This window comes from Vanessa atalanta, chromosome 27, assembly GCF_905147765.1.
Source record: "Vanessa atalanta chromosome 27, ilVanAtal1.2, whole genome shotgun sequence".
Taxonomy (NCBI): Eukaryota; Metazoa; Arthropoda; class Insecta; order Lepidoptera; family Nymphalidae; genus Vanessa; species Vanessa atalanta.
The window spans coordinates 4984870-5273227 of record NC_061897.1 but is presented as its reverse complement, the minus strand read 5'-3'; the positions used below and the strand labels follow the sequence as shown (position 1 = coordinate 5273227).

At 34.5% G+C, this 288358-nt stretch overlaps 25 protein-coding genes and 1 long non-coding RNA gene across 29 annotated transcripts; 13 read left to right on the top strand and 13 right to left on the bottom strand.

Moving 5' to 3' along the window:
• Nucleotides 1-7036: 7036 nt before the first annotated feature.
• LOC125074146 (homeobox protein GBX-1-like) lies at nt 7037-23773 on the bottom strand. Its single transcript, XM_047685374.1, has 3 exons — nt 23289-23773; nt 9287-9471; nt 7037-7515 (listed from the first exon to the last, which is right to left on the bottom strand). The coding sequence occupies exons 1-3, from the start codon at nt 23656-23658 to the stop codon at nt 7126-7128; spliced, it is 945 nt and encodes a 314-aa protein (XP_047541330.1). The 5' UTR covers nt 23659-23773; the 3' UTR covers nt 7037-7125.
• A 24582-nt stretch (nt 23774-48355) lies between these two features.
• Nucleotides 48356-77765, top strand: LOC125074145. 2 transcript variants are annotated; one of them, XM_047685371.1, is made up of 6 exons: nt 48356-48500; nt 71660-71833; nt 74419-74550; nt 75044-75116; nt 75847-75920; nt 76818-77763. In XM_047685371.1, the coding sequence occupies exons 2-6, from the start codon at nt 71666-71668 to the stop codon at nt 77343-77345; spliced, it is 975 nt and encodes a 324-aa protein (XP_047541327.1). In that variant the 5' UTR covers nt 48356-48500; nt 71660-71665; the 3' UTR covers nt 77346-77763. The 2 variants fall into 2 exon arrangements, with proteins under 2 accessions (XP_047541327.1, XP_047541328.1); XM_047685372.1 differs by lacking the exon at nt 48356-48500 and having other exon boundaries at nt 76818-77765.
• A 3840-nt stretch (nt 77766-81605) lies between these two features.
• LOC125074235 (gastrula zinc finger protein XlCGF57.1-like) lies at nt 81606-84641 on the top strand. The gene is made up of 2 exons (XM_047685512.1): nt 81606-83126; nt 84216-84641. Exons 1-2 carry the CDS (start codon nt 81676-81678, stop codon nt 84616-84618), a joined length of 1854 nt encoding a protein of 617 aa, XP_047541468.1. The 5' UTR covers nt 81606-81675; the 3' UTR covers nt 84619-84641.
• A 1525-nt stretch (nt 84642-86166) lies between these two features.
• On the top strand, nt 86167-88135 carry LOC125074281 (chorion class CB protein PC404-like). Its single transcript, XM_047685572.1, has 3 exons — nt 86167-86299; nt 87057-87342; nt 87627-88135. Exons 1-3 carry the CDS (start codon nt 86249-86251, stop codon nt 88076-88078), a joined length of 789 nt encoding a protein of 262 aa, XP_047541528.1. The 5' UTR covers nt 86167-86248; the 3' UTR covers nt 88079-88135.
• A 3130-nt stretch (nt 88136-91265) lies between these two features.
• On the bottom strand, nt 91266-92723 carry LOC125074388 (chorion class CB protein PC404-like). The gene is made up of 3 exons (XM_047685708.1): nt 92658-92723; nt 92184-92469; nt 91266-91798 (listed from the first exon to the last, which is right to left on the bottom strand). The coding sequence occupies exons 1-3, from the start codon at nt 92706-92708 to the stop codon at nt 91323-91325; spliced, it is 813 nt and encodes a 270-aa protein (XP_047541664.1). The 5' UTR covers nt 92709-92723; the 3' UTR covers nt 91266-91322.
• A 4363-nt stretch (nt 92724-97086) lies between these two features.
• Nucleotides 97087-98495, bottom strand: LOC125074387 (chorion class CB protein PC404-like). The gene is made up of 3 exons (XM_047685706.1): nt 98340-98495; nt 97834-98119; nt 97087-97618 (listed from the first exon to the last, which is right to left on the bottom strand). The coding sequence occupies exons 1-3, from the start codon at nt 98388-98390 to the stop codon at nt 97146-97148; spliced, it is 810 nt and encodes a 269-aa protein (XP_047541662.1). The 5' UTR covers nt 98391-98495; the 3' UTR covers nt 97087-97145.
• A 3969-nt stretch (nt 98496-102464) lies between these two features.
• Nucleotides 102465-103358, bottom strand: LOC125074389 (chorion class A protein Ld2/Ld41-like). Its single transcript, XM_047685709.1, has 2 exons — nt 103201-103358; nt 102465-102852 (listed from the first exon to the last, which is right to left on the bottom strand). The coding sequence occupies exons 1-2, from the start codon at nt 103249-103251 to the stop codon at nt 102526-102528; spliced, it is 378 nt and encodes a 125-aa protein (XP_047541665.1). The 5' UTR covers nt 103252-103358; the 3' UTR covers nt 102465-102525.
• Nucleotides 103359-104113: 755 nt separating this feature from the next.
• Nucleotides 104114-105426, top strand: LOC125074276 (chorion class B protein PC10-like). The gene is made up of 2 exons (XM_047685566.1): nt 104114-104224; nt 104556-105426. Exons 1-2 carry the CDS (start codon nt 104180-104182, stop codon nt 105210-105212), a joined length of 702 nt encoding a protein of 233 aa, XP_047541522.1. The 5' UTR covers nt 104114-104179; the 3' UTR covers nt 105213-105426.
• A 3498-nt stretch (nt 105427-108924) lies between these two features.
• LOC125074403 (heavy metal-associated isoprenylated plant protein 34-like) lies at nt 108925-109563 on the bottom strand. Its single transcript, XM_047685731.1, has 2 exons — nt 109454-109563; nt 108925-109362 (listed from the first exon to the last, which is right to left on the bottom strand). The coding sequence occupies exons 1-2, from the start codon at nt 109499-109501 to the stop codon at nt 109090-109092; spliced, it is 321 nt and encodes a 106-aa protein (XP_047541687.1). The 5' UTR covers nt 109502-109563; the 3' UTR covers nt 108925-109089.
• A 1724-nt stretch (nt 109564-111287) lies between these two features.
• Nucleotides 111288-111908, top strand: LOC125074406 (glycine-rich protein-like). The gene is made up of 2 exons (XM_047685733.1): nt 111288-111412; nt 111499-111908. The coding sequence occupies exons 1-2, from the start codon at nt 111365-111367 to the stop codon at nt 111763-111765; spliced, it is 315 nt and encodes a 104-aa protein (XP_047541689.1). The 5' UTR covers nt 111288-111364; the 3' UTR covers nt 111766-111908.
• A 9556-nt stretch (nt 111909-121464) lies between these two features.
• Nucleotides 121465-121951, bottom strand: LOC125074405 (chorion class A protein L11-like). Its single transcript, XM_047685732.1, has 2 exons — nt 121832-121951; nt 121465-121753 (listed from the first exon to the last, which is right to left on the bottom strand). Exons 1-2 carry the CDS (start codon nt 121877-121879, stop codon nt 121481-121483), a joined length of 321 nt encoding a protein of 106 aa, XP_047541688.1. The 5' UTR covers nt 121880-121951; the 3' UTR covers nt 121465-121480.
• A 2084-nt stretch (nt 121952-124035) lies between these two features.
• Nucleotides 124036-124641, top strand: LOC125074407 (chorion class A protein L11-like). The gene is made up of 2 exons (XM_047685734.1): nt 124036-124162; nt 124248-124641. The coding sequence occupies exons 1-2, from the start codon at nt 124115-124117 to the stop codon at nt 124506-124508; spliced, it is 309 nt and encodes a 102-aa protein (XP_047541690.1). The 5' UTR covers nt 124036-124114; the 3' UTR covers nt 124509-124641.
• Nucleotides 124642-127050: 2409 nt separating this feature from the next.
• Nucleotides 127051-127666, bottom strand: LOC125074354 (glycine-rich protein-like). Its single transcript, XM_047685657.1, has 2 exons — nt 127571-127666; nt 127051-127458 (listed from the first exon to the last, which is right to left on the bottom strand). The coding sequence occupies exons 1-2, from the start codon at nt 127616-127618 to the stop codon at nt 127213-127215; spliced, it is 294 nt and encodes a 97-aa protein (XP_047541613.1). The 5' UTR covers nt 127619-127666; the 3' UTR covers nt 127051-127212.
• Nucleotides 127667-129740: 2074 nt separating this feature from the next.
• On the top strand, nt 129741-130389 carry LOC125074238 (glycine-rich protein-like). The gene is made up of 2 exons (XM_047685515.1): nt 129741-129833; nt 129923-130389. The coding sequence occupies exons 1-2, from the start codon at nt 129786-129788 to the stop codon at nt 130229-130231; spliced, it is 357 nt and encodes a 118-aa protein (XP_047541471.1). The 5' UTR covers nt 129741-129785; the 3' UTR covers nt 130232-130389.
• A 4486-nt stretch (nt 130390-134875) lies between these two features.
• On the top strand, nt 134876-140490 carry LOC125074236 (chorion class B protein PC10-like). 2 transcript variants are annotated; one of them, XM_047685514.1, is made up of 2 exons: nt 134876-134929; nt 139702-140490. In XM_047685514.1, the coding sequence occupies exons 1-2, from the start codon at nt 134882-134884 to the stop codon at nt 140287-140289; spliced, it is 636 nt and encodes a 211-aa protein (XP_047541470.1). In that variant the 5' UTR covers nt 134876-134881; the 3' UTR covers nt 140290-140490. The 2 variants fall into 2 exon arrangements, with proteins under 2 accessions (XP_047541470.1, XP_047541469.1); XM_047685513.1 differs by lacking the exon at nt 134876-134929 and adding an exon at nt 139447-139588.
• A 1599-nt stretch (nt 140491-142089) lies between these two features.
• On the bottom strand, nt 142090-142958 carry LOC125074380 (chorion class B protein PC10-like). The gene is made up of 2 exons (XM_047685690.1): nt 142851-142958; nt 142090-142638 (listed from the first exon to the last, which is right to left on the bottom strand). Exons 1-2 carry the CDS (start codon nt 142896-142898, stop codon nt 142162-142164), a joined length of 525 nt encoding a protein of 174 aa, XP_047541646.1. The 5' UTR covers nt 142899-142958; the 3' UTR covers nt 142090-142161.
• Nucleotides 142959-145513: 2555 nt separating this feature from the next.
• Nucleotides 145514-147552, bottom strand: LOC125074381 (chorion class CA protein ERA.1-like). The gene is made up of 3 exons (XM_047685691.1): nt 147484-147552; nt 146087-146443; nt 145514-145607 (listed from the first exon to the last, which is right to left on the bottom strand). Exons 1-2 carry the CDS (start codon nt 147532-147534, stop codon nt 146114-146116), a joined length of 381 nt encoding a protein of 126 aa, XP_047541647.1. The 5' UTR covers nt 147535-147552; the 3' UTR covers nt 145514-145607; nt 146087-146113.
• A 2314-nt stretch (nt 147553-149866) lies between these two features.
• LOC125074378 (chorion class B protein PC10-like) lies at nt 149867-151164 on the top strand. Its single transcript, XM_047685689.1, has 2 exons — nt 149867-149959; nt 150634-151164. Exons 1-2 carry the CDS (start codon nt 149912-149914, stop codon nt 151114-151116), a joined length of 531 nt encoding a protein of 176 aa, XP_047541645.1. The 5' UTR covers nt 149867-149911; the 3' UTR covers nt 151117-151164.
• Nucleotides 151165-154827: 3663 nt separating this feature from the next.
• Nucleotides 154828-156464, bottom strand: LOC125074376 (chorion class A proteins Ld9-like). The gene is made up of 2 exons (XM_047685687.1): nt 156326-156464; nt 154828-155449 (listed from the first exon to the last, which is right to left on the bottom strand). The coding sequence occupies exons 1-2, from the start codon at nt 156374-156376 to the stop codon at nt 154889-154891; spliced, it is 612 nt and encodes a 203-aa protein (XP_047541643.1). The 5' UTR covers nt 156377-156464; the 3' UTR covers nt 154828-154888.
• Nucleotides 156465-156560: 96 nt separating this feature from the next.
• On the top strand, nt 156561-157617 carry LOC125074377 (chorion class B protein PC10-like). The gene is made up of 2 exons (XM_047685688.1): nt 156561-156689; nt 157063-157617. The coding sequence occupies exons 1-2, from the start codon at nt 156645-156647 to the stop codon at nt 157573-157575; spliced, it is 558 nt and encodes a 185-aa protein (XP_047541644.1). The 5' UTR covers nt 156561-156644; the 3' UTR covers nt 157576-157617.
• A 5649-nt stretch (nt 157618-163266) lies between these two features.
• On the top strand, nt 163267-164236 carry LOC125074375 (chorion class B protein PC10-like). The gene is made up of 2 exons (XM_047685686.1): nt 163267-163373; nt 163601-164236. The coding sequence occupies exons 1-2, from the start codon at nt 163326-163328 to the stop codon at nt 164189-164191; spliced, it is 639 nt and encodes a 212-aa protein (XP_047541642.1). The 5' UTR covers nt 163267-163325; the 3' UTR covers nt 164192-164236.
• A 2997-nt stretch (nt 164237-167233) lies between these two features.
• Nucleotides 167234-169274, bottom strand: LOC125074374 (chorion class CB protein PC404-like). Its single transcript, XM_047685685.1, has 2 exons — nt 169196-169274; nt 167234-168226 (listed from the first exon to the last, which is right to left on the bottom strand). Exons 1-2 carry the CDS (start codon nt 169241-169243, stop codon nt 167618-167620), a joined length of 657 nt encoding a protein of 218 aa, XP_047541641.1. The 5' UTR covers nt 169244-169274; the 3' UTR covers nt 167234-167617.
• A 4122-nt stretch (nt 169275-173396) lies between these two features.
• On the top strand, nt 173397-174943 carry LOC125074316. 2 transcript variants are annotated; one of them, XM_047685612.1, is made up of 3 exons: nt 173425-173502; nt 174290-174347; nt 174477-174943. In XM_047685612.1, the coding sequence occupies exons 1-3, from the start codon at nt 173458-173460 to the stop codon at nt 174851-174853; spliced, it is 480 nt and encodes a 159-aa protein (XP_047541568.1). In that variant the 5' UTR covers nt 173425-173457; the 3' UTR covers nt 174854-174943. The 2 variants fall into 2 exon arrangements, with proteins under 2 accessions (XP_047541567.1, XP_047541568.1); XM_047685611.1 differs by having other exon boundaries at nt 173397-173502; nt 174290-174943.
• Nucleotides 174944-178750: 3807 nt separating this feature from the next.
• LOC125074410 lies at nt 178751-183593 on the bottom strand. Its single transcript, XR_007120103.1, has 2 exons — nt 183498-183593; nt 178751-180608 (listed from the first exon to the last, which is right to left on the bottom strand). It is a non-coding gene; the product is annotated as an uncharacterized LOC125074410 (long non-coding RNA).
• A 6384-nt stretch (nt 183594-189977) lies between these two features.
• Nucleotides 189978-211200, top strand: LOC125074148 (ornithine decarboxylase antizyme). Its single transcript, XM_047685376.1, is given in 8 exon segments — nt 189978-190227; nt 202491-202592; nt 203412-203418; nt 203420-203516; nt 205037-205155; nt 205591-205686; nt 208901-209013; nt 209645-211200. Coding segments are annotated over 8 exon segments (789 nt in total). The 5' UTR covers nt 189978-190126; the 3' UTR covers nt 209799-211200.
• A 3720-nt stretch (nt 211201-214920) lies between these two features.
• LOC125074202 (dihydrofolate reductase) lies at nt 214921-220480 on the bottom strand. The gene is made up of 4 exons (XM_047685452.1): nt 220286-220480; nt 218319-218490; nt 217461-217571; nt 214921-216865 (listed from the first exon to the last, which is right to left on the bottom strand). The coding sequence occupies exons 1-4, from the start codon at nt 220369-220371 to the stop codon at nt 216659-216661; spliced, it is 576 nt and encodes a 191-aa protein (XP_047541408.1). The 5' UTR covers nt 220372-220480; the 3' UTR covers nt 214921-216658.
• Between the last annotated feature and the right edge of the window lie 67878 nt (nt 220481-288358).

The following is a 288358-nucleotide window of genomic DNA, read 5'->3' as shown; positions in this document are numbered from 1 at the left end:
CTGCTGGGCTAAAGGCCTCCTCTCCCTTGAGGAAAAGGTTTTGGAGCATATTCCACCACGCTGCCCCAATGAGGGTTGGTGGAATACACATGTGGAAGAATTTCGTTGAAATTAGACACATGCAGGTTACCTCACGATGTTTTCTTTCACCGCCGAGCACGAGATGAATTATAAACACAAATTAAGCACATGAAAATTCAGTGGTGCTTGCCTGGGTTTGAACCCAAAATCATCGGTTAAGATGCACGCGTTCTAACCACTGGGCCATCTCGACTCATAACTATCGATACGAGTAATTCAGCACTGAAGTACATCCCTAAATTTGAGTGGCGTTGTGCTAGAGCGCATCGCGTACCAAAATTAGCATCGCAAATATGACACGAAAATAGATTTAACGGCACGCGCAAATATCACGACGGAGATTTAAAGTACTATTCTGTAACTCACTTCGTATCTAGTTCGTGATACAATAATAAGCATTACTGTTTGGCGGTATATGTGTGCTTTGATTATTTATGTCTAAACTAGCGATCCGCCCCGGCTTCGCACGGGTCCGATGCTGATACTAAATATACTACAGAATCTCTTACAACGTTCACAGTTTTTGAGTTTTTAATTTCTTCGATAATATTCATTTAAATTACATGCTGTAAAGTGCCATATTGATCTATATTAAATGCACAATGTATTTGAGGTACTTAATTAGATAAGGATTAATGCTGTATTGCTTAAAATCGCTTCGAAAATAAGCCATGATTTCTCGTAAAAAGTAAAGAATAAAAAATGGTTGTTTTTGAAGACCTTTTTAAGGTGTATAGTACTGTGGTACATTATTTTGTTCTATCTCGTAGGGTTCAGTCAGCGTTTGCAATGTAAGCGCAAAAAATATGTTTATTTACGACATCACTTCAGAAACGTAGATTCTACCGAGGAGGACTGGCAAGAAACTCAGTAGTTAATCTTTCCAATATTTAAAATACAAAGTTATGTTAGTTAAATACAATTATATATGTACATATAAATAATACATCCTGCCTGGAAGTCAACAAGCATTAGCTCCACGCTTTTTTATCATCAATATAATCTTGTATCGAATAATATGCCTAATTTATTAAAGTATTAAGTAATGATTCGAATTTAATCGGCAAAGTTAACAATTACAATGAATATATTCAATCTTGTATATTATAGCTGACATTTCACGGTCGTGATCCGTGGTGAGTATCGAGTTCGATGTTAAAGAATAGCATTTCTGTTGATTCAGAATAATTCACAATTTGAAAGAGTAATCAACGGAAATATCTAATTTAAAAAAAAGTTTTTCGTGGGTGTTGGTTTTTACCTTTGGGGATGTAAGGAATGGTCAATATTTATTCTTTTGGTGACCTCTTACTATAATATCTACAGAATTTTTCACGGGGAATGTTCCGAGGAATTGTTGGGATTAATCCCGGCTGTTGAATTTCACCTTCGGACATCTCGCCAAAATTCCAAACATCACCCACACCACCTAGATGTCCGAAAATCCACAACAGCACGATTTTTAAGACATTTTCTGCCTCGCACAACCACTCTGTGGAATCAGCTTTCGCCGGTGGTTTTTCCGAACCGATACGACTTGGGAACCTTCAAGAAAAGAGCGTACTTATTCCTTAAAGGCCGGCACCCTGCACCTGCAAGCCCCCCGGTGTTGCAGATGTCCATTGGCGGTGGTCGTCACTTTCCATCAGGTGAGCCTCCTGCTCGTTTGCCACATCTAACATTAAAAAAAAATCATGTGGCCTATGCCACTCCACCATTTCCTAATGTTCGCATTGATTATATGAGGAATGATGGATGTTGCCATAACTACCAATGTTATAGGGAGTGGTGACCATTAAGATTCGTGTGATCCATTTGCAAGTCCGTCTATTTACACGAAAAAAAAAGACCTATAACAAACATGTTTAACCTTCGAAGTGTTACATAAATTTTGGAACTCAAAAGTATATCCACACTATATGCATACATACCTACTATATGTAAACTATATCACACAGCTTTTAACTAACTCTATAACGCTTCTCCGGATTTGAACCAATTCAGGTCTTCCATATTACCCACTGAGCCGTCGCGGCTTTTTCAAAATCGGATCCATCTGCGTCATATCAGCCATAAGCGTTAATCGACGCACAATAGCTTATTGTCGTATGCGTATAACAATTAAAATTACTGTCGCGCCCTAAAAGTCGCATCGCCAAATGTGCAGCCACGCCTCGAGATATTTTTCCATTGTAATTTATGTCCATGATACCGGTAATCCTAAGGGTTGGATCACAGAATTCACCCCCGTGATTCTTATTAATATAAAATTTTGAATTAATCGTTTATGAATCTCTCGTTATAGTTCTCTCAGGCTTACTGGGATTTGTAAATGGGCTACCCGACGGTAAGTGGACACCATTTTCCATCGTTGGTATTGTTTTAAATATAAATCAATCCTCATATCACCAATGCACGGAAAACCTTGGGAACTAAGGTGTTATAATCTTGTGCATGTTGTTTTTTACAGTGCAAATTTATTGGCGGTGGCGACCACTTACCATTTGATGACCATTTATCACTCCGCCTCTAAAAAAAGCATCTATGTTGTCAAGTCTCATTTTTATTTTGCGATTAATGGCTATATAATTTTGAGCAAAGGGTGACCACTTATATGATATGATGAACCACTGTCCGTTTTGAAACAATTATTAAATATATTAATAATTAAAAATAAATTATTGAAATTAAGCACATGGAATTTCAGTGTCCGAGTTTGAATCCGCAATCATTACCTACCCAGTCTGAACTGTTTAAATACGTCTATTTCAATCATTATGTTATTTCCAAAGAAAATTACCAATATACGCATTATAAGAATTTTCGACATAGAATTAAAAAAAAGCAATTAATAAGCGTATATATTAAAATAGTATATTATTGCGCTGTTGATAATAACAAACGATTAATCAAAGGTTAAGTAAAGTCAGGGCGTAACGCGCGTCGCAAACGGCAGATGTGTGCGTTACAGTCAAGTTAATCTGTGGGCGTGACCAGACAAATAGCTTGTTATCCAATATGGAAGAATTGTTACCGAGCTTTACTTTTTGCATTATCATTATTAAAATATTACATATGTTCGATTCACTTCTTGTTTGAATTTATTGGAACTAGTATAAAGTATAATTTATGCGGTATTCGTTTCTATACTAAGATTCTACAGTTATTTTTAACTTGGCCTGTGCAAATATTTAAAGCTAATGTCAAAAAACATTGATAAATGAGGGATATTACTAAATAAAAGATTAAATTAATGATAAAAAAGCTCGGACTTAATGATATACTCTGTAATGTTTTCTTTGCCTATTTATTGGTGGTAGGGCTTTGTGCAAGCCCGTCTGGGTAGGTACCACCCACTCATCAGATATTCTACGGCCAAATAACAGTACTCTGTATTGTTGTGTTCCGGTTAGAAGGGTGAGTGAGCCAGTGTAATCACAGAACAAGAGACATAACATCTTAGTTCCCGAGGTTGATGGCGCATAGGTGATGTAAGGAATGGTTAATATTTCTTACAGCGCCTTTGTAACAACCAATTCCTTAAAAAAATTAAAGTGGTGGAAAAGAGAAACTACTGAGTTTATTGTGTGTATTATTAGGATGCAGTTGTGTGTACTTTAATATCTCCTCTCTCATATCTACACTAATGTTTACTTTTTAAATTTATATCAGCAAAGGTTGTCTATGAGAGATTACTATAAGCGATAGGACCGCCTTTGCGCATCATTTGTTAAATATTTTTATTTTTTGGTTTCTCTTATATTCATTCATCACTCAATATTATAAAACAAAGTCGCTTCCCGCTGTCTGTCTGTCCCTGTGTATACTTAGATCTTTGAAATTACGCAACGGATTTTGATGCGGTTTTTTTTTATAGATAGAGCGATTCAAAGGAAGGTTTTTATGTATTGCCTAATATGAGTAGATAAACACTGATAATTTTCTTTCTCTATTGAGATTTCTAATATAATACCGTAAATAAACACATTTTTGGCGCAACCGCTAGCTGGATAATGTACTTGTGGAATTATGCATTAAATAAATAAATTCAATTAGCTTATAATTCAGTAGTTACCCTTTTCATCAAATAATCATATACAATTATATATATGTATGTATATTGAACATAACGAAATAACGAATACTATATACGAGCTCCTTTGTCATTTATATAATTCTGTACAGACTAATAAGGATCGTGCATTAATATTTGACAACATTATTTTTAAATTTGTTCAATGTTAAAGATACCACAACGCTAGGCCTAATTATTTCACAGAATAAGAAAAAAACATTTAAGGATCTTCCATAAATAATGGGTATATAAATATATACGTAGAGCAAAAATGTATTAAAAAAATAAAATGTTATTTATAATTTTTATACAAATTATAATTTTCATATTCACCCTATATTTTAACTGCAAACAATAAATCGGCCATCTTTCATTTCCATTGATCCAAATGTCAAAGGGCAATCGCATAATCGTTTGTGCTTCTGACAGTGCATTGACAAGTTTTGTGAAAACGACACAGGTGAAATTCAACTCTATTATAATGCAGTAGGATTCAAAGTGACGTTTTATCAAATCTATTTATTACAAATTCTTGCTATATGTTATATAAGACTTTATAACCTTGCAATAAAGTTCAAATTTATTTGAAAGCGAGTTGCGGTCAATTGCGAAATCTATTTCGAATTTGGAATTCTAGCGAATTTTCGTAATGGATCTTCCTTGTACTCTATGCTGTTGGGATTAAAGGCTAAACTCGAATGATATTTTATGAAGATATGGCATTTTAGTTTGTTAGTTTTAAATAGATTTGGCTCGGTTACGCCCACTTGACGGTAGCTGTAGGGTGACTATAGACGTTTGGTTTATATTTAGGAGATTTATTTTTTTATTAATTGCCACAAGTTAGTAAACAGACTAATGTATTCTGCCTAAAACTATTTCACGTAATAAGACCTCATTTTATCATATCAAATAGTATACACGTTTTTTTTATTGTTTGATCTATTAATATGTGTTATGTTCTACTGAAGTAATCATTAGTAATGATGATAATTATTGTTATAAGTTATGTAAAGATTATAGTCATACATGTGATTGAATAACAAAACGAGAGGTGACGTGTCTGTGAAGTTGCTTCTTTTTTCAAAATATTTATTTAACAGAAATAAATTAAAAACTTTTCAGAACAAATGTCAAGAAAATAAAATTAATTTCAAATAATATTTTATTAAACCACAGAGTATAATAGAGAGATAAAGAGAGGTTAAGGTCGCCTGGGGGCCTAATGCTTTTTCATTACGTTAATATTTCTACCTGTTACCTCTACTGTAAGCCGCGTAAAAGCTCACACAGTCTTAATAGTTTAATCGTTGTATTTTAAAGCACATAGAGTTTGGTCGTGCGCCTCAATTCTTTTAGGTTGTTTTTAATTGTTGCCATCGGGTTATAAGAGTGTATCTGACTTTGCACACTTTATAGTATAATACATCCGTAGTTTGCTCTCCTGTGAATAGCTGTCTTTAGGTTTTATTTTTGGTGCTAATAACAATACAAATTATAACGCTTTCATTTTTATTCCCATTTGGAATTAGATATAAACATATTTTGAGGCTCTCGAGGTATTATATTAGGGTCGCCGGGGATAGGGGGTCTCTGTACCCCGAGAGCCCCCTAGGAATTGGAGGCCCACAGAGTTGGGCCTACCGTCAGGACGTCACGATAGTATGCGCAAGCGATCCCGTGACGTCTCCCAAAAGACGGAGTGGGTACCGCTGGTTTTTTAGTGGGTATAGTGGGTATATATAAAGGTATTATATTAGGGTGGGTAATACGGACTTATAAAAATGGCAAAAACGAAAATATAAAAGTCGTGTCTCTCCTTGGAGTTCAAGATTTATTCAAAATTTCATCAAATTCGGTTCAATTATTTAGCTGTACGAACATAACAGACAGACAAACAGTTAATTTTTCATTTATATTCGTTTAATGAGTATAGATTACACCGTCGGCACTGGCTCCCTTTATTATGTGAAACACATCCCGGTAGTAGTCCATCTGAGTAAGTACCATGTATACTTTGTTATACTAATTGTCAATATTTTACAGGTACAGGCAGGAATTTTAGGAACATGATACGTTTTACTAGATCCGTCACGGCGTCAATTCATGTTAACTAACCTCACTAACATATGCTTACTTATTTTGCCGGACACTTGACAAACAATGCCTAAAACGAGTGCGAGGCCGCGGCCGACTACTAGTATGATATATAAGTAAATTTTATACATTATAGGTATATACAATAATGACAAACTCCTTACATGCCTAAAGTAGAGATAAATAAAAAAAATACGATAAAATCATTTGAGAGATTCTAACTGATTTTTATAAAATAAAAACGAAACGGTCCCTTGTATTAATATAATGTTCTTGTTATAATAATATTAAAAACACACAAACACACACACACACACACACACGCAAATACAGTTTTATTTATTCGTAGATATACATTTATTGTAATATATAACCACTACTAAAGGTAGGCGACAGGTAAGGTATGTGTGTGTTCTGAGACCTTACTCTACAAGATGGTAAGACTGTGCAAAAACGGACATTACTTTAGTTTTGTATCGATTTAAGGGGTGAGTGAGCCCGTGTAATTACAAGAACAAGTGAGATAACAACGAATTTCGATTGTTCCAAACTGTAAAATTTAGATTAAAATAGTTGGTATTCAATATAAATTTGTGTTGAAAAAGCAACTTTTTTAAATTGTTCATACAAACATAGATTTTATTAGGCGTCGCTGATGGGCTGTAGCGGTGTAAACCTTTGCTGCTATGGTAAAGAAATAAAAAGAACGAAATAGTCATGGGTTCTATTATTTGTTATATATTAATATACTTACTAAGTATTCGAAAAAATAAAAATCCAATATAATCACACAATCTTTAATAATAATTTTATTATACAATAATTACTTTAGGCAATTGCTTATCACTTATTTATATAATACATTTAAAAAATTAACTGAGTCGGCCATTTTGATTCGTGAAATGTCTCAAATTGACAGCCGGCGTCATCAACCTGGAAGCGTCATAAATAGTGTTGCGATTAATGTTCAAATTAACCGATTCATGTCGATTATCGGTTATTTTTGTTGCTGATAGGAACGCGGATGTTTGTGAATGTAGTAAATTGCCCGGTAACGGTTGGTTTCTGTCCAATTTGTATTGCAGATTCTGTTTTTCCATTTGATGGTGTTGCGTTCGCACCGCGAAACGGTTGACGTGGACGGGTATAGGTACGACGATTTTCGTGCCGGAACCGTTTTTACCGCCGGCGTGACTGCCGGACGCTAAGCCGGCTTTCACGCGTTTCCATTTCGCTCGTCGATTTTGAAACCATATTTTAACCTGAAACAATGATTGATTTAATTTTATAATCTTTTATAATGGTTGATATATTTTTTCTTGGTGGTAGCACTACTGCTAAACATCAGTATTGTTGTGTTCTGGTTTGAAGGATGAGTGAGCCAGTGTAACTACCGGAACAAGGGACATAACATCTTAGTTCCCAAGGTTTGTATATATAAATATTTCTGATAGCGCCATCGTCATAGGGCGGTGGTGACCACTTACGATCAGGTGGCACACAAACCTTTGCCATAAAAAGTCATTATTATTAAAACCAATGAAGATCTTGGTTGGTAAAGTAGTTTTAACATAACATAGTAATTCTGCGGAGAAAATACACATAAATATTACAATTTATTCATCAGATACTCCTAAAAACTACATTAATTTAAAATCAACATCATCCATTCATTGGCGCTGCAAGACATCGCAAAAATACCACCAACTTGGGGAACTATAAATATATATATATCTATGGGATATTACAAAACTTCCTTCTTAGTTGATGGCACGACTTGGGAATGAGGTGATAGCATCCAGGCTCATCCAAATAACGAAAATGCATTTTTTGTTATTTGTACAAAAACAATAATTTATAAAAAAAACCGAGTTTTTTTTCGTTTGTTTTCGAATTGGTGGTACATTTTTGTTAGTGTTTAACGATTCTATATTGAATAAAGATTTTTGACTTTGGAGCTTACAATTATTTAAAAAATAGTATTTATATCTAACACAAGAGCGTTATATTATGATTTATACTACAGTTGATACTAATGTACTTTTTTTAAATTGTAACAACCACAAACTAAACTGTAATTAAAACAACAAAAAATTGTAACGGAAAATGAATAACAATCAAAAAACACGAAAGAAAGTCTAACGAAAATTTTAAATAAACGGAATTAATTATGCCTTATATATAGGATAATATGTTATCACATCATAATAACATCTTAGTGGTTAAAACGCGTGCATCTTAATCGATGATTTTGGGTTCAAACCCATGCAGGCACCACTGAATTTTCATGTGCTTAATTTATGTTTATAATTCATCTCGTGCTCAATTTTGACATGTTTATGTCAAATAGTTTTTGAGTTATGAGGAGGTCAAAAGTGGCTCCAAATGGTTCGTGTAATATTACAAATTTGCTTCCAACGGTTGCTATTACGGACTATTCTCTTTCGTCGTATCATCTGGTTTTCTGTTTTTATAATGACAACTAAAATAAAATTATGAATGTGATTTTCCAGTTTATTCTTACAGAATAGCTCTAAAGCTTTGATTATTTATATGTCTAGGTGGTCTGTCAATGATGAAAAAATAGTGACCAACAGTTAACCACTATATACACACACTAGTAAAATAGTATGACGTTTGAAGTGTAGCTGTCGCACACCAAGATAATAAATTTGGCTCGTTTGATTTAGTTATTTTATAGTACGACACTCTAACAAGATATTTGATTAGCCGAAGCTCTACGAATAGTTTTACAATTGAATTGGTAATTGTGGTCCAAGTCAAGATCAATATTACTAGCGTTCTCCGAGTTTTATTTTATTGAAAATTGGAAAATTGGTAGGCAGACCACAAATTCGCTACCTAGTAGTATCCATCAAATGCTCATAGAGTTGGACGCTTTAAGAAATATTAACCATGCCTTGTAACACCAATACGCTGACTGGAACTTCTTGGAACTTGGAACTGATATGTTATGTCCCGGAATACAACAGCACTGATTTATTTGACAAACATAGTTGGTTGTCAACATACCTGCACTTCACTCAATTTTAGTGCCGATGCTATCTGAGATCTCTCTGTGAGGCTTAGGTATTTCTTCGCGTGGAACTCCCTCTCCAGTTCGAGGAGTTGTTCCGACGTGAAAGCAGTTCGACGTCTTCTCGCCTTGTTTTCTCTGGGCGTGTCTGCGTCTTCTTGGTCAGGTTCTGATTCGTTACCTGTTTGTTAATTAGACTTATTAATATTGATTGTTTTTTTTTTACTAAAATAAATATATTAAATCGAAGAAGAGCTATTATTTTTAATATTTTTTTTTTCAAATAAAGATTACCTGTCGTTATAATGATTTCGTTTCATTGTCGAGTACCTATACCTACTTATATTAAAACAGGTTCGAAAATTTTAAAGAAGTTGGCATTATCAATCAAGAATTAATACATGTAACCTTTTGTAATTAAATATAATATATATATATATTATATTATATTGCATTACGATATATTTGCGATGAGATCTATCTATAGAATAACCAGAATATAGTATATTTTGAAGTTGAAATATAGTTGATCGGACAGTAACGTCCCCATGTAATCTAGCGCGTGATAAAAAAGCACGGACACGCTCAGTCAGCGCCCCGCCCTGTCAGTGTTCAGCGTAATGACGGACGTTGGACATTCCGTTTTATGTGAATTTTATGATGCCGACGTATGAAATATTCCCGTAGCATGGTGTGGATCAATCCTCGATCGGTTTCTAGGTCTAAATCAAAATTTTCTTCATCCAAGTTGGCTCATAAGCGTAGGTTACATTGTATTTGGAAAGTAGATTCTACTCAGAAGAACCGACAAGAAACTCAGTAGTTACTGTTCTCTACCATTTTAATTACACAGTTTGTCATTAAAGTAAAATTAAATGTTTATATATCCTGTCTAGAAATCAACGAATACTTAGTCCAAGATTATTTATCTTTAATATTATCTTTATCGAGTAATATGCCTTATTTATCAAGATTTTTTTTGATAAAGACACGTGCAAGTTTTCCTTGACCATCGAGATCGAAATGAATTATAAACACAAAGCTTTTGTGGTTTTTATTCCGTTGTATAAACTATATTATTGTAAAGTTTCAGAGTCAGTGGTCACCACTGCCCATAGACAATGGCGCTGTAAGAAATATTAACCATTCCTTACATCGCCAATGCGCCACCAACCTCGGGAACTAAGATGTTGTCCCTTGTGCCTGTAGTTACATTGACGCTCTCGTCCTTCAAATCAGAACATAACAATTACTAAGTATTACTGTTTGGCGGTAGATTTGCTAGTACCTTACAAATTGTACACGAGAACTGCACACACATGCACAGTAATACGTATAAAAAAAATTGAGACCGAACTTAGAAATTGGCTTCAGCGATATTTATTCTGCTCTATTGAAATATTTTTTGGAGTTTGTGAATTTAAATACTGAGCAGGATATTTTTTCAGTATTTAACTTTTTAATATTTTTTTATTGTTGATCTTGATTGCATTGGATCCATTTTGTAAAAAAAAAAAGTTAGATGGACGTGCAATGGGTTATCTGGTGTTAAATAGTGACCTTAGTGGTCGAGTAGTGCCGGGTTCGATTCCTGTCCGATTCGATGTAGAAAAAGTTCATTAATTTTCTATGTTGTCTTGGGTCTGTGTATTTATTGTACCGTCGTTACTTCTGATTTTCCATAACACAAGTGCTTTAGCTACTTACATTGGGATCAGAGTAATGTATGTGATGTTGTCCAATATTTATTTAAATAGTCACCACTGGCCATAGCATTTGGCACCTTATGAAATTTTAATAATTTCCTAAATCGCCAACCTTGTTCCCAACCTTGGGAACCAATATGTTATGTTCCTCGTATCTGTAGTTTTATTGAATCAAACAGCAATAATTTTAATACCGTTTAATAAGTTTAGCTTAGATATGTACAATAAAATATTATTCAATTATAAAATATTATTCAATTATGGAATTATATAACACTAAGTAATTAACAATGAGCGCCATTTTTATCTATAACCTTATAATTTCGAATCCTTACAATTTAGGCCTTCGCGGTGAAAAAAATGCATGTCTCAAAAATGATAAGCCCAAAAATAACAAAGGATTTAAATGTTTTTAATAAAATAAATCTGTTGTCTGGACATTCTAGAAATATACAAACGAAAATATAGCTATTAGAAATTTATATTGTAAATAAAATAAATTACGTAATGTAAAAGAAACTATTTAACAAGACCAGCACGCACGTGCCGACATATTATTCGCAATAAAATACTTTAAATTAAAATATATATAAAAGGTAAATAAATTTTGACTAAACAATGATACCAGACATGCCATAAAGAAATGAGACAAATTACTTAGAATTTTAATGTCAATGTGTCAATCGAGAATCGATAAAAAAAAACTGAGCATTCGTCTGCAATTTCCATGAAACACTCCGATAAAAAGATCCCTTTAACGAATAAATATGTTCATTTCATACGCGACAACCACCATTGACAGTTATCGAACGCGTCAAATGAATTGTAAAAACGTAACAATTTACTTTAAAACAATCACAGATAAAATTCGACTCTCGTACAACGTAATAAGAACTAAAAACTGTAACTGAAAAGAAAAAATAAATTTGTAAACGAATAAAGCAGAGTTCCCGCCGCCGTGGCGCGATCAGAATTTAAAATTCGAATTCGTAAATAGTGTGTTCGAAAGTCAGCGGCGAAGTTAAATCGTTCGTAAACTTTAATATGCAGTTTCGCTTGAATCGGATATTTATCGGTAAATTTCGATAAACGGACGTCACTAGTGATGTCAGTCACGTTCCGGATCGGTTTAAATTTTTCACACTGTCGAGTAAAATGCGGTCGAATGTTAAGTCGTTGGCAAGATATTTGTTTAAAATAAAATGTTTGAATTATTTGTTTTCGAATACTTAGAAATCCGGAACATTTGAAATTCGAAAAAGAGCAAGATGGAGTAGAAAAATAATTGAAAAAAAAAAAGATTTTTAAAATTCTTACTTTTTTAAGAACAGCTTTTTGAATGGTACAAATTTTAATAGGACAATGAGATATTTTTTTTAATATTTATAAGTGCTAGAAAGGCAAATGTATAGCATCGATTTGATTATATTTTGTTTTACATAATGGAAATGTCTGTTTTTAAGGGAATAGGTACTAATATTTCTGTTAACCATAACAATTGATCATTTTAGCTTTTGCTTCATGGAGAAAAATACTAGGTCTATCAAAAACGTGCCTACGGCTTTCCCATCGTAAGATGGTCTATAAACAGTTACGCTATTGATACTTAATAATTATTAATAAAAAAATCTTCTTATTCCATTGTTTAATATTTTTTCATTGTTAATGTTACATGAGAGTAATTCCCGCATGTATGAAACAATTTAAGCGGTTTGTTCTCACTAAGTAACCATACTTATGGGTACGAAACTTTTGAGTTTAAAAGACTAATAATTAATAAATACACCACTGCACAGAATATTTATTTTTTATTTGTTTTATTTAATAAATATTATAGTCCTGAAGTTAAAAATACAATTAACAAAAAATCTCCCATTGTCATTCCATGCGCGACTCTCTTTTTTTTTTTTTTTTTAAATAATTATTTTGCGCGGGAAAACATCTTGTATTATTTTTTAAAGCCATACGAATGACGTTCTGAAATCGATTAGACTTTTATGAAATCGGATACAGTAAGAAAATATGAGTTTATTAAATATATAATTATAATATAAATGTAACTACATAAATAAGTATTTCTAATATAATAATCAATACAAAAACATTTAAAAAAAGAAATCATAATTTAATTCGCAAATGAACAAAGATGCAAAGAATTAATTTCAAACTTTACTCTAAAAACACACGAATTTGACACTATGCGTAAATTTTATTTTGCCAGCTATAATTTTCAAAGACCTCATTTTAATTTTTTTTTTTTTTGTTATTGTTTATAATGAACAGCAACGACATATTAATTTAGTTTAATCTAAAAAGTTTGCATACTTATCAAAAATATTAATATTAATGCCGTCGATGGGTTCCGTCTGTGCATTATGTTGGACTAATGTGCAAATATAGGTACACTTATTCTTCAAGGCAATTCGATACGGCCTGAAGAAAATCTTCATTTTACCTTTTGGTAGGGATTTGTACTACCCGCCTGGGTGGTAACGTCCACTCATCAGCCATTCTACCGTTAAACAGCATTATTGTTGTGTTCCGGTTTGAAGGGTGAGCGAGGCAGTTACCACAGGCACAAGGGACATAACATTTTAATTTCCAAGGTTGATCTCATATTGGCAATGTAAGAAGTAGTTTTTATGTCTTACAACGCAAGTATTTATAAGTGATGGTGACCACTTACCATCAATTAGCGCACTTGTCTATTCACTTACCGTATTTGTATAAAGAATAAGTTTTAATCGCTTTTTGAGGGTGATGACTGTGCACAAATGTTGCGAATGGTGATAATTGATGTTCCCTTTTTAACCTCATACATAAGAAAGAGATGGGGAATATTTGTATCCCTATAGAATTAACACAGAGTATATAATAAAGATTCTTTCTTTTTGTTTTATTTGTATTAGACTTTAATGTAAATAATTCTTATGTGAATTATTGTTTTAAATATATTGTAAATAACGGAAATATCTTCATAAAAGTTGTCTAATGTCACCTGATTATTGTTAATATTTAATTTTTAATAAAATTGGGATATTTAGACTTACTATTTATGTCGTATGGAGGGTCTGCCGAGGGGAGAGGGTATTTGAAGCTCTTTGTATTATAATTTAATCGAATTGTGGACTTTAGAAATGACACTAGCTTATAAAATAATCTATTACATAAATAAATGTTACTTTCTATTACGAAGAAATGTATCTGTAAAGCCGAAATGGCCCAGTGGTTAGAACGCGTGCATCTTGACCATAGATTTCGGGTTCAAACCCAGGCAGGCACCACTGAATTTTCATGTTCTTAGTTTGTGTTTATAATTCATCTCATGCTCGGCGGTGTCTAATTTCAACGAAATTCTGCCACATGTATATCCACCAACCCGCATTGGAGCAGCGTGGTGGAATATGCTCCAAACCCTCTCCTCAAAGAGAGGAGGCCTTAGCCCAGCAGTGGGAAATTTACAGGCTGCTAATGTAAAAAATGTAAAAAAATATCTGTATTAATAAATTACTAAACGTGAGTCTCTTGCAAGAACTCACGCAAGAAGGGTTCTCACGTGTAATAATAGACAAAATATGTTATTACCTGCTATATATGTTACCTGTATTATATGTTACCTATATGTAGGTAAATCTTTGGATTTTAATTATTGTGTTTATATATTTATACTGGTTTCCAACGACAGCATCACCCGCGTGTGAAGGGATGTGCTATGTACGTTTTTCCGGTACAAAAAGTAACCTAAGTGCTACTCTAGACTGCAATCCGTGCTAACTTTCATGTAGATAAGTTCAGCCGTTTTGGCGTGATCTAGTTACGTACATCTATCTATCCATCATAATATTAGTAAGAAGAGATCATGTTTGCTTAAACTGGTAACGAATCCATGACTCACTGGACCAGACATAGTGGCGTCAATTAGGATATGACCAGCCGTGGATCTTGAGAGGCTGGTCAGACTAAACTTCCAATTTTTTTCAATTTTGGTCATCACCACCCATATATATTAGTGATAATGTCGTTAAATTAGGTAATTATTAAAAATAAAAACTTAACAAATATAATTTAATAAATAGTAATAAACTCTTAGTCGTCTCACGCACACTAAGACGTCTTGTAGGCACGAGCGTCACTCATACTAATGCACGCTTATAATAATTGAATGTAAAGGAGCACGACTTTGTGATTGAATATATCTATGTGTACTATGCCTAAACAGTTTTATTTATTTTTTTATATCACCGCCTTTAACTGTTGAAAATTTCAAATAGATTTCGAAACAAAAAAAAATTGAAATTATTCCAAATGTCAGCTGTCACCTTGTTATGGTATTTCGCGCCAAAACGATTGTAAGCTTACGTTCAGAAATCATAATTTCACGCTACAGATGCTTTCTAGTGGCGTGACAATTTTTTTTCATCTGTAGAACCGTCACGAATTTCTTTATATATCATTTGAAAACGTAATTAGCGTGAAATAGTGTGTATTGTGTACATGTTTGAGAGTGCCGGTACAAATTAGTGTCGATTTATTGACATTTGTCATATTGCTTTTGGTATTCGTTCAGAAAAGTTCTGTTTCTTCTGTGCTGTCATCAAAGATTTTGATAGTTACGTGTTTTTTTTAAAGATATTTTTTATGTTGCCGTGATCCATACGGCAATGTTTAAGGATACGAAAATATAATATTATAAGTAATATGAATTTCAAAAGTTTTTTTTTTATAATAAAAGCAATTCAAGACCTACCTACCTATACTTATCTGAAATAAAGTGTCTTATTATCTTTACATAGTATAAAACAAAGTCGCTTTTTCTGTCCCTATGTCCCTTTGTATGCTTAAATCTTTAAAACTACGCAACGGATTTTGATGCGGTTTTTTTAATAGATGGAATGATTCGAGAGAAAGGTTTTTATATATAATACATAGACAATATAGTTAAGTAACACTGATAATTTTAAAAGTTTCTAATGTGATGTCGTAAATTTATACATTTTTTGCGCTTAGATTGTAAACGCTGGCTGAACCCTACGAGATAGATCAAAATAATGTACCTCAGTACATTATTTACCACACCTTAAAACGGTCTTCAAAAAAGTCCGCGATGGTATATGTCTATCTCTTAGGGATTACCCACATTGCTCCCGTGCGAAGCCGGGGCGGGTCGCTAGTTATTAATAATAATAATGTAGAACTCTATAGATGACCAAAAGCGTGGACCTAATACTTGTTGACTTCCAGGCAGGATATATATATAGGATATGTACACATATTGACTATATATTAGTTTACTTTGTATTATAACTGTTGAAAAAGAGTAACTACTTAGTTACTTGTCGGTTCTTCATTTAATATGGTTTGTAAATTGACGATTCAAAAGCCTACTTGAATAAAGTTTATTTCGATTTTTTTATCTTTTAATACATACATCATACTTATTTATGTACTTTTATTTTATTATTTTATTTGATTTAACAAATATATACTCAATTTCAGAACGTTATATGTGTTGCGTTGTGATAAGGGGAAATTATTTTCCCGCCTTTTATTGGACAATAAGTGTCACCGAATCAGTGTTTTTTTAATGACACAAGTAACCGGACTGGAAAACATGCCATGATGCTAAGTGGACTGCCGACCATAATAGGAAAAAAGCCAAAATAAACACTTGACAGATTCATTAAAATCTAAAAGTAGATTTTCTGCACCGCTACTAGACATTTTAAGGTGTCCTTGGTTTTCTTTTCGTAAATTAAAGTGAGTGTGACAATGTATTCGACATTGTAGATATTGTCGTATTCCGACAATTGCAATACAGTTAGATTGGCAGTAGAATATTTAAGATGAGTGGGTGATACATACTCGAACGGGATTTCACATATCACCTCCATCAAGTTATTCCGATATTTTGTTAAATTTTCATTAGTATAGATTTACATACATATCGCCTATTCCAATGGAAGTGGGAAAAAAGATAAACAAACCTTAGATTTACGTATTTCATGCAATTTGCTAATAACTGAGGTAAGTATATTGTGCACTACTAAGAAGATTACAATAGATAGATAGTAGAAATATTTATATCCACTTTAATTTTTCTTCCAAAATTCCGATAACAGTTTCATCAATTTTCAAAAACGTATTTTTTCGCAGATATATTCCATAGTTATTATCATAGATAATCAAGCTCTCGACCAATGATATCAATTGGATTCGCTGTCAAATGTTGTTTATTTGGCTTTTTTCCTGCTATGGTTGGAATAGAGTAAATGTAATATATTCTCCTTAATTATATAAAATGTATTTTTTTTTCTAAAGTCATTCGAATAATTACATATTAATTAAAACACCAGTACAGGGTCTAGATTAATCTCACATTTGTTAAATAAGAATAATGATAAAACATAGATCTTAGTTAAAAATAACTGTAGAATCTCATTCTAGAAACGAATACCGTACCCCAGGGAGGCTAGGTGTTATTAGTTTACCTTTCCTACTCACGAGTACAATACATACAATTATTGTATCATAGTATCGTTGTAAACATATAAGTAGGCAACTGAAGTAAAATGACTTTATGAAACACGTCCCAAAGGGAGACTACCATGGGACGTGTTGTGTTGAGCTCCAAGATTATAAATAGACCTAACAGATCTTTATTGACTGAATAGACATTGAGCAGCATATCTGAATAACCAAACCTTCTCAGGGAGGAGAGAAGTCCAACTGTGGGTCATTTATAGATGGTTACTATACCATACTAAAGGCATATTCTTATCATGAATGTAAAACTGTTGATGAGGATGACGCTTCTGCTAATCAAAAAATCAAACGGATTTTATTTAAGCTATTTTCATGAAATCAAATCGATCAAGTAAACTTTACAATAAAAGCCATCAGTGAGAACAATCGGTATTTCTTACATAATTGTTCCTTTCAAATAACCAGGTCTACAATGATGTTAGTGTTTATAATTATTGCCTAATCAGTTCCGTGTTAGAACACGAGAAATCAAATCCAAATCTAGGTGTTCTTACCCAGAGAGCATTCTTGATATTCTATCATCATGTTCCAAGATTTTGAACGTTTATATCCTAGGCTACGATACCACTGGTTTGAAATGTATAGGCAAAAAACTTACTAACTACTTTTGTTATCAAATCAAATTAATAATCTATTGAAATCCATGAACTACGAATCCCGTATTGTAGCAGGCCTTATCAATAGCAAGGCAAAGATAAATAAAATAAATATTATAAATATTGGACAACATCACATACATTACTCTGATCCCAATGTAAGTAGCTAAAGCACTTGTGTTATGGAAATCAGAAGTAACGACGGTACCACAAACACCCAGACCCAAGACAACATAGAAAACTAATGATTTTTTTCTACATCGACTCGGCCGGGTATCGAACCCGGGACCTCGAAGTAGCGTACCCATGAAAACCGGTGTACACACTACTCGACCACGGAGGTCAAATCAAATCAAATCAATGAATATTACTGTAATTGATAAATGACTATAATTGTAAAGATTTTGATATTTTTTAATTATGATTCTATAAATAACTGGTATCTGATTTTATAATTAATATCAGGTAAAGTAAATTATATGACGAAATGAAGAGTGAATTATAATATATATGACGAAGGCGTTTGTCATATAACTCCCCCATCGAACTCATACTTGTAGTGTTATGTTTCATTGGCTCCTTTTTGGTTTCGTTCATTATAGAGGAATACTTGGATTTCGTGGATTAGCTATTTGGACGTTTTTCAACGTAGAATAGGTTCGGATTTTGCAAATGGCACCGAGAGCTCAAAAGGGCATTGAATTTCCATGCCATTTTTGAGACTGTGTATTGTTTAAACCTTACAGACAGTGGTTAGCTTAAAGGACTGCATAAGCTAAGTTCAGATAAGCACAGTAAAATATTGTTTGGTTTTTCAGCAGGAATTCATAATTTAATAAGCTTGTAGTCTTTAAACACTCATAAAGAAAGCACCAAAAAATTCTGACCCAGTACTTAAAATCATTCTTTTTTATTATTATATCGGTAGGCGGACGGAAATGGGCCACCTGATGGTAAAAGGTCACTATCGTCCATAGACAATGGGGCTGTAAGAAATATCAACCATTCTTTACATCACCAATGCGCCACCAACCTTGGGAACTAAGATCTACTGGCTCTTAGTTCCCAAGTATTATTAAAAAACGTTTTATTTTATTGCTACATTTACAGTTATAGTAACATAATGCTTATTTAATTTGAGTTTCGAAATAACTTATACTATTCAGCAAAATAAGAAGTTCTTTGACTCCTGATTATCAGAAATATATCATAATATCATAACCATCATCGAAATTAGTTCTTTGTTAAGTCATACAAAACACCATCCTATAAATATGACATTAAAATTCAGATTATACAAATGGCAAGTTAAAGTTTATCTTAATAAATAGTGACAGAAATAAGTACCCATATAAAAATAGTTGAATTATTTTAGACATTTTCAGCTTAAGCTGATATACTGATACTGCTGGTGAACAGAATCCAGCTGTCCTTTACAGACGTTCGTGAAGTTAATCAAATGTATTATTACTACTTACAATTATAATTAGTTACAATTATCTTGGTGGCAGGGCTTTGTGCAAGCCATCCGGTATCACCCACTCATAAGATATTTGAAAGAGAAGTGAGTCAGTGTAACTATAGCCACAGGGGACATAAGATCTTGTTTCCCAAGGTTGGTGACACATTGGTGATCTAAGATGTGGAGGATTCAACTCGGACTCCAAAAAATATTGCTGTTAACGAAGAAGCAATACTACACTAACACGTAAATTCAAATTGAATGGTAATCTGTTGTAAAATATCACCAAAACTCTATGAAATATGGACGAATCTCTTTGATTGAGAAATCCAGCACTAACTGGTTCGAATTAAAATTCTTATAACCTCCTTTTTTTTTAAGTCTGTTAAAAACTGAGAAGAAGATTTTAAAACTATATTTGTTTACGAATTCGTGTTTCTTCACACGAAATATCCTGAAGATGATTGATTATTACCAAGGGACATTTATAAAAAAAATAATGTCTCTTTCATGGTAATACATACATTTGGGTTGCCTGGAAGAAATGGCTACTTAGCCATAAGGCCGCCCGTTGTACTCTACAATAATATCTAAATTTTTCTTGTAACATATTTTAATCTGTATCTTGTGGTGTACAATAAAGTATAAATAAATAAAATAAATAATACATACTTATTTAGCGTCGTTGTTCTAGTGGCTTATATAGTCACAGGTTTAGGGTTCAAATCCAAGATCGCATCGATAAAAAGATATAACTTTCATGGAGTCCTTATTCCCTGACAAGAAGTCTCAGCTCCGCAGCATACGCAGTTAGGAAAGTTAGACAACTAGGTAACTGGTATTGATCGCCTAGTATCTCGTCTAGTATATTTTGGTTATTTTCACAGTATTATGTCATATGGCATATTACTTTGGGGTAACGATACAGATATTTAATCTGTCTTTATTTTACAAAAAAGAGTAATCCGGTCTATTTATAATATTGGAGCTACAGACTTCGGAATGTTTTTAACAAATTAGGAATACCTACTTTTTGCGTCACAATATATTTACAACAATATTATGTATATTCACAGTAACAATGATCACTTTGATAGAATCAGTGATAATCATTATATATGTACGAGACGTAAAGATTTGCTTATAACGCAAAGTTCCCGACTACGCAAACCCATTAAATCCGTCTTGGGGCAGGGTATCCGTTTCTATAATAAATTCCGCAGATATTTTTAACTTTGCCGATTCATAAATTCAAATAATTTGTGAAAAATACATTAATTAAAAAAGCATATTTGTCAATACATGATTATATAGATGTTGACTTGTTGAGTTCCAGTTAGGATATAATAAACATATATAATTATATTTAACTAACATAGCATTGTAAAAAGTTGAAACTGTATTTAAAGAGTAACTACTGAGTATCTTGCCAGTTCTTCTCGGTAGAATCTACATTCCGAACCGGTGGTAGCTTCACGTAATATAGTTTGGTAAAATGACGATTTAAAAGTGCTTGTAAAAGCCTACATGAATAAAGTATATGACGACAAATTCTCAGTGACAGCCCAGAGTCTGCAACTTGGAAGGATGAACACTTCCGTGCCTCGGAAACCACGTAAAGATATTTATCCTGCGCCTGGACTCTATCCGGCCGTGTCGGATTTGCCGTCACATCTCATTATGAGAGTGAGGGAATAAAGAAAGCACCTGTGTTTGCGCAACCCACACACACTACACTTTTTTTGTGGACTATAACATGTCCGGCATAGTTGACAAGTCTTCCTTGAGATTGGTCAGTGTGGCCGAAATCAGTCAGGACGACGTCATGATATACTTGGGTATACGAGCAAATGAACCACTTGACGGTAAATCGCCAATGCGCCCCCAACCTAGGGAACTAAGATGTTATGCCCCTTGTGCCTGTCACAACAATACTGAGTACTGCCGTTGTAGTAGAATACCTACCTGATGAGTGTATTGTACCTACCGAGACGGGCTGGCATAAAGCCCTATCACTGAAAAACGACATCATCTATTTTAAAAGCAGGATAATTAAATACATACAACCAACTTAGTTTAAATTGACATGACACCTTTGGTCGTGATCTAATATAATATCTGACGTATTTTATGGAATCGTGAAAAAAATTGAGTTATTAAATCAGCAAAGATTATATTGTTACTTGGGAAGTAACACTTTGAGTGTATTGACACTGTAACTAAGTGTAACATTGTAGTACAATATAGCAGAGCTATATACAAATCGCATGGAATGGTATATATAAATGTGACGATAAAGCGGACGTGACAAATGAGTCACTCAGTAATGGCATGTGTATGGATGGTAAGGCCACCACCCACCATGTAAGAAATTATACCAACCATGGGAATTAAGATATTATAGCCCTGGTACGCTACACTAGCTTACTATTTCAATCGGAATACAACTTGGATATTCTACCGCTGGAGAGTAGTACTTAGTGTACACAAGTGTACATAAGCTTACCACCAAATAAAAGCACCATCATGATAGTTCTTTGGTGGTACTGTTGTCCTTAACCATTGCACAATATAAATAATTAACAAATAATGAATTCGTATTATTCGAATAGCAAATAGGCAAAGTTATAATAAATTGATACAATAAAAAATGCTCTCGCTAAACTCGACGTTTCTGCTCTTATTGAGCATCGTGGAATTAGTCGTGATGATGGTATGAGAACTGATGGACTGACATTGGTTCGCTGGGAACGAGGACGGGCCCTAATGTGGGACGTTGAATGCGTTGATATACTGGCCCAGTCTCAAATCCGAGATACAATGTTAAGAGCGGGAGCCGCTGCGGAAAAAACTGATTGAACTGACTGATTGATTGATTTAAATTTTCGTATTGCAGATTTTTTTTTGTCCAAATTGCTGTTGAAATACTTGGACCTGGAGTGATACAAAAAGCTTCATTAAAAGTATAACGCCTCGCCTTATTGCCTCCACTGGTGACAGGAGGTTCATTTTTAGCACAGAGGATCGGAATTGCGATTCAACGGGGAAATGATGCAAGCATTCTTGCCACCATTGCACGCGGGGACGATTTATACAGAAACTATTTTGAATTCATATTTGTATATATTTCAGGACTTAATGTCAATAATTTTTATGTAAATAAAGGTTCCTACCTTGAGGTATTAAATTGATATTACTGTCAACCGTATTAACAACACAGTAATCAAATATAGTAAAACATAAAAAATAATGGTTTTCTTTATTGGTCAATTATACGTGCGTCGTTTAAACTTAGTAGGGTACGAACTCGTCAAACTTCCGGCTCACGACATATTTTTTTATAAAAACAAATAATTATACATTTAAACATCTATGGCTATAAATTAACAATCAAACTATACTTTATTCAAGAACGGTCTTACGAGAAATATTAATCGACATTAAAAAAAAAACAATTCGATATATTTGGAATGTTGATTCTACCGAGATTGACTGGATTATTCGTTTAAAGTTTTTTTTTTTTTTTGTTTACAATACAATAAGACATATGATACAAATTTTACAGGATATCTGTAAAGAATAATCTTAAATGTTCTTCGAGCTTCTATTTTAATAATTGCTTGTATATAATATAAGAAAAAACCGAATGACATATTATTTATTTGTATGTACGTAAATAGTTTCTATATACCTTGTATAGTATCTTCAGCTCCGTCACTATCGATCTCACTTCCAACACTTACTGGACTCTCCCTCTTCTCCTCTCTGCTTTCTTGCGCTTGTGGGGGAACAGAACTGAACATTCTCGAGAGCCATGGTTCAGGATAACCGAGAAGGAATGGAAAATTAACATTCTGTTGCAAAAATGGCGCGTTCAAATAATATCTCATCCTATCCAATCCTTCCGATCTCTCGACTTCTTCGTCTTCTGAATTTCTAGAACATTCCGATATATTATTCTCTATGTCTATTTCTGGTGATTTTCTGTCACCTATTAATGATTCTATTGAAAAAGGTTTTGGCGCCTTTTTCTTGGTCTGCGACTCTAATTCGGACTCCATTTCACATACAATAATTCTTATAACAAATCACTGTCCACAACACACACGATAAAAAAAATTAAAAATTCGAAAATGGAACGCGCGGAACGTGCGTCCTCCGCGGCATCGTAGTGATGTACTCGTGTTGTACGATGTTCGCTCCCGCCACGCCCACATACGGGGTGTATACTGAGTGTAATTTTATTTTATTAATGCCAACGTCGGCTGAGCGAACATAAGCTTTATTACTAACGTCGTAATACCACTGTTATTATGGTACAGTTCACAGCCACAATGTCTTAAGTGCAACCATTGATATTTTAATTTTAACTTTTAGTGCTGTGAAATAAAATTTATTTGAACATGAATATAAACTTGCCCCTTCGAAAATAAGTAACAACTATTATTGAAACTTAAATTGATAGAAATAAGGCGCAAATTCGTTCAATATTAACAATTTTTTAGGACGTTTCGAATGCGAATTCAGGATGATTAAGAACAGTTTACTGAGTTGTTAAAGTGGGACAGATATATATGTTTTGTGTATGTTAGAAAGAGATGTTGATATGGATATTTGTGACCGCTTAGTACACGGGTAATTGGTGGTGATCAGAGTGTTTTGCGAGTCAGCACTTTGTATAAGTTTGTTTGTGCTTCGTTTAGATTATTGCGTCTTCCTTTTTTACTGGAACGATAATATAGAAATAGATCTAGACGAGAAATTTCAATAGAATGATAAATGTCAATTGAGATTTATTTATAGAAAATGGAATTACTTTAAACGATATATGGAGTGAAATTAACAGTGTTAGATAATTATTTTATTAGTTCGTCAATCTAAAAATAAAGACAAGGCGTCTTATTTATTTTGTCAAGGCATTTGATAGTATATGTAGGTAACCTACCTACAAGTTTATATGGCACTAAAAATGTAGGCAAATTGTTTGTAAAGTTTAGGATTGCGTGAAGATATATACTGATCAAATTCGCTTAGCAAAATAATTAATTTGAAACTATTTATGTATACTTATACCTAATTTTAACTAAAACTATACCAAAAAATACCGATAAGCTAGTTAATTTTTGGATCATTTATTTAAACTGGTTTAAATCATTTATTTAAAGCTTAAAAAGTCACCCAAATTCTCAAAAGAATCATACCCCAAACAATCATATATATATATCTTTCAAATATTCCTTTTCCATCGTCTGAATGTCTTGGATTTTTTATTATTTATTGGCAAATAGACCCCATGATGGGATATGGATACCACCGCTCATAGACATTGGCGCTATAAGAAATATGAACTATAACTTTTGTCGTCAATGCACCACCAACTAAGGAGCTAAGATGTTAAGCCTCGTACCTATAGTTACACTGGCTAATTCAAACCGGAACACCACAATACCAATTGCTTTTTGGCAGTAGAATAAAGGATACGGTACATGTTGACGGTCTCGCATAAATCCACCACCGAGTATTAGATATTCTTAGTGTCTATAGTAAGTATTATACGAAATAAGAACCAATTTAAGTGTCAAAGCTTGGCTCCAAATAAAGCCTGTTATTTAAAGAAATCCTCATTTCATATCAATCCTAAATCTTCTTTCGACATTGAAGCATTACGCTTTCTCATTGGTTGACAAAAATCATCCACCAGCTTGGGTTTGCAAATAAACCCCTTATTCTTGAGAAGAAACGGCAAAAGAAATTCAGTGAGGTTTTTTTTTTATAAAAAAGTCTTCTTTACAATAAAACTATTCAAAAAAATATTAATTGTGCACCTACTTAGTATAAATTTCCAATATCTTGAGTTTGCTTTTTAGTAAGACAAGTTCCATCTAAACATAGCTTATGTCATTAGTGACCAATTCACCCTCGAAACACCCTCGCTGCAAATTGATTGTGGCCATCCCTCACCACTGATAAATTGTCGCTGATAATTATCATTGAGCAAACTTATGATAATAGGTATTTTTCATACTTATGTTATACTAGCTAACCGACCCGGCTACATACGGGTGTATAAGTATACCTACTTATAACTTTTATATTGAAGATCAAACATAATAAGAACAATTGAACTTCTTGACTTTTCTCTACTATAACATCCATATATGTACATATTCTTCCTCTTGAATCGCTCTGTTTATTTATGAAAACCCACATGAGGTTTTTATACTAGACCGTCTGGGTAGGTACCACCCACTCATCAGATATTCTACCGCCAAATAAAAGTAGGTACTCAGCATTGTTGTTTTCCGGTTTGAAGAGTGAGTGAGCCAATGTAACTACAGGCACAAGAGACATAACAAGTTCACAAGGTTGGTGGCGTATTGGCGATGTAAGAAATGGTTAATATTTCTTACAGCGCCATTGTCAATGGGCGGTGGTGACCACTTACCATCAGTTGGCACATACTAATGTCGTCCGCCAACCTAAATATATCATAAAAAAAAACTGTTTTTTTTTTCTTTCATATCCAAGTAGATATTTTATAATCCCCAACATGCAAAAAAATACCCTTTTAAATATTGGTGTATATTAGTCAGAGGAAAGTCAAACATCATTATCTATATTTCGTTTGATATCCTTATAAAAGTATTTGCAGATAAAACAGCATGAACTTGAGGAATTTTAACATGCACGTAACTTAATAAACTCGGTATGTCTGCGAAACTAGACAATACGCATTTACGTCAGTGTAATGTATTTATTAGCGAATAAATCTTTGCGAGGCGCACCGATGTGTCCCTTTTCCGTCTCAAGCCGTGAAGATTTAATAAAGGCATTTAACTTTGTTTTGGACAAATTTTCCAAAGTTGCAGCCAAACATTACTCACTAAAATACTATCTGTTAAACGCGACTGTGCGCGTCATATAAATTTAACCTAGAAGTGTCGTAATTTACATATAAGCTTATGCCCTTATCCAGGCCCTAGGGGGACTAGCAAAGAGCCTGGATAAAATGTTACTACTGCTCATAAACATTGGTACTACGACAACCTTGGAAACTAAGATCTTATGGCCCTTGTCTGCCACCTATTTGGTAGCACAATATCTGATAAAGCACCTACCCAGACGGGCTTACCCAAAGACTTACCACCAAGTATATATTAAAGCATTTATTGATTCACTCAATTTAAGTAAAAATAATAAAAGGTGTTTTAAGCTTAATCTGTAGGAAAAAATTTGAAGGTATCAGTGGAACATGATCGTGAAATGACAGAACATGTCATTTACTGTATATTATTTATCGTGTGACATAAAATGTAAGCACAGTCAACATTTACACCAAATTAATTTTATTGCATTGAACTATCGTTAGCTACACCCTAATTAGATGATCACAAAACCCACGAGGTATTCAGTAATACCGTTAGGTACCTCATGTCCATTAACATGATTTTATTAATTTAGTTTACGAACAAAACAAAATAAATAAAGCGTAATTCATTAAAAATGCTCATTTGCATATGTTTAATATGTAAAAACACTATGTAAGGTTAAAAAAAATGTAATTCCTGATCCCTGGTATTTATTATTGACACTTCCGTGCATCGGAAATCATGTAAAACCATTGGTCCTGAACTCTCTCCGGTTGTGAGGGATTTGCCGTCTCGTCGGATTATAAGAGTGACTGAATAATATACTCTGCTTAATTGGCAAGCCACCATCTTCAGTACTTATGACACGGGTCAAAATGATTGAACCAAAAACCTCAATTTACAGCACGCGACAAAGGAGTCAGTTACTGATGGATGTCGGTATTGTAAAAACAAAAAAACTTCCAAGTAATTATATATTATTCTAGACCATACACGATTAGCTTTTAATCAACATACAATTTCGAATTTAATTCATCATATAATAGTATTAACTTTGTAATGATCTATTGTTCGTATTTTATGACCAAATAACAATGCGGCGTGTGACTCAATTTGAGAGGCTAATTCGGTCTAGGCTAGTGTGAGAACAAGAAACGAGACCGGACTAGGCAAGGATGCCTGTCAATCGGCTTGTACTGAAATACTGTCGATTTATTTATTGTATATCAATAGGGAATTCTAAACGATACAGTGATTAAAATACTAATACTTTTTGGAAAATATCGCTGATGCTAATCTTGGATCGACTTACGTTTGCCGTTTAAGCTACCAGTCTGGATTTCCTGGGCTGGATTTAGGAGAGGACCTCCACTAAAGAGGGTAAGTATCTATGACTTGATGCTTGTAAAAAAAACCGGGATCTGAATTCAAAAATTCATGGTGTTTTCATTAAAAATGCTCTCATTTTTTTGGGTGACTTTCGTTATTGATTAGTGTAATTCCTGTATTTTATTATATTTAAAATACATATATTTGAAAAGACATGTCCAATTTATTTGGGAAATAATTATGACCACGCTCCACACTATTTTGACCCAGGCTTCCAGACCGTTAAATCTGACCGTACTGCTAGACAAAAGGCTGAAGAAGTTATAAACTTATTGCTCGAGGATGTTTTAACCCGGATTGGTGGTTCAAACATGGCTATTATCCTTCGCAAGCAGGTTTTCTCATGATGTTTTCCTTCAATAAAGACCAAATATAAACACAAATCAATGCTTGTCTGTATGTGACCTGGATAACTTCCATTATACAAAATATAATCTAAATTTTGGTATACCTACTCATGTATTTCAACGATTATGTCTAACAAAATGCCTGCAATATTAAAATTTTGCGGATATTTTAATATTTCAAGGTCAAATCTAGAAAAAATGTAGTGAATGTTGTATGATTGTAGGAAGTATTGACTAAACGGAAGTTGGAACACTCATTGAGCTCACTCAAGTTTTGGTTAACATACAGTCATATGTTTAAGCCAGTGGGTGAATATAAATAATATATTTTTTTTCCTTATAGTGAAGTTAGTTAGTAAGAAATCAGTTCGTTTAATTTAGTTTGTATTATTCCACCCTTTTGTGTTAAAAAGGTTCGATCCTGCTAATATCAAAAATGTGAAAGATTGCATGTTTGGTACACTGTAACGTAAAAACGACTGGACGGATTTATGTAAAATTTACTATAGAGGTAGCATATACAATGGCATACGCCTTAACCTATAAGCTACCTCATGTATACCTCCCTCCAGACACGTAGGTGCTGCCGCGAGCGGGATCTAATTCAAATAACTTAAACAAAAAAATGACACTAACCTAATGATATGTGAACTCGTTAAGCATAAAAATATACAAAACAAACCCTAACTATCAAAACGATTCACTTGATAAATCGCATTCACAGCCATTAATCCATATTCCGAACCATTACGGCGCCCCCACATAAATCCGCAATAATAGAATAAACTTATTCATAACAATGTTAATATCGCCATAAAATTAAATATTAAAACATCCTGTGAACACTCGACATGCCAACTCCAGTAATGAGTTTGCTACCTATCCTTGTCTAAAAGTATATTTAAAATGCGACGAAAAGAGACGTGTATATCAAAATCGTTGCGATGAAATCCGTTGCGCCGTAAGTAATGAGCGCGGTCACGCCCCGCAATCACTGTTCTGTAATATCATTGGTTGATTTTAATAGGGATGGCAGTTTTTTTTATCGAGTAATTTCCTTTCATTAGCGTGTCGTAGTGATGAGAATGCGGCTCGTTTGACGATAATTCTCTTGAGATTGGTCCCCTCGTGTATAAAGTTTGCTATGCATTAAATTCTAATGTAGTTAGGAATAATATGTTTTAATTTGTTGATCTATGCTTATATTCATTTCTGTGAATTTTATACTGTTAAAATAAATTTTATGTAGATGCTCGTTTATGATAAAGGTAATTGTACTACTTACATTATTCTTTATCATATCATGCTTCTTTTGTGATATAGTTAAGCGGACGGTCAAACAGGCCACCTGATGGTAAGTGATCACCAATGCCAATAGTGACACTGTGGGAAACATTAATTAGGTATTTGGGAACTAAGATGTTATGTCTGTACAAGCCGTGGTAGGGCAAGTAAAGGTACAAAAGTAAACATATATTTGATTTATGATGAACATCTTGTACAATAATAATTTTCGTACGGTAATTTATGAAAGAAGATTTATATTTATTTTGCATATCTTTTTATAACGGATTTATTTATATATTTTGTATTTATTTAATTAATTTTAAATTATCCTATAAGTCATAATTATCAATAGTTTAAAAATCGAAGGTCAAGTCTAGTCCACATAACACAATAGTTAGTGAAATATTACGACATTGACATTTCCCATTAGGCTCTTAATTTTATTGACATGAAATTATTTTTATTCATATAAAAAAATACCAATTTTTATTTTTACCTTCTTAAGCCAACCTAATTATAATCACAATGCTTTTAAAGCATTAGTACTTATTTTTTAATTTTCAAAAGGCAAAGAAAAAAAATTGTCGTTGTTATATAAGTTGACCGTTTTATTTTAAATTTATTATGATTAGACAGAGTATCAAATGGGCCACATAATGGTAAGTGGTCTGCCCATAGATATTGACACTATATGATATATTAAACATCTCTTATATCGCCAACTCTCTACCAACCGTAATAAGATGTTATGTCCCTTGGGCCTGTAGTAACACTAGCTCACTCGGCCTTCAAACGGGAACACAACAATACTAAATATTGCTGTTTGGCAGTAGAATATTTGATAAGTGCGTAGTACGTTGGTACCACGCACGGGCTTGCACAAAAACCTACAACCAAGTATGTTCGTCTAACTGTCAAAATATCACACAATACTAACTTATCACTTTCTTCTTACCAAATTATATGATATTAAATACAATATATATATCGATTAATTTTCCCTCTTTGTCCATTTGCATAAACAACATCAAAATCACATCACTAGATGACATTAGAAAGCGAAACCGAAATGCTTAATTCAAATTCACCCTAACGTATCGAATCGGCCGTCATGTCACATCACTACTCCAACGCACTTAACGCGTCGCTAATTCTCGAATAAAATAAAATAACATTTACAAAAACGGTTATTGAGCCTTAAAGTAACGCATTATGAATCAATTTACAATGAACGTGATTATATAAGTGTTTAAATAAATTTGTAAGAATTTTCGACAAATTTAGTTTTGCGGCTATTCAAAATGAATATAGTTTTTATTCTAAGGGAATAGAATTCAATTTTCATAGAATAAAGTTACGGCCGTGATGGCTTTATTTAATTTTATACGGACATCAAAATCGCGTGCAGTTTTTGAAAATGGAATGTCCTTTGACATTTTTGACATTGAGTCTTTAGGGACATTAACAAAGCGGAAAATAGAATATAATTTAAATTATTTTAGAATAAAATTAATAACACGGCTTAAATTTTCAACTATCTACTATAAAATCTTCAAGAATACTATTTTCAAAACATTGTTTGCATTGTAAGGGGAAGTCCCCTTGATGATGATAAGTGGTCACCACCGCCCAGAGAACCGTAAGTACAGGCACCGTCCTTTATGCCTGTATTTAAACTTGCTTACCCTTCACAGAAACACAACAATTCTAAGTTTTGAAGCTGGGCGTTATATATTATAATAAATGTGTGGTAACTATTACCACCTATATGTATACCCATTCGGGTTTGCACAATACGCTACTACCAAGTAAAATTATTTATTTATTTATTATTTGGGAAACAAACAGATATAAAATATAATCTAATTACATAATACAATTTTAATATCACATTATCCAGCGAAGTTTCCACCGATTGATAAAACATAAAATGCACTCAAATATTTTAACACAATAAGAGAAAAATTATTGGACAATATTAAAAGTATATAATTAAGTTAATTTAAGATTGTTACAAATATTATCTTTAAATTGAATCAAAGATAAATGAAATATATTATGATCTACTTATAAGTCTATATAAACTTACAAAGTCAATGTCAGGAGATGCTAAACAAACCTAAATTAAAATTTTCCATGCGATTTACTAAAAGCTCTACTACAAGTAACGCCACTACTTTTAATTATTATTATACAAATATTTATATAATATCTTTTTTGAAATAAAACTAGTTTTTAACGGACCACGAACACTGCAAAGTGCTCGAAACGTCGGGATGTTAAAATAATTAATATACGCGATTAAATCCGTTAAAAACTAGTTTTATTTCAATGTGTAATAATCGCGAAAATCTAAGACAACAATATCTTTTTTTATCGTAGTTTGGTAGTAGACAATACAAATGTTATCCAATCTAAATTTAAAATACTGCTGTTTTACATTAGGTACAGAAAAACACTACAAAATGTTGTCTTCACACACTACAAATTCTGTTTTGTTAACGCTTGCGACCAGATTATCTGCTGTACGCCAACTTTGAATCAGTAAGGCTTTGTTTACATCGACAAAACTATTACTTATTTCCGTCAACTTTCATAGTAAATATATGTGTCACAAGCCTTTTATTAAATCTTGAACATGAAAAGGTGGGTCATTTATATACACCAAAAATAAAATTAAGCCTAAATTTGATCCTTGAGGGACGCCATTGTTTGCTTTATTAAATGTTATTATAACTTTAATCCGTTTTCATTTCACTTATCCGTCAATAATTTCATTGATATATTATTAATTTTAATTGTTAGTTTACAAATTCAGATTTTTTTTTTTAATAAAATTAATTTCATAAACCTTAACATAACTATAAATAGACACGCGTAAGTCATTAGTTAGGCTAATGAAGTATCTCTATAATTGACTAACTAATTATATTGATATTCTTTCATCGCGCACAGATAATTAAAATCAAGTGTTGACGTTTGTATAATTTTCACAGATTAAAAATAAAAAGTCATTATGGTGTCTTTTATTAGGATAGTTTAAGCATGACAGTTTTACTCGTGCTTATGGACTGTGCATCCAAAAAGGTCCGCAATGTTTTCACGCAATTATACAAACACTGGCTGATATATAGTTTTGGTATATATGTAAGGATTTTTAAGCAAATTAACAGCCGATAAATGTCAAAACCACTGATCAAATATTCTACCGTCTAATATTTCTTACAGCGCCATTATCTATGACTTGGAAGTCCGTATGCCAATACCATAAAAAAAATTGTTGTTGGTCCAACATTCTTTGCTTCTCCTATTTCGGATAAAGTTTGCAGTATATTCTGAGTAGTTGGTTGATGAGAAGATAAACACAAAATACGCACATGATAATAATTTGTTCCTACAGGTTTTAACTCCATATTTACGATAAAGTAATAAGTGGCTCAGAGGTCAGGACACATTTTTCAAACATAACCTAACCTCTGATCCACTTTGAATCGTTGACCATATCAACAAGCTTGAAATTGCAATTACCCAATGGCATATGCTTAGTCTGAGGTTACTTTGTTCTGTAACCGAAATCGACGTACTTACATATGCTACATGCAGACAATCCCCAAGCTCATTGACAAAATTAAGTCAAAGCAGGTATTTTAAATTTAAATACCATGTTAAAAATAAGAATACTCCATTATTTTCTTTTAGAAATGGCATCGATAATATAAGAAAATAAAATCTGGAATTAATACAAATTTTTCATGAAAAGCATAAACCTAATTTGATAATCATTATAAAAATGAATGTGGATAAAGCTTTATACAAATTGTATTCATAATCTGTGGCGAGATAATTTGGCGCGCTGTCACCGCCGGAAGGGGCGTGGCTTCCGGCCGCGTTCCGTTTTAGCCGCGAAATGAGATCCATTACTTCGTCCAGTTTGCTTGAACTACCCTAAAATATTATTAACTTAAATACATTCTGCTTTTAATGGTGATTATTATATAAATATATATCATTTTCTGTCTAGATATGTATATATTTGTAACTATGTTATATTTAATTACATATTTATCAAATTCTAATAATAATCCATATAAAATATCAAAAGTCGATTAAATTATATTCAAAGGCAGGACAAGTTTCGCTAATCTGTAAAAACTCACTTTGTGTATCATTCGTGTGGTGACAACAGACTAACGCTGATACGCCATTTTGATACGCGTATCCTTTAAAAGTTATAACTCTCGTAGTTGTATCAATGTTGACTTATCGTTTTGCTTAACAACTATTTACACTATATACTGATTATTACCACAGACTCCACCGGCGTATCCCCTCCCCAGCATACTGTCAATAAAATATCCCGGGTTCACGCCGGTCCAATAAAGTCACATACAACTTAAAGAATAAAAAAAGAAAAAACTTATTTTGTTCGGTCAGTTAGAATCCGTTACGTAGTTTAATAGGCTTAAGTGTATAGTCAGCGGAGAGCGACTTCGTTTTATACGATGTAGATATCTAAGAGTCTAATCAAAGACAATAAGATTTGGACATAGACAACATACTACCTTTTAATTATTGTCACATTTTGACATTTCAGTAACCATCGAACCTCTTTTTATAGAACATCTCAGCTGACAATGTTATATTGTTAACTAACTAGCATTAGTAGTTAAGTTTATTCGTTGGTATACTTACTATATATATAATATTTACATTTCATTGTATATATAGTTAGTTCTCAGTAGAATCTACATTCCAAGAAGATATTTTAAACCGGACCGCTCGTGATATAGCTGAACTCTGAACTATATTATTCAATCAAAATATTCTCTAAGCAAGTTAGATCTTTAAAGATGCATTTAATTCTCATGTTAGAGAATGTATACTAATATTATAAATGTAATAATATCTCTGTCGGTTACGTTTTTACGGCTGAACGACTGAACTGATTCTGATAACATTTGGTATGAAGTAAGTTCCAAGGAAGCAAGGAAGGAAGCAGGGAAAACATAAAAAATTTTAAGCCTAACAATAGAAAAAGCATATATGACTAGACATTCTCTAGCAAATAATCCTTTATTAAACTAAATCTATTAAGAAAATACCTTAGACTTTTTAAAAATCGAACATACAAATAACTAACAAATAATTATGAAACGTCCCAACCGTCCCGATGTAAAAGTCCCGATTTTTTAAAACGGTCGTCCCGAAATTTGTCACCGGACCTGGCACAAGTCCACACTAAGTTGGTAATCTTAATGGCTACATTAATAAAGTTATTTATTGTGCGGAACGAAACGACGTGGTCGCGTGTGATCTCAGCTTAATGACATTTCGGGACAGACATTTTGTACAAGCTAATGGCACGTTCACACTAGACTTAAGTTTCTTTATGCATCGGTAGTTGGATCAGAAGCCTAGTTAAAAAAAAAGCTGCTGACATTCTTGTCAACATTCCACGCGTTCACAATCTGTATATTTATTTTTTTTAATTTATTTTTGTAACATTACAATAATAAACTAATTTTTTTTTTCTCTAATACTAACAAAACTATTTGACTTTGTAAATAAGCATTTTCTGTAGGAAATAAAAGGTTTTTTTTATTTTTATTTTATTTAATAAAGACATGCCCACTATTCAGACATGTATATGTACAAATGCTTCAAAATCGAAATCCACAAGAATTAATAATAATTAGTAATAATCAAAAGGCAGTACGAGACGTCCTAGGATAAGATATATATATCTCCGCGTTAACTCCAAAATGTTACCACAAGTCTAGCATGAACGCGTCCTAAATTTAACTCTATTCGATTAAGCTTAGGTTTATATGTTGCTGGCAAACCTATTTGACACAAACGCAAAAAAAAGTGGTAATTGTGTTATAAAAAGAGACATAGGACACGACTGAGATACATTCGAGACTAGTAGCACGCGGCTTCGCTCGCATTTTAGGGTTTGGTCGTCAAACGTTAGGTATAAAGAAGCCTTTGTCCTTTTTCGGGTTTAAATCTTGCGTCTTACTAAATTTCATCAAATTCGGTTCAGTCGTTTGTCCGAGATTCGCAACAGACAGAGTTACTTTCGATTTTTATAATATTGGTATATATTTAATTATTTTCTCTTTGTAAGAGTATCCTAGTCCTCGAGTAAGAAAGACTTATACGCATGATATTGTTTTAAAGAAAATTGTCTTTTGGAAATTCCAAATGAGGAAGATACTTGTGTTCCTACAGGACCGTTGTCTGTTAAACCTTAGAAATCCACCATTTTACTGAACTTTTACTTTTTTTGAGAAATATGTCAAACACCGTCGTATGTTTATTACATTTATAATGCTACATCAACGCAAGTGATAGAAGAAACCGTGCTCCGGAAATGTATATGTTGATATTAATATACATTATTGTACACCGACAATATACACAGAAATCTTAGGACTGAAAAATAAGAAATAATACTAAAAATAAAAATATTTGATGCGTTGTACAACGGGAGGGATTTTGGGTCATTGGCCATCTCTTCCAGACAACCCAATATGTATGAATATATTATATAGTTACGCAATAAATTGACTCAAATATGACCTTGAAATTTTACCAATCGATCCAAAAACAAACAGAATATGAAAACAGTTTTTTCCTAGACGTTAGACACACAATGTCATCGTACGTCACTATTTAAGCAAACATTGGGGCCGTAATTACAAATCCATATTTATTCGATAATGGATGGAAATTATTGTCCACTTAATTTGGACGTTGGGTTGCGTGTATCACAAATTACTAGTTTCAATTGCTTGTTATATTTGAAACCACAAATTTATGAACCACCAATTTTTACCCAGAGCTTTGCTATATGTTTTCATGACTAGTTACTGCTAACAGCTTCGCCTGTATTTGTGGTACCTGAATAACCAATAATGCAATTAATCTTGAAATACTATAAATCAGATTTCTCTCCGAGTTACTTGATTATGGGGGTGAAACAGTTTATTTGGGATTCCTACCCACTATACGATGACCGTCTTAGACACGGGTTGGAGAGGCTGTGTTGATATAAAGCACCTACAGTGCAATACACCGCTCGTGACTCGGCGGAACTCTCCTCAAAGTAACTGACATCTATGCCAACAAGATCACAAGTAAAATTTATTTTGGCAAACGTCTAAACTCTTCTCCTCTCCACTTCTCGCTTCATCTCACCTTTCCTCACCTCAGCGGTTTGGCAAATGTCTAAACTCTTCTCCTCTCCACTTCTCGCTTCATCTCACCTTTCCCCACCTCAGCGGAGCACTCCACTTCACTCTGCTAACAACTTATTTTCTGCTCAAATGCAAGACTTCAAATTGTAAAAACATAAGTCAAATTTCAATTCATTTTCACTTATTATACAATAACATTAGTGAGGATATAAAGCTTTAAGGTCATTAGTTGTTCCATTCTTGCCATTTTTGACAGGAAAGACGAACAAACACATTTTTTCATTTGTACAAAAGAATACTATATGGTATGAGATAGAGAAACTACACTTTTCCATGGGGTTTAGTGTGATGAAACGTCCTGTCTCACCGCAAGTCTTGAGATTTAGTTGTGCTTCCGCGAGAGGACAAGTACACTTCACTAAGATGTTAAATCTGAGATAAGCCTTCGAAGATCTCTTATAGACTTAAGGCTATGTGACAAATCACAAAAATAATTGATAAAAAGACAAAAAAACGCCGACATTGTTTCGCCGGTTCAGGTTTTTCGAAACGGTGGTTGTGTTTAATTTGACGGTCAATAAGTAATCGTAACGCTTATATTAAATTAAGGACTTTGATATCATTCACCAAAACTGGTCTCACCAATTCAGACAGATAGGCTAAGCGACCTCACAACGAAGTTAGAGGGAAAATGTTCAAATTGTTCGAACTTTAGAACACGCATCACTTTGTCGATACACTGTTGGTCATGGGATTTTATAGGCAATGTTATATTATATATAATATTTTGATACAATATGAAGGCTCCTTGTCACCGTTGATTCTTGACGACGTCGTCATGATGGCAAGACACCTGATAGACTGACATTGGTGGACTGGAGGGCAAAAATCATGTTTTTAGGTATATCTCTAAATATATTTTTATTTATTATACTTATTGATTATAAAATTAAAATATACCTTTTTTTATTGTTGTAATGGAATAGGCGTTTGTCTTCCATCTCACCTGATGGAAAGCGTAGATATAAACGATGGTGGTACACGCCCATCCAAAAGAAACCTGTTCACTCTACTCTTAAAGGCTCCAGAGTTCAATTTATCAGGAAAAATAGCTCCAGGCAGGTCGTTCCAAATCTTGACGACTCTCACCAAAAACGAGCTGACAAACCGTAGTTCGACTTTTGGGTATGTCAACAACGTATAGATGAAACTTTTGCCTGCGTCTAGTAATCAGATAAAGGAATGGAGATGGCTGAACCAGTTCGAAAAGAGTCTTTGAGCACTGTCCGAAGTGTATCCTATAAAAAACCGATAAGCTGGCAACTCGACGACGATGCTCAAGGGTGTGTAGTCTACTATTTGAGAGCTTTTCGTTGTTAATTAACCTTCTGGCTCCTTGGGTCAACTGAGTACAAAGCTTCCAGATGACATTCCCTTCCAACTATATCTCTACATAGGACAAAGTATTTTGTACCCTTAGCTATTTTATACTACGCAACGGATGTAAGGCGGTTTTGCATCAATAAACAGAGTTATTCAAGTTGAAGGTATATATGTATTACAAGTACTCGTATACATTAGTAGTGAAGAGTCGAGTATTTAAATTTTCCCAGTCGGAAAAATAAAAGTTTTTCTTTATAATGTTCTTGAATCAAAAAGTTGTATTTAAACCCTTGTATACGTGTGGAGACGGGACGCGTAACTAGTAATTACACTTACAGGCAGTTACGAAAATTGGATATGATTTTTGGTCGAAATTTAAACGATGGAGTATGATGGATACCTTTAGGCAAAGAGAAGTATATTTGTATATTAAAAGTGTCTCTTAAAACGTATGAATTTGCTACTGCTGACACTAATGTGTGTGCAATGTTTAGTAACGCGTTAATACACGGTCTATTAAAAAGGAATTAGACGTTAGACATCAGTTTGCAAAAGACGATATTAAAATTTTAAATTATTCGGTTAATATTAATATCCCAAATGATAGACAAATAAATTAAAAGTTAATTTCAGGACACAACCGGAAAGAGCATTACTCTTTCCGGTTGTGTCAAATTTTCAGTCTTATCAGGTTATGGGAGTGTTTGAATAGAGAGTGCACCTGTGTTTGGGCACAAGCTTGTGCACTATAAAATACCTTATTGGCCGTTGTAACCGAAATCGATCAGCTTGGAAAATTGGAACCTTGAATCTTAGTTCCTAGTCTCCCTCTGCTCCACTTTTAATATAAATGGGTAAATATTTACTAACGTCATCGAAAATCTTATGACCTTTGCACATTTTTTTTTATTATCATACTTTATAGTATGATTGCGGAAGGACGAATGCTCACTGGATGTTAAGTGGTCACCACTGACCTTGGACCAACAGTGGGAATTGAGATTTTATATTCCCGATTCCAGCATTTCCACTGCCTACTCAACCTTCGACCCACATAAGTACTAGGTATTGCTGTATGGCGGTAGAATATGATGACTGGTTCCCAGATTGGCTTGTTCAAGGTCCAACCCTCAAATAAAACGTTACTGTATACGATATATCTTACAGCCAGCGCTCCCGATTTAATTTTTACCATCTACGGGTATATCTACGTACATATATTTGTAACTAATTTCGGAACGTACACATTACTCTCTTTACCATAAGGCACACGGGGCACGTGCCCTGGGCCCCCATCCTGAGAGGGCCCCGAAGAGCCAACAATTTGTTTCACACGTTTATGCTCACGTTGACTGCTATACGTTATATTTTCGAAATTGTCATATTTGTAAGAAATAACTAACGCATTTATCAAAAGGCTAGTGACGATAGTCGGTATTAAAAGTAGAAAGCTATAGACGCACTCTTCATGAAAGAAATATATATCCTATAGCCATAAGATTGTACAACCAATCAGATACCTACGAATTTACGAAAATTACCGCACCCTTTATTTGAAACTATACTTAAGGCCTGGCGATAAGCAAATTGATTGTACATGGTAGTAAATATCTACCAATAAGGCCCCAAATTCGTGGGTGCCCCAGGGCCTCAGCATAGCTTAAGACGGCTCTGAACGCACACCAACACTGATATATGGAAACTCAAAAACCGTTGAAACTGACAAATCCTTTCTATCTTCTAATAGTATAAATACTAAAGTAGGTAGGTCTGCCTGTCTGTTGATCTTCACGGCGAAGCCACACAACCAATTTGGATGAAATTTGTATGATAGCTTATATACCTAACGCCTAACGACTAACCCCCAAAACGCGAGCGAAGCCGCCGGCGACAACTGGTTCATTATAAATCGCTGTAAATTAAAGTTAAATTGTACGTCTATATGAGCCGCGATGGCCCAGTGGTTAGAACGCGTGCATCTTAACCGATGATTTCGGGTTCAAACCCAGGCAAGCACCACTGAATTTTCATGTGCTTAATTTGTGTTTATAATCAATCTCGTGCTCGGCGGTAAAGGAAAACATCGTGAGGAAACCTGCATGTGTCTAATTTCAACGAAATTCTGCCACATGTGTATTCCACCAACCCGCATTGGAGCAGTGTGGTGAAATATATATTTCCTCAAAGGATTTAGCCCAGCAGTGGGAAATTTACAGGCTGCTAATGTATGTATGTAATGTCTATGCTAATTGAATAATAAAATCTATATTTTTTTAATTTAATTATTTTGTAATTTAATTTGTTACTCCATGGTGTGTCCACAGACGTATAATTTTGTTAATGTGCGCCGTTGTATGCTTAAGCATTATATTTGGGGTGACATTCACCCCCGAATTAGTGTACCTTCGTGTACAGTAAACTTTTACTTAATTCGGATTTAAACTGAATCACACTGTAATTAAATTAACTGGCTTGTTAGTCTATTAGCACCTGCGGCTGTAAATCTTGAGATCTTAGGCTCGTATCTTGAGTAAGATCAATAAAATAAATTTTAATGTTTATTTTCTTATAGTATTCTCAGTAGGTTCAACGTTATTTTAAAAATATGCCCATAACAATGGCAATTGTCATTGGCCAAGTAAGAAATATTCACCATTCCTTACATCACCAATGCGCCACCAAACTTGAGAACTCATATATTATGTTTAATGCTGCAGTTACACTGGCTCCCTCGCCCTTTAAATAATATTGCTGTTTGACGGTGGAATTAAATATGACCAGTGGTCGGTACCTACCCATAGGAGCTTACACAAAGTCCTATCACAAAGTGTATTGTTGCTTCTAGTTATACTAAAAAATAAATAATGAATCTCCTTTAAAATATTCTACCTTCTCCTCAATGGGAGAGGAGGCCTTTAGCCCAGCAGTGGGAAAATTTACAGGCTGCTAATGCTAAATTAAAATATTAAAAAAATTGAGTTATTTTTTCGTTATATATTTTATTTTATGAATTCATAATACTTTAAAATTACTAAAATAATAAGATTTGAATTAAAGAAAAGCATATTTATGTCTTTTATTACTTTAAATATAGATAAAACAAAAACATTATTTAATTATAAACGTTCCAATGAACATACTTTGTTACAAAAGAATCCAAATTAAAATACCACTACAGATAACATTGGTTGTTTAAATTGAGACAAATAACAATTAACGAAGTCACTAATGCTTGACGTTTTGTTACGATGACTCGAGCTGTCAACTTGACAGATTGGAATAGGCGGGCTTTATGACGTTGTTTTGCGCGGGAACGCGTTAATGCGTTTGTTTTTTTTAAAGCGTAACTGAGCGACGAACACAAAGGATATTGAATGTTAATTTATTAAGACTGGTAAATATTTTTGTTATATCTTTTTAAAGATACCCACTTGATTGTATTGTATTATTTAGAAGTATAATTATGTCAATTTAAAGCCTTTATATCTTAGTTCTCCTCACTTCAATTACGATTTGGTAAATCGTATGAAGTTACGTGATCTTACTGGGTCATGATTTGTCCCGTTTGGGTAGATATCACTCACTCATCAACTATTATATCGCTTAGTAAATTTCGCATTTAAGTGTGTCGACTTAAAAGCTGAGTGAGCCAGTGTTGCAGGCACAAGGGACACAACATCTTATTTTTCAAGGTTGGTTGTGGTGATCGCTTACCATCAGGATTCAGGTGACCTATTTCCTAGTCTAGGTAGACTAGCAAATAACCAAACCTACCTATTTTAAATAAAATCAAAGTTCTGTATGAAGATCAATACGGACGTAAAAAAGATTAATTATATAAATATAATACTAGAACCTGCGGCTTTACCAGCCCCGATTTTAGTCTCTCGAGGGTAAATTAAAAAATAACCTAGGTCATTCCCCGGGACTCAAACTATCTGCTTACTAATTTTCATCTAAATCAATTCAGCGGTTTAAACCTGAAGAGGTAACAGAGTTACTTTCGTATTTATAATATTAGTAGAGATAAAAATAAAATAAATCATTAACGATATTACCTAAATAATATTATCGAATGTTGAACCGGATGTTATGAAATATCCGCCTAAGTGTGCATTAGCAGTTCATTGTGAGATGAATTATGATCGATCGATCGCAGCATCCCCTTTTAACAGTTGACTGCGTCTCGAACACTAAGTGTATATAAAAACGCTGGATGTTTCTTGAACGTTTCTACAATAAGCAAAGTTATTCCTTGTTTTATTTATAATTAATTTAAGAAATAGATAATTTCGAAAATAATAGAATTCGGTAATTATTATATTTTTCTTAAGACTTTCGCAATTGCATTATTAGTATTGATAAATAGCATTTCAAAAGTGCTTGTAAAAGCTACGCTAAGCTTGTACTTGAGTAAATTATATTCGTTTTAAGTATTAAATGTATAACTTATAGCTTGTATATAAGTATACCACCATATACCAACTTAACTACTAATACTAGTTAGTTCATTAAAAAACAAATAATATTGGAAACTGTATAAATTAATCTGTTAAAACAGATTAAAAATTATTTTTTAAAATAACGTAAATGTCAAAAAAATGTTCTTAGGAAAATAACGATTAGTAAAAAGTAGTAAAATTGTCTATGTCTTACATAATTCAATTGTCTATGATTAAATACGAAGTCGCTTCCCGCCGTCTATACATTTAGACCTATTAAACTGCGGCTTACATCAATAAACAGGGAAAAGATGAGAATTTCAACTTTCCTATTCGTAAAAATCCAGAATTTTTCTCCTTATGTTTATTCTTTATTAAAATTTGTAAATAGATACTTATTGGACCCGCGTGAAGCCGGATGTACTTTGCTAGTATGTAATACCATGTACGCCAGAAGGTTATGTTAGAGTAGATTCTATATTTAGATATGACTCTGTAGTAGCAATCAGTATTAACTAAACAAGAAAAAAAAATAAAAAGTGATAATTACACATAAAAAACTAGCAACACCGATTTAGATTCTAGTAATAGAAATTATGATAGCGTTGTGATATTTTAGGGAAATAAAAAAATATGTTAGTTAAACTAGCAGGTGAGGTATTCCATGAATGCAATAGTTAAAATATATTATAATATATGTCGAAGCATCAAAAAGTTTAATTAAGATTTATTTATTTTTATCGTACATGCTGCCAACGTCAGTATGAATTTAAAAAGAAAAGAATCGACAAGTGTCAGGATTGATTGAACATAACGAAAAAAGATACGAACAAAAACGACGAGACTCACATTTTTGGAAATAAATATGTCTGATAACGAATTAATATCCAACCCTTCGTTATATATGTATATATGTATAATTATATGATGTAATAAGCAGTCGTTTTTGTAACAGCGGTCGGCCATATTTAGCCGCGAAGGCGCGAAACCGACTTAACATTTCGCGCCTCATTACTATTTCACGACGCAATATTCGATTCAATTTTCAAAGGAACACTAAAATGTTGCAAGAGCAATAAAATACGGCAAGTCGAGCGTAGTGTTGTCAGCCTTTAGTAACAAATTGGTTAATTGCTTTGTTATTTATAGTGTGAGGATGTGAGGGATATCGGTGATTTGTTGTCTGCGTGACACGTGGGGGATAATTTTTTGAGTTATTTTAATTGAGAAATATTTGAAATTAATATACATACATATAACTACACATTCGTCTTGAAAAGAGTAAAAATGTATTTTATATAACGGTTAAGAGACGCAATAAGCAAATTAATGTTTTTTTTTTTATGTTATAGGTTTAGTGGGTGGGCAAAGGGGCCGCCTGTTAGTCTGTGGTCACTACTGCCTATAGAGATTGTAAAAAATATTAACCATAGCTAATGTGCCATCAATTTTGAGAGCTAAGATGTTGTGTCCATTGAGTCTGTAGTTAAGCTGGCACACTCTACAACTATACTAAGTACATATTGCTAAACCTACATGCCAAATTTCAAGTTGGTAGGTGTTATAGTTTCGGAAAGGTACCCGCTTCTAAAATAAAATTCCGCAGATATTTTTAACTTTGCCGTTTCATAGATTCAAGTCGTTTGTAAAATATACATTGGTAAAGAAGGCATATTGATATTATTCGATGCAAGATTATATTGATGATAAAAAAGCGTGGAGTTAATGCTTGTTGACTTCCAGGCTGGAGACATAACATACATATATAATTGTATTTAACTAACATGACTGTATTTTAGATGTTGAAAAAGAGTAACTACTGCGTTTCTTGCTGGTTCTTCTCGGTAGAATCTACATCCGAATCCAATAACGATTCAAAAGTGCTCGTAAAAGCCTACTTGAATAAAGTATATTTTGATTTGATTTGATATTTCGTGATTAATCGTTGTGTGGTATTTTGCTTTTATATATATCAGGAGATCGTCACGTTTATAATTATCTTTCGCATCAGACATGGTAATACTGTTGACTTATGAGGGTAGGAAGTAACACACACACAGTAACTGTTTATAATTTGGTTCACAATAATATTCGCAATAATTTAATCATAAGTCTTTAATTAAATAGTAAGGTGTTTAACAACAGCAAAGGAGGAATGCGAGTGCACCCAACGCTTGTCGAACGAGAACTGTCCCTGTCCACTCTGCGCTGGCCTCGACGTTCCGTTAGTGCGAACTGCCACGCCATCTGCCGAACAACTACGCACTTTGCCTCTTTAAAAGTCAAATCAGCGCCTTTTATTATTTGCGCCGACATATATATGGTCTAAATTAAATTCATGTAAAGGCGCCCTTAAATAGATCGCTTAGTGTTCTCTTCCAGGAATCCTCTATTAATAGATCGAGGAAAGGGCAAAATCGGAAATAGTGCGCACTTTAAATTAAATTTAATAATTTATGACTTGTATTATATTGTGACACAATATATTACAGTCTAATGCATATATTGTATATCCGCAATATATTGTAGCGTAATACATGAAAAAAAATGAGCGCACATCGTCAGAGTCGGATTTAAAGGCCGGAAGACAACTAAGGAAAGAAGGCCCTAATTATATATTTTACAAATTAAATTGAACATTTTCATTCCTGTTAGACACACATCAGCCCTATCGTCCACTGCTGGACATAGGCCTCTCCAAATGCACGCCACTGTGGTCTTTCTTCGGCAACTCGCATCCAGCTCCTGCCAGCCGTCTTGCGCAAATCGTCACTCCACCGTGCCTGAGGACGTCCTACACTACGTTTACTTACTTTGTCAATAATTTATTAATTCTTTGTATGAGTCACTTTTAACAACAATAATTAACAATAAATGTGTTATTATAATTTGACTATACCAAGATAATCTAAACATATATTAAATTAAAATTAGAGTCCGTCGGAATCTCTATTGGGGCCCCTGTTTTAAGGAGGGCCCAGGGCAGTTGCCCCGAATCCCCTAAATCCGGCCCCGCGCATCGTTTGACTTGGGTTACTTTTTGACGCACAGTTTGGCTGCTTCATATACAATTTCTGAGTTAGAAAATTTATCGGTTTAGTTGGCTTTTGTTGTTAATTCATTTAAATTAGTTAATATTATTGTTATAAATACCTTTGACAATAGTAATTTGTTTCGATTATTTTTAAAAAAGACATTTAAAATTAAAATCATATTTTATTTTTATGTTATCGGTAGGCGGACCAGCAAATGGGCTACCTGATGGTAAGTGGTCATCACCGCCCATAGACAATGGCGCTGTAAGAAATATTCACCATTCCTTACATCACCAATGCGCCATCAACCTTGGGAACTAAGATGTTATGTCCCTTGTGCCTGTAGTTACACTGGCTCACTCACCCTTCAAACCGGAACACAACAATACTGAGTACTGCTGTTTGACGGTAAAATATCTGATGAGTGGGTGGTACTAACCTACCCAGACGGGCTTGCACAAAGCCCGTAATATTTTTTATTCAAGTAAGCTCATAAAAGCACTTTTAAATCTTCATGTCTGTTGAATTAAATGTAAAACTACCACAGATCCGGGAAGTAGATTCTAACGAGAAGAACCGGTAGGAAACTGCTACTATTTTAATTACAGAGTATATCAGTAAAGTACGTTATTATTTTATATTTCCTGCCTAGAAAGTACGCTTTTTTATCTTTAATATAATCTTGTTTCGAGTAATATGCCTTATTTATCAATGTGTTTTTTGTGATAAGTTTTAAATTTTCTCGAATATTAAACGCAAGGAATTACCGTAAGAAGGACAGCGTAGATATAGATCTGAAACGGTTCGCAATCAAATAATTTGTATCGCTTCTTTCTCTGGCGCGTGCCCGGTAGTTTTAAAGTGGGTAGGTACCTTATTGCGTGGTAAATTCATAGATCGTACATCTACCTATTGATGAGTAGAAAAAGTAAATTGATTATTAAGCTGTAGAAGAATACGAAATTATTTATTTAATTTTTAGTGCATTTTAATTAATTAATTTGTTTTGAAATAATATTGTTTTTTTAGGTCGGTTTTGTTTTGTTAAAATTTTTGTTTATTGCCTAACAAGATGACAACCAACCCCTAAAGCGAACGAATACGCGGGCGACAACTAGTACATAATAAAAACCATATATGTAATAGATATATAATTTCCGATCTGGATATATGACTATATTTTACCGATTTCAGATACGGTTACGAATACGAAATTATTTCGGATTATCCTAATCGGATTTTTTCGTTTCGGATAGTTTCGATTGGTTTTCGGTTACGGATAAATTAGAATAAGTTCGATTATTTAGAGCAAAATTAAAAGAGAATGATTTGACTATATTTGTTAGGTTATTATTACGTATTATGTATAATCATAGAAAAAAAATTAGTCTAACCAATCAATTAGCTACTCTATTTAAGTATAACATGATGCACATATCAAAAAATATTTTATTCAAGTAGGCTTTTACGAGCACTTTTGAATCGTCATTTAACCAACTATATTAGGTAAAGCTACCACCGGTTCGTTATGTTGATTCTACCGAGAAGAACCGGCAAGAAACTTAGTAGTTTATTTTTTTAAACATCTAAAAATAAAGACAATTATACATGTATGTTATATATCCTGCCTGGAAGTCAACAAGCATTAATTCCACGCTTGTACTTTTATAAAATTATACTAAAATTTTTTTTTACTATTCGGTTAAGGGTCGGATAGATTTTTATTTTGGATATCTGATGATTTCGGTTACGATTACGGAGCTCCATAACATTCCTGTAAACGAACTTACAATCATATACATACTATTTTTTCATATATATACCAACAATACATGTTTACCTGTTGTGTATATAATTACATAATAAAGTTCATATTAAAAAAAAATACGCAATCGGCTTTAAAAAAAAAAAACATTTTTTGTATAAGTTAACGTGTCAGGGAAAACTTTTACCTTAACTTTAAACTAAAAATTCTAAATACATATATCACATTTAATATTAAGCCACTTCCGGTTCGGAATTCAGTCTACCCGGAAGAACCGGTCAGAAACTCATTATGACTCTTTATATATTCTGTTTGAATATCTATGCAACTCTATCTAACTGCAAGTTCTTCAATCATTTATATAATCTTTTACAGTATAGTGAGCCTAATTCTATAAAAAGTTTTTTTTTTTAATTTGTTTGAGATCAATGAAAAATGGTCTGAGGTATTTTATCAAACATTTTTATTCCTTGACCCAGTATAAGTTTATTTTCTCGTGTGTTTATACACTGTAGGCATTACAACAAAATCACATTTATAATAATTTCGAACAGCCGTTAATATTACCCTATTTAAGGTTAAATCTAATTATTTGTATTTAAAAAACGAACGGTGGTAACGAGAAATGTTCCAGAATGCCTATTATACGTTATTGGTCACTTACTCGTAATTAATCTCTGGGAGATTTTTTTTTTTAAATAAGTGATTAAAGAATTAATTGTCGTATTACTGAACGTGACAATAGTAATATCAATAAAAATTAAGAAAATGTTTTTTTGAAATGTTCAAAGTTATGGCTTAATCGAGGAAAGTGACTAAATAATAATCATTCAATATAAAAGTATCCATTATGTATTAATTAGTAATGTTTAAATTGGAGGAATTTTTATGTAAATTAAATTCCAAAAAATATTGACCCTTAAAACTAGTAGCGCCACCTAGTAACGAGTAGACATAATTATTTTCTAAAAATAAAACACAATCTTGTCTATGATACTTGGCACGGCCACTTGAGTGAAGTTCAACTTTGACAGTTCCAATGTAACAGTGGTCATCTTATTTTTTTATATCTCCTTGCATTTTGATACAAAATATTAGTAATTCGTAAAGTGGTATTACGTGAACAAGATGAAAATACGATCCCACGCACTTCGAGAACGGTGGAATGCGGCGCGCTAGCAACGGTGAGTTGTTCCACCATCGTATTAATCGTTGAATGTCCTTATTTTTAACTGATTAAAAAAAAATGTACTCAATTGGCTGTTAACCTTTTAACTAAAGGCGAGAGACGCGTAATTTGACGCTATGCCGTGTATAATTTTATTACGAATCGTCTTGTCGCCGATTACATTTGTCTAATACTAACCGGGTCTGAATATTTTCGGCTTTTCATAGATATAAACCAAACTTTAATCGTTTACTTATCGTTCGTAATTGTTTCGTTATCTCAATTAGTACAAAATTTATATTTAAACCTTTGATTGGCTCTAAACTGTATGATAAAATGCCTTAACTGACATTGCAGTTATCATATTAAAAAAAAAAAATAGATTACCGCGATTTTTATTTTTGTGCTAAGTTTTCTGGTTACGGTTCACGAAATAAGTTCCTTGGTGATAAATCGGATGGACTAAATAATCAGGTTAGTTTTATTTTTAATGTTGTCGTTTTTTTTTTCTTTTATCTATAAACAAAAGACATTCCATTTAATCAGAAACTTTTATCTGATAATGTTAGAAATTTCCTCACTTTCGCCAATGTTAATCTCATTTTGCATAACAAATAAATGTTCAATGTAAATAACATTAAATATTCTAAATATTTATTTTATTGGAATTTTATTGTTTTATCAATAAATATTTTTATATAATTTGTTAATCTTAATCTATTAACAAATGCTGTGGCATAATATTACGAAATTATATAATTTTGATAATAGTTGCCTCTTAATGTAATACTTATTTAACTAAAGATAAAAAAAATAATTATCTGTTAAAATAAAATTCTTAATTGATATAAAGTTATCTTTGTTACAATATTAGTTCAATTATAATTATTTTTTTTTTTGTTATTAAAAATAAAGCATTCGTTAAAAGTGTATTGGAAAGAGTAAAATTTTATGTATATAATTATATTATTATTTATAATTAAAATTATGTAAGCTTAGAAGTGATTACATATATACACAGGAACTTTTTATTTTTTTAAGTAATTCTACATTCAAGTATTTTTTTCTTTATTTATTATTATTCAGATAAGAAGCAAAGGATTCAGTTTTGTAATTGTCATTTGTATCGCAGTATACAGCCATTAATTTCAGAAATATATTTCATTAGCATCACCAATAATTATGTCTTAGTAAGTTTTATAATAAATGGTGTAAAAAAATACATTTAACCTCTTATATATTTACAGCTATAAATTATAAAACTAACATAGATTTTTTATAACGTTATACTATTACCCGTGACTAATGAGTTCCATTTCCTTTTTTAAATTTAGAATAAAATGTCAACAGATATAAAAAAAATAAATGTGAAAGTATCTATTAATCCGTTCACAGAAACGAGATTTTTTTTTATCTATCCAAATATTTAACAGATAATCAATGACATTCTCGTTAATGATGTATTTTTATCAATTAATGTTTGGTTAGAGTTGATTTAATATATCCTGAGTTTTATAGGACCCGTTTTATAATGGTTTTTCAAAGTTAATAAATATATATTAAACGAAATGTACCTGTGTGATAATGATTGTTTTTGCATATATATTTTTGTTTTGTGCAATTATGAATTAAATATTTGAATTTAGAATGTGTTCCTATGTGGAAAAACGGCTATTATTATTATTATACAATAGTTTGCAATATGGCGTCTAATGTTACGTCAGTCTAGTCTTGCACGCAATACCAATATACTTAAATAGAGAAATGTTTTAATTTTTTAAAAAGATGAATAGTTAAATTCAAGTTTTTAAAAAGATGAATAGTTAAGTCCCAGAAGTTTTGCTTCAATAACGCCACAAGAAGTATCGCTTCTTAAATAGTAATGAGTGAAGTAGAAATGTACACATAGATATGCTAAAATGATATTCGACCTTGAAATTTAACTTATTCGCGGCGCAAGAAGATTCGCTTCTAAAACAGATATGCTATAAATGTCGCATTATGAGCCTTATTGTAATTCATACAGAAAATATATGCGACCATTTGCCTGATAGAGATCTCTACAACCGATAAGGCTGTCTACACACGCTTTAACATATTTCTATAAGGCTGTGTACACACAGTTGTAACTTCTTTTGACGATGAAATTATTTGTATGCAATAAAAAAAAAAATCAGTTTAGAACGTTTTAGCTTTTGAATCTTTTATTAATAGCGTATCATTTTTATGATTTCTGGAAAAAATGTGGTCGTAACAAGACACTCGGGTACGAAACATCGTACTCAAATAAATTCTTATTGTAACATAAACGATTTTATAATTAAATTTCTTAGATGGTCGATGTTGATAATTACTCATAAAAGATATATTACATTTGACTTTAGCAATAATATAATTTAAACATTTTTATTTTTAACTTAATTTGTTTAATAATTAATTTAATAAGTGTCATGCACAATTTACGGTTTTAAATATTTTATTCTGTTCTATTAAAAGACAGGTGTTTCAAAGTTCAATTCCACTAACAAATCTAACTTCAATTTAAAAATAAAAAAAAATAAATTTATAAAATAAATTAATATTAATAAAAAAAAAAAAACAGAAGTCGGTACTATATTATAACAAAATAAAGCAATATTGTATATAGTATACGAGGTATGTAGAAGCGGGTAGAGAAGGGGAGAGGGGTTCGGTAAAAGAGCGTCATGCCGTGTGACGTCACGGCGTACGAGATTCGCCGATACGTTTAACAAGAATAATTCTATCATCCGAAATCTAAATTTTTGTTTTAAGTACAGGAACTTGTTAGAATTTTGTTTGTATAAAATATGATCCTGGTCTGGTTGTTTCCCCCTCCAGGATCCACGACCTGTGCCTGGGCAATACACAGGTGTTTTAATTTAATACAATTAAATTCATAAATAGACACTTTTGATAGAGATAGCAAAATATTTGTGAATTTAGTGTAATTTTGAGACTATCTAAACTAGAATCGGCATCATTAAAGTATCGCAATAAAATATATATTAATAGATACGGTTATAGTATAACGTATTAATTAAAATATATGTATATTTTGTTTTAATTACGTTCGCTTTGATGGTCCGAAGTGATCGAGTTCGAACGCGTTAATCTTGACTGAATATTCGGCTGATATTTGCTTATTTCGTATTGTTTAGGATTTACCCGCGCGAAATTTATAAGACAAAAACATCCAACCCCAGTTTTATCCCCTTTGGGTCTCGTAAAACTCTTTAAGGAGCCTGCTTGCCAAATCTCAATTTTGTATTGCGTCTTTTTTTTTATGTCACTGGTTGGCGGACGAGCACATGGGCCACCTGTTGGTAAGCGGTCACCACAGCCCATAGACAAAGGCGCTGTAAGAAATATTAACCATTCCTTACATCACCTATGCGCCATCAACCTTGGGAACTAAGATGTTATGTCCCTTGTGCCTTGATTACACTGGCTCACCAACCCTTCTAACCGGAACACAACAATACAGAGAACTGTTATTTGGCGGTAGAATATCTGATGAGTGCGTGGTACCTACCCAGGCGGGCTTGCACGAAGTCCTACCATCAAGTAAATGTATGTGTTATATTTGCTGAGACCTCGCGATTAATCACTGATTGATATTATATTGTGAACATTAATAAAAGTAGACGAAAAAACCCGCTGAGTTTCTTCCGCCGGTTCAGGTCAAGGTAATATCTTTTCCGATTTAGATGTAGTATGTACTTTGACTTCCAATAAGTAAGTGTACTGCATGTCTGTACATAGTATAAAACGAAGTCGCTTCCCGCCGTCTGTATGTTTAGATCTTTTCAAGTGCTCAACGGATTTTAATGCGGTTTTCGTCGATTAACCACAGTGATTCGAGGGGAAGGTTTACATGTATAGTAGACATAAGCCGCGAATTTCAAGTTTACTTGCCGGTAGAAAAATATATTTTTTTTTATGTATATTTTATATTTTTTGCATATAAGCCTGTGTGAAGCTGGATCGGGCAGCTATTATTGAATAAAGACTTTTGAATATATCGCAATCCCGGGCGAGACCGTCGCTTTTGCAATAATTTAAAAATGAGTTAAATGCGCAATAAGTGTCCTGAAGCAACCCTTAACCCTTACTTTCGTAGTACGCATAGTTTCCTTGAGATGGCGTGAGTGTCATTACGGTTTTGGCGCGAATCACGACGACGACGACGCTCGGAGAATGACAAAGTTTTAAATGCTTTAAATGCTTCCTGAAAAATGTTATGTGCGCAAAAGTGACGGCCTCGTACCGGAGGTGCAAATTATATATAACCTATTCCAATGGAAGTAGGAAAAAATATAATCAAACCTTAGTTTTACGTATTTCATCCCATTTGCTATTAACTCAGGTTTGTTGTGCACTACTAAGAGTTTATGATTATTATATATATATATATATGACGCTCAATACGCCATGCATTTCGTTGACGTTCAATACGCCATATTTTCGCAGATTCATAGTGAATATCATAGATTAATCAAGCTCTCGACCAATGACGTCGCGTCAATTTGCTGTCAAATGTTGTTTGTTTGGCTTTTTTCCAGTTATGGAATTTAGTTATTGCGTGAAATTATGTTTAAAGCTAAACGAAATTTTTAGGCGGTTAATTTTTAAAGTTATACTTATGTTGGTGCGTTATGAAAAAAAATATGAGAATGAATTTTTATAATGCGCTTGCGCAGGGTACCTGTAAGCCACACGATGAAGTTGCCCGCTAAGCAGCTAATTAAGTATCACGTCGCTCGAAATAAATATAAAATTTTACGATGTTTATTTTATTATAAATATTTAAATAACGATTTATATCTTGGCTTTTGTTTCATAGTGGATGTTTGTAAATAATTTACAAAAAAAAAGACCCTCTGAGTTACTTTCGCCAGTTCTTCTCAGGTCAGGTTATTTTACTTTTCCGAACAGGTGGTAGATTTTAATTTGACTGTCAAATAGTGTAATGGTATCTTTATTGAATAAAGAAATTTGAGTTTGAGTTTGTGAGTGACGAGTATTGGTGAAAAGAGGGGAAGGTTTACATTTATCATAATAATTAAGTACTAATTATTATTTTTTACTATAATTAATGCAGTATCATTTACCATGTACGTAATTGCGGTGGTACCTACCCAGACATGCTCACACCAAACCCTTTACCACCTATCAAAATCAAAATGTACTTTATTCAAGTAGGCTATTACAAGTAATTTTGAATTGTCATTTTACAGAACTATATCAAAAGTACCGGTTCGGAATGTAGATTCCACCGGAACCGCTAAGAAGATCAGTAGTTACTCTTATCCTGCATTTGAAATAAATTATCTTATTTAAGTACCTACTTATGTTAGTTATATATAATATATCCTGCCTGGACGTCAACAAGTATTAGCTCCAGGCTTTTCTTATCATCTATACAATCTTGTGTTGAATAATATGCCTTATTTGATAATGTTTTTTTTTAACAAATGATTTGTATATGTCGCAGGCAAGTAAGTAATTAGTCATCCAATGAAACGCCTAACCCCCCCCCCCCCATCTTCTGCACCCGATTACTAAACCGCGCAACCATATAAATATTTTTATTTACATGAGAGTCCCTATTCTAGGAGTGGAAAATGTATTAGCCGGTGTCATTCGGGAGGCTGGTTGAACGACGTCCTTTAGTAAAACGACTAGGCTGTCGAATGAATGGCTAATTTAACCAGTTGACTGCGACTTATATATGAATCAGCAAAGTCAGAACGAAGTTCTTATAACCTTCCTTAAAAATGGATTTAAATACAATTTTTTTTTTTTCAATCAATACTGTCAATCTCAGATATTGGTGCGGCGTTTAAACTAAGAAACGATAAATATTTTTCTCGCTTATTATATTTGAATATATGTATGTTGAAATTAACGTAGTCGTTCGAAATTTGATACGTAGATCGTCGATATAGTATCGAAATGTCATAGCCTTTTATATGCGAGATGTGAGCTTTGTTTAGGCATTTATTGCAATTCTTTTTTTTAAACATATATTCATATGTTTTGGTTTTCCAAATGGACGTTTGATTATTGTTATAAACTAGCTGTGCCCGCGACTTCGTGCGCGTTTGAATTTAATAAAAAAAGCGTGACTTAATTATTATTTTACATATAATTCTAGTTTAAGTTACTCCTTATTACATCAGATATCTGCCAGTGATTGCTATTAGCCGGAACAAACAGACAGGCAGACGGACAACAATTGTAAAAAAATGTTATTTGCGTATATGTACCGTGTATACATACATATGTTTTTAGTAAAACGTGGTTATTTTAATATTACAAACAGACACTCCAATTTTATTATATGTATAGATTTCTTGTATTACAAATGATGCAAGGAGCAACGGTAAAATAAAGATTATATTGTAGTACAATTCATTCTGTTGGTTAACGCGGTGTAAGGCAGGATACCTCCCAGTCGGCATTTTTCGACAGCTTCAATAATTATCGTTATAGTTACACATAACCATACTGAATTAAACGCCTAAACCGTTTTCATGTATTTGTGACCATTGGTGAAAATGGTTTGAAAATTCGGTCGTGAGTTTTTCGTTCAGACAGAAAGATGTGAGGGAAGCGATTTTTGTTCAGTATTGATGATGATAACATCCAGATTTTGAAATGTGATTTTTAAAGTACTGCGCCGAAAATTTTTATTGGGTTAAAGTGAGGATCTAAACGTGAACTCGCTACTTAGTACTGTATAGAATTCAGATGTAAATTTTATAGGTTGTAAACAATGTCAGCCTGCCAGCCTGAAAAAAATCTAGAACAGAACCGTTTTAAGCTAACTTTTCGTTTATGAACCAATTATGATGATTATTTTTGCGTTGGGTGAGGTGAGTTCTCATGTGATCTCATCTTAATTTTATTGCTATTATTAATCTTTTTTTTATTTAAAGCGTAAAGTCAAACAAGTTTTTTCTATGATCGCGGCGGACTACAAAATTGGCCATCTAATGGTAAGTGGTCACCATCGTACATAGACTATGTCGCTGTAAGAAATATTAACCATTCCAACCAATCTCGGGAAGCTGTTGTGCCTGTAGTTACACTGGGTCACTCACTCTTCAAACCGGAACAAAAATACCGAGTACTGCTGTTTGGCGGTAGTATATCTGATAAGAGGGAGATACTTACCAAGTTGGGCTTGCACAAAGCTCTACCACTAACGTTCTTGTAATTTTTAATTGGTATACTAGAGAAATAAATTTATTATCGGTTCTTCTCAGTAGAATCAGTCGTAGATTCATTTTAATATCTTGTATGTAAATTTACGATTCAAAAGTGCTCGTAAGACACTATTTAAATAATGTATTATTTTGGACTAAACAATACTTTTCTTTTAACTGTACTGTGCAAAAATATTAAAATTCAATAGACACTAATGAATCGTTACAAGACATCAAAATTTATTCTGTTGAAACTATAAATAATAATAATTATAATAATTTATTTATTAACACACCCAAGAAAACCAAAGTACACAATTTTTATGCTTATTAACTAAATCTAGGGCACTATAAAATTTATTTGTTACTAATGATTGAACGGAAAATAATTTAAATAAAAAGCATACTTGAATTAAGCATTTTTTTAAATACAAATTACATGAAAATATTATAACTTCACGCAGACTAAAAATTAATTTGTTTTTTTTTTTTTTTTTCGTAATGACTATATTATCATTCGGTCATCCATTCATTCATTAAAAATCTTTACAGAAAATACCATCCATAAATAATTACGTTCATCATAAAACTAATGAAGTTAAAACACGTGTAAACTTCAAATATTTAGCACTAAACTCGATCTGGCTTTAAACTTTAAATGGAGCGCTATATATATATTTTTTTTTATTAAAACAAGTTCAAATGCTAATTTTACGAATGCTGATCTAAACCTGATTTTTAAATGTTAAAACTAAGGCCATCCTGTTTTCGTGGCAGCAAAAAAATCTTATCTCCTTCATAAAATAGATGTTTGGTCCAAGTGCTGCTTTCTATGACCTTCAATGAAAAATTACCGGTGGTTTATTGATAAGGGGTAATGGAAGCTTATGAATAAAAGACTATCAAATCAAATCAAAATATATTGTATCAAGTAGGCTTTTACAAGCACTTTTGAAAGGACATTTTACATAATTAAATTTTTTATTTATTTTATGTTCATTTTACATTAGCGGCCCGTAAATTTCACACTGCTTTGCTAAGGCCTCCACGCTGCTCCAATGCGGGTTTGGTGGAATACACATGTGGCAGAATTTCGTTGAAATTAGACACATGCAGGTTTCCTCACGATGTTTTCCTTCACCGTCGAGCACGTGATGAATTATAAACACAAATTTAGCACATGAAAATTCAGTGGTGCTTGCCTGGGTTTGAACCTGAAATCGTCGGATAAAATGCACGCGTTCTAACCACTGGGCCATTTCGGCTCATTTTAATTTTTAATCACACAATAATTTTATTTAGAGTATAATACAATCATCCCTTACCAGCTAAATAATATTCGCGGCGTATATAATTAAAGTCTGAAAGTTAACAAGAAAATACACCCTTTTTATCATCTGTAATCTTTAGTTGAGTAATATGCCGTATTACTATATTATATAAGTATCTGAAACGGGATATTTACCATGTTTTTTTTTTAATTCAGTCTCGTGAACAAGACATTCGTAGATAATGTCGAAATATTGAGCTCCACCAAATAAAAATTAAAAACATGGTATCTGAATATCTCGTTTCAAATACTTATATATGTATAAATAATAATAAAAATAACTATGTTAATTTAATATCTAATATGTCGTAATGATTTTTATCGAACAATTTAATTGTTTAAATTGGGAAAATTAAAAAAGCCTTCTGTGGAGATTTAGAGCTTGATACGCTGCTTCAATGCAATGGTTTTGCTTAATAAGATTTTCATCCGATAAAGATTTCCTTACGATGTTTTCTTTCACCAGCCTAATATGATGAGTTTTAAAGACGAATTGAGCTCCAGAGAGATCAGTGACCAGCAAACATCGATTAACAGTTCTGACTACTAACCCATGAACTATCTCGGTGCTCACGAACCGGTAACTATGTGTGCGTTAAATTTCAGAGAAATGTTATCTGTAATAGATGACCAACGTCGTTTCATGTTTGGTAAAGCGAGCGCTTTCTAAGACTTTCATTGCAAAAATGTTTGTTGACATGATTTTTGTTCAACGTTTTAGTTTGGAATCTTCTTAAACGAAGATATTTGCTTCGAACCCGAGCATTAACTTGACGTAACATTGACTATTTTTCCACTGAATTTTCATGTAAATTTTGTAAGGAAATGTACATGTTTCGGATGATAATTTACAAATATGTTTCTACCTCTATGAAGGGGAATTAGAGCATCGTGGTTGAATCTGTTCCATATGGAAAATGGTCGTGTTATAGAATTTGAAACCAATGAAGGTTTCCTTATGACGTGGTCGTGTACATAATTTGATTCGACAAATGAAGGTTTCCTTATGACGTTATCCTTAACATCGAAAACGAGAAATCGAGAACGCCTAAATAATGTGTAATCAATACTCTATTTAACAAATTTAAAAAGTTTATATATAAATTAATCAATAAATGTTATTATTTATTAAAATAATACTTAAAAAACTTTGGATTTATGTTCGGATTCCTTCACAGGACTGGTTGGAAAATAATTGTGAGTAACGTCATTGGAAATCTGTTTTTTTTTTTTTAAAGCTACTTTACGAGTTTCTTGCTATTCTCGCTGGAAACTGTGGTAGAGGTGAAATATTGACAATTCAAAAATGCTTTATTGTAAAGTTTACTTGAAATACATTTGATCTTATTTGAGATGAATAAAATCATGAAATATCCGAGTTGTTTATCCCGGTTTGAACCCACGGTAGTTAGTTAAGATTTATGTGTCCTTGTCAATGGACCACCTCGGCTCATCGTGGCTTAATTAAATACCTAATTCAACATGCGAATTTCGAAAAATTATACATATTTACACGAAACAAAAAATATCACCGCCTATTACCATAGAAAAGACGCCGACTGCGCTTGGCCGCTTTTGATCAATTTTGATACTATGGACCAATATCTTCCAAACGAGAAACAAGAGACTTGAACACTTGGACTTTGTGCAAGCCCGTCTGATTAGGTACCACCCTTTCATCAGATAGTCCACCAGCCAGCAGTAATACGTTGTGTTACAGTGTGAGTTGAGTCAGCTGAACTACTCAGCTCCGAAGGCTGCAAGCGCATTGGCGATGTAAGGAATGGTTAATTTTTACGGTCCCAATGTCTTTGGGCATTGGTGAGAACTTACCATCACGTCCAAAAATTTCTTCGTGACCGTATATGTCGCGAAAGGTAAAAAGTAACAATGTAAAATTTCTAGTAGACAAGTGCATCTAAAAAAAAAAATAGTAAAAAAAAAATTTCGTAGTCAAAAATTCTAGTAACAAATTTTTGAATATTGCTCTATTTCTCCTCTAAAAAAACAAGATTAAACAACTTATTATTCCTTCCATATTTTTTTTTATTTGCATAGGCTTTAACACGTTATAAATTACACTTATTCTGCCAGTGGTTATTAGGAGACAAAATATTTAAAGCACGTTTTCTTGCAAATCGACAAAGTTGAATTAACCTTTATATGTCATAAGTTATATGCATATTCATGCTGGTCGGGTTAGTGTTATGCGAGAAAAGTTAAGGTTTTTTACATATAAAGCTTCCTATTCATTAATGTTTCTTAATAACTACTGGCTTGTGAAAGTGTACGCCGAAGCCTAAAGGGGAACAACACCCCCCCCCCCCCCAATTACTTTATCAAAAACAAGCGAAATTAGTCTTACGTAATAAATGAATAGACATGTTGTACATAAATGACAGTTCTTGATTCATCATCATCATGTCAGCCGAAGGACGTCCACTGCTGGACATAGGCCTCCCCCAAAGATCGCCGCAACGACCGGTCTTCTGCAGCCCGCAACCAGCGGCTTCCCGCGACCTTCACCAGGTCGTCGGACCACCTTGTGGGCCTACCCACGCTGCGTCTTCCGGTCCATGGTCGCCATTCGAGAACTCGTCGGCCCCATCGGCCATCGGTTCTTCGGGCAATGTGCCCCGCCCACTGCCACTTAAGTGTGGCAATTCTTCGGGCTATGTCGGTGACCTTAGTTCTTCTGCGGATCTCCTCATTTCTGATTCGATCTCGCAGAGAAACTCCGAGCATAGCCCTCTCCATTGCCCTTTGGGTTACTTTGAGCCTTCTTATGAAGCCCATTGTGAAGGACCACGTTTCAGAGCCGTAAGTCATCACTGGCAACACACACTGGTCAAAGACTTTTGTCTTGAGACACTGATTAATATATATTAATATATATAAATATATAATAATATATACAGTTCTTGATTAATATATCTTTATTTATAAAACAACACTATTCCACTTGACCACTGATATCCTCTTTAATTTCACTTCCAGAGTTCCGATATCAGTTTCGTTAACGTTAAAACGCAATCCTTTTTCAAATCCATGATTAACATCATAGATTATCCAAGCTCTTGACCAATGATGTTGCGTCAATTCGATGTCAAATGTTGTATATTTGAGTTTTGGTCTCTTGTGGTTGGAATAGAGGATACCAATAGTAGTTGATCGAGCAGATATTAGCTCAGTATCGTAGCTAGTCATATACACTATTTACATTCTTAAATATTATCGTTGTTTATGTAGTAATCTGTGAAAGATAAACATCTCCTGTCATTATTGATTTGACATTCGAAAAGAAGAGACAGCACATTTTCACTAAACACCCCCTTAAGTATTATAACTAAAACCATTGGCCATTCGTTACATTTCCAACGGGTTTAACGTAGTGGTGATAGTTTGGCGGACGGGCAAATGGGCCACCTGATGGTATGGTATGGTACTCACCACCGCCCATAAAAATTGACGTTGTAAGAAATATTAACCATTCCTTACATCGTCACCTAGCAACCGTGGGAATTTAGATGCTATATCCCATGTACCTGTTACACTGGCTTACTCTTCAAACCGGAACACAGCAGTACTAAGTATTGCTATTTGGCGGAAGAATGTCTGATGTGTGCGATATCTACCTAGACAGGCCTGAACAAAGTCCTACCACCATGGATATAATTTCGGCTGTTCTTTACAATTTAAACATTATGTTGAAAAGTTTGGACAAGATAATCTCAAGATCTATCAAAGTGATTTCATAAAAATATTTTCGCTTTAGATTATACATCCATTGAGAAAGGTTATGCGACATAATTCTACGAATCCACTGGAGTGGATCGGTTATGTTTAACGCGTTATAGGATGCACAGCTTATCTGCCTGAAAATAGTTGAGAATCGTTTGTAACTTTTGCAATGCTTCCAAAAAAGTCACCAATTACAAAACATTGTATTGTATTGTTGACTATTTTTATTGTCCTTTTTTACTTGTTCTCTTGGAGTCTCACTGTCATTGTAGTCCTCGATGAGGATCGGAGAGGCTGCGTGGTCGTGTCGATATAACGCATCTGCGGCCCCTGTGGTCGTCCACTCGTGGCTCGCCGATGCTTGCCTAAGAGGGCGAAGGTGATCCCGCCCCGACACTCCAAGCTAGCGCGAACAGCACGAGACTATCCCGGCTGACTGTTTTATAGCCTATCACAACTTACTAGATTTGGGGTAAAAAAAATACCAATTTTGACATTAAATCGAAGTGATCTTGAATAAAATTTATGTTATTAATTATGGATTCGTGAAATAATTGTGATTTGAATGTCAGTGAAGTTGCGATCGAAACTTTGGAAGTATAATTAGAGTGAACATAAATATTTGATCGGAATAGTGTCGTATTATAAATAAAGATACCTGTATATCACGAACTCTTTGATGATTATGTCGTCCGGCCGATTTCAGTCACGACGTCCAACGCAGGACATATTAAAGTATACAAATGTGTCGGCAAACACATGCACACTATTCCTTTACTCTAATATACGATGGGACGGCAAATCCGACCCGACCAGAAAGAGATCCGGCAGCAGGAGGCACGACCAGAATTTTCCGACAGTAAAACTCATCGGCCTGATTGGGGTTTGTAACCTAAACCTCGGAATCTGTGGCCTTATATCAAGCTAATGAACCAACGAGCCAGTGAGCTAGAACTTTTTATCGTTCATAATATGGCAGAGCTAGTAGAGTATCGTAGGCGTGTTGACAACATAAAAGTTTCCAAAATTTGATCACGACTTAAGATCGCTCAATTCATCAAGTATGAATTGCGTGATACGCCGTCATTTTTATCGACTTGCACGAACAGAAGGCTAGATTCTATGCGAGTTAATTGCACACTTGCGCTCCTTTGTCAATTGACATCCCGTATTAATGACCTTATATATATATATATATATATGTACATATTAGCAAAACTCAACAAACGTTGTCCTGCCTTAGTAGGTATATATTATACTAGGTACCCATCCAGGCTTAAAACGCGTACAATAATACGACCTTTCGATTGAAAAAGAAATTTAAAAAAAAATATTCTTGCTAGATAAATAGCAATTCTTGCTTTTTTCTTGAATTTATCTGTTTATTGATGAATTTCGCATTAAAATCCGTTGAGTACATCCACATCAATATTAATACACATCCTCTGAGGTAAGAACTTTAGCATCTGTTTTTAACTCATTAACACCAACTTATCTATTTCCCTATTCCTAACATCAGAAAATACGAATATCCAGCCAAACTTTCATCCCCTATTAAACCCCCTTTGTACATTAATTTTCCTCAGTGCTCACCTACTTCTTAGGCTTAGGATGCTGGTTTTACTTTTACAAATAAGTGTAATGCTTCTATATTGAATATAGAAGCACAAGGAATTTGGTAAAGAGTGAGAGTTTAATTTGAACTGGTTTTAAATAAGTCCTACCGGTTACCGTTAACTTAAATCTATTTTAACAGCGTTAGTGACGTAATGTCTGGCTCTTTTTTTCGCGGACTACATAATTAACTATACGTATTAATTATCTAACATAAATATTCTGAATTATTTATTTATATATGTATATGATTAAAGATGTAAAATTATATATGTTCTACTTTATGTTACACTCAGAACCAAATAACGTATCGTATTTGATGATAATTAATAAATATTTTTATTGATTACTATCATTGCTTTCTCTTTTTTTTCAAAACATTTTTTTTTGTTTTTTAAATATAAGAAACACTTAACTTTACTTGGTGGCAGGGCTTTGTGCAAGCCCGTCTGGGTAGTCACCACCCACTCAGATATTCTAACGCCAAACAGCAGTACTCAGTATTGTTGTGTTCCGGTTTGAAGGGTGAGTGAGCCAGTGTAACTACAGGCACAAGGGACGTAACATCTTAGTTCCCAAGGTTGGTGGCGCATTGGTGATGTAAGGAATGGTTAATATTTCTTACAACGCCATTGTCTATGGGCGGTCGTGACCACTTACTATCAGGTGGCCCATTTGCTCGTCCGTCTACCGATATCATAAAAATCCGATACGATGGTAGGTTCACTTAAAAGTGCTTGTAAAAGCCACTTTAAATAAAGTATATTTTGATTTGTATTGTAATAGGTTATACTAATATAATAAAAATTAAAAAAAAACAGAAAATCTCTAAGCACGATGTTAAGGATAACTGGTTGTTACACGTGGGATGGGTCAATGTTTTTTTTTAGATAGATATTAAAAAAATATGGCGACTTATTGTCTTCTAACAATTTAACTAGAATACATCCTGCTATTCATCTATACATATAGTAAATTGGAGTGTCTGTTTGTAATATTAAAGTAACCCATTTTTACTAAATGCATATGTATACACGGTACATATAACAAAATAACATTTTTTTAAATTTTTGTCTGTCTGTCTGTTTGTTCCGGCTAATCTCTGGAACGGCTGAATCGATTTCGACGGGACTTTCACTGGCAGATAGCGGATGTAATAAGGAGTAAATTAGGGTACTTTTATTTTAGAATTATATATGTAGAATAAAAATAAAATCTCGCTACAATATCCAAATAACTTAAATTCAAACAACGCGCACGAAGTCGCGGGCACAACTACTGTTACATAAAGACAAACGTACTCGTTATTAATATTAGTTGAATCAAAATGGAAATATTTTTTAATAAAATATGGCTATGAATCAGCTGCTGAGACCGGACTTGTGGTGTATTTGATGAAATGGCTTTGACCTTCTGAGTTACCACCAAATCTACAGCTATTCCACCGCCAAATAATGTGGTTGGTATTGTTATGTTCTGAAGGGCATCAGACAAAAAGGGGGGAAGATCTAAGGAATTCAATACATACAAATAGAACCTATATTAAGTGAAGGACCACCGGTTCAGAATGTAGATTCTACCAAAGAGAAATACTAAGAAAGTCGGTAGTTACTCTTTTTCAACATTTAAAATACAAAGTTATGTTAGTTAAATGTAATTATATATCATCATCATCATCCTCCTGCCCTTATCCCAATTTTACTTGGGGTCGACGCAGCATATCTTCTTGTAATGTAAATATATATGTATATAAAATATCCTGCTTGGAAGTCAACAAGTATTACAATGATAGTACCTTAAAAAAATCGTTCAAACATTTATGTCATCATCATCCTGCTGCTGCTGCCCTTATCCCAATTTTACTTGGTGTCGGTGCAGCATGTCTTCTTCTTCCATACTTCTCTGTCGGACGTCATCTCACAAGTAACATTCTTTCTAACCATATCGTCTTTCACACAATCCATCCATCGTTTCTTGGGTCGTCCCCTACCTCTATATTCATCCACATCCATACTCAAAATCTTTCTCACAACATGGTCCTCATTCCTCCGCATAACATGCCATACCAAGACAGCCGGTTTCCAGATAGCGTTCAAACGTTTATGTATTTACTAAAAAAAATTTAATTCATTGATCGTAATATTCATAATCCTAACGAATCCTTACTTAATACATACCTATTATAAAAGCGAAAGTGAAATTATTTGTTCCTGTTTCACGTCTTAACCTATCACGGCTTTGTCGGGAGTACCGGGAAATGCTCTAGAGTACCTAACGCCCCTGCCTCCTTTCCTCGCACGTGGAACCCTTGGCGGAAGCTATAAGTAAAATCACGTCCAAGTAAACAAGTTATTATTAAGTCAAATTACTTTTTTGTCCAATTTGCTCTCGAAACACTTGGTCCTTCGAGTAGTAGAGCAAAAGCCTGGCCCTACTGCCTCCACTGGTAACAGGAGGGCTGGTTTATGTTTTCAACGGGGAAAAGCTGCTAGCATTCTTGCAACCATTCTACGCGGTGATTTATCCAATAATTATTTTTAATTCATAATTGTTAATATTTAAGGACTTAAGACCAATAATTCTTATGTAAATGAAAATTTTCTAGTAAACAAGATTTCGATATTAGTCGTTACGAATTAAAAAAAACGTATTAATATAATGTAGAGCGAGCTTATTAAAATTCAGTTTATCTAAACTTTGTCAATTTGAATTCGTATAAAAAAAAACCCGTGGGAGTACGAAGTTTTTCAACGTCTCTTTAGTCATTTAGTATCGGAATGCTGTCTAAATGCCACGAGTCGAGTCGTGTTAGTGAAATGTACTTATAATGTCGAATGTGTTAATATATGTTTAATCCTTACGTAATATAATTTGATTTGGTTTTATATATATATTTTTTTTAATATGTCGTTGTTAAAGTACTGAATTCAACTTCTGAGGTGGCCGTTTCTGATGTAAGAAATATGGAAATCGATATTTTAGGACAATTTGTAAAGCTTTTTTGAGAAATCATTTAAGAGGATGAAACTCAGGATGAAAGGATTTTGAATACATTAACTGTATTTTCAAAATCGAGGCTAAAATCGTGTCTATTAACGATTGACGGGTCTTTTCGGATTTATATTATCACGTTGAATATATTATCACCTACTAAACTGTATTGAGGAATGATTGGCCCGATTCAGTAGATTTTCGTATGCTTAATGTTTTATTTCATCTCATACTGAATGCTGAATGAAAACATTATCTGATAATCTGTCACACGTGGATCCACTAAACCCCAATTGAGGAATAACGTTCTTATTTAGAGGGGAAGAGAACTTGTCCCTCCCAAAACTGCCACTAATACTTTATTTTATTAAACTCAAATGCGATTCGATATTAAAATGTTTAATTAATAAAATAAAAATCAGCAATTCACATCTCAATTATAAGTCAATTAATAACTTAGTTTAAAACCACAGGTACAGTTGTCAAAATATTTCAAAACTTGTGTTAAAATCACACAGAACTGCTAAATGAAATAAAACCCGTCGATTCACAAGAATGCTTAAATAAATTTTAAATTTATACTAAAACGGAAATATATTTAGCTAGATGTGTCATAAATAATTGATATAAAAACGTAATACGAATGTGTATTCGTTATATTTTAAATTACAATAGTTATAGAAAATTATACAAGTTCAAGATCTGTGTAGATAATATAGATGTGTGCGGGTTGTCAGAAATAGGCTCTAGATCTGTTCATTGACGACGGTACACCCCTCCGCGTTAAAATTTCGGCATTAGTACGATGTAATAAAAATATAATCTATTTTTTTTTGCTGTCTGTACTCTCAGTCTCACACACACGAAGACATATTGTAAACACGAACCACGACGATAATTTAACCGACACAATCTCTGTTTACATATTATACTCTTTTACCAGATTTCGGTGACTCTGTCCGTCTGTTACGTATGTTTAATTGAATACAAAGCTTCAGTCTTGCAATCAAAGAACTGGCCTCGCAAGGATAGAACAAGCGACTATACTAAACGTTAATGTCGTAAGTACATGCCTCTATTGGTTGACTGTTTATTTATTTTTTATTTAATAGGTAGGTTGGTCAAATGGGCTACGTGGTGTTAAGTGGTCACCACCGTCCATAGATATTAGCGCTGTTAGAAATATTAACCATTACATTGCCAATGCGACACCAACCTTGGGAACTAAGATGTTAACAATGCTTAGTATATCTGTTTGGCGGTAGAATACCTGATGAGTGGGTTTTACCTAGACTGGCTTGCACAAAGCCCTGCCATCAAGTAAACGCTACCATCGCTGGTCTAGCTCCTAGTCGACATATTATTTCAACAACTTCAACATTCCAGCCAACTTAATAAATAAGATACCCAAACCTACCTCATGAATAGAATAGCTTTGAAAATTATCGCGTTCAGACAGACGGATAAATGCAGCTTTTATATTACGTAGTGATTATGAACTAAATTATTAAAGGCCACGAAAACTTTGCATCGTTCTCAAATATCTTTACATAATCCTTGAAAAAAAAAAAAAAACCAGTTCCACATTTAATGCCTCAGTTTTCGATCTAGGAACGTAATGATGATATCAGATATTGATTTTATCTATATTAAGGTGGTCTTAATTCTATGCCTTAATTGATAGTATGAAAAAAAAAAAATATTGTCGCACTGAGCTCGTCGGTTAACGAGATCTTTAACGATGTGGCCGAGACAGGTTGAATAGTGAATATCAATTATTAACTTAGTTTTTCTTGTGTGTGTTTTTTGGCGTAACTCATGGTTGGGTCGTTTTTGATCGCTTGTCGCGTAATGTGCTGTGTTTTAATGTTGAATGCCATGTGAACTTGCTGTGTGTTTTATATATGTGTTGCATTTGACTATGTTTTCGTATGGATATAACCCATTTACGTGCAAGCGGTTCCGCAGTCTAATGGTAAGGATTGATATATTATTATTTGGAATATTTTTGGTACGCATCCTATAATAAGAGGAGGATTTAGAGGATTCCTTGTCTGGTGAACTTGATAGTAATTTAAAAGACGTTTTATCGGAAGCTATTCTGTAACTCACTTGGTATCCCACGAGTGAAATGTCGGAAATCGGCTTACGGTGTACGACGTACGATATATTGATTAATGTATCATTTAATTAATAAAAAATGACATAACTGATCGCTCAGGGGTTGAAATCCGACGATATTGAAATAGACTATTGAAATTTTGAGAAAAAATTATAATTTAAGTTTCGAACTTTTTTTTCTGCTCTATTTCCATTTCGTTCCATCAGATGACCCATTTGATCGTTCGCCTAGCTATTATAAAAAAAGGTTACGTTTCGATTCGGTTACAATGTAGAATTTCTTAGTAGAATTGGCCATGCACGTGGTATCGCCGTAAACGAAACGCACCTCACTTATCAGTGAATACGTCACGAGGAACTTTGCAGTCCGCGCTTTCGTACAGCTTCGAATAATACAGTAGTCAGTATGACCAGTGCGCATCATTTGTTATTAGTGATGTTAAACACATCACGTGACTCTAGAAAGCCGCCTCGGAAAGCATTTAAATCCTTTTATCCTGCGTCCGAAGTCTTCTGGACGTTTTCCGATTTGTAGGCCTATTTGGGAGTGTCATGTCAATGTCATATCATGGGAGTGAGGCAATTTATTATTACAAGCAGTAACCTGTTCGTGATATGGTTCCCACTGTCGATTAGTTGTTTTTAAGCATATCGTCTCGGACAAAATCTTCCAAAAGGAAGTCATCACATAAAAGCTTCGATCCTAGACAAAAATTATCTTTCGAGAACTTTCTCATAAGTAGTTTATATAACATAAACTGTTTATGAGAAAGTAAAGTAAGTTGATTTCTCACCGTTAATTAAGATTTTTTTTTGCATTTACCGCGGAAGCTCAAATCCACTAGTCTACTCCGGGCTTAGCGTCGTACATTTCTTTACTAGCTAAACCTACGGCTGTACCCGCTCGAAATTTATTAATCTTTACCTATAGAACACAGACGTTCACTTTCCATTTATCCCTTCGAGGGATGAATTAAAATAAATTACGATATCCTTTCCTGGGACTCGAGACTATCTCCAGAAAAAAATTGATCTAAATCGGTTGAGCTGTTTAAGCGTGAGGAGGTAACAGACAGAGTTACTTTCGCGTTTATAATATTATGTATAGATAAATGTAGATTATCAAGATCGAGTAGAATTTGACACTTGATGAATTATATGTTAAGTATATTCGGTCTCACGTCGATATTTCTTGGAAGTGTATATTTTTTTGTTGGTGCAACGTTTTGGACAATCTTTGAAGGTGTAATGAATCGATTCTGAGTGAAGAGGTTGTATCTGACGTGCGAACCCCTCGATGTATATATTCACATCGATTCGTTAAGCGATCGAACGACGGATGTTGTTATTTGGTACATATTTCTACTAAATATTCAATATTTGGCCTAGAAATTTCTCGAAAGCCGGATGGTTTTATCTCCAGGATCAGATAAGTCGTGTAAAAAACTACTGTCATACGGTGTTCTGTAACGGTTGTTTGTTGTGCGTGTTTAGTTAAGTTTTAATCCTTTTTGCTCGGTCGTCGAGGTGAGAAGTGTGTTTGTGCTAGTGTATTGTGTGAAGTGAAGTGATACATGCTGTCATGGTTGGAACTGGTTCGTACCGGTTTTTGATGTTCGATTGTTACGGGTGGCGTTTCGTACTTCAGCTCTGGAACAGAGTTTATTTTGGAGGAGTCACTAAGTGATCTAGAAGTGCATGGAACGTTATCGATTCAACGACCTAAAACAAGTCTGGGCAAGCACGTCTGTGATTCAATTAGAACAAGTTTTCATGCTTTAAAGAAACAGTGCAGTCGATGATATTTTTTATTAACATTTCGCTATAAAAATATTAAAATAATCTAATTATATTCAATTAAAGTAGGCTCTAACTATTTTGCATCGTCCTTTTACAATCGTATTAAAATTTTATCAAGTACCGAATGTATATTGTACTGTGAACTGTGCAATGAAAAAGTAAATACTCTTTTCCAGCAGTTATAATATAGATCTGTTAACAGAATCCAATTAAAGTATTGTGTACGAACATAATACTGATTTAATTGTTGGTAGGGCTTTGTGCAGGCTCGTCTGGGTAGGAATCACCCACTCATCAGTTATTCTATCGCTAAACAGCAGTGTTCAGTATTGTTGTGTTCCGGTTTGAAGGGTGAGTGACCCAGTAACTACAGGCACAAGGGACATAACATCTTAGTTCCCAAGTTTGGTTGAGCGTTGTCGATTTAAGGTATGGTTAATATTACTTACAGCGTCATTGTCTATGTGCGACGGTGACCACTTACCATTACATGACCAATTTTGAAGTCCGCCGCGATCAAAAAAAAACCTTTTTGACTTTACGCTTTAAATAAAAAAGATTAATAATAGCAATGAAATGAGGATGAGATCACATGATAACTCACCTCATCCAACGCAAAAATAATCATCACAATTGCTAAAAGCTTGCTGCCTTACACCGCATTAACCAGTGACCCAGTGTAACTACAGCCACAAGGGACATAGCATCTTTGTTCCCAAGTTTGGTTGAGCGTTGTCGATTTATGGTATGGTTAATATTACTTACAGCGCCATTGTCTATGGTGGTGATCAGGTGACCTATTTGCTCGTCCGCCTAACTAAATCATAAAAATTATTTTTGGTTTCGATTCGATTGCAATGAATTGAGAATTTATTTTCTAAAAATCAAAACTACTAAACTTGTCATAGCTATTACCGAAGCTGAAATACCGGTGTTATTTCAGCTTCGGAAAAGAGTGAGTACTAAGTGAGTTCCGTCTGTCTATACATTAGCAGCCCGTAAATGTCCCACTGCTGGGATAAAAGCCTCCTCTCCCTTTGAGGAGAAGGTTTGGAGCATATTCCACCACGCTGCTCCGATGCGGGTTAGCGGAATACACATGTGGCAGAATTTCGTTGAAATTAGACACATGCAGGTTTCTTCACGATGTTTTCCTTCACCGCCGAGCACGAGATGAATTATAAAGACAAATTAAGCACATGAAAATTCAGTGGTGCCTGCCTGGGTTTGAACCCGAAATCATCGGTTAAGATGCACGCGTTCTAACCACTGGGCCATCTCGGCTCTCCCGTCTGTCTATACAGTGTGGAATCTACGTTACGAAACTATCTTTAAATTCAATGTAATTCTCTAAGTTAAAAGTATAATTGTGCATGTAGTTCAAAATCAATCTCAAAATGACAATTGTTCAAGTTTGCTCCTAAGCACTTTTGAATCGCCATGTCACAGTTTTGAATTAAATGTAAGCCTAACACCGGCACGCAAAGTAGATTCTAGCGAGAAGAACCGGCAAGAAACTCGGTAGTTACTCTTTTCGACCATTTTGATTACAGAGTATGTAATCAGTATGTTATATAACCTACCAAGAAATAAATAAAACAATGAAATCTTATATTAAGTAATATGCCTTATTCATCAATGTTTTTTGACATAAAGTTTATTTTTTTAATATTAGATATATACATTAAACATTATAGTGAAGCAAGAAAAGCAAATACAAAGTGAAAAGCGAATTCCCGGTAACGAAACGGGTCTTTATGTTAAAACGTCAAAAGTTCTATTACTTTAATTGTTAACTAGTTGGTCGTCGAGTCGGGCGCGAAACTTTATGCGTTCATTCAAAAGATTTTTTAGGAATTTCGAAACCTCAACACACTGATAAACATTTGGCGCCAAAATGATGAAACCTCTTTTAAATAAAATTTTTAATATCATCAATGAAATAAAACAACGTATTCGCTTTAAAAGTTTTAACCGAACAGAATGACTATGAGTTTTATTTTAAAAAGGAACAGATACAAAATACACAGCAGCATGACACAGATACAAAACAATTATTTATGGAGTGTTCCCATAATACATAGTATAGTAATATTTTGATATTACTAACAATTAATTCGGTTAGATTTGGAATATGTCTAACAACGGAATTACAATTTACAATGGAATTATAACAAAACAAAACCTGTCATGGGTTCCGAAATTCCTAAAATCTTCTGAATAAATCTTTTGAATCTGTTAAGTTTCGCGGGAAACCCAAAAAATATAATTCTTCTGTGAATTGTCTACCAGTAGTACACATATATATAAAAAATAATCGTTTCAATGTCGTTGCGTTGTCTCCAGAGTGACATGACGACGCGCAGCAGCGCGACCGCGATTCGAGCGCGGCGCGGACACAAGGAGCGTTCCAAGAACTTCACGGAGCTGGAGAAGAGGACGGTACTCGAGCTGATAGCGCGCCATCGTGACGTGCTGCGGCAGGGGCGCTCCAACAACGCGACCAACCGCAGCAAGCAGGTGATACATACATAATCATAATGACGACGACGACCTCCGTGGTCGAGTGGCGTGTACACCGGTTTTCATGGGTACGCTAATCCGAGGTCCCGGGTTCGATTCCCGGTCGAGTCGATGTAGAAAAAGTTCATTAGTTTTCTATGATGTCTTGGGTATGGGTGTATGTGGTACTTCGTTACTTCTGATTTACTATAACACAAGTGCTTTACCTACTTACATTGGGATCAGAGTAATGTATGTGATGTTGTCCAATATTTATTTATTTATTTTTAATCATAATGTACTTAATTTAATTACACGATTATAATTTACATATTAGGAACTAATTGTCGCGTTTTAGGGGTTGGTTGTTGTTATTAGGCACAAAGTAGCCTTGAGTATGTCCTTCCTTGAGGCTGCTTTCCGAAACGGCGCTAGTGCTTAAATATTGACGATTCAATAACTCTTCACTGTGGAGTTTTCTCGAATAAAATACATTTTATTTGGAATTCGTTTGCTTCATACTGAATTTGATCAAAATCAGTTCAAGGGTTTGGTCCTGAAATCGTAACAAACAGACCTACTTTTGAATCAATAATATAATATAATCTCGCACGCTGTCAAATCGATTCGGTTTTATCTTCGTCGTTCGTGAAGTTGATCGTTTTTAAAAATATATGTAAATATAAGATTACATTATGTAATTAAATCGATTATGTTACGTATCGTTTTGATTATTAAATACATAATTTAATCTAGCCATATATTTACAATAGATTTGACAGTCGCGTTTAACAATATATGACAGCCTGAAAATCTTTCTTCAATTCCGTCCTTCTGTCAATCTTCTTTTCGCGAACGCGTGCATCTTAACCGATGATTACGGGTTCAAACCCAGGCGAGCACCACTGAATTTTCATGTGCTTAATTTGTGTTTATAATTCATCTCGTGCTCGGCGGTGAAGGAAAACATCGTGAGGAAACCTGCATGTGTCTAATTTCAACGAAATTCTGCCACACGTGTATTCCACCAACCCGCATGGGCTGCTCCGTGGTGGTGGTGATGGAATATGCTCCAAATCATCTCTTCAAAGGGAGAGGAGGCCTTAGCCCAGCAGTGGGAAATTTACAGGCTGCTAATGTAATGTAATATAATATAATCTGTGATGGATTTTTACAAATAAATTATGATATTCTCCTGACTGACTTTAGCGACGACAGCCAATATCAATTCCTTCACTCTAATAATCCGATGTAACGATTGGAATCGGAGTTCAGGCTTAGGACCTTTACTTGCTTCCCGAGGACTGGGACCTTAAACGCTCCCAAATCCCGGACTCCCGGGACTGGGAGTTTTTCGAAAGAAACCCCAAAGTCTTTTAGTCGGCCCGATCTGGGGTTGAACGCCTCGAGATCTCCCTTATAACAGCCGCTAGACCATCGAGGCAGTTGAATAAATATTAAAAAAATACACAAGTACCTAAACCGTAAAACATATCGAAATATCTAGCTCGTAACTATGTCGCGCGTGAAGTTTAATTGTCAATATGCAAGTTAAGTAATTTGATATCGCATCCGTTGCACTAACGCGCCACGTGTCCTGTGTCGAAATGCATTTTTTATAAACTAGTATTAGCTGGACGCTTTGCGCGTACTTAATTTTTTTTTTATTTAAAAGCAAATCTTGATTGGATTTTTGATAGTATTAACCGCTAGGCTTTAATATTTAAATCAAATTTAAACTATGTTATGTTAGCCTTGTCAAAAAATCAAATCAAAATATTTTTAACTCAAGTTGGCTCGTAAAAGTCTTGCTAGTGTTGAAATAAACTCGTAAAATAGATTCTATAAGAAGAACCGACAAGATACTCATCAGTTACTCTTTTTAATTACAGTTTATGTAAGAATCTCAGCTCTCAGAATCGTGGTATCTTCATAAAGACCTCAGTGGCTGGAAGTGGTACACTTAAACCGATTACCGCCGGTTTAAATCTCGGCTTTGCTGTTTTTCCATGTGATCCAATCATGTGTTTTATAACTTGGTGGTAGAGCTTTGTGCACGTCCGTCTGGGTGTCTACCATCAATCCTGTCGTGGTCTGTTGCTGGACTTAGACTTTTCCCAAAATCGCCTTCGCTACCCAATCGAGAGCTATCTACTTATTTTAAGAGAGTTATAGCCCCCCCCCCCCCCCTAATAATTACCTCCCGGCTTAAATTAAATAAATACACCTAAACACCAGATTCCGTGTAGTAGCTAATGATGCTGCATGTGTTGGGAAAGGGGGTAGGTGTTGAGTAGTCTATGCGTTAATACAGAGTACAACCTACCTCTATTCGAAATTTTTAACAAAATCCAAATTCTAGCAGTCTGCGATTGAGTAATAAAAATACGAACATAAAAACACATTTACAATGTGAGCAATGTAAATAAAATCTTATTCGGTAAGATCACGTGTCCTTCTCGGTAGGATCTACTTTCCGTACGATTGTAACATGACGATTCAAAAGTGCTTTTATGAACTTGAGAGCTTTTGAGAGCTTGAGCGTACTTGAATAAAGAAAGTTTTGATTTTGATTTGACGTTTCTTAAATTGTACAATTCCAGCTGGTGTGGTCTACAATCTGCGAGGAGGTGAACAAGCGCTGCGGCGGCGACAGGCCGCGCACTCCTGCGCAGGTCAAGATGTGGTACGAAAATTATAAGAAGAAGTGTAAAATGCGCGCACACGACACACAGGTAACCATTACGTAGAGCATGTTTTTATATCAAATATGGCTATATGGCGGACGAGTTCTGCCATATTCGTTTTTGATAGTTGAGTACGTACTGTCTCGTAATTCTTTAATATTGGGAAGTAGATATATAGTCATATTACCAAGATGGCTGATGATTGCGAGTTCAAACCCAGTTATCACTGTGAAGACTGTGTCGGTGAAGAAAAACATCGTGAGGAAACCTGCATGTGTCTTATTTCAACGAAATTCTGCCACATCTGTATTCCACCAACTTGTATTGGAGCAGCGTGGTGGAATACGCTCAAAACCTTCTCCTCAAAGGGAGAGGAGTCCTTAGCCCAGCAGTGGGAAATTTACAGGCTGTTAATATATGTATGTATGTATTTAAAATGTTATAACTTAATCAATTTAGTATTTTTATTTAAAAGAAATAAAAATAATGTCTCCAGTTTTAGTTTTTATCATTAATAAAAGTTTGCTCATAATTGTTTCAGCCACCACCAGCGGAAGCGCCCGGCCTACTCGATGGCATGCTCTGGCAAAGCATTCACCCTCTAGACGTCAAAGGTATGTGAATTCGAATCATATGTAAAAAATAATCATATGTAATAAATAAAAGGAAGGCATATTATTCGATACAAGATTATATTGATGATAAAAAAGCGTGGAGTTAATGCTTGTTGACTTCCAGGCAGGAGACATGACATACATATATAATTGTATTTAACTAACATGACTGTATTTTTAGATATTGAAAAAGAATAACTACTGAGTTTCTTGCCGGTTCTTCTCGGTAGAATCTACATTCCGAACCGGTTGTAGCTTCACTTAATATAGTCTGTTAAATGACGATTCAAAATTGCTTGTAAAAGCCTACTTGAATGAAGTACATTTTGATTTTGATTGATTTTGACTTAAAAAATCGACGGGTCGCCGTTAATTTAAAGTTCCGTTCGAATTGAATTCTATGGTATTAGCAATTGGCAGGCGTGCATCTTAACCGATGATGTCGGGTTCAAACCCAGGCAAGCACCACTGAATTTTCATGTGCTTAATTTGTGTTTATAATTCATCTCGTGCTCGGCGGTGAAGGAAAACATCGTGAGGAAACCTGCATGTGTCTAATTTCAACGAAATTCTGCCACATGTGTATTACACCAACCCACATTTTAAACCTTCAAACCTTCTCCTCAAAGGGAGAGGAGGCCTTAGCCCAGCAGTGGGAAATTTATAGCTGTTTATGTATGTATGTATGTATGTACCGATTGGCAACTGATACAAAGTTAAATGTTTTCAGACGAGGAAGGCGAAGCGACTACAAGTGCAGAGGGCGCTCACAGCGTGAAGGACGATGATTGTATACCTGTTAACGTGAGTAGCTCGGAAACTATTACAAATTATTTAATAAAGAATTATTATTTAATATTTTGGAACGAAGTTGTTTCCGCTTTATATGATGTACTTGATGTGCCCGCGACTTCATGCGCGTTTGAATTTAGCAAAGAGTTATATTTGTAACCTAAGTTAATGCTTATTACATCGGCTTTCTGCCAGTGAAAGTTCCGTCAAAATCGGTCCAGCCGTTCCAGAGGTCGGCCGGGATAAACAGACAGATAGATAGGCATAAAAAAATGTTATTTCGGTATATGTACCGTGTATACATACATACATACATATGTATTTAGTAAAAAGCGGTTATTTTAATATTACAAACAGACAATCCAATTTTATTATATGTACAGATTAAATAAAAGACAAAATGAAATAAATTAACCTTTGAGGATGACTCAATGACAAGACTTTTTTTCATTAAATTATAATCTTATAAGTAAATTTCAATAATATGATATAAAACAGTAAACAGCTAGAAAGAGACAGAGAAACAGTGAAAGAGAGATGACGATATCTGCTGTTTCACTCTACTGTAGGCCGGGTAAAAGAACTTCGTTCCAAAAAATTGTTTTGTATGTTGACGTGTTATTACTATTCTTGGCTATAGTTATTTTTTTTATTGAAGTAAGTTAAGGCGGTTTTCAAATTGGTCACCTGATGTTACGTGGTCACCATAGACAATGGCGCTCTAAGAAATATTTTAACCATCATTAATGCGCCACCAACCTTGGGAACTAAGATGTTATGTCCTTTGTGCCTATAGTTACGACTCGCTCAACCTTCAAACCGATATACAACGATACTAAGTACTGTTTGGCGGTATAATTTATTCAATTTGCTGTATCGTTATTGATAAAACAATTTCATTTAAAACAGATGTCAAATGGCCGCCTATCAACGAACGACAGCGACGATACGATGCCAAACGTACTCGAGCCCCAGGTCCAAATCATCCCGCAATCTTCCCCCACGCCTCCCCCCCTAAAGTCCCTCCCCAACCCGCAGATCAACCCGCTCACGCTAACCTCTCACCTCCCCATCATAACGAATCCCCTACAAGCGATCGAACAAGCAAGAATTCAGCAGAATTTTCTACAGAAATTGAACGAATTATCGAACACCCCCTTAAATCTGAGTCACCTGGACGACGATAAACGGAAAAACGGTCACGATAGACAGGATAAGTCCGAGGAGATGAAACACGACTACGCTTCAGCCACGGAGGAGGAAAGATTGTACTTCACGGCGAAACGGCAGCACGCGATATGGGAACACGAAGCTAAAATGAAAATCCTGAACATGGAGCTCAGACAGAAGGAGGAAATATTTTCATTGCAAAAGCAACTCTTTCTGATCGAGTTACGGTTGAAAATGGACTTCTTGGAAAAGGCGAGCGCGAAGTGAATCACTCGGTCCTGTACGTACTCTGTCTCTCTCGCGCTGGCAATGGAAGAGATGAATTTCCTATTGGGATCTTCTCTCGCGAAAGAGACGACTATTGATTAAGGTTAATTCAAATGCCATAGTCCATACAGTGCCATCGTAAGGTAATCTTAAAGCTACCATTTTTTTTTTTTTTTGAGCTAAGGTGTCGTCTATTCAGCCCAATTTTTTTTTTTTAATATTAAATATTATGAAAACGTCGAAATTGGGCAAATTATTGCTTGTAAAGGAAAGATTTAGAATTAAAGCAGGACATTTTTGGTGCGATTTTTTTTTTTTTTAAATGACTTGACAGATTTGTTATTTTTTAAAACGTTTCGTACCAAATTTGGGCTTCGATATGTGATGTTTAAAGTTAGGGATACATTATTTTTGTAATCTTTATTTCGTATAGTTTATTTTGTACATTATTTTTTAGTTTTTTTTTTTTTAGTGCATATAATGCGCTTAAAGTTTTTATTAGCCGCGTTTGTATGCGGATTTATTTTTTATAGTATTATATTTTCAAGATGGCAGCTAAAATATCATGCAACAAACGAAATAACTGCCAAATATATAGAATTTTGCATAATTGTTATATTTTTAACGTAATAGGTACTTAGTGCTCCGGACGGAGCGTATTTTTTTTTTTTTTCATCTTAGGCTAATGTCCCTGCTTTTGGGGACCAACTTTGACATTTAGTGTCGAGTCCTTTCGCAAAGTGGTATAAGTGAAAATCCTAGTCTAGTAATTTTCGTTTTAATTTTATGAAGTAGTTAATAAAATATCATTAAATAAAAAAAAAAACGCACATTATATAAATAAATATTATGAACGATACTAGATCTATAATTATGGCGTTTGATTTATATATCTATAGATATAAATATTCTTAACGCAAGCGTAGATCGATATTTCGATGTAACTCGGAATATTTTCACTGATAATTTATATGACAGTTTTTAACTACTTCATAGAATTTCTATTTCAAGTCAGCGACGTGCCAATAACAAGAACCATTGTTATGTAATTATTATATATAGTTATTACATTTATAAGACATAGACGAAATATTATATAAAAAAAAAATAATAAAAAAATACGTAAAGTAGACAAACACTAAGGAAAAATGAAATTCGATACAGCATGATATTAATAATATAAGTAATTTATATTGTAGGAATTGAAATAAAAAATCAGTACAAAAATGTTGTTAGAAAAAAGAATTAAATAATATATTACCTCATTCTGACAGTGTATTGTACATAAATAGGTATAGTTATAAAGATTTAGAAAACTTTTATACGGGACTTACACCCTTTTTTGTTCTTGACAGTATGAAATGTTGCCAGCGAAAAAAAATAATCTCTTTAATGGCAACACTGGCGTTTTTAACAACAATTTTACAATGTGATGTATTTAATAAGATCTCAACACAGATTAAAAATATTTTATCAGGGATTATAAAGCAACATTTAATAACAATCGTACGAAAATTGTACTGTTTCGTATTTACTATTATTTGAATCACTATTAAGTTAATCTGATTAAATTGGATATTATTGATATTGAATAAAGAATTTATTTTCTGTTCCGATGTTTTTTATTTTTTTTTCTATATTTGTATAGAATATTTGAGAGTGAGATGGCCCAGTGGTTAGAACGCGTGCATCTTAACCGATGATTTCGGGTTCAAACCCAGGCAAGCACCACTGAAATTTCATGTGCTTCATTTGTGTTTATAATTCATCTCGTGCTCGGCGGTGAAGGAAAACATCGTGAGGAAACCTTCTTGAGTCTAATTTCAACGAAATTCTGCCACATGTGTATTCCGCCAACCCGCATTGGAGCAGCGTGGTGGAATATGCTCCAAACCTTCTCCTCAAAGGAGAGGAGGCCTTTATCCCAGCAGTGGGACATTTACGGGCTGCTAATGCTTGTAACAGGAAGGCTCAACTCGCAGCATACGCCGCTAGAAAAGATAACGAAGTGATGTTGACGCTCTAGTTTAGTATATTTTGGTTACTTTCATAGTATTGTGTTCAGTGGCGTAGCTAGGTGGGTAAGGGCCCCGGTGCATAGAAAAAGAATCGGGCCCTCGCCCCCTCTTTAACGTATATTGGCATTCAAAATTATAGATAGTAATAAGAATAGGATACAAGATACATTGAGTTGAACATATCGTTAGTAAATTAAATCCATACTTCATCTCTATTCAAAGCTCTTTTCATAGCTTAGGTTAGAGGGCCCCCAGAGCTCAGGGGCCCTGGTGCACTGCACCACCTGGCCCTACGATAGCTACGCCACTGATTGTGTTTAAAAGCGTTTGGGGCAAGGCTTCGGGGTAACGCAATAGATACTGAAACTGTTTTCATCCTGCAAAAACAAATAGTCTTGGAGCTTCACTACCTTTGGGATGTTTTTAATAAAGTCGGTTTTATACAATTATGGTATAGGCGAGGAGTAAAGGTAAACTAATAAAAATGACAAAAAAAAAACATTGATAAATTAAGCATAAATTTTAATATAAGATTTTAATATTTTATTTTATTGATGAAAAAGCGTAGACTGTATAATTCTACCTTAATGATGGAAGTCTCTGGATCTGCTCGGTATAATCTACTTTCTGAACCTTGAATAGAGAAAATTCTGATATTTGGTATTAACAAGAACTCTAATCGAAAATGATGAAATTCACGCTTGGCACGTCAGTAGTTGGTTATCTTGCTCGAAACCTGCGTCTATTTAATTTTAATGAAATTTTGCCACATTTGTATCTACCAACTCGCATTCGAGCGGCGAGTTGGTTAAATTCTAAACCTCCTCGAAGGGAGGGGAGGCCTTAACACATTACCATAAATATCCTCCATATTTACAGACTTGTAGGTAACAAATGTCCTTTTTTTTACTTGTAATAAAGAGTTTTAAACATTGAATAGGTAACGATATAGAAATGATGATTTTTAGTTTCAGAATTACGCGTGTACTCTACTTCAACCATAACTGGAATAAAGCCAAATAAACAACACTTGACACCAAATTGACGCAATATCATTGGTCGAAAGCTTGATTAATCTATGATATTCACTATAGATTTGCGAAAAAATGTCGTTTTGAACGTCGACGAAACTATTTTCGGAATTTTGGAAGCAAAATTATAGTGGAACTAAGTGGTTTAGTGCAATGGTGTTGTGTATAAATAAAGATATATCAATCATAAACTCTTAGTAGCGCTGAATTATTAGCAAATCGCATGAAATATATAAATCTAAGGTTTGTTTATCTTTTTTCCTACTTCCATTGGAATGGGCTATATCATCATAATTTACAGATTTCGAGATAATATTATGCTTTATATCCCAATATTTATTTCTATTGCCAATCGAAGAAGGAATAAAGACTGACTAACCATAGATTTACAAAATATTTTAAAAAAATAACCTATAACTCTATATTATAATTAACTAATCTATTCCATTAATTTTAATTCCAAAGTAAACTATCGGATATCGCACTTTTTTTCATCCTTAATAATTGTTATAATGTAACATCTATGATCAAGTTGAACAATTTCAAAGTTGATTATTATTTGTCCCAATTTTTTTTTATGATTGGTATAGAGTGTAAAAGGATTTTATATCCTTGTAAATAAAAAACGAGGGACTTTACTTCGAAAGCGGAACAAAAAATAATCTGTAGTTTTTTATTATTTTATTTGAGCTTTAAATTAATTTCACAACTTTTATTTTATTAAAAAGAAAAATATTATAAATGATCGATGCATCGTCGAGTAATCGCCGAAAAGCGGGAATCAATCATGAATGCGTGCATGCGGGCATGGCTGGTTTCATTCCGCTTATCAGAGAGGTACAGGCGTCTCTGATATTTTTGAATAGTTAAATTTCAATGAGTAATCCTGTTAAAAATAACATGGAAAGTTTAACGTGTTGTACTTATATAATAAAAAATAACGATTTGCCGTTAAGGAGGTGTTGTTCTCTTTAGTAATAGAATGAATAGTTATTTTTTAATCAACAATGACAAATGGTAATTAAAGCTACTACTAGCGGAAATAAAGCTAGATTTGATCCTTAACTCTCCGCCGCTTAATATAACGACAAATAAAATCCATCCAAATATATATAATCGATTAAAAATATCGATGTTTAAAAACCATTGTCAACTGTCAAGAACTATGCATAATGCATCAATGCCATTATCATAGTGTCAATGGTTCTCAATCCGTTAAAACGTCAAAAGAAACATGTTTATGTTGCTCTTTAAATATTTTTAAATAATACCTTTAGCGTAATGGATAATACAGTATTAAAAAAGAATAACATTTGCAGAACATGTTTGAGCGAGGCGTCTAATTGTAAATCTTTATTAAGCAAAATGGAAGGGGAAGATCGGACGCTCTGTGAAGTACTCTCTTTTGTTACAAGCGTTGATATTTCTATCAGCGAAGAATATCCTAAACAAGTGTGTAACGATTGCCATATTATGATATGTAAAGCCGACGATTTCAAAAAGAGATGTATACAATCCGAAAGTATATTAAAAAGTGGAATTTTTATGTCACCATTCGACGAACTTATAAAGAATGAAATTATAAATAGCACGGATTTCGATATAACAAAATCTCAACTACCAATCGATGGTCAAATCCTCATCGATAATATTTACATGAAAAAAAACTCTCAAACATTAGAAGTAGAATTACCAATAATAGATAATTTTGATACTTTAAGTGATAATTATAAATACGAAAATGTTAAAGAGGAAAGAGATGATATACGCAACGATATGGATATATCAGATGATATCGGAAATAACATACTCGATTACACACAGACAGACAATCCGATCAATACAAATATATGTTTTTGTGGTTTTATTTGTACCGATACTGCTAAGTTCGAAAGCCATACTAAAGAATGTAAAACATTTGTAAATAAATACGACAGGGATGTTCATTCATGTCCGCTGTGCAATGATAATTTTCCTAATTTAAAACAACTGCAAGTCCATATTTATAGTCACAAGGAAACATCGAATGGTACGAGTAATCATGAATGCCCTAAATGTAAGAACAGTTTTATTTGCAAGTCGTTATTGATAGCTCATTTAAAAACACATAAAAACCGAATAAGGGTGAAACACAAGAAATCGAGAATGGAACCTAAAGATAATATCACAATACCCCTAAAGTGTGTTAAGTGTGAAGAGAAATTACCCAATTTGGACGAATTAGCATTTCACTTGAAAAAGCACATGCACAATGAAACTGAACAAGAGGAACAAAACTACCAATGTTCGATGTGTATGAGAAAGTTTGTGCGTAAGATGTCTTTGATCGCACACATCAAACGTCATGAAGATAAAGCACAAATGAAATTTACATGCAAGACTTGCAAGCGTGAATTCCAACACCAAGCTCATCTAGACAATCATATTGTTTTAGTACATTCAAAAGAAAAAGGCCTAACTTGCAACAAGTGCGGCAAAAGCTTCGTCACACAAGACTGCTTAGACCACCATATGGAAGGGCATAAGGTCGATAAGAAACATCACTGTACAGTGTGCGGTAAAACATTTACAATTATGTCGGCTTTAACTGATCATATCAGGACTCATACTGGGGAAAAGCCGTTCCTTTGTTCGATTTGTGGACGGGGATTCAGTCAGAAGAATAATTTAGTTCAGCATATGAGGCGCCATGAGGGATTGAAGCCATTCAAGTGTGAACACTGTGAGAGAAGGTAACTTACTGTTTTAAAGAAATATCATAAATGTTAAGATATTTGTTTAGGTATCTGACGTTCAGTAGCAGTTAACACAACTGCCCGTCATTGTTATAAGAAATATTAACCATTCATGGACCATTAATGGGTTTGGCATTTATGGCCCTTTTGAATTAAAATGTCAAGTCCCTTGTGCCTGTATTTGCATTGACTCGCTTACCGTTAAAACTAGAATACAGTAATACTAAGTGTTGCTGTTTGGTGGGGGAATATGTTATGAGTGATACTCAACCAGGTGGACTTTCAAATCCTACTAACAAGTTATGACATAGTACACATAATTGGGTTTATATATACATGATAATAAATATCATTGTAAAACACATTAAATTCTATAATAAACAATACAGTACTGTACAAATCTTGACTGTGGAATGGTGGCAAGAATGTTAACAGCATTTCACCGTTGAATCGCAATTCCCAATCCTCTGGGGAATTTTTTTTTTATTATTATTTTATTTATCTATAACACAAAACTATACACATCATTACAGTACATGGTTTTCCTAATTCGATAATACAGTATGTTTATTAAAAATATTTAAAATAGGTCTCTACAATATATATGATATAGTCCAAGTGGCTATAGTTGTGAGTTCACTCAGGCTGCAACAAAACAAATCTACCCTGTCGGCTATGATGTTGAGGGTACGTAATAAGTAATTAACCAGCTTCTATCACATGTAGGTAATAAGACGAAGTGTGTAACTTTTAATTAGGTTTTTGTACTAACACTCCAAAGTTCAAAGTTTAAACTAAAATGAGAAAATATTTGGATCCTTTTTTCTCTTGGCGACGACAGGTTCCCTGATATGAGTTTGGGCCAGTGTGTCAATACATGTAGCATCCCACGCTAGGGAAACTTAATTATTATTATTTTTAGCATTGAACTGAACAGCATAAAGATGTCTCACTTTGGTAATACACTATTAAATTAAAACAATTAAAATGTATATTAATATTTTTGTCTATTTATTTAATAAATTAATAGTTATTATTTAGAAGAAGTTTATTGATCTATATATTTTTTAAATTATACTTTTTCAGATTTGTCTCGAAAGGTGAACTGCACGCTCACAATCGCAAGCACAGCGGGGCTCACCCCTTCATCTGTGACGATTGCGGGAACAGTTTCACAACGTCCAGCTCCCTCACCAAACATCGGAGAATCCACAGCGGAGAAAGACCATACGCATGTGACCTCTGCTCAATGAGGTTCGCTGTGCTCGGAACGCTGAAGAATCACAGACGCACCCACACAGGAGAAAAGCCCTACCAGTGCTCCCACTGTGAGAAGGCGTTCATACAGAGAACTGACCTGGTCTCCCATATCCGGTGCCATACTGGGGAAAGGCCATATATTTGTACAAGCTGCGGCCAAGCGTTCAGAAAAGCGTCCGCGTTAAAAGTTCACATAAAAATTCATGGCAAGGAACCAATGCTGATATAAATAAAAGGTTTATTGAATCATTTGTAAAATATGTGTTTTATTTCATACCAGTTTTTGAACGCGGCTTCGCTCGCTTGTCGCTTTGTTTTAGGTTTGGTGAAGATATTTTTGGAACAATTTTTTTTTAGAGTAGAGTAAACAGGTAGTAATCGTTCTGTAAAAGGTTTAGACCCTCTCTATTTCTCTTTCTCAGGGATCTTTCCCTCTATCTCTCTCTTTCAAATCAAATAAAAATATTATTAATAAAGTAGACGCATAAAAGCACTTTTGAATCGTCACGATACAGTGTTCTTATAAATGTAAAGCTACCACCGATTCTGGAAGCAGATTCTACTGCGAAGAAGAAGTGTGCTGGACACTGGTTTTTTAATAATAATTTTATTTAATTGTGTCCAGAACATGATTTTCATGCTTGTCCCGTTTATGCTCTAAATTTAAAGCGGTTGAAACTGCGAAGGGCATATTCCTACACCCTATTCCAACCATAACAGGAATAAAGTCAAATAAACAACATTTGTCAGCATATTGACGCGATATCATTGGTCAAGAGCTTGCTTAATCTAAGATATTCACTATGGATGCTAGGGGGAGGTTTGGAGGTTATTCCTTCACATTGCTTCAATGGGGGTTGGTGCATACACACGTAGGAGTATTTTCAATCACGATGTTTTCCTTCACCGCCGAGTACGAGATTATTTGTAAACAGAAATAAAGCTCATGAAATCTGCAGTACTTGTCCTGGTTAGCAATTTTCGGTTAAGATATGACACCTTTCGGATGTTAAGTTTGTTGTTAGTTCAATTTATAAACAATCAGAACTGCATATTCAATCACGAACTATCAGAATGTTAGGAATATAAAATGTTAGAAAAAATGTCTGTCTTATTTAGACAAAAATACACAAATGTTTAATACCCTGATATTAAGTTCCAAAAACGCTAAAACGACTTTTTTTTATTTAAAGTCTAAAGATCCCCTATTCAACGCATTTTCAAAAATCATTTTCTTAATGCTACTCATAGTGTTCTGCACCGGACAAAAATATTTTCATTTAAGTTTCGAGACTCTCCTTTTTACTCCTGTTTCTTTCCTCAACCTTAAAGCCGCTTGTAAGAGATCGCTGTTTTAGCGAAAAGGTAGCCTCTAGTGCATCTTGAATGTGATTTATGTGTTTATTGGTAAACAATAAAGAGTACTTTGGATTAATTTGATTTTATTCCCATTTTAAGCTTTATTATTTTAGAATAAAGAAATATTCGTAAAATTTTATATTTAGTCTGTGCCTATTTTTTTAAATAACTGTAAATATGTTAAATATTAGAGATACCATTAGCCTAAAATAAATATGTTAGTAAGCACGTGATAATACATTAAAAATATTTCAATTAAGAATTTTATCTTAAAACTATTCAATAGAAAAATAATTCATTCTTGATAGTACTTATTGGGAATTAGAATTCCAGAGAAAAGTGATTAATTATATTGACTAAATATTCAATACATACAAACACGTATGCACGTATTTCGACACAGATCTAAGAACAGCGCACCAATTCTTGCTGCTCGTAATATAAAAGCGTACCGCACTTCCTATCGGCACTGTGTTTCCGTTGCGTACGAACCAACCAACATGTCCGCCCTCGCTTTCCTGTTCTTCTGCTTCCAAGCTTGCTTGCTTCAGGTAAATATAAATTAAATAATAAAACATCAACATCAACTTTAATATGCAATCTATACTGATATTATAGATATCAAAGTAACACTGTCTGTCTGTCTGCTTTTCACGGCCTAATCACTGAACCAAATTCGAGGATATTTGACATGAAGAAAACTTGGGGTTCATCTTAAGGAAGAAAATAAACTCCTTTTTTAATCTAACACCTGGCGACCATGTCCTTAAACGCGAAGACGCGAGTGAAATTGAGGTCGACAACTAGTTCATTCAACTTATTTCCGTGACTTTGTCCGCAAAGATTTTATATACTAAAAGAGTTCCCACATTGTGTCTATTATTGCATTTTTCATAGCGAGATAAGGATCAATTTTTTAAGCTTATAAACAGAAAAAGTTTCATCAATATCGGTCTAGTAGATTTTGCGTCATGTGATAATGATAACAGTTTTATAAAATTAAATTTAGTTACACAATTAAGAGATTTGTTATTGTAATTTTAAATACAAATTAATTTGTAAAATCTTCTAGGCTTGATAAATATTTAAACATCAATTTTAACTTGAGCCAAAAATAGTATTTTTAAATAACCTTGTCGATCGTAGTTTGAATTCCTTGTAAATATTTCATAAGATTTTTCTTTATATGTTTATATTAATGGCGGCGTAACGACGGCGCGTGCGCAGGTGCCTTGTTTTGTCTTTATTAGAACGTGAGATTTAAACAATTGGAGCCTTCGCTTCTTATAGCCAGTTTTGTGTTTTTAGAATGTCTGCAGCCAGTACATGCGTGGGGCATATGGCCCAGGGATCTATGGTACCACATGTGGCTGTGGAGCTGGTCTCGCCCCCGCTGCATTTTCTGCTTATCCTGAATTCGCTGCCTATGGCGGAGCAGGTGTTGGTGATGTAGTGGTAGCGGGTGAGATGGGCGTTGCTGGTACAACCGCAGTAGCTGGTCAAGTTCCTATCCTCGGTGCTGTTGAATTTGGTGGTATCGTGCCGGCTGGTGGTACCGTATCGATCGCTGGTAGCTGCGGCTGCGGTTGCAACGGTGAGTATGATGCATATTTCCTAAATAGTATATTTTTGTTCCTATTTTATTTTGCTGTTTCAGTTAAATGGTATTTAATTTATAAGTTAGACGACAGCTATTTTGAGAAAAGTAAGATCTTTACAAACAATTATTTCGAGCGAAGTGTTTTTATAAGGCACGTGCTTAGTTCACTTTGTTTATAAATTTAAATTTATGTTTAACTTTAGATGAGAATCTATTCTCATTCAAATATTATTATGTATTATCAAGTAATTCAATTTCATTTTAATCTCTATCCTCAGCCGCATACGGTCCATATTCCGCTGCACCATTCGCTGCTCCGTGTGCATCTCCCTTCGCTTACGAAGTTGCTGCCGTCTCAGCTTCAAATGGCGGCGGTCTGGAAATAGCTAGTGGTTCCGCTCTGCCCCCGCGTGGAGTGTCTGTTTTATCAGAAAACGCCATAGAAGGTCCTCTCGCAGTCGCCGGCGCTTTGCCGTTCTTAGGAACCGTGGGCCTTGAAGGTGTTCTGCCAACTGCTGGTTTTGGTGCCGTCAATTACGGTTGTGGCAACGGCGCAGTTGGCATTGTGGCTGAGGATATCGCCCCAGTTGGCATCGCAAGTCCATTCGGATACGGTGTTGGTCCTCTCGCTGCTGATAGATTCGGCTACGGTTCTATCGGCTATGGTCCCTTCGGTTACGGCACAGGAGTTTACGGCCGTGCTGGTTATGGATGCGGTGCGTTTATTTAAGGACTGATAATTTACCCTTAAAATGTAGTGTTAAGCGAATAAAAATATTGTACATAATGCTGTATTTTTGTTAACAACTTAACCTAAAAACATTTACAAAAATTTCTATTATAATTTCTACTTAAATTATACTCTATAGGTTAAGTATAATCACATAAAATGAAAGACAAGGCTCAGCAGTATGTGGGTCGTCTAGCTATGAGACAAATGAAGGTTAAATTATGACCCTTATGGCTACCATCGTTCCTGCTCGTTGACTCAACATGACTCTCAATTAAAGATTATTAAATAATAAGTATCTCACATCAGCTTCTATCCGGTGCAATTTAAAGTAAAAAATTGTGGAGTCGTTACTTTATTCTTAGTAATTTTATAAAGAGACGAAAGTTTGTATGTATGAATCCATGTGATACTCTTTCACTCAAAAACTATTGAATGGATTTTAATTAAACTTTACAATAATATAGCTTATATATTAGAATAACACATAGGCTATTATTAATAAAGTATTTGTGTGAATTGTCCAAAATATATTGATATATCGAGAATTTTAATATTTAAAAATTTGGTATGTAAACTTGAACTCCAAGGAAAGACATTGGTTACTTTTTACGCTAACTACCTGATAACCAACACCTAAAACCCAAGCGAAAGCGCGTGTGAAAACTATTTGTGTAATATAGATCAACATGATAGATATGATACACTAAGATGCAAATTTGAGCAATTTTAAACATTTCTCATTATTCGACCACCCGTTTCGAAGCGAAAGATCTTTTTGGTTACACTAAAATTGGAATCAGCGATATTTTCTAAAGTGTTCATTCGAATGACATAAGCCAGAGACAATTTTAATCTATATAAATACCCAACGTAACGAACATATTTTACCGAACAAAATTTAACAATGAATTGGAGAAAAGCTGGTAAGTAACGAATTAAAATAGTCATTATCAATATCCCTTAGAAGATATATGCTCTCGCAAACTTTACCGTGGGCCCTTTGATGACCCAAAAACTTAACACACTAGTCATTTAAATGTTCTAAAGCAGTTTTTGGACGAAGCATCGTCGTAGTGCAGTAATTTTTACAAGCTATTTAAAATTCAGCCTTCCAATTGGTCAAAATCCGTTGCTCGGCTTAAAATAAGTAGGCAGAGATTACAAATCAGAAAAAGCTATTACAGACTTTGTTTTGTAATATTTATATATAGCTAGTTCAGCACGCGCTGACCCGCTGAGTATCTTTCACCGGTTCTCCTCAAGAAAATACCCTGAATAAATTCTTTTCCGAACCGGTGGTAATGTTCAATTTGACAATCAATAAGTAAATGTAAGGCTTCTATATTGAATAAAGGAAGTTGATTTGATTTGATTTGCACGTGTCGGGGCGCGTTTTGCGCGTTTTGTAATCGCGTGTATATTACAGGTATAAAAAGTACCCTATATCCTGGGTGCTCCAGCTTGCTTTATAGTAAATTTTATCAATTTTGTTCAGCGTTTTAGTCGTGTAAGCGTTATAGACAGACGGACAGACTGACAGACTTAATTTTAATAATAACGTAGCGTCTACTTTTATTCATTGGATTATACTCAACCATAATGGAAGACAAGCCTCAACGGTATATGAGTATATCGGGGTGACAAATGCAGGTTCGTTTATGACCCATTGGAATATTATCTTGCCTACTTTGTATAAAATCTTTACTCAAATTGGAGTTTTGAATATTATTGCTGCAATTCTTTCGATTCAAAATAAATGGAAACTTCGAGAAACTTTAATTTCTTAAATGGTCATAAACAACTTTAACCGATCACAGGGCTATGTGTATTAAAAAGGGAACAATTTAATGTTTCGTTGTTCTACCGTCGAAACTATTAAGTATTTCTGTGTTTTGTTTCAAGTCTTGGTCCATTGTTAATTCCGACACAATTAAGATTATATCTTAGCTATAATTATTGGTAATTAAAGTAAGGTATAAAGATTGGCTTATAGGTCTTGTAGTATCTATGGACGAAGATGTACATCATCGCTCCACCGTGCCACAGGGCGTCCTGCACTATTTAGTTGGTTTTTACGTGTAGCAAAATTCATATTGAGAAATAATTTATTCTTATTTTACAAGAGTAAAATATAAAAATATTTGATTTCTCTCCAATGGAGGTTTTTTTAAATGTTAAATATAAGGAATGTCTTGATGATGCGGCGGATTAATACAATTCAGTAGCGATTGAAGGCAAAAACATAAACTTTACGATTTAAATACTTAAAAAATAATTTAAAAAAATATGATTAACTTTTTAATAAACAACATATGAGTGTTAAAGATATAATACACAGGGTTAGTAACTCTATTGTGGGTCAATGTACACGTTTCTACCACAGGATCCCAGAAAACGTTCGAAAATATTCGATTATAAAATTTAAAAGAATTCTTAAAGAGCGTTCGTATGCTAAAGTATATTACAAAACTAATTACTTCTTATATATATTCATTGTTATTGTATACTATTCACTTGGTGGTAGGGCTTTGTGCAAGCCCATCGCAAGGGTAGGTACCACCCACTCATCAGATATTCTACCGCCAAATAACAGTACACTGTATTGTCGTATTCCGGTTAGAAGGTTGAGTGAGCCAGTGTAATCACAGGCACAAGGGACATAACATCATAGTTCCCAAGGTTGGTGGCGCATAGGTGATGTAAGGAATGGTTAATATTTCTTACAGCGTCTTTGTCTATGGGCGGTGGTGACCACTTACCATCAGGTGGCCCATATGCTCGTCCGCCAAACAATGCCATAAAAAAAAATGAAAAAATATTTTTTTAAATATAATAAAAAAAAAAAAACAAATCTCGCTGAGTTTCTTTTCAGGTCCGAGGTATTAATTTCCGAACCGGTGGTAGATTTTTGACTATAAGCAAGTGTAATCACTTCTATATTGAATAAAGAATTTTGACTTTGACTTATAAAATGGCTTCCATGGTTGAGCAGTAATCCCATGATCGTACAAGTGGAGTATCGGAACTTAAAATGTATTGTGCACTAGATTGAGCGTGAAAAATTGTTCATATTGTAAAATAAATGGGTTAATTTTGACCACAGGCGATACTGGACTAAAAATTACTTCATTACCAGTAATTTTTATGGATGTTTTTAAATTAAGTTGTAAACGAAAAGGCAACATTATGTACAATATTTTTATTCGCTTAACACTACATTTTAAGGGTAAATTATCAGTCCTTAAATAAACGCACCGCATCCATAACCGGCACGGCCGTAAAGCCCTGTGCCGTAACCGAAGGGACCATAGCCGAATCTATCACCAGCGAAAGAACCAACACTGTATCCGAATGGACTTGCGATGCCAACTGGGGCGATATCCTCAGCCACTATGCCAACTGCGCCGTTGCCACAACCGTAGTTGACGGCACCAAAACCAGCAGTTGGCAGAACACCTTCAAGGCCCACGGTTCCTAAGAACGGCAAAGCGCCGGCGACTGCGAGAGGACCTTCTATGGCGTTTTCTGATAAAACAGACACTCCTCGTGGGGGCAGAGCGGAACCACTAGCTATTTCCAGACCGCCGCCGTTTGAAGCTGACACGGCAGCAACTTCGTAAGCGAAAGGAGATGTACACGGAGCAGCAGCAAATGGTGCAGCAGCAGCGAATGGAACAGCTGCAGCGAATGGTGCAGCGGAATATGGACCGTATGCAGCTGGGGATTGAGTTTAAAATGAAATTGAATTACTTGATATTATAAAGATATATAATTAAACATAAATTTATAAACAAAGTGAACTAAGCACGTGCCTTATAAAAACATTTCGCTCTAAATAATTGTTTGTAAAGATCTTACTTTTCTTAAAATCGCTGTCGTCTAACTTAAAAATCAAATACAATTTAACTGAAACAGCGAAATAAAATAGGAACATGAAAATGATGTCATGAAAAACTAAGAAGTGCTTGATCATATTTAAATTAAAAATAAAACTTTTAAACTAATTAAGAATAAACCTTTTCTATCTATTAGATCATCTTAGTATAATTATTAGGATTTAGGAACAAAAATATACTATTTAGGAAATATGCATCATACTCACCGTTGCAACCGCAGCCGCAGCTACCAGCGATAGATACGGTACCACCAGCCGGCACGATACCACCAAATTCAACAGCACCGAGGATTGGCACTTGACCAGCTACTGCGGTTGTACCAGCAACGCCCATCTCACCAGCTACCACTACATCACCAACACCTGCTCCGCCATAGGCAGCGAATTCCGGATAAGCAGAAAATGCAGCGGGGGCGAGACCAGCTCCACAGCCACATGTGGTACCAGCGAGTCCAGGGCCATACGCACCACGCAGGTACTGGCTGCAGACATTCTAAAAAACACAAAACTGGCTATAAGAAGCGAAGGCTTCAATTGTTTAAATCTCACGTACTTAATAACAAACTATAAAATTAAGCACACGGTACAATAAAAAGTAACAAATTGCTACAGAAAATAATTTGCATTATAACAAATGTTGATATTTAATAAATAGATTTTTATGAACTATTTTATATTTACCTGAAGCAAATAAGCTTGGAAGCAGAAGAACAGGAAAGCGAGGGCGGACATGTTGGTTGGTTCGTACGCAACGGAAACACAGTGCCGATAGGAAGTGCGGGGCGCTTTTATATTACGAGGAGCGAGAATCGGTGCGCTGTTCTTAGATCTGTGTCGAAATACGTGCATACGTGTTTGTATGTATTAAAGTTGTCATTAGTATTTGTATCTGTTTTCTGGAATTCAAATTTCTCAGTTTCATCAGATAAACAATAAAATCAAACTAAGGTATTTACAAAGGTTTGTAAAAGTACTATTGAATTACTTTTAAATAATAAAGCCTCAGTAGATGGTAACTACTATCAAGGATGTTTGTAACAGAGTTTTTTGCAAAATTTTTAAAATCTAGTAAATTTTAGAGGTTACTGCGACATATGCTTAGTAATATTTTTGGTGAAAAGAAAGATTTTTATATTAAGAACGAAAATCTTTTTTATGTTAGGTTGTAGGACTGGTAAAGGGCCGCACTGACGTTGAGCTCATATCATTAATTCCCCACTAATCTTGGAACCTAAGATGTTGTAACCAATAGTTACACTGGTCCCTTCAAAGACAACGTCAAAATCAAAGCCAAGAATCTTTAACCGATATAAAAAAGCATTAAATTTACTTATTATTTGTCAAAAATTGATCACAAGTAATTAATATTTAAAATTTAAAGGAAAACATCTTGAGATAACCTGATGTGTCGAATTCCTCCCATGTCCCAGTCTGGTGGAATAAGTGCCAATCCACCTCCTCACGAGAAGAGGAGGACTAGCAGTAGGTCATTTAATGCCAGTAACTGTTTACATTGGTTCATAATATCCATCATTGATACCATTAATATTTCGTATGGAAATACAAATTTCTGAATCACGCTATCGTTTGGCCGAATCATATATATAAGGTCCTGATTCATTTGACAAAAGCAGCTACGCAAGTTTCTTGCCGTTTCTTCTCGGTGGAGGCTGCTTTCTATTAAAATATTGTAGATTTAATATTTTTTTATTGTAAACCTTAATTTAATTGAATAAAATACATTTGTTTTGATTTGATATCAAATAAACACGTATTTATTGAATGTTTGTTTAAATACCGAGTGTCACCTGGAACTACAGATGTGTTTTTTTGGATTGTGAGTGTAGGGTGTACACTTCATATAATTTTTTTGTATGTATTTTTATGCGTAACTCTAAAGCGGACAAATTGAATTTATCGTCTTAATAACATTGAAATTCTATCAAATAACTTATCTCACACACATAAAAAAAGGTGTACATATGTACGCGCGTGAGAAATTTTACTGTTTTAATTATTATTAATAATAATAATAATAAATATTGGACAACATCCCATACATTACTCTGATCCCTATCTAATTAGCTAAAGCACTTGTGTTATGGAAAATCAGAAGTAACGACGGTACCACATACACCCAGACCCAAGACAACATAGAAAACATGAACTTTTTCTACATCGACTCGGCTGGGAATCGAACCCGGGACCTCGGAGCGGCGCACCCATGAAAATCAGTGTACACACTACTCGACCACGGAGGTCGTCAAATTATTAAGATGTTTTTTTTTTAATTGCATGCAAATAATTAATAACAAAAATCTACTATTATTATGATAAATGTAATTTTTTCTTTGTTCACCGTCACTGTACTAACTAATAAATTTAAACAATCACAATTCAAACTTGTAATAAATATTGTAAAATAAGTCGTGAAGATGTATATTTCGAGCGATTTGACATTTAATTGGTTATTCAAAATCAAAATAATATTGAAATAGGCTCATAAAGGCATTTTTGAACCGTCGTGTTACATTATTGAATTAAATGTAAAGCTACTTTCGGTTCGGAAAATAGATTCTAACGTAGATTTTAACGAGCAACTTCATCGTATAGTGTTCATCTCACCCTGGGCGCGCATCATAATTTTTTTGGAACGAAGTTCCTTATCGCGCGTTGTGAAAGGGGGCTAGACGGAAAAAAATCTCACGAAAAGTTATAACGACACTTTTTGTTATAGTAAGCGATTGTAAGCTGTGCGGCGTGCGCATGTTTCTCTGTCTGTCTCTCTCTCTCTCTCTCTTATAGAAAGCAAGCCAGATATTTCATTTCATTTCTATTTCGCATTGAACAGTGTGCTGACGCGACGATTATTTTTGTTGAGTGTATACAGGTTTCTTGTACATAATAAATAATAATAATTTCTTATAATAATAAGAACTTCCTTCCATCCGGGTGTCCCTTGACACTTCTCAACTTAGCGCCTTAAGTATAACATAAAAAATAAATAATAATTGATAGACATTGCGTTTATATTTTTAATTAAAAATGAATGGAGATAATGAGTCTGAGTTCGCCTTAATATTTGTTGGCACACAAATCGGTTCAAACGGAAACATGAATGCCGTTCTGTGCTCCCTCGTGTTGCGTGGCTCATATATTTCATTGCTATATATTATTACAATATAAAAATATATTTTATTTAAAATTCAAATAATCTTTATTACAATTTTTTTTGTGATATTCAAAAAACACCCTTTTTGGAACAACTAGAAACCAATTAACAACAGCCACGACGATATTGGCAACAAAGTCTTGACTTTATCTTATTCAGAAGCAAACCTCTAAGATCCTGGTCTAAGGAAGCCCTGACTTACTTACTTACAAAATGCCGAAGACATTTTATTTTTAGCTCGTAATTGTTATTCGCATTTTGGCGCTTTGTGTGGAAATTTATGCATCTAAATATTTTTTCCAAATTAGGAAGGCAAACGAGCAAATGAGACCCTTAACGATAAGGGGTCACCATCGCTCATATAATCTGGACTACAAGGATTATAAACCAATTATTACACTGTACTTCAACTGCTTATCATTTTTTAATCAATTGTGAAACTGGAAGAGTCAAAGATCACATCTCCGAATTTAATTTTACTATTGATAAGAAATGTTTTGATGATAAGAAATTGAAATCAAATGTTAATGCTGTTTCAAATAACTATGTAAAGGCTGTTTCAAATAACTAAAATATACTTATCATTGTACCTACATGGAAAATGTTTAAAAAAAATAAAAAAATATATCCCGCTGAGTTTCTTTCGCCGGTTCTTCTCAGGTCCGAGGTGCTAAATTCCGAACCGGTGGTAGATTTTTGACAATCAATAAGCAAGTGTAAACACTTCTATATTGAATAAAGATTTTTGACTTTGACTTTTGACTTTGACTTTGAATACATTTTGACTGCTGCAAAATAAACAATTTGTTTTTACAAGGGGTCGAAGTCGTCAAAAATATATTTGAGGTCTGGGAGAAGTCACATGACGTCGTGCCATATTTTTTGACTTATCTAATGCTTTCGTTTGCGTGCAGCATGAAACACTGGTCAGAAAACATGAGAGGCGCTTCTCATCTTTTGATTTCGTACCTGAGTAATCGATTTCAAAGGGTTGATAATAATGGCAAAAGACCAAGAGCTCTGATTAGTATGGAAGTCTCTCAGAGATCTCAACTTGGCCCATTTATCTTCATCATTTATATAAATGCTTTTTATCTTGGATAAGAAGCGCAGGATAGTATTGTTCGCTGATAACACTTCTTTGATTTTTAAAATAAAAAGACGCCAAGGAATATGTGACGACTTAGATATTGATCTATCAGAAACAGTACATTTGTCTAGGTACGGGGAAGCGTTATATCTTATTGACAACCCATATATTTTTTTTTAATACCACTATAGATTTTAAGCTGCATTGAGACCCTCATATTAATGAGTTGGTGTATAGTATACAATATTCGCATTTAAGAATATTAGATTGATAACTGATGTGGATGCGACTTAAGAATATCGTTAAGGAACGTTTGTTATTCTCAGGTTTGAGGTGTTGCTATCCGAACTGGTGATAGATTTTATTTCTTGACAAAAGAATTTTTATTTTTTGACCATCTACGATGTTATAATGTAGAGTTCTGCGTATAATTACAAGCACCCGTTGTGCCATTTTTTGTACAGACTTGTAATGTTTGGTTATAAGCTATCTAACAAGGGGATGGTACCACTGAGACAAATGTGCGCAGAGCACTTTGTTCAGTACAGTGGGTTTATTTAAAAAAAAAGACTTATGAGGCAACTTCTTACATATTCCATTTTTTTTTTTGGAATAGCAACCTTGCTTTTTTTATAGAATATGTTTGACGTAATTTAAGGGTAAAGTTTATATAATGAGTAGAAACTACGGTAACCCAACGGTTCATAATCGAACCTGTATTTGTTATATGCGATCTATTTGCTCCTGAGCCTTGACTTTCATTATAGTTGAATGTATTTAAACCAAAGAGTATAATTGAAGCAGAAATTATAATAAGATTTCTAAAGTTTTAAAACTAAAAGTCAACATTATGTGCAATATTTTTATTCGCTTAACACTACATTTTATGGGTAAATTTTATTAGTCCTTAAATAAACGCACCGCATCCATAACCGGCACGGCCGTAAAGCCCTGTGCCGTAACCGAAGGGACCATAGCCGAATCTATCAGCAGCGAGAGGACCAACACCGTATCCGAATGGACTTGCGATGCCAACTGGGGCGATATCCTCAGCCACAATGCCAACTGCGCCGTTGCCACAACCGTAGTTGACGGCACCAAAACCAGCAGTTGGCAGAACACCTTCAAGGCCCACGGTTCCTAAGAACGGCAAAGCGCCGGCAACTGCGAGAGGACCTTCTATGGCGTTTTCTGATAAAACAGACACTCCTCGTGGGGGCAGAGCGGAACCACTGGCTATTTCCAGACCGCCGCCATTTGAAGCTGAGACGGCAGCAACTTCGTAAGCGAAAGGAGATGCACATGGAGCAGCAAATGGTGCAGCAGCAGCGAACGGAGCAGCTGCAGCGAATGGTGCAGCGGAATATGCACCGTATGCAGCTGGGGATTGAGTTTAAAATGAAATTTAAATACTTGATAATATATGAATAAGAATAGATTTGCATCTTTTTACACATTAACAACATTAAACATTATTTTAAATTTATAAACAAATGAACTAAACACGTGCCTTATAATAATAACATTTATATTAAGTAAACACTTCGCTTCGCGCGTAAAAAATATACTATTTAGAAAATATGCATCATACTCACCATTGCAACCGCAGCCGCAGTTACCAGCGATGGATACGGTACCACCAGCCGGCACGATACCACCAAATTCAACAGCACCGAGGATTGGCACTTGACCAACTACTGCAGTTGTACCAGCAACGCCCATCTCACCAGCTACCACTACATCACCAACACCTGCTCCGCCATAGGCAGCGAATTCCGGATAAGCAGAAAATGCAGCGGGGGCGAGACCAGCTCCACAGCCACATGTGGTACCAGCGAGTCCAGGGCCATACGCACCACGAAGGTACTGACTGCAGACATTCTATAAACAAAATCAAAACATAGAGTTCAATTGCGTTAATGCACGTGTTTGTTTATAAGAAATTACAAAATTTATTTGCGCACGCGCCGTAATAAAAATTAACAAATTGCATTTTAAGAAATACTTTTTACAAACAATTTTATTTGCAAAATAATTTCTGAAGATTATCACAAATTTTGATATTTAATAAATAGATTTTTATGAATGATTTTATATTTACCTGAAGCAAACAAGCTTGGAAGCAGAAGAACAGGAAAGCGAGGGCGGACATGTTGGTTGGTTCGTACGCAACGGAAACACAGTGCCGATAGGAAGTGAGCGGCGCTTTTATATTACGAGGAGCGAGAATCGGTGCGCTGTTCTTAGATCTGTGTCGAAATACGTGCATACGTGTTTGTATGTATTGAATATTTAGTCAATTTAGTTAATCACTTTTCTCTGGAATTCAATTTTGCAATTAGTATTATAATGAATGAACTATAATATTTTAATGAAATAGTTTTAATAGATAACTAGATATTACTATAACTAAGAAAATCTGTCTCTCTGTCTATCTGGTACCCTTTGAAGACCAAAAGGTCGTCAAAGGGTAACACGGTAAGGTTTAAAGCAAGATTCAATCCCAAGAAAGGACATAGGCTTATTTTTTATATAATATATTTTATCACTTATCGTCAATATATATTATTGATGTGTTCCGGTTTTAAGGTTAGTGTAAATACAGGTTACCTTAGTGGTAGAGGTTAGTGGCTAGTGGTAGTTCTAATAAAGCCTATGTCTAAGGGCGGTGGTGACCACTTCACAACACCATTGGTGGACCATTTGCTAATCTAATAATAACACATGTCTAGTCATAGAAAACGTCATCCCAGGTCATGCATACAACGCTTAACACTACCTCGTCAGGATGGAGGACAGGGTTTAATTGATATAAAAAATCTACATAATACATTAACGAACAAACTGCGTAATTATTTCTATTCTAAGGCTGATCACTCACAACTCCACAAGCACGCAATCGAAATTGACAAAAAATTAACGCCTCTTAATCTAAGCAATAGAAGTATTCAAGCAAAATTAATTACTAGACAACAAAAAATAGATTTGTGGTCCCAAAAGTCTCTACACGGTAGGCATTTAGCCGATCTTGGCCAGTCACACGTCGACAAAGATGCGTCGAACGAATGGTTACGGAGAGGTGAGCTCTTTCCAGAAACAGAGGCTTTCATGATCGCCATTCAGGATCAAGTAATAGACACTCGCAATTACCAAAAGCACATCATCCGCTTACCTAACTTACCAACTGATTTATGTAGACGATGCCATAGTAGTTCTGAAACCATTCAACACATCACCGGGGCTTGCAAATTCATAGTCCAAACTGATTACAAACATAGACACGATCAAGTTGCAGCAATTATCCACCAGAACCTAGCTCATGCTTATTCATTACTAACCAAAAAGGTGGCCTATTACAAATATAAACCTGACACAGTATTAGAAAACAGCACATTTAAATTATATTGGGACCGAACTATAATAACAGATAAGACAATACATTATAATAGACCGGACATTACAGTAATAGATAAAAATAAAAATATAGTATTTATTATAGACATAGCAGTATGCAGCACACATAATCTTCTTAATACATACACTGAAAAGATTTCAAAATACGTAGAACTGGCAACCGAAATAAAAAGGCAATGGCAAGTAGATAATGTAAAAATCTTGCCCATTGTAATATCTACAACGGGTGTTATCCCAAAAACCCTTTCGACTAACCTAAACGCACTGCATCCACCATTACACTTATTCAGAAAGCAGTTATTCTCAACACTTGCCGTCTCACACGTAAATTCCTGTCATCATCATAGGCTTAACCCTACAAAGACTGATACACTTGGCTTAGGCTCGTGTATCTGTTTTATTACCTCTTCAAAAGGGAGAAAAAAAAGAGAAAGAAAAATAATAATAATCAATTTAAAAAGTCGATACTACTTCCACTTACCAATTTTGAAATTGACTAAACGCTTTTTTATGGTATATGTTGGCGGACGAGCATATGGATGGTAAGTGGTCATCACCATCCATAGACGAGGGCGCTGTAAGAAATATTAACCATTCCTTAAATTGCCAATACGCCACTAACCTTTGGGAACTATATGTTATGTCCCTTGTGGCTGTAGTTACACTGGCTCACTCACCCTTCAAACCGGAACATAGAGTGGGTGGTAACTACCCAGACGGGATACCGGGACGGGTAACCGTTATTCAATATAATATACATATATGTATAGTAACGATGTTTTCTTTCGCTGTTCAACTCAAGACGAATTATTCCTACAAATTCAGTCTACAGAGATTAAGGTTCTCGAGAACTAACCATTGGTTAATTGTGGCTCTCGAAACAGAACAAATAAAATTTCGTTATTTAATATAGAAGCATTATACTTACTTATTGATTGCCAAATTAAACACTATCATCAGTTCGGAAATGAGAATATCCTTTTATTTTTTTTCTTAGTGAAAAAAAGGACAGGAAAAGCAAGGAACGTAGCACACTCAGTAATTATGTCAGCCGTGTCCACTGGCACACCACACTCGTGGCCGGAGGGTTACACCTCCCACCGCACTATCCCGAGCAGGTACTTCGAAGCATTCGTGCCCAGTAAGTACCTGCGTCATCCTGAATGTAAGCGCACTGTGTTTTTCTTAACCCAACGACTCAAGTATGGACGTATCCTCCTCCCATCGGACGTTCAAGGCTAGAGATACCGACGAAAGAAATTAAGTGGATTTTCTTACTATATATAAAGGTATTGGAATAATACATGATTCATTAAATATATGAAACGATTTGATAATATAACGAAGAACCAAAAATTTCAACACGAAATATTATTAAAAGATGTATAACAGAGAACCCTGTAATTAAGGCTTCTCGAGTCACGTTTTTTTACATAATTCGTCAATATTTTAACTTCAAACGTGGGGCCGATAAACGTGAATTTATTGAGTACAATAATTGCCCTTTGAAAACAAATAACTTTATTAATATTGATTTCGGTTTTAGTGATTCAATTTGTCGAGTTCAGTCGATGTTTATTAGTTTTGAAGCCTTTCGAGATTTCTTTGATAACAAAAGAGTTAAAAATATACACTTAAATATACGAATACCTAGCTAAGATCTAAACGTAATGGCCCTTTCTGGAGCTGTTTGAAGACATTTGAACAATGAAGCTCTTCGAGTTATGGTGCAAGATAAATATAGGGCATTTAAAATTTAGAAAAATATAATCTATAATTATTTTAATATAGCGTTTGATAATTATACTCCAGTAATTATTATGATAACGCAAGTAGTATATTTGTACAATCAAGCTACAAATAGCTAGTTAAACTGATAAGGGAGGAAAGGAGAAAAGTGTGAGAAAAAACTCCAAGAATTTAAATCCTCAAGATTTCAGGTGCTTTTATATGAAAAATTTATCATAGAAGTATATTTATTTATTTAACGTTAAGTTAAATTAATTAAGTAATCACAATTACCTTTAACATTTCACAAGATGACATTTAATGCAAGCTGCCACTTGTATCGTAGTGATACTACAGGCACAAGGGACGTAACTCTTAGTTCCCAAGGTTGGTGGCGCATTGCCGATGTTAGGAATGGTTAAACTCACGGCGTCAGTGTCAATGGACAGTGGTGCCACTTACGAACTCTTGTTAAATAATGAAAAAAAATCACCAAAATATTTTTATAATATAATCTTGTATTGAGTAATATGACAATATTTATCAATATTTTATTGACATAAAGATTTAAATTAGTGTTGCATATCGATAGTCCACTATCGATAGACTATCGATAGTGTTGCCACGTGTCAATTCTATCGATAGTATTGCAAAAACCATTATTTCTATCCTAAACTATCGATAGTATCCATAGTATCGCTGCCAATAGCGATACTGTCGTTAGTATCGATAGTATTGCCGTAATCAATAGTGTTGCTCACGGAGAGCTATATATATCAATACTGTCGATAGTACTATCGATATCCTGAATAGTTTTCGAGTTCAACAATCGATAGTCAAACTATCGATAGTTATGCAGCGCTGATTTAAATATTAAAAAATATTGATCGGCAAAGTTAAAATTAATGCACAATGTCATTACAGAAACGAATACTTTGCCTTAAGAAGGTTTTGCCTTACGAAGAAGAAGTTTGAACTCTAGGAAAAGACACAGGCTTATACTTTTTTATGCCCAACTACCTGACGACCAACTCCTAAAACACTCACGGACCACGGGCGACTACTAGTAGTATATAAAAACAGATTTCTGTATAAAGTAAATTTATTTTTTCTTTTTTATAATATCTCAGATGTAATTTATTTTCTCAGTAAATATAAGCACCGTTGCAACCGCAACCGCAGCTGCCGGCGATTGATACAGCACCAGCGGCTGGCACGATGCCTCCGAATTCAACAGCACCGAGGATCGGCACTTGACCAGCGACCAGAGTGCTACCAGCAACAGCCATCTCACCAGCGACAGCGACATCACCAACACCTGCACCTCCATAAGCAGCGTATCCAGGATAACCAGCAGCGAGACCGGCACCGCAGCCATATGCGGCAGGACCAGCATAGCCGAGCCCCAAACCGTAACCGGGTTCCAAGCCAAGTCCTAGTCCATAGGCGCCACCGCACGTGCTGTATACATTCTAAATAAAAAAAACACAAGTTTTATTATTGAACATATATAATTAAAATGAAATAAATAAAAAAGACGAATTGGACCATTGGTTAAAACGCGTGCACTTAACCGGTGATTGCAGGTTCAAACCCTAACAAGCACCACTGTATGTTCAAGTGCTTAATTTGTGTTTATACAACATCTCGTGATTGGCTTTGAAGGAAAACTTCAATGAAATTCTGCCACATGTGAATCCAACCAAAGATTAGAGCAGCGTGTTGAAAGAGTATCCAAAACCTTCACCTTAAAGGAAGGGCTTAGCCCAGTAGTAGGACATTTACAGGATGTTCCTTTACTTTAAATAAAATTATCTTACCTGAATCAAACAAGCTTGGACGCAGAGCAGGAGGAAAGCGAAGGTAGACATGTTGACGTGTTTACCCGACGAGAGAAGTCAGAGAATGCTTATGTGAATAAAATTCGTCGTTTTTATATCACCAACAGCCTATTTAGGCCTATATGTTGCAACCGTGTACGTGTTTATTTTAATGTTACTTAAATCATACAAATATATTTTGAAGAATTTTTCGTTTTTATGTTTTCCCGTAAAACTTATTACGTTTAATATAATTGTATTTCTCTTTAAATTTGCACAGGTATAAGTTGTAATTGTTAAATCCTATGTTTTTTCTTCTAATAATACTTCAAAGTTCCTAGAAATGAATCAAACAATTTGACGACCTCCGTGGTCGAGTAGTGTGTACACCCGTTTTCATGGGTGCGCCACTCCGAGGTCCTGGGTTCGATTCCCGGCCGAGTCGATGTAGAAAAAGTTCATTAGTTTTCTATGTTGTCTTGGGTCTGAGTGTTTGTGGTACCGTCGTTACTTTTGATTTTCTATAACACAGTGCTTTAGCTATTTACATTGGGATCAGAGTAATGTATGTGATGTTGTCCAATAATTGTTTTTATTTATTTATTTAAACATTATGGTAATAAATTCTAAGTTTTGGGGTTATATCTGCATACTTAAAATATGAATATAGTATAATCCCGGAGCATCTACAAGAGACGGCCCCCCCCACAGGCCACGGGCCTTTGAGCTTCACGTTTGTTGCCCCAGGTACCCCAGACCATCCGCCCCTGGCGACAGTGACTATTGCACAAATTTGCATGTTCAATTGATAACCTACTAACTGACATTAGATTGTCACGTTTTCTTTCACAATAATTACCAATGAAAAAAAAATCACATAACAACAGCTGATAACGTTTCTCAGTATTCATAGTTTTCGTATAAATAACGCGTGTTCTTCCGTTACAAACATTGTCGAGTTTGTACACAAACAGTAAACATGTACAAGATTGTTTTTGTCTGCGCTCTGGCGCTTACGGTCCAGGTAAATATATTCACTTGTATTTACTCGATTGAAGGGCAAGCACATCTCTGTTCTCTACGTATTCTACCGCCATTTAGCAATAATTAGTATTATTGTGTTCTGGTTTTTAGTGACTGAGCTAGTGTAACTACAGGCACAAGGGACAAAACATCTTAGTTCTCAGGGTTGGTGGTCCATTTGCGACGTAAGGATGGTTAACATTTCTTACAGTGTCAATGTTTATGTACGACAGTGACCATTTACCACCAGTTGACTACCATTTTGTAAAAATAATATATCTACGAAGTTTATGTACTAAATTATAATTATATCAATTTGTTTTTTTTTTCAGTCCATTGCTGGAGCATGCCTTGGAGCTGGATTGGGTTATGGCCTCGCTGAGCCTTTCGGTTACGCCGGCACTCTCGGTGCTCCTTGCGGAGCGTACGGTGGTTACGGTGCCTACGGTGGCTATGGACTTGGTGCCGTCAGTGCTTCCTACGGAGGAGGTCTCGCAGTAACCAGTGCTTCTGATTATCCTACTGGAGTATCTGTTCTCTCTGAAAACTTCATCGAAGGACCTTTAGCTGTAGCCGGTGCTCTGCCATTCTTGGGCACTGTGGGTCTTGAAGGTATCCTGCCAACCGCTGGTGCTGGTGTTGTCTCATACGGCTGTGGCAACGGAGAGGTCGCCATCTTGGCTGAGGATGTTGCTCCTCTTGGTCTCGGTTACGGTGGACTCGGATACGCTGGACTTGGCTACGATGGAATTGGCTATGGTGGATTCGGCTACGGTGGTCTCGGCTGTGGTGGTCTCGGCTACGATGGACTCGGCTACGGTGGTCTCGGCTACGGTGGTCTCGGCTACGGTGGTCTCGGCTGTGGTGGTCTCGGCTACGATGGACTCGGCTACGGTGGTCTCGGCTACGGTGGTCTCGGCTACGGTGGTCTCGGCTACGGTGGTTACGGCTATGGCATCGGTGGTTGTGGATGCGGTGGCTGCCTCTAAATTGAATCCACTTGAGCAACTGATTATGGCATTTGAAAAAGTCAACAAGTAACCTTCCCCTGTTTTCCTCAACAAAATTTTATAATACAATACGATTTCGGTTTCATGCTTATAATAGCCAACATATACATTTCCAAAATGTGCGTTAAATTTTATCTAACTCGGGAGTTTATCAGAGATTATATTTCGATAAAAAAAAAAACTGTTCTTTTAATTCTGAATACAGAGTCCTTTACCAAATGGTTATTTAGAGTAAATACATAAATTGTAACAAGTTTTGTACGTCACGGCTACCCACACATGAACGGGCCGTGCCTTGACGTGACGCGGCCACGTGAGTGTGTCCTTATGTGAGCCATATTTTAAATACGATAGATGTGCAGCAGCCGAGAGGGTCCAGTGGTTAGAACGCGTGCATCTTAACCGATGATTTCGGGTTCATAGCCAGGCAGGCACCACTGAATTTTCATGTGCTCAATTTGTTTTACAATTCATCTCGTATTCGGCAGTGAAGGAAAACATCGTGAGGAAACGTGCATGTATCTAATTTCAACGAAATTCTGCCACATGTGTATTCCATCAACCCGCATCGGAGCAGCGTGGTAGAATATGCTCCAAACCTTCTCCTCAAAGGGAGAGGAGGCCTTAGCCCAGCAATGGGAAATGTACAGGTTGCTAATGTATGTGCAGCAAGCTTTTCCCTTAAAATCCTTACCTTAACCAATAATTTATTTTGGCTAGCCAATAGCCTTTTGCAATTTACATTAAAAATTAATGCTCTGAAGAGCAAAACAAGCATTATTAATTTTAAGAGTACATACTATAAGGTAAAATTAATTTAACGTATGCAAATGATTATCTTGCATACTTATAGCTAGAATTCTGAAAGCCACATGTGAATGCACAAGGTCGCATTGGAGCAGCGTGGGGTAACCAAAGATTCAAACCTTGTCTTCAAAGGAAGACGAGGGTCTAGCCCAGCTGTGGCATATTTGCTAGCTGTTCCTTTGTTACTTATTGCTAGAGAAATTAAATTAAAATTTGCAATAACAAGGAGACAATAATAAAAATATGGTTTAGGTGAAAAATTTATAATTTACTTCTCGAAATTTATGAGACAGATGTGAAAAATTATAAATGTCATAAAGTCTTAAGGGCATTGTATTTCCGTATGAGACGTCTTAATGGTCTCATGTTCCCTAAAGAATTACTTGAAAATTAAAGATCTCATGGATCTTATCTGGACTTAGGTATTGCAATAATCATTTCGCCAATCAGCACCAGCGCATAAAACATATCTTCCAATAGCGTTAACATACCACTTTATTTACCTTGCGCTGCTTTTGGAGGGCAAGTCGACTCGACTGTATAGAGGCAGCCATTTTGTGGGACTATTTATACGTTGTCATAACAGGTTCCCAAATATCGTACAAAATGCCTCTGTTGCTAAATAAAAAAAAAAAATATTTTGCATAAGTTTATACATTTAGTAAGTTCACAGTTTATGAATCTTCGGAATTAAACGATCACCTTCTGTAAATTTTTTTTGTTATATTGAATACTATTCAGTTAATCACAATCAACAAACTAGACCCGCTGAGTTTCTTTCGCCTGTTCTTCTCAAGTCTTCAGAAAAGTTACTTTCTTGTGGTAGGTTAAAATTTGACAATCAATAAGTGTTATGCTTTCGTTTAAAGAGTTCTGAATTGATTTGATTGGCTCGTTTTTTTTTTTTTTATTTAGAATATAAATTTCTATATGGTTAATAAATTACTTTATTATATGAAGCTCGTGAAACTGTCGGTCCGCAAACAAACCTTAAATTTACGTATTTCATTTTTTTTTTTATGGCAGAGGTGGCAAACGAGCAGGATGCTCACCTCATGGAAAGTGACTACCACCGCCCATGGACATCTGCAACACCGGGGGGCTTGCAGGTGCGTTGCCGGCCTTTCAGGAAAGAGTACGCTCTTTTCTTGAAGGTTCCCAAGTCGTATCGGTCCGGAAAAACCGCCGGCGAAAGCTGGTTCCACAGACAGGTTGTGCGAGGCAGAAAATGCCTTAAAAACCGCGCTGTTGTGGATTTACGGACATCTAAGTGGTGCGGGTGAAATTTTTCATGCGATTTGCTTGCATAACTCAGCTATGTTGTGCACTACTTAGAGTTTATGATCAATATATCTTTATTTATAATACAACAATATTGCACTTAACTACTTATTTCCACTTTAATTTTACTTACAAAATTTCGTTAACAGTTTCTTCGACGTTCAAAACGCCATTTTTTTCGTAAATCCATAGTGAAAATCATGGATGTGGCGTCAATTTGCTGTCAAATATTGTTTATTTGGCTTTTGTCCTGTTATGGTTGGAATACATATAGATACAATAATCGACAAATATACATGGTTCATAACATATCTTAGCTATTAGGAAATCGTATGAAATATATAAATCTTAGTTTTGTACTCCTTCGATTCGAATATCGTAATCAAGGACGCCCTAATACATTTACTTTACCTTTTTAATGATTTAAATTATTTTATCTTGGTTGATGAGCTGATTAACCGGAAATATAGACTCACTGGTGCGAAGACCATTTTTTTTCGCCCCTTTTCCCTTCGCCCCCTCGCCGGTGATCAATTGCGCCCTAGTCAAACAGAATCAAAATATACTTTATTCAAGTAGGCTTTTACAAACACTTTTGAATCGTTATTTAACAAACTACATTAAGTGAAGCTACCACCGGTTCGGAATGTAAATTCTACCGAGAAGAACCGGCAAGAAACTCATAAAATACTAATTGATCTCCTCCAATTCCTAGAGAGGATTCCCGGGGTACTGAGTCCCTCCTAGTCCCTGCGGCGCATTGAGGCGAGGGTGAATGTGCGTGTAGCATTGTTCCCAGTGCGAAGATCCTTGCTACAAGTCGAAAGAACATTTTTTCAAAAATTGTCTTAATCTATGCTAATATTATAAAAGTAGCTCTATCTGTTTGTCTGTTGCTATTCCACGGCCAAATTACTAAACCGAATTTGATGAAATTAGATATTAAGCAAGCTCGAACTCAAAGGCAGGATAGGCTATTTTTTAGTACCGAAGAACAGCCCCTAAAACACGAGCGAAGGAGTGGTCGATAACTTATTTTTCTATAAGGACACAAATGGCTTGTCATATGATAACACTGCCTTCCAGTAAATACATTTCAGATATATTTATTTACTACCTCATGGTATTTTATTAGTAACTGATATTATTAGTTAATTAGTAGTAGAAACTTTTATGTAAAATTAAAGGCATTTTAAAATATGCAGTAAGTTCAGAATATATACTTAGAATTAGTTGAGACACCCTTTCATTTAGAAACTTCATCGATACGCCAAATTCTAATCCAATCTAAGAAATTGTCGTTTTTTCAACTCCTGATATTTAATTAGAATAATTCATTTTTAAATTAATGATTTAAATTAATTAATTTTTAACGAAGGATGGATATGGTTGGAAAGAATGTTACTTGTGAGATGACGTCCGACAGAGAAGTATGGAAGAAGAAGACACGCTGCTCCGACCCCAAGTAAAATTGGGATAAGGGCAGGAGGATGATGATGATGAATTCATTTTTAAATTAGCACTCTAATCATACAATAACAAAGTGTAATGATTATATGTTAAAAATAATAGGGTTTGGTATTTAAGTCATCAAAGAAATGAATATCATAAATATTTTATTATGGAAGATAAATACATATATGTTCTTGTATTGTTTGATATTGTAATATTCATCGTAATTTTCTTTGAAAAGTATATTTAAAGTTGAAAGTATGAGCCGACAGTGATAATGAATGACGGTAATTTAAAATCAAGAAAAGCCTATAGATTAGATGAGAGTGTTGAATCCATAACCAGCACGGAAAGGTCCAGCGTAGTTGCCGATGCCGTAGCCGAGACCGTAAGCACCGTATGCTCCGTAAGGAGCACCTAATAGACCTGGACCACAGGGCTCAGCGAGACCAAAAGGTTCAGCGAGACCTAGGGGACCAGCAAGACCCAAAGGTCCGCCGAGACCAAAAGGTTCAGCTAGACCAAGAGGACCAGCAACACCGAAGGGTCCGACACCTAATCCAGCTCCAATGCAAGCTCCAGCAATGGACTGAAACGAAAACAATTGGTATTATTATCTTCATCTTACAAATAATATTACGATTTATTTAATAAGTTGATTTATTAAAATACATATTTACCTGGATCGTGAGCCCCAGAGCGCAGACCAAAAGCACAGCCTTGTACATGTTTGCTGTTTGTGTACAAACTCGATAATGTTTGTAACGGAAGAACTCGCGTTATTTATACGAAAACTATAAAGTCTGAGAAACGTTATCAGCGCCATGACGTGTTTTCCAAAGTTATCTATCTTTAAGGAACGTGACAGTTATAAGGTCAGTAACTAGGTCATCAAATAAACCTGCTAAATTCTTCTAACTATTTATGACTAATATTTTTCATTAATACTGATTGAAAGTACTTGTAGGGTAGTACTCGCTACACAAAAAGATTCTCCGAGTACTTCGACTCATATGTTATTTGATGTCGTATGATAGATATTTGGCAGGGGCTTGACAAATTTGGATGATTTAAACTACATATATTTATACCTAAATTTGGTCTGATCAGATGTCCAAGTTAATCCGTGGTTTTCTTTTTTCCTGCAATTGGTAGGTGGACGGCTAAATAGGCCTGATTTTAAACGATCACTCTCGCCCATAGACAAAAACGATTTATTACATCAGCAATGCACCACTGGCATTGAAAACTGTCCCTTATGCCAGTAGTTACACTGCCTCACTCGTCCTTTAAGCCGGAACACAGCATTGACAGCTTGACGGTACAATATATGATAAGCGAGTGGTACCTACCACACTTGCTTGCACTAAGCCTACCAACAAGAAAAAGTCTTAGAAAAAAAAACCCACACACATGAGAGACTCAGTGGAGTAGTTTTTTTATACCATTTTTTTTTACGTACAGTAATTATTTATTATTTGAATAAGTCTGGGGCAATCATTTCTATTGCAAAATTGAAATGTCACAGGGTGAGGTCGCAGAGCGTGAGGAGGATGGCTCTGGTTATCCATGAAGATGTCTGTGCTGTGCTCGGACGAACCGCTAGCGTTAATTCTCAAGATCCTTTACCGGAGGATATCTCTGCTTACCCATGAACCACTGGCGTTAATTCTCAATATCCTTTACCGGAGGATATCTCTGCTTACCCATGAACCACTGGCGTTAATTCTCAAGATCCTTTACCGGAGGATATCTCCGCTTACTCATAAACAGCTGGCGTTTATTCTCAAGATCCTTTACCGGAGGATATCTCCGCTTACTCATAAACAGCTGGCGTTTATTCTCAAGATCCTTTACCGGAGGATATCTCCGCTTACTCATAAACAGCTGGCGTTTATTCTCAAGATCCTTTACCGGAGGATATCTCTGCTTACCCATAAACAGCTGGCATTTATTCTTAAGATCCTTTACCGCCCCTAATAACGGAGAGGTTATCGTTGGTTTGGTTGGGTATTCTGGTACACTAGGTGCCAGTGAGTCCCTTATACTGCCTAAATCAACGTGGGGAGACAGAAAAGTGTCTTTACATTCCAATATGTGCTACGGCATGTCAAGTCTTTTTATTCCGGAAAAATGTCCCTGAACACAGCAAGCCAAGACGAAATATCTAGATATATTAAATGTTCTTCTTACACTATATTGAGATGCACTAAAATCAATTAAAATAAAGTTAACATAATCTAAATATGTCTGAATGTTTCTGAGCAACGGTAAAAATGGATATTTTTTATGATTAATGACCCCGAGGAGGATCGCCATCACACATGCGTAACCGCGGTATCGTATACAGCATGTTTCAATTGTGAATGAATAATATTAGTCATTGATTATTATTATTATTAAGAAGTTATTAGTAGGTTTATTAGATGACCGAGTTACTAAGCTTAAAAGTCACGTTTTATTCAAGATAGAAATATCTTTTCAGAACATAACGCCGATAACGTTTCTCAGTCTTTATACAATAGTTTTCGTATAAATAACGCGTGTTTTTCCGTTACAAACATTGTCGAGTTTGTACACAAACAGTAAACATGTACAAGGCTGTGTTTTTGGTCTGCGCTCTGGCGCTCACGATCCAGGTAAATATGTATTTTAATAAATCAACATATTAAATAAATAAATATTATTTGTATAAAGATAATAATATCAATTGTTTTCGTTTCAGTCCATTGCTGGAGCTTGCATTGGAGCTGGATTAGGTGTCGGACCCTTCGGTGTTGCTGGTCCTCTTGGTCTCGCTGAACCTTTTGGTCTCGGCGGACCTTTGGGTCTTGCTGGTCCCTTAGGTCTCGCTGAACCTTTTGGTCTCGCTGAGCCTTGTGGTCTAGGCCCACTAGGTGCTCCTTACGGAGCATACGGTGCCTACGGACTCGGCTACGGCATCGGTAACTACGCTGGACCTTTCCGTGCTGGTTATGGCGCTCTCATCTAATCTAACATCTTACAATTCTGACCTTCAATCATTTCAATTTAATAACATTTTTGGATTATATTTAAAAAATACAATTAGAGTTTATTTTGTCACAATATCAAACAGTAATGTCGTCACATCGATAAATATTCACATATATGTCTGAATGTTCACTAATAAAATATTTATAAAATAAATGTCATTGTTATGATTTTATTTTTTACATCTTTATGTACTTTTGTTAAGGTATGAAGTTTTATGGAAAAATAACGAGAAAAATATTTTATGAAGCGTCCCCACACGGTAACATAAAAAATGCTTGGGCTTAGACCTCCTCTCTTTTTAAGGAGAAGGCCTGGAGCTTACTCCGCCACACTGCTCCAATCCTCAAATGCACAGCACACTAAGATGAAATCTTCATTTTGAAGTTGTTCACTAGTAAATAGTAGTAAGCCTGGAAATATTCCAGTGTTGATCTAAGGTTTCCTCTCCACACTGCTACATTGCAATTTGGTCGATACTGCCAAGTGTTTGAGGCAGAATTTCTTTGAAATTAGACACATGTAGGTTTCCTCGCGATGTTTCCCTTCACCGAGAACGAAGTGAACTATAACACAAGTTAAACACTAAAATTCAGTGGCGCTTTCCTGGGTTTGAACTTGCGATCATCGGTAATAGACAATTTCACACCTTGTCTTATTTTTATTATTTTATTATTATAAAGTAGATTAATAAGATTTTATTAAAATTAATAATATTCACGCAATTAAATACTAATTTGAATTACGTCGAAGTAGAACGTCTGACGCACGTACATGACTTTTAAACTCGTATACTCATTTTTTAATGTATTTTTACTCACCAATAAAATATTATAAATCTACAATTAGAGATACAATTTACAAATGTGTTTTAATTGGATGCACTATGAAAACTAATCAAAAACACACACACACTCACACACACACACACACATAAAAATACGCCAAAAATGTAATTGGCGTTAAACTAAGCATTTTGCACAATATATCATTTACATTGCAGTGCAGTTCTGTAAATTCGCTTCGTACCTCACTCGTGAAATGTCACAAGCGTCTTACGGTGATACACCTTATTGATACGTGTATGTTATATATTTTGTAATTATTACACTGAATATCGCATAACACATTCTGGCTTTTCATGTTTGATTTCTGCGTTGAATTCGCTTTCTTCTAACAGACTCGCGTCTGTTCACGCAGAATACGTCTACTGGTAAGCAATTAAAAACTAATTATCGTTCGAGTATTATTATCATAGTTAAATTATTATTTCATCCACAGATTTCGAGAAAGCTTAGTATAAGCTCGTTCATTAGATAACGATACTCAAATCTCATTATATGATTTTAAATTTAAGTTACATTTTTTTGAGTTATGTCTCTTGTGCCTGTAATTACACTGGCTCACTTATTCTTTAAACTGGATTACAGCAAATATCAAGTATCGCTAATTGTCGGTAAAATATATGTTCAGGGGTCGGTACTTGCCCAGACGACTACGTACTAAGCCCAACACCAATTAAAGATTGAGAATAATATTCAGTTAGGAGGTTATTATTGTCACAAAATTTAAACTAGATTAGGACTAACTTATCTTTTAAATATCCAATCCAAAATTAGAATTTGTTTATTTACGCTATCGACACAAATATTTTACTTAGTCAATGAACTCTATATGAGTACCAAACGTCAACTATTTTCATCCAAAAGATTCAGGAAAAGGATGTTACACAGACAGGCAGATCCTGAGAGTTACAGATATTTTTCCATCGATGAACTAAACCTTAAAAGGTGTAGTATTTAAGTAGTACACCTTAAGTTTCTTCAGCATAAGTCTTTGAAAGAAGGTTTAAGCCAATGAGCCATTTCAGCAAAAAAGTGAAACATTGACCTTAATAATGAGTTAGTGAATACCTTAGTGATTTAAATATTCCAATAAATAAACATGGAATACAATTTATAAAAACGAAGGCATTTGTTGAATTAAATAAATAAATATATATATATATATATATATATATATATATATATATATATATATATATATATATATATAGTATTATAATGAAAAATAGTGACGGAATATAAAATCCAAAATCAAAATATTCTTTATGAAGAAGGCTCAAATAACACTTTTCAATCATCTTGTTACACTGTTGAATTAAATTTAAAGCTACCACTTGGTACGAATGTAGATTCTACCGAGAAAAACTGGCAACTAGGTAATTTGTATTGCAATAAATTTTAATTACAGAGAATGTCAGTAAGCAACAATAATTTTTTTATATAACCTGCCTGGAAGTCAATAAATACCAAGTTCACGCTTTTTTATCTTCTATACATATAATAAAATTGGAGTGTCTGTTTGTAATATTAAAATAATCCATTTTTACTAAATGCATATGTATGTGTACCTAAAAAACATTTTTTACAATTTTTGTCTGTCTGTCTGTTTGTTCCTCCGGCTCATCTCTGGAACGGCTGAACCGATTTCGACGGGACTTTCAATGGCAGATAGCGGATGTAATAAGGAGTAACTTAGGCTACTTTTATTTTAGAATTATATATAGAATAAAAATAAAATCACGCTACAATATCCAAATAACTTAAATTCAAACAACGCGCACGAAGTCGCGGGCACAGATAGTCTTTAATATAATCTTGTATTGTATGTTATATGTGTAATGTTTTTTTAACACGAGCTTTAAATTCTTTAATGGCCTATTAAAGAATTTAAAGCTCGTGTTAAAGTGGCCAAGTTAAAAGTAACCATGGAGTCTTATTATAGAAACGAATACCGCGCCCCAGGAAATATGTATTAACTTTGCGAAATCGGAAACTAGGTGTTACTAGTTTACCTTTCCTCGTTGAATCTTGAAACAATTGATATGATTATTTTCATGCATGTGGAAAATATCATACCGTTATGTATGTGTATGTATTACAACGGTAATATTCACATGTAAGGTCGATTTACCAATTAGATAAAATAAATATTATATTTATTTATCAGCTCGCTGTGCAGACATACCGTCTTCACCCTGCGCCCATTATATATCCTATTTTCCCGCGCTTTCGCGACGTGTGTCACTCGAGATGACAGGTGCATAACAAACACAGATAATATATATTTATATGACGGCGTTTCCGTCCTATATCAGGTTGACAAGCTGTCAACCTAGCGAAGCGTCATTGTCGATGTTGAGGCGAGCAGCCATCTTGAACGACACGATCGAACGAGACGGCGCCCGTTTAACACACTTATGACGAATCGCTGTGATTGCCGCCATATTGCCGTTTTGTTTAAAAAAATCTTATTTGATTTTTGTGTGAAAGTGTTGTGTATTCGAACTATTCCTGTGACTACAGTGATTATTAAATTGTAATTAACATCTTGGACTGGATCGTTTATTTTACCACGCCCATATACCCGCTCTAAATAAAAATGAGTTCTGGTGAAGGCCCTTCTGAGTTTTCATCAGAAGTGGGATACGATGGTGCCCAAGTTGAGGGTCAACGGACAAAATCGGATGCTGAAAAGTTACTAAGCAGTATGGAGGCGTTGTTATCTCGGGTTCTCGCAAGTCAGCAAACACCAACTGCCAACACTACTCATTCTACGCAATTGCTACCTTTTAACCCAGACGACGAAGAATCTGACGTTGAGGCTTGGTGCAATATAACCGAAGCTATCGTTCTTAAGAAAAATTTAAACGGAATAGACTTGCTCATGGCCCTTACCATCGCCTTGAAAGGACGAGCTGCAGCCTGCATTACTAAAGTGAATATAAACGAAATGACCTGGACTGTGGTCAAGCAATGTTTAATGGCGAAATTTTCAAAACCAAAGTTGCCGCAGGATTACTTCGACGACATATTACGATTTCAAATCGCTGCCAAAGAAACAGCTTCCGAATCTGCACTACGTCTGTGGAGCTTGATTGAACGGATTCCGAAGTGCACGATGCCTGAAGAAGTAGTTACTGGATTTGTGATATCAGTACTGTGTAAAAAGGATAGACTAATACATCGCGAATTAAATGCTCACAATATTACGACTCGCACTCAACTATTTCGAGTACTCGGAGGTGTGTCCTTAAAACGCCAATCGGATGGTGGTGGAGATACCAGTGAGCCTGAGATCAAGCGTTTCCGGTCAGTTGAAAGATTCTCAGGCAGATGCAGCTTTTGTGGAATAAGAGGACATCGCTTCGCTGACTGTCGAAAACGTCGTGACAACTTCGGATCTGCATCTCAAGAGGTACCGAGCTCGTCACGAACATTGGAGAACACAACATCCGTGTCTTGCTACACTTGTGGAAAAAGAGGACACGTGACAACTAACTGTCCTGACAAGAAGAATGGAAGCAAGGCTGCGGTCAAGGATGTCCAACATTGTGAGCACCGTCCGTCCAGGGGGACTTTGAAAACATCTTCCGGTGAGTCTGTCCCTTTTTTATTTGATAGTGGATCATCTTGTTCGCTTTTAAAAGAAAGTTATTGCGATAAAATTTTGGGTACTGCGCGTAAAGACGTTGTTTATCTTAGTGGTATCGGTGGCAATGATCTGCTATGTACTACACAAATTCTAAGTGAGGTTGAAATCGGTGATCGCCTTATTAGTTTGCTCTTTCACGTAGTTCCGGATTGCAACATATCAGATCCTATTATAATTGGCAGATATATTTTTGATTTAGGGTTATGTGTTAAAATTGACAATGATAATCTTGTTATATATGCCAAAGAACAATCAAATTTTTGTAATAAATCGGATTCTTTAGATTTATATCAAATTGATACAGATTTACAAGGGTGTGATATGGATATGTTGATTTCAATTTTAAGAAAATATTCTGATAGTTTTATCGAAGGTACACCGACTAAACGAGTTAAGACAGGAGTATTTGAGATAATTTTGGTAGACCCTCAAAAAGTAGTGTATAGACGTCCTAACAAACGCGCACCTATAGAGAAACAAATAATTAAGGAACAAGTCCAAAAATTGTTAGATGCTGGAGTTATCCAAGAGAGTTCCTCTCCTTTTGCAAGCCCGATTGTCCTCGTTAAAAAGAAGGACAATTCGTATAGGCTTTGTGTAGATTATGGGGAGTTAAACTCTAATACTGTACCGGAACGTTACCCTTTGCCCCGCATTGACGAACAAATCGACCAGCTTGGTGGGGCCAACTTTTTTTCTTCTTTGGACATGGCTGCTGGCTTTCACCAGATCCCTGTCCATCCCAACTCAATTCAGAAAACAGCCTTTGTCACAAATGAGGGCCAGTACGAATACCTCGCCATGCCATTTGGGTTGCGTAACGCGCCTTCAGTGTTTCAGAGATGTATCACAAAGGCATTCAGCCATCTTAAAGAAAAACCTTTGATATATATGGATGACGTGTTGGCCTATTCAGTGGACATTTCTGAAGGTTTGCAGCGCCTTGATGAACTATTGGCTGCACTATCAGAAGCTGGATTTTCAATTAACCTAAAGAAGTGTAAGTTTATGAAACAAAAAATAGACTACTTAGGATATTCTATTCAGTCTGGTAAAGTTAGGCCCAACTCACGAAAAATCCAAGCGTTGATAGATGCCCCAGAGCCCAAGTCAGCTACAAATGTTCGACAATTCCTCGGATTGGCATCTTATTTCCGAAAATTCATCCCCAATTTTACTCATATAGTTGGTCCCTTTTACCCACTTACGAAACTCAAAGGACGTATTACCTGGACTCCAGAACATGAAAGGATACGTAAACAGTTAATAGACATTCTTACATCCGAACCCGTACTTACCATATTTGACCCAGACCTCCCTGTAGAGCTGCATACTGATGCTAGCTCCGATGGGTATGGAGCGATCCTCTTGCAAAAGAAAAACAACCTTCCCCACGTAGTAGAATATTTTAGCCGTCGGACGTCGGATGCGGAGTCGCGCTATCACTCTTACGAGCTAGAAACTTTAGCAGTAGTAAGAGCAATAGAGCACTTCCGACATTACCTGTATGGCAGGAATTTTGTGGTTGTTACCGACTGCAATTCATTAAAAGCGTCAAAGTCTAAGAAGGACTTAACTCCTCGCGTATATCGATGGTGGGCATATTTGCAAGCCTACGATTTCGATATCGTGTATCGTGAAGGCAGTAGGATGGAACACGCTGACTTTCTGTCTCGAAACCCTTTACCGAATCCAGATTCAGACAATACCACAGAACCCGAAAAATCGCAAATTCAATCTGTTCATTTTATCGATCATCCACCACGGCTGGCTATCTGTTGAACAGAAACGAGATGCCGAAATCCAAGACCTTATTTCGAAATACCATAACAATGGTTTTCCTGAGACTGTAGCTCAAACTTACGATGTTAGAGAAGGCATCCTCTACCGGAAAATTGTTCGGAATAAAGTAGTGTCCTGGCTGCCAGTAGTTCCACGATCTCTTATCTGGACCCTTATAAATCATGTTCATACTGAATTACAACATCTAGGTAAAGACAAAACGCTTGACAAGCTTTATGAGAAATATTGGTTCCCGGACATGTCTAAATGTGTCCGAAAATACATAGACTCGTGCATCATTTGTAAGGCATCCAAGGGCCCATCCGGACCTCAAGCCGTTCAGCTTCACCCGATTCCAAAGGTACCTGTACCTTGGCATACGATTCATATTGACTTCACGGGAAAGCTGAGCGGAAAGAGTGATCGGAAGGAGTATTGCTCAGTAATCATAGACGCTTTCACAAAGTTCGTTTTACTAGAACATACCTTGTCTCTTGATGCGAAGAGTGCGATTAATGCACTACAAAAAGCAGTTAATCTTTTTGGAGCACCAAAAAGAATTATTGCAGACCAAGGTCGTTGCTACATCAGTTCTGACTTTAAGTCATTCTGCGATGAGTATAAAATAGAACTTCACTTTATAGCGACGGGTTCCAGTAGAGCAAATGGTCAAGTCGAGCGAGTAATGCGTACTCTCAAGAGCATTTTAACTATAGTAGAAAACGACCCTAACAAAACGTGGCGTGACGAACTAGGAAATATTCAACTTGCCCTAAATAGTACCAAGTCCGCTGTTACTAAATATTCACCATCAGAGCTTATGTTCGGGATTAATTCCGATTCTTTAGGTATGGCCAAAATAAACTGTATCGATAACAATAATGCGGTTCGCTTGGATGTCGATTCGATTAGGGAGGATGCTTCGATAAATATTCAGAAAGCTGCTGAATCTGGCACTGTTAGATTTAACCTCGGTCGCGCAAAAATTAAACCATTTTCTAAAGGTGATTACGTGTTCATTAAAAACAACGAACGCAATAAAACTAAATTGGATAGGAAATTCAGGGGCCCTTTCGTAATTACAGAAGTTTTAAATAATGATCGTTACGAACTTAAAAGCATAGCAGGTAGTTCCAATCGAGTTCTTAAATACTCTCACGAGAATTTGCGCGTAGTGCCCCAGGGACATATCGGATTACTAGAAATCGCGACTAGTCTTTTGAATGAGGATGAGGCCGAGACGGCGTCGGATAATGAAGACAATATATTGGGCTTTAACAATGAGAACGAGTCATTAGACCGTCTAGACACCTTGACCGTATGCTCTGATACCGCTTCCGCGGACTCACGTACTATGTCAGCCAACTCAGACACAATGAGTGCTCATTCAGACCCCGAAACGTGGGACGTTATTCACGAAGTTGAAATACATTGAAACAAGACAATTCACCATCATAGGTAGGTCTACTGACTATACTTACTGCCAGGTATTGAATGTGTAATGTACGTCGTGAATATTTTGAATGTTTAGAAATTTGTTTGATTAGATGATGCACTTCTTAGTCCCAGAGAGTAGACGAAATTTGTCGTCCGAGCCTCACCCATGCAGAGGGTCAGCTTGTCATGTGATGAACCTAGCATCATCTGACGAAAATTGTCGTCCGAGTCGGGTCCATTACGAGGGCTGACTTGTCCTGGATGATTGCTAGCTATAAGTGAGACGAAACGTGTCGTCCGGGCCAAATTCTGCCAAGGATCGGCTTGTCTGGCTATTCGTAAAGACGAAAGGTGTCGTCCGGGTCATATCCTGCCAAGGATTGGCTTGTCTGGCTATTCGTAAAGACGAAAGATGTCGTCCAGGTCATATCTTGGATGGAATAGACCTGTCAGGATGTTTAAATATGTGAAGTCTGGTGTCAGAGACAAATTTTAGATAGAACATTAAAATTTAGGTTCATATTTCTAGACGATTGGTCTATCTGTGGTGCTGAGTGGTTGATAAATAGCATTAAGTCAGGATGAACGAGCAGATTACGCAGTTAACTTAATTTGTTTCAGGTTAAACGCCCGTGGACGGTCGAATGTCAGTCTGGCCGTGACGGCGTTTCCGTCCTATATCAGGTTGACAAGCTGTCAACCTAGCGAAGCGTCATTGTCGATGTTGAGGCGAGCAGCCATCTTGAACGACACGATCGAACGAGACGGCGCCCGTTTAACACACTTATGACGAATCGCTGTGATTGCCGCCATATTGCCGTTTTGTTTAAAAAATCTTATTTGATTTTTGTGTGAAAGTGTTGTGTATTCGAACTATTCCTGTGACTACAGTGATTATTAAATTGTAATTAACATCTTGGACTGGATCGTTTATTTTACCACGCCCATATACCCGCTCTAAATAAAAATGAGTTCTGGTGAAGGCCCTTCTGAGTTTTCATATATAAAATATAAATCAAATACTAATGAATATGTTTTTATAGATATGTGTACACTACAACAACACAAACGCTTTGTGTAGACCCTCTGTACCCGAGCGAAGCTAATACGGATAGCGTTATTATAAAATGGGCATCCACTAATAAAATGATTCTTGACGACCTCCGTGGTCGAGTAGTGTGTACACCGGTTTTCATGAGTACACCACTCCGAGGTCCCGGGCTCGATTCCCGGCCGAGTCGATGTAGAAAAAGTTCATTAGTTTTCTATATTGTCTTGGGTCTGGGTGTATGTGGTACCTTCGTTACTTCTGATTTTCCGTAACACAAGTGCTTTAGCTATTTACATTGGGATCAGAGTAATGTATGTGATGTTGTCCAATATTTATTATAGTGTACAAAAAATAAGATGCTCAAAGTATATGTATGTCGCAGATTCTCATGGATAGCCATCCAAAGGATCACGATTGTCGTCCGACATGTTGGTATTATTAATTCAATAAGTACGCACGTCTGGCGCTGGCGCTGTCACAAGACCAAGAGATCAAGTGCCTCATTCAAAGGAAAATGCACTGTCAGATACACCATTAAATCTTTATATTTACATCTTTGGGCTGTGTGACGAAATACGTGCCGGTCTTATATTTTTTACAATTGATATCTCTCAACTGACAACCTTTAAGGCGTTAATCACGTCGTGTGTTATTGTCATTCTAATGAATAAGGTCGTATACCCGTGCGAATTGATTATTTCTAACATCTACAGCTAGGTAATTCGATAAAATATTTGTGCGGTAAAATTATAACAACGAAATGAAAATCATGAATATTTTTATTAATGAAGGAACATACATTTTTGTATGACGATTTTACTGTTCGGATTTGTGATACTGATTTTTAAATTTTGCTTCGAAAAGTTTATGTGTAGTTTGATATATAATCCAAAATATTGAACAAAAAGATTGAACTTCTATCTGTTGATTAGATGAAAGCGCCGAATCCATAACCAGCACGGAAAGGTCCAGCATAGTTGCCGATGCCGTAGCCGAGACCGTAAGCACCGTATGCTCCGTAAGGAGCACCCAGTGGACCTAGACCACAAGGCTCGGCGAGACCAAAAGGTTCGGCGAGACCAATAGGACCAGCAAGACCCAAAGGTCCGCCGAGACCAAAAGGTTCAGCTAGACCTAGAGGTCCAGCAACACCGAGGGGCCCGACACCCAATCCATTTCCAATGCATGCTCCAGCAATGGACTGAAACGAAAACATTTGATATTATTATGCAAAAATACTATCTTAATTAAAATTAGTTGATATAATAATTATATTTACCTGGATCGTGAGCGCCAGAGCACAGACCAAAAGCACAGCCTTGTACATGTTTACTGTTTGTGTACAAACTCGACAATGTTTGTAACGATAGGATACGCGTTATTTATACGAAAACTATAAAGACTGAGAAACGTTATCAGCGTCATGACGTGTTTTCTAAAGTTATCTATCTTAAAGGAACGTGACAGTTATAAGGTCAGTAATTAGGTCCTTAAAAAATCAATGGTGTTAGTGGCTATCAATGACTAATTATGTTCGTTAACACTTCAGATTATAAAACAAAAGCAAGATGGAGCGCTCGGAACTTTATAGTAAAGCAACAAAGTCGAATACAATATCAAAAGAGAATAATAATTAAAGTGACAGCTTGTATTCGCTTTTGATTTTGTAAGCGCTTATGTGCTTCAGTATAGATATAATAACAAAAAAAAAAGTTTTCTTAATGATGATGAATGTCCTGTCCCCTAGATGGGACAGATGTCCTCCACCGCGATCGGTCTTGGGCTTCAGCCTTCACCTCGCTCCACGTCATTCCGATGCTCGCCGCTTCCACCAACACGGAGCGTCGCCAGGTTTGACGGGGACGTCCACGCTTTCTTTTCCCTTGGGGATTCCAGTCCAAAGCTTGTTTGGAAATATGGTCGGGATCCCTTCGAAACGTGTGTCCAATCCATCTCCACTTGATCACACTTGACCACAAGCTTGATCTGAATGTCGATCGGGCTCTCATGGCATTTCTCCAACAGCTCTACGTTTGAGATGGTCTCAGGCCAGTAAATACCGAGAATGCGACGAAGATAGCGGTTGACGAAAACTTGGATTTGGCGTGAGATGTCCTTTGTAACCTTCCACGTTTCGCACCCGTAAAGCAACACGGATTTCACGTTGGACCCGAATATCTTAAGTTTAATCCTTCGGTCAGTTTCTGCGATTGCCAAACAGGTCTCAGCTGCGCGAAGGTAGCTCGGGCTTTGGCTATCCGTGAGAGGACATCGCTGTCCTCTTCACTTCCACCAGTCTCTGACACGACGCTCCCGAGGTATGTAAATTTGTGGACGCGTTCCACTGCCTCTGTGCCAATCAGCAACGGTGAGCGATTCTTCACACCAGTTCTCATCTCCTGGGTCTTCCGGATGTTGATTTTAAGCCCTGTTTTTGCCGCTTCCTGACTTAGATCGTTTAACTTAGCTTGCATATCGGCGTGGGTATGACTCAGCAGGCATAGGTCATCAGCGTAATCCAAGTCTTCCAAGACGTTGGATAATCCCCACTCTATGCCGCGGCGCCTGTGTTCTAAGATGCGAAGCATAATTAAGTCAAGAACTACTAAGAACAGTAGCGGCGATAGGGCGCAGCCATCGATGTTCGTTTGGGCAGCGTTTGCTCCGCACTCGATTAGAGAGAGTACAGCATCGGTGACTCTGATGTCGCGTTTGTGTTGAGGCTGGTCTAGGATGGTTCTTTCTGAGGCATCCGACGCTCGGCCGATGAATCTGCCGACAGCGTCGTCACCGTCTTCCGTGTAATAGACACAAGTGTTAGTGTGTCTAGTGATTGCCACACTTTCGTGAATACATTTTTCTACTGGACTATGAAAAAGTCGCCGTAGGTCTGTCCCTGAGCGTGTATTAGTACTGACTCAATCGCTCTTTTAAACGGAACAGTACTAAGTATTACGGCTTGGCGGTACAATAAATGATGGTATCTACCCAGTCGGGCTTGTATTGATTTAACTTTACGAATATTAGTTTTAGCAATATTATACTTTAACCGCTAATATATAACATTCATCTAATTTTCTTATACTTGTCTTGGAACTACTGAGTTTCTAGCCGGTTCTTCTCGGTAGAATCTAATTTCCGAACCGGTGGTAGCTTTGCATATCATTCAACACTGTCACATAAAGATTCAGAAATGTTTTTATGAGATCACTATATGGATAAAGAATATTTTTATGTGTTTGCAATCATTTCTGTGTTTACATAAAATTGCAAAATAGTAACATGAGTCAACTGATATATATATATATATATATGTAGATATATATATATATATATATATATATACATTTATATGTTTTTCATTTCAATCATTAACATGAATGGATGACCTAGTTACGAACCAAATAATTGTCACGTTCTTTTAAGATAGATATAACTTTAGAAAACACGTCATGACGCTGATAACTTTTCTCAGTAGTTTTACGTATTCTGATAGTTTTCGTATAAATAACGCGTATTCTTTCGTTACAAACATTGTCGAGTTTCTACACAAACAGTAAACATGTACAAAGCTGTGCTTTCGGTCTGCGTTCTGGCGCTCACAATCCAGGTAAATATAATGATTAAAACAACTTCTTTGAATTAAAATAGTATTTTTTGTATAATACTAATAATATCAATGGTTTTCGTTTCAGTCCATTGCTGGAGCATGCATTGGAAATGGATTGGGACCCTTTGGTGTTGCTGGTCCTCTTGGTCTAGCTGAACCTTTTGGTCTCGCTGGACCTTTTGGTCTCGGTGGACCTTTGGGTCTTGCTGAACCTTTCGGACTCGCTGAGCCTTGTGGTCTAGGCCCACTAGGTGCTCCTTACGGAGCATACGGTGCTTACGGTCTCGGCTACGGCATCGGCAACTACGCTGGACCTTTCCGTGCTGGTTACGGCGCTCTCATCTAATCTAACGTTTTACAATTCTGACTCTCAATCCTTTCAAATGTAATAACTATTTCGATTGGATGAGTTTAACATCATCAAATAGGAATGACATCATACCTACATATGCATCTTCAATAAAAAATATTTATGGCAATTTATTTTTTATTTGTCAACACAGACCTGGATATCACTTTTATTCTTCGTAAATATTTTTCGAGACCTTAGGTCTCGTTTAACCTTTAGATCCTCTTGGTATTCGGAGAATGTGGTTCTTATGATTGATTCCATTGATGGGACTTTTATTTAGATTCCATATATTTTTTTTTTTTTACTTTTTTATTTTTTTTAATTTAATTCAATTTCTAAACATGATATATCAAGACAAATTTAAGGGAGCACGAGTGGTTTTTTTTAAATAATAAAAAAATAAATTTAAGTTCATTTTAATTTAACTAATGAAATGACCGAGCAGAAGCTCATGGTACAGTCAATTGAAATTATTTCTTGTATTAGAAATAATACGTTCAAATCGAATATGTTTCCCACGATATGAGACGATTCATGTTATTTTCCAAAAATGCTGATCAAGCATTTACTTGTACTCTATCACACCTTGGACCAACATAACTATCTTCGAAATATTTATGAATTATTACTTTGATATGATCACTAAATAAGCTGGGTGTCGTTTTGATGCGGTAAATTTACGTTACTGTGGTTTTCAAATTTAAAATAATTCCGTTCATACCAATATAACAATTAACAAAGGATTAATTTTCAACAACCTTTGTGCTGAAAAAAAAATCTTCCTATAGACTTTATCATTATCGTCAGCATAATATAAACAGGGAGACGACCACAGCTGGACACAGTATTCATCTGCCCTGAGGATTTCCACGATCCCTGGATGGCGCTATCCGCATTCAACGGTTAATTCACCTTGTAAGCGTGAGCACGCTGCATCTTCAGATCACTCGAGAAAATTTCGATCCCAGCGACTATCAGTTTTGCGAGTACTGTGCTTCACCCAATGCCACTTCAATTGAGCAATATTCGCTAGTTTTTGACGACCTCCCCCCCCCCCCCCCCTAATATAAGAAAAAATAAGAACTGGCCGACCCCTACCCTCCCTGTTTAATATTTATTACGTAAGAATCTAAAGGAGAAAATGAATACACGTTTGATTTATTTTACTGTTTATTTTTCAAAGTAACAACATTTTAAAATGTGTTTATTTGTAATTTCAAAGGTTCTAAAGGTACGCATCCGAGCGAACCTCAGCAATCATGCGGTTTCATGCGTATTTTCAAATGTTTTTTTTTTTTTATTTTACGTAAGAACTATCGAAACTCCTTCCCACCCCCTTGTAAGAAAACAAGACATGGTCCACCCCCCCTCACCCCCAAATCGTCTTACGTAATAAATGAATGGCCCCTTACTTAGGTTAGCGTGCGGATTTTATCATTTACGATTCGATCTCGCAAGGAAACATCGAGCCCTCTCATTCATTGCTCTTCGAGTGAACCTTGAATCACATACGAGGGGTATCTGTCTTTTATTATCTTCAATACTGATTTTATCTACAATACTAAATCAATTGGTAAGATGAAATTGATCTTCAGCGAAATGTATTCCACGGAATCATGATATACAGTAGACTACCGCTAGAGCTGCCTTAGACCAACCCGTCCCGGCTTCGTAAGTGTAGTAAGGCTACATAAAGTATATATATCGTTATCGTTTACGCTGCAACATCTTGAATATCATGGTGATATTTCAGTTTCTTGGAGATCACTCCACCCATTCGTGAACCGTATGAAAATTCCATATAGTACTTTTTGAGTTTATCGGGTTCAAACAGAAACACGCGGCCGATAGACTTTGTCAAGATATTTTTTTTTTGTGCAAATACTTATATGAATTCTTTATAAACGTAACAAATAATCTAGTACGTCTACCGGTTTAAAACCGATACCCAGGTTTAATAGTGATCATATCAAAGCAATTGTTGTAATAAATGTTTTGTTATTGAAAATAGATCATATTATACCACTACTCCGTGTCTAGGGTTGGATCCACCTTTTATATGTAACAAAAAAATGAATGACATCCAAAAATATTATAAAATATTGCACGAGAATTGAATAAATGGTAGACGGAAGTTTCAAATCAAATCTAAACTAGAGAATAAAGTGTTTTTGAATCGTCAATATTTCAAACTCTACCATTTCGGAAACTAGTCTCCGGCGAGAATTAACTCGCATAGTTGCTTTTGGAGCCCTAGCCTAAATGCCGCCGGATTTATTCCATAAAGTGTTATTCCCGGTATCTTATTATATATGAGTATACCATTGCCTGAAATCGTTCTTTGTACCGTAAGCGAGCGGAAAGCAGGGATTACAAGTTTGTTTTTATTTCTTTTATTAATATATTTTGTATGTCCTTCCCTATAAACATTACATTATATTTTCCAAGCACTGTGAGAACCTAAAGTTTGAGTGAGATCTAAGCGGGACCCTAAGATATAAATCAGGTTCTTGTTAGACAAATAAAAAATAAAATAATATAAATATTTTTTTATTAAAGATACATACATATGTACAATATAAATGACATAATACCTACATAGGTATGATGTCATTTATATTTGATAATGTTAAACTCATCCAATCAAAATAGTTATCACATTGGAAAGGATTGGAAGTCAGAAATGTAAGACGTTAGTTTAGATGAGAACTCCGTATCCCAAACCAGCGCGGAAAGGTCCAGCATAGTTGTCGATGCCGTAGCCGAGACCGTAAGCACCGTATGCTCCATAAGGAGCACCAAGACCACAAGGTTCAGCGAGACCTAGGGGACCAGCAAAATCCAAAGGTCCGCCGAAACCAAAAGGTTCAGCAAGGCCGAGAGGTCCAGCAACACCCAAGGGTCCGACACCCAATCCGGCTCCAATGCATGCTCCAGCAATGGACTGAAACGATAACATTTGAAATAATTATTGTAATTGATGTAAAAAAATGTCTTAACTTAATCAAAACATTATTTTTATAAATCAAATATGTTGGGTTACTTATTCTATTTACCTCGATCGTGAGCCCCAGAGCGCAGAACAAAAGTACAGACTTGTACATGTTTACTGTTTGCGTACAAACTCGACAATGTTTGTAACGAGAGAACACATGTTTTTTAATATAAAAAACTATAAAGACTGAGAAACGTTATCAGCGTCATGACGTGTTTTCTAAAGTTATCTATCTCAAAGGAACGTGACAGTTATAAGATCAGTCTAGTCTAACTAGGTCATCAAATAAACCTGTTAAGCTCTTCCGTATTAACGAACTATCAATTACTAGAATGATTCATTTTAACTGATTGAAATGAAAAACACGTATACTATGCCTAAAAGAAAATTCTGCCACATGTGTATTCCGCCAACCCGCATTGGAGCAGCGTGGTGGAATATGCTCCAAACCTTCTCCTCAAAGGAGAGCCTTTATCCCAGCAGTGGAACATTTACGGGCTGCTAATGCTAAAAAAAAAATGCCTAAAAGAATACTGGTAACCCGCGTGTCTTTTTTGCTATTATGCCGGTACACAGATAAACACTTATACGCATACAAACATACAGTATCGCAAAAGTGTCGAAACGATCAAAGCCACACTCACATTTTGGCATAACTGTCTGTCTTTACGATTTTTTGGAGTATATCTGTGATAACTACCTTCGAACCAATAACTTCACCGTCAAAAATCTTGTCTTGACCACTCCCCACGTCACTCGAACGCGGAGTTTTAAGATCTATGGAATAGACCTCAACCTTTCAACCTTTTTTTCTACTAAGTTCACAACATGTTTCTTATTAACCCGTAACAGATATTAGACAAGTATAAAATAACTTGGAAATAATAATATGTCTATGTAGATAATATTTACTTTTTATCAAAGTTAAACGTAAGTCCCACTGGGTAGGTACCATCCAGTCATTATACGTTATTATATGCCAAGCAGTAATACTTAGTACTTTTGTGTTCTGGCTTAAAGTCAGTAAAACTACAGGCACCAAGGATATGATAACTCAGACCAAAAGGTCAGTGGCGCCTTTCATACGACGCCAATATCTTCAATGGGCAGTGGTAACCACTTACCATCAGGTGGTCCATTCGAAAGGCCTCCTACCGATACCATAAAAAGAGAAAGAAATGAATGATTAACTAAATATCCTTTAGACTCAACGGATAGTCCGAGGACTACGTTGACATCCATTGGAACGACAATTATGTCTCTACGAAATGTCGTTCCAGGCACTTTCGACGCGAACGCTTTCCAAACTAATATCAATACAATATTAAGAAAATATTTTTTGTATCTTGTTTTTGGGAGAGTGTATTATACTTAAGCACATAAACGCATACAAAATCAAAAGCGAATACATTTTCTTTTTATTTTGTATTCGACTTTGTTGCTTCATTATACTGCTTGCTCCAAGCGGTCAATGTTTTTTGTTTGTTGTAAGTAGGCGGACCGGCACATGGGGCACCTGATATAAAGTGGTCACCACCGCCCATGGATATTGGCGCTGTTAGAAATATTAATCATCCCTGACTTCAAGGGCCGGCCCGTAAATGTAGGGGACCCTGGGCTTACACTACTTAGGGGCCAACCTAAGGCATATCTAAACGTAGACTTGAATTAAATTAATTGAATGGGTTTGATTAATTGCAGGACTCGCAGCGCTGCAAACCATACGATCTGTTTAATTTAATAAAGTTATGGATTCTTTCGCATTATTGTCTATTTTTGACTTTGACTTGACTTAGCTGGGGGCCCCTAGAATCCACGGGGCCCTGAGCTGAAGCCCAAAAAGCCATATGATAGATCCGGCCCTGCTTACTTCGCCAATGCGTCACCAACCTTAGGAACTGAGATGTTAAGTGCCTTGTCAAAGTCAAAGTCAAAAATCTTTATTCAATATAGAAGTGTATACACTTGCTTATTGATTGTCAAAAATCTACCATCTTGCCTTGGTAATATATCTGAAGAGTGGGTGCTACCCATTTGCCTTTTGTTTCATAATCTGATACAGTGACAACGAACATAATATGTCACTGATAGTTCACTAAAACAGACGATTGATTTGAGGATCTAGTTACTGACCTTAAAACTGTCACGTTTTCCTTAAGATAGATATTTTTAAAAACACGTCATGACGCTGATAACTTTTCAATCTATAGTTTTCGTATAAATAACGCGAGTTCTTAAGTTACAAACATTGTCGAGTTTGTACACAAACAGTAAACATGTACAAGGTTGTGCTTTTGGTCTGCGCTCTGGCGCTCACGATCCAGGTAAATATTACTATTAAATCAACTTCTTTGAATTAAAATACTAATGTTTTTTTGTATAATGATAATAATATTAATTGTTTTCGTTTCAGTCCATTGCTGGAGCATGCATTGGAGCTGGATTGGGTGTCGGACCCTTCGGTGTTGCTGGACCTCTCGGCCTCGCTGAACCTTTTGGTTACGGCGGTCCTTTGGGTCTTGCTGGACCTCTTGGCCTCGCTGAACCTTTTGGTCTCGGCGGACCTTTGGGTCTTGTTGAACCTTTCGGACTCGCTGAGCCTTGTGGTCTAGGTCCACTAGGTGCTCCTTACGGAGCATACGGTGCCTACGGTCTCGGCTACGGCATCGGCAACTATGCTGGACCTTTCCGTGCTGGTTTGGGATTCGGAGCTTACATCTAAAAGGAGATACTTCGAGCTATTAATTATTTATTAGTCTTGGATTATTTTTCGACACCAAACATATATTTTGATTAAGTAATTAGCTTGACTATTACATCAAATATGAATGGCGTCATCACACGTATATATTCAATAATAAAATATTTATGTTATATTTATCTCGAATGTTATTTCACGAACCAAAAACCTATATGATAAAGTCTACTTCACTACAAAATGTGTTGTGAATGAAAGCAAATTAAGAAACAATAGTTTGAAGGTAAATTTGGTGAACCAGTGTTGCACACATATCTGCTTTAATTTTTCTTTGTGCGGATAATTAGCCTTTGAGGGCAGCCGAAACTTCCTCAGAAAAATAACAGACCAAAAGTAGGTAATTATTATTTTTATAAAAAATCTTTTAATAAGATGCCTACAAAACGGATATTTGATTACCAGTGTAATCACAGGCACAAGGGACATAACATCTTAGTTCCCAAGGTTGGTGGCGCATAGGTGATGTAAGGAATAATATTTCTTACAGCGCCTTTGTCTATGGGCGGTGGTGGCCACTTACCATCAGATGGCCCATATGCTCGCCCGCCAACGAATGCCATGAAAAAAAAATCCGTCATTAATACATTTCAATTCAATGTCAGTTATTTTTGTCAAAGTTTCATTTACATATTTACCATAAAAAAAGACTATAAAAAAGTTTAAGAATACGAGGATTATCGGGTGGCGATATTTCAATGAACTTATTAGTAACCATAGAATAGTCTTCAGCGATATTATGAACACTACCATCATGGATGACTTTGATTAATTTTGATAAAGCATCGTCCACCGAGCACGTGGCTGAGTGTGCATTTCCAAACTAATCAAACTTAACTGACCGTTTTACAAGATGGCCGCCTCACCAGTGATCGGTGTTTGTTAGGATATCGTCCTTGTCAAGTGACGTTTGACGTTTAAAAAGCGGATTCGGCAAATTTTGTTTATTATTGATAGACTTATAAGGATGGTTGTTATGACAACACCTTGTGTCATTGAGTTTATTTATAGTGAGATATTGATCAACGTACATATACGTAAACTAATCAAACTTAACTGACCGTTTTAGCAATTAAAGAAACAATTTTAGCAATTAAAGAACTTACGTTCGCATTTTCGCTCTCCTTTTTTAATTACAGATGATAAGCTCTTGATGGAAGCCACAACTCCGTCAGAAAAATATTAGTACGAAAGAAGATCATTAGTATTTTTTATTTTAACCACTAGTGATGTACAAAATTCTGGATGTTCAGACTATTTTTCTTCAAAATTGTATCACGTCTCTGCACAAGGTACTGCGCGACATGGTCCTGCACGATCGAGCAGGGTACGGCACTGATCAACCCGTTACGATGTTAGTATATGTCTAAATAAAAATCATTAGACTCGGCGCCATCTTTTGTGATTGTTAAGGACCATTTAATGGTAAGTGGCCACCGAGCCTAGACATTGACACTGTAGGAACTGTTAACTATATCATCGCCACTAACCTTGGGAATTAAGATGTTATATCCCTCAAGTCTTGAAAACTGGTGGTAAAATATGTGACGAGTGGGGTGCACCTATTCAAACAGCTTGGAGAAATTCCTACCACCAATTGAAGTAGAGAACATAATATATTGAGACCGCTGTTTAATTTTGCATGACATAGCTGAAATGAGCCTTTTATTCTCTTTTCTAGAAATACGCAATATGCGTTTCCCCACGCGAAGTGGGGGGTATGTGGGACTCGCCGGTTTCCAGGACAACCCAAGGACACCGGAATACTCACTAAAAAATCAGCGGTACCCTCGGTCGTTTCGGGGGGCGCCACAGGATCGTTTTCGCATGCTACCGTGACGCCCTGACGGTCGGCGAGGATTCCCGGGGTACTGAGAACCCTCCTAGTCTCTGTGGCACCTAATGAGGCGGGTAGCAGAAATGAGCACTACCCAGCTACTACGTTACTCTTATCATTAATTCTAACTCAGCCGGACTTTGGTTCATATTATCATAATACAAAGATTTTATATGCACTAATAGAATTTCAACTTACTCAAGTAGTCCCGTTAATATGTACTTCATGAAATAACCAAGCAGATGTCTTGTAACGAATTGATTGAAATTAATTCATAAATAATACATAACTAATTTCCCCTAGTGTGGTTATTGCAGATGTTTGTTATATTTTTCTGGGATGAAAAGTAACCTATGTGCTATTCCAGACAAGAATCTATCTCTGTCTCAAATTTCTGGATCCGATCAGCCGTTCTTATGTGATTGAGTAACTAACATCCACCCAATAAAACTTTCGCATTTAAAATATTACTAAGATAGTAAAATATTGTGTTGTTACTTGTAAAGATCACTGTCAATCTATTAGTTGATGGGTTCATTAAACCACAGGTTATATTAAATTACCTATAAATAATGACACTTCACTTCTTGTAAATAGCAACACTGATATATAAGAAGAATATACTTACTAGAGAGATATTACATTTCATAAACATGACTTAATCTGAAATTAATTATTTGTTTTTTTTTTAATGTAAAATAAATATTTTATTTTGTGTATTTTAATTTTTGTTTTTTTTTTTTTTTTATTTCGACTTTGAATTATTGATATTATTTTTAATTTGTTATGGGATTTTATAAATTTATTTATATTGTTAAATTTAAATGTAAACTGAGGAATAATTACAATAATGTTTTGGTAGTCAACTAAGCTAACGCATTGGTTTACTGTAATGTTAGATATAAGTTTATTGAAAAAAAAAAAAACGATTGTTTCAAAGTTGCTCTTTAGCCCAAAATTTTTTTGGTTTTAGGATTTATTTGGTTTTGATGATTTTTTTTGTTTTGAGGATTTTTATGTGTCCGTAAATGGGTAATGGTCATAATCAGTTCAGCCCAAAATTGCTGTCAGAATTATTATGCTAATTACATGCAAACTTGTGATTTATAAATAAATGTCTTAGGTTATTAAAATTTGCTTACGCGAGATTTTAGTATAGCGTTTGAGCGATCTCGTGAATCATCTATTCATAGACGTTTTTATTGCAAACATCGTCATTTTAATTATGCGTTCCAGTTTAGATAATTTACGTGTAAGTTTAATTGCAATTTATCGTCCGCTCGGGTTACGAATGTATTGGTAAATAGACTGCCATTGTTTACATTTACAATATCTCCTGCGCTGAAAATAGCTGCTGAGGCTGAAATCGGTCTGGACATCATTGTCATTCTAAGAATAAAAAACATAATAATACTATGTATTTTATATACTTTAAGATTTTTTCTAATAATATTTTATTTATCCCTCAAAATGCACCTATTGCGCCAGTTCTTCTCAGGTCAGAGTAATTTCATTTCCGAACCGGTGCTACTTTTTAATTTAACTATCAATAAGTATTAAATAAAGGAATTTGAGTTTGATTTTGAGTATATTCTATACAGTAAAACGGAACAGGAAGGGAGACAGGAGCAAAGTCTAAGTAAAATTTGTGTTATGGGTCTCTCGACCTACTTTTCCCGGAATACAAAAAAGGCAAAAAATAATTGGCTTACAGCGTATGTTAGGTGTAGTATGTATGTTGAGATAGGTTTATAATAATGATGAGAGTATTTGTGTTTTACGGGACTTTAGATGTGTTTGTATCCATTTAGTAACTTTTCTATGACCTCGTATGTAAGCATGAGAAGCGATTCCATGACTTTTCTCCTAAATACAATGGCCAATGCCAGCCTTGGCCGATATTGAGTGTAGTAAAGGTCATGTAATGTAGCTTTCAGGACGAGAATCAGGCTTACTGATCAATATTCCTCCCTGTAATAAATTGTACATAATATAAATTTCGATGAACTTCGCTTTCGAATTTCGGCGAAAATTTTGTAAGGAAACCTGCCGTCGGATAAATTGGCACAGCGTGCTGAACTAAGTTGTAACCTTCTCTTCAAAAAGGATGACTAAGCTCAGCAGCGGGACATTATCAGAGAATTGGTTTATTTTAAATTGATAGCGATTGCTAGATGATATAGATAGATGATGATGATAGAAGATGTGTTTTCAAATTTTTTGGTATATATACCGAACAAAGGCAGTTTTGAGTGTGTGTGTGTGTGTGTGTGTGAAAGCATGTGTGTCGAATGCCCTGTTTTTTACACATCATGTTTTATGGGGTTTTATGGGACCCCTCACCATATTACATGTGATATCATTCGTTAATTGTATAAAGGGTTACAATAAAATTTTGATCAATTTTGAGCTGCAGTCCTGGTTCAGCATATTTATCCATTATTTTAATTATTCTATTCCATTTTTAATTATTTTGTCTGCCTACTTGAGAATATATTAATTACTGTTTTTTTTCGGAAAAATATTCTCTAAGAAATAGTATTTTCAATCAGTTACAATGAACAATTCCAGTAACTGATAGTTCATTAACACTGAAGAGCTTAACAGGTTTATTTGATGACCTAGTTACTAAACTTATAAATGTCACGTTCCTTTGAGATGGATAGCTTTAGAAAACACGTCATGACGCTGATAACGTTTCTCAGTCTTTATAGTTTTCGTATAAATAACGCGAGTTCTTCCGTTACAAACATTGTCGAGTTTGTATACAAACAGTAAACATGTACAAGGCTGTGCTTTTGGTCTGCGCTCTGGGGCTCACGATCCAGGTAAATAGAATAAATAACCCAACATATTTGATTTATAAAAATAATGTTTTGATTAAGTTAAGACATTTTTTTACATCAATTACAATAATTATTTTAAATGTTTTCGTTTCAGTCCATTGCTGGAGCATGCATTGGAGCTGGATTGGGTGTTGGACCCTTCGGTGTTGCTGGACCTCTCGGCCTCGCTGAACCTTTTGGTTACGGCGGTCCCTTGGGTCTTGCTGGACCTCTTGGCCTCGCTGAACCTTTTGGTTTCGGCGGACCTTTGGGTCTTGCTGAACCTTTCGGACTCGCTGAACCTTGTGGTCTAGGTCCACTAGGTGCTCCTTACGGAGCATACGGTGCTTACGGTCTCGGCTACGGCATCGGCAACTATGCTGGACCTTTCCGTGCTGGTTTGGGATTCGGAGCTTACATCTAAAAGGAGATACTTCGAGCTATTAATTATTTAAATATATGTTATCTTCTATTATGTTTCGACACAAAATATATTTTGTGTGAATATTACATCATAATTATATTAATGGCGTCCAACACGTGTATATATCTTCAATAGTAAAATATTAATGAAATAATTGTCAAGAATGTTATTTCAATAAACGAAAACCTATAAAATAAGCTTATATATAATGTCCACTTTACTGCAAAATATGTTTTGAATGAACATTAAGAAACAATAGTTTGAAGGTAGATGTGGTGAACCAGTGTTTTCACACACATATCTGCTTTTATTTTATCTGTGTAATAAGCCTTAGAGCGCAGCCGAAACATTCTCAGAAAAATAACAGTCCAAAAGTAGGTAATTGTAATTTTTGTAAAAAACTTTACGTACATTTCAATTTAATGTCAGATATTTTCGTCAAAGTTTCATTTAAATATTTCAAATGAAAAAAAAGGAATAGAAAAGTCCACTAGGATAATAAAGTAAATTAAAAAAAAAAAAATAGTTATGATTCGTTTCTTTGATTTGATTTCACTAACCGTATTTTTATATTGAAAGAAAATTTTACGTATTAATATAACACTTTAATAAACATATGTAGTAAGTTCTTATCAAATAATTTTGATAATTGACAATCTTGTAATATAACTGTTTTAAGTCAAATATCAAATTTTTCGAGTTTCATCTGAATGTTTAAGAAGACGTGGATTATCGGGTGGCGATATTTCAATGAAATTATTAGTAACCATAGAATAGTCTTCAGCGATATTATTAATAATAATAATAACTAATCATGGATTACTTTGATTAATTTTGATAAGGCAACGTCCACCGAGCACGTGGCTGAGTGCGCATTTCAAAACTAATCAAACTTAACTCATAACTGATCGTTTTACAAGATGGCCGCCTCACTAGTGATAGTCTTTTTAGACGTCAACGTCACTTGATAATAACAATATCCTAACCAGTTCGTTTTTTTTTTTTTAGTTTTGTCTTTTATAACCAGTTCGTTAGGATATTGTCATTGTCAAGTGACGTTGACGTCTAAAAAGCGGATTCGCCAAATTTTGTTTGGTATTGATAGACTTATAATGATGGTTATTATGACAACACCTTGTGTCATTGAGTATATTTATAGTAAGATATTGATCAACGTACTTTTGCGTAAACTAATCAGCGAGGGACCAATTAATTAAGGATCTATCTATATTGTATATTCTATCTGTATTGTTTATAATTATATTTGCTGAAAATTAATTGGCGGTTAATTGTTCTATCAGCCACACCCACGAACGTTACTCAGAAGTTTGGGATAGGTCTATGATATCCTTCGTTAATGAAATAAAGGGGAAAAACAAATTGGTCCATTTTTGAACTGCAGGCCTGGCCATTTTTACCAATTTTTTTTGTCATTTTCTTCCTTTTTTAATTATTTTGTCTGCTTACTTATTATTATTTTTTCGCAGAAATATTTTCTATAAAATAGTATATTTCAATCAATTACAACGAACAGTTCTAGTATTTTACAAACATTATTAGGAATGGTTAATATTTCTTACAGCGGTAATATCTTCCTACCTCTAGAATAAAATGGTTTAAGAATCATTAATAAAGTATTCTGGAAACTAACTTTACTTTGGAATAAATCAAACTTTATTGATTTTTGTATTTTTAAAGTCAGAAATGTATGAATTGTTAAAGATAGTTATCATTTTTATAGAAATAGATTGTTTGCCATTTGTTATCGAATATAATTGCTTTAGATGACTAAACATAAACTTTTTAAATATGTTGTTATTTGGTGTGATTTTATTTTATTTATTGAAATTTTTACACCATTAACTTAACATTAAAAACCTTGAAATTACAAACTATTTTGGTAATATTCAAAGAAATACCTACATACGTCTTTAAATGTGTAAATTGAATGCATCACCAAATATAAACAAAAGAATATTCTGTTAAGCATTTAAAACAATAGTACTTTATTTTATTTAAATAATTACGAACTGAAATGTTTCTGACTAAAAATATAAATTGAAATTCGTCATATTGAGGACAAAAATATTAAGGAATTCTTTAAAAAAAATCATTCCCTGAGGAGTAATATAACATTTTTATATCTGCGATATTGGCTTATACAGTTGATGGTGGTTGTAGTGTACACAGATCTGTAATAACATAATTAGTCTTATATTTATATTTCATATGAATTTATATTATCTGTGTATTTATGTATCTGTCATCTCGAGTGACACACATTGCGGAAAGCGCGGGAAAAAGAAAATATATAAAATTTGGCGCGCGGGGAAGACGGTGTGTGTGCACAGCGAGCTGATATTAAAATATAATATATATTTAATGTTACTTGTAAATCGATCTTACATGTGAACATTACAGTGGTCATCTCTTATTGGGATAAGACTGACATATATATATATATATAAGGTCATGGGTTTTTCAAGCATTAAACAATTTGATTCATCTAAAAAATAGAGTTTAATTTTGTTAATAACAAATAAATTTTACAATACAAATGGCTAACTAATACAAACCTAAAAAATAGCAATGTTCATGCTTTATTTCTTTCCTTAAAGAGAACTGGAATTGTCCTTTCCACTCTTAACTGAACTAAAATACTAATTAATAAAAAAAAAAAACGTTTATCACTAAGTTTAAAATAAATATTTAAATTAATTGACACTTCTTATGTCATTAAAAAAATATGATATGGTTTTTTACTGAGACTCCTTCGACTCAACAAAGCTTACATATATTCTTTATTTTATTTCTCAACTTTACTTTTTGCTTTATCACGTGTGTGTAAAAAAACTGTTTTAAAACGATAAAATCATAGGAAAAGTAAGTATGTATCGGATGGAAATGACGTCGCTATCTCCAATATAATATAAACAAACCTTAGATTCACGTATTCTACTGATTTGTAGATAATTTGGTTGTAGTTTGCGTTACTAACATTTCTTAATTAATATATATTTATTTATAATGCAACACTATTCCATTTTTTCGCAAATCACACACACAATGAATACATAGACTAGCGCGAAATTTATAACACACAAACATCCAACGCTATTTTACCCCCTTAGGGGTGGAGTTTCGTTAATTCTTAGCGGATGTCGACGCCCTTTAACCTCTCGGCCAAGTTTCAAGTTTGTAAGTGTTATGGTTTCTGAGATTTCGTGATTAATCAGTGAAGATTATTTAAACTCTCGACCAATGACAAGGCGTCAATTCGATGTCAAATGTTGTTTGGTTGTCTTTTGTCCTCTTTTAGTTGGAATATTCTATAGAAATGTAGATGTTCCGTGGTCTTTTGTCAATGTTTGTCTTACCCGATGCTAATTCTTCATCTCGATCAAAGTAATCGATGGGGTAAAAATTAAAAAATAAATCAAATGGTACCTGAAATTTTCTCGATTGTAAATTCCATACGCTGTACATGTATATAAACCTTATTATAATCCATTATTTATATTAATTTACGGATTTACAATAACAAGGCGAGGATTGTTGGCTGTTTGGCAAAATCGTGCGTCAGAAAATAAGTAACATCATCAGGCCAGCGGTTAAACTCTTTCGAATCGATTCGGCTGTCTGAATAAAAAATGGCTGAACCCATAACGAAACAAAGGAAAGCATTTTTGACCTGTATCAACCAACTTATATGATAAATCCGCTAGGAAGATTTCTTTTTAAATGATAGGCGGCAAACGAGGAGGGGGCTCACCTGATGGAAAGTGACTACCACCGCCCATGGACATCTGCAACACCGGGGGGCTTGCAGATGCAGAATTTTCCTTATAACGCTGTTACGTCTCAAATCCTCAACCAATTGTTATAAATTTTGCATACACGTGCGTCTCAGGAGTGCGGAAAACAAAATCGAGTCTCAAGCAGAAACTTATAGAATAAAAACAGGTCACTAGTAAATTATTTATCAAATTCGACTAAAATTTAGCATAATTAATTGATAGCCTAGGTCCTAACCTTAAAACTGTCACGTTTTCTTTCACAATAATACCGGACGGAAACAACTTCATCACACAACAGAAGCTGATAACGTTTCTCAGTATTCATAGTTTTCGTATAAATAACGCGTGTTCTTCCGTTACAAACATTGTCGAGTTTGTACACATACAGTAAACATGTACAAGGCTGTGCTTTTTGTCTGCGCTCTGGGGCTCGCGATCCAGGTATATACTAACTATATAAATATATAAATATACTAACTTTTCCATTTGATCAAAAAGTACACTATATATTTCAAATTTTTATACCAAACTATAATAATTGTTTTTTTTTTCAGTCCATTGCTGGAGCATGTCTTGGGGCTGGATTAGGGTATGGCCTCGCTGAGCCTTTCGGTTACGCCGGCACTCTCGGTGCTCCTTGCGGAGCGTACGGTAGTTACGGTGCCTACGGTGGCTACGGACTTGGTGCCGTCGGTGCGTCCTACGGAGGAGGTCTTGTAGTAACCAGTGCTTCTGATTACCCTACTGGAGTAACTGTTCTCTCTGAAAACTTCATCGAAGGACCTTTAGCTGTAGCCGGTGCTCTGCCATTTTTGGGTACTGTGGGTCTTGAAGGTATCCTGCCAACCGCTGGTGCTGGTGTTGTCTCATACGGCTGTGGCAACGGAGAGGTCGCCATCTTGGCTGAGGATGTTGCTCCTCTTGGTCTCGGCTACGGTGGACTCGGATACGCTGGACTTGGCTACGATGGAATTGGCTATGGTGGATTCGGCTACGGCGGTCTCGGCTGTGGTGGTCTCGGCTACGATGGACTCGGCTTCGGTGGTCTCGGCTACGGTGGTCTCGGCTACGATGGACTCGGCTACGGCGGTCTCGGCTACGGAGGTTTCCGTGGAGGTTGTGGATGTGGTGCTCTCATCTAAAAACTGACTGACTGACTTGCGACTTCCAAATTATAAACATTCTCATTTCGTTTTGGATTCAATTTTTGAACTAAATGTATTGAAAGTAACATAAAAAAATTATGACATTCTTTCAAATGATCTTGAAAATGCTGTATTCGTGATGTGCTGAACATTTCGATATCACAATAATGTCTTCGATAATAAAATATTTATGATATTTTTCTTTGTTATTATTAATCTATAAAAAAAAACGCTTAAATAGAGACGGATACGCGTTTTTGGATTTAAATATAAACTATTAAACCTTTTGTCAATTAATGTTTTATTCAGTCTAAAATAGTTTACAAAACTATGCAACGAAGCTCATTTAAACCAGACAAAAACGAAGAATAAATAAACCTGGATAAGCGCCTAAGCGCAACCATAGGTTATAGTTTTTATCGTGATAATAATTTAATAACTAACTTAGAAAAATTTAAAACCAACCAATGTGTGCGTTTCGGTGAATTTAAGAAAACTAGCAGCATTTGTGTAAAGGAACGTGCCATTCGTCTGATTAGCTGGTTAGTGTAACGTTTAATCTTTAAGAAACATAAATTTTGTATTAATAACTGAAATAATAGAATATATTTAATATAATAATAGTAATAATAAATCTTTATTTTCTAATATGAGACTGAGTTTACTTAGTAATTCAATAAAAGCTATACTATATTCCAACCATAACTAGAAAAGAGCCAAATAAACATTTGAAACATTTTGCATTTGAGAGCGAATTAACGCGACATCATTGGTCGAGAGCTGGAATAATCTATGATATTCACTATGGATTTGCGAAAAAATGGCGTTTCGAACATCAACGAAACTGTTACCGGAATTTCGGAAGTAAAATTAAAGTGGAAATAAGTAGTTAAGTGCAATGGTGTTGTATTATAAATAATGATTTATTAATCATAAGCTCTTAGTAGCGCACAACATAGCTGAGTTATTAGCAAGTCGCATGAAATACGTAAATCTAAGGTTTGTTTATATTTTTTCCTACTTCCATTGGAACAGGCTATATAGTCGAATTTAGGGGACCTGTGAATCGCTTCGACGCCTCGGACAAGCCTTCCCATACCGGCGGACGCTCGACCTTTTATAACAAAATTGGGTGGTGGAACTATTCACTCAATATAACACCTATTTATGGACGCTAAACTATATCAGATTAATTTAAAATCTTAAAATTCACTAAATATTATTAATTTAATAATCAAACGGTTTTCATTTTCTTAAATACGTTATTTTCCGTCGACATATTATGTCTAATAAAGAACTACCTCTCAAAAATCTCGAAGTAAATAACCCAGAAACAAATTGTACGAATATTTTGGTGTCCCCAAGGTATCACATTTGGCCCTTTATTATTTGTTATGTTCATAAATAGCACAAAGTAATGATTTTTTAATTATCTTCTTTATATAGATGATAAATTCAATATTTATAAAATAGTAATCATCATCTATGATAGAAATTTGCCACAAGATAATTTAAATAGAATTAGTACCGACTGTTTCATCCTCACGGTGAAGAAAACATTGTGACACTACATGAAAATAAGCTGATATTCTTTGAAATCGCTAAGAACATTGACCGACTATGTCGTACTTTATTTTGTAACTTATTTTTGATCCGTCGAATCAAGTGACACCTCAATCGTAATACACGAAGTGGCATTAATATATTGTGCGTATCTTTTATGAAAATTATGTTAAATATAAGCCTAACTGTAGAGCCGAGATAGCATAAGGCTTTTTGTAGAGAATAAAAAAACCATTTAATTTTCAAATTTCTATATTGTGATATAAGTACGTTAAAAACATTACAGTTCTATTATTGTATTTTATTTTATATGACAGTACTACAACCGCAACCAGCGCGAGCGTATGGACCAGCTAAGGGTCCGATACCGTAGCCGAAGGGACCGTAGCCGACCGCATCAACAGCCAAAGGACCAACACCGTACCCAAGTGGACCAGCTATTCCAGCGGGTGCAATATCTTCAGCCAATATGGTCACGACTCCACTGCCACAGGCGTAATTAACAGCACCAGCACCAGCAGTCGGCAGAGCGCCTTCTAAAGCCACAGTTCCTAAGAACGGCAGAGCGCCGGTGACAGCAAGAGTTCCTTCGATGGCGTTTTCAGATAACACAGATACTCCGCTCGGTGGTACGGCTGATGCACTTGATACGCCGAGTCCACCTCCATTGGAAGCTGGAACGGCAGCAGCTTCGAATCCACAAGGAGCTGCTATGGGAGCAGCTGCCAAAGCAGCACCACAAGGAGCGGCCAGTCTAGATCCAATGTACTGTCCCGCGATACACTGTAACAATTATCACCAATAATATTACAGAATCATTTCAAAAGAGAGTCTAAAGATACATCTCATTATGATTAATAAGGAAACTGTTATAGATTCAAAGTAAGATACAAACCTAGCCTAGACTCTAATTAATAAAACAAATTTAAGTAAAATTCTTATAAAATCTTTATACAATATAGTTGAATATACTTCTAAAATCTAATCTAAATTACCTGGATCAAGAGCGCATGAGCGCAGACGAAGAGAACAGCTTTCATCATGTTTATAGTTAAATAATTAACTTTGGAATAATTAAAATATGGATAATTCTAGCCTTTTATGTAAATCAAATCAATGGAAACTAGTAGAAGTTGTGAAAAGAAACGTGACAATATTGTGATTAGTTAATAGGTCACTATGTAATTAATATAATTATGTAATATTTTAAGTAACATAGTTTATTATGTAAAAAAATCCCTGACGTCATTGAAGCGGTCTTTCTAGGGATTATCCTTGACTCTAAATTTCAGTGGGGCATCCATTTGTATGCCCTAGAAGGGAAACTAAGAAGGGCCATTTATGCAATCAAAGCAATCCGGACTAGTTTATTTTAATTTTCATAGTCTTATGTCATATGGAGCATCAAGAGCCGAGATGGCCCAGTGGTTAGAACGCGTGCATCTTAACTGATGATTTCGGGTTCAAAGCCAAGCAGGCACCACTGAATTTTCATGTGCTTAATTTGTGTTTATAATTCATCTCGTGCTCGGCGGTGAAGGAAAACATCGTGAGGAAACCTGCATGTGTCTAATTTCAACGAAATTCTACATGTGTATTCCGCCAACCCGCATTGGAGCAGCGCGGTGGAATATGCTCCAAACCTTCTCCTCAAAGGGAGAGGAGGCCTTTATCCCAGCAGTGGGACATTTACGGGCTGCTAATGCTAATGCTATGTCATATGGAATGTTGTTATGATGTAATGCCGTAGATACTGAAATTGTATTTATTGTGCCGAAATTTACTCTCTGAACTATTTATAATATTCGTTCTAGGATATTGCGCGAAAATTTAAAAGTATAGTATAAGTGTATTAACGACTACTTCACAACATATTAAATTAAATTAGATATTGGACAACATCACATACATTACACTGATCCCAATGTAAGGAACTAAAACACTGGTACCACACCCAGACCCAAGACAACATAGAAAACTAATATTTTCTACATCGACTCGGCCGGGAATCGAACCCGGGACCTCGGAGTGACAGACCCATGGAAACCGGTGTACACACTACTCGACACGGATGTAATGTTTATATGAACAAAATATATTATATACAATTATATACAAGAAACTTGTAACCCCTTTCCGCTTGCATACAGTACAGAGAACGTTTTTGGACAATGGTATACGCATGTATAATAAGATACCAGAAAATATAATCAATTTATCATTTTAATTAAGAAAACAATAATAAAAAGTTTATTAAGACTAAATTAATCAATTAACTTATTATTTATTAAAAAAATACTTTTTAGAAAAAAAGGCTTGGATTTAGGCTCGTCTTCCATCACAAGGTTGACTGAATAATAATTGTGAGTAACAAGCATTGTAAATTTGTTTATTTGAAATGAGCAACTATGCGAGTTTCTTGCCGTTGCTTCTTGCTAGGCTGCTTACAGAAATGGTGGTAGTGTTTAAATAACGATTCAAAAACGCTTTATTGTAAAGTTTAACTTGAATAAAATACATTTGATTTTGATTATTTTCTTATGAGTTGAGGCAATGTGAAAAATTTTTTTTAATTAAATTAAAGTACCATTTCTTTTTAGGTGGCAATTTGACCTCCTAAAAAGAAATGGTAACCATCACCCATAGACTTTAGTGCTGCAAGATATATCAACCATTCCTTACGTCGCAAATGTGCCAAATTTAGGAATTAGAGAGAGAGAGAAGATATACACCATCGCGAAATTTTTTGAAGACCTTTTTAAATACAATACTACAATACATTATTTTGATCTATCTCGTAGGTTTAAGCCAGCGTTTGCAATGCAAGCGCAAAAAATGTGTTTATTTACGACATCACTTTAAAAACCTCTAAAATTATCAGTGTTTCTCTACTATATTGTGCATGTATTATACATGTAAACCTTACTCTTGAATCAATCTACCTATTAAAAAAAACCGCATCAAAATCCGTTGTGTAATTTTAAAGATCTAAGCATACACAGGGACAGACAGCGGTAAGCGACTTTGTTTTATATAATGTAATGATGATTAATGATGTTTACAAATGAAACAAAGATATAATTTGAAATTTGAGTCGCATATCGAAGCTTGCACGAATACCTACTATTGGTAAGTCATTTATACGAGTCGGACGCAAAAGTTTGCCCCGGAACTATTTTTTTTTTTTAATTTCTAATATTTGTCATTTCAGCATCTAGATTGCTGTGGAGGTATTTACCTTTGCGAAGTATGGATGTTTGTTTCAGCATAGTAATGACTATTTTGCCAATGTCATTTTCAAAATGGACGTTTGTAATTGGGACATGTCTCTTTAATGCAAGACCTTAGACTATATTTGTGGAGATATGTTTTTAAAGTGCTATTTAATAATTACTATGACCTACTGTGTATATTGAATACAAAATAGGGCCAAATAGGGAGAGGGAGGATGAAATAAATAAAACTGAACAAATACAGTTTATCATTTACTTTTCATTTTTTTTTTTATATAAATATCACAACATTTATAAAAATTATCAAACATCTATATTTTCTTTGTAGGTAGTGAAAAATAATAATAAAATCATTCTTTACACACCTTTCTAAAGGCATCCATAAACGTCAAACATGGCCGCCCGTTGAACTGTCATTTCAACGGGCGGCCATGTTTAGGCAGCTTTTGTGATATTAAGTCGTTGGTGGCACCCGATGTGACGGCGGAGTGGTGGCATGCGCGAGGGCTGCGCGCGGTACTGAACAGGATTTAGACATTGCATCGTGACTTTATTAATTTTTCATAAATAATTCTAAAATAAAAGTAGCCTAAGTTACTCCTTATTACATCAGCTATCTTCCAGTAAAAGTCCCGTCAAAATCGGTTCAACCGTTCCAGAGATTAGCCGGAACAATCAGACAGACAGACAGACAAATTTTATTATATAGATATCAGAAACATGTAAAAGAACTTAGGATTTGACGTCACACTGGAGGAGGACTCCTTACTTTTAACAGTTTATTATTATTCTTTGTATTATTAACGATTTAAAAAATACTACGGGATAAAGTACGGTATGGTATAAAGATGTTTATGACACATTTTATATAAAATTTTTGGTTATGTAGAAATAGATAATTGCAAAAAGTTAATTATTTTATATAATTCGTATGATAAGGTTATAGATATCTTCCATTTCATCATAACAAAAAAGATAAAAAAAAAGTTTTAAATTACTTTTATTTTTGTTTAAAACGTTTCATCTCATAAGATATAAGGTCCGTTGCATCCGCAGCCACAGCTTCCAGTAATGGCGACAGTTCCAGCAGCTGGAACTACACCACCAAATTCAACGGCACCGAGTATCGGCACTTGACCGGCAACCGCAGTGGTACCAGCGACGCCCATCTCACCGGCTACACCGACGTCACCGACACCGGCACCACCGTATGCAGCGGGATATGCGGCGACAGCAGCGGGAGCAAGACCAACACCCAAGCCTAATGCAGTGCCAGCTAGAACAGCTTCCCTGGCTAGTGCAGGGCCGGCGATACCTGGTCCAATACCACCATATAGGCACTGGCTGAATGCATTCTGAAAAAAAAAAACAAAACAGTAACATTAATCATTATCTATACATATAATAAAATTGGAGTGTCTGTCTGTAATATGAAAAATAACTGCGTTTTACTAAATGCATATGTATGTACACGGTACATATAACAAAATAACATTTTTTACAATTGTTGTCTGTCTGTCTTTCTGTTTGTTCCGGCTAATCTCTGGAACGGCTGAACCGATTTCGACGGGACTTTTCACTCGACCGACCGGACCGATTCCACTGGCAGATAGCTGATGTAATAAGAAGTAACGTAGGCTACTTTTATTTTGGAATTATATATAGAATACAAATAAAATCACGCTACAATATCCAAATAACTTAAATTCAAACAACGCGCACGAAGTCGCGGGCACAGCTAGTATATCAAATAAAATAAACGTTGGGTCTAATGGACATGTATCAGTAGAACCGTTCGCATTAATTTTTGAATGTAGGTGGAGAGACAGTCAAATGGACCACTTGACGGTAATTGGTCCCCGCTGAGTTTCTTTCGCCGGTTCTTCTCAGGTCTGAGGTGCTAAATTCCGAACCAGTGGTAGATTTTGACAATCAATAAGCAAGTGTAAACACTTCTATATTGAATAAAGATTTTTGACTTTGACTTTGACTTTTGTCCATAGACATTGGAATTGTAGGAATAACATGCAACCCTTAGATCACCAATACACCTCAAACTTAGGACCTAAGATGTTAAGTTCTTGTACCTTTAATTTCACTGGCTCACTCATCCTTCAAACCAAAACACAACAGTCCTAAGCACTGCTTTTTGGTCGTAGAATATGTGCTGATTCCTTAGTGGTATCTATCCGATGGGCTTGCGCAACAGCAGGCTTGAATTCGTTGTTTTTGGTGCCAAATACTCAATAATACTCAACGACACAGTTAAAAAAAATGTTTTATTCTAATGGTATGGCTTGATAGGGCTAATAATTCAAGCAAGATCAAGCTAAATTTAGTTGATAACGATTTTCTTGCCTCCATAGTTAATAGTTATAAAGGCTTAATGTTTTACCTGAACCAAGCAAGCTTGGACGCAGAGGAGGAGGAAAGCAAAGGTAGACATGGTTATTAGTTTAGTTGAACAATTTTCAATTTTAATACAATAATCATCAAATACTCGCCGATGCTTTTTTTAGCATTAGCAGCCCGTAAATGTCCCACTGCTGGGATAAAGGCCTCCTCTCCCTTTGAGGAGAAGGTTTGGAGCATATTCCACCACGCTGCTCCAATGCGGGTTAGCGGAATACACATGTGGCAGAATTTCGTTGAAATTAGACACATGCAGGTTTCCTCACGATGTTTTCCTTCACCGCCGAGCACGAGATGAATTATAAACACAAATTAGGCACATGAAATTTCAGTGGTGCCTGTCTGGGTTTGAACCCGAAATCATCGGTTAAGATGCACGCGTCCTAACCACTGGGCCATCTCGCCGATGCTTTTATATGTGTTAAATTATTATTTCTAAATATTTCTAAACGTGTTTTTTATTAGTTAGTAAATTTATTGTGACTCCATCTTTATTAACCTAATACAGTTATGGATTTTAGAATTACGAGTGACGTAATCTTGAAAATAGAACACTATTTGAATACTGTTCGTTGATTGGTTGATTTAGTGTAAACCAGATGATTTGTTAAGATAATTCTGATCAATTATAATTTTATTTTTAATTTAGTTCTTTAACATTGTATACACTAAGTTTGGATCTTTAATTACGAATATTAAAATGTCAAATAAATAAACATTTGATATCGCCTCCGTTGCAGACGGGGCCTTCAAAAAACAGAATTGACATTCATCGTTTACATGTTGCTAATATTCTTGTCACCACTCCAGACAGTCAATATTACGTAATTTAAAAATATATTTATTTAGTTATATAGATGACAAACCAGCAGACTTTCTGAGTTTAAATCCCAAGTCAGGTCTAAAATAAGTATTGGCGTCTTATTTCAATATTTGGAAGTTTTCAGCTTACACCCTAAGTCCCCATGTGAATCCGATAGGACTGCTAGCGAAACTATTGCGACCAGCGAACGAACAGTAGTGTTATTGCATCCCTATGGTTTAAAGAACTAGGGAATAGATCGTGCACGTGTGTTTGCGTAAACGTTTGTGCACTAAAATATGTCTTGTATACTTGTCTTGTCGGTCTTGAGAATGACCAAAACTAGTCAGAAGGATATCATCGACATTATAAAAGTAAAGTTCTGAGTAACGCCCTCTAACCACTAAATTTATACTTTAAAAATCAAAATCAAAATATACTTTATTCAAGTAGGCTTTTACAAGCACTTTTGAATCGTCATATAACAAACTATTTTAGGTAAAGCTACCACCGGTTCGGAATGTAGATACTACCGAGAAGAACCAGTACTCAGTGGGAGCTCTTTTCTTTTCAACATCTAAAAATACAGTCATGTTAGTTAAATACAATTATATGTGTGTGTTATGTATAATAACCACTAAGAATATTTATAAGACTTTAGTAGTTGAATAAGAATTCATAAAACTTAACTACAAAAAAATCTACAACGTGGTTACGAAATATTGTGAGTGACTTGAGAATGGCATTGGTCGTATCGGTGAGGAAGACTATTTCATTATTAATAGTAGTATTTATTATTCGTCTCGTGCTCGGTGTTGAAAAAAAACATCGTAAGGAAACCTGCATGTGTCTAAGTTCGATGAGATTCTGTCTCATGTGTATCAACCAACCCGTTAAGTCAACTCGGCTCTCTTTATTGAAGCAGTTGTCATGAGTTTTTTAAATTTACTTATATAATTTTAATAATAATATTTAGTACTGCTTTGATTTTTAAATACGTTTTTTTTTTAAATTAAAATAACATGTATGAGGTATGATTTTTGATTCGGTTATCGACACCGTATTGTGGCACTCCCGCCACTTCCGTCTCGTGTCGCGGTGAGGGGAGCTGGTACTGCCTGGCACGGAGAAGCGCGGGATTTTGGAACCGGCGATAAAACGGAGGACGAAGGACGGATTGGCTGTTAAAGTTATAAGTAATAAATGTATCGAATGGTTTATTAATATAGTCGAAGTTAATGTGATGTGAGTTGTTTTATTTTACAGTGTGTTGGAATTAGCTCCAAACCTCTCCTCGAAAGGAAGAGGAGTTCTAAGCCCAGCAGTACGACATTTACAGGCTTCACATATTTGACTAATAGAACGATATCTCCTATTTTATAAAACCAATGATTAATATAGACATTTAATTAAATATTTTGTCACAATACATAACATCGTAGGTTACACAGAATAATACGAAATTATGTCAAACGTTTCCAACAGCGTTCTCTCACGTGTCACGTTCTTTTTTCATATCTTACGATTACATTATATTTACAAATATTTAGTATAAAAGGCTGATGTATGTTCAAAAATATATTGTCAACTTTAAATTGCAACGGTAAACATGTACAAGGCTGTGCTTTTGGTCTGCGTTCAGGCGCTCACGATCCAGGTAAATTATAAAAGTGGCATATTAATAACACCTCCTTGGTCTAGTAAATATAAGACCGCAGATTCTGGGCTTACATCCAAGGTCGGGTCGATAAAAAGTTGTTTGTAACAACCCGAAGTTTGGTAGTTGGAAGTGTTCGTGTGTCACGTAAAGACGTGTTGGTCCTGCCTGAAACTCTTTCCGATTGTATCGGATTTGCCGTCCGATCGGATTATGAGACTGATGGAACAGAGATTGCATCTGTGTTTGTGCACATGTGCACTATAATGTCCTGTGTAGTTGGTCTTCTTTGAGACTAACAGCCGCAGCCGAAATTGCTCAGGGCGGTATTATTATTATTATTCAAGTCAATTTGCTTCATAACCTACATCACAGAGCATTCAATTAATAAAAAATAAAAAAAAATCCTAGAATTTCCCATTTCAGTCATAAACTTTTTCACTGTTTTGAAGAAAGAATCAGAACATATTGATAGTATTCTGGTTGAGGAGTCGAGGAAAATTCAAGACGAATGGAATCTAGCATTTAAGACATAGATTCTGATCCGAATCCAATCCTGCGACATAATTAAATAGCCAGTTGATTACTAGATGTCATTTTTAAACTGGACATTATTAATTAACATGTTTCATTAATTTAGAATACAATTTAATTAAGAAAATATCTTCTTTCAGTCAATCGCTTGTCAGTGTATTGGCGCTGGATTTTCTGCAGCTCCCTGGGCATCAGTCGCACCCTGCGCTGCCGCTGCTCCTTTAGCAGTAGCTGCTGGTCCCTGTGGTGCCTACGGCCCAGCTGCTTTTGCCGCTTCCAATGGAGGCGGTTTTGGAGTATCAAGCGCTTCTCCTATCCCAGCAACTGGGGTATCCGTTATATCCGAAAACGCAATTGAAGGAGCCCTCACAGTTACTGGGGTACTGCCGTTCTTAGGAACAGTGGCTTTAGATGGTGTGCTACCAACCGCTGGTGCTGGTGTTGTCTCATACGGTTGCGGCAATGGAGAAGTGGCAATAGTAGCAGAAAACATTGCTCCTATTGGTATTGGAGCTCCACTTGGCTATGCTGATGCCTACGGCTACGGTCCCTATGGCTACGGAAGCGGTCCGCTACCTGGCCCTTACTCTCGCCCTGGTTGTGGTTGTGGTGGCCTCATATAGATAGATAAGGAAATTGTTATTTTTTTAATAAAGATTTGTTAAAAACTATCGCACTTAATTTATTAGATTCTCGTTCGAAATTATGCTGAAATTTATAAAAGGTTTATTTGATCAACGGTATTTTTTTTCTTCGAATTATCGAGAAACAAACAGATATAATATACAAACCAATCAAGTTCAAGGAAAACCAGAATTTTAAGCAATTAATTTTAAAATTCATAACAGTGAACATAAATTAAAAACAAGGGTAATCGGTGTTTGTTCACACGAAAAGAGATAATGCTACTAATTACATTATTGAGAGAAAATTCTCGCTACATTGAATAAGATCACTTGGTGGTAGGGCTTCGCGCAAACCCATCTGGGTAGCTACCACCCACTCATCAGATATTCTGCCGCCAAACAGCAATACTTGGTATTGTTGTGTTCCGGTTTGAAGGGTGACTGAGCCAGTGTACCTACAGGCACAAGGGATATAACATCTTAGTTCCCAAGGTTGGTGGCGCATTGGTGATGTAAGGAATGGTTTAATGTAAACGCCTGTTGTGGTGTATCACACCGTATATGAATTTATTTGCTACTTTTTCTTAAAAAATTGTGAATATGCCGATGGTATTTCGTAAATCTATAAATAAAATAAATAATTAGAGGGCCATTGTCTACGGGCGGTGGTGATCACTTACCATCAGGTGGTCCATTTGTTCGTCCGCCTACCGATATCATAAAAAAAATAGTTTGGAATGGCAATGTATGACCTATTTTGACCGTAAGTGATTGAACCGCTAGTATTTATATAACAATATATCCGATAATATTACAGGATGTACTGAAAGAATTAAATTAAAAAAATACCGGTGGCTAGGTTAACAAATGTATTTGATTTCTTTTTTGTGCTTGGTCTTAAAACGGCATATATTATTAGGGGTATCATTTAATGCGTTGACGTCACACAGGGCCGGACCGATACTTTAGGGGGCCCTGGGCTAACACTACTTAGGGGCCCACTTAAGACTTATCTGAACGTAGACTTGAATTAAATTAATTGAATGGGTTTGATTAATTGCAGGACTCGCTCTACTGCAAACCATAAGATCTGTTTAATTTAATAAAGTTATGGATTATTTCGCATTATCGTCTATTTTTGACTTTGACTTGATTTAGCTGGGGCCCCTTGAATCCACGGGGCCCAGGGCTGAAGCCCAAAAAGTCATATGGTAGATCCGGCCCTGATGTCACAGGCACATTGCATATTATTGATAATGGATGACCTTTTTTGGACGCACGATCCACCCGGTAACGACACCGTCAGCACATTACCGTAAATGCGAGACATTATATTTATTCGTTATGATATATAACGTCTCAATAAAAAAACGTGCCTAGTCTAGAGTTTCATAACAATAATAATGTAATTATTTTTCTTCACCGATTTATTTTCGTTGCCTCTGACTTTATCGGTTCGAACAGGGTCTTAAACACGTAAATCGTCTCGGGCGAGTCGTCATTGATTTTAATTAAAGAAATCTTATTTTGAATTTCGTACTGTAATTGTATGTATATATCACAATTCATTTTTAAAAAAATTAAGTTCCTGTGACAGACGCTTTCTTTTATAAGTCTGTACAGTCAGAGCAAGAAAACCTTCGTCAGTTCTCAAATTCATTCCTTTATCAAGTCGTAAACTCTTAGTGCATTTTGTAACTAAAGCATTAAACAGCACATAAAATTAAACTAACATAGTGTGATAACTAGGTTCAAAATACTCAATCGGTAAAGCAGATTATCGCGATACTGAGCACACGAAAATATACCTTAAGGTGACGAACCTTTTCTTAGCCCGACTGTACATAAGGTTTTATTTAATTATTATTATTATTATTGAAGCATAGAATTATTCTCAAACATTGTTCATTTATTTTCATTTGTTCGTTTCTATTATTAATAACTTTATGTATAGAGAAAGCAAACCTAGTGGTCAAGATGCACGCGTTCTAACCAGAACGTTAGACCATCTTAACCGATGATTGCGAACTGCCACTTGTGTATCCACCAACTCGTATTGGAGCAGCGTGGTGGAATTTGCTCAAAATCTTCTCCTCATAGAGAGAGGAGGCCTTAGCCCAGCAGTGGGAAATTTACAGGCTGTTAATGTAATGTATTTAATGTAAAAAATATCACACAAGTCGTAGCAGCATTTAAATCGTAACACGCAGACGTAAACTCGGTAACGAAAATAGCAAACCGTTTTAGAAGGATCACTTAACCAACAATATCCTTAAACCCGTTTTGTTGGACACAAGGGAAATCCCCGAAAGATACCCAAGTTCATTGTGACCTGGTTATACGGATTTTATCTTAAATAAATCTATCGATCTATCCAAATGAAAAGCATTTTTATGGTATAGGTAGGCGTAAAAGAATTTTGATGGTTAGTGGTCAGCACCGGTTATGGCGCTGTAAGAAATATTAACCATTCCTTACATCACAAATGCACCACCAACAATAGGAACTTAGATGTTATATCCCTTGTGCCTGTAATTACACAGACTAACTCATCCCTCGAACACAACAAAACTAAGTACTGCAGTTTGGCGGTAGAATATCTGATGAGTGAGTGGTACCTAACCAAACGGTCTTGCACAAAGCCCTACTACCAATTGTTTTCTTGGAAACTCCAAACTAATTGAATTCGAATTAAAAGGTGAATTAAAAATCCAACATTACACGAGCATGTCGCGCGTTTCCGTGACAAAAACTTATGCTTTTTTCCCTACCAAAAATCAAGTACTTAAAAAAACTAATATATTTATTTAATATATTTCGCAAATGAAAACCCATTTTCAATAATATAATAATGAAAAATAAACAATAACATTAAATTGATACGAATTAATAAACGAAAACTGACTATAAAGATTTACTATGACACAAAAATAGTATATTCGAAACGTCCAAACTTCGCGCCAAAAAGCATAAATCCAAGCCTCTGTGACAGGCGAACGCGCGATCTTTTTTTTTTTGTATTATACTACAAGGTATTAATGCATTAGGCGCTAAAGTATAACAATGCCTTATAAGATTAAAAACACTCGAATTCCTTAATCTTAAAATATAAAACATTTATTTATCTTCATATTCACTAAAAGTTTAGTTTGTAAATATTTAAATATTTACAAACCAACGATAGTTTTAATTATCTAAAGTTTTTATTGTATTTGTAAATATTTTTTTTTACTCTGTGTAAAAAATTATATGTTTGTATAAAAAAAATACATTAGAAAGAGACAGCGCTGTTTGAAAAAACAATATTCCTGATAGTTATAGACATAGCAAATTCTAACCACAAGATAAAAAAGCCAAATAAACAACATTTGACATTGAATTGACGTCAACGGGACGCGATTTGATTGGTCGAGAGTCCATCTCCGATGCTCGTTAAGGATTTGTTAAACGTCGAAGAAACTGTTTTTTACTAAAATTAAAGTGGATATAAGCAGTGACGCGGAATAGTGTTGTATTATGAATAAATATATATTTATGAATCAAGAACTGTTAGTAGTGTACAATATAGCTGAGTTATTAGCAAATTTCATGGAATATTTAAATCTTAAGTTTGTTTATCTTAGATATTTCTTTGAACTGAATAGGTAATAGATTATTTTTCGATCGTATAAATATAACTTGGACATTAAATTGAATTACAAACACATATTTAATAAATTAATTATTTATTATATTAAAATAGTTAAATATATATTTATTTATATAAATACTAAATTAGATTATAATTACCATTACCGAAACCGCATCCACACCCGCACGTGCCAAATACAGAGACTCTGCCAGCGGCTGGCACATCTCCTGCAAATCTTACTGAACCAATGATAGGTACTTGACCAGCGACGAGAGTGTTACCAATCACGGGCATTTCACCAACTACCGTTATTTCGCCATAGCCAGTCCCGCTGGCTCTGTTTATTTGTGTGGCTACGTCAAGCGCCAGGTCCACGCCTGCATTGTATGAATTCAAAGCCAGCCCAGGTGCTAAACCTGTTCCAAAACCGGATCCAAGATTAGGTCCTATGCCAAGACCTAAGTTAGGTCCTATACCAGGTCCAAGGCTAGGTCCTACGCCAAGTCCTAAGTTAGGTCCTAAGCCAGGGCCTACGCCAGGTCCTAAGCCAGATGCCAAACCATGCGCCAAGCCAAGTCCCAAGCCGTTCGCCAAGCCATGTTGATGGCCATAGTTATGACCGAAAGCTGCGTTTATATCACCATAAGCATTTGGATTTGCGAGACCAGCTCCATAACTTCCATATTGACAAAGCACTTTCTGTAATAAAACATATTTATATTAAAATGAATTCCAACTCTATACATTTTTTTATTCTTAATCACCAAATACCGAATTTCAAAATTAGAAGCATCGATGTGAAAGCAGAACAGATGAACTTTAAATAAGTGAACGAATGAACGATAGATTGATGAGTGAACTGAAAGGAAGACCGGCAATAAAGCAAATATCTGAAAATATATTCATTTTTAAGTCAAAGCGTAAACTTACTGTGAACTTGTTAAATTAAAGTATATAAAATTCAAATTTAGTTTAAATTACAATTTTTTTTTAAATCCTTATTAGCTATACCCTATACAAGATAGCTTGATCTTTTTGACAGATGTAAATTTTTCTGATCGACATAACTTTGCAATGACGAACATATTATTTTCTTAATATAATGATTTTAAAAATTGAAAAATATTAAAAAAAAATACATATAATACTAAAGATCCTAAAGATTCAAGCTTTACTCGAAAATTTTAAGACTTTTTCTATTATACATTATTGCTTCAAAGTAAAATTTAAATAGAAACACTGAAAATAATAGACGCTTGTACAATCTTACATCGGACGGACGGTAGAGACGCGAATAACAGGCAGTAACTGCTACAAATATCGATTACAAAAATCCTTATTAAAGATCATTGTTAAGTTATTGTTACGAATGGTGGTCCTTTGGTTGGGGTCTCTTTGGCTGGTATAACTCTTAGAAAAAAAGTTAAAAAAAAATTGAATTCTAATTTGAATTACGCATTCCATCGTTCCATCGACTGTTATATATGTTATATTTTCTGTTTCTCATCACTAGCCCGTCTGTCAAAAAGATCAAGCTAACTCGAACAGGGTATAATATTTTTGCCTTATACATACCTGAGTTACAAGTGTCTGAATAAAAATGAAAGTAAGAATTGTAAAGTACATAATACTTCGGTTCGATAATGTCCAATAATTCGATAATTGTCAAACTACAATATTTATCGTCAATTTTTATTACATTTCGTAATTTTTTTTATCTGTGCGAGATAAAATATTACATAAAAAATCAATTCTTAAAGTTACATTTGATGATAATTGTTACAAATGATTGATTAGCTTATCTGTGAATGTTTTGTAATCATCTTTATATAAAAGTGTTATTGTTTGAGAATTATTCAAATTACATCTGAGTATCGTTGAAATCAAACAAGAAATGTCTTTCAAAATAGTATTCTGTCTCTCAACTGTTCTTCTTCAGGTACTTATAATTATACAATTTTAAACATTATCTTAATTAATCCATTAATTTATTTTAATTATTTAAGTATTTCTACATTTTTTTTTTTAATTTTAATAGTCTTGCATCCAAATTTATACAGCAAATATTTCAATAATCTTCTACATGTAAACATTTTTTTTTACCGTGCAATGATTATTTCCGGTTACGATATTGAACAAACGATTCGTTTTGCTTACGGATGGTAGGATCGTCTACGAGGCGTAATTCTTAAGTAGTTAACGTAAAAACTTAGAGAAACGGTTTTATAGCACATACAAAAATGATCGGTTACTGATGTAAAGTAACTTTAAAGTAAAGGATTTACGAATGTTGTTTGGTTTTTATGTTACAGACAATATCAGGACAATACATCGGTAAAGGATTTAACGGTGGCGTCATCGGTGCTGGCTTGGCTGCTGCTGAAAATGCTGCTCTGGCTAATAGTATGGCCTATGGCGCACCCTTGGCAGCAAATGGCTTAGCATATGAAGCCGCAATATCAGCCAATGGACCATATGGACCCAATTTAGCTCCTGGTTCAAGTATCACAAACGGTGGTGGTTTCAGAGTAACGAGTTCCTCTCCAATCCCAGCAAGTGGTGTTTCAGTGCAGTCTGAAAATTTAGTAATTGAAGGTCCATTGGCAGTCTCAGGCCAGTTACCATTCTTGGGTGTAGTGGCATTGGAAGGTCCGCTGCCAGCTGCTGGCCAGGGTGCAGTTGCCTACGGTTGCGGTAATGGTAATGTTGGCATCGTGAACGAAGGAGTTGAGCCTGTGGTAGCTCCAGCATATGCTAATGGGCTCCCAAATGGTCTTGGTTACAATGGGCTTCCTAATGGTTTAGGCTATGGGCCAATTTATTAAGTTTATTTATATTTATATTATTAAATAAATTACTAATTTATTTCATTACGTATTTTTATTGAATTACCCAAAAATAGCACCGAAGATTAACAATTTTGAATACGAGATATCAATTGATAGCGTCACGTGGATTCTAGCATTATCAGCGAACCAGGGCCGATTTTAGAGGAGAAAAACCAGGGCTTCAACCCCGGGCCTTCCACGCGTAAGGGACACCAATACTATAAATGTTTGAAGTAAAATAAATCTAAATTCCGACGAGTAAACACATGTAATGAATGGTCACATGTATATATATATATATTTAGACAATTTTAATATATCTACATACATATATTAGTAAAAATATTTAAAAGAATGATATAAAAAATAAGAAGTTTTTTTTTTCAAAATTAATTTTGTTTTTATTTTTTTTTATAAATTAAAATAAATAATTTGTTCTAATTATTCAAACACGAGAATGGAAAAAAGAGAAATTTAAAATTTGGAGGAACGCAATTGTACTAGAGACTCCCGAAAGAAGCAAGTTCCCTGAATATTAAAAAAAAATGTTAAATCATATTTAAGACAATGAAACATTGTACTAACTCTTTTGACTTGGATAAGTTCCGTCGAGCCACGATTGGAGCAGCCAGCAGGTCAGCCATCGTAGTGGTTTTAGTTTTTTTTATGTCATAGGTTGGCGGAAGAGCATATGGGTTACCTGATGGTAAGTGATCACAACCGCCCATAGACAATGGCGTTCTAAGAAATATTAATTTATTACCATTCCTTACATCGCCAATGCGCCCCTAACCTTGGTAACTAAGATATTATGTCCCTTGTGCCTGTAGTTACACTGGCTCATTCACCTTTCAAACCGTTGCTTGGGTAGGTATCCCACATAACCCGGTTTCCCCCCAGGAGTCCGGATACCTTACTTTCCTTATCAGATTGATCTCGATTATTTGTATCTAACCTATACGATTAACGTTGACCACTTGGTTTTTTTCTTTATCAATCTTATATATTTAAATTGTTCAAAATCAAAATATACTTTATTCAAGTAGGCTTTTACAAGCACTTTTGAATCGTCATTTAACAAACTATATTAAGTGAAGCTATCACCAGTTCGGAATGTAGATTCTACCGAAAAGAACGCGCAAGAAACTCAGTAGTTACTCTTTTTCAACATCTAAAAATACAGTCATGTTAGTTAAAAACAATTATATATGTAGGTTATATATCCTACCTGGAAGTCAACAAGCTTTAACTCCTTACTTGATATATCCGGTAGCTAGTTTAAGAGGCAGATTGCCGTATGCACCTAGTTTTAAAAATTGGGCCAGTAAAATGAGTAAGATTATTAACTAATAATACGTGATTAGGAAGATTTCACAATTTGAGAACATACCGATAGCCACCACAGCGAGTATCGGAATACTTGGCGTTGATATTTCGAGCCTCGTTCAGTTCCGCGGTCAATTGGAAGGCAAAGCCAAATTGGCATCAAAAAAACTCGGTGTGCTCAGCAAGGCAAGACAGTATTTCACGTCGGCCCATCGTCTAAGACTATACACTAGACTATACAAGGCGCAAATTCGGCCAAATGGAGTACTGCTCTCACCTCTGGGCGGGTGCTCAGCTCCTTCCATTTCATATCCAACGTAGAGCAGCTCGAATTATCGACGATGAAGCCCTTTCTGATCTGCTTAGAGATCCTTTTGTAGAAGATGCAGAGTGATCCAACATCGATCCAACATCTGTTGGATCACTCTGCATCTTCTACCGAATTTTCTATGGGGAATGTTCCGAGGAATTATTAAGATTAATCCCGGCAGCTAAATTTCACCTTCGGACATCTCGTCAAAATTCTAAGTTTCACCCGCACCACCTAGATGTCCGAAAATCCACAACAACGCGTTTTTTAAGACATTCTCTGCCTCGTATAATCACTCTGTGGAACTAGCTTTCGCCGGCGGTTTTTCCGAACCGATACGACTTGGGAACCTTCAAGAAAATAGCGTACTCCTTCCTTAAAGGCCGGCAACGCACCTGCAAGCCGGTGTTGCAGATGTCCATGGGCGGTGGTACTCACTTTTCACCAGGTGAGCGTCCTGCTCGTTTGCCACCTATGACATAAAAAAAGGAAGAGATATCGATTCACTAGACATGTGCTTGCTATTATATATATTAGTGAAAAATTCGCGACTAGTAAATATACACAACACAGAACACAATATTTAAAAAAAAAAATTATGAAGTTGTCAATCTATCGAACTGATTTACAATGTTTCATCAGAATGATGTATCAAGATAAATAGTTTATAAAAATGTCACGTTTATTTCAGCCTAATATCATATCAAACAATGACATCAATAATTGTGTCATATTGATAAAAATGTTTAGACATGATTAACAAATTTTAACATATTTTGGCGCGACCGTGAGCCGTGACTGTTTACGCTACACGACCGTGTACTGGAGTTAGCTAACCGGATAGGTACACAGGCCTACAATTAGTTACAGTGTTAAATTTATCCATATCTTTTTAATTTGTAATATCCAAATGCCCAAGATATTGTGATAAATTGTTATGCTTTCTAATCTTAAAATTAATAAATTGCGTTAACTTTTATTAGTAAAACAAATGTTTCCATAAAATAAATAAAATAAAAATATAGTACAAATAACAAAACCTTTTATTTCTTGACTCAAATAAAAATGTTTATATTTTTGTTTACATCTTTAAGTTTCTTAATTTATTATTTTTTTTTTATGGCTTTGGTTGGCGGACGAGCATATGGGCCACCTGATGGTAAGTGGTCACCACCGTCCATAGACAAAGGCGCTGTAAGAAATATCCCATCAAAAACATAAATGTAAAAATGAGAGCCAAGTTAAATATTATGATATATACCTTGGTTGTTGTCTTCAACGACAAAAGAAGTGAGATCTAAATTTGTGCCAAGTTAAATAGTCCTTTCTGAAATTTATTTATAACTACATAAAATATCATTTCTTCTTATAACTTGGGGTAATATATTGTTGCCTAAGGTCTGACTTAGCTAGTTCTTATATGTTTATAAACACAAATTGTAGTTTGTGTTTAGAATAACAAATTATAACTCAGAATATATAAGAAGAATGGAGGACAGCTCAGTATTGCTTAGTTAGTATTAACGTACATTAAGAGCTGGGATGGTCCAGTCACTAGAAAACATGAATCTTAACCAGATATTGCGACTTCATATCCAGACAAGTACCATTGAATATTTGCGTGCTTAATTTGTGTTTATAATTCATTTGGCAACAATTTGTGTTTATAATTCAACAGGCTTAGAACTTACGAAGGCTATCATATAATTCATATATGTCCCCAATGTACTTTCTCTATTTTTTCATTGGACCCATTCACTAGTCCTTTGCTGACATCAGCATGCTTGCTCGATACTGTTCTTCCAAGCAATAAGGATCCCCGTTTGTAGCGCTAGAGTACAAACTTAAATCATTCCTGTTACGATATACATACTCTACTACAGTCTCACGAAACCTATTTTATTGTTGAATACTAGTATACTCAAACAAAAAATATGCAGTCGAATAGACTAGGCAGCTTCCATCGGAAGGCATTGAAATAATTCTTATGAGCGCGGTTACCACTCGCTCAGACACGTCCGCGTTAAGGTTTAATCGCAACGCTCCTATCCCGCTGCTCTGGTGTCGCGTCGCGGTCCGTGTACCGAAATGCATATTTTTTTTTTTTTAAGTATAATGATTTTGCACCATTGATGTGCGCTAAATGCTAGTTAATAACGTAATAAATACGAAAGTCGGCTATACTCATAAGTAATAAAACGGAAATATTTGGATTTAAAAAACTTAAGGGTGGTATTCATCTTGTTATATATTCACGTGAATACCTTAAAATCCACATTAAGGCCGGCTGTCATAAGTTTTGATTGCTGGTTCTTACATCATTTTTTTATTATTACAGGAACTAAGTATATAAGTGTTCCTATAGACCCAATAAAATGAAAAATTATAATAAAATGATAAAAAATTACCAGTTTCAGATTTTTTCCTTTATATTGGCCTAATTATCTACCTGCATGCCAAATTTCAACTTTCTAGGTCACCTGGAAGTAGGTTATAGTTTTGATCTATAAGTCAGTCAGTGATAAAAATGACGATTTTTAGACGTTAATATCTAAATAACCATTTGAGATGCGTTTATGAAATTTGGAACACATATGTATCTCGCGAGTTTCAATATGTGAGCCAAATTTGACATATTTATGTCAAATAGTTTTTGAGTTATGAGGAGGTCAAAAGTGGCTCCAAATAGTTCGTGTAATATTACACACGGTGCTGCTCGCCAGTTCTGTTACTAGAACTTGGCTGATACGCTACCGCGTGTCTAGATTAACCATTCCTTACATCAACTATGCGCCACCAACCTTGAGAACTAAGATGTTATGTCCCTTGTGCCTGTGATTACACTGGCTCACTCACCCTTCTAACCGGAACACAACAATACAGTGTACTGTTATTTGGCATTAGAAATCTGATGAGTAGGTGGTACCTACCCAGACGGGCTTGCACAAAGCCCTACCACCAAGTATATTATTATTATATTGATTACGGTAGTTTCTCTATTCTAATTGATTTTATGTACTTTACTTATCTAATTAATAGCTAGTTAACCTAAATAAATTTAAATTTACTAATTACAGTTACTGTAAATTAAGCAAGAACCCCAAACGCCTCTTCCAAAGATTGCCATTGTTCCCTGTTGAGTTCTATTTGACTCCAATTTGGGCCAGTAATTCTTCTGATATCGTCTTCCCATGTTAGTGGTCTTCCTCTGCCCCGGTTTCCTAGCGGGCCTTGCCTTGCCTTCACGGTCCATCTTTGGTCTGTAAGCCTCGCTACGTAAAAATTTTTATATACCAGAATCATATTTAAAACGAAAGATGTGTTCATGTACAAACATTATTGTTTCTCTTTTGCTCATTTTTCGTTTTTTTTTTTTGTTTTTTTTTCTTCACTCTTGTTGTCGTAGCAAAAAAAAGTAATTAATAGTTTTTAGCATGTAGTGTTTGCTTTTAAATTATTATACATAATCTATCGATGTGTGTAAATAAAAATATGTATTTAAAATCCCTAGCAAACCTAATAAATGAGTGCTCCCGTTTTGTACTTGTCACATTTTCTATACTTAGTATTATTGTGTTTCAATCGAAAGGGTGAGTAAGTCAGTGTAAAAGTATAAAGGACTAACATCGTCGTTCGTAAGGTTGCTGTCATTATTACAAACTCAAACTCAAATTCCTTTATTCAACATAGAAGCATTACACTTACTTATTGATAGTCAAATGAAACACTACCACCTGCATTAACGTCGTTACCATATATGGGGCACGTGCCCAGGGCCCCCATCCTGAGAGGGCCCCGTAAAACCAACAATTTAGTTAATCTTTGTAGACTGAAAAAAAATTGTAGACTGTTACTTTAATTGTATTTAAATATGATAAACACAAATTGATTATAAAATAACGTAATCAATGAACGATATATCAGTAATAATTCACGTTGATGTAAATTAATTAATTAATTTTGAAATTAAATTATATTTTACAATATACATAAAATAATTATGCAATTAAAAAACTATATATAATTACGGTTAACCGAAAAATAATCATTCAATTTTAATCATTTCTTTTATTAAAAACGATCGAAAACATTGACATATATACCTTAAAAGATGTTTATCAGAAATATTAGTCTTCTATTGTCAACCATAACGATTCAGGTAATTTTTATTCCGTTATTTGAATTTAGAACGTAAAAAGTTTTGTTTTTCAAATATACATTACTCTGTAATTATCTGTATTTGAAATATTATATTACTCTGTATTTGAATACATTCCTTCCAGACAAATATCTTTCATTTATTTTTTGAATTTGGAACGTTTAGATTTTTTCGTTGGATGTATTTATTGTTTTGTAATATTCTATATTTAAATCCTCCCCTTTCAGATGATTGCTGGGCAATGCTTAAGAAGTGCGTACAATACTGGCGTATACAGCAACGAAATCGCTGCAGCAAATATAGTCGCTGAAACCGCAGCTCTAGCAAGCGCTGCAGCCGCTGGAATTGCATACGGACCAGTTGCAAATGCTTTAGCATATGCACCAGTATATGAACCCATCTGTTCTATTGGAGTACCTGGACTCACTTTTGGTCTAACCTTGGCTGAACTTGCCGCGTCAAATGGAAACGGTCTCCGCGTCAGAAGCGGCTCGCCCATACCACCCAGTGGTGTAACAGTGGAATCAGATAACATGCTTATCGAAGGTCCATTAGCTGTTACTGGTCAACTGCCGTTCTTAGGTGTGGTGGCTTTGGAAGGTCCGTTACCTGCGGCTGGAGCTGGTGCGGTAGCTTATGGTTGTGGTAATGGAAACGTTGGAATTGTGAACGAGAATGTGGCTCCAGTTGCGCCAGCTTATCCAAATGCCTACGCTCCGGGATACCCCAGTGCCGCGCTTGCGCCTGGGTATCCTAACGCTCTAGGCCTCGCTGGATACCCCGCTGGGCCGGGATGTGGCTGTGCTGCTGTGTATTGATAGTGTTTTATTTATTTAATAAATTGTTGATATTATTATTCTTTATTTGGTATTTTCATTTGAAATTAAACTAGTTTCTGACCGTGGCTGTAGATCCATCTCAGCGTTGCAGATATATCGATAGTTGACCTCGAAAACTATTCAGAATATCGATAGTACTATCGATAGTACCGTTTTGATCAATACTATCGATACTATCGATAGTCTATCGATAGTCTGTCTATAGTCTATTGATAGTTTATCGATAGTGGACTATCGATATGCAATACTAGTCCATCTGGCCCTTCCACTCTCATAAATGGATTAAGTTGTTAATCCCTAAAAACTATACAAATTTAATTTCACTAGTACCTTTTAGGGAACACACACAAAAACCTACAGTGGTCTACAAACCTCCAATATAATTTAGGATATTATATTATTTTTCATGTACTTCTTATATTTATTGTCATATATAGATAAAATATTGTAACAGTGATATGAGGTTAGCAGAAAAAAGGTTTTAATGTTTGGAATGACGTGTTGAGTCAAAATATATTTGATTCGTGATTTTGGTGGTGACAGTTGAAAATAAAAAAAAATATAAATCTGTTAATATTTCACTGCTGTGCTAGGGCCTTCTTTTCATTACGTTGCTCCAATGCCAGTTGGTTGATATATTGCAGAATTTCATTGAAATTAGTCACACGTGGATGTTTTACTTCACCAACGAACATGAGGAGTTTTATAAACGCAAATTAGGTAAGCATATGAATATGAAATAAATAACTAATTATCATCGATTAAGATTCAGTTTTCAGTCGTTCTAACGACTGGACCAACTCAGCTAATTAATATAATTCAAGTTTTATTGTATCTTTTAGTACATATCGAATGAAGTTAGCTTATATTACTGAGCTAAAACCACGCACCCATGTACGATAAAACCACGCACCAAGGTCCTCAAATAAACTTATAGCAATATCAATTGCTGATTTGAATACAAGTTAGTATGAAAATCAATGTTCGTTTCAGTTAGAAAACCAATTTAATTTTATAGTTATATCTAGCGGACCCAGCCACACGTTTCCGTAGCTATGTTACACGTTAAATTATAGGGTATGTTAAGTCAGAGAACTCCTCTGAATTACTCTGAATTTAATGGTACAAATTTAATGTCAAAATATTATGACAATATTGTTGATGGGAATAAAAGAATCATAACCTCTTAAAATATTTATTGAAACTTAAACTCAATGTAACAGATTATTAATCTCAGTCTAAATATTTAAATTTAGAATAAGAAAACAAAAAAGATAAAGAGGTCACATTCGAAACAATGCTCAGCGGCTTTTGCGTGATGTGCGTTAAAAAAAAAGCAGCGATTTGTTCATAGATATAGAAATAATGATATTTTAAAAATAAACATATGTTCATCAATTGCTGACTCACCATAACATAACTTCATTATAATAAATTCAGAATCATTGAAGAGGTAAAAATATAAGCGTTTATGCATCAATAAATTTATCAGGATAGAAAATCTGTATCAGCTATAATTGCCGATACTTCGATAAATAAAAAAATATATTAAAATGTGCGTTTATTGTATAATTTAAGTTCAATGCCATTCTCTCCTCTGAATGACAACTATTTATATTTACTTTTAATTTGTTAATGCACTAGCCCACTATGTTTTCTCTTGTAAGTCTCTTTCAGTAGGGTTGCCTGGAAGAGATCACTACTTAGTGATAAGGCCGCCCTTTGCATACTTTTGTAGTGATTTTGATTTTAAGCTTTTATCTTGTATTTTGTTTATTTTCTGTGTGCAATAAAGCTGTTTATTATTATTATTATTGATAATAACTAGCTATTTTAACGATGACGAGTGTCATACTCCTGGGTGTTTCTATTCAAACACAATTATGTATATAATTAATTTGACGTAAAAAAATAAAAGTCCCGCTGAGTTTCTATCGCCGGTTCTTCTCAGGTCTGGGTGATTCCTTTTCCGAACCGGTGGTAGTATTTAATTTGACCATCAATATGAAAGTGTAATACTTCTATATTTAATAAAGGAATTTGAGTTTGAGTTTGATACTTCATCCTTCTACCTTTACGATATTAAACGATATAGAAAAAAAAAAGAAATAATGACATTAAAAAAAAAAAAAACGTTGAATTTCTTTCGCCTATTATTTTCAATAATGACGTTGATGTATGTATGTAAAATTTACTCGAATCATGCAAGTTCATAAAAATAAATAAAACCTTCATTTTTCAATCAACATATTTATTAACTAATCAAAAATTAACATTACATCTATACTAATTAATAATAGGTATATTCATATAAATAAAATACAATTATAAATGTGTTTACTACATGTAATATGGTCGTTGAAACAGATTACCGGTTCTTCGTCCGTGTTTATATTTATATCTTTAAGTCTTAAAATCACTCGTGACAAGATAAATTAATTTAAGAGCATACTACAATAAAGTATATATGATCTAGTCATTATCAACAAGCAAATAAATATTAATTAATCAAAATTTCGTTATAAGCCCAGAACTGGAAATCAGACGACTTCACCGAAAACTCACCAATGGAAAATGTTCAACAATAACAATAATTTAAAATAAATTATTATAAATTAAAACGAAGATGAATCATATTTGAAAATTCCCTCCTTCTAATAGCAGGACTATTCTATACGGATATACTCGAAACTCACATCGAAACGAAATTGTATCGTGTCGAAAACAAGTGACATCCGACAATTCACCGTCTCATACTAAGGAAATGCTATGACCGTGTCAGACAAAAAAAAATCTATTGATGTGCAATATCCGTGCTACTTGGTGGTAGGGCTTTGTGCAAGCCCAGAGTACCATGTAAACTACCACCAAGCAACAATACTGTTATGTTTTGATTTGAGCCAGTACAGGCACAAGGGACGTAACATCACAGTTGCCAAGTTGACGCATTGGTTATTGAAGAAATGGTTAAAATTTCACACAGCGCTAATATCTATGGGCAGTGGTGAACTTACCATTAGCCCGGTGCCATAAAAAATAAATGGCATGTTGGTAAACATGGCACCCGACGGTGTTGTTTGTTAACGGAATGGCTTAGTTCATACTTCTCGATGCAAAAAGATTTTATTGCAACTGCTCTCAGTTGTTCAACGGAAGTCATACAGATAGCTCACGCGGATGATTCTCGGATGCTACGGTCACTCACATTCTAGTGAGCATGGACTACATTTTAAACTTGCTTCCGTAACTGATACGTTCATAGCACGGTCATTATATGACTCGGTGATTAGATCCTTTAAAGCATACACAGATCAAAATATCATATCACCTATGAGATACGAAGATATTTACAGAATAGTACTGCTGATCGACGCACGTCTTTTTAAGGAGGGAATCCGGTTTTAACTAGTAAAATCCACGTGCTCCATATGGACCTAGTCTGTTGTAAGCATATTGTCCAGATACAGCGGGTGTCGGTCCAGGTGTCGGTATCGTCTTGCAGCCATATCCTGCAGGTCCAGCAGGTGCAATGGGCGGATATTCTTCATTTAAAATGGCAACATTGCCATCACCGCAGCCATATGAAACAGCGCCGTTACCATTAGCTGGCAATGTGCCTTCTAAAGCTACAGTTCCTAAAAATGGCAACTCGCCAGTGACTGATAATGGACCTTCAATCACCATGTTTTCTGTTTCAATGAAAATGCCATTCACTCCAATTGGTGATGAACTTCTCACGGAAAAGCCACCACAGCGAGATGCGGCCAGCGTGTCTAAACTCAGCCCGTAGACCGTACCGTCGCATGCATTGGCTGGACCAGAAATAGTATTCGCTATACCGCCGTATGCCAGTGGATTGGCAGGTCCGTAAATACCACTTGCAATAGCATCGTAAGCATTAGCAGGATATGCTATATTTGGACCGTAAAGTCCATGCCCTTTTTCAAATGAATTGATTGAGTTTCTATTAAAGCCATTATTTATTGTACTGCCAATAAATTGGGGTGTAGTTTTCTGAAAATAAATAAAATTAATATTATTTGTATGAATTGTCTAGCGTTCTATATCATTAAAAATTATCTCCAGTTTTATTTTGGGATGTGCCATTGGCAAGAACAAACTGTGTTAAGTTATTCCAATTTATTTAGTTAATAAAACCAATATGACGAAAACCTACACTAGAGAAAGTGTATGCTTCTCCTTAAGAGGCCTATGCTTGGCCTTAACATAAACAGTAGAGCTAAAGAGCTTGAAATGACAGAAAGTAATATGCGACATTGGATGAAATAATCATAAAATTTATAGGATATACGTGTCAAAATGGCATATCAAAATACGGTTGTCTAAATACACGAGTAAAATTCCTACAGAGTCGCGCTGCAGTATATTTTTTTGACGTTACAATTATTTATAATACAATTTACTATACCCTGTTCAAGTTAGTTTCATCTTTTTGACAGACGGGCTAGTGATGAGAAACAGAAAGTATAACGTATATAACAGTCGATGGAACGATGGAATGCGTAATTCAAAATAGAATTAAATTTTTTTTAAACTTATTTTTCTAAAAAGATTGTATAACACCAGCTAAAAAGACCCCAACCAAACGGACCCCCGTTCGAAACAATAACTTAACAATGATCTTTAATAAGGATTTTTTTAATCGATATTTGTAGCAGTTACTGCCTGTTATTCGCGTCCCTACCGTCCGTCCGATGTAACATTGTACAGGCGTCTATTATTTTCAGTGTTTATGTGTTTACTTAGAAAAAGTCTTAAAATTTTCGAATAACGCTTGAATCTTTAGGAACTTTTGTATTATATGTATTTTTTTAAATATTTTTACAATTTTATTAAATCTTTAAATTAAGAATATAATATGTTTGTCATTGCAAAGTTATGTCGATCAGAAAAATTTACATCTGTCAAAAATATCAAGCTATCTTGTACAGGGTATACATAATATAGACGATTAAATCATACCTGAATGACAGTAGCGAGAACACAGATAAAAAATAACTTAAACGTCATGTTGACTTTAATGTTGTTTTTTTAAAAAGCAAAAGTCTAATAAATCATTTGTACAATACTCTAGTTTTTTATAGCTAAAACAAAATCATTGTGTCTCAACCATTGAATAATGAGAATATTCGATTGAATTATCGATTAAAATTTGGAATCGATTTTGCAAGTGCGAGCGATAAGGTTTTCAAGCAAAACGAAAACAGTGTTAACTTTTCATGGAAAGTTAATAATCTATAATATATTATCTAATTAAGTAATATCTTCCTAGAATCTAACGCAAACGTATCCGATATATTTGGTAGCGGTAGATTTGACCGTTGGTTGTAGGGCTTTGCGCAAGTACCACCCACCGATTGGGTAAGTACCACCCACTCATTAGATATTCTACCGCCAAATAACAGTACTCTGTATTGTTGTGTTCCGGTTAGAAGGGTGAGTGAGCCAGTGTAATCACAGGCACAAGGGACATAACATCTTAGTTCCCAAGGTTGGTGACGCATAGGTGATGTAAGGAATGGTTAATATTTCTTACAGCGCCTTTGTCTATGGGCGGTGGTGACCACTTACCATCAGGTGGCACATATGCTAACCAATGCTACCATGTAGGTACCACCCACTCGTCATATATTCTAATACTAAACAACAACACTTAGTTTGGTTGTGTTCCAGTGTGGAGACTGGTTCACGCACAAGGGACATAACATCTTAAGTCCACATTTTAAGATACCACTTACCATCGCTAATTTGCAAACACAACAAATTGTGACAAATTTGCTAGTCTGCCTACCTATTTTAAATAATACATTTGGAAATAGTAAGCATTTTTAGCATTAGCATTTTTTTTGAGCCGAGATGGCCCAGTGGTTAGAACGCCTGCATCTTAACCGATGATTTCGGGTTCAAACCCAGGCAGGCACCACTGAAATTTGATGTGCTTAATTTGTGTTTATAATTCATCTCGTGCTCAGCGGTGAAGGAAAACATCGTGAGGAAACCTTCATGTGTCTAATTTCAACGAAATTCTGCCACATATGTATTCCGCCAACCCGCATTGGAGCAGCGTGGTGGAATATGCTCCAAACCTTCTCCTCAAAGGGAGAGGAGGCCTATATACCAGCAGTGGGACATTTACGGGCTGCTAATAGTAAGCATTACGTACATATTATCAAAAAATAAAATAAATGAATTGTCATTACAAAACGAAATGCAAGTATGCAAATAAATTTTACTATTACGCGATCTAATACTTACAATATTAGCGATAATTTTACACAGACACACACACACATCAGCCCGCATTCGTCCACTGCTGGGCATAGGCCTCTCCAAATGCACGCCACTGTGGTCTTTCTTTGGCAAAATAAAATAATACAATACCAATGCAACAAAAACAAATACAATATATGGCAATACCTCTAAATGTCGAAGACAGGATAATTTTTCATATAAATCGAAATTATTTATACTAAAGTAGCTCTGTCTGTCTGTCCGAACCTAACTAATGATATATGTTGACTTCCAGGCACGATATATTGGACATACATATGTATTTAACTAACATGACTTTGTATTTTTGTGATGTGTTGAAAAAGAGTAACTACTGAGTTTCTTGCCTGACAGTTCTTCTCAGTAGAATCGACATTACGAACCGGTGGTAGTTTTACTTTAAATAGTTTGTTAAATGACGATTCAAAAGTGCCATATATTTTTTTTCGCTCGCTTTGATGTGTGTTGTTTCTTAGTAGTTACTCACAAATTAAATAGATATTTAATTAAACACAATAACTTTTTAATATACAATGAAGAATATAAACTCTTTGATTTTTATCGTTTATTAACTTTTATCGAACCAAACCTTATTTATTTGTTTTAGAACGTTTAGTTTATTTTTTTTTCCAAAAACGTATTATTAATATACAAATATGAATTAAAATTGTTACTGTATAAATCTTGACCGCGTGGAATGGTGGCAAGAATGCTAGCAGCATTTCCCCGTTGAATCGCAATTCCGATCCTCTGGGCTAAAAACAAACCAGCACTCCTGTCACGTATAGCTTAAATATAAATTCATACAGCAAAACATCGATGGGACTTATACTACAAAAGCAAACTCAAAACCACATCTAAGGGAGGATGAATTTAAGAAGGAAAGTTTTTCCATACTTCTCGAGTTTATATAGCTAGGCCGAAATTTATATTGTCCAACATCATAACGCTGTTATTTTACATAAGACTTTTCTGTCCCAAAGGCCTTGAGTACGCTAGGTGCCCCGCTGCTTCAGTTCGGCAATTCTTCGGACTATGTTGGTTGTATCGGTTCGCCTGCGGATTTCGACATTCCTGATTAAACCTCTCAGGAAAACTCCGAGCATAGTCCCTTCCATTGTGCTTTGAGTGATGTTGAGCCTTCTTATGAGATATTTAGTAAGTGATCACGTCTTTGTTCCATCAACATAAATAAATTAAAATAAGCCTCTATAGGCCACGTACAAGATGGACTGCCGAACATGTGAGGATAGCGGGAAGCCGCTTTATGCGGGCTAGTGCAAGTCCGGCCGTTGTGGAAATCGTTGAAGGGCCTTTGAGCAGCAGGAGAGGGAGGGGGACAGTATACATTATATTTTACTAGCGACACGCCCCGGCTTCGCTCGGGTGCAATGCTAAATATAGTATAGAATGTCTTTATATACAACGTTCACAGCGTTTTTGTCATTAGACAATACAAACTGCTATGTCCCTGCATTTCAAATCTGTAATATCTTCGACAATATTTATTTAAATTACATGCTGTAAAGGGCCGTACTGATCTATTTTAAATACACAATGTATTTAAAGTACTTAATTGGGTAAGTATTGTTGCTGGTTTGCTTAAAATCACTTAAATAAGCCATTATTTCTCGTAAAAAGTAAAGGATAAAAAATTATTATTGTGGGTTATCCATAAGAGATAGACATATACTATCGACGATTTTTTTTGTAGACCAAAGCCCTGCCCGGTAGTAGAGTGTGTAAAAATTACACTCGACACATTTTTCATTTAAAATTCTAAAAAAAAACGTAATCATCTTTGATTACGATTGCGCGTTATTGTGTAAACAGCTTGCACAGCTACGGGCAAACGTACGGCGCGACCTTGCGCAAACTCAAAACATTATGTAATCATTCCTACACCGAGACATTGGCTATCTGTTTTTGCTAATATTATATTTACCTTTATATTTTATTACTTAAAATTTAATGCCGATGTTACTTAAAACTTGAATTTGCTAAATGAAACGATCCATTACAGTTTGCGAAGTCAAACCACAATCATAATGTCGTATATGTGGTAACGGAGCTATTGGTTGATAGGCAAACGAGCAGGAGGAAAGTTACTAACACCGCCCATGGATATCTGCAACACCGGGGCTTGCAGATGCTTTGCTGGTCTTTAAGGAAGGAGTACGCTCTTTTCTTGAAGGTTCTCAAGTCGTATCGGTTAGGAAAAACCGCCGATTCTACTGTGTATCTGTATCTATATACAAAATTAGCCTGTCTCGTTAGTCAGTTTCAGTTAGTTAGTGGCAAGATATTCGGCCACAGATCCCTATGTCCCTATGAAACATTCTCAGTAACAGTCCGGAGTCTGCAATATAGAAGTATGTGCTCCCCCGTGCTTCGGAAAGCATGTAGCATTGTAGCGGAAAGCATTGGTCATGCGGTTGAAATCTTTCCGGTCGTGTTAACTTTGTGGTTCCAACGGATTATGAGAGTGCATCTGTGTTGGCGCACATACTTGTGCACGTGCGTCCTGGTCTCCCTTGAACTTGGCCGCCGCGGCTAAAATCAGTCTGAACGACATCATCATACATATACTTGAGACTCATAGATTTTGTTGATTCGTTTGATAAATGATAATTTTCTTCGAGATTTTATTTTTCGAAACGACAGTAGTTTTTTCATTTTACTTTTTTTATATAGGAATAGGCTCGTAGGCAATAATCGTTATTATTAATATCAATAATGATAATTACCTAATGACCATACGCAATTTACTTAAATCTATTTATTTATCGACAGTCATGTTGAAAACTTCTTGAAAATATTAAATTAAGCAAGACAGATAAGGCAAGATAGTTTATTATTAAAAAATTACTCAAAATCGTTGATAAAATATCGTCGAAAGTATAAAATGTATGTTTTGCGTAAAAATACATCATTTATATTAAAACTTTTATATAATGAAGTTTATAATTGCGATCTGTCTACATGCTGTCATTTATAAGGTAAGTCATGAACTTTTATAATATAATACTTTATTAGTACAAGTACTTAAAACGGGATATTTACCATGTTTTTTTTTTATTTGCTGATACACGAATGTCTCGTGAACAAGACATTCGTAGATAATGCCGAAATATCGTGCTCAACCGAATTATATACTTTTATTAACCGTTTTATATACTTTTATTAATAAAAATAACCACGTTAATTTAAACTCTTATATATAATGCTTTAGTTAGATACATTCGTATGTATGACTCCAGATCGCTTGTCATGATTTTGATGTGAATTTAATTTGATATATATACCTATATATTTGGATTTATCACATAGAAAATAAAACAGTGATAGTTTATATTTAGCTGAAGAATTTGTTAAAACAATTAATGACTTATGGTTAACCTTTTTTGTTTACAAAGACAATCCTAATTAGCAGATACCTTAATCATTTCCCTTTAAAAAATATAAATAGTTTTTTTTTTAATAATAATTTTGAAAAAAGCTTCCTCTATATAATATTACCATCCAGCGTAATTTTGATTACTATGTTATCTCTTCATTGTTAAGAATTAATTTAATATTATTTCGTTGGCCTTTGGTTTATTTCTTAAATACTTAGTACGCACTTTTTTAAAGTTTCACATATTTTAAAATAAAAAATTGTAATAGATGATATTAAGATTTATTAAAAAATAAAACTCATTATAGAGAACTAAACTTATTATAGAGAAGGCTTATTTTCAATACAATGATTATTAATCTATATTAAATATTGTTTTTTTTTTACAGAATGTCTGTAGCATGCCCGTGCTACAGAACGGAAACAGCATGAACCAATATCTGTCAAGTAAGCCTGGTATAACGAATGCATTTGCAAACGTGCCAAGCACGTTTGGCAATATGAACTGTGTACCCAATACTATTGCAAATGAACCAACATTTAATATGAATTATATTCCGAACAATTTTGCCACAGGTAACGCAATTTTAGCCAACGAAGCAATAACGAACGCAAACATGCTTGCCAATGCTAACTCCGCTTTAGCAAATGAAATGATTGGCAACGCAGTAATATCGAGCGCAAACTTTATTCCCTTGGCAAATTTGCCAAGTGGATTTGCTAACAATTTTCCAATGAGTCCTATAATATCCGAAATTGTGCCATCTCTGCAATATGGCGACATAACAATGGGTGGTGATTTACCAATTGGCGGTACGATTAAAGTTTGCGGTTGCTTCCCTGTTTACGGTATGGTCACAGTTGATGGCAGCGTGCCATCAGCTGGCACGGCGGTTGTGGCTGAATCGTTTAGCAAACCAGGAATGCCATGTCCTGGTTTGGCAATCTTGTAATATATAATTTAATATTTATATATATTGTAAATACTATTATTATCAACAATTGTGATTTTTATTTAAAAATATAATAAATTTTATGAAAGCCATGTTTGTTTGTATTCAACTTCCGCTCTTTTACAACATTTAATTATATAAATAAAAATTAGTACTTTAAATATACACTATTTTAGGCGCGACTTCGTTCGTGAAGAGTCACCATAAAATATTTTATAATAATTGATTGTCAATCAAAGTAGTAATAAATGACATTTTCTTATGTAAAAACTTAGAAAAGTTATAGAATTTGGCAAACAGAGGCATTCTGGGATCCTGTTATAGAACCGTATATTGCCCAAATTGCCCAACAATAGAGTTACTGACTCTATGCAGTCGAGTAACAGGAGTAACAAGTTAGTGTTTGTTCCTCGTACCACAGTAGCACATTTTTTCATAAAATCATTTTAAAAAATCCGTACATACATAAAATTACAGCCTTTGAGTGTATTAATATATATATATATTAATACACTCAAAGGCATTACCTTATAAAGAGTTGCAGTTTTTTTAATTTGTATTTTCTTACTCAACCAAAACAGTTGAGTGTACGACTGAAACGAAAATGCAATATGCCATATAAGGAACTCGTGTAATGGACACACCTGTAAAGTAATCAGTCATTTTGTTCACAAAATATTCAGCTCTACATTGTATAAAAATAACATTGAGCAATTTACCAGATATTAAAAGACTTTATTTGTCAATCCATTTTATATCAGGATATAAAATGGAGGCAGTTCGTAGGCTGATGTATGTTGTATATGTTATATGATAATCATATGTTATATGTTGTACCATCGTTCATTGAGGAACGAATGAACGTTACGAATATGAATATATATTTGGCTCCTGATTCAGTCGTCGCGTCAGAGATTAAAAGTTCGATCGACTATAGAGGGGTCAAATAAAACCAGGTTTATCTTTTAAATATGTTTTTTAATATAAATATTTTGTTTTATTAATTTGAATAATAATATTTGGATGTATGAGACATCGGTCCTATTTCCTCTAACACCTCTTACGAGTAGCTGAAGGATGTCGCTCCTTCTCATCTTTATATATTTAACAAATTTTGAAAAATATAAAAGGGCGGAAAGTTGTACACACAATATCTATTAGAGACTTGTTTTGTAAGTAAAATTAAATTAGATATAATTTATTTATAACAACTAGCTGAATCTGCGGCTTTATCCGCACGCAAGACGTCACAGCGGTGAATTATGGCCTTCTCCGAGACTGAAACCATCTATAATAGAGTTTACTACCTCTCTATTCTGGATCGACGTATACATTTTTATAACTGGTGGTCGCCTGTGGCTTCGTTCGCTCGTCTTGGTCGTCAGGGATAAATAATAGCCTATATCCTTGGAGTTCAAAGTCAAAAATCTTTATTCAATATAGAAGTGTTTACACTTGCTTATTGATAGTCAAAAATTTACCACCGGTTCGGAATTTAGCTCCTGGAACCTAAGAAGAACCGATGAAAGAAACTCAGCGAATATATATTTTTTTTTTTACCATTTTGTACATGCAAAAAAATATTTATTCTTGTTCCTAATGTTAATAGAATGTACGTCACAATTTCTGGGAAAATCATTTATGTTTTTGCGTATATACATAACATTATCAAAAACAAATTGAGAAGCGACAGTCATTATTTTAATTTCTTTAAATTTACCTCTTAACGAATCTTTTGGGCCCAGGTTGTAAATTGCACAAATAGCCCTCTTCTGCAGTACAAAAATAGTATTAATGTCAGCTGCATTACCCCAGAGTAGGATGCCATACGACATTATACTGTGGAAATAACTGAATTACACAAGGCGAGCCGTATCCACATCAGTCAAAAGTCTAATTTTTTTTTACCGCATAGGCTGCAGAGCTGAGTCTATTCGCCAATTTATTTATATGCTTCAAGCTTGCTTCATCAAAATTTCATTTGTTCGGCCGTGAAAGAGCAACAGACAGATTTACTTTCTTATTTATAATATTAGTAGATATTATAATTATATAACTATAATTGTTTTAGATAATACAAAAGTAATATCTGCTAATACCAGCTGTATGCGTTTTATAATTCCAGATAGCTTCTGTTCTTGCCACCATTGCATGCCATGCCAACCATGCCACGCGGTCAAGATTTATGCAGTGACTATTTAATTTTTTTATATATATAATTTATGTGTTGTATTATAAATAAAGATATATTATACAACTGTTTATAGTGCACTATATGTTAGAGCTATTAGCAAATCCAAGGTTCATTAACGCTATTCGTTCTTCGATCAATATTGGAATGGGTTATAGGAAAAATTAGTAGAGATCTGTGCCATTATTACATTTACAGTTTGAACATGAGTTAGTTTTTTTTTTTAATAACTTGTCGTAAGTTAAATACCTAATATAAACAGTTCGTGTACGTGCTTAAATAAAAATGAAAACATAAAATATAATCTATGTTTCATAATAAAACATGAAATAATTGACATATATTATTTATTAATTTTTTACAATTATATTGATGATTTGAAATAAAAAAAATTATACATTTTATAATAAATAATAATTATAATATAAAAAAATAATATTTTTTACAGGAGCATTTGTAATTTATTCCTTTGTACTTAAATAAAAAAAAAAACATATTACAGATATAAACGTCAGTATATTTTGTTTTTGTATTTGTTTGTGAATTAACATCAAAATTAAGTAAACATCTTAAATTCGGCAGATAAAAAAAATATGGCGTACGAAACATCACAAATAAATATATATTTTTTAAGTTTAAGAAACTCGACACAAAATATATCTACTGCTTACAAATTCAAAATTCGTCAAAGCTTTTACGTTTTAATTTAATTTTAACTAAGAAAAGTATCTTTTTTTATTTTCGTGATTACATGTCACCATAGAATAATATAAATTTTTCATGGCATAGATCGTGTGCATAGTTTTACAATATGCGAATTAAATAATTTAGCAGAAAATATTTTGCTATCTCTGTCTAATCGGAGTTAAAAAAAAATTAGCTTAGAAATTATATGAAACAGAATCATCAGTATTATTTACTTTTATCAATCTGACGTTTCAATTTTTTTTTCTGGCGTGTCTATTATCGCTGAATGCAAAATATTCTGCCAATGTCAAAATTAATCGTTTGATTGCGTAGCTGTCAAAATTATTGATCTTTTTAAATCGCTGTCAAATATAAACAATTTTTAACAAAGCCACGGTATAGCCAAATCGACAGTACAGCAAAGATCGATTGGCTTAATTGAAATGACAAAAACAAAATCCATATTACTATTGGGTTAAAATATCTTAACATAAAACCGTTTAAAGTTTTATTTGTTATCTGTATTTATAAAGTAAAATATATACGCGAATCGTTTCAAACAGGGGACTGAACACACAAGACCAAGTGAAGTGTTAGTGACTAGCGTAGCGTAATAATGTCCTGTTAAAGCTACAGACATACCTATGCTACAAAGTGAAACATTATACTCTATTCCAACCATAACGGGAAAAAAGCCAAATAAACAACATTTGACAGCAAATTGACGCATTATCATTGGTTGAGATCAATCTATGATATTTACTATGAATTTGCGTAAAAATGGCATTTTGGACGTCGATGAAACTGTTATCGAGTTTTGGAAATAAATTTAAAGTGGAAATAAGTGGTTAAGTGTAATAGTGTTGTATTATAAATAAAGATATATTAATCATAAACTCGTAGTAGTGCACAACATAGCAGAGTTATTAACAAATCGCATGAAATACGTAAATCTATGGTTTGTTTATCTTTTTTCCTACTTCTATGGGAATAGGCTATATAAAGATGGATTTGTCATGTTGCATTAGTGTGATCATAACATTACAAGACACCATTATTGTAACTTCTACGTGTTACTATTTTCGAGAAACGAATTGTTTTGCTTACGGATGGTGAAATTGTTGAATGTTTTTTTTTTATTTGTACTTGTATATGTGGTTTTCATACATTTACAGATTAATACATTTGATCCTCAAGAAATAAGCCAGTAACAACAACAACAATACGTAGAGGTAAGGAGAAGTATATTTATGTCTAAAAAATGTTTTTTTTTTTATGAAATTCGTAGGCGGAGGCAAATAATTTAATTCTATATCAGATACTTCTCTTTACCTCTCTATTTGTAGTTTCTGAATTACGCCTCTTAGACAATACTGTCCGTAAACAAAACGAATCGTTTCTTCAATATAATAACTTGGTAGAAGTCGTTCATGTGACTTTGAAGTTTAAACAGGTTCTTTACAAGCCTTTATTTAACTTTACCGGTTCGTTCTAACTAAATCTGCTATTTTATGTATGGCAATACCTACCGTACATCGATCGTACACCGCACATCGATACCGTAACATAGGAAGGCAAAATGATCAAGTTATTTTTTTAAAGTTTCCCGAGTTACATCGGCTTGGAAAACCGCACGACGATCGCTGGTTAAACAGATGACTGAAGCAGAAAAGGATGGAATTTTGGGCACATCTTTGGTGTTAACAATACAGTATACTATAGATATATAAATAATATGTTTTAAGGTTTTACATTGATGTAAAATATAAAAAAGTGAATGCCATCACTATATAAATAATTTGGTTACTTAAGTCCATTGAATTTAACAGGATACGAGACGTATATTATTGTTGTATAATTAAACGACTTAGTTTTCGTTCAACGTTATTCATTCAATAATAATCAATATTGAAATTAATTTCAAACTTGAATTTGCATGTGCGTGATTTTGTTCCACAACTACAACTACCAAACAATTATATTCCATAAGAAGAAACTCAAATCTCAGCTGAGAACAAGAGCGTGAAATTTCAATGTCGTGTGACATTGACATTGACAGTGACAATTATAAAATTTATAGGATACACATAACAAAATGGCGTTGCAAAAATAAAAGCCAAACCAAAAATAAAAAAACAAAATGGCGTAACATCTTAAGTCAGCTGTCGACATTTTACGAATGAGATACCAAGTAAAATGTAATAGATTCACATTAAATATGAGAAAAAGATTGTTTTTTCTTTGTCTGTTCATATATATATCTAAATAATGTAACGCACTACAAAATAACTAAAACAAACGAGTCATATTTATTATCTTAGTGTGCGTGACAGCTACGCTTAACACTCGCCAAACGTCATATTACTTTACTAGTGTGCGTGTGCTTAGTGTCCAAGACAGGACAGAATATTTTTCATCGCGATAGTCTATTTATACACATAAATAATATAAGATATCAACGGGTTTCTCTAATTAAAAATCTACATATATAAATTAAAGTAAACCTTCAAATCTTTCGAATATATAAATTAAGTCCATAGCTATATATTTAAATAATTTTATATTTGTTGTTACGTATTACGCAACAACTTTATATGACAAAAATTATATAATATATGTACCATAGGGATAACCGTATCCGCTACATCCACATCCACATCCACAATTGCCAACCATTGGCGCGACAGTTGTGATTGGTCCTGGCGCACACATCGGACAACCAAATGGCAACTTCTCTGACAGAAGACTACTGACTGTGAGGAGTGATAGAGTGTCCGCTAAAGTAGTGGCAACTGCGTTGGAAGTGACAACAGCTGGCGTAGATACGACGGCTGGAGCTACTCCGACTCCCGAGTACAGGCATTGGCCGTTAATGCTCTGGAATTAAAGACAATATTTTTTATCTGTGATCCATAGTTGACATCTGTAAACGTCAATGTCAATTTTTTTTTTTTTCAAATAGGCTCATATTGAATATTTGTAAAATTGCTGTCAATTTAGTAGTTAAATTTGAAGAGACCACAGATTCGTAATGAGTACAAGATTTTAAACGCATAATTAAGATATATATCTATATATAAGTTGTTTTTGTTAATACGTTATATTTTGAAGCCTCTACTTTCCGTGACAATTTACGCAAAATCTTGTTGGATAGAGATAGATGGAGGCGACCTTACAGTTCTACTGGAAACTTTGTATTCAAATATAATATGTTATTTGTTATTCGAATTTATATATCTATATTATAATATATATCTGCGGCCTGTTAAAAGTCGTTTTATTTTATTTTTTAAATTTCATTGTATCATTTGTTTTTTTTTTCTCAAAAGTATAAAATTAAAATAAAATTCTATAAAAAATAAACTTCGTAAAACATACTAGGTACTCACAATTAAAAATTTAGACACTGGATTGAAATCAATAACTACAAACTTAATTTTTTTTTTATCGTATTTTTAATTTATTTTTTAATATTTTTTTTCAGTAGAGAAAAGGCTAGAACATTAGCATCGGCATTTTAATTGAGTAATCACTATTCTGCAATTTGTTAATCGATATTATCGACGAATTGTCAAAGTACTTTCACAACAATTTTAATCGTATGATATTGATATTATGTAAATGTTATCTGTCAAAAATGACGTTTCGTATTTCGTATGCTTTTGTTGATATTTTGACATTAGTTTTGTAGCAATCGTATCGCGATTTAAATTGATTAAATCGATCGAATCGATCGATAAAATATCAATACCGATTTTAAAGATTTTTTTAAAGTACGTGATCTATCCTACGTAGCCTTTTGGCGTACTGTCAAATATAAATAAAATGCATATAATTAAATATATACTAATCAAAAACAATGATATTTAAACATATTCAATTTAACTAATTTTCACTAATACGACATATTCATAAGAGTAGAGTAAATATTTTATTAAATACAAATAAATAAGACAAATTACTCAAGACAAGATTATACAGATTAAAAATACTCCAGTAAAATAACTATTCATAATATCTTGTAGAAGCAGACTTTAAGTTAATATATTCTTATCGAAATTATCAATATATAAGTTTAAAAGATGCAAATTCTATTATTCACGTGATAATTATCAATAGTAAAATTACGTTCGACTGAAATCTAAATTATATCTAGATACAACAGATAATCGGTCTAGCTAGCTACTATCGGGGGCGGCCGCAGCCAACGACTTTGGTGGCCAAAAATGATTTTAATGTTACAGAAAAAACCTCTGATTATTTACGCACAACAATATCGCCGTTTGTTTTTGTTTTTTACTCGATACTCTATGTAGATAAATAAATAATCTGAGCATAAAATGAATGATACATTAATAAGAATGATAGTATTCATAAAATTATAAGACAAATGGAAGTCTTATTGGCGAACCAGTTGATTATATTTGAGACATTTAACGCTATCTCTGGATAACACACTCGCCTCGACCAAGATTTTTGACGCCTTAACAAATTGACATTCTTCAAAAATTTAATAAACTAAAACGAAGTTAATTTCTTGAATCTAATAATGTCTATTTTAAATGGATTGCCAATTTGACGTTTATGATTATGGAAAGGCATCATAAATCTTATGACCCTGGACCGCGCCCGGATATAGTCGAAGACTAAAATACGAAATATCAATGTCCTTAATTCTACATCCAAACAAATAGAACTGATACACCATTACAATGCCTTTTCTTACAAGAACGATTATATTTATCATGTGATTTTAATAACAATGAATATATTTTTATTCAATCGAAATAAATAAATAAATAAATATTGGACAACATCACATACATTACTCTGATCCCAATGTAAGTAGCTAAACCACTTGTGTTATTGAAATCAGAAGTAACGACGGTACCACGAACACCCAGACCCAAGACAACATAGAAAACTAATGATTTTTTTCTACATCGACTCGGCCGGGAATCGAACCCGAGACCTCGGAGTGGCGTACCCATGAAAACCGGAAATCGAAAATAAGCAAAGATTGTACTACAGACTGCCAAATTTATAAAAAGAGATTATTATTACTCTATATTTAAAAAACAAAGGAGAATAATTTCGTGTTTCCCTTCACCGTCAAAATCGATTGTAAGGTTATTGACACGTATGAATTGAAGTACAGACTGACCTCTAATATAACCTACGATCTGACATCCAGTATAATTTGCTTAAAAGATTATTACGTCTATGCGTTTATTGATTATTAGTTTCTATTGATTCTTAGTGTGAGAGGATAGGACGAGGCCCATGTTAGGTCCTACGTGCTGTCATTGTCCAATTCTACTAACAAAATGTCGCTTTTTTGCAACCAAATCGTAATCGTTGGCGTTCAGCCGTTTTCCTAATCGACTCACACAACGATCCAGTTGCGTAGGTATCGAATTTCGCTAAACGATATTATCTAAATAAATGTTACAAGCAATTTACAATAAAAAATAAATATTGAAAAAGGCCCTCAGACAAAATGCATTGTAGATATATATAAATTGTAAATAAAGGATACATGAATAATTTAAATTAAAACAAAACGATACAAAATATTATGGTATTTGAAAAAAGAATTTATTTTAAATAAATAGTGATTGTAACATTATTTTTCATATCATTATCGATTTATCTATCTAACAAGACTTCACTTTTGAATACAGATAACAGTTACCCAACAAATGACGTTTGAGACACAGATCAAATCGAGCAAAGATTGAAAAATTAAAAAAAAAAAACACATACCTGCAGAGCCATGAGTCCGAAAACGAAAATAAGTAATGCGACCTTCATTTTTGAACGTTGCTCAAAGTATTGTACGATTCTACGCTAATTTTTTTTTTTATATATAGTGTCTGTGTCTTAATATTTATCATTAGAAAAATTTGTGTAATTTAATACAATAGTTTTGAGTTCTTTACGACGATAAGATATTACAAATTTACGTTTAGAAACAGTTGTAATGATAGCATTTGTTAATTCTCTAATTATGTGATATGGCCGATCAATGTCTCACAGTTGAGCTAAGTCCTCGTCCCGATTAAGGAAGGTTTGTTTTCACAACAAGGGCCCGGGTGCATCTCTATGCACCTCTTTGTTCTCGTGATCACCACTCCTCCAAGCGCACATGTCAAGCCAGGTCAAAAGTAACCATTATCGACGAGGCGTCTATTACACTACAGCCCAGGGCCAACAACCTTGGCTTAGACGGGCCTGGATTAAAATTTATTCCTACGCTACGGTTTATATGCAAACATATAAATATAAACTTCTTGAATCATGTATATTTTTATTACTTGGTGGGCCTTTGTACAAGTCCATCTTTGTTGGTATCAACCGCTCATCAGATATTCAGCCGCCAAGCAGCAATACTTGGTATTATTGTTTTCCGGTTTGAAGAGTGAGTGAGCCAGGCACAAGGGATATAACATATTAGTTCTCAATCATTAGGTTGGTGGCGCATCATCATTAAGAGTGGTCAATATTTCTAACAACACCAATGTCTATTGGCGTTGGTGACCACTTGTTGGGTGATGGTCCATTTACCGGTGCGCAAAACATAAAAAAAAATATATTATAGTACAGAATAACCAAAAATTTCAAATATTGTAGCGGGAAAAAAGTTGAAATTTCTTTCTTTTTTGGTTCTTCAATTCACCCATGTGAAGCAGGGCCGGGTAGCTAGCTTGAAATAGCTCTATATAAAGTACAAATTAAATACAATTAGTGCGTTAATATTTTATATTCTGAAAACGAATAATAATCTTATCTAATGAGATTACTTTTTATATTTAACTATTTGAAGCCTGTTTAGTGTCGCACGAGTGCAGACAGCGGAATATTGAATATACGTTTTTGCGGCTGTAGACAACCTCACAATGTTATCCTTCACAATTGAACAAATTACACATGAAAATCTGCAATACTTGCCTCTGTATTCTCTCTCTGATTATTTACATGGTATATAAAAATATACGTTCACTAGTTTGCGTCTGCTTCGCTCGCATTTTAGGGATTGGTTGATTGTATACGTTATATTTATAAAGTTTAATAAATATCCATTCAGTAGTTTTTGCGTGAAAGACTAACAGACATCAATACAAACAAACTTTTATAATATTAGTAAAGATTTGTTTTGTCTCGTAAACTCACCGCGACTATCCATGCGACTGTATGGAAGTGTAATTCTTAAGAACTCACTTCGTAATTCAAACGTGAAATGTTGATGATCTTTTGACATTACTGTCGTTCTGCATATTGGCAGATTTGATTGATGAAGGCAGCCTTACGAAAGATTTATTACCTCACTCAAGATCAAAGCATCACTCTAGGTATCAATCAAGGTATAATTGCTTTAAAGTAAATTACGAAAAATTTTATGATTTAGGACCAGACAATATGAAATTTATTTTGGAGATTATGGACACGCTTTTTGAATTTTCAAACGTTGAATAGTAAACTCAGAGAGGGCTACAAAAAAAGCTCGCCAAAAACGATAGACCTCTAAATATTGACGTCCGACCTACGCAGCATAATAAAAAATCTGCCCCTGATTCGGAACTGTCCTTAAAATAGCATTGTACCACATCGACCCTATTAAATAATACTTACATGTAATATTTTTAAGCATTTACGCATCAAAACAGCGTATACGACATTCATTAAAGTTTTAAGATTTCCAGAGTTAGATACAAAGTGATAGCCACTCGGTGGTAGAATTTTGCATACCCGTTTGTGTAGCTACCACCCCTCATCAGATATTCTGCTCACAAACAGCAACATATAGTTAGTATTATTGTGTTTCGTTTTGAATGGTGAATGAGTGAATGTGTAACTACAGGCACAAGAGACATAACATCTTAGATCCCCAGGTTGGTGACGCATTGGATATATATCCCGCTGAGTTTCTTTCGCCGGTTCTTCTCAGGTCCGAGGTGCTCAATTCCGAACCGGTGGTAGATTTTTGACAATCAATAAGCATGTGTAAACACTTCTATATTGAATAAAGATTTTTGACTTTGACTTTGTAAGGAATGGTTTAATAGATATTGGTGCTATTTCTTGCAGCACCAATATCTATTGGAGCTGATGATGTTACCAGCAAGTATACCATTTGCGCGTCAGCTTACCTATAGAATAAAAAAAAAAGTAGCTACTCTGGCATAATACCTTCCATGAACAAAAGGTGGCCGTGTTTATGATAATTGCTAACAAGGAGAATTATATAGACATGACATTGCATAGCAGACATGAACTAGATAGGCATAAATATTAAAACAATTTCAGACGATGCAGCATTATTGAAATAGCTGATCTAATAAAGGCAAATACTGTTTCGAATTGATACGTTCTCATTTACTAAAATCGCTTACTAAATATACATTTGCTATAGACTTCGTTGTATAAAAAATATCAGCAATGAGAACAAAACAATCGAATGGCCTGTAAACAGAAAGTGACGTCACTTAGCGCATGCGTAAACTGCTGAGTTTTAACACGGGGTGAAAATTTATGGGGTTGGTTTTAGACGATTTTATGACGACAACTTCGTCTGGTAGATTCGTGTGCTCATGTATTACTTCTTCGGCGTTGTTAAAAAAATATTTTAATTGCTTGATTCAAGGTTTATTCGAAATGGCTCTTAATAAGTATGATTTTAATGTTTAAACGAAACCCTATTACTAAGATTCCGCTGTCCATCCGTCCGTCACCAGGCTGTTAGTATCTCATGACATGTGTGTTTCACTATGAAACACTTGAATTTTTTTTTAGATGATGTATTTCTGTTATCCAACAACAAAAACTAAAAACAGAATAAAATAAATAAATAAGGGTACCATACAAAAGACATGATTTTTTTTGCCGTTTTTATAGATAATGGTACGGACACCGTTCATGGTCAAGTCCGACTTGCACTTGGCCGTCTTTATTGTTATTCAAATTTAGCTAAATTTTGAATACTTTAGTACAGTAAAACAAAATTATTTTCAAATCATTCTTTTCATGTTGATTTCGAGAAGATCTGCATTTTTATGGCTTTGGCGGACGAGCATATGGTCCATCTGATGGTAAGTGGTCACCGCCGGCCATAGACAAAGGCGCTGTAAGAAATATTAATCATTCCTTACAGCACCTATGCGCCACCAACCTTGGGAACTAAGATGTTATGACCCTTGTGTCTGTGATTACAATGGCTCCTCCTTCTAACTGGAACACTAAAATACAGAGTTACTGTTATTTGGCGGTAGAATATCTGATAAGTGGTTGGTACCTACCCAGACGGGCTTGCACGAAGCCTACCACCAAGTAAATGCATGACTTTATTATATACCTACAATCGAAAGGAAGTTTTTTAGCTTAAGACTCACTCATATTAAAATACAAATAAACAGCAATACTCGGACTTTTGTGTCTGATTTGAAGGGTGAGTCCGACGATATAACTACAGGCTCAGTGGACATAACAATTTCGTTGAAATTAGACACATGCAGGTTTCCTCACGATGTTTTCCTCCACCGCCGAGCACGAGATGAATTATAAACACAAATTAAGCACATGAATATTCAGTGGTGCTTGCCTGGGCTTGAACCCCAAATCACCGGTTAAGATGCACGCGTTCTAACCATACTGTAATATGATGACCGTATGGTCATTATTATTGGGTAATAGCGAAAACTTCCCTAATAAAGTATCTAGTAAACAGACTGTATCTTTTATCTTAATTAAGCGGTTTCAATACCCGTGATTACTTTGGTTTTTTTTTTTTACTATTACCTCATATTAAATTAAGTAAAATATCACCATTGTCATTGATATCATAATGATTTCGAAAAGGAAGATGTGCAAGAGTTTGTGTTCAGAACATTATCAATGTTGCTTTTTGTTTTTTTTAAGTAATTTTGATATAAGAACGTCATATTTATGTAGAACAGCCGACGTATAGCCTATTCCAATGGAAGTAGGAAAAAAGATAAAACAAATCTTAGGGTCCCGGGTTCGATTCCCGGCCGAGTCGAGGTACAAAAAGTTCATTAGTTTTCTACGTTGTCTTGGGTCTGGGTGTTTGTGGTACCGTCGTTACTTCTGATTTTCATAAAATAAGTGCTTTCCATAAAACAAGTGCTTAAGCTACTTACATTTATATTAGAGTAATGTATGTGATGTTGGCCAATATTTATATTTATACTTTAATTTAAATAGAAAAGCAGATGAATTACCTAATACTCAATAAGGTCTTATATCTCATATACATTGGAAAAATCAGGAGCCTAACTACTTACTTGGTGTTAGGGCTTTGTGTAAACCCATCTAGATAAGTACCACCCACTCATCAGATATTCTGCTGCCAAGCAGCAATACTTGGTATTGTTGTGTTACGGCTTGAAAAGTGAGTGAGCCAGTGTAACTAGAGGCACAAGGGACATAACTTCTTAGTTCACAAGGTTGGTGGCGAATTGGCGAAGTAAGGTATGGTATTAGGTATTTATAAATCGTCAATGTCTATGTAGGTGGTGACCACGTACCATCAGGTAGCCCATTTGCCAGTCCGCCTACCTTTTACAAACAAAACTTCTTAGACTGTGACTGCGCCGCCAATAATGTCGCATAACATATAAAATTCCATGGTTGGATAATTATCCTGGCTCACTCGCCTTTTAAATTGGAACAATTGGTAAACGAGTATGAACCTAAGTATAATTAACATAGGCCGTTCTTTACGTGGTCGTCTTGACATAATAATTAGGTTTTTGTTTTTTAAAAGGCGTTTTTGTTTTTGAACAAGGCGATGAATTAGTGTGCCAGCGTTACCTAACGTGAAACTTAATTTATAATCAGTAGAGGTATTCTATAAAAATAAACTCAAAACTCACTGCAGAACTCGAGCATGAATATGTGATATGCATCACCACAAGTCAGTTGTCAATCTTTCACGAGTGAGACACTAAGTGAAGTCCTGCCTTGTAGATTTTCACTTGTTTATATACTTTTTATTTTATGAAAAATTTAAGGATGTCTAGTAAAAGTGAAGATATATATCAATATAATTTAAGAAGGATGAGTCCTTATTCTAAAAAAGAATTCGAAGATATGAATTTTTTTTTAAATGTTGTGTACCTGTTACACGTTCGGCGCAAATATTCTAATTTTATCTGCAGATATTTCATTCTTAACTACACTATTTTTTCATGCCCTAAATATTGGCACCCGTGTAGTACAACCCGAACGCTCCCTCGGAGGGGTGAGGTTGATACATTTATATATTGTTATATAGCATTCGACTGCGGTATTAGTCGAAGACACACTTCCAAGCCTGAATGTCGTTAAATATTTCACCCGATTCTAGTAGCAGTACCAGCCCAAAAATTGTGAAGTCGTTTCATGTGCGAATATATAAAAAGACCAACAATAAACGAGTAATTGTATGTGTTTATTTGAGTGCAGTGTAAATCAAAGTGGAGTTATGACGTTACATGCCTTGCCGGCAACCAGTTACATGATACAAGAACAAAGGTTTAAAAGTATCGAATCAGCAACGAAAAGTATGCCATCTTTAGTTTTTCGGAATCGGTAAGTTTATACAATTTAATCGAGCGGAATATAAATCGATAATATCAACTGCGGCGTGGTTTCTACGCAACACTATCGATCCGTTTGACGTATTGTGACGTAACACGGGCAACGTTTTGTTTTGACTAACGAATTGACAGTTTGTAATTTCACTTTCAATTTGTAAGTTTGTTTATGTTTTATGACGGTATTCTCATATCTTAATTATTGTTATATTTTTTACTATGGTTAAAAATTTAACATGTACATTTTTTAATATGTATTTTATGTAAATAATTATGAATATATATTTAGTTTAACTCAGTGTGTAAATATCTTAAATAGCTATAATAATTATGTTTAATAAAAAAATAAAATGTATGTATTTATAAAAATAAAATATAAAAATGTAATTATTATATTAGATAGATAATTTATTTAGTTATGTTTTATTCGTTTACTTTACTTTATTACAAAGGACTAACTTTGTTCAGAACAAAAAACGGAACGAATAGAAGTTAACGTCACGTTTCCGGCGGCCATTATGCGTGAATATTATAATGCGGCTAATTTTAGACGGCTACAAGTAACGTGTTCTTTACTTAGAAACGGGATACTTCCAGATTGTGCCACAGAGGGTTTCAGTGACACTTCTAGTTATTCAATTGACTTCTTACATTTTGCCAGCATTCAGCAATCATTCTGCCATTGTGAAGGAGGCGTTTTCGCTGATTTCTTTTGCGCTGCGCAATTTATTCGCGAGAATCAACGGCCCGACCGTGTTTTTGTTTCAACGTTTAGTAAAGGCTTAACTACGTTTTATCAAGATGACCAAGTTGATACAACAGTTAAATTTTAGTAGTAGTAATTACTACGATGTCGCTGGCATTGTCTTCGAACCCGAGACTTTGAAAGCGAAGACTTATCAGTAAGTATTATATTATTTATATGTTATTTTGTTTGTGTTATATAAGAATATTTTTGGTTTTTCTTTGTTTGAAAGCATTAAATACGATTATTTTTACTGTCCTTGATCTAATGTGATACGTCATCAACGTCGCACCATTATGCTGATTAACAAAGTACCTTCGTTCAACGAAGAAAAAAAAAATAAGGTTAGGGTAGAACGTGCATCGTTGGTATTACGTATACTTTTAGTACTTTCTCAATAAAGATATGACTTCAGTGTTCGATTCTAAAACGTTAATATAAATAAATATGCTTACTCATAAACGATTCGGTTATATATAAACATTGCTTAATATTCTATATGTAGGTATAGTTTAATTTGATATATATTTTCCTAATTATTAAAAAAATTTAATCATATATATACATTTATTAGTAAAATAAAGTCATTTCGATTTTATGTGTATGTATATAGGTATGTTTGTAATAAAAATTTAGTGTTCTATTAACAAAGAAAATTGTTCATGAAACTTTATCAACCATTAGGATTAGACTTGATTTGTATAAAATAAATTAATTTCATCATGATTTTTCTTGAACACATTACTAAACTAAGTGGGTTAATATTAGAAATACACACTCAAGGCATCTCTGTTACATATAGCTAGCAACATAATGTTAAAATAACATTTAAAACTGATAATTGGGTTACTATGCATTATTATTTAAATATGGAATGGTACAATGTGACTTGAGGTCAAGTTAATTCTGGTCAAGAAAAATGGAAATGTGATAAATTGTCCTTAAAAGTAATAAAGGTTATATTTGTTTATTAGGATACAGGTTCTATTGTTCTTTAGTGGTTTAAAAGTTTTTAAATTTAGAATTTATCAGCATATTTCAAAACATTTTTTTTTATTGTGCAACATAAATTGTGCTAAAGGTGGGATTGATGTTTAAAAAAAATAACAAATAAAATCAGTTAACTTATACTCACACATATGTAATATGTAAACACCACAAAGACCTAAGGAAATACATAAATATATTACTAATATTTGTGGTTTATTTATCAAATTATTTACCTAAATGTACTGCAGTCATTACAAGATTATGTCAGGCAATGATAATTGTAAATGATATACAGTTTCTTTATATTATTTTTGTTAATTTATACAAAATTAACAAGAGTTTAGATTATACAAAATTTAACAATTAATTATAGATAATGTATGTGTAATACAAATGGTACTAATAAAGAGTAAAAAAATTGTGTTCCTTCAATTAAAGGATGTTGTAATAGATAGTATATAAAAATAACTATAAAAAAGCAGTTATTTTGTATATAATTAGACTAAAAATATGATTAAGGTTGCCATTTATTACTATTTAATATAGATTATAATTTAACATTTTTTTTATTCTCATGTAAATGAAAAGAGGTTCTACTACATTTTAATGTATATTTAATACAAGAACAACAGATCCTAAAGTATAGTTTATTAATATGATTTTTGTATTAAATTATTATGGTGTCTGTCTTAGATGTATAGACATCAAAATATGTATTTTAATATAGCAGGTTTTATATACAACGGTTGCAACATATATTCTATATCAACATAGATAGCATTTGATTTATCCATGTAGCCATCCATAGAGCATGACAGTTAATGCTGGATTTTTCTAGTAATGACATAAAATCAAATGTCTGTATATTTCAGTATAATATCTAGTACTTGATGTACTGAATTATCTGATTAGATAAAATTGTTACACAGAAATAAAGTATACATACAACTCGCATAGACAACTAGGCAGAACTGTAAAATAGAAAATTAATGGTATTGCAGGAAGTTCTTAAATTGATAATTATCAGCCGAGAAGGTCAATTGCCTTTCAGGTGGTAGAATTTCATCTTCACCATCGATAAATAAAATTCTCTTAAGTCTACTAAGAAATTAAAAAAATAGTAACTGTTGCAACTTAAGTTAATTTTTATGATGTTAATAAACTTTTTAATGGAATCATAACAGTGTCAATGAGTAACTCGACAGATGACTGACAGACAGGGTTACTGAGCCTTAAGATTAAAAATTTAGACCCGGTATTTATTGAAACTGAGTGTTTTTACATTATGATCTGTTCGTATATATTTTTTTAAGACAATCTGTATTGATATCTTCCAAGATATCCAAGGGTCAACTTGTCATAACAATTTTATGCTTGAGTCAGAGATAATGACGGTAAAAAAAAAACCCATGATGATAACTTTTTAAAAAGTAGTGTTATATAAAGGAACTACTGAATTATTTTTCCTTGAGTAAAATTCTAATGGTTTTGTGACCAGGATAATTTAACAGTAGTCATATATTTCAGTAAATCATCATTACATAGTATAAAACAAAGTTGCGTACCGCTGTCTGCCCCCTACGTATGCTTAGATCTTTAAAATTACACAACGAATTTTGGTGCGGTTTTTTTTAAAGAATTTTAATTTTTGATTGATGCAAGAGGTAGGTTTATATGTATAATACATGCACAATATACCATTGAAAAAGTGATAGTTTTAGAGGTTTCTTAAGTTATGATGATATAAACACATTTTTTGAGCTTACTTTGCATACACTGGCTGAAACTGACGAGATAGATCAAAATAATGTACTGGAGTATTGTACACCCTAAAAAGGTCTTCAAAATAGTACGCGATAACCCACAACAGCTATTTTTTATCCTTTACTTTTTACGAGAAATAATGACTTATTTTCGAAGCGATTTTAACCAATACAACATTAATCCTTATCCAATAAAGTACTTTAAATACGATGTGCATTTAATATAGATCAATATGGCACTTTACAGCGTGTAATTTAAATGAATATTTTTGAAGACATTGTAGATTTAAAACGCAGGGACATAGCTGTTTGTATTGTCTAACGACTGAAAAACTGTAAACGATGTCAGATATTCTGAAGTATATTTAATGGCAGCATTGCACCCGTGCGAAGACGGGAAGAGTCGCTAGTATATTATAAATCAAAGTTATATTTAATATAAACAGATCATTATTATTAATATTCATTAATCACTAAATTACAATTGTATGTCGAAACTATTCTATTAATGATGGCCAATTCGTTGGTATTGAATATATGTACTACGTAATTGTTATTGAAAACTAGAAAAATAATGTTTCGTTTCTTTTTTTTCTAATTATTTTATTGATAACAAGCCAAAAAAGAAAACAGTCTGAAAAACAAGCGAAAAGGGCACTGAACTGTGTGGTCTTTGCCTGTTTGTATAAAGATTCAAAAAGTATAATAGAATGGACTTTAATTTCCTTGAATTGATTCTGCTCTTGAACAATTTTTCCTACGGTTTTGATATTAGAATGACATTAATAGGCTCATCAAAGGCTTATTAGAAAAATGTCAAGCCAATACAATATTTAAATGCAACGGTATAAGGTTCTAAATTGTATACAAATATTACGTTCTTAGTCTTATTTGGTTCAATTAATGCTGATTTGACCTTGTATTGAGTATGTTTTAGAATGTATGCGTTACGTATGTACATGCACACGTATATGAGTAGGGATAGTTTTGTATGTGTGCGTAAATTTATAATGTTGTAATTTTCTTTAATTATGAAACAATTCGATGACTTTTTTGTGAGCGGACTGGAAAATTTCCGTTTTGTATATATTCATTATATTATTTAATTTCATCATATTCACTCATTTTTATCATTTTAATATCATTTAGTTTTTAAATAAGCAGTTTGGATATCTGTGACAGTTCTAGAAACATTTAGTTTTTATATATCGTCTTTATGGAGACTAGCTAACTGCGCTAGAGATATAGCCGTGCGCAAGTGTGTGTGTACAAACACAGGTGCATACTCTACGGAATTACGAGGCACAGATTTAAACTACTAATATATGAATTCTGGGCTGATATTGAAAATTATTGCGTTCTATTGGTCCGACTCGAATTTTAAACCGAAATCTCGGGATCTGCAGCCTTATGACGTCACATGACCAACAACAAGAGAGTAAGAATTGCGTAGAAACTGTACTAACATTTTTACATATTAGGTAACAGTTGACAGTCACAATCGTCACAGCAATAGGATCTCGTGGTTTTTATTGCACAGATAATATTAGATCTTGCTTTTTACGATGTAAATAGTTATGGTTAAAGGTGATGAAGCTACATTCATTCGTCTAATTATAATATTTAAAAAAAAAAATCTTTGTCAGTTTAATGTTATTGTATTAAAATCATAGATAATCTACATTAAATTAATTTACAATTATTTTTTATTTCTCCGTTTTCAATAAATAAAAATACATATATTAATGATATACCTATTTGTAATATTATGTTTCGCGATTTAAACAATAGCGTGTTCCTATCTTGGTGCTTTTTTTTTTGTTATCTCTGACGAATGACAAATGTATTAAGGGAAAGCCTTATTCAGTATTTAGCTCCCCTATTAGCTCCTATTTATTGTTTTAATAGTAATATTACGTAACGTAGTATAAGATTTATATGAACTATATACATTAATAACATCGTATACCATACGCTAAATGATATGATCGGTGAGATGACAACAAGCGTTCGAGGGCAAAACAGTGTTCTGGCGATATCTATTATACGATATCTATACATATAATAAAATTGGAGTGTGTTTGTAATATTAAAATAATCGCTTTTTGCTAAATGCATATGTATATATATGTATACCAAAATATATATATTTTTTTAATTTTCCCTGTCTGTCTGTTTGTTCCGGCTTATCTCTGGAACGGCAGGACCGATTTTGACGGAACTCTCACTGGTAGATAGCTCACGTAATAAGCAGTAACTTAGGCTAATTTTATTTTAGATTTATTTATAAAATAATAATTAAGTCCCGCTGCAATGACTATATACTGTCCAATACCACGCACAGCCCTCGCACATGCCATCACTCTGCCGTCACGTCGGGTGCCTCCTACCGACGACTCAATATCACAAAAGCTGCCTAATACAGAATTAATAAGTTGTAGTAAAATCTGCGAACAGCACGATAACTTTTTTGTTAAATTCAAACGCACGAAGTCGCGGGCACAGCTAGTTTATAATCCTTTTTCAGTACCAAAACGCCCCAAGCTTAAAATCTACGATAATATTACACCAGAAGGCCAATGCCCCTTGCTCACCATTTAATAAAATTTACTCATAAATGTACTTAAGCTCTTTTAACATCGGGTGCGACAATTTCACTTTTTATTATCATTCTGCGAAATACAAGCGTCTCAAGGTTTAGGTACTAAAAGTAAAATATATCGTCTTACAGTAGTTTAGTGACTGGCTAGTCTAACTAGTCAATCTCAATAGGTTGTCTTTTCATATGTTATATTTAAAAATATATAATACGTATTCAGTATTTGTTTCCTAAATGTGCATTATTTCGTCTAGGAAAAGACAAAGGTATTTTATTATAAAGCCTTCACGGAAAATAAATTCGGTCCTACCTAGAAAAAAAAAACGTTACAAAGCACGTTTAAAATCAGTTTGCATTTTTACTTAAAGTCTTAGTTAGTCTTTTCAAGGCGTAATATAGTCATTAATTCCGTTTCGTTATCAGTGTCGTCAGAAGTGTTTTATTAAAACAATTAAAGGATTACATTCTACTGCAAAGATTTTATTTATTGTAACTGAATACGATATGATTTTATTTGAGCTGTAAAGTTTTGTTTGCTTATACTTTATGTGGTTTCAATATCATAACATTATGCAAATACTACACTTATATTAATTTTCTACAAATATGACAGAGATTACTCATATTCATACATACTTAAGGCATTTATGACATGTAATTTAACGTATTTGACATTCAAATTTAAAAACTATTTCTTCGTTCAATTAAATGATTAATTCCAAACTTGTATTTTAAAATCTTACATGCCTGTATAAATAATTCCTTGACCGCCTCGTACACGAAATTAAAAATAAATGTAAACATTTCTCGCGCCAATTTGCTCACGTCATTTTTGTTTATTTGGGTTGGTTACTATTTATCTATTCTCGATGGTGAATTGCAAATGGCGGATTATGAGCAGCTGATTTTTATATATGAAAGCGAAAACGTTAACGAATAAATTAATACGTCTTTGGTACATAGAGCCGAGATGGCCCAGTGGTTAGAACGCGTGCATCTTAACTAATTATTTCGGGTTCAAACCCAGGCAGGCACCACTGAATTTTCATGTGGTTAATTTGTGTTTATAATTCATCTCGTGCTCTGCGTGAAGGAAAACATCGTGAGGAAACCTGCATGTGACTAATTTCAACGAAATTCTGCCACATGTGTATTCCGCCAACCCGCATTGGAGCAGCGTGGTGGAATATGCTCCAAACCTTCTCCTCAAAGGGAGAGGAGGCCTTTATCCCAGCAGTGGGACATTTACGGGCTGCTAATGCTAATGGTACATACTTATTGTTTTAAGATTCGATTGTAATCTAAATTTTAATTATATCTTGCCCTTGACTTAATAGAAGACAATAAAGTGTTTTAATGTTGCAATATTAAAAATATAAAGTATTATTTATTTTTAATCGCGTGTTTTTTATTTTTCGTGATTTAGTAGTAGATAAAAATCTTATTTTAAATTTCACTACAGACGATAAAATCTTATATAAAATGACAAGTACCAATTATTTTATTTAATCTGTGGTGAATTTACAATCGTTATAAATACCGTGGGAATACTTACAATAATTAACACTGTAATATCATCAGATATTACAGTGTTAATTCTGTTCGAAGTATTAAATTATATATATATTAAATTAATATATTTATAAAATTAAAGTGTATGGCATCGAGTCAAAATGTCGTAAACCCTTGGCGAGAAAGGCGGCTCGAGAATGTATAATTTGCTAATAGAAACTGTTGCTAATCTTGGCGCGTATTAATCTTATATTAGGCTAACTCCATATCGATCTTGTCGATAAATCCATACGATAAACTGTAAATAGTGTTGGAAATTTACTTAAATAACTATTTTGTACCGATCGCAATTGAATGACTTTAAAAAAAAAAAATTATGCCATACTTCGATGTAACTTTGTCGGTATGTCAAATATGTTTCTGTTAAGCATTCCTTTAGGTATTGTTATTATTATTTTTTAAAGTTACTTGGACAAATTGGTGTTGTGATGTTGCTTGGTTACATTGCGGCCACCTTTAAATCGCCAATGTCTACTAGGGAAATAAGATTGTCCTTTGTGCCTGTAGTTACACTGGCTGACTCAACCTTCAATTAGGAACACATCCATATACTAAGAATTAATGTTTAGCGGTATAAATAGGTGATACTTACCCAGACAATGTTACACAAAGCCCAACCACCCATAAAATAATAGAAAGAGATAATATTTATCGAAAATTAAACATAGACTTCCTGTTTCCAGAGACATACAGAGATGTAGGATACAGTTATCCGCATTGCAGTGGAGGCCTTTGAATAACGAATTCTCCTGCGAATCGACCGCGAAAATGTTTGCGTTGTCATATAAAAAATGTAGTTTTTATAGGCTTTCCTTAAAATGTTATTTGGACGTTTTTACAAAGTTAAAAGTCGTTTACGTATTCCAAAAAGAATTAATATAAATTTAATGCGTACAGTGAACATTGCCATTAATTTAGACCTTCAAATTTTAATCCTTATGTCCAAAGAAGTATCTCTTGCAGTCTTCCAAATAAATTGTATTGCTACTACAAAAAAATCTTGGATATCTTTGCCAGATAACTTTTCGACTAAATTAAAAAAAAATCAAGTTAAGTAAAATAAATTTATCACGTCAATGATAAATGTATTTATTCTATATATTATCATATCTTTGGGCAATTCGAATAAACTTGACCGATAAATGAAAGTCAAAAATATATACCAAGAAAAAAATTAAAATGGCGGCCCTAGGACTGAAATTCCTTATAGATAACCTCGGGTTGAAGGATATGTTGATTGGTAAGAAGATTTATCTTCACAGTTTTTGACTCGATGCTGATAAAATATCTAGAATAATAAAATCAATGAAATATATTTAAGAATAAAAAACATGACATTGGCTATTGATCGAAACGTAAAACATTTAAGAGAAAAATAAAGTTAAGAAGATTTCCATTGACATCCAGATATCAGTCATATTTGGTTTTTTTTTAAGAACATAAGAAAAGATTGACATTGGCGGAGTTCTTGTAGGCCAAAATCGCATACCAAAAGGCGTAACGAAAAAAAAAACCTTAAAAAATATTCCATTAATTTCCAGTTTCTTAACTTCACTAATATTTTTACAATTAATTCTTTTTTAAATAAAAAAAAACACGAATGATCAAAAGTGTAAGTAAACTACCGTAAATTTTATCGTCATCATACAACACTAAAGTAGAAACATCTTAGAGAAAGTACGACGTATTTGGCAAAGCCTCGGAGTAAACATTATTATCTGGCAAATGTTGGACTTGATGTGTTTAATTATATAAATTATATTTATGATGTAATTGTTGTGTAAATATTACATTAGATCTTATTATGTAGGTATTAAACGAGCAGACAAAGATTTGGCTTCGTACAAGTAAATGTATTTAAAGTTCTGCCATCTTTAAAGTTGAAATTAAAAAAAAAAAAAAAGTTAAAATGAGAAAACAATACTAATGTCCAGAGAGTTTTCTAGAATCAGTAGGTTGTGCGTAATTAATTTGTCAGGAGTCACGACTAAACGATTTTATAAATATGGATCGTGTTTAAAGTTAAAACAGTCGTTGAATTGTACGTGAAAGCTAAAATAGTAACATGTACGTAAATTATATGACGCTAGTCTTGAAGGACAATTGCTTATCAAAATATTGAAAGAGATTTAGCAGTTTGCTTGTTTTGTAAAAGATTGTAATTGCCATGGACTCGGACATATTACGAATTGTAGAATGTCAAATAATTCTAAAAATCTCGGTATAAAAGTCTCTGTTTTCATTTATTGTTAATTTGGGATAGCGCTTTAGGCAAATGAGCATACCTTGTTTCTCTAATAAAACTGAATAAAGCTTTCTATATTTAAAGAATATTTATTGACCACCAGTAACCGATCTTTTTTGAGCTACGAATATTGAACCGTTCTATTGCATTAACGGTAGCGAAATATGTTTTGCCTAGTGTAGATTCGAAACATAATCGACTTCTATGCCTTTCAGTGGAAGTCGTCCAGCCTTTCGAACGTGTTTGAAGGACAAACATCCAAACGTACTTTCACATTTACAATATTACTAGTTTCCGACCGAGTCTTTTTCTGTATTTCGTGTGGAGAGAGGCACAGTTTTAGATACCTCATGTTCTTTTCTCTATCCCTGACGTGTATGCAAAATTTCTAGTTGAGGAGTTAAAATGCGAAAGCTTAATACAAAAATAAATGAACTAAGTCACTTTCGCATTTATAGTTGGTTTTTTTTTTAATATGATTGTGTCGGATGTATAAAACCTTAACAGTACAACCTTCTTCCAAGTTTTAACCTATTTAACTTTTGGACAAAATGTTCTCTCGAGGACGGCTCGAACCTAATTCCACAACGATGCTCCAGAAAGAAACATCAAAATGTTCATAAACACTTGCCTTACACCCGAAAATGCATAAAAAGACACCTATACAATCCTCTTTCTCCTTTTTGATGTCGTTTTGAAATTTGAATAACATTGTCATACACCCACTCGGGTGCTGTTTGTTATTATTTGCAGAGAGTTTGGCGCGGTATTTAGTCCAAGACCGTTTTTTTTTTCTATTTATTCCATCGCGATAATGTTTTGTCTTTTACGCTGTTAGTTCTATTTTTAAATTTGGCAAAGATCTTGATTCGAATTTTGAATCCAGATGTGTTTATGCGTATCAGTATCGCAGAGGACACCTTCTTGATCGGACGTGAAGATAAATAAATAAAAAATCGGTTATTAGTAGCTCGTAATATGCTGTATATGGCATACAGCATCGTGATTATTTATAGAAAGATACCATCGAGAATACGTTTTAAAATAAACTAATTATTAATCATTCTATAAAACATTCCAGTCTGTGATAATTGTGATTTATTAAGTATTTAAAATATAATAACTAGATTTAGTTTTTATTTACGTTTGAATTTTTTGGAAAACTTATTACAAAGATGGTCATCAAGCTTATCTGGTGAGTGTCTTGGGTATTATTTTGCTGTTTTGATAATATATTTTAATGTTTAGTGTCTGTGTTTTATTAATGCTTGTTCGTTTAGGATTTGTTTTATTGTCCTGTGATTGGAACACGTATCTAATTCAAGATGACTGGTAGCAATAGTTCGCTAGTGTTGAGGTTTAGTTGATTTTAAATGTGTTAGATAAATTTATTTAATAGGCTCGCTTTGATTTTTTCGTTATAGCTTTATATTACTGTTATTTACTTATTTTCTTTTTAATTCGTTTAAATCTAGTATAGCGTTTTGAAGTGTAGTGTATTGTTTTTGTCATTTTATACTTGCTTTAAGTCTTTGGAAACTGACCGTCTCGTAAGTGTGACTGACTTATAAGGTTGCAAATCTCGTATGTTTCGTGTTCAAATCTTGGGTTGTTCTAAAATCAAACGTATGGTATTCTAAAAACAAAATTCGGAAGATGCTAATGTTTACGTTTGCGCGCATCGGAAAAGACGGAAAGACATTCGACCAGTACCTGTCGATCGAGGAGTTCCTCGATCGTACTAAATTGCCGTTTTCTCGAAATATGAATGAAATAAACAGAGCCTTCGTGTCGTATGCCGTGTGCACACACTCGGACGCTAGATATTGGGCTGTAGATCTCGAGATCAAACCCCAGATTGGGCTGATAAAAAATAATGGGGTTGTTCTACGGAAAAAAACATCAGGAACAGCTCTGGGAGTTTTTTAAACCGAACACCTAACGTACAGCCCCCAAAACGCGAGCGAAGGCGAGTACATGATTTAAGTGCCAACTTTTATTGTAATCAATCAAATGGTGGTGGTTTTAGTCTTGAACGGTTATGCCAGTGGTCAACATAAATTTTATACATATAATATATATCGTCTGTATGTAGTTTGTTTATAAATACGGACGATACGAAATTTCCGTATTATCATAGATTATTTTATCTCTTGCTATTCCATTACGGCAGTTGAAGTAGGTAATGCATTTTGTGTTTAACTTTGCATTACATTTATTCATATAAGAACTGTTTACATTATGGCATCCTTATATAAAAAAAAAAAACTTACTGAACAAATCGTGACCGCAAGGAATGATTCGAAGAATGCGTTTGCATTTGAATCACAATTCTCTCTGGGCAAAAGTTTAACTAGTCCTCTTTTTTTCGCTGCAAAAACGCGTTACGCGTTTCCTCCACGTGGAAAGAGAGGGGGGGGGGTCGATTGTGATTCGCCACTAAAAAGCCAGCGGCAACCTCTCCGTCTCTTCGACGGGATCGCTTTCGCATGCTACCGTGGAACCAGCCCTCGTGGCACTAGTGGAAGAAATAATTGAGGTGTTATGATTTTAATAAAGGCTTTGGTACTGCTCCTAAGATGCAAGTTTTTCAACTGCAAATGCGATAAATACATCATTTGGATTAAGAAATAATTTTGATTTTAATTAAATAAATTTAAATAAAACAATAATTGATTCGCTTGTTCGCTTCAGTTTTTTCCGTGGCGGCTTGGGCTGTTAAATACAATAGTGACACTTGAACCTCGTTGATTTATGACGCTGTAATCTAAAAATAAAACAAAATATATGATATTACATACTATGAAACTTTGTTGGAGTTTTTATATAAACAACGAATGTATACATTTATTATAATGACATACGTATTACCTAAATGTTTATGTATATGACAATAATGGAATATACTGCAATATTATCATGGAATCGATAAGAGCGCTCTGTCGAAGAGTGAAGTGCAAAATCTTGTCCAAGAACTCTTGGGGTTCTTATAGTATACCATTATTATTATATAAGTGTTCTGTGAATATGAAGAAAACCCGGCAGACCTTATCTTGTATCTGATTGTCCATCAAATTTGTTCAAAATTACATTTTATATGAAGATTTTTGTAGAAACAGGATGTACCTGTATGTATTTATTTCCAGGCAGCATCACAACCAAAATTTGGTTGTACGTTAAATTGATGTTAAAGTAAATATAGATAGACTTTTCTCTTCTTAAATACTGTAGCTTTGATTTTTTATTAACAGTGGCGATGGCGCGTCCCTGAACGCGGCCGGTAGCAAGCGCACAGCTTTGTCGGCGTCGGACGCCGAGTGTTTTTCGCTGTGCCTGGGCGCCGGGCCTCTGTGGTGAGTATACTATTTTACAGCGTCAAATTAACGTCGTTAATCCAATGATCGTTAGTGCACATGCAATTCATTGGATTAACATTTAAATTACGTCCAAAATATTGAAACAATAGTAGTAAAACTTCAAGAGATAGAAATTCATCATAAAAACTTCCCATACTGAAATAAAACTAGTTTTTAACGGATTTAATCGCGTATATTAATTATTTTAACATCCTGCCCGTGACCACGAACACTGCAAAGTGCTCGAAACGTCGGGATGTTAAAATAATTAATATACGCGATTAAATCCGTTAAAAACTAGTTTTATTTCAATGTGTAATAATCGCGAAAATCTAAGACAACATAACTTCCCATACAATAGTCCAATAACAGAATGAGTTCTTGATTAATATATCTACATTTATAACACAACACTATACCAAATGAATACTTATATCTAACACTTCTATACTGATATTATAAATGCGAAAGGAACTTTGTCTGTCTGTCTTTCTTTCACGACCAATCCACTGAACCGATGTCCTAAAATTTGGTATGAAGCAATCTTGAACTTCTAGGAAATACAACGGCTTCACTTTTGTGTCTAATAGCTTACGGCGAACTTTAAACGGGGAAGTCCCTCGAGACAACTAGTCGACTATAATTTTAAAACTTCATTGACATTAAAAACGTCAATTGTACGAATCCATAATGAATATCACATAATATAAAGTCATGTTAATTCAAGGTCAAGTTTGTTTAGTTATATTATTATTATGTTTAGTCGTCGTGCCGTTGGATTAGATCATAAGGCTACAATATTGTTATACGAACCAGGTGGTCCTGATGTCCCTGCTCATGGCTCGGCACCGCCCGGAGGGGTGAGCAGCGGGGCTTCGAGCCCCGCAACACCGTCCACCCCCATCCACGACGACAACAACCGTGAGTTATTATTATTATTTGAGCGTTCATACTCAACTTTTGTTCATGTCCCAACCATTAGATTTTTACTTGGTGTTTTTGTGTTCCGGTTTGAAGGGTAAGTGAGCCGGTGTAACTGCAGGCACAAGGGACGTATCATCTTAGATCCCAAAGTTAAGTAATATTTCTCACAACACTTATATTTACGGAGTAGTATAAGTGGTCTATTTGCTCGTCTCGATAAATACTCAAAATTAGACAAATTTTAAATATCTGAATTCGATTCCACTGCAATAGGCTATTTGACAATGCGAAAAATAAAGTGTCAATTATTGTAATCAGTATATATTATGAGTTTAAAAATGGTTATTTTTCAACGAAAGTTGAAAATAATAATTGAACTATTTATTTTATTTTTATTTATTTATTGGAAAAGTTACACCATCAACTTATCACTAAGCACTTAAAATTAATATCTGACTTGGGTAACATACAAAGTGATACGTCTTTAAAGGTGTAAACAACATTGAACTATTCAAAAATCCATAAATAAAAATGCATTTTTTAAGCGTTTATCACGTGACACAAAACGCTCCTGATTGGTGGGGTTTATGATGACGTCACTTGCTTGTTAACCTCGTTTGCCTATAGTATGTGAATTACAATACAGGCAAGTGACGTCACCGACCCCATTGCAGGGCCATATTGTCAAAGTAGCGTTTTCGCGCGCTATTTCAATATGGAATTTTTGAGCAAATATGTACTAGAATTAAAAAAAAAAACAACGTTTACTGGGTTACTTAACATCTACTAAATAATATAGATTGGATTTTTAAAATCAGTCAAATAGCCTATTCTAAGATTGAATATTATGAAATCTATTTTTGTTGACGAATGAGGTATTTTAAATTCAATAAAGACAAAATCAATGACGTAGTAAGCGGTTTCAGTGATGCCACTAGAATTACTGTTATTATTTTCTTCTTGTCAATGTATTATTATTGGTTCTATAGTCATTTTTATAATCTGCAAAACGGGTAATCGGATTTTTTATCTCAATATACAAAGGCAATCTGTTCGGCGCCGTCTGGGGGCGGCGGTTCGTGTCAAGAATATTTTACTGCTTTTCATTGCGAGGCTTTTAGTTGTATTGTTGAGAGGAATAGTCTGTTAATATCCTGTAATTCGACTAAGATCTCCACCTTACATGTGGTAGGGCTTTGTGCAATCCTGTCTGGGTAGGTACCACCCATTCATCAGATGTTCTACCGCCAAACAGCAGTACTCAGTATTGTTGTGTTCCGGTTTGAAGGGTCAGTGAACCAGTGTGACTACAGGCACAAGGGACTTAACATCTATCCATAACGAATATCATAGTTAATTTTAAGCTCTCGATTAATGTAACTCAAAATAACCATTTTAGTGCTGATATTTTACGCTTTATAAAGACGATACAAACTCATCTATTGCTGAGTCGTATAGTGGGCTAAGACCTTAATCTGTATGGAAGAAATTAATTCATGGAATATTTTTGTTCATAGGTGACTTGTTGAGCGCCCTTCTTTGGGCAAGCGCAAGCTCCCTGAGCAGCAGCGCGGAGAGTCTATCCACTGACTCTGTGCAGACCAACCCCGCACTACACCCCGAGCAAAGAGAAGCGGTACGTTTCACTATTTAAAAAAACTCTAAATAGTTAGTGTTAAAGGTCCTCGTGAACTTACATCTTTCAGGTCATTGTGCAAGGGCGGGAATAACTCGCTTATCACATATTCTACTGTGTTCCGGTTTGAAGGGTGAATGAGCCAGTGTAACTACAGGCACAAGGGACATAACATCCTAGCTTCCAAGGTTGGTGGAGCATTGGTGTAATGTAAGGAATGGTTATTATTTCTTACAGCATCAATGTCAATGGGCGGTGGTGACCACTTACCAACAGGTGTCCCATTTGCCCGTCCACATAATTAAAAAAAAAACCGACTGTTGGGCAAAGGCCTCCCAATCTTGCCCTTTTGAGGAGAAGGTTTGGAGCGTGCGGGAGTCACGCCGCTTTTGGGTACACCATGATGTTTAATAATAGTATTAATTTAATTTACAGGTCATCGGTAAGATCTTGGAACGCAAGGACAAGCAACCGGTTAAGATCGAGTTTAAGATCTTCCTCACAGAGAATACTGTTACTCGCTGGGAAGCAGTAAGTTACAATTTATTTAATTAAAACAACCGACAGACACATTTACAATTAAATTAATAATCTCATTAAACTTACAATTATTTAAATAGTCAATGCTATCCTACCGTCATACAGTTCAATTATATTGAGGGTAATATTCATCGAACGTTAATTTTAAATGTATTTATTGTAAATAATAGAACTAAGCTAAGTTGTTAATGGGTTAAATAAATAAATAAAAACACATACACATAAAATCTATACTAATATGTAAAAGTAACTCTGTCTGTCTGTTGCTCTTTCACGGCTAAATCACTGAACCGAACTTGATTAAGTTTGTTGTGACAAAACTTGTAATTCAAGGATATACTTAGGCTTTTTTAGACTTATTATATCTTATACCAGATAACCCCTAAAGCGCGTTATATATATAATAAAATATTACATTAAGAAGAAACAAGTGTATTCAAAATTATACAATTATTATAATAATTATAAACGCTGAGAACTTATGCGTGTTAGGTAGGGGAGGGGGGGGGGTTCTATAGGTGCCCTATGTCCTTTTTCATATACAATATTTCATGATAATAGGTGCTGAGGTTAAGATGTAAGAGCAGAACAAGTAAACAGATTCGATTAGACCGATTACAGATAGTATCGGATGCCCGTCCTATCGCGGACCACGCGTAGTACGAACGCTTATATGAACACTGCATAATTTCAGGATTAGTACTAAACAGTTTGTTTACAGAAAAATCTTCTATAACGCTAGCTAACCTCTATGTTATATAAAGTAGTATATATATTTATCTAAGACATATATTTTAATTCGAATGATATGCGGTCGCTTAACAAGAATTCAAACACAGTTGCTGGTACCAGAGAGTATGTTTCGTATATTAATTAACAAAGAAATTTAAACAGGCGTCGCAACTCGTATAATTACTTAGCGTTATATAATTGTTTTGTATATTATATACAGTTATGTATATATTTGAGAACAACATCGTTATCAGCAAGTCAATGACCTAGTTATACGCGACATCTAACGATAAATAAAGGCGTTAGGGTTCTAATTTTAGAACGCAAGATACAGCGTTAAGTCATTACCCGATTCTGTTCAATAAATACCGTATGTATATAGCCATGTATGATTTAAAGGACGTCTCCTATTTGTCCGGCTTTTGTTAGAAAATGTAAGCGAATGCTTAAGCGCTTAGGATGAGAAATGGAATGGGCGCTTTTAAAATGGATGTTTCTAGAAATATTTTGGGATAAAACATAACCTAACATTAGCTGCCTGTAAATTTCCCACTGTTGGGCTAAGGCCTCCTCTCCCTTTGAGAAGATTTGGAGCATATTCTATCACGCCGCTCCAATGCGGGTTGGTGGAATACATATGTGACAGAATTTGCAGGTATCCTCACGATGTTTTCCTTTACCGCCGAGCACGAGATGATTTATAAACACAAATTAAGCACATGAAAATTCAGTGGTGCGTGCCTGAGTTTGTACCCGAAATCATCCGATAAGATGCACGCGTTCTAACCACTGGGCCATCTCGGTTCTATTCTCGGACCATTTTGGGGTAGACTTTGATAATTTCAACATATGTTGCGGATTATAGCTATCGGACTAAATTAGCAACAAAACAACAAACAAACAAGGTAGAAACAAAAATAGTACAAAAACGAATTAATGGCATTGAGCACATATCTATAGGATGTCTCACAGGCAAAACGCGTGACATATTGGTTACCAGGAGAGAGGAGAAGAGAGAGGGGAAGATCAAATAAAAAGAGATATTTTCAGTCAGATTATGTGGATCTCATTGGGTGTAAAAGCGTTTCTTCTGTGAAAGGGATGTATGGAAAAGTTAAGGAGGGGCCTTCGCCGCAGAGACGACTGCTATAAAATTACATTGATCTTTATTTACAAATAGAACACATACATAATACTAAAAAATATTATAAACAAGTACTCATGTAAAAGTGTTCATTTTAGTGGAAATAAAGGCTGATTTTATGTTATTTATGTATTTAAGAATTATTTAGTATTATTAAATCGGATATCTGCCATTTGTAAGCTTTTCCAGTAGGACAGAAACGACCTCATTGACAGATAAGAGGTTATAACAACATGTTTGACTTTTAGAGCAAAATATCCGGCCTAATTTAATGTTGAGTGTTTTAAACATAGTAATAGTCTTAGGATGGTCGCTCGAAGTCGAAGTTTAAACAACGATATTCTTCCAGATTTATTAACACTACTTTCACATTTATTTTACCCACTAATCCGCGTTTCATAATGCATCCCGTATTCTGCAAAGTCTCGCCTACAATTCTAGTTATTTTAAAAATTATTAGAATTATAACAAAACACTGCCGCGTTCGATTTCTTGACATTCTTTTTTTACCGGCCTCTTTTTCTAAATGACTAAAATTACATATTATTCATTAAATTATTGTAATAAATTATAGTTATACAATGTGTAAAAAAATAACTCTAACAATAGTAATAATAATAATTTGATAATATAGAAAAAATGCCGTCTCCGAGGTTACCTAAGTGCAACGTAAATTCGTCCATTGACAAAAAAAAATTCGGGGAAATACGATACTGCTGATCGATACGATCTTATCTTTAATGCTAATTCAAAAGTCGATATACCCAAATAATGGATAGCTGGGATTTGTTTATTTATTTATGTATTTAAAATTACAAACAAAATGAAAATAAATTATAAAATTATTATATTTTTTGCTAGCGTTAGAAAAAAAAATTAAATTTTATTTTTAAATAGCGTTTATAATAAAAATTCATTATCAGAAATAATGGGATTACTTTAACTATATAAAAAACTGTGCCAAGCATTATTCTTTCAGTAAAGAGATATCTCAGTACACAGCCGAGAGATGTGTACTGATTTTAACTGTGTACGAATCTATCAATGTATGGATATATTTCGTCATATTAAATTTGCATGTATTTGACGACCTCCGTGGTCGAGTAGTGTGCACACCAGTTTTCATGGGTACGCCACTCCGTGGTTTCGGGTTCGATTCCCGGCCGAGTCGCTGTAGAAAAAGTTCATTAGTTTTCCATGTTGTCGTGGGTCTGGGTGTTTGTGGTACCGTCGTTACTTCTGATTTTCCATAACACGAGTGCTTTAGCTATTATGATCAGAGTAATGTATGTGATGTTGTCCAATATTAATTTATTTGTGTAATTTCAGGTAGTGAAGGGCGGTACCATCTATCTCCGCTTACCGGGAGTGTTACAGTCCGGCAGCAAGGAGAGTTTCATTCTCTTGCTGGATTTCGCTGAAGAACGACTCGGTTGTTCAAAGTAAGTAACTAAATGAACTTCAAACACAAATTATAACACGATAAGGAACTCACACATCACATGCTCTATCGACAAACGGAAATAAATTAGTATTGTTGTGTTCTGGTTTGAACGGTGCGTTTGCAAGTACAGATTAAAAAATGGTAAAAGTACTAGTGAATTGTATCGAATAGTGGGACATTGAGAAAACAATTCTTTATTTTTCTTTTGTAATAGATTAATAACAAATTAAACAAAAACATATCGATTCGTAATCGATTCTGACGCATATTGACAATATCAGTTCCTGAACTTCGAATACTTATGCTAAAGTACTGCACGTAGTCCCGCAAAGAGTTGCGTACCTATCTGTGACTAATTTCTTATAATCGAAATTAAAATATTCTTCATTCGTACTCATAAAAGCATTTTGAAGCGCCATGTTACACTGTTGGGTTAAATTTAAAGCTACCACCGTTTTGGAAAGTAGGTTCTACTGAGAGGAACCGGCAAGAATTTCAGTAGTTACTCTTTTCTACAATTTTAATTACAATATTCTTTTTAAAAATCGTGTTGGCAACAAAAATAATTTTAATCTCATGTGGAAACGCAGCTTTATTTAAATATTTAACAAATTATTTATTCGTTTCAGTTGTATCATTTGCATTCTGAAAAACCGTTCGGACCGAGCCACGCTACTCCGCACGTTCATGTTCATGGGATTCCAACTTTTACCACCAACTTCGCCGCTGATGCAAGATATCAACAACCCGGAATACGTATTCTTGCACTACAACATGCAGTAACTGTCCTTGGTGTTGCCAGGTAATATTGTCCTACCATACTAGTAGAAAATATAGACACTTGAAAAAAAAAATGATATTCGACACTCTTTCGTTTTTCAACTAGCGGTAGTTTTTCGGTGTTGCCAAGGACGGTTTTCGACAGCTTCGTTATAATTAAAAGAAAAATATATATATAAGTATAATTTTTCGTCATTTTTCTAGTAGATGTAGTTGAGAAGTTTAAATTAAAGCTGTCATTTTACAGTATTCGAAGCACTTTCTCGTTTAAAATCACATCGGGCTTGCATAGTGGTAACGTTAAGGCGCCAACAAGTCTAGTATTTAGGTATTTAGTATATTCTTATATTACTATGATTAAATTAGGTAACTTGTGTTTCGTTTGATTTCTTCGACTAGATTATTGTTTGTAGCAACACTTAGAACTGTCAATCGTTTTTTTGTCGTTAAGGGAGTCAAAGGAAATGTTAGTTGGTAGTTTATTTTTCTACTATAGCAGATTTGAATGAAAAACTATCGAGTTTTAGTTCAAAACTGAAATGATAGAATTTATTTCTTTGTTAATTATACTAATGGATATATATGTCGTCGTGTTTATTCACCCACTCCGGGGGTAGAGCGAGAAAAAAAAACTAAAAAAAAAATTAAAAAAAATATAAAAATCTTAAAAAAAAAAATGTTTGTAATATATACAGCTCCAATCCAGATATTATTAGACACAGATGTTTTTGTACATGCGTCTATGAATGAATTTTTAACTTTTTTTCAAAATATTAGCTACATTCAGAGTAGCCTTTAAAGACGCCGTGTGCACATTTATAAATCACATCCACTTTTAAAAAAAAAAAATCACTTTTGGACGAAATATTAAAGCCGATTACACACGAGGAACCCATCTATGTCGATGGAAGTTTCTTCTGTGTAACCAGCCTTAATCGATTGCATACACATTTAAAATAATTAGTATTTAAGAGATTTTGTGTTTCTTTTTTTCTTTTATTACATATTATTATATAATTGTATTACTTATAACATTTATCGCTTTATGTTATATCTTTAAAATATATCCCATTTAAATTTATAGAAAAACTTTTTCATTATTACCTGGTTTAAAAAAAAAAAAAAAAAACGAACTAAATTATTCATCCACGTGTGAATCTTAATATATTTGATAAACAAACATATTTCAGTATTAACAAAAATAAATATATTTAAATTCATAACATAAAGTGAGCATGTGAGCAGTTTGTTCGTTCGAGCTTACTGGCTCATGTGTTTTTTTTCATACAGCGGTCTCCAAACAGTATTTGGTTCGACAAAGTATTACTTCAGTTGGGGCCCTGTCTGTAGTTTAGTTATAAGTTTATGTAATAATGGACGAATAATTAAAAATAATCTTTAATCATTGCTTGTTTTATTTCAACCTTACCTATAGCTTATTCAAACCACAATAGGAGTCATATAAACATCTTTAATATGGTGTTCCTGCAACATTATTGGGTATAGCATTACTGTTTTTACCATAAGGAACACGGGGCACACGCCCGGGCCCCCATCTAGAAGAACCAACAATTTCTCTCACACACTGCTATGAATATTTTTTGGACCACCAATCTGATTCTTAAGAATTAACTAAACTTAATGTCTGACTGATAAGCAAATTATTTGTACAAGGTAGATTTTTTTAAATTAAAAATAAATTATTATTTTGTTAAATATTCTGCTAGATATTAGTTTTTTATTGGAGAGCCCTATGTCCAGCAGTGGGCGAGTATGGGCTGCTAGCACAGGGGCCCCAAATTCATGTGTGCCCAAGAGCCCCGGCACAGCTTGAGATGGCTCTGACTGCATGATCATGCTATTCTATTCTATTCTTATGGATTCTTGAAAGAATAACTTTATTGTTTATTTTTGAGAAAGACATACAGTTATCATAAAATTAATAATTTATTTAAAACTATAAAATTAGAACATAGAAAAGTAGATACAAAATCCAATCAAGTCAAGTCAAGCAGACATAGACTAAAATTATACAACGAATTACGTAACTAAGACCATATGTAAAACATTAAAAACAATAGTAAAGTTATTCAGAAACAATGATAAATAAGTAACATAGTAACACTTATGTAATTTTGTATATCTAAGTGTATTTTTAAGCCTAGTGTACTTGTTTGAAAGTCGGAGAACCTATCGGAAATGAAATAATTAAACAATAAAATTTATTTCTTCAAACGTCTTCAAGTGCGTGGAGTCATATGCCTACCTGGTTAATTTATTAAAAAAAACCCTGGAATATTAGATAACACTTGTGGATTTTATGAAAATAAAACGCAGTCCAATAATTAGTATACTTCACTTTATGATATTCGGGTAGCGTAACGTATCAGGAATTATTTAAAAAAACCGAATGCCATCCTTAGGCGCGTCCTACCTTCTTTATACAAAAATAGTCGGAAGTCAGTTTACGAACTAGTAAGGTTAAATTATTGTTAATTTAATAATATGATTAACGAAATTATTAATAATGCATTATAGATATAAAGCTGGGCGCCTATGTGCCACTTGTTAACATAACACACTTATGTCAAAAGTGTTGATAAGTGTCCTGAGGTCTCCGATAAGATATATTTTTGTTTATTGTTATGAAAATAAATATTTTAAATATCGCAATAGAATATAACGAGGCTATATTCAGAAACTGCCATTGGTTTGTTTGTTTATGAGTCAGTAGGCAGGCCTGTCCTATTGGTCATGGTATTGATCAGGCAGAGTCATCCAAACTATGGATAGTATCACTGTTTATAGTATTGATGATTGAGAGCTATCGATAGTTGTAGAACACGGACAAACAAACTACGCCGTTATTCGGAGGACCGGAGCAGTTTCTCAATTTTAACCAATATGGATAACTACACACAAGTCGACATTATAGTGAAACAGAAGGCAATAACAAATGTAGTGTACATAGATCTATAATAACATATTTATGGATACTAGATTTATATTTTATATAAATATATATTATCTGTGTAGTTATGCATCTGCCATCTCGAGTGACAGATATAAAAGCGCGGGAAAATAAGATTTATATAAAAATGGGCGCGGTGAACAGTTAAATATAATATCTATTTAATCTAACTGAAAAATCGACTTTACATGTGAATATTACAACAACAGTTAGTAAGTATTTCCAGGACTGACCATTGAACTTGGCACCCATTTAGATCTCACTTCTTTTGTCGTTGAAGTCAACAACTAAGGCCTATATTATATATATATCAATATTGAACTTGGCTCTAATTTCACATTTATGTTTTGATGGGATTAAGTTATCCTAATTAAAACTGTAGGGCATAGTAACTAATTTGACTTGACTATTTTTTAGTAAATTAATATATTCCTATGAATTAAGTAAGTTTGTTACTACAACCGATTTTGCAGATTTTTTTTTTAAATGCATTTATAATAGGATCTTTTTTAAATAGTTTTCTATTAACACATAATGACGCAAAGCAATGAAACAACACATTTAGTAATAACTGTAGTAATACTAGGTATTATATAGGATATTATATATCTGCGAAAAATTAAATTAGCTTCTAAAAGTTGTTTCATTCGAGATAAATTTGTCCATACATAAAATAGATTTAAAAATTATTTAACGCTATTAATAAAAAAGACATCATTTTTATTTTAATGTTACCTTGCTGAATGGCGTTTCATTTTGGTGCGAATTATGTTTCTATTTATTTAATCTGGAATAGAAACGTTTAAACAATTAAATAAAACAAATGAATGGTACTATAGTTTTATTTGAAGAAACCAGTATATTATACACTTTCAGGTTATGTTAACATTATCAAAAATTGTATTATGGAAGCACAGGAATGTTGTCTAAAAAATAAGTCTTGGTAAGTCCTATCCAAATTAAATTGCAACGATATTATTAGTTGCAAAATGCTTGCGGAGCAGAGCACGAAGATGTGTTATGTCATAATGGACCCTCGAATCGCCTCCGATTATTTCAGTGACCACGAATAATAATCCTGATTTTCGTAGAACCGAGAAAGTACTACCTCTGGAAAAAGCTTCTTTAAGTTTTTTTTAACGTAATCAGTACTAGTCCAGAGTTTGTAAGGTGACAGGTTTTTTTTTTATTTCATTCTCACCTTGTAACGGAATACAGAATACACCAGTGTACAAACATTGTCCCTTGAAACGAATCGAACATTAGCTTAACATAAACTTGATTTATTTGCAATAAGACTTAACAACATTAAAAATCAACATAAGGTGCAGTCTGCGACCTAATTACCAACAGTATCTTGCTTCCTTCTTTTATTAAGATTTGAATATTTACGAGCATGTTTATAAATATTGTTTGTCTACTTCCAACAACACTGATTGACATTTGAAAGTAAATAAAACATTATTTAACTATTCACCCCTTAAAAAACATTTATTGGTCAACCAAATACAATTCATAGCCCTGATAAAGTCTTTGGTAACAATTTTAGGCACTTCTTTAGGCTTATCGATAACTAATATAGACCATAATAGCAGTAAAATTGTGCTATTAACCTTTATATAAAAACTTCTTTTTATTTTTTATCTGTAATAATCATTCCTTACTATAAAAAGTTGACTTAAAATTAATCCGCTTATTTTATCTAAGGCACTTATATTTTGATCCTAAATTCTGAGACTCCTGAATGAAAAGTTTATATAAAAATAATAACAGACGCTTAAAGAGGGTGAATGAGAGCTACTATACCCTGTTCAAGTTAGCTTGATCTTTTTGACAGACGGGCTAGTGATGAGAAACAGAAAATATAAATTTATTTTTCTAAAAAGAGTTATACTAGCTAAAGAGACCCCAACAAAAAGGACCCCCGTTCGTAACAATAACTTAACAATGATCTTAATAAGGATTTTTGTAATCGATATTTGTAGCAGTTACTGCCTGTTATTCCTGTCCCTACCGTCCGACCGATGTAACATTGTACAAGCGTTTATTATTTTCAGTGTTTCTATTTAAATTTTACTTTGAAGCAATAATATATAAAAGAAAAAGTCTTAAAATTTAATTGTATTTTTTTAAATATTTTTCCAATTTTTAAAATCATTAAATTAAGAAAATAACATGTTCGCCATTGCAGAATTATGTCGATCAGAAAAATTTACATCTGTCAAAAAGATCAAGCACTATCTTGTACAGGGTAATACATGTAACTTCGTCTAGGCTGTCTATGTTGCCAGTTTGTATGGTACTTTGCTCTACCAGAAAGCTACTAGCATCGATAGCTGATGACGTTTGTGTCGAAATATTATGATATGGAATTCAGATTCCTTTGTAACTGTTGTTAGTTCTTGCAATGTCTTACTACACTCAAATGTGTTATAGCACAAGTATTACTTTGCCATAGAATCCCATCAGCCAGCGCTTGGTTTATTATCACCAGATATATCGTAGCCATGATATTCAATATATAAAACTACCTATGTCACCACTGCGTTATATGCACATCACAGATAATTTAATTGACATTGGATGAGAAAACAAGTTCCTATTAAATTCATGAGTATACCAAACATATTAACTGAGACAAATAAGAACAGAACATTCACTGAGATACACTTAAAAACTACCGTTTATATAAAAATATTTAGCATAATTATGAAATATTTAACTAAAGAATTATATTTCTTTTTTTGCCGGAAATTAACATCGGCGCTTACAATAAACAGTTAAAAATTAAATTCATTTTTTCGTTAATATATATAAATTTTAAGACACTATTATAAAATTTGTTTTGCCGACCCTACATAACGACTAACATAGGTCAATGACCTCATAGTATATCAAAATGTGGTTCTTTTTCTAATTTACATCACTTGCAAGTTTATGCCAATGGTTAGAACGCGTACATCTTAACGGATGATTGCTGGTTCAAACCCAGGCAAGCACCACTGAATTAATGTGCTTAATTTGTGTTTATAATTCATTTGCATCGTATGTGTGTAATTTCAACGAAATTCTACCTCATATAAATCCATCAATGCACATTGGAGTTGCGTGGTGGAATATGCTCCCCCTTAAATAACCTTCTCGTCACATGCTATGGAGGTAAGCAGGCAAGGCAAAGGCAAAAGATGTGAAAATGTGTTTGAAATTGTTCATGCGAACCTTTGTGGGCCGATGGAACAGGTTTCTTTGGATCAAGCGTGTTATTTTTTGCTTTTTGTTGACAACTTCAATAGAATGGCTTTTGTCTTGTGTTGTATTGTGAGCAACTGCAAACCATGAAGGAAGAGTTCTTCCTCTAAGCTAAGCTAAGCTGCTAAACAACCGAGATTGGTCAATCGCTCTAGGCCACTGCTGCTTTACGACAACGCAAGACCACACACCACTCACCGCTAAGTTAGATGAGCTACAATTGGAATATCTGCGACATCCACCGACCTCCCCGGACCTTGCTCCAACAGATTACCATTTTTCAAGGAAAAAAAAAATAAACTCAGATGCGGCAGTCCAAATTGCCTTCAAAGAGTTTATTGATTCTCGCCCGCATGGTTATTTTAGTAAAGGGATCACTAAACTACCTATGAGATGCCAAAGTCTTCTGAAAATTAATTATATTTTACAAAAAAAAAAAACTTTATATTCCTCCCGTTCAAAACGTCAATTGTGTAATTAATTGTGCCTTAAAATTATGTAAGGACCAAATTATTACGTTTGCGTAAAGATCATTTTCGCATAAGAAATAAATAAAGATTGATAAAGTCGGATGTGATCGGTTTTACGAAATTCGCCGGTCATTAAATCTAGCATCTAAATACATAACCCAGGCTACACAAATCTAGCAGACTTCCTCTGAGGCCTTTCGTTTATAAACTCTGAAATAGTAATCAATATCGCCCTCTGTTTGTCTCTCCTTTTGTATCCCCTCTTCATCAACCAATTGGAACATCTGTTCATCGATGTTGGGGAAAAAAGTATCACATTTGAAAGTTTTTTGGATTTCTGTTAAGTATATTTTATCACAGTTTTCATGTTCCATGGCCGCCTGGAAATAAAGAAAGCATTTAATGTTATTATTATTTTGATGTCTCTCTTCATATAGAACTCTAATGTCTAGTGGTTAGAATAAAAGTTATTGTTCAGTTCGCAGAATTTACAATAACTTATTTAAAGTAGTTTAAGGTACTTCTTATCACATCAGCTATCTGCTTGTGAAAGCCCCTCAAAATTGATCCAGTCATTCCAGAGATTAGTCGGAACAAACAGACATACAGACAAAAATTGTAAAAAATGATATTTTGGTGGTGGTGATGAAAAGGCGGCTATTTTAATTTTACAAACAGACATTCCAATATTATATGCATAGAATATTATCACTATGAATAGCTTTACGCTTTAAAAATAATAAGCTAGTACTCAATTTAAATATAAACCTATCTCAAACTCTCATACACGCAATTCTTCCACACAAAAGAAACACACACACACTCAGTATATTCACAAAAACATAGACAGGAAACCTCAAGACATTCAAGTGCAAAAGTATATAAAAGATGGACTACTAGAAATGTGGTTTTGGAGAAAAATAATGAACAGAGAATTGATAGAACTGTACCATGTTACAAAAATAAATAACTCACTTTGTATACAAACGATCCTCCTATAACCCATGTTGATTCAATATCTTCCCGACCGTTTATATAGCTGATAGCTTCATCCAGCCCCGGCAGAACTACTACATCATTCGGTGCCTGAAAAGAAAAGCAACATATGTCATTTAGGTTGGCAGACTGGCAATGTGCGACCTGAGGGTAACAGATCACTACTATATAGAAATTGGTAATATAATTATTATTATTCAATTCTGAAATCATTATATCAATGCACCACAAACCTTGGGAATTAAGGTGTTATGTCTCTTGGGCCTGTAGTTATACTGGCTCTTCAACTCTTCAAACGAGAAACATGACTAAATATATATATTTGGTGCTAGTATATATCGTGAGTACCTTCCCAGGATGGCTTGCATAAACCTTTACCAGCACATCTTGTATCTCACTGTAATAAAAGGTCACTACTCCAAAATGATGATAACCCAAGCAGGCACCACTGAATTTTCATGTGCTTAATTTGTGTTTATAATTCATCTCGTGCTCGGCGGTGAAGGAAAACATCGTGAGGAAACCTGCATGTGTCTAATTTCAACGAAATTCTGCCACATGTGTATTCCGCCAACCCGCATTGGAGCAACGTGGTGGAATATGCTCCAAACCTTCTCCTCAAAGGGAGAGGAGGTCTTTAGCCCAGCAGTGGGAAAATTTACAGGCTGCTAATGCTAAAAAAAAACTCCAAAATCCACATTTTGGCAGATATCTATCAGCATAGTGGAATAAACTCCAAACTTGAGTGCTGTTATTTTTTCTACTTATTGCTTACTAGTTAAGAGCAAATAAAATAAATGTCTAGATTTAAAATTAAAGATAAAATAAAACTCTTACTTCTTTCTTAACAGTATCCACTTGTCGAGTTAAAACAATATTGACTCTATTGTTCAACGGACGATACTTTCCCGGTATAGAATCCCAAGTCTTTCGTCCCATTATAACTGCGTTAATCTTTGTTGAGTCCTTCACTTTGGTAGTCATTGAGTAGAAATAAACCATTTCTTTTCTGTAAATAAAAACAAATTACCAAATTTAAATATTTTTATTATATAAATTAACTTGCAAGAACAATCAGATATTGTAAGGTATGAGTCAGCCAGTTAAGGCACAGTAACATGGAATTAAAAAAAAAAAAAACTTTACAGATAATGATGTCCATGGGCGGTGGTAATCACTTTCTATCAGGTGAGCCTCCTGCTCGTTTGCCCCCTATAACATAAAAAAAAAGTATAGTTGGCATTTAATTGGCACTTTCAAAGCTAATGCCACTTGTGGATAACAGATAGGTATATTTCCTAGTATCAGTAAAATAGTTACTAATTGTTGTTCATTGAAATTTCTTTCATATTGAATTATATCTATACTAATATTATAAAAACAGAGGTAACTCTTGTCTGTCTGTCAAACCACTGAACACAATTTGATGAAATTTGTCATAAAGCAAGCTTGAATACCAATGAAGGATATAGTCTACTTTTTATGCCTGATGAGCAATCACAAAAATATGAGGGAAGCCACAAGCAACAACTATATCTGTGAAAAAATTATTTTCTCTTCCCATATATTTATTTTTTAATGTAGGTACGTAAACAGTCAACTTCACATGTATCAAACACTTATAGATAAAATGTACTTAAGATTATTTTTGTTAATTGATATGAGTACCAATTATAAATATAAACAGCATTTACAGCACTTATTATATAGCTATTCTATAAATATGACTCTCAAAAGCCTAGTTAAGTACTAAAAAAATATACTAATAACTTTACTAAGTCCCACGCTACCTGTATGTGAAATTTTATAACGATTGGTTTAGTTACTTATTGATGTAGTTACAAACAGACTGATAGATTCCAGGAGTGCCAGCTCGTCTGGGTAGGCACCACACACAATCAGATATTCTACCACTAGAGCTCAGTATTGTTGCGTTCAAGTTTGAAGGGTGAGTGAGTTAATGTAACTACAGGCACAATGGACATAACATCTTAGTTCCCAAGATTGGTGGTGCATTGTCTATGGATGGTGGAGACCACTTACCATCAGATGGCCTATTTGCTCATCTGCTTACCTATAACATAAAAAAAAAGATTTGCTATGATATTTATAATATTTATCAATTGTCTGATTAATTTCTTTCTCTGTAATAAAATCTTAATTTATTTTCTTACAAAGCACAAACATATATTACTACTGTTTGGAGGCTTCAAGCAATCTTCAAGGGTGCAGAGAGCGAGGGTAGTGACATGGGAGTACTACACTTCAAATTTCAAGTAACTCTATCGATTATCATGAAATTATACACAAATGTGGTACCTGACATTACGGCCAGACGAAACTAGTCCCTAATTCGTTTTCTTAGTAACTGATTCTTTAGTAGAAAAAGTTCTTTATTCAAGTAGGCTTTCATGAGCACCCATGCATCAAAATATTACAGGATTAAATTGAACAAATTAAAATATACATATGTTTAGTCAACGGGTAAGAAGGCGAGCTGGTACTGTATTTCTAAAATAATTGCCTGTCCAACCGTAGATTGCTTGTTTTATTTAAAAAAACTAAACTAAAATGTGTTTTGAAAATATCCATTTTATATTTAAATACTTGACGTAAACTGTTTTCCACATCTCTGTTAAATATTAAGAATAACCTTAAAACTATATTATTTTTGATAAACAAGAGATTTAGAGTTACGTAAAATTTATGTTCAACGTGAATTTTTTTATCAATAATAAATTTCAAACTAGAAATCTAATTGTTTGTGTGCAAATCAGTTTTTTTTTTAATACATTAATACGTACTTTAATCTCCAAGGCAGTGTTCCATTAGCACCGATACCCATGTTTTGACACGCCGCAGCAATAATATTTAATGAAACTTTAGACATAATTATTTAAATATTAGTCAGTTAGCAGATTTTTATATGCAAAAGTATTTTATGAATAAATTTAACCTATGATCGGTATTCAAATTTGAAAGACGATGCAAATTCAAAATTGTAAACAATAAAAGAGATGTCCAATTGTCCAATAATAATTATCGATATATTGATATTTACTTCAAGTTACAATATATCGATTTAACAGTATTTGAAAAAAATATATCAATTCATTATTATAAAAATGAGTAACTGCTAAATACCGAAAAATCATAATATGTTTTAGTTAAGTATAGAATATGCTTAACAATTTTTTTGATCACATCACGATATGTTTTATCATTACTTACAACAAGCACACCAGCAAGCTTATTGGTTATAAAGAAGCAATACGTAAAAAAACTCGCTGTCATTCTTACATCGACCACTGCTTTAAAATCATATAATGGCCCTTGGTTTTAATACAAATACCTAAAAATGCAATACAAAATAATTAACAAGGTAATTTTTAAATAAAAAAAAATACCTAATATATCTTTTTGTTTAATTTTTAAAGCGGCTTTTTTTTTTAAATAAGTAATTTTATTAGCTTGGTGGAAAAATAAATAAGCAGAACCCTTGGTATAAGAATAATTTTTTTTCGATAATTATTTATATGGTTAAAAGTCGATATATATACATCCCTACAGCAATAACTGTCATTCATAGCAAATAACTATAAATCTGTGTTGCCGTTTTCTAAAGCTTACAATGAAAACATGAACTTTATCGTATCAACAGTGTAAAGGTTAGTTTTGTTGTTTGTTCCATTTCATTTTTACCTAAAGATTTACTAATCAACTTGCATATTCAGTTTTTCAGTTTTATTACTTTTACTATAGACTGTCTAGTAAGTTAATAAGATAAAGTAATTAATGCATAAATTAAAAAAAAAAAGATCTTTTGCTTATATGCGACGTTTTATATATATGTCTTAAATATCTAAATAAAATAAATTTCAATTTTCGTTCAGTTCGGTTGTCATTTAAATTACTGGATTCATTTGGATGAATTCTTTTGATTTAAATTTTCTATTATGTTTTGATAAAACACAAAACAACTGCGCAGGTTGAACGCATTCTCTTAGAAATAAGTACCTACCAATTACGATAAATTTTAATGTATGTATTCGTATAATATGAAAGGTAATATTATTAAGAATCTTCCACCAGCTCTTGATTCTTACCACTTGTGTCCAATAAACACTTTAAATGTGATCGTCTCCGATTTTCCTAGTAAATGAAAGTAGTTCAAGCGCCACTGACATATTATATGTTTTATTTATGTTTATAATTGGTTTCTGGTTCCGCGGTGAAGTTGATTAAATATGGCGTATGCATTTTTGCACAGCTGGTAACTTAATCTGGTGCGAAGATCATATCTGGTTTAATAAAGAGCCTGGCCTACTATTTGGTAGAACTTTGTGCTAGCCTGTGTGGTAAAACAAACTCATTATATATTCCATTGCCAAGCAACAATTCTTAGTAGTGTTGTGTTTCGGTTTGAAGTGAGTTCTCCAGTGTAATACAAGGCACATGTTTTCAAAGTTGATGGTCCATTGGCGATGTAAGGATTAGTTAATATTTCTCAAGGCGTCAAGGTGACTTACCATCAGGTAGCCCGTATGCTCGTCCATGTTATATGTGTTGTATGTTTGAATAGGTGATGGCATACAATTTTAGACATAGGTTGGCGAACTGGCAAATGGACCATAGGATGGTCACCATAGGTCTTGGGGATTGGCACCGTAAAAAAAATTAATCATTCCTTATATTGTTAATTTGCTCGGTGCGAATGCCTTAGGAATTAAGATTATGTCCCATGTCCCTGTAGTTGCTCTGGCTCAATTACCTTTCAAACCAAAACACAATTATACTAAACTTGGCGGTTGACTATGTGATGAATGGGTAGGACCTACCGAGACGTGCTGGCATAAAACCGTACCACCACCTTCGTGATAGGGTATTCTATTCTATCTGAAATAGTACATCAAAATGTTCATTTTCCTAATAAAAGCCACAAAGAAAACATATTTGGGTACAATAAGCACGCTTTCTTGCCATAAAAATAAATTAAATTTTAAACCTTTATCTCGCAAAAACGCTGTCAGTCATTTTGGTGACGTCACATTGATGAAAACAACAATACACGTGCGACACTCATTCAACGTTAACAGTTATAAATATTTGGTGCTTTTTGGGAAAATAATGGATTACAATCGGTATCGTTGGGGTGCATGTCTAGCTCTACAAATATAAGCATCAAAATTCTAGAAAACTTGTTTATCACTGTGCCAGATGATATACATTACATTTACATTACATTAGCAGCCTGTAAATTTCCCACTGTTGGGCTAAGGCTTCCTCTCCCTTTGAGGACAAGGCTTGCAGCATATTCAAGTGGAGCTCGATATTTTGACATTATCTACGAATGTTTTGTTCACGAGAAAATGCTAATCTGGCCCTTATTGTCTTGCTGTTTGGTGGAAGAATTTATGTTGATGGGTTCGCTCTAGGTTGGTGTATTAACAATTAAGGGATTTTTAGCTACCTAGAGCTAGCAGAAACCCCTACCAACAAACACGCCTTAAACAAGCCAGTCCTTGTCGAGCCCAACTATGTTGGCCGACCAACATAGAACCAAAGTCACAAGTAACACTTAGCAGAAGCCTTATAAATATAACTAACGCTAAGTAACGTCCCGCCCGGAATGTCTTTATATCTAACGTTCACATCTTTTTCAGTCATTTTAGAACAATATCGATCTATATTAAATGCACAATGTATTTAAGGTACGTACATGGATAAGGATTAATGCTGTATTGCTTAAAATCGCTTCGTAAATAAGCCATTATTTCTCGTTAAAACTAAAGAATAAAAAAATCGCAATCTTGGGTTATCCCGAAGAAATAGACTTATATTTTTAAGGTGTACAATACTGTAGTACATTATTTTTATCTAACTCGTAGATTTCAAAAAGGGCATGCAACATTATAATTAGAAACCTCTAAAATTATCAGTGTTTCTTAACTATATTCTCCATGTATTATACTTATAAATAATCCTCTTGAATCACTCTATCTATTAAAAAAAAAAGCATCAAAGTACGTTGCGTAATTTTAAAGATATAAGCATGCAGCGGGAAGCGACTTTGGTACTATGCAGTACTATATAGTGATGTATCTCAATATATATTCAAACGAAACTCACCGTACGATTCGTTCACCGTTTAGTTTCGTTTGTAAAATATGGGATCGAGTTTCGAGTGCAAATAAAACATATAGTAAGGGTGAAAGTGACAGTGGTAGTGGTAATCAGTGCTTACGCAGCAAACGTACGAGAAAGGAGGTAGTCCGATATGGACACTTCTAATGCCGTCAACATCTACCCGCAAACGTCAGTCTCGTGAACAAGACATTCGTAGATAATGTCGAAATATTGAGCTCCAACAAATAAAAATAAAAAACATGGTAAATATCCCGTTTTAAATACTGTTAGTAATAAAAATGACCATGTTAATTTAAAATCTTATATAGGTAGAAGCTACCTATAATAATATCATAAATGCTACTTACCAGTATACAAAACATATCTTGTCGAAACTGACCTAACCTTTGATATAATAAAAGTTTCCTTATGTTTCTTTCCTTCAACGCAGATGACGCAACGGACACGGACAAACAAATTAGTCACTTAAAAAAAGGCAAAACAAGTTTCTATTTAACATTTTTATATAGCAGAAAACATGTTCTATTTTTAAATGTAATTCTCGTTTCCAATTTCGAAATTGACTTTTTATTGTTTTTTTTTTTATTATCTGTAAATTGCAAAGTTGGTTTTTAATCTTCTAGAGGTTTTGCGCGGTTTATTTTAATCATTCGCTGTAGTTATTTTTAACTTTTTATTACGAAGACTCTGGACTTAGTTTTATCAAGTGAAATATAAACAATATCGTAGCTGCCATCTTTAATTGTATTAGAATTACAATTTGCGAAACAAATTATGTACTTTGTCTAAGGACGAGTGCGCGGGAATTGTTTTTCCTTGATATATTTGTTGCCATTGTTTAAAAAAATATGTTCTTGACACGATAGTAAATTTCAATTTTGTTCTTTTAACTAAATCAGTAAAAAAATATTTTATGGTGTAATAAGTAATAATAAATAAATATTGGACAACATCACATAGATTACTCTGATCCCAATGTAAGTAGCTAAAGCACTTGTTTTATGGAAAATTAAAAGTAACGACGGTACCACAAACACCCAAACCCAAGACAACATAGAAATCTAATGAACTTTTTCTACATCAACTCGGCCGGGAATCGGACTCGGGACCACGTAGTGGCGTACCCATGAAAACCGGTGTACTCACTACTCGACCATGGAGGTCGTCATATATACTAAAAGTGGTATAAGTACATAATTATGTCCAAACAATAACTGTAATTACTCTGGCGATTATCTATTTGTATAGTAATCACTTTTGAGTACTTTAGTTTTGTTTAGTTATTATTTACTCTGTAAACTCATTATTATTACAGAGTCAAATTTTAATATATACACTCAAAACTAATCAAAGACAATAAGATTTAGACATAGACAATTGTGATACTTTTTACTAATATGATATGTTCCTAACATGTTTTTACTTTTAAAGAGATACGTTATTTCTGAATTTTTACATTTTACATTACATTAGCAGCCTGTAAATTTCCCACTGCAGGGGTAAGGCCTTCTCCTTTTGAGGAGAAGGTTTGCCACGCTGCTCCAATGCGATTAAGACAGAGAAAATTAGACACATGCAGATTTCCTCACGATGTTTTCCTTCACCGCTGAGCACGAGATGAATTATAAACAAAAATTAAGCACATGAAAATTCAGTGGTGATTGCCTGGGTTTGAACCCGTAATCATCGGTTAAGATGCACGCGTTCTAACCACTGGGTCATCTCGGCGCACATTTCTAAATAGCGAGTCATATTTTGATTAATTATTTTCGCAAACAGTACCTATTTGTTAAAATATATGATCGAAGTAAAAAATGTTATATTTTTATTTTTTTTTATTTATTTATTAGATCACCAACAAAATACAATCCAGATACATGAATAAAAAATAAGACTAGTGGTATCTTACTTATAGGTGATAACAGCATGCACAAAATAAAAGTTAAGCGACAACAAGAGGAAGGTAAAAAAGTGCTAATTAAAGACTATTACAAAAAAACAATAAATAAAAATAAAAATAAGAACACAATTAAACTATTTAAACTAACAATTTTGAGCAATTATAGTTAATATTTTATTTTTAATTTTTTTCATATTAACGAATATATCTAAATCTTTGTATCCGCTTATTGAATTATAGGCTCTCATAATTCTATTGAGAGGGGAGTAATGACCCAAATTAGATTTAGACATATGCTCTGAAAAAATCGTGCGTTTGATAGTGCGTAATGACTTGGAAGGTGCAGAAATATGTATCCGCGATAATAAGGCTGGACAATCCAAAGTGCCGTTAATCAGTTTATAGATGAACATGTTGTCCAGTAAGCATATCGAAACGTTCACTTAGCAATACCTAGTGGGTAGTGGTATTTTGTTACGGTTCGCTAAGCGAGCGAATTAGTATAACTACAGGCACAAGGGACTTAACACTTTAAACACCACATTGGCTCGGGAAACAAAGCAATCAGGATCAAAATGCGAAAGATGAACCATATAAGCACTGGGCTGATGTTGAAGTTGCGTTAAAAAAACTGCATCAGTAATGCCTAGGATAGATATGAGGATATGGAGAAGATTTTCCTCAGAAGGGATCTTAATATCAAATAGTAACTTTTGGGACGTATCTTAATTCGGTTGTAATCCCAATGTAAGTAGCTAAAGCACTTGTGTTATGGGAAATCAGACGTAACGATGGCACCACAAACACCCAGACCTAATAGAACATAGAAAACTAATGAACTTTTTCTACATCGACCCGGCCAGGAATCGAACCCGGGATTCTATTCTTGGCCTCGGAGTGGCGTCCCATGAAAATCGGGGTACACACTACTCGACCACGGAGGTCGTCGTCATTTGTTTAAGTAGGCTCCTAAAACACTTTTGAATCGTAATGACACATTTTTGAATTAAATATAAAGCTACCACTATCGAAAAGTATCTCTACCGAGAAAAACCGACAAGAACCTCAGTAGTTTAGTTACTCTTCCACATTTTTAAATACAGATTATGTCAATAAAGAATAATTACATTTTTATACATTCTTACTAAGCATCAATAAATAATATATCCATTTATCTTTAATATAATCTCTGTATTTTTGATATGAGCTTTAAATTATTTAATAGGCTTAATTAAAAAAATAACTGGAATCTTACCGTGCCTAAGCATATATTTTCCAAATTATTTATTCAATTCAAGCACAAAGTCTTATTCAAATACCAATCTCAATTTTTTTTTTATCAATAAACAAACAGAAACATAATTATTTTGGATATGTGTATATTATAACCGTTTTCGGACCTTGAACACAAAGATGTGTGCACATCGTTTATTTATTTATTATGACACAGATAAGATAACACTCATAGTTACAGATAACATAAAATGTTGACAGTTTAATTTACTACGAATAAATAAATTAAACGATAGATTTAATTACATAAAAAACCTTTTTGGTATAAGCTCTTTTGTGTATAGAGAAATTATGTCTATACTGACGGTTGAGTTCCAACGTTTGGAGTTTGTTGGGTGTGCTTACCATAAAATTAACATTTACCAAATTGTCATCGAAATAAGGCCAAATTCATTAAAAACTATATTTAAAATTATTATTAAGAAGAACCGGCAAGAATTATTAAACATTTAAAATACAGATTTATGTTAATTAAATACAATTATATATGTATATAATATATCCTGCATGGAAGTCAATAAGTATTCGCTCCACGCTTTTTTATCATCTATATAATCTTGTATTGAATAAAATGTTCTTTTTATTAATGTATTTTTTAGAAATTATTTGAATTTTTGAATCGACGTATCTATTACACCCATGGATTATAAACACGGAAGTAACTCCGTATGTCTGTCTTTACTCCAGTGAATTGAATTTGATGAAATGTTGTATGAAGTGAAACCATTATTCTTATAAAAGAAAACGTCTTGTCGGTTTTTCTCGATATTATCTACATTAATTCAAGCCGATGGTTTCGTTTAATTAGTCCAAGCAGTCGCTTCCGAAAAAACTTATAAAAGAGTTTAGACTTGGCTGTTTTAATAAAGTTTATTTCGTTTGATTGATTGTATTACGAAAGAGAGATTATTTTTTCAATTTAATAAAAGAGCTTAGAGGACTTAGTTTCGGTGAGTTTGTATTTCAACTTTAAAGATAATATAGGCTTAAGTATATTTTGATTATTTTAACGATTTAGTGGTTATTTGTGACCATTATTAATAAGAAATTATAATATATATAACAGGGCACGGTTACTTTGGTTGTTGATTTGGATAATTAAGAAATCGAGTAGTTGGCAATAATGTTTGATGGCTGATTTACTTTTAAGAGCGGGTCGCCCCGAATGGAGTTGTAAGTGTCATGGCAACGCGAGCCGTTATGTTTTGACAAGCGACTCGAATGCGATGGTTGCTTGCAAACCCATTTGCTCTTAATCGAGATTAATCATTGTAATCCTTTGATTTTTGTGGTGTACGATTATTGAATCAATTAATACAGTGATTAGACGATGTTAAATACGTTTTATTTTGTTAATAACTCCATTGCACGCTCACATAGTCTTCCAAATGTCGGATCAATCCCCGAACCCAACTGTTTGGCATCCTGCTCCTCCGACGTTTATAAAAAAAACAAATGAATAACGGTAACAATTATGGTAATGCCCGCGTTCTAGGGGCTTGATTGTCAAGTCTTAGGCATCAAAAATTGATGCCTATGTCCTTCCTTGGAATTGGAACTTGCTTTGTTACCGAATTTCATCAAATTCGGTTCACTGATACAATCGTGCGAGCAACATATAGAAAAACAAACAGGCAGACCGCGTTACTTTCGCGTTTATAAAATGTTAAAATAATAAAATTACAATAATGTTTTTTAAAGTTACGTATCTATATAATTTGTAGTTAGACTTCGCCTACACGGTTGGGAGGCTGTGAGGGGTCAGTTATCTGTTAGGTATCCTTTTCTATACCCCTGACATCTTATATGATAATTTTTTGGATTATGAATACGGAAATGTATTTCTTAAAGCGCTTTCTTCGCTGAATTAATAAATTTTTGAAGGAACTCTTAAGCAATGAGTCGTTCTAATATTCTACGATAGAAAAAGCCTAGTAAATAGCTTCGCGTGCTATTAATTGTAACGAGCTGGGCTCTAAATCTACTAACAAATTGACAGTGAATCGCAATCGAATCGAAACGCAATCGTTGCCGTTCAGCTGAGTATCTATAGCTTATTAGCCGCGTATTTCATGCAACTTGCTAATAACTCAGCTATATTGTGCACTACTAAGAATTTATGATTAATATATCTTTATTTATAATATAACACTATTACACTTAACCACTTATATTCACTTTAATTTTAGTTTCAAAATTCCGATAACAGTTTCGTCGACGTTCAAAACGCCATGTTTACGCAAATCCAAAGTGAATATCATAGATTAATCAAGCCCTCGACCAATAGTATCGCGTCAATTAGGTTTCAAATGTTGTTTATCTGCCTTTTTTCCTGTTATGGTTGGAATAGAGTTTACAACAAAGGTCCACTTGCGGTTCGGTCAAAGTTGTATCAGAATATAATCGTTATCCTAAAACCGATACATATAAATAGAATTGATCTTCAGTTACGATTAAACTGAGTTTAATTATAGTGAGGGTGAGGTATGAGAGATTAGCTACATGTGGTCACGACCCTTAGAAATGAAACGACTAGGAGGAGGAGCTACATGTCGATTTTGACAACTAATTTCAATAAAAAAAATTTAACGATTTATCGTCTTCTTTATGAATTTAATTAGAATCTTTCCAGCTGTTCCAGCGCAATTAACGATCATATGAAAACAGAAAAGTAATGTGTACGTTTGTTAGTAAAAATAAATAAGAGTCAGCTGCAGAATGCTTTGTACAAGATCTGGGTAGTTATCATCCAATCATGTTATTCTACCTCTAAATATAGCTACCTAACATTGTTGTGATCCGATATGTAGGGTCAGTAAGCCAGTGTAGCTATAATCACAGATAAAATAATTTCCTAGTTCTGTCGGTGGCATGTTGGCGATGCCAGGAATGCGAGATATATTTCTCAGAGCGTCAATCTCCGTCGGCGGTGATGATGATCATCAGCTTACTACCAAGTAGTATGATTACCAGTCCCCCTTTTATAAATAAGAAAAACTAACAAGAGATTTCTTACTACTAACTACTAGTTAAAGTAAAGCAGTAAGTCGATATTGCATTAGATAACCTTATTTCGGACATTAATTTTACATAAAACTTACCTAATAAAATTCCATTTAATCATAAATAAGCGCTTAAAATCAAAACACTTACGGGATTAAATCGGAATTAATTCCCATAAGTGTGTTCCCAGCATGTAATGTCGTCAGTGTGTACCCGGCATAATATTTTATATCGAGGGGGGAGAGAAAATAAAATATTTTATTTAGCCAGCCACCGCCTCGCAATAAAAATCCCTACACAATGCTCATCGTAAATTCTTAATGACTTATGGACCTACGTCCATCTTGAAGAGTCGTTAAACATGGCCACATGGTTTAGACGTTATAATGAATTCCTTATTATTAACAAACGAAAAAAAAACAAAAATAACCAGCCAGCAACTCACAAGTCATCAGCACAACTGACAGACGTATAACCTTTTTGCGTCAAAAACTTTTCCCTAAAATGTTACGTATAAAAAAAATCGCTTAAAATATTTACCACAAAAAAATTGTAGGCTATTTTTCGTTTTTAATAGCCAATATTTAAGTCAAATGACTGCCATATTGCATTTTAGATATTGTTTTTCAAAATCGAATATTTAAATATAGTACAAACCGAAAAAGATTACGAAAACACTGCTAAGTTCAATTATGATGACAATCTGAAATCATAAATTAAATTCTGATTGGCAGAATGACATTGCCCGCCAAATTTAGTGTCAAAAAAGCGCGTTCTTGATCCGTTAAATTAAAAAGTACACCGTTCCATTTTACGCGTAATGAGAGCGTAATTCGATATTTTTGTCAGAGGTTTTTTGGTTTGTAAGTGGCCAGGATAATGAACTGAAAGAGACACATGATGGAAACTCGGTGGTTGGAAAAGGACGACGATATTGTGTACTTTCTCTTATAGATTTGCTGAAAGCTGTACGATAGAGCTCAGTTCAGCTTCAATTTTCAGTACTGTTCGGACTGTCATCGGGAGCAGACGTTGCCTTTTTGCTCCGTTCTGTAATTTTTCCGTAAATCCCTACTTGTGTTTTTTCGTTGAAAGGAGGTCGTGATGCTTGTCAAGGAAGATTTAAGAACTGATAAATTTTTGAAGGTTCGCCTGAGGCCTAACTGATACAAGGAAAAAAACATTACGTGTTTGGATTCGCGAAAATATTCAATTTTCAAACACTTGATTTGTAAAAGATCGGTGGTGTGTACATTTGTGTTCCAATTTTAAAATTTATTAATCGCTGTTGTGTTGTAAAAATTAAATATAGTGCAATGTGTTGTGTGTGTATAATACAATTTTGAATTTCGAATATTCGGTGAGTGACCGTTATTTTTGCTATATTATTATTTTATTTACGATGACAGATCAATGTTTACGGTATTAATGGCAATCTGATATCGCTTTGTGAGCTATTATTTCGCTCGTCGAAGGTTACGATAAGGCAAAGTAAACACATGCTCCGTTTTACAGAAAACGTAAGCGATTGTCCGTTTTATTTTATTTGCGTTCTGTATAATTAAACTGTAACAAGGCCATATGTACAAGATATTTAAAAAAATATATAAATTATTTCGGGAGACAAAAAGAGATTTGTTGTATACTCTGTACGCTGTAAGCACTCGTTTAAATACTCTGCATTATAGTTTATTTCCTGGGTTTAACAATAGAGGTGTTTTCCCCAGGAATTTTCCACGGATTAAACATCCCTACGTTGTCATAATAAGTGTCATAGAAATGCAGCTAAGTGTATTTAAATTAAATTATCTTTTTAATACATATACATAGTTTTATGACTAAGGAATAGTCTTGGTCGGTCGTAATATAATAAATTTATTATTTTCCTTAGCTGTCGTGCCTCAACTAATTGATATATTTACGTAATTAGTAACTACTTATATCTGTTTTTATATGAACAATAAATATTTAATTATAACAAATAAGTATTATTCTGAGATATTAATTAAAATAAATACAGATTAAATATGGGTGGGGGAATAATTAAAGGTACTGGGAAGCTGAAAATTAAAAAAAAACTATGTTTATATGTAAGATTTTACAATAAATTAAAGAGTTTGCAATAAATTAAAACACTTTTTCTTAAATGTGCGACAATGTTTCTGGATGTCACCAACAGCAATGGAGCGTCGTACCAAGTCACACAGTAGAGCTAAAAGTTACGCGGTGCAACCAAACTTGGACCCCAAGGAAGGATATGGGTTACATTTCTACAGGATACACTAATAGAATGAGTGTTATACGAGGAAGTTATGTACATAATAATGGTACATTAATAACTGAATTTACATAAGAATTATCAACGGCCTTATATACAAATAATAATTAAAAATAGTAACTGTATAAATTATGACCGTTTGGAATGGTGGCAAGAATGCTAGCAGTATTTTACCTTTGAATCGGAATTCCGATCTTTTGGGCGAAAAACGATTTAGCCCTCCTGTCACCAGTGGAGGCAATAACTTTTAATGCTGGTTTTTTTCACTGCTGTCACCAAGTGTTTTGACTTATGTTTTAAGTTTTATTTAGATTTTTTTTTAGTATGGGTAGGCGGACGTGCAAATGGGCCACCTGATGCTAAGTGGTTACCACCGCTCATAGACAATGGCGTTGTAAGAAATATTAACCATTCCTTACATCACCAATGCGCCACCAACCTCGGGAACTAAGATGCTATATACCTTGCGCCTGTAGTTAGACTGGCTTACTCGCCCTTCAAACCGTAACACAACAATACTGAGTACTGCTGTTTGGCGGTAGAATATCTGATGAGTGGCTGGAATCAACCCAGACGGGCTTGCACAAAGCCCTACCACCAAGATTTGTACATAATTGTTAAATATTTTGTACAAAGTGCCTTAATTATATCCAAGAACATGTTTTCCTACGCTTACAGGGCCAACGCTGGCTAAACCTTAGGATATATATACACTCTTGGTAACTATATTCGTCTATTAGTAAAAAACGCTATCGGTTATTTGCGAAGTGATTTTCTTCAGTACATTAGTATAATCCTTATGTAGATAAATGTGTCTGTTACCTTGGACATTTAAGATAGATTTATTTTTGTCTTTTAAACAATAACATTTCACGATAGCGACCATAGACGTTATCACTGTAAGAAATATTAACCATATACCCTTACATCGCCCGTATACCACCAACCTTGGCAATTATGTGTTATGTCCCTTGTGCCTGTAGTTAAACTGGCTCACTCACCCTTCAAACTGGAATACAACGTTACTTTGTATCGCTGGCCATAGAACACATGATGAGTGGGTATTTAGATAGGCTTGCACAGAGCCCTACCACCAAAAGTTAAGCCAAAGTGATTTGATAATGTCTTAAACAATAATATTTTGACCTCGGCTTTGCTATGCAAACTTGAATCTCTAAGCTGTGGACACATATTTATATATGTTTCATAGTAACATAATTGAATTAATAAATATCTGTATTAGGTATTTTCTGGCTAAGCGCAAAGTCATGGCAATTGCTAGTACTTACTAAATGATGTTCTGACAGTTTTCGCGTTACGCAGTAACGCTGGAATGGATTATGGCGATCCGTGGCCTAATTATAGCATATTATAACATACCTTATGTCTATATGTTAGATATGACTTGAACGTGTAAATTAGGGTTCCTTGGTAACTTAAATATACTTCCATAGTTTTACCTGCGATCTCTTTTGTTTTGAATAATTTTACATTAATAAGATTTCTTTGATTTATTAATGTTCCCTGGTATGTGGAATTCTGGGACTTAAGTTGGGTTCCGCTGTAATAATTTCGTAGGTGTGTGTATTCTCGTACGCACTCCTAAAACGAGTTGAACAGTTAATTGGAGAGGAAATAGGAGTATTTACTAATATCCCATTGAACGTGAGTCTAACGCCAATTTGACATATGATTTTTCCAGAAATTGTGACGCAATGTTACAGTTTTTAAACATTATAAAACTTCAAGTTATTAGTAAATGATAAAATTGACAAAAAATATTGACCCGCTGAGTTTCTGTCGCCGATTCCCCTCAGTTCAGGGTATGTTCTTTACCGAACCGAGGGTAGTGTATTTGACAATCAATAAGAAAGTGTGCTTCCATATTGAATAGAGGAATTAGATTTGATTAGGTAGGCGGACTAGCGAAAAACCTTAATTACTTCTCACCATAAGTGGTCACCATCGGCCAAAGACATTAGCGTTGTAAAAATCCTCACCTTGGGTACTAAAATGTGAATACCCTTGACCTATAATAACACTTTAATTTTTTTTCAATATTAATTATCCAATTTATGTTTCTTGTTTAAATCCATATAACGGTGTTTCTGGACTTTTATACAAGTAAGTGGGCGGGTAAATGGGCTACCTTATTGTACGTGAACACAACCGACAAATAACAATGGCGCTGTACGAAATATTAACCATTCCTTGGGCCACTGACCCTGGGAAATATGATGTTCCTTATGTCTCTTGCTGACTCAGTACGTCAATTTAGCCGCGGTTGTCAACACAACGGAAACAAATTTGGAATAGGTAAAAAATAACTCAACTCATAAAATGAAACTTAATATTCAAAATAAATAATAATTTCTTAACCGACGACCAGAGTATTTATTAAGTACCTAATAACAGAAAAAATCCACCATTTTGTTTTTAAATAGACAGTTGTTTCGCCTCCTGTAAATTTTGCTAAAAATTACTTGCGCGGTGTTGCTAGCTATGGGACGATTTGTAACAGCGAAATTGATTTTTTTGCTCCAGCCATTTAAAAGAAACAAAATCCAATTTAATTATAAGCTAGCATTATTATTTTTTAATTAATTAAATACAATATTGTAAAATAAATATTAATTGCTTTTCCCGATGACAATGCCTGCTTAATGAATATCTGTATCAGTCACCTTTCAACCCGGAACACATTGAATTTCTATTTGGCAAAATATGAGGCCGTCTGAGATGATGAGTATCGATCCTGACGGATACATATTCCACCTTGGCTTGGGTAAACCCAAACAAAGGACTATTTATATTTTTAGTGTAAGACTATTCGTGATGAACTGGAAGACGCAAGAATTCCATTGACCTTAGCGGACGGACTTTAATAGCGATTTGAGGAGCGGCTTTGCGACACCGGTCACATCGGCACAATAAAGATCATTCAAGTCGAACATCTCTATTTAATTACCTCTGCCTGGAACCTTCTCGAACTTCACAGCCTTTGATTGGACACCTATTATTTATCAACTCGATTTCAATATAACTCAAATAAATCATTAAGATTATGCACTAAAAATAAACTATATAAAAATATACTATTGAAGTCCTAATTTTGAATTATAAAAGCTCAATTTAAACCAATGACAATTTGTACTTTTGCAACTCAAAAACTTACAAAATCGTTTCTTCTGACTGATGATCGACGCACAGCCAAAACACTAGATTAGATAGATTTATTTTATAAAGTAAGCTAACAGAGGATTTTTTGGAAAATTCAATTTATAACTTTGCACAAAATTTTATTCTCTGATCACATATCCATGCAAGCAGGAGATTTTCTGACAAGCTCGCTGTCCTTACTTTGGGTCTAGTTGGGTTGCTTTTGAATTTATAACGTAAGTCTAACCCTGAACATATTGATGCACAAATAAATTTAAAAATCGAAGTCACAACCTTTATTAAATATTGAAGGATTAGGGCCATTACACAAACGATATTGACTTAACAGTCGATCGAACGCAAACACTTGACGAATAAACCTCTTTCTTATTTAATCGACTTGAAAGACGAGGTTGTCAGGTCTTTTTTTTCAGAAATAGGTAGGCGGATAGGTCAATCAGCCACTTAATTGTAAGTGGTCACCACCGCCCACAGACTTTACCAATACGGCACCAGACTTTGGAACTAAGATATTATGTATCTTGTGCCTGTAGTTACAGTGGTTCCCTCACCCTCAAAACCAGAATTGTGTTCTAGTTTCGATACTAAAAATAGTTACTATTCTGTTTGACGGTAGAATTTGCGATAAGTCGGTGGTACCTTTCACAAATCCTACTATGCAATACGTATATGCCTACTAATCAATATGAGAGCCTCGTTGGTCTAGTGGCTAGCAAATGGGGCCGAATTCCTCTAGGTCCTGAGTTAGAAATGCTTCAAGCTTTGTTCTTATTCAAGTCGGCTTTTACAAGCACTTTTGAATCGTCATTTAACAAACTATTTAAAGTAAGCTACCACCGGTTCGGAATGTAGATTTGACAGAGAAGAACCGTCAAGGAACTCAATAGTTATTCTTTTTCAACATCACAAAATACAGTCATGTTAGTTAAATACAATTATACAACCTGCCTGGAAGTCAACAAGCATTAACTGCACGTTGAAATAAAACTAGTTTTTAACGGATTTAATCGCGTATATTAATTATTTTAACATCCCGACGTTTCGAGCACTTTGCAGTGTTCGTGGTCACGTGGTTAAATCCGTTAAAAACTAGTTTTATTTCAATGTGTAATAATCGCGAAAATCTAAGACAACATTATTAACTGCACGGTTTTTTATCATCAATATAATCTTGTATCGAATAATATGCCTTCTTTACCAATGTACTTTTTACAAATGACTTGAATCTATGAATTGTATTGTATTTTGAATAAATTATATTAATAGTACGAGTTCTATTTTCTGAAGTAACATTTTAAGTGTGATGAGTGTACGATTTCAAGGTCTGAGGAATGTTTCTTTGAATACTGTTTCATACCGAAACGTAATTGATGGAGAAATCACTTTTTTGAGCTGAAAGCGCTTTAGGACTGCACAAAAGTTACTCAGCTAACATTTGTAAATGTCGTTGCTGTGTAAAGCCTTATTGCCTTTTCACGGTGTGGCTTGGAATGCAAATGTTGGGAAAGAGTAATTAATGATTTTCTCGTTGCATTTTTGAGGTGGAATATACATTCCGAACCGGATTGTGCTTGTTAAAGCTTACTTGAATGAAGAATATTTTGATTTGATTTCTGGTAGATTCATATGTGTCTTTTATACGACACTTTATTTTTAGAGTACCAAATTAATTACAAACAAGAATTACACAGATTACAACACCCCGGATGTGAACACTCACGATGTTTTGCTTCACCGCCGAGATGAATTATAGACACAAATTAAGCACATGAAAATTCAGCGGTGCCTGCCTGGGCTTGAACCCGAAATCATCGGTTAAGATGCACGCGTCCCACCCACTGGGCCATCTCGGCTCGAACTATATAAATATGTATATATGTATACAGATTCTGAAGGTCCGTCAAATATTTGGACATAATTCTAATAAGCGACGGTCATTCATCAAGAGCCATGGAACTAATTATTATTCTTTAAAAATGTACGTTAATGGCTTTCTTTCGCGACAGTTAAGAGTTTTCTGTCCTGTTTCTGTAATAAATGAGGAAACTTTTTTGTAATGCTTAGCTGAAAAACTAATAAGTAAATTTACATAAAACTTATACCTCATAATGAAGCGCGTTTTGGGACAATGCTATTCAAATAAGAATAGGATTGATCTCGCTTTGTCTTGCGACGTCATAGCTGTTTTAAATTATTTTAAAACTAATTATGATTTCAATGTTTAAAAAAACAAAAATTCTCATAGAAGATGTATTCTATAAGAAACTCGTACAAACATGAACTTTAATAATAATAACTTTTATAGAATACTAAATTTTTAAGACCGAATTTCCACCGATCCACGTGGAATCCTCCACAGATGGTAATATACTATTGGTTGGTTCTTGCCAGGGAATACGCGAATGCCCATTGAAGTGAGACAACAGCTAGCGAATGTCAGAAATTAAACACATTTTTTTAATTTACAATTTTCAAATTTCGAACTTCGAATTTCGTGTCACGTATTGGTCAATTCCGTGGGCAAGTCGGTTATGAATATTCGCGTTTCGAATCTTAATCGAGTCGCGAATAATTCCTGCTATTATATTTAGATACCGATTTCGCGTTTTGTCAAGCGTTTGAAATCTGCGATGCTATGAGATTAGGTCAGTCTGTTTGATAAATAGAGCGCGTCCGTGTTTAAATATTTTTCTAAATTTAAATTGGTATAAATTTGTTTTTTTTTTTTATTTTGACAACAATTTTACTCGAGATACTTCGGAGCGGATTCCTTAGTTCCCGAAAAGCGATCGACTTTAAAAAAAAGTGTTTTTATTTTTTTAGGAACTAATTACAAGAAATGTTTAGAAAAATATTTAATTAGCGGACATGTTGCAGACAAATGACTGCAAAACATTAAACCAAATCAAGCTGGACCACCCAACTACGCAGGACACGCCATAGTGCACTCTATAGTCCGATGAGACGGCAAATTCGCCACGACTCGAAATAATTCAGGCGCTTGAACAACGGCTCTACGTTCTTACCGAGGCACGGGATCACACGTCATTCTTCCAGACACCGGGCTCCGGACTCCAATAATCAGATCTCCCTGACCTTATATCGACAGTAGACCAATTTACATTTTTTATTAGAATTAGCAGCCTGTAAATTTCCTACTGTTGGGCTAAGGCCTCCTATCCCTTTGAGGAGAAGGTTTGGAGCATATTCCACCACGCTGCTCCAATGCGGGTCGGTGGAATACACATGTGGCAGAATTTCGTTGAAATTAGACACATGCAGGTTTCCTCGCGACGTTTTACTTCACCGCCGAGCACGAGATGAATTATAAACACACGTTCTAACCACTGGGCCATCTCGGCTCTTAGTAGACCAATGAGGCAGTCGAAAAGTGTCTTAGTACACGTACTTGTATACACACAAAATATTGCATCTTAACATTCTTTATTTATCTGTATGTTTGTTACGCTTTAACGCGTTAACGATTCAACCGTCGATCATAAAATTTTCTATACACGTTGTCAATGGTACAGGGCATGTAGAGTACCTAAAACCTGCCCCCCCACGAGATCGCAAACTAGTTTATAATATTGGTAAGAGGTAATAATAATTAATGTGTAGGTAAATTGACCGATGCGTCATTAGTATTCAATGTTATAAATATTGCTTACTTTCTTATCTATCTTTTATCTATAAGGGCGCGTGCAGAGTGAACTATATCTGCGTAAATTATAATCACTAAATAGATTTATATTTCAGTTCAATATAAAACTAATAATAATTAATCGGGCTGTATGTAAGTACAGCCGAGATGGCCCAGTGGTTAGAACGCTTGCATCTTAACCGATGATTTCGGGTTCAACCCAGGCAAGCGCCACTGAATATTAATTTGCTTAATTTGTGTTTATAATTCATCTCGTGATCGGCGGTGAAGGAAAACATCGCGAGGAAACCTGCATGTGTCTAATTTCAACGAAATTCTGCCACATGTGCATTCCACCATCCTGCATTGGAGCAGCGTGGTGGAATATGCTCTAAACCTTCTCCTCAAACGGATAGGAGGCCTTAGCCTAGCAGTGGGAAATTTAAAGGCTGTTAATGTAATGATGTAAGTAAGTTTATAGTAATATTCTTCTGGTGGTGGGGCTTTGTGCGAACTCGTCGGTATAGGTACAACCCAGTCATCAGGTATTCTTCTAAAACCAGTACTCAGTATGGTTGTGTTCTGATTTCAAGAGTCAATGTGACAGTGTATAACATGCACAAAGGAAATAACAACTCACTTCTCAAGGTTGGTGGCGCATTGGCGATGTAAATAATGGTTAATATTTCTGACAGCGCCAGTATTGGGCAGTGGTGACCAAAAAAAGACCCGCTGAGTTTTCGTCGGTTCTTCTCAGGTCAGGGTATTTTCTTTTCCGAACCGATGGTAGTATTTCATTTGACTATCAATAAGTAATTGAAATGCTTCCATATTGGGTAAAGGAATTTGAGTTTGAGTTTGACCACTTAATATCAGATGACCCATTGATGGGCCTGCTAGCTATTACATAAAAAAGGCTGTAACAATTTTTATTAAATTTATGGCCAAGCTGTTGAATTTGTCATCGGATGGTATATAGTCAGAACTCAAAATCAAAATCGTCTTAATCAAAATATACTTTATTCAAGTAGACTTTTACAAGCACTTTTGAATCGTCATTTAACAAAATATTTTAAGTGAGGCTACCACCGGTTCGGAATGTAGATTCTACCTGAGAAGAATCGGCAAGAACTCAGTAGTTACTCTTTTTCAACATCTAAAAACACTGTTTATAGTTATCGGTATAAGTAGGAAAAGTTAACTATACTGTATAATGTAAGTATACTTTACACCATCAATGCAGCCAACTTGAGAACGAAGTTGTGTTCTTTGTTCCTGTAGTTACAATGGCTCGCTTAACCTCAAGACCGGAACACAACAAGACTAAGGAGCTTTTTGAATGAAGAATCATCAAATAATTAATAAATTAATTTAATTTATACTTTAATCAAACATTATAGCAATAAATTAAAATATAAGAATAAATATAATACTGTCAATATAATTTTGATATTTAACGATGTAATTATCTATATGAACTAACCTTTATAATACTATGTATATTAACCTTTAACTCCTATAAACTCGAACTAACGTAAACTATATTTTGAACTTTAAACTTAATGAGCTGCCCAGCGAAGTGGTGACGCTTTGCAATGAACCTGCAACATGTCAACAAAAGATATTCTAAAAGTTACTCTGTATTAAAATTCGTATAAAAATTTCACAAGAGCATTAAAATTTTAACTTGCCATCGGTTTTGAATAAAGATTCCATCGAGAACCGATGTGAAACTCACTAGTTACTCTTTATCATAGCTGTAAAACTTTGACATTGCAAAATATGTTTCATTGAAACAACTGTGATGTTTTGTGACAAACAAAGACAGACATATGTTTTGCAATTACGCCACAACGCGTTTTACAAATGAAAAACACCCAAGAGACAGACTCCGTCTCTGTTAACTGATAAGTACAGTTGCCAGTTGTCAGTGTATACAGTATTAACGCGTTACATTAACAGCCTTTAAATTTTCCACTGGTGGTTACACATGTGGCAGAATTTCGTTGAAATTAGATACATGCAGGTTTCCTCGCGATGTTTTCCTTCACCGCTGAGCACGAGATGAATTATAAATACAAATTAAGCACATGGCAATTCAGTGGTGTTTGCCTGTTTGAACCCGCAATCATCGGTTAAGATGCACAAGTGAACAGTTTTTTTCGCTCAATAAGCGTTTTCGTTCGTTAAGCCTAGATATTTAATGAAAAATTGATGGTCAGTCGGATAACCTACGTGAAGTTTATCAGACGGCCGGTAATCCTCGGAAACAGCTTATGTGGATTCTTTTCCACTTAAACCAGTGTGATGGCTGTCTTTGGCGTGAATCCGAAAGGCTGCGGAATCGTATTGATATGGGGCTTCCTTCCTGTGCTGTTCTCCCCTTGTATTTGACGGAGCACTACTCAGACGTGGTGATGTCCCTACCTCGCACTGCTAGCTAGTGCGCACGGCAGCACATGGCCATTCCAGCTGCCATCCTCATCATTAACATTACAATAACGATAAACTCAGAGCCATATGTAAAAATAATTATTGTCATGATCACGAACATAAAACAATTGGGGTGTTACGGTCCGCTGTGATGATGTGGAAGAGATTGAAAGTACTGCTTGTTTAAGTGGATAGGCCGGTAGGTAATGGAAGGGATACAAAAATATTATCAAGCGAAAAAAACAAGTAGAACGTCCCGTGACGGTAGTTAGCGTTTTGTTTGCAGACGTGTAACATCGAAATTGATGATTATTATTGAAAGAATTTATATGAAGTAAAATTAATAAATTAAGAATATAGATTTATTTTTAGTGGACGTTCATTACACACACTCACACGGAGAAGCAACGAAATATATATGTAGTATACGTGATACGCACACATGAAGTAGTAGAGAGGCGCTGGAGAAGTTTTACGAGAGCGTCACGGCATCCAAGTGCCATTAAATATTATGTTTATATCTGCCTTGTACACCTCTACCTCTTTCTATATCTGTTTCCTTCCTCAACCTTAAGGTTGCCTCGAAGAGATCGCTGTTTTAGCGATAAGGCCGCCTCTTGTCCATCTTTCTTAAACGTGACTAAATTGTGTGTTTACTGGTGTACAATAAAGAGTATTTTGATTTTTGATTTTTATTTCATTTGATATTTCACATCAAAAAGTAGTTCTTATTTAATCGGATCCAGTCTCGTCCGAAGATTTCTTTTTCCAAACTAAAGTTATTAATAGACGATCTATATTGAGTTCGTTAGTTACACTTTTTGACAGATCGCCTGGCTGCTTCCATGATTTATTTTTAATCTATTTATAACTTTGCTGAGCTTATGAATTTTATCCGGATTTATCTATTTTCCATTTTCAAAAATACTTTTTCATGGAAATGTAAGCTGCATAGAATAGTTCTTTGACAATCAAAGTGACAACCATAAAAGGCATAAATGATTTTTAAGGTTTTTCCCGTTTAATACGAATGTTTAGGACTTCTTTCACTACATTTCTCGTATGTGGCGAATATTCATCCAATATACAGGTTTCCTCATGATCTTCTCCTTTACCTCCAACTGCTTGGGTTTGAACCAGCAATTTTAAATTATTCACCTCTATGTCAAAGTCAAGAATCCTTATTATATATAGAAGCGTTACTTACACTTGCTTATTGATGGTCTAAAAGCTAACACCGGTTCGGAAAAAAATACCTCGAGCCAGAGAAGAGAAGAATCGGCCAAAAAAAAAAAACAGCGGGATTTTTAATGTTATATTTTACAACTATCCTTCAATAAGACACATCACTAAGATGGTCATATTATAAAATAAATATATATATATTCGATATTTGAAACAACCTGGAGGCGATCATCTCATTATCAAATGTGCAATCAACGAAGAAGTCATTAGTTCTGTAATATCCTCTAACAAACAAATCACAATTGAATATGTTTGAATGTCTTTTGGGATCCTTTTGAAAAAGCGCATAAATTGTCCCATAAAAGAGTTAATAACCTTGACAGCTTATAATGAATTCCTCATACAATTGTTAAAATAGTTTTGTCTTAAGACTGACAAGTCCACTACCCTTGCCTACCAGAGGGATTATCTCTCTGGGAAATTCAAAAGTGTTGCATAAAGATCTTTGTATATGTACTATAGAAAACTTGGCCGAAATACGTTCTAAAATTACCGGCATTATCAAAGTCCTTACGAAAAAGTTTATCCAAGTAAATATCAAATAAAAAATAAGTTTTCTTTATATCAAATTCGTTTTCATACATTTCCTTAATATTTCAACATTAAATATCTTTTGAAATGTTCCAACGTTTAATGTTTTACGAAGCGGAACGGCTTCTAAACTTCGTCGAGTAATCTTGCTTTTGGTGCCTTGATGTCAGAAATGAAACGAAATGACTCGTTACGAAATTTAACATTCCATAATATTTATTTTAAAGAAAGTGGAATATTCAAACTAATATACCTAGACAATATGAAAGCGAGTTTGTTTATTTAACTAACATAACTCTTCTACCGATCGTCATCAAATTTTGCATATCCAGGGTTACGACATACAAAAACGAGGCACTTGAGACATGTCCTTACAGCCTTTGTCTTTTGACAACCCTAATATTTTCGTCAAAAATATTTTTAATAGCGGCTTCTCTTATAATAATTATGTAATATATTTACTCGACTGTTTCTGACGTCGACGACATCCTAAGCCGAAGGGTGCCCCCTAGGACGTGCGTATTCTGAGCCCTTAAGTGGCTCTTAATATCCGGCTTGAGTCTTTCGCCTCCCTGGTGACGCTGTCAGGCCCAGTAGGGCCAATCGAGTTCAGATTTAGTGATTTTCGTTTTAGACGTTGTGAATATGGGTTATTTTTATTTGTGTATTTAATATTTCTTTATTACTGGTGTACAGCATCGTCTGACAGATCATGACACAGCTATGAAACATATACAAGATATATATAAGATTGACATAGTGTCAATCAACTTTGGAATTATGTGATGATTTTGATGTGTACGTTATTTTGTTTTTTATAATTTTATAACAAAATATATACCTATAATTAATTATCAATTATATTTTATTATACAATAACTCCGTTTAAAAAATTGCAACCACGTCAAATCTGTCCCTTAGACCCACGTCTAGGATCGTAAATCAATCGTAAGATCATAACTTTACGAAATATATAGGATTCTTAATCGATGTTAATATCAATGAAGGTTAAAACAAACACTTTGTTTTAACCTGACTATAATTTTATGTTTATGAATTCAGAACTCAATTCGTAAATGTTAAAAACCGACTTACGTTGATAAATATCAACGTAAGTCGTAAGTGTAGTATGTTATTTTGAAGCATCGTCAGGAAGTCTGAAATTTGGATGGAATTCAGTCATAGACGGATACTGTAGCTGTTCAATTTACTTAAAACTTATTATCGCCTTCCAACTTTTATGTATTAAATAAGGTCATACACAATATAAATTAACTTAAACAAGTCTGTAATACTGAATATATTGCGTTGTATATTTTTGTACAAATTAATTTTATTTCAATCAATTGGGCGTAGTACTGTACTCCTCGCTAGGTTATAAAATAATCTGTAATAAGGAGTAACAGTCCCGTTCCCTTCTTTGAGTGTTTCTAATCATTGTGTACAACACGTGAACACGTTATTAAGATTTACAAAAATTATACAATATTATATTCCATAGTTATTTTACAAGTGTGTGTGTGTTTGTGTGAGTGTGTGTGTGTGTGTGTGTGTCTGTGTGTGCGTGGGCGTGTGTGAGTGGGTGCAGTGTGTGTGTTTTTTCATTTTATAATACTTGGTTAGGTATTTCTCAGTTTCGTTATAACTATGTGAATATGACTTAAATATGTTACAAAGCGAATTACTGAGTGACCGTGAAATATTTTCAAGATGGCGACTTAAAGATACAAAGTGTTACTAGTTACGAAGAGCAACTAATCGATTCTTGTGCGAACAATTATGTTCTAACCTCACCAATATGATCGCTCATTTCGTAATAAATTCGCCCACTCACTATTTGCATACATATACATTTAAGGCTGAACATAATTTAAAAAGCGCCAAGTGCAAGTCGAAATCGCACACGAAGGGTACCGTACTATCATTTGTTGTATGAGAGCCCTCTTAAATATTAAATTTATTATGTTTTTTAGTATTTGTTGTTAAAGCAGCAACAGAAATACATCATCAGTAAAGATTTAAAGTGTCTAACTATCACCGTTTATGAGGTACAGCCTGATGACCGACGGACAGACGGACGGATAGCAGAGTCTTAGTACCATTAGTATAGGGTCCCGTTTTGCCCTTTGGGTAAACTTACAACCTATGTTTTTCACTAACACTTTCTCATTATTAATAAGAAAATCTTAACATCGGCTATGCTTGCTTAAAATAATATATTAACTTGAGGACTGCTTCTGACGTAGACGACATACTAAACCGAGGGGTGCCTCCTACCCTATTGCGTATTTATTTTTCGTAATAAACTCGCCAACACAGTTTTTTTTCTCTCGCTTAAGTATTGGATTTGGTCACTTTCTTGCCTTGGATTAATTTTTGCCCTCTATGAGCAGCGAATTTTACTTATTTTTAGTAATTAATTAATTATTATTAAATTAAATAATAAATACGCACATATAATTTAATACCGCCCTGTTTAGTATTAAAGTATCCTATTAACAAAATCAAAATATACTTTATTCAAGTACGCTTTAAATCGTCATTGAACAAACTATATTAAGTAAAGCTACCACCGGTTCGGAATGTAGATTCTACCGATACGAACATTCTGGGAATGAAACGATTGCCTCCTGGCTATTTCTTTTCATATTGAATATTTGTTAGATAATAATAAAATTGACAAAAAGAAGACCCGCTAAGTTTCATTCGCCGGTTCTTCTCAGGTATTTTCGTTTCCGAACCGGTGGTAGTGTTTAATTTGACTATCAATAAGTAAGTGTAATGCTTCTATATTGAATAAAGGAATTTGATTTTATTTCATTAAAGTCGGCTTAAACCACGTGAAACTTATTAAACTACTAATAGCAAACAAACGGTTACCCCCCATTTAACCCTTCAAAGGGTGAGTTAACTGAAGCATGTCCGTCCCTGGAACTCAAACTATCTCCATTCGAAATTTCATCTAAATCGGTTCAGCGGTTTAGAAGTAACAGACAGAGTTACTTCAACATTTACAATATTAGTATAAAATCACCCGATGGATAATATCCCTGAAAACAATCGGTGTTTGCTCTTCACTAGAGACGAAAACAAACCAAGGTAAATCAAATATACCCACCTCGAGTAAATAAATACTTCTCGCGTAGATATTGACAATGTACAATGATATTGGTAATAAATACACTCGTCCCATCCATTGCCGTTTTTGTAAGGATGTGGACTGTAATATAGTACGACAAGATTAAAAAAAAAGCAATCGATCGTCAATTTGGCGATTGTATTTGGTTATATGACATTTGAAATTATATTTAGAAATGAAATGAAGAAACGTTTCCGTAAAGATCATTTTTATGTCTGATAGTTTGACTATCGATAGTTGACCTCGAAAACTGTTCAGGATATCGAGAGTACTATCGATAGTATCGTTTTGATTAATAATATCGATATTATCGATAGCTCTCCGTGAGCAATACTATTGGTAGCAGCGATACTATTGATACTATCGATAGTTTTGGACTATCAATAGTTTAGGTTAAAAGCAATGGTTTTAACAATACTATTCATAGTATTGTTCATGGGGAGCTATCGATACTATCGATAGTATTAACACGTGACAATACTATCGATAGATTATCCATATTATCGCTAACACCTTAACTATCGATAGTCTATCGATATGCAACACTAATTGATATATTAATAGCGTAAGCCGATTTTTGTCCCAGTGATTATGGGACGATAGCTGCATATAAAAAATCGCCTATGTTCTCACTTTGAAGAGCTCCAGCCGTAGATGTGCAGAAAATTAAAGAGGATTCTTGACTGTGCACTACTTAATTGTTACGATTTAACAAAGAATTAATTTTAGAGAGCGGAAAGAAGTTACTGGACTGTTAGAGAGCGGATCTACGGCTTTATAAAAAAAAAATGAAAAACATGGACAAAACTTTGGCGCCAAATGTAAATGAGTGACTTGCAGTTTACAATGAAATGTAATCAAAACAAAACCTGTCATAACTTTCGAAATGCCTACAAAATCTTTTTAATAAACGCGAAGTTTTGATCCAACTAGTAAAAAACTGATAAAGATTGAATATTTTGAAGACGCAACTTAATTCGGATGTGATAGATTTTAAGAATTTTGCCGATGCTACATCTTAGTTGCGGCGGACTATACGTTGAAGTGACTAAAACGTAGTTATCTAGTAGATTAACAAATGGTCGTCTGGTGGTAACGTAACTTTAAACCATTCTTTATATCACCAATCCTCTACCAATCTTGAGAGTTAAAATGATTTTTCTTTAGTTATACTGGGTCACTCACCCTTCAAATTGGAACACAACAATACTAAGCATTGAAGTTTAGTTTAGTTTAGCGGTAGAATATGATGAAGGAATAGTTCATGTTTCCTACGGCGCCAATGTCTATGGACATACGCCTACATATCTTACGAAAAATAAGAAATAATTGGATTTTTCCATTAAGAAATTCTCTGTATCACCCGTGCAGCACCTATAGCCGTCCTGAATTTGATTACTATCCGGTCGTGGTGGATTGACATCCTATCGGATTATGAGCATGAGGTAGTGGAGGCATCTTTGTTTGGTTGTATTATCGAATATATCTTGGACAGTTACTTCTCCGTTGAGAATGATTACTGGCCTTAATTTTAGGCCTTTATTAGATCATCAATCAGACAGAGAGAGAGGTCTGGAGGCCCTGGTGCAACAGAGAAGTGGAGAGAGGGGAGTTAATTTGGACAACTTCATTTCCGTCAGTTATGTTTGTCAATATTTTTTTTACGGATGACTATAATTTTTTGGTACTTTTTCTTCTTTTTCTATTAATAACTTTAAAAAACGTTAATAATAAATAAAATTACGTGTCATACTTGTATTTTACTATATCTACATATAAAATATTTTATATTAAAACTGTTAACTTGTCGGAATTATGTTTTTTTCGGATCCTTATTGTGGAGCTCCTGGTTCAGTTGCCCCCGTTGTGAAATGAAATAAAATCTACTTACTTGCTTGAGTTCTCTTCTCATAACATCTGACACCCATTAACATACATTACATTATCTTATACACAACATATTATACGGCATGAGAAACAGTTTTGTACGCGGGCTGTTATGTAGCGGTGGGCTGTCTGTAATACAAATTACTAGTGAATAGGAAGTTCTAATTGTCTTTAACTCTGTAAGATTATATAACAAGGAGTTGCTACAACCTCCTACAATTAGTTTTAAATTCTGAGATTATGAGAATAGTTGTGTGTATGTTGCGTTGTGATGACTTAGAATGAACTATGAATTTGTGAATTAGAATGAGTTCATATATACAAGCATGATTTAGTAAGAAACATCCTTACACACATACATTTTCACTGGTTAGAAATGTTAATCATTTCCCACACAATTACGATACCGGCACCCCAAAAGTTAGATCTCAGATGTTATATTAGGTGTGAGCTAATAGCGTTCATGCACATATATAAGAATAAGAATCTAAGCATTTTATTTGCTGATAAAATTAATGATGAGGGATGATGACTCAGACGGCCTGACACAAAGCCTTCCCACCAAGTTACCTATGAACTTTTTAGCTTGTGATATGTTTTTGATATCTGAGATGTAGCAACTGTATATATAAAATTGTTGTTGAAGTTCGCACTTACTGTGGTCCAACTGAACAAATGTAAATAAGTCGGTAGATGATATATTTTTTTTTTTTTTTTTTAGCATTAGCAGCCTGTAAATTTTCCCACTGCTGGGCTAAAGGCCTCCTCTCCCTTTGAGGAGAAGGTTTGGAGCATATTCCACCACGCTGCTCCAATGCGGGTTGGCGGAATACACATGTGGCAGAATTTCGTTGAAATTAGACACATGCGGGTTTCCTCACGATGTTTTCCTTCACCGCCGAGCACGAGATGAATTATAAACACAAATTAAGCACATGAAAATTCAGTGGTGCCTACCTGGGTTTGAACCCGAAATCATCGGTTAAGATGCACGCGTTCTAACCACTGGGCCATCTCGGCTATATATTTATATATATTTTATTATCATAATATAAAAATAGACTATCTTAAGTTATAGGATATTTAAGCATGTCACTTTTGATTGTATAACGTCATCGTATGAGACAAGCATTTGAGACGCAGGCTCCGCCTAGTTCAGGCATATATTTATTGAATTCCAAAAATAAATAAATATATTTTGAGGTTGCAACAACTCTATAAAGTTGGCACAAAGACGTGATGTCTTTGTGCCAACTTTGGCCAAACTAGTTCTACCTTTTCCGATCAATGGTAATGAGTAGACCCCAGTATCGTATCGCTGTTATAAATGCAGTAGATATTACAACCGACATTTAAAAAGAAGATAAATGTATTTATTTATCAATATTTTGCTTTTCTAAATACGTTAACCGATTGAGTTATCATATTTTTTCTATACAATCTTTATTCCGAAATCTACAAAACAATTGAATCTAGTTGTAAGATCTGGTGGGTGGGTGGCCCAGCTCACCACGTTGTTTTCAATGTAAAACACAATAGAGCTATTTTGATCTAAACAGCTAAATCAAGAGATCATTAAACTTGTTTGCTGTGATGGTCGCATTAAACGCGATCAAAGGAGTTGCCATAGATCGCCAAAGCGCAGAAGTGGCATTTTTTTATTTATTTTATAGTCTGTGTTTATTACATATAGTCTTGTTGTATTTTATATTTTTAATTAATTTAATTGTTATAGCTTATTATATAATATCCTCAACCAAAATATATTCTTAAAATTCTATTTTGTGTCATGTTTTTTGTTTTTTTTTGTAAAAATAAAATAAAATAATTATTTATTTACACCCTTGATAAGTTTCGCAAATAAATTATAATAGGTACTATTAGTAGTCACTTTCCATCAGACGAGCCTCCAGCCCGTTTCCCAATTATACAATAAAAAATATATCTAAATGAATATAAAATAAATGTTTTGGATTAAAAGCTCACGTAACACGACACATGTAGACTTACATTATAAGCTTGGAATCGTCTTGTTAAAAGATTAAATTGGTTGTAAAGTTAAACCAGATCTTGATTAATTTTCTTCCAAGAAGAACAAACAGGATTAGTTGTTAATCTTTGTTTCAATTCACTTCTAATATATTCATTCATCAATACACTAATTATAATATATATTATACTAGCTGAACCTGCGGCATTGCCCGCGCGAAATTTATAAAACATAAACTTCCAAACCCCGTCTTACCCCCTTAGGGGTGGAGTCTACACCCTATAAGGAACCTAGATGGCAAATTTTAAGTTAGTATGTGTTATAGTTTCTGAAATTTTCTTAAAATAATGTTCAAAACAAAAGTTGTATATAATTTTACCCTCTACAATATTGTTAATAAATACAAATAGCATAAACCTCACGGGAAACGAGATATTTGTCGAAAATTGGACAAAAAATTGACAATAAACGCTTAACCTTAGTCAAAGGCAGCGTACCATACCATATGTTGGTTTTGAGGATGTCAAAATAAAAGCCTCTACAAGTTTAAAGCTGAGTCTCGAACTCCGAAGTGTACCTAATGAGATGACTGAACTGTGTAACGTTAAGGGTTCACGTATTTTTTTTAATCTATGATCGAAAAGCCATTAAGAAAATAATATCCGTTCTATGTAATACTCGTAAACCGACTTATTTTATTGTTGTCTGCTATTGCCATTTGCCAACGAGATTGGCGTGCCAGTAATTAAATAGTCATATAGTTTACGACTACATTGAATTTTTCATAGTTAATCAAATCCTTCAATTACTTTAATACGTAAAGTTTTTTTATTGCTATTTTTATAGAGCAGACACAGTCGCTGGTTTTTTAAATCAAATTTAAATATTTACTTTATGAACCCAAATGGCTTAGTGGCGTGGAAACATTCTTTACCAGAGACTGTGAGCACTATGGCGTTCTTTTTTTTTTAAATATTTGTTTATTATCGTGAGGAAAATTGCAAATTCTACGACGTGTGTATGTATCAGCGAGACGGAATAATCTCTAATTCTTCTCCTTAACAAATATCGCGTAAGAATGACATTTACTGACACAACGATAGTGGTACGACGGTACGATATTCTCAAGGTACTGGCCAGGATACTAGGACCCAAAATGTTCTATTGTAATGTCCTCGGTCATTAGTACGTATGCCAAATTTCAAGATCATCAGACGCCTTGAAGATGGTGAAAATAATTCTGAACAATTCCGTTACATATAGCCTATTTTAATCAAGATAAACAAACCTTTAGATTTACGCATTTGCTAATAGCACGGCTATATTGTGTACTTCTAACAGTTCTTGATTAAAATATCTTTATCTATACATATAATAAAATTGGAGTGTCTGTTTGTAATATTAAAATAACCCATTTTTACTAAATGCATATGTATGTATACACGGTACATATACCAAAATAACATTTTTTGCAATTTTTGTCTGTCTGTCTGTCTGTTTGTTCCGGCTAATCTCTGGAATTACTGAGCCGATAAGGAGTAACTTGGGCTTTTATTTTAGAATTATATATAGAATAAAAATAAAATCACGCTACAATATTCAAATAACTTAAATTCAAACAACGCGCACGAAGTCGCGGGCACAGCTAGTTGATACTAATTCTATTAATTCATAGCAGTTACGATACGTTACTGATCTATTGGGATCCAAAGCAGTCGAATAGGAAAACCTTTGAAAGGCAACGATTGCGTTTTGATTCGTTTGCGATAACGTAACAAAATATTATTTATTTATTTTGTTTTATTTTGCTTTATTAAGGCACAAACAGTTCACAATACACTTAAATTATGAATAAAATTTACAAAAACATACACCAATGAAGCTGCCACAAATAAAAAACAAACAAATACAATAGTTATGAAAATCAACGAACGTCATATTGTTATTTTATTTACGGAAAAGGAATACATATTAAGTAATAAAACTAGGAAAATTTATTTTTGGGTTTCAAACAACATTTTTTTAAATTACATCCAAAATCACACCAATAAAGTGTTTAAGACATATTTTCATGTCATAGTACTTAATTAGAGGAACCTGTAGAGATTTCAGCGAAATAGTTGACAGCTATCTTGGCAATTCTTTTTTTGGCCAACTCATTGTAAGTGGTCACGAACCAAAGTACATTATCGTTGTGATACATCTTAACCATTCCTTACATCACCAATGCGCTAACCTTGGGCATTAAGATGTTCTTAAGAAGCCTTCAAAAACAACTATACTAACCATTGTTGGCGAGAGAATATCTGATGATTGGTCACGAACCAAAGTACATTATCGTTGTGATACATATTAACCATTCCTTACATTACCAATGCGCCAACCTTGGGCATTAAGATGTTCTTAAGAAGCCTTCAAACACAACTATACTAACCATTGTTGGCGAGAGAATATCTGATGATTGGATGGTACTTAACCATTTCTTAAAGGCCAGTAACGCACCTGTAAGTCCTGTTTAAGCACCTGTAACACCTGTTGTAGATGAAGAAATTATTTTGTAGTAAAAAAAATAATGAGTGCCGTGATGGCCCAGTGATGAGATGATTTCACCACTGAATTTTCATGTGCTTAATTTGTGTTTATAATTCATCTCGTGCTCGGCGGTGAAGGAAAACATCGTGAGGAAACCTGCATGTGTTTTTAACGAAATTCTGCCACATGTGTATTCCACCAACCCGCATTGGAGCAGCGTGGTGGAATATGCCCCAAACCTTCTCCTTAAAGGGAAAGGAGGCCTTAGCCCAGCAGTGGGAAATTTACAGGCTGTTAATGTACAACAAAATAATTCTTTAATTAATGACTTATGTGTAAAACAGTATTTTGTTATTTCTTTCTTCCGTGTGTTTATTGTCACGGGTTGTTGAAGACTAATGGGCTTGATTAATGGTCACGCTTGACAATAGTTATCTTACGCTCGGTTCCTATATTTAACGAATCGTTATTTTCAAGTGACTGTCTTTGTTGTGGATATTGACGAGCTTTAGATCTATAAAAACGGTTGAAAAATCATGAAATTTTGCACTATTAGGAACCAGGGCTACAGAATCGGTCATAGTGTGTTTAAAGGGGAGGGGGTCAAAGGAAGAGGCCTTAGTTCAGTAGGTTCATATCCAAGCTGATTCTATCATATTGTCTTGTTACGTATATTATGTTTACGCGAAATGAATGAATAATTAAAATGAGGAAATTATTACATTATCCTTATTTATAATAACTTTGTAAATAAACGTATAATATATTCTGTAGCATTTATTATTTATTTCGTCATTAAAATATCCTTTATTGTATGTTTGGAAAAATATAGCGAGGACCGTTATGTGTAATGATATTCTTACGTACGTTAGAGTTTCTTATTTTATGATCGATATAAAATCAAATTATATTTTATTCAAGTAGGCTCATAGAAGCACTTCTGAATCGTCGTGTTAGTGTTAAATTAAATGAACAGCTCCTGATTCGGGAAGTAGGTACCGAGAAGAACCGGCAAGGAACTCAGTACTCAGATATGTCAGTAAAGAACAATAATATCTTTATATATCCTGCCTAGACATAAATAAACACTAAATCCACGCTTTTTTTTATCTTTGATATAATCTCTTGTTGAGTATTACGATTTATTTATCAATGTTTTTTGACATGAGCTTTAATTTTTTTAATTGGCTAAATTCCATCCATCCATTCCATAGGCAAAATTAATCCGGGCTCCAGGAATAAATATAACATTATTACGTCAATCGTTTGTTTATATTTAATCCTTATAATACAAATGATTAATGATATTGTGCCTCATTATTAAATAATAAACCAATCAAAATAACAATCTATACATATAATAAAATTGGAGTGTCTGTTTGTAATAATAAAATAATCGCTTTGTACTAAATGCATATGTACCGTGTATACAACACGGTACATATACCAAAATAACATTTTTTTCAATTTTTGTCCGTCTGTCTGTTTGTTCCGGCTAATCTCTGGAACGGCTGTACCGATTTTGGCAGGACTTTCACTGGTAGACGGATAATGTAATAAGGAATAAATTAAGCTACAACAATATTTTTTTTTGTTAAATTCAAACGCGCACGAAGTCACGCGCACGTCTTGTCTATACTATAATGATTAATGGGAAAGTAACTCTGTCTGTCTGTCCTTCTTTCACTACCAAACCAATGAACGAAATTTGTTAAAATTTGCTATGAAGCAAACTTGAACACTAAAGAAAGAAATAGGCTACTTTTTTGCCTAACACATGACAACCAACTTCCTAAAACATAAGCGAAGCCGCGGGCACAACAAATTAATAATATTATAATGAAAGGGTGATATATAACATTTAAATAGTACCCCGACTGTTGAGTGGTTTGGAGGGTAGTTGTTAAGTTTTAGTTATAAAGACTTCTATGTACTTTCTCCGAGCTTGCTATATACCTATTAATATCGATCCAGTTAAAGCGAAACAGACAGACTTTCCTATTTATAATATATTATAGTATATAAAAATATATGAAATAAAAAAGAACTCTGAACTAATACTGATAACTTCTTGTTAGAAATGTAACCTTTAATACCTAAGCATAACGGCACTAAGCCCGTACCCTACAATTCGTAACTGTATAGTACTAGACTATACAGTTACGAATTGACTAAATACAATCATCCTCCTGCCCTTATCCCAATTTTACTTGGGGTCGGCGCAGCATGTCTTCTTCTTCCATACTTCTCTGTCAGACGTCATCTCACAAGTAACATTATTTCTAACCATATCGTATTTCACACAATCCATCCATCGTTTCTTTGACTAAATAAAATATCTTTATTATAAAAATATTAGTATTAGCAGCCTGTAAATTTTCCCGCTGCTGGGCTTTAGGCCTCCTCTCCCTTTGAGGAAAAGATTTGGAGCATATTCCACCACGCTGCTCCAATACGGGTTGGTGGAATACACATGTGGCAGAATTTCATTGAAATTAGACACACGCAGGTTTCCTCACGATGTTTTCCTTCACCGCCGAGCACGAGATGAATTATAAACACAAATTAAACACATGAAAATTCAGTGGTGCCTGCTTGGGTTTGAACCCGAAATAATCGGTTAAGAAGCACGCGTTCTAACCACGGGGCCATCTCGGCTCTTATTAAATATCAAATTATAAGTAGTTTACTTGGTGGTAGGGTTTCGTGCAAGCCCGTCTGGGTAGGTACCACCTACTCATATATTCTACTGCCAAGCAGCAATGCTTAGTATGGTTGTTCGGTTTGAAGGATGAATGAGCCAGTGGCACAGACACAAGGGACATAACATCTTAGCTACCAAGGTAGGTGAAGCATGGGAGTGGTGGTGACCTATATCGTAAAAAAGATGCATAATTTCGCGCCAAAATTATTTTATTTTTAATTCTACACCCACAGTACTTTCATGTTTACTAACAGATAAACGAAAATAATGTAAAAAATCACGTTTCACATTCCCTCCGTCGCTATAAATTCGCTTCGCAAACGAGGCATCGAAAATACTACGGTGTAAATATTTTTTACGACCGTGTATCTCTACTATGTTTTAAAAAAATAAAATCGCGACGGATTCTTATTTTTGGACGACAATGAATGCGTCTTTGCTACGTTACTCTTAACGAATCCAGTAAAAAAAAAAGTGTGTACTTATTTACGCGCGTGATTTGTTCTTAGTCTTGGACGTTATTATAAATTGTTTTTAATTGTATTCAAAATACTGAATTAGACTAAAAATAATAATTTAATTATTATTAATAGAATAATCTTATATATTAAAAGCGTAAGACGATTTTTGTCCCAGTGATTGTGGGATGATAGATGTACATAAAAATCGGTTATGGTATCATTTTGGAGAGCTCCAGCCGTAGATGTGCAGAAAATTAAAGAGGATTCTTGATTGGAATTCACCCACTAAATTGTTACGATTTAAAAAAATTTTAAAAGCGGAAAAATGTTACAGGCCGGTTAGAGAGCACTCCGGCTGTATAAGAAAAAAAATTGAAAAACGTAAACAAAATTAAAGTAAATCGTCATCGACAAACTCCAATTCCAATATTTGACATAAAAAAAATAATTTAACTAATTTCTCATAACTTGCAGACTTGCAGTTTACAATGAAATAAAATCAAAACGAAACTATCCAATGTCACAGGTTTCGAATTACCTAAAAAAATATTTTAAATAAACACTAAGTTTCGTGGGAGACCTTCTAGCATTTTTATTATTATGGCAAATGTATTTTCTTCTTTTCTTATTAAAAAACGTTCTCAATGTAATTTTGTATTTAATAAACACTTTAAAATAAGATAGAGTGTGAAGTTGTCTATTTCGAACGACTTGACACTTAATTGGCGGATTAGCGAGCAACTTCATTGTGTAGGTATCACGTCACGTGTTCGCGCATTCATTCATTCATTCATGTCAGCCGAAGGACGTCCACTGCTGGACATAGGCCTTCCCCAAAGATCGCCACAGCGACCGGTCTTGTGCAGCCTGCTATCAGCGGTTTCCTGCGACCTTCACCAGGTCGCCGGACCACTTTGTAAGGGAACCACGCTGCGTCTTCCGGTACGTGGTCGCCACTCGCATTATAATAATTAACTCTCATCATTTTTCATACCGAATAAGAATTAAAATAAAACAATCATATGTTCTACCTAGTTGTTTATAAACTTATTTCTTAATATAACATAATTGCTTGTACATTTATATATTTTTTATACTAGTCGAATCTGAGGCTTTAACCGCGAAGCAAATCTTTACATGTCTATTGCACACAAACCGCCACCCCCTGTTTTAGCCCCAAGAGTGAATTAAAAAGCCTATTTTCTCTCCGGGGATTCAAACTATATCTGAAACAAATTTCATCTATTTCGATTTAGCGGTTTGGTCGTGAAGAGATAACAGACATAGTTACTTTCGCATTTATAATAATAGTATATAAATCTGTTTTTATAATACAAATATTAAATAACATCAATACTATAAATACCTATATTTTAAAATACAAATAAATATTTAAAAAAAATATATTGCTTGCTAACTGACAGCTGTCAAATTTTCCCGCTCTATTGACAGATTAAAAATAAACAACGCGCTCCGTGTATTGACGTATTACAATGACCTCTACCTATGTTCAAAGTTTTAGGTTTATCGTCTATCTGGCACTGGATGCGATTAATTATTCCCAATTTTGTATTGTTTTTATTTTATTTTTTATTTAATCTGTTTAAAAACTATACTCAAAAGTGTATAATTTACGAAATACTGAATTATCAATAAATCATTTGCTTAATATCAGTTGATTTTTTTGTGATATTTTTTAATCAATTATATTAATTTGAGACTAACTTTGTTTGATTCTCGTATAAATATCGGCTTAACTGGGCATAAAATTCTTAAACTAATTAAAATGGAGGAAAAAAGAGCTAACTATATTGCTGTCTTTTATTAACATCTCGGTTTATAAATAAAGTATAGTAAGAATGTTGATCTTGTCAAATTAGTTGAGAAATTGTTTTTAACACAATCAGCACCAAATAGTACTAACAGGCGTATCTAGTAAAATTTTAAGAATACTGTCTTGACATACATCGTACTCCCTAAACTGATGGCTAGGCCTTACATTATTTATATGTTTAGATAGAGTGTCTAACTTCAAAATAACTAAAACAAACGAGCCAACTTTCTTATCTTGGTTTGCTTGACAGCTACACTTGGACGCGCCGACTGTTGGCCACTATTGTTTTCGACGCTTTGTCAATGAATGAATGAAAATGAATTTTCATGTGCTTAATCTGTATTTATAATTCATCTCGTGCTGGTGAGGAAACCTGCATGTGTCTAATTTCAACGAATTTCTGCACATGTGTGGTAGCAAAAACCACATTGGAGTTGCTTGGTGGAATATGCTCCAAAGGAGAGAAGGCATTAGCCCAGCAGTGGCAAATTTACAGGCTGTTACTGTTGTCTGAAGCTGTTGTGATTTTTTTGTGAAAATTTCCTTAATGGTGTGAAATTCAGGATGAAACGTTGTATGCAAGCTCGGTGTTTTTGATATTAAAAGATGTACCAGTTTTTTTCTGTACTTATGCTTGAAAATATACTCCTAGTCAAATTTCATGGATTCCCTTTGCGAATGAACGGGAAATGGAACATAAATGGCCACATCTTTTAATTACGTAGACTTCATTATTTGGTATTAATATCAATTTTATACCTCTACGGGTTCCTGAGTAAGTGGGTATAGACGGACAAAAAACAAACAGACGGTACTTGGTTTTTTACTTTCCGGTACGGAACCCTAAAAAACAATAATTGTACATTGCAACAACAACTATGACGCTTAATAATATACAGATTTTGTTCCGAGATTTCCTGAATGAATGTAACGAACGAGATCTTTATTAGATTTGGCCACATACCAATCAGATTGCAAACAGGGCATCGCAATATGTGAACTGGCATTTATGGTTTAGAACGTAATTTATTCTCTGGTCAATTACGTAAACAACAGGTATTACTTTGAAGTTATAACTGACTATTATTATTATTATGACTAGCGATTCGCTCCGGTTTCGGGCAAATTATTAATAATAATTACCTCACATAAATACAAATTAATATGATATCATGAGTATAACTTATAGCACTCGGGAATAATGTCATATCCTTTGGCACACAAACGCTCTTTGACGATTCTTTTGAATTTTATAATTAAAATTATATTCAAACAATGATTGTCAAATTTATAATTTGATTAAACTTTAATACATTTCGTTAGTTACTTCGGGTGGATACATCCAAATGATACTCAGACTCACTACGTATACTCTCAATGGCCGGACGAAGTCTCTTTACATGCATAGAAATATAGAACATTCGTATAGCCGTACATTACCAAATATACATTGGCCTAATCACAGCTATAGAGTAGGCTATACCACAACCGATCGACCAAGCGTGACCGTTCTATGGACAAACTTGACGCACTACTATTTTATTTTGTGCTCATGATATTGTGCCTTTATAAACTGTAACACTCTTAGGGTTGCAAATCGAGTGAATGAAGTTATTAACTTCTATCGATAACGCTATTTTGTTGCTCAAATAGCCATTCAATTCAATTCATGTAATGATGTTCAAATATGGCTGGGTTGACTTTGGTATGAAGACGGGATGACTTCGCTATCGTACGCACTAACGAGGAATCTGGGGTGGGGGGAGTTCACCTTTGCCTCGGAGGAGAACTTCGCCTAGCCACGAGGGACGGATGCTATATATCGATACGATCCCACAGCTTCTGTGATACGGTTTCTAGTGGGTAGTACTTTTACAAACCCCGGCTACCCACGTGACCCGGGTACCTCTCTGACCTCTCTGAAGGTTTCCACTTACTCAAAAGGTATAAAAATGGCAACACGTTATATTTTCATACTATCTAATGAGTATTTAGTTAGCACATGATATTATAGCTAAAGCAATCCAATGGAAAGTCATGTTAAATCTTATTGAGCTTGTATGTACTGTCCGAAGATAGAAGCACACTGTGTTGATAGAATTGGCCGCAGACCAACGTATCAGTTTATAATCCATTGTTATGCACGGAAGGTCCTATTGTTTATGGTGTTTATTTATATTTATATTAGGTAAGGAGGTTACAGCTGAGTCCTCAAACCAGATTGATTCGAAGGGAATTCACAAATAAATAAAAACTTCAAATAATACGTAATTAATGTATAATATTTTCTTGGTCGTATTTGTGCAAGCCCGTCTGGGTAGTCACCATCCACTCATCAGGTATTTGACCGCCAAACGACAGTATTGTTATATTCCGGCTTGAAGGGTGAGTGAGCCAGGGTAAATATTGGCACAAGGGACATAACATCTTAGTTCCCAAGGTTGGTGGTGCATTGGTGTTGTAAGGAATGGTTCATATTTCTTATGGCTATTGTCTGTGAGCGGTGGTGACCACCTACCATTACATAAAAATAATAGTTTGATCAGAGTTGGTTTGTTATTAAGATAGATTATAATTCCATCACGCTGTTCAATGCGGATTGGTGGATTGAATAACAACGCAACAGATACTTCCTCACGATGTTCTCCTTTCGAACATGAGATTAGAATTGAGAATAGCAATAAAATTTTACGACCGAATTTAGCTGAGAGAACAAGGCATGGAGTAGAGAGAATCTTTTTCTTTTTAATCCCGTTTTTCAAATTTCAAGATGTTTGTAAAATTTCGTTCAAAATTCATATTTATCTTTTATCTGAGCCTAAATATGTTTCGGGTAGGACATGTGTATAATGGATGTATTATGAATATGGCATTAAAAATACTATAAATAATAATATCATGAAACGGCTATGTGTGAATAATTTAAGTGTCAATTAGACTAATGCAAAATATGAGCAAATTAATTAAAAAAAAATTAAGAAATCAAATGAATATAAATTAAAATATTCTGAGTTTAAACTCAGAATCTTTGGTTAAAATTCACGTTTAACACACTTAGATTTCCATAATCCTGTAATCCTTTGGGTTAAACCCAAATCATATTCAGCTATTCTGTACGTACACTTCGTATCGGAATGTTTACCAAACGAATAACAACAAACACCAACAAACTATTTTTTTTTTTTTAATATAAAATAATACTTTAAAATTCATTCATGGTCTAACTAAATTTATATTATGAATTAAAAAAAAAATAGAGCAAAGGCGCGGCTTGAAAAATTGGCGGGAATTTAGAAGGCGGTATGACAACCGGATTTGTTGTAAGACGACTTAAAATTGTAACTGTAGGTACTTAATGTTTGTTAATAATAAGTCAAAGTAAGAAATAAATTGCTTATATTATCATAACCCGGTGTTTGAGTGGATATTACAGTAACTCACTCGTGTAATGTTCACAGCCGACTGACATTGATACACGATTTTGATGCGTGTATCCTTAAGAGATTACGACTATTATGATCAAAGTCGCATAACACTTTCCGAAATAAAACGATCGTAATCTGTGGTGAGTTTTTGACATGGTCCGTCACATGTCAAAATACAAATTTTATGGTTATTTATATAAATATGGATTAAAATTAATAAACATCGCCGCCACTGGTGACAGGAGGGCTGGTTCGTTTTTTGTCCAGAGGATCGGTATAGCGATTCGAAAGGGAAATACTGCTAGCATCCTTGTATTCCACGTGGTCAAGATTTATAAGAGTCGAGATGGCCCAGTGGTTAGAACGCGTGCATCTTAACCGATGATTTCGGGTTCAAACCCAGGCAGGCACCACTGAAATTTCATGTGCTTAATTTGTATTTATAATTCATCTCATGCTCGGCGGTGAAGGAAAACATCATGAGGAAACCTGCATGTGTCTAATTTCAACGAAATTCTGCCACATGTGTATTCAGCCAACCCGCATTGGAGCAGCATGGTGGAATATGCTCCAAACCTTCTCCTCAAAAGGAGAGGAGGCCTTTATCCCAGCAGTGGGACATTTACGGGCTGCTAATGCTAATGCAATGCAAGGTTTATACAGTAACTAAATTTAATTCATATTTGTATATATTTAAGGACTTATTATGTTAATAATTCTTACGTAAATAAAAAACAAAGAAAAGCATGAACTAGTATCAAAGTCAGACTTAATTAAGGCCTCAATAGATCGTAAGTAATAAGTAAGTAAATAAAAGCCCGTAAATGCCACCGCTGAGCTAAGGTCTCTCCCTTTTGAGAAGAAGGTTTTAGCCTATTCCACCACGCTGTTTTCTCTTTTTTCTTTCTTTTTCGCTGTTTTCTTTTCAGTTTTCTCTTGAAGGTTTCCTTAACCGTTGAGCTCAAGGTGCTGATGGGGCTGTAGCAAATCTACAGTGCAACGGGAATGTTCGCGGTATATCGGGTCGATTGTTTTTATGCCACGATGCGTAAAAGATGCGCAACCCTAATGTGTGACGTCAGTGGCAGCACCAACAGCAAACTTAGTATGATCGCCAGCAGACTTGACTGCTTATATATCAAACACTGTTGTGATATCTCTAACGGAATGAAGCAGCAGTGATTATTAACAGATTTTATCTTCTTTAGTGTTATTTATTGTACTCACACTAAGATTAGATGATTGTTATTAACAATATGGACATATAGTCCGAAATAAGTGATTTATTATTATATATTAAACACAAATTAAGCATATGAAAATTCAGCAGTGCTTACCTGGGTTTAAAACCGCAATTCTCGATTAAGATGCTCGCTTTCTAACTACTTTGGTATCTTTGCTTATCATCAAAAGATGTTTGCCATCAAAAGATGAACTTCACCGAGGGTTATAACCGAATACAATATTCCACATTTTGTTCGACACCCATATCTTCAATCTTTTCCACCTCATCAAGAGTGAAATCAATTGACTTCGTTCATTTACTACATCAATGATTGAAATTCCAATTTAAAAACTATCATAACTATGCAAAAACTATACTTTACTAATATACGTTACTAATCAGTATCGTGACGTCGGCCGTCGTATTACCAATGAGAAATCAACATTTTGACAGCGGTTCAGTAATATCTTAGCCCAGTGATCTTTAATATTAGCCATCATTGAAAATACAAACTTCACTTACGTGCGAGATATATTTAAACCAAAAAGTTGTGCCACAATTGCGAACCAAACCCAAACCAACCAAATGACTACGAAGTCGTTCTCTGTACTGGTGTATACGAAAAGGAGCAATCAAGGTGCCAAGTGACAAGTAGTGTCAAATGCTAATGAATATTTCAGACAAAAAAACAAATCCTGTTGACGTCTCACTTGGATTAAATGGGAGTCTTATGAGTTTATCACTGTATAAGGTGAGAAAGAGACATTATTTATCACGCCTGATTTGTGCGATCAAGACTCTAAATACGGTAGTAAATGGCGCAGAAAGTAAATCCCGCCCTACTCTGTTAAAGGGCAGGAAAAGATCTGCCCTTTATTATATAATACCTACGTTCCTTTTACTCGTCTTGATACAAATTGATTTATAATTCATATTTTGTAACTTGCTATCTTTATTTTTCTCACTGGAAAAACGAGTGATGCTTTTCCCCCACATGAAGGGGGATATGTCGGACTCGCCGATGCCTACGACACTTAGCGCCAAGTACATCGGAATAACCACTAAATATCAGCGGCATCTTCTATTCTAAGTCTCTTCGGCGGGCGTCACGGGATCACTTTCAAATGATAATAATCATTACTAAAATTTACAAAAGGTGCTGAAATTATGTTCTAATCTAATCAATATTAAACATTTTTACGCTAAATAAGATCATCCGCCAGAATGACAAGACTCGTTATAACTTCCAAGTTGTAACGAAAACATCGGTTGCCTTAAAAAAATGCCTGAAAAATCGGACTATTGTGGAGTTTCGGAATTCTGACGTGATCAATCCAAACAAATCCTCGGAACGTTCCCCGTCAAAAATATTGTAGAGGCAAAGTGATCTAACATCTTAACGCAAAGCCAAAAGTACATAAAACTGAAATCAGCTCCATTATAAGTGATGGCGTTATACAGAATAAAGACCAGCTCCAAAAGGCCTCATCAGTCAAGAGATTAGTTTATAAAACTGTCCAATGAAATTCTATTGCCAAGTTTCTTAGTCAGCCATCTTCCAGCCTTTGAATAGAAAGTGCACAGTTTGCGCACGCACACACATGTATAAATGAACGATAATGTAAACAATTTGTTCAAATACTAGTAAGAGTTACAATTAACGTTCGCTGCAGTGCTGAATTCTTATAAAGTCATCTAATCAAACTATTGAAACGCACAGCGCTTGATCGCTTATAGAGATTAGTTATTTCGCGACCAAAACGTCTTAATTGTCGATAATTTAATGGCGCTTACGCATTTTGTTCAATGTTTATAACAATATATGAGATGTTTGTATACATTTGAAACCGCAGTGACACAGCTTTTTTTAATAATATATATTTTTCCTTTGTGGTATAACGATATTTAATTCCTCGAACAAGCAATTTTAATTGTCTATTGAACTGTTATTTAAGTCCCTTTGATTCCGATTTTATAAATTGTAAGTGGCGCTCAGTACGCGCGCTCATTACCGTTAGTCAGACTAAATAAAGGTGTACGGACTGCAGAACAGTTCACTCGAATAGAGTGAGTGTTCAGATCTCGAAGGCAAGTGCGTAGTACACACACATATCTTTGCTTGTGTACTTTAATATGTATGTCATATGCATATGCCATATTTTCTCGTCTCTGTTATAAAAGGCTACCGTTGAGGAAGCCCGTCAGTAGAAGGTGAATCTTTAATATTTGAAAAAACATTATTTTCCCATTCAATGTGTTTCATCTCGTAGACATATCAAAGAGATCTATTAGTCGTTTGTATCTGATAGTCTAAACTATGCTTGTGTGTTCTCTGACGAATGCATCTAATGTATCGCTCGAGTTGTCTTCTAAATTGAATTCGAAAACAAGATTCAGTTTCAGTAAAATAGTTTTTTTTTTTTTGTAAATTCGTGAGTATTGTTGAATGTTTAGTCTGTATTCGTTTGAGTTATTTCGTGTGATCATTGTTTTGTTTCAAGATGTCCGTAGTTTTGCACATTGTCGTTGATATCGAGGCCGGTTATTTTTGTCATGAACTTGATATTGGTAAACAGTCTGGCATTTGATACTTTATGTTACATAAGAACCATTCCTTACATCAATGCAATAACAAATTTGAGAACTTTTTTGCTATCTCTTGGGCCTTTAGTTACACTGGCTTAATTTATCTTCAAACCATAACACAATAATACTAAATGCTCTTTACTGGTAGAATATATGCAGGCTACAAAGCACTATCTAAATTCTATTTAAATTGGTAAACACTGGCATATGAGTACTTGGTGGTATGTGGTCACCACCCATTGTTAAATGAACCATTCCCAATATTATCAAAGCGCCAACAATTTCAGGAGTTAAGTTGTTACGTGCCTGCAATCATTGTATGAACACGAGACGTAAGGATAAGCTTATAAAGCCAAGTTCCTGACAACGTAAAGTCAATAAATCCTTCTTGGGGCAAGGTATTCGTTTCTACAATAAAATTGCGCAGATATTTTTTAACTTTGCCTATTCATAAATTCGAATCATTTGTTAAAAACACATTAATAAAGGATATTATTCAACACAAGATTATATAGATGATAAAAAAGCGTGGAGCTAACTCTGGTTGACTTCCAGGGAGCATATAGTGTATACAATTGTATTAAACAAACATTTATTTTTTTAAATATTGCTAAAGAGTAACTACTGAGATTCTAGCCGGTTCATGCTCGGTCGAATCTACATTCTGGTAGTAGCTTTACTTTTAAGATGGTTCTCTAAAATTACGATTCATAAGTGCTTGAATAAGGTATATTTGGATTTTGTATTTACATTATCTTACTGACCCTTCCAACCAAAACACAGCGATACTAAAGCAGGCTCACACAAAGCCTTCAGACCAAGTAATGGATACATTACCCTCATTTTTTAGAAGGCATATCCTTATGGCCAAGGTAAGACTAAGAGGAATAAATATTCTTTTCCTCTGTATAATAGATTAAGTTGAACCATTTTGTAACAACGCAGCCTTGATGCTTGTATGGAATATAATTATTTCCCGAGCGCCTTCGCTTTTAAGAAATTTTGATGGATGAGGCGCCTCCCGTAATCTTATTTGTAGGTATTTAGTTGATAACATTTTTTTCTTTCAACGACGTTATAATACAACGAAAAATGTTGACTGTTTAATTTTTCAAGTTTAAATATTAAATAGGTGTGTTTAAATTTAGACGATTTATAGAGATACTGAACTTTAACCGCAGCTTTGCCCAAGCGAAATTTGTATCACTCAAAGTGTTGCAATGCAAAACTATATAGAGTTTTATATTCCTTACTTGAAAAAATAATAGATTCTGCGTACCCCATCCTCTAAAAACTAACCTATGTTCTCTCTCAGGACTCAAGCATCTCCATACAAAGTTTCATCTCGATCGGTTCGGATTTAGCATGAAGAGGTAACAGACACGATTTTCGCATTTATAATATACTATAGATTTAAAAGTACTATAACGAAATAACATCAAATATTCCAACATTTGTCCAATATAATATACAAATATTGGACAACATCACATACATTACTCTGATCCCAATGTAAGTAGCTAAAGCACCTGTGTTATGGAAACCAGAAGTAACGATGGTACCACAAACACCCAGACCCGAGACAACATAGAAAACTGATGAACTTTTTCTACGTTGACTCGGCCGGGAATCGGACCCCGGATCTCGGAGTGGCGTACCCATGGAAACCGGTGTACACACTACTCGACCACGGAGGTCGTTATTTTAATTTATATCAAGATGGCATTTCAACAGACTAAGGATGTTCATCACTGTTACGGTGAATGGTATAATTCTAACAACGTGGTTGGAAGTTCATGATATTGCGCAACTCGGAATAACACATCTATACGGATATTATAAATGCGAATGTAACTCTGTCCAAAACACTGAACCGAATTGGATGAAAATTGGAATGAAGATACGCCAAGGAAGGAGGTCTTTTATGCTTAATACTTGACAATTAACTTCTAAAACGCGAGCGAGGTCGCGGGAGACATATATTATATACACCTATAATGATATAGCCTTCACACATACCGCTGATGTGCTGCAAATAACGTAATAGTTGCAATAAAAACGGAGACACTATGGTATCTTAAAACTTTTCTTTTTCGCTGGAAATACGCCTTTACTCGTTTTTATGAGTATGTGGTGATATTTGTGTGGACTCACCAGTGTCAATTGCACTGGGATGCTAAAAAATCAACGGCACCCACTCCGTCTTTTCGGAGGTGTAACGGGGTCGCTTGAACATTGTGCTCCCCCAAAGGTTACGCTCCATTAATTATCCTATAGGGATTTCTGGGTACAGTGAAAAGGTGGCTCTGTGATTGGGTTCCAGGATTCTTATTTCACCTTATGAAGTTGAAACAGGCAGATACCACAAGAGTAAATCCAAATAAAAAATATTTGACATCGAAGTGACGCGATATAATTGGTCGAAAGCTTGAATTATCAATGATATTCATTATGGATTCACGAAAAATCGCATTTTAACGGAGCTGTTATTGTTATTTTGGAAGTAAATTGAAATTGGATTAGCCAGAGAAGTGGAATATTGTTGTATTATAACTGTTAGTAGTGTACAATATAGCTGAGCTATTACTAAATCGCTTGGAATAAGTGATACTAAGATTTATATTTCTTTAATCCTTCGATTTGAATTGGATATAAGTATTTATGAGTAGGTTTTTCTTATGATGTTTTCCTGTCGCCGAGCACGAGACAAATTACATACACAAACCCAACACATGAAAATTCAGTTGAATATGTCTAGGTTATAAGTTCAATTGTGATATTCACACTGAGGTAGTTGTTTATTATATATTCTACCTCCAAAAAAAAATGTTTAGTATTGTTTTGTTCCGGCTTGAATGGATACAGAGCCAGTGTAACTACAGGAATATGGAACACAACATATTTCCAAGGTTGGGTGTGCATTGATGATGAAAGGGATTCTACAGTTTTTATGTATATGGATGACAATTAGGACCCTTTGCTGTCAAATTTATAACAATTTAAAAAAAAAGTAAATGACAGACAGATAATATCTAAAATGATGAGGGCAAGAAACGAATTCAAATGTTTACGACCACGCGTTCAGCCAACGTGCCATTCATCAGATTTCAATAGCACACAAAACGCTTACGTATAAATTCGTACGGATCAAATTGTCAGTCTTCATTCAAACACGTTCTGTTTTATTTCACAACAGGCGTTATTTACGGCCGGTATCTGACAGGTTATCGATTCGGTCGAATCGATTAATTTGATGATTTAATCGATTTTTTTTTGCAATATGAAAATAAATCAATCTTGACAGGTTTTTTTTTTGTCTTCGTAGAGTTATTAATTGTTTTACGCGACTAAAGATGTGTCGTTTTATGTCTCTGGTAATTAATTTGTGGGTAAAATGTCATAATGGTCAATTAAGTAGTTAGGACTCAAAGTAATAAATAAATAATTTGCATTTTTAATAGAGACGAAGCCCTATGCTCAGCACAAATGATGACGTATTATTGTGCAAATGTGTTTGCCTATATTCTGAACTGGTGGTAACATATCATTAAAAGTCCTATAACATGACGATGATGCTTACTTTTGTTGACTTCCAGGCAGGATATATCACTAACATACATAACTGTATTTTTAAATGTTGAAAAAGAGTAACTACTGTTCTTGCTGATTCTTCGGATCTACATTCCGAATTGGTGGTAGCTTCACTTAATATAGTTTGTTAAATTACGATTCAAAAGTGCTTGTAAAAGCCTATTCGAATAAAGTATATTTTAATTTTTTTAAATAACAGTTAAGGATTACTAACTTACAAAAACAAATCAAAATCATCTCTATTCAAGTGGGTTTATAAACGTACTTTTGAATCGTCATGTTACAATGTTAAATGGTATGGTATGGCATGGCAAGGCATGGCATTGGTTGACGGACGAGCATATGGGCCACCTGATGGTAAGTGGTCACCACCGCCCATAGACAAAGGCCTTGTAAGAAAAATTAACCATTCCGTACATCACCAATGCGCCACCAATGTTCAATTAAATGTTTGTTTCTACCACCGGTTTGGAAAGCAGATTCTACCGAGAAGAACCGGCAAGAAACTCATTAGTTAATCTTTCCCACCATTTTAACTACAGAGTACGTCAGTGAAGTACAATTAAACTTTTATATATCCTGTCTAGAAATCAATGAACACTAAATCCACGCCTTTTTATCTATACATATAATAAAATCGGAGTGTCTGTTTGTAATACTAAAATAACCGCTTTTTACTAAATGTATTTGTATGTTTGTACATGGTACATATACCGAAATAACATCTTTTTCTATCTTGTTTGTCTGTTTGTTCCGGCAAATCTCTGGAACGGTTGCACCGATTTTGACGGGACTTTGACTGGCAGATAGCTGATGTAATAAGGAGTAACTTAGGCTAAAAAAATAACTGTTTGTTAAATTCAAACTAGTCTTTAAAAAAATCGAAGAGTGGGGACGCCAAAAGCCATAGGTCAGGATTAAACCTTTATTGATTTCTTACATCAACCGACCATTCCGTTCTTGACGTTTGAATAAGGACCTTAAAACATCAATGTTGCCAACCATATAAAATAAACCGGTAGCGTACAAAACGAATAAAAAAAAACAAACTATTCCACATTAAAAACTTATAACGATTTGCTTATTATTTATTTAAATAAAAACATCAACGGTATTTTCTATATTTATTTTTATATTTTGTTATTTATCGTACATCAAAGGAATTACTACGCAGATATATGTATTGCCATCATTCATACATTGTTTGTTTTTTAAAACCTTCATAATTTAAAAATCGAACTATTTTACGCGGGAACACGTCAATGTGTCGGCACAGATAACATATATCTTTCTAGTTATTTAAAATGTAACTGTAAAAAGAAATAGCTTAACACATTTGTAATTGTTTCTTAAACTGACGTATGCGGAATATTGTTATTAGCAGATACTTAGAGGGTAGAGGTACGAGCGGGGTGTGTGTGTTTGGGGGGGATTTAAGATCGTCTTTTCTCCTCCTATGAAAAGTGGGACGCGTTATATATAACGATCTCGTAGCCTGATCCATGCTGACGACGGCAATCGCTAATGTCTTTGTAGATAAGATTCTCACAGAACCCGGTTTTTCCCCATGGGTACGATACTGTTAAGGGTGTGTACAGCTTGAAAAAAATATAGGTCCCGTGGGCCTCAGGCGGAGGTTTAAGGATTTGAGATTTTCTCGTGTTAATTTTTCACACTCAATAGTGAAGGAAAACATCGTGAGCAGCTTACGTCGGAAGAAAAAAGTTTTCATTCAAGGACTGCAATACATACGGAGATATACAAAGTATATATACGCATACGTAGCATTTACGATTTTTTAAAGTTTTATGCAAGCCCGTTTTAGTACCACCCAGCCATCAGATCATCTACCGCCAAACGCAAAGCAATACTCAGTACTGTTGTGTTCCAGCTTGATGAGTCAGTGAGTCAGTGTAACTACAGACACAAGGGACATAACATATAGTTGCCAAGGTTGGTGGCGTATTGGCGTTTGGTGGTTAATATTTCTTACAGCGCTATTGTCTATGCTGGTGACCACTTACCATCAGGTTGCTCATTTGCTCGTCCTACTACTATATATTAAAAAAACTTAGAGAGCGAGTGCCTGCCGTCATAAGTTAACGTCATGCCGTCGATAGAGTCGAGATGGCCAAGTGGTTAGAACGCGTGCATCTTAACCGATGATTGCGGGTTCAAACCCAGCCAAGCACCACTGAATTTTCATGTGCTTGATTTGTATTTATAATTCATCTCGTGCTTGGTGGTGAATCAAAACATCGTGAGGCAACCTGCATGTGTCTCATATCAACGAAATTCTGCCACATGTGTATCCACAATTCCACAGCCGCATTGGAGTAGCGCGGTGAATATGCTCCAAACCGCCTAGGGAGAGGTGGCTTTAGCCCAGTGGTAAATTTACAGTCGGTTACTGTACTGTTAGCCGTCAGGGCATACAAGTCGGTATTAAATATATGTTATACATAAAAACATACGATACAATAGTCTATTTTGGTTTAGAATCTACGAGCTTTGTTTTACAAATATTTCATAACTCATTCGCGTCGATCTGGTTAGTAGTTTTTTTTTTTTTCGGGATTACTAAAATGTAAAATAATACGTCTATATATTAATAGTTTGGGAAGCAGTGACGAGTGTTTACGTGTTTAGCGTCAGGTGGACTCGTGCGTGTTGAGATAATTTACTAGTACGGTATTGAATTTTTTAAAAGGTACCGTCAGAAGAAAAAGTAGTAAAAAATTTTTTTTAACCGCAATTTAAAGTGTGGGACGGATCGGATTGGGATTCAACATAGGTGTAACATTTTTAAATATTCTGTGTTTTTTTTTGTTTTTATAAACTTTAATCTCTTTTATCTTGGAGACTGGGAGATGATGACACAAAATATTAGGTCATTTGTACCATTATGGCGGTTCTTCAGGGGTCTAATTACGTAAAGGCAAAAAGGAAAATGATGATCATAGCGCGTCGGATAAATAACGAGTGTCGAACGATTTGTTCCACAAAAATTTATATCCGACGCGTTCGATTAACGCCCACGCGATTGGGCCGCCGGTGCGAGCGCTATGACCATCATATATGACCGCCACTGGAAAGAGCCCTTTCGCTGTCTTTTGTAAATCATATGATTCGTATAGTTTAAGTATTGTATCGGACTATTTGGACAGTGAACCTCTTAATTGCTAATAACCCGGTGGTAGCTTTATATGAGTTTACTTCAATAAAGAATTTGATTTTGATGAATAGACAATTCATATTATTTATTGCGAAATAAAATTTAATAAAACAATTTCAAGATGCTTTGAAATGATAAATGATTGTTGTTCTGACACATTAAAGTGCAAAACATAGCTTGCTGGGTATGTACCACTCACTCATGACATATTCTATCGCCAGACAGCAATGGTGGTTGTGTGTCGGTTTGAACGGTGACGAGCTGTAGGCAACAGGTGATCTTAGTTCTCAACATTAACTATGTAAAGGATTATTATCATTTTTACAATACCATGTATATGGGCGATGACTTAGATGTCGTCGATTTTTCAGATCTTATATTCGTTGAAAAAATACAAGGGTGTGCAACAAAATAGTTCAAATTTCTATCCGATTGCTTAGCGAAGTTCAAGCGTAAAATTTGCAATTTACTATTAGATTATTAATAATAAATTTATTGTTATGATTTAGAATATAATAAACAGTTTTGTTATATATTTTTATCAAAATCTTCCACTTGCATTATGTTTTCATAAAAAAATAAGTATATAGCTTTTACAAGAACGTTTGTCAAGCGGTTTGACAGTAAGTTACGTCACAATTATCGTCGTGCGTATCTGTGATTGGTAGATATATCAAATGGATGTTACTTAATTGGGTACTTATTCATTAACGCCACCGCCCAAAAAAATCTGCGAATACGCCGATATCGGTTAGATTAGGTTTATTTTATTTTTGCTGCGGTAACTTTGATACGTAATTACTTTTAATTGTTTGGAATTAAAAGGTGTTCTATATATATCCTTATATTCTGTATATACAGAATATGTGTCTTTATAAAACAAATAAATACAATGCATAAATCAAGTCCAGAACGTTCTATACTATACAAACAATATTTCACGATAAAATTTTGTTATTCCGACCCGAAACCGAGATCCGAAGTGTTCCCAAGACCTCACCCGTATTTATAAGCGAGACACGTGACCAACGAGGCAGAACAACTCCATAATACCGTATTGTCAATTAAAACTTTCACGATGAACGGAGTTCATACGAAAAATAAAAATAGCTAAATTATTGGTTCCGAGAAAATTCATATCACTTCAAACGTATTGAATTCTAAATTCTAACTGAAAATAGATTATACTTTATTGATTTACCCCCACTATGTCTTCGTAGACTGACGTGGGTTAGCGTTGGAGATAAATCTTATTTTATATACGTTAATAGATATAACAGTTCTCTGTATCCTTTATGTAGTTAGCCAAAGAGAAAACAGTTCAATATTTTTTCTCCTGTAACTGTCAATCGATTTTGGTTTTTTTTTTTTATAGCTCACGAGCAATGGGAGCGTAGTAATATGCCTTAATAATCTATTTATTTTATTTTCCATAGTATAATAAGATTAGAGTGTCTGTTTGTAATATTGAAATAAACGCTTTTTACTAAATGCATGTACACGGTACATATACCAAAATATATTGTTTTTTACATATTTTGTCTGTCTGTCTATTTGTTCCGGCTAATCTCCGGAACGGCTGGACCAATTTTTACGGGATTTCCACTGGCAGATAGCTGATGTAATAAGGAGTAACTTAGGCTAATTTATTTTAGAATTATTATTATATATAAAATAATAATAAAGTCACGCTGCGATGTCCCAATACTGTCCAGTACCACGCGTAAACCTCGCGCATGCCACCACTCCGCCGTCACGTCGTATGCCTCCCACCAATGACTTAACATCACAAAAGCTGCGTAATTCAGAATTAATAAGTTATATTAAAATCTGCGAATTGAACAATATTTTTTTTGTTAAATACAAACGCGCACAATGTCGCGGGCACAGCTAGTATTTACATATTATATAAAAAACTTCTGTTTCAAATAACTAAAATATAATAATTATTGCACATGTAACATGGAATAAAAAAAAAATCCCGCTGAGTTTCTTTCGCCGGTTCTTTTCAGGTCCGAGGTGTTAAATTCCGAACCGGTGGTAGATTTTTGAAAATCAATAAGCAAGTGTAAACACTTCTATATTGAATAAAGATTTTTGACTTTGACTTTGACTTTGACTTTATAAAATGGAAAGAGACAGAGTGAAAGAGGGAGAAAACGAGAGGTGTCTAGGGACACTCGGTCGGAACGAAGTTGTTTACGCAATGTATTGTGTATTCAAATAACACACTGGTTTAAATAAATCAAATATTTAGAGAATAATTAAATGGTAATAACATTGTTATTAAAATGCCGTTTGAATTAAAACATTATTGTTTTAATTAAAAAAAATAATATGTAATAATCGTATTTGACGGGCCACTGTTTTGAGAGTGTCGAGAAACGAAAAAAAGTAATAATGACATTTTTGACAGTAACATTGGATATAGTGCGGTTTGACGTTTCTTGACTCTGACGCGACTTCGGGCTCTTTTGTGTGATGCGTTTGCATTTGTCGTAAGCAAGACGTGCCTGGTGGAGCGTCGTTACTTTACTATAATATCGAAAGTGCTGATTGCATTACTGTTATATTGTAAAACCTTCAAACAAGTAGTTTTAATTCTCCTCGCCCGCCTACCCACGATCGCTCGGCAGCCACAGATGGATACAGAAAATAATGATAAAGGCAATGTGTCGTTATATTCAATAGAAAAAGACGGAGGGAGAGGGAAGGAAACTCTTCCTTGTGTTGCTCTATCACGGCAAAACCCCTGAACCGAATTCAATGAAGTTCGTTATGAAGCAAGCTTGAACCCTAATGAAGCATGTGCGGCGTCATCTACATCTAACGACCAATCCCACCAATTTCGTGTTTCAATTTTTTTTTTATATTTTATTTATTGGTAAACGCTAAACGCACGTCACTAGTTACTGAATAAAAATACTAAATATCGATAAACGTAGGTACTGAACTGTTTTGTCTCGTTTTAGATATTTAAGTAAAATATTTTGAAGAACTATACAATTATTACTCTATTTCAAAAAAGAACACCGCCTCACTCTTTAGATTAACAAACGTACATAATAAGAAAAATTATAATTAAAATTTGGCAGTTATTTTAAAATAATATTTAATGAAAACATTAGATCAGAAGACCACGTCACCTGAATTTCCAATATCATGTCGACTTGTCGGATTATTCTGGGTCACCTTGACGTCCAGTCGGTCTAAGAGGAGGGAAATAAGTGCAACCCACGCCTCCATTACAAAACTCTTGCGCATTTGGCTAGACGCCGTTGTTAATGGCCTTTGCGGCATCAGTCAGGATAATGGTATAAGTAATGAACAGATGGACCATTATTGGGAATTGGTGGCCAATGTACAACCAACCTTGGGAGCTGAGATGTTAAGTAGCTGTGGTTACACTGGCTCACTCAACCTTCAAACCGGAACACAACTGATATAAAAGGTGTCTATAGTGCTATGGGTTTCGAGTCGCCTAGCGATGTAAAAAGTCGCCGGGGCGATTGCGACCCCTTGGTCTTTTGTCGTCCCCACTCCTAAATACAATCTTAAGGATTAATTCTAGATGGAAAATAGATGTATTAGTAATTACTTAACTTACTAATATATATATACAATAATACAACAATGACCTGTAATTTTTCTTCTGCTGGGTTAGCCCGGCTCCTTTTGAGGAGGTTTGGAGCATATTCCACCACGCTGCTGCAATGCGGGTCGGTGGATACACATTGTTGAAATTAGACACGTGCAGGTTTCCTCACCGGCGAGCACGAGATGAATTATAAACAGAAATAAAGAACATGAAATTTCAGTGGTGCTCGCCCGGATTTGAACCCGTAATCATCGGTTAAGAATAGGCACGCGTTCTAATCACTGGGCCATCTCGGCTCCTATATATATTTGAATTTTTGAAATTTTATTTTACATTTGAAAATCGTTTTTCTATAGTAATACACAATACGATTGTATCCGATGTTTGTCGATGAATGTCAATATTATAAACACGCTACAAACAACGCAATTCGCTCCGAATTCATTTAATTGTCATTGTTAAACTGCGCATGAAATCAAAGCATCCGTCTTCATCAAAGATCGCACGGTTCAGTTAAGATTCACGAATTACAACCGCTGTGCTATCTCAATTTGATAGCGTCAAATTCCACCATAGACACGCATTTATCGATAGATTTAAAAACTATCACTGAGTCGGAAAAAAAAACTGTATTGAAAATGAAAAATGAATGAAAAATGTTTATTAACAAAAAGACAACATTATACAATGAAATGTCCGCTGGTACCCACACTAGGTATACCTGTGTCGTGGGTACTTATTGATAGTTTTACAGTACATGTTTATTGTTGTCGCTCGGCTTAGAATATAAATTATATAATTGTTTAACATACATTGCATAATTTAGGTAGGATTAACTTACAGATGGTCTTATGTTAATGAATAGGTACTATACTAAGTGCAAGAAAAGTTTTTCTTTATTGAATTAGTAACATTGTGTATAAAAAGTTTTACGACAGGCGATAGACTAATTCTGTTATAATATAGTGTGGTCCTTTTTTAGGATTCCGTACTCAATGGGTAAAACCCTTAGGACACCTATTACTAAGACTACGTTGTCCGTCCGTCCGTCTGTCACCGAGCTGTCATAGACCGTATTTATATTTAATTCATTTGCCGCTATTACAAAAGATACTAAAAAACATTAAAATAAATAACGCGAATTTTTTTGTTCGTTTTTACTTGATATGATAACGGCAACAGGTAGACGATTGAAATATTCTCTATATATATATATATATATATATATATATATATAATATATATATATATATATACACTTAATAAAATAAAAAGAAATAATCAAATTAAATTAAACAATATTTAAGGATAATATACAACAGTCATTATGTTTTTTTGCTGTTTTTATAGATAATGGTACAGAACCCTTCGTGCGCGAGTTCTACTCAGACTTGGCCGGTTTTTTAATATATTTTTCCGTAGTGTGCCATAAATAAAGTTATTTCAATTCATACATTACACATGAAAGTGTAATAATTTAACTGCATACTTTATAATATCAAATCAATATCAAAATACTCTTTATCGTAATAAATACACTTTCAGTCAACAACACTTAAACACACAAAGATGCACGTAGGGCGCTCTTATCGCTTAGAGGAAAGAAGCGGAGGTAAAAAAATATTAACTACCTTAAAAAGTTTGTTTACTAATATGAGACTTCTTGGTGGTAGGGCTTTGTGCAAGCCCGTTTGGGTAGGTACCGCCCCCTCATCAGATATTCCGCCAAACAGCAGTACCCAGTAGTGTTGTGTTCAGTGTAACTACAGGCACAAGGGACGTAATATCTTAGTTCCAAAGGTTGGTGGCGCATTGGTGATGTAAGGAATGGTTTACATTTCTTACAAAGCATTGTCTATGGGCGGTGGAGACCACTTACTATCAGGTGGCCCATTTGCTCGACCGCTTACCGAAATCATAAAAAAAAAGAGAATCGCAAACAAAAATAACGATAAAACGTGAACCATTACAAATTCCATGCACTTGCTAATGTGCTAATTTCATTTATAGGCAATTACGGCTTGCTTCGGCTTGATCAACCGCTTAGATGTATCATTCATTTATAATAAAAATTAATAATAAAATCAAAATATACTTTATTCAAGGAGGCTTTTACAAGCGCCTTTGAATCGTCATTTAACAAAATATTTAAAGTAAATATACCACCGGTTCGGAATGTAGATTCTAACGAGAAGAACCGGCAAGAAACTCAATAGTTATTCTTTTTCAACATCTAAAAATACAGTCATGTTAGTTAAATACAATTATATATGTATGTTATGTCTCCTGCCTGGAAGTCAACAAGCATTAATTCCAGGCTTTTTTATCATCAATATAATCTTGTATCGAATAATATGCCTTCTTTACCAATGTACTTTTTACAATTGACTTGAATCTATAAAACGACAAAGTTAAAAACGTTTGCGGAATTTTATAAAAGAAGCGGATACCTTGCCCCAAGACGGATTTATTGACTTTGCGGAGTCGGAAACTTGGCGTTCTAAGCTTATCCTTACTTCTTGTGCTCATACAATGATTATCACTGATTTTATCAAAGTGGTCAATTCTACTGTGAGTATATATAACATTGTTGTTAAATTGTGACGCAACAGTGAGTATTCCTACTTTGTTAAAAACATCCCGAAGAGAGAGGGTCTAAAAAGTTATAAGAAATAATTAAATAAAAAAAAATATAATTATTATTGTGATTCAAATTATTACAGTTAATATATTATAATTATTAAAATATATTACAACATAAAAAGTAAAAAAAAAAACAATAATAATTTTCTTAAAGTTCGTACCGTATATCATAAAAATGAATACTTTTTTTTTCTAACGCTACACCGACACAGATCAATGACCGGCAGTAGAAATCTATATTTATCTGACGCGTGGCCAATGTATTGTAACGGACACGGATTGAGGTGTACCGTATGTTTGGTTTTATGCGTACAGAAATAATTTTTAGATATTCGCCTGTTTGATATTTTTTGCACAACACATTACATTGTTCCAATTGTGTAACGATATTGTAGCTATATTTTACTATCAGGCGTTTGTATTTTTTGAAGTGATTTTATTCTGGCAGTAGTTTTCGCTCGTGTGAGGTTTAGGTGTTAGGTTATCTGTCTTTAACAAGTGGGCGAAAATGTGTAATTTGTCGAATCATAGTTTCTAAAACTATTCCCAGTTTTCATAAGTAAACACTAATTTAAATAAGTTTAAATTACAATAATATATTACTTAAACTATGATCGTTAAACCCAAGTTCCAAAGATAGAGCGAACGTCAACTAACAAACAAATAACTTTGATTTTGACCTAGAGCGTTTCTAAACTTTAGTTTCCGAAACGCTTGTCAAAGTCAGATTTACTCGTACGATTAAATACTGACCGATGATTGGTCGACAATAGCGTCATCGGTTTCCATCGACCAGTTACAATTAAGATAAAAGTGAAATTAATTACATCGACATTTGACATCGATAAACCAAGATAGCGGGATGGTTGGAACACCTGAATCTTAACCTATGACTGCGGCTTCAAATATAGTTTAGATTTAAACGTTTATTATGGACATAGTATGATGAAGATGCACATCAATTCTCGTGTAAATCACAGCAACGTGTGTATCGTGTATACGCCGTGATTAAAGTCATCTACTTTCGTCCTTCAACTATCACTTAGCTCGTGTTCGTGTGAGAAAAGCATCTTCAAAACAAAGAATTCAGACTTTGAGGTAACCCCTCTAAGATCCTTCAAGAAAAGAGCGTACTCCTTCCTGAAAGGCCGGCAACGCACCTTTTTTTTTTTTTGTTTAACGAGGAGGAAGTGCATTTACGCATGCCGCCCGGTCGGGGGACCGGGACGGGTATGTGGGACTCAACCGGGAACTAATGCCCCGTGCCAGGGCACGCTAGTGCTAATGCCCTGTCCTACCCACTAAAACCATCCTCGGGTTTCCACCATGCCGCCGAGTGGTGAGGCCACGGGATCGCCAAGGGCATGCAACCGCGACCCCACCAGCGGCAGCCGCCGTAAGGCGGCTGAATATTCATGGAAAGCGCGCCTAGTGCGCGCCTTCCCCCTCATCCTCCATGCGGAAATGTGGTGAACTCCCCCGAGTCCGCCACTGGAGGCTGGGCGTCAACGAAGCTGACGCCCTGCGGCGGATAAGATGGTAGGCTCCGCCGCTTACCGCCGGTGTAAAACACCTGGGAGGCTCGAGTAGCGAGCACTCCCACTCCCTCCTAGCCAACAAGGCCACTCACATGGTCCGCCCTGACGCCGATCAGGGACGTACCAGGAGCAGCCCCGCGGCATCCCTCCCGCCAGTCTTAGCCGTGGCCGACGAGCAAGCTCAAGCCGGCCCCGTTGCCCAGGGTACACCACGAGGAGGTGACTGACAAGTACCCCAGCCGGCAATGCACCTGCAAGGACCCGGTGTTGCAGATTTCCATGGGCGGTGGTAGTCACTTTTCATCAGGTGAGCCTCCTGCTCGTTTGCCACCTATAACATAAATAAAAATAAAAAAACAGTCTTCTTAGCTATAGCGAGTACAGCAAGTATCATGGATTTATTATGGGCTTAATGTGTTTTTATAATTTTTGGTGGAAAGGCTTCGTGCAAACCTGTCTTCGTCCACCGACCACACGTCTTAAATTCTACCGTCACTAATATTAGTATTGCCGCGTCACAGTTTGAAGGGTGAGCGAACACATGGTTCAGAACATTTTATAGCATCAGTAGCATTGATGACTTCATAATGTTCCAATTTGTGTTGCAAAACTATCGATAGTTTGACTATCGATAGTTAACCTCGAAAACTATTCAGGATATCGATAGTACTATCGATAATATCGTTTTGACCAATACCATCGATAGTCTCGCTAGCTCTCCGTGAGCAATACCATGGATAACGCCGATACTATCAATAGTGTCTCCGTTCGCTAGCTTTCTGGAAGCAATACTGTTGGATATCGATAGTTATACTATTGATACTGTCGATACTACTGGTACTATAGATATTATCGATAGTGTTGCTCATGGGGAGCTTTAAAAACTATCGATATTTTACTTCACACACCCTTTAAAGTTGATAGTCTATCGATATTATTATATATTGAGCCGAGATGGCCCAGTTGTTAGAACGCGTGCATTTTAACCGATGATTTCGGGTGCAAACCCAGCTAAGCACCACTGAATTTGCATGTGCTTAATTTGTGTATAATTCTTCTCGTGCTCGGCGGTGAAGGAAAACATTGTAAGGAAATCTGCATGTGTCTAATTTCAACGAAATTTTGCCACATGTGTATTCCACCGACCCGCAATGGAGCAGCGTGGTGGAATATGCCTCACTTCTCCTCAAAGAGAGAGGAGGCCTTAGCCCAGCAGTGGGAAATTTGCAAGCTGCTAATATAATGATGTCTATCGATATTCAACACTAGTGGTGTTTTACCGTCGGGTATTCCATCTGTCAGTCCACGTACCTGTATGACATATGTCAATTTATAAACTTTTTAATGTTTTAGAGATTTCGTACGATCGTAAAATGAAGTATCCGAGGTTTATGTCTGTAAGTGCACTTGTTTATACGACTAGCGGATATTGTTCGCGGTTTACGCGTTACGATGATCTAGAACGAGACGTAAAGTTTTATCGCTCGACCGAATACCGAACTATTGTAGGTACGTTTTGTATTATCGCGTCAGGTCTTCAGACTCTCATATACAAGCTGTCCTTTCCAAATGCAAACGCGTAAAATTCTTACAAAGCCACTCCTCCCCCTTAAAATAATATTTCCAATTTTTCTTGGTGAGCGTATATTATTGTGGAAGAAGTAACGGTGATAAATTTTAAGCCAATCGGACGTACAGTTTCGGTCTCGGCGATTAAAGAACCTGTTACGTCTTTACACTTAAACCATTGAACCTATTTATATGAAATTTCGTATGTAAATAGTTTGAGTCCCGGGAATGTAGATTAGTTTTTGTCCCGGAAATATGTAACATTCTATAATGTTTGTTTGTTGTTTGTTTGTGAAATGGGTGGTGGAAATCAATTATTTATTTTAGTCAGTAAATTTCTATTGAGCTGGGATTGGAGCCGCGATCACCAATTACGTTGCCCACGTTCTACCCACTCGGTCATCTCGAATCTCGATTAATAAATACTTCGCATATGGTTTGTATTTTCTTAACAAATCTCATAGTTTCGTAGCGACAGTTGTCAAAACTTCAAATGGGAATATTGTAAAAGAAAAATAAAATTGCCAAAACTACTTTAATAAAACACTTAGCGTTAGCTCCTCGACCTCCAGTCCAGCCTCAAGATACACACTCTTAAAACTCGTCCAAACTTTAGACTTAAAAAGTGTGATTTTTTTAAATTCCTTTTCATATTTTAAATAGACATTTACTTAAGGAATATCATATCTCAGTTAAGGTCATAAGGTTGGTGGCGCATTGGTGATGAGGAATTCTTAAACTGCAAATGTCATGTTCTTGTAATTTTATGAGTTTCTAATGTGATACAATAGAGATCAAAATAATGTACTACAGTATTGTACAACTTAAAAAGTACTACAGAAAAGTCTACGATGGTATATTATGTCTACCTTTTAGAGATAACCCACAATAACCATTTTTTATCCTAAACTTTTTACGAGAAATAATTGCTTATTTTCGAAGCGATTTTAAGCAATACAGCATTAATCCTTATGCAATAAAGTACCTTAAATACATGGTGCATTTCATATAGATCAATATGGCCCTTTACAGCATGTAATTTAAATGAATATTTTCGACGATATTACAGATTTAAAACGCCCCTGCGTTTTATATTTTCTAATGACAAAAAGCTGTGAACTTTTTATAGAATAATGACATTCTGTAGTATATTTAGTATCAGTATTGCACCCGAGGGAAGCCGGGGCGGGCCGCTAGTATGTTACAAATGCGAATGTAACTCTATCTCTTTGTATATTTGTTACTAAATCGATTTGATGAAATTCGATATGAAGTAGGCTTGAATCCCAAGGACATAGGCTATCTCATTTAACGCCGAGGAAAACCGTGGTCTAAGACTAGTATATATAACCAATTAATACGTAAAATGTTATAAAAGAGTAAAAAAATATTTGAATATAGAATATTATAATTTCGAACGGAAAACATTTGTTTACGATAGCGTGTTTTTATTCAAACACACCCAAACGTGCACACGCCTCACGCATCAGTAAAGTTAACTAAATTAGTTTAATCATAGTTATGTAAACAAAATACATATAATGAAATTGGAGTGTCCGTTTGTAATATTAAAATAACCGCGTTTAACTAAATGCATATGTATGTATACACGGTACATATACCTAAAAAACATTTTTTACAATTTTTGTCTGTCTGTCTATTTGTTCCGACTATCTTACGATCTCTGGAACGACTGGACCGATTTTGACGGAACTTTCACTGGCAGATAGCTGATGTAATAAGGAGTAACTTAAGCTACTTTTATTTTAGAATTATTCAAACACTCACGAATTCGCGGGCACAGCTAGTAATTAATAAAATAAACGTTACGTTTACTTATTCGTTTGTTGGTATTCAAATAACGTTATGTAAGCATATTATTATCACGGCAAACACACAGACAAAGAAATACTAAACGTTGTAAATAAGAAAACTGAGTTTGCTTGTTAAGCTCTTATGTCCGAACTCAATTTATCATCACGAAATTTTACTGACTTACTGGCTAATAACCCCCCCCCCCCCTCCAACTCCCCATATACGGTGGGGGGGGGGGAGAGAAGTATAATAAGTTTCTATTCGTTGATTTTAATATTCACACAAATTTAATTATATACAATTGACTTTGAATTTAATTTGACCAAGAAAGTAACTACTTTGATTTACTAGTTTTTCCTTTTAATGTCATAGATAGGCCTGGTAAACTGGTTACCTGATGGTAAGTGGTCACCGCTGTCCATAGACAATGGAGTTGTAAGAAATATTAACCATTCCATAAATCGCCAATCCGTAACCGTTCTTGGGAACTAAGATGTTACGTCCCTTGTGGCTGTAGTTGTACTAGCTTACATTTTAAACTGGAACACAACACTGAGTATTGGTGTTTGGTAAGTATTCTTGAAATTAAGAATATTTTATGAATATCTGATGAGTGATGGCGTTTGTATGGTATCAAGACGGTTCAAAACTACTCTTGGCGTGATTCAAGTGATGTGTTCAGTGTGGTTAACAATAAAATTGACGACATTGAGTTTTGCTATTTGTTCGTGAATTTAAATTAAATAAAAATTGCATTTTAAATTGTCACAATGATCAAACGACTTGTCATTTCAGTTATAAATTTAAATTGTAGTTTTAATAATTTAATTTAAGTAATTTTGATTCTTTTGGAAGATATTCTGCCGTCGTACTTAATTCGTGTCCGTGTGGGAGAAGTTCTACTTTTTTAGCGTAATCATTATTTTTAACAACATAGTTTCTTCTTTTATAAACAGTACAATAACATTCGCACGCAAATTTAAACATTCGAAATTTATTATATAATGAAGTCTGTAATATAAATTGAGCGAGATGATACATAATTGTCGGCTTAGCGAGCTAATTTATCGTTAGTTTTAAAGCAGCCCCGAGCGCGCGTGTCATAAAAAAACACTCTGATATTTTTTCACTGCGAGACATAATATAATTAAAAAAAATCTTTTAACTTTCAATAGGTATTATTAACCTAATAATAATAAGGTATTCATTTAAAGGTATTTAATAAGGTCTTCCTGTCTTGCCTTCTGTATTATAATGGAGTGTGCCCGGAACGAGGACTATAGACAAATTATTGCATTTATATAGCAAGTAAAATCTTGTGTGGTGATATAAATAGCATTTTAGGTGATCCCGATATAGAAAAAACTTCACAATTAATAATTTAGTTAAGATCGGCCTTATAACCCCTAACAAGATAGCTTGATCTCTTTTGACAGATGTAAATTTTTCTGATCGACATAACTTTGCAATGACGAACATATTATTTTCTTAATTTATTGATTTTAATAATTGTAAAAATATTTTAAAAAAGTTCCTAAAGATTCAAGCGTTATCCGAAAATTTTAAGACTTTTTCTATTATATATTATTGCTTCAAAGTAAAATTTAAATAGAAACACCGAAAATAATAGACGCTTGTACAGTGTTACATTTGTCCGACGGTAGGGACGCGAATAGCTGGCAGTAACTACTACAAATATCGATTACAAAAATCCTTATTAAAGATCATTGTTAAGTTATTGTTACGAACGGGGGTCCTTTTGGTTGCGGTCTCTTTGGCTGGTATAACTCTTAGAAAAAAAAAAGAATTCTAATTTGAATTACGCATTCCATCGTTCCATCGACTGTTATATACGTTATACTTTCTGTTTCTCATCACTAGCGCGTCTGTCAAAAAGATCAAGCTAACTTGAACAGGGTAAAATAATAGAAAGGATAATGTAATAAGTAGTACTAATTAATTTAACTTTAATTATTCCAGTGGCTAATATTCGTTTTGACGAAAAAACTCTTTAAATAAAGATTTAAAAAAAATGTCGTATAAAGATTATTGAAGTGGGAACTTCTTTAGCCACGTTTTGCACTTTTTGGTGGGGGAATATCTTATGGGTTCCCGTCACCACCATGTCTAATAGGAGTATATCTGTAGATATAAAGCCGACGTATTGTGCAACATAAGTTTTATATCTTGTGTGTTCGTTTGAGTATAATTTGGTTATATGATTTAAACATTAATAAATAAAAAAGCCTTTTTATTCCATGCAAAATATAAAGTTACAAAGTTTTTTTGTTCTTTATTAAGTTATATAAAAATATTTTTTTGAATATTAAAGTATAAAAAATAAGAAAATGTTTAAGTATATAAAAAAAAATATTTGATTTCGTAGGTAATGCGTTTCTTCTTGGACTTTTTTTGTGTTTGCTTGGACCGCGCTCATGTGAAGGCTTCCCCTAAGGCTTTCCATTTGTCTCTTTTTGTCGATTTAAACATTATGAATTTTAAAATTTTAATACTGTAAGTTCTAAGGTATCACTCCTATAGGCGTATTTATACTGCCAAATATATATTTCTGTTTGTAAAATATGCATTAAAATATGATAAATCAAGTTTAAAATATATATATAAAAACGCTTGCATATACAAAAATAAACATAACGATATAAAAAAAAAATCCAGCCTGTTGATAATGACGCGTGGAATTCGGCACTTAGAGTACGAACCGACTTATCCAAGCAATCTTTTTTATGGCGAGAGATATGAAATTCCTCGGTCGTTGGTCTAAACAATATGGGTTTGATGAAAAATATTTGTGGCAGGAATTTTATTATTGATTCCTATCAATTGTATGAGGATTAATTGCTTTCGAGTATTCGTAATCGATATCGGTCGAATGATCCCTTAAACGAAATATATTCCGTGATAGCAATCATGCGGATTGTAGCCTGTAGGTACGCTGTTTGTAAAAGACCACTGTTTAATTATTTTTTTTTGTAATTCCGTTGGGTGACCCAAGAGTTTAACTCAAAGACTGTAAACATAATACTGCAAGCTGTGGGTTCAATGCCACAGAGCAATCTTTTAGACAGCGTGCTTTTAACAGTTCCGCATTCAAAGTGTAAAACGGACCCTATATCTAAGACTCCGCTGTCCGTACATCACCAGACTGTATCTCATGAACCTTAATGGTTAGATACTTGAAATTTTCTCAGATAATGTATTTCTGTTACAGAAATAAAATAAAAATTTAAGGAGGCCCCAATTCAACAGACATGTTTTTTTATAATTCGTGTATGATATCCATATTACCTAATAACACTTAAAACGTTTGATATGTAAGTATTCGTCGGCGTAGAACTGAATAAAGACATCGATCGAATACAATTACCCGTATCAAAAGAAAAGACAATCTAATTAACTTAAAATCAAGGAGTTTCGCCGTCTATCCAATAGTCCGGCTAATAGAAAAATGCGATGAAACTTTGATTGTGTAATCGAGTTAATGCAGTTACTTTACGTTTCCAACATGGTACGATACTCGGCTATTTCCCAAAGCGAAAAGCTATACAGACTCAAAGCAAAGCGTGTCCATTGGAAGGCACAGAAAAAATATGCTGTTCAATGTCGTTCTTATTGTTTAATCAGAGTTATTTATACATTTATTGACATGAATTATTAATATTGAAACGATAGTTACAAATAAAAATTTAAAATAGTGCACAAATCATGATCACGTGAAATGGAGACAAGAATTCTAGCAGAATTTATACGTTGAATCTCAATAATACAGCGTATTTTTTTCATTCTGATTATAATAATAAATAATAATAAATATTGGACAACATCACATACATTACTCTGATCCCAATGTAAGTAGCTAAAGCACTTGTGTTATGGATAATCAGACGTAACGACGGTACCACAAACACCCAGACCCAAGACAACATAGGAAACTAATGAACTTTTTCAACATCGACTCGGCCGGGAATTGTACCCGGAACCTAGGATTGGCGTACCCATGAAAACCGGTGTACGCACTACTCGACCACGGAGGTCGGATATCAAATAACATATTTTACTTAATAACCTCTAATAATAATGTTTATATTTAGAAGAGACCGTTGACACGTAAGGTGTGCAAGTGCGGGTTTTGACTAACGGCGATTTTTATTTTACATAGGTTTTAGTTTTGGAAAAATTCAATACTTAATACTTAATAATAATAATACTCGTTGACTTCCAGGCAAGATATATTACATACATATACAATTGTATTTAACTAACATGACTGTATTTTTAAATGTTGAAAAAGAGTAACTACTGAGTTTCTTGTCGGTTCCGAACCGGTGGTAGCTTCACTTTGTTAAATGTCGATTCAAAAGTGCTCGTAAAAGCCTACTTGAATAAAGTATATTTTAGTTTTGATTTTGAATGTAAATACAGCAGTGTATATCTGATGTTTTCTAGTATTGGAAAGAATAACGATGAACATTGATTATTTGTTTTCAATGCCTTCAGAAAATGACTGGATTCCAATAACAATTAATATGTATACAAATATTCCGTATAATTCTGACGTCGATTGCTAGAAAAATTGGTCATACCGATTATTATCATATTTGTAAAAGTTTTGCCTGTAAATAAATTTTCTATTCCGAGAACAGCTTTAAGTTCCATACAGGGACGCTGTTAAGCTCTCTCCAAAAATACGAACAGAATTTAATTCTGATTTCTGATAGAGAAAATTTTGTACGAGCTTTTTTATTCGAAGAGCACTTAAGCGAACCGAACTGTGCAGTCTACTATATTTCGAGGCTTTATTTAGGCTTAGTTTCACAATGCGTAATGGGTAGAATCTTCCTTTGTGCCTGTGACACGGGCCCATTCACCCTTCAAACCGGATTACAATGGTGCAAAGTATCGATGTCGAAAAGTATTGTTTTTTATAAACGAATTTTCGATGTCGATGGTGATTGGGACCTACTCTCTATGGTTACAAGTGATGGTTGTCAAAAACAACTGACTAATTTTAAAATTTAGTATTTTGTTGTACTATGTTTACAAGTGATCACTATTTCATCAGTTTTTTAGCGTATTACTAATTATTATTATTAAAGCCGAGATGGCCCAGTGGTTAGAACGCGTGCATCTTAACAGATGATTTCGGGTTGAAACCCAGGCAGGCACCACTGAATTCATTTCATGTGCTTAATTTCAGTTTATGATTCATCTCGTGCTCGGCCGTGAAGGAAAACATCGTGAGGGAACCTGCATATGTCTAATTTCAGCGAAATTCTGCCACATGTGTATTCCACCAACCCGCATTGGAGCAGCGTGGTGGAATATGCTTCAAACCTTCTCCTCAGAGGGAGAGGAGGCCTTAGCCCAGCAGTAAGAAATTTACAGGCTGTTGATGATGAATTATTCCATCCTTGGTGGCAGGACTTTGTATCTAGATATGTACTAAACACTCATCCCATTTTCACTCACAATAATGCTCAGTATTGTTGTGTGT

Coding starts and splice junctions, on each gene's coding strand:
- LOC125074380 (XM_047685690.1), bottom strand. CDS start 142,898: ATGATGAAAGCTGTTCTCTTCGTCTGCGCTCATGCGCTCTTGATCCAG. Junction 142,639..142,850: donor CTCATGCGCTCTTGATCCAG/GTAATTTAGATT, acceptor TAATTGTTACAG/TGTATCGCGGGACAGTACAT.
- LOC125074281 (XM_047685572.1), top strand. CDS start 86,249: ATGTCCGCCCTCGCTTTCCTGTTCTTCTGCTTCCAAGCTTGCTTGCTT. Junction 86,300..87,056: donor TCCAAGCTTGCTTGCTTCAG/GTAAATATAAAT, acceptor TTGTGTTTTTAG/AATGTCTGCAGCCAGTACAT. Junction 87,343..87,626: donor CTGCGGCTGCGGTTGCAACG/GTGAGTATGATG, acceptor CTCTATCCTCAG/CCGCATACGGTCCATATTCC.
- LOC125074378 (XM_047685689.1), top strand. CDS start 149,912: ATGTACAAGGCTGTGCTTTTGGTCTGCGTTCAGGCGCTCACGATCCAG. Junction 149,960..150,633: donor TTCAGGCGCTCACGATCCAG/GTAAATTATAAA, acceptor ATCTTCTTTCAG/TCAATCGCTTGTCAGTGTAT.
- LOC125074381 (XM_047685691.1), bottom strand. CDS start 147,534: ATGTCTACCTTTGCTTTCCTCCTCCTCTGCGTCCAAGCTTGCTTGGTT. Junction 146,444..147,483: donor TCCAAGCTTGCTTGGTTCAG/GTAAAACATTAA, acceptor TTTTTTTTTCAG/AATGCATTCAGCCAGTGCCT.
- LOC125074374 (XM_047685685.1), bottom strand. CDS start 169,243: ATGACGTTTAAGTTATTTTTTATCTGTGTTCTCGCTACTGTCATTCAG. Junction 168,227..169,195: donor TTCTCGCTACTGTCATTCAG/GTATGATTTAAT, acceptor ATTTATTTTCAG/AAAACTACACCCCAATTTAT.
- LOC125074377 (XM_047685688.1), top strand. CDS start 156,645: ATGTCTTTCAAAATAGTATTCTGTCTCTCAACTGTTCTTCTTCAG. Junction 156,690..157,062: donor TCTCAACTGTTCTTCTTCAG/GTACTTATAATT, acceptor TTTATGTTACAG/ACAATATCAGGACAATACAT.
- LOC125074354 (XM_047685657.1), bottom strand. CDS start 127,618: ATGTACAAGTCTGTACTTTTGTTCTGCGCTCTGGGGCTCACGATCGAG. Junction 127,459..127,570: donor CTCTGGGGCTCACGATCGAG/GTAAATAGAATA, acceptor TTATCGTTTCAG/TCCATTGCTGGAGCATGCAT.
- LOC125074406 (XM_047685733.1), top strand. CDS start 111,365: ATGTACAAGGCTGTGTTTTTGGTCTGCGCTCTGGCGCTCACGATCCAG. Junction 111,413..111,498: donor CTCTGGCGCTCACGATCCAG/GTAAATATGTAT, acceptor TTTTCGTTTCAG/TCCATTGCTGGAGCTTGCAT.
- LOC125074388 (XM_047685708.1), bottom strand. CDS start 92,708: ATGTCCGCCCTCGCTTTCCTGTTCTTCTGCTTCCAAGCTTATTTGCTT. Junction 92,470..92,657: donor TCCAAGCTTATTTGCTTCAG/GTAAATATAAAA, acceptor TGTGTTTTTTAG/AATGTCTGCAGCCAGTACCT. Junction 91,799..92,183: donor CTGCGGCTGCGGTTGCAACG/GTGAGTATGATG, acceptor CTCAATCCCCAG/CTGCATACGGTCCATATTCC.
- LOC125074403 (XM_047685731.1), bottom strand. CDS start 109,501: ATGTACAAGGCTGTGCTTTTGGTCTGCGCTCTGGGGCTCACGATCCAG. Junction 109,363..109,453: donor CTCTGGGGCTCACGATCCAG/GTAAATATGTAT, acceptor TTTTCGTTTCAG/TCCATTGCTGGAGCTTGCAT.
- LOC125074376 (XM_047685687.1), bottom strand. CDS start 156,376: ATGTACTTTACAATTCTTACTTTCATTTTTATTCAGACACTTGTAACT. Junction 155,450..156,325: donor TTCAGACACTTGTAACTCAG/GTATGTATAAGG, acceptor GTTTTATTACAG/AAAGTGCTTTGTCAATATGG.
- LOC125074316 (XM_047685611.1), top strand. CDS start 173,458: ATGAAGTTTATAATTGCGATCTGTCTACATGCTGTCATTTATAAG. Junction 173,503..174,289: donor TACATGCTGTCATTTATAAG/GTAAGTCATGAA, acceptor TTTTTTTTACAG/AATGTCTGTAGCATGCCCGT.
- LOC125074276 (XM_047685566.1), top strand. CDS start 104,180: ATGTACAAGATTGTTTTTGTCTGCGCTCTGGCGCTTACGGTCCAG. Junction 104,225..104,555: donor CTCTGGCGCTTACGGTCCAG/GTAAATATATTC, acceptor TTTTTTTTTCAG/TCCATTGCTGGAGCATGCCT.
- LOC125074145 (XM_047685372.1), top strand. CDS start 71,666: ATGACGACGCGCAGCAGCGCGACCGCGATTCGAGCGCGGCGCGGACAC. Junction 71,834..74,418: donor CGACCAACCGCAGCAAGCAG/GTGATACATACA, acceptor GTACAATTCCAG/CTGGTGTGGTCTACAATCTG. Junction 75,921..76,817: donor ATGATTGTATACCTGTTAAC/GTGAGTAGCTCG, acceptor CATTTAAAACAG/ATGTCAAATGGCCGCCTATC.
- LOC125074202 (XM_047685452.1), bottom strand. CDS start 220,371: ATGTCTAAAGTTTCATTAAATATTATTGCTGCGGCGTGTCAAAACATG. Junction 218,491..220,285: donor ACACTGCCTTGGAGATTAAA/GTACGTATTAAT, acceptor TTTTATTTACAG/AAAAGAAATGGTTTATTTCT. Junction 216,866..217,460: donor GAGGATCGTTTGTATACAAA/GTGAGTTATTTA, acceptor CTTTATTTCCAG/GCGGCCATGGAACATGAAAA.
- LOC125074236 (XM_047685514.1), top strand. CDS start 134,882: ATGTACAAGGCTGTGCTTTTGGTCTGCGCTCTGGGGCTCACGATCCAG. Junction 134,930..139,701: donor CTCTGGGGCTCACGATCCAG/GTAAATAGAATA, acceptor TTTTTTTTTCAG/TCCATTGCTGGAGCATGTCT.
- LOC125074389 (XM_047685709.1), bottom strand. CDS start 103,251: ATGTCTACCTTCGCTTTCCTCCTGCTCTGCGTCCAAGCTTGTTTGATT. Junction 102,853..103,200: donor TCCAAGCTTGTTTGATTCAG/GTAAGATAATTT, acceptor TTTTTTATTTAG/AATGTATACAGCACGTGCGG.
- LOC125074387 (XM_047685706.1), bottom strand. CDS start 98,390: ATGTCCGCCCTCGCTTTCCTGTTCTTCTGCTTCCAAGCTTGTTTGCTT. Junction 98,120..98,339: donor TCCAAGCTTGTTTGCTTCAG/GTAAATATAAAA, acceptor TTTTGTTTATAG/AATGTCTGCAGTCAGTACCT. Junction 97,619..97,833: donor CTGCGGCTGCGGTTGCAATG/GTGAGTATGATG, acceptor CTCAATCCCCAG/CTGCATACGGTGCATATTCC.
- LOC125074238 (XM_047685515.1), top strand. CDS start 129,786: ATGTACAAGGTTGTGCTTTTGGTCTGCGCTCTGGCGCTCACGATCCAG. Junction 129,834..129,922: donor CTCTGGCGCTCACGATCCAG/GTAAATATTACT, acceptor TTTTCGTTTCAG/TCCATTGCTGGAGCATGCAT.
- LOC125074146 (XM_047685374.1), bottom strand. CDS start 23,658: ATGGAGTCCGAATTAGAGTCGCAGACCAAGAAAAAGGCGCCAAAACCT. Junction 9,472..23,288: donor AGCTGAAGATACTATACAAG/GTATATAGAAAC, acceptor ATTAACAAACAG/GTAACGAATCAGAACCTGAC. Junction 7,516..9,286: donor TAAAATTGAGTGAAGTGCAG/GTATGTTGACAA, acceptor TCATTGTTTCAG/GTTAAAATATGGTTTCAAAA.
- LOC125074407 (XM_047685734.1), top strand. CDS start 124,115: ATGTACAAAGCTGTGCTTTCGGTCTGCGTTCTGGCGCTCACAATCCAG. Junction 124,163..124,247: donor TTCTGGCGCTCACAATCCAG/GTAAATATAATG, acceptor TTTTCGTTTCAG/TCCATTGCTGGAGCATGCAT.
- LOC125074235 (XM_047685512.1), top strand. CDS start 81,676: ATGGATAATACAGTATTAAAAAAGAATAACATTTGCAGAACATGTTTG. Junction 83,127..84,215: donor TGTGAACACTGTGAGAGAAG/GTAACTTACTGT, acceptor ATACTTTTTCAG/ATTTGTCTCGAAAGGTGAAC.
- LOC125074405 (XM_047685732.1), bottom strand. CDS start 121,879: ATGTACAAGGCTGTGCTTTTGGTCTGTGCTCTGGCGCTCACGATCCAG. Junction 121,754..121,831: donor CTCTGGCGCTCACGATCCAG/GTAAATATAATT, acceptor TTTTCGTTTCAG/TCCATTGCTGGAGCATGCAT.
- LOC125074375 (XM_047685686.1), top strand. CDS start 163,326: ATGTTTATCAGAAATATTAGTCTTCTATTGTCAACCATAACGATTCAG. Junction 163,374..163,600: donor TGTCAACCATAACGATTCAG/GTAATTTTTATT, acceptor CTCCCCTTTCAG/ATGATTGCTGGGCAATGCTT.